The 231,466-nt window shown below is 52.0% G+C and overlaps 13 protein-coding genes across 23 annotated transcripts; 7 read left to right on the top strand and 6 right to left on the bottom strand.

Annotated features, from left to right (window-relative positions):
- Nucleotides 1–11,308: 11,308 nt before the first annotated feature.
- NPDC1 (neural proliferation, differentiation and control 1) lies at nt 11,309–34,447 on the top strand. The gene is made up of 9 exons (XM_033077750.1): nt 11,309–11,430; nt 23,847–23,990; nt 29,914–30,021; nt 30,147–30,320; nt 30,437–30,503; nt 31,454–31,538; nt 31,689–31,768; nt 31,869–31,965; nt 32,816–34,447. The coding sequence occupies exons 1-9, from the start codon at nt 11,337–11,339 to the stop codon at nt 32,891–32,893; spliced, it is 927 nt and encodes a 308-aa protein (XP_032933641.1). The 5' UTR covers nt 11,309–11,336; the 3' UTR covers nt 32,894–34,447.
- A 3,913-nt stretch (nt 34,448–38,360) lies between these two features.
- Nucleotides 38,361–43,589, top strand: LOC117005703 (POU domain, class 5, transcription factor 3-like). Its single transcript, XM_033077704.1, has 5 exons — nt 38,361–38,858; nt 40,426–40,537; nt 40,906–41,036; nt 41,508–41,672; nt 42,421–43,589. Exons 1-5 carry the CDS (start codon nt 38,361–38,363, stop codon nt 42,670–42,672), a joined length of 1,158 nt encoding a protein of 385 aa, XP_032933595.1. The 3' UTR covers nt 42,673–43,589.
- Nucleotides 43,590–45,056: 1,467 nt separating this feature from the next.
- Nucleotides 45,057–48,522, bottom strand: FUT7 (fucosyltransferase 7). The gene is made up of 2 exons (XM_033077727.1): nt 48,482–48,522; nt 45,057–47,037 (listed from the first exon to the last, which is right to left on the bottom strand). Exon 2 carries the CDS (start codon nt 46,991–46,993, stop codon nt 45,950–45,952), a length of 1,044 nt encoding a protein of 347 aa, XP_032933618.1. The 5' UTR covers nt 46,994–47,037; nt 48,482–48,522; the 3' UTR covers nt 45,057–45,949.
- Nucleotides 48,523–51,248: 2,726 nt separating this feature from the next.
- Nucleotides 51,249–84,908, top strand: ABCA2 (ATP binding cassette subfamily A member 2). 5 transcript variants are annotated; one of them, XM_033077770.2, is made up of 50 exons: nt 51,249–51,506; nt 58,520–58,613; nt 59,138–59,140; nt 60,880–60,991; nt 61,383–61,549; nt 61,753–61,880; nt 62,048–62,152; nt 62,621–62,806; nt 62,888–63,106; nt 63,712–64,046; nt 64,294–64,453; nt 64,649–64,777; nt 65,051–65,218; nt 65,947–66,043; nt 66,389–66,562; nt 66,643–66,745; nt 67,300–67,414; nt 67,768–67,958; nt 68,188–68,338; nt 68,636–68,840; nt 69,277–69,441; nt 69,741–69,921; nt 70,207–70,419; nt 70,734–70,930; nt 71,011–71,193; nt 71,605–71,789; nt 71,878–71,998; nt 72,705–72,992; nt 74,010–74,228; nt 74,371–74,473; nt 74,827–75,152; nt 75,302–75,515; nt 75,698–75,803; nt 76,106–76,217; nt 76,589–76,649; nt 76,906–77,080; nt 77,164–77,279; nt 77,728–77,875; nt 78,068–78,191; nt 79,021–79,153; nt 79,328–79,445; nt 79,559–79,737; nt 80,025–80,166; nt 80,505–80,639; nt 80,813–80,916; nt 81,163–81,255; nt 81,521–81,623; nt 81,761–81,898; nt 82,093–82,299; nt 82,542–84,908. In XM_033077770.2, exons 1-50 carry the CDS (start codon nt 51,441–51,443, stop codon nt 82,575–82,577), a joined length of 7,533 nt encoding a protein of 2,510 aa, XP_032933661.1. In that variant the 5' UTR covers nt 51,249–51,440; the 3' UTR covers nt 82,578–84,908. The 5 variants fall into 5 exon arrangements, with proteins under 5 accessions (XP_032933661.1, XP_032933659.1, XP_032933662.1 ...); XM_033077768.2 differs by having other exon boundaries at nt 69,738–69,921; XM_033077771.2 differs by lacking the exon at nt 59,138–59,140.
- An 81-nt stretch (nt 84,909–84,989) lies between these two features.
- CLIC3 (chloride intracellular channel 3) lies at nt 84,990–88,197 on the top strand. Its single transcript, XM_033077774.1, is given in 6 exon segments — nt 84,990–86,172; nt 86,174–86,304; nt 86,641–86,766; nt 86,922–87,028; nt 87,346–87,521; nt 87,856–88,197. Coding segments are annotated over 6 exon segments (816 nt in total). The 5' UTR covers nt 84,990–86,058; the 3' UTR covers nt 88,018–88,197.
- A 661-nt stretch (nt 88,198–88,858) lies between these two features.
- On the bottom strand, nt 88,859–91,219 carry PAXX (PAXX non-homologous end joining factor). 2 transcript variants are annotated; one of them, XM_033077776.2, is made up of 7 exons: nt 91,134–91,219; nt 90,981–91,041; nt 90,821–90,855; nt 90,515–90,705; nt 89,904–89,978; nt 89,370–89,463; nt 88,859–89,256 (listed from the first exon to the last, which is right to left on the bottom strand). In XM_033077776.2, the coding sequence occupies exons 1-7, from the start codon at nt 91,217–91,219 to the stop codon at nt 89,217–89,219; spliced, it is 582 nt and encodes a 193-aa protein (XP_032933667.1). In that variant the 3' UTR covers nt 88,859–89,216. The 2 variants fall into 2 exon arrangements, with proteins under 2 accessions (XP_032933667.1, XP_032933668.1); XM_033077777.2 differs by having other exon boundaries at nt 89,904–89,975.
- A 70-nt stretch (nt 91,220–91,289) lies between these two features.
- On the top strand, nt 91,290–118,148 carry TMEM141 (transmembrane protein 141). 5 transcript variants are annotated; one of them, XM_033077780.2, is made up of 5 exons: nt 91,290–91,375; nt 91,524–91,545; nt 91,647–91,730; nt 91,906–92,037; nt 92,623–92,933. In XM_033077780.2, exons 1-5 carry the CDS (start codon nt 91,322–91,324, stop codon nt 92,700–92,702), a joined length of 372 nt encoding a protein of 123 aa, XP_032933671.1. In that variant the 5' UTR covers nt 91,290–91,321; the 3' UTR covers nt 92,703–92,933. The 5 variants fall into 5 exon arrangements, with proteins under 5 accessions (XP_032933671.1, XP_032933670.1, XP_032933669.1 ...); XM_033077779.2 differs by having other exon boundaries at nt 91,632–91,730; XM_033077778.2 differs by having other exon boundaries at nt 91,293–91,375; nt 91,479–91,545.
- Nucleotides 94,432–105,241, bottom strand: ENTPD2 (ectonucleoside triphosphate diphosphohydrolase 2). Its single transcript, XM_033077772.2, has 9 exons — nt 104,914–105,241; nt 99,488–99,605; nt 98,847–98,997; nt 98,194–98,353; nt 97,874–98,101; nt 97,287–97,553; nt 96,962–97,081; nt 96,579–96,713; nt 94,432–95,572 (listed from the first exon to the last, which is right to left on the bottom strand). The coding sequence occupies exons 1-9, from the start codon at nt 105,022–105,024 to the stop codon at nt 95,372–95,374; spliced, it is 1,491 nt and encodes a 496-aa protein (XP_032933663.1). The 5' UTR covers nt 105,025–105,241; the 3' UTR covers nt 94,432–95,371.
- Nucleotides 118,149–121,435: 3,287 nt separating the features above from the next.
- Nucleotides 121,436–133,675, bottom strand: SAPCD2 (suppressor APC domain containing 2). 2 transcript variants are annotated; one of them, XR_004419875.1, is made up of 7 exons: nt 133,141–133,675; nt 128,447–128,580; nt 125,068–125,214; nt 124,852–124,950; nt 124,237–124,350; nt 121,955–123,382; nt 121,436–121,651 (listed from the first exon to the last, which is right to left on the bottom strand). XR_004419875.1 is itself a non-coding variant. In XM_033077773.1 (6 exons), the coding sequence occupies exons 1-6, from the start codon at nt 133,544–133,546 to the stop codon at nt 123,254–123,256; spliced, it is 1,029 nt and encodes a 342-aa protein (XP_032933664.1). In that variant the 5' UTR covers nt 133,547–133,675; the 3' UTR covers nt 121,436–123,253. The 2 variants fall into 2 exon arrangements, 1 of the variants encoding a protein (XP_032933664.1); XM_033077773.1 differs by having other exon boundaries at nt 121,436–123,382.
- A 9,213-nt stretch (nt 133,676–142,888) lies between these two features.
- UAP1L1 (UDP-N-acetylglucosamine pyrophosphorylase 1 like 1) lies at nt 142,889–160,999 on the top strand. Its single transcript, XM_033077289.1, has 9 exons — nt 142,889–143,240; nt 150,153–150,357; nt 151,987–152,162; nt 153,200–153,372; nt 154,135–154,328; nt 155,142–155,282; nt 156,800–156,985; nt 157,698–157,764; nt 158,665–160,999. The coding sequence occupies exons 1-9, from the start codon at nt 142,964–142,966 to the stop codon at nt 158,749–158,751; spliced, it is 1,506 nt and encodes a 501-aa protein (XP_032933180.1). The 5' UTR covers nt 142,889–142,963; the 3' UTR covers nt 158,752–160,999.
- A 2,598-nt stretch (nt 161,000–163,597) lies between these two features.
- Nucleotides 163,598–184,668, top strand: MAN1B1 (mannosidase alpha class 1B member 1). The gene is made up of 13 exons (XM_033077803.2): nt 163,598–163,796; nt 165,968–166,076; nt 167,204–167,340; nt 168,317–168,477; nt 170,138–170,247; nt 171,488–171,673; nt 175,407–175,555; nt 176,160–176,348; nt 177,174–177,364; nt 178,970–179,090; nt 180,656–180,853; nt 181,157–181,288; nt 182,102–184,668. Exons 1-13 carry the CDS (start codon nt 163,662–163,664, stop codon nt 182,303–182,305), a joined length of 2,022 nt encoding a protein of 673 aa, XP_032933694.1. The 5' UTR covers nt 163,598–163,661; the 3' UTR covers nt 182,306–184,668.
- Nucleotides 184,669–187,438: 2,770 nt separating this feature from the next.
- On the bottom strand, nt 187,439–214,980 carry DPP7 (dipeptidyl peptidase 7). The gene is made up of 13 exons (XM_033077804.2): nt 214,826–214,980; nt 214,407–214,520; nt 210,161–210,300; nt 208,384–208,547; nt 202,154–202,289; nt 196,185–196,266; nt 194,201–194,367; nt 192,271–192,331; nt 190,370–190,488; nt 190,130–190,286; nt 189,760–189,824; nt 188,899–188,969; nt 187,439–188,269 (listed from the first exon to the last, which is right to left on the bottom strand). The coding sequence occupies exons 1-13, from the start codon at nt 214,902–214,904 to the stop codon at nt 188,128–188,130; spliced, it is 1,497 nt and encodes a 498-aa protein (XP_032933695.1). The 5' UTR covers nt 214,905–214,980; the 3' UTR covers nt 187,439–188,127.
- A 4,290-nt stretch (nt 214,981–219,270) lies between these two features.
- Nucleotides 219,271–227,931, bottom strand: LOC117005511 (ficolin-2-like). The gene is made up of 7 exons (XM_033077141.1): nt 227,761–227,931; nt 225,832–225,867; nt 224,534–224,569; nt 221,978–222,105; nt 221,453–221,582; nt 220,782–220,916; nt 219,271–219,882 (listed from the first exon to the last, which is right to left on the bottom strand). The coding sequence occupies exons 1-7, from the start codon at nt 227,807–227,809 to the stop codon at nt 219,635–219,637; spliced, it is 762 nt and encodes a 253-aa protein (XP_032933032.1). The 5' UTR covers nt 227,810–227,931; the 3' UTR covers nt 219,271–219,634.
- Between the last annotated feature and the right edge of the window lie 3,535 nt (nt 227,932–231,466).

The raw sequence follows: 231,466 nt of genomic DNA, 5'->3' as shown, positions 1-231,466 counted from the left end.
CTAGGGTCCCAGAGCACACAAGCTGACAGTTCAGTGTTTTCTGGATGTTTTCTGCATGGATCCTTGCAGAGCAGGTGGTGGGTCCCCATGCAGCCCTCCATAATCCCTCAGCCCCTTCCATCAAGCTTGTATCTGTCTCTGCTGCTCATCCAATGCTCCTTTATCTCCCCCAGCAAATCTGGCCAGATGTCATCATATATCTGATAAAAAGGGGCTTTTCTTCCCTGAATGTTCCTAAGGGCTTCCTGGGTTTACGCACCTACTCAGCCATGGCAGCATCCTGCATCAAGGATCTTCAGTCACCTCTGTTCTCCCTTTTGCTTGTCATGCTGGTTCCATCTTCAGCTGCTCAGCCAGGGGCCATGGGAACATACTGGGGCTGGTGGGGACCAGGCTGGTACAGTGGGGAACAGCCCAGACCCCAGGGTCCCAAACACTGATGGAGAGAGCAGAAGGGTGTTGGGGCAAAGGAAGTGCTGGGAGCATTTGATTGCTGAGGAGCAGTATGAGACCAGCAGCTGATGGCTGCTGGTGATGCAAGATCTGTATTCATGCTCTTTATGCTGTTCCAGATCTTAAATCTTTGACAAGCCTCCTTGTACCTCCCAGCTTCCCTCTCACCCTTCTCTCTCCTTCCTCTGTTAAGGCCATGTCCCTGCTGGGGCTGCCAAGGCCAGACCTGGACCTTCACCTCCCTGAAAAGGTGAGGATACAACTGAGATTTATGTGAAGCCTTGTCCTATTCTCTGATCTTCTCCTAATATCTCCTCATGCTGCCCCCTCTGGCACCCGCTGCACATGAATGAGACATTTTACCAGATATCTGTCAGTCAGTACAGTGACCTCCCTGTGGGTGACTTTCTTTCCTTTCTCTCTCTCTCTGCCATTCTATTCTGTGGGTGACCAAGCACTGGGACAGTCTGCCCAGAGAGGCTGTGGAGTCATGTTTGGAGGAGCTTAAAACCTGTCTGGACACGATCCTGACAGACTGCCCTGGGGGACTCTGCTTGAGAAAGGAGGTTGGACTGGATGATCTTCCAGCCTGAACCATTCTGTTATTTATCTTAGTGAGATCTTCCCTAACCTATGTCAGATTGTCCCCTGTGAGCTTTGATAGATTCTTGCCAGTTGATCAGGGGTCCAACACCCATGTCTTGTTGACTCCTCCAGAGAGGTGTATTTCTGAGGTGTGATTTTCCTGCACAGAAGTTGGATTCAGTGTGCCCTGTGTCATACTTTGCCGAGGCATCAACCAAATCTGGCATTTGCTGCAGCTTTTGTATCTCTCTCATCTGTTGTCCCTCTGACCACCTCTGAAGAACCTGGCATATTCTCTTCATCTCATTGTCTGGTGAAAACTAGAAGGCACCAAAGGCAGTATAAGTGGCAGATGGGATGCTGCAGTGATGTTTGAGTTATTTCGTCCGAAAATGTTCTCTCCTCTGTTCTTATTACTCACTTGCCCTTCTCCATTGGTAGGACAGAGCTACTGAAGTATTTGCAGAAGAGATTGTCCATTCTGAGGATCCACCAAAGCTACTTCTTGTCCAAGGGGATACAGGGTTTCTCCACTAATCTATCAGCTTATTTTCTTTGAATTTAATAATCTACTTTCAAATATTTTCTAGTGTTAAATTCCTGCTGACAGAGCCTTTGAATAAAGTGCAGCTGTCATCTCTCAAAAGTGAGGAGCAAAGCACCAGATGCTGGTGTCTTCATTGTTTGTCTTACCTTGTTGCCTTCAGCTGCCTTCAATAAGTTAAAGAATATTTATGCTATTTTTAATCAGATTCTTTAAACTGATGCAATCACGCTGGATTCCATTTAGGCTTCCCAATGTTGTTTAGGGCTTGTATTTGCTAATATCAGCTTAAGCACTCAGAGGGAAGCTAAGCTGGTCTTTCCAGACAATGTCTGTGCCATACGTGGTAGTTAATCCTCTTGACTTTTCATTTTTTTCTCTTTTTAAAAATAAAATGTGACTGTAAGGGATCATCTCAGGTTTTAAGAGTAGCACCGGCTGGCACAAGGATGACAATTTAATTTCAGCCTCTGAGCCAGGTCTGACTTGCTGCTTGGGACCTATGGGCACTTGGCCATCCCAAAAAAACTTGAGTGCATGGGTGCCCAGCCAATCTGCCTAGAGCAGTCCTGTGTTAGAGGCTCCTGGATATCCCTTTGCATGTGACAGGTGCAGCACAAGTCACAAGCTGGAGTCACTCAGATGACATGCAGACATCAGGACCAGGCTTGTCCATCTGCCTTGGATGGTGCAGAGTGAAACCACAGGGTTCCCCAAGTGCCACTGGGGTCTGGTGGGTATGAGCTCAGAACAGCTTTTCCTCTTTCAATGCACACCCAGGGGTCTATTGAAATCACACCAGTGTCCCAAACCACTGAAGCTGCCAGGCACACCTATCGTGAAGAGAGGTGCAGAAGGGAAGCAGCAGCCCTGTGCTGGGGTCTCTGTCCTAGTCTGTTCCCTGCCCCTCTCCCACAGCCAGCAGCCAGGGCTGCACTGGCTGTCTCTTTCCTGGCCTGCCAGCCATATGAGCACTTGCCTGAGGAGCACAGGATGTCTGGCTGTAGTGGGTGACCCTGGCTGGACCCCAGGCACCCACCAATGCCTCTCTATCTCTCCCCTCTGCACTGGACAGGAGAAAGAAAATATAACAAAGGATTCATGAGTTGAGATAAGGACTGGGAGAGATCACTCATCAAATACCATCACAGGCAAAATAGGCTCTAATTAGAGATATTAATTGAATTTATTACTAACAAAATCAGAGCAAGATAATGAAAAGTAAAATAAGCCTTCAAAGCACCTTCTCCCCCACCCTTCTCTCCTTACCAGCTCTACCTCCTTCTCCACAGTGGTGCATGCAGACAAGAATGGGACACTACTCAGGGGCAGAAGTCATTCCCCTGCTCCAGCATGGTCCCTCCCATGGGAAAAAGTTCTCCATAAACTTCTCAAACGTGAGTCCAGCTCACAGACAACAGTTCTAGCCAAACTGCTGCAACGTGAGTCACTTTTCCATGGGGTAAATCCTTCAAGGACAGGCTGCTCCAGCATGTGTCCCCCACGGGGTCACAGCTCCTACCAGCAAACCTGATCCGATCCGATGTGGGCTCCTCTCTCCACAGGTCTGCAGCTCCCTGCCAGAATCCTGCTTTACCATGGGCTTCCCACGGAGCCTCAGCCTTCTCTCAGGCATCTCCCTGGGCTCCTCCAGGAGCTGCAGGTGGATCTCTACATTCCTATGCCATCTTTGGGCTGCAGGGACACCATGGTCCTCACCACAGCCTAGGGGGATCTCAGCTCCTGGAGCATCTCCTTCCCCTCCTTCTCCACTTACCTTGGTGTCTGCAGAGCTTTCCTCTCACATATTCTCTCTGCTCTTATCTGTCCACAATTACAACTGCACAAAAACCTCTTCTTTTTCATTCTTAAATAGGTAATCTCAGAAGCATTACCACCACTCCAAATTGGCCTAGCTTTGGCCAATGGCATGTCTGTCTCTGGAGCCACCAGGAACTGGCTCTGCTGCACATGGTGGAAGTTCCTGGCAGCTTCTCACAGAAGCCATCCCTCTAGCCCCACCACTACCAAAGCCTGGCCATGCTAACACAATGCACTGGTGCAAGTCTCAAAGTCCACAGGCTCGCAGGTCACCTGCTGGCAGCAGAGCAGGAGCCCTGCCCCTGCCACAAACAGAGTGCTGCTCACGTGCAGATGTGACCCTCATTGCCCTGTGCCACAGGGTGGTTCCTGGCAGTCCTTGGGCTGTGGTTCTTCATGCACAGCAAGGCTGTGGAGCTGACCTGTGCTTCACTTGAGCCTACCTCAAGCTCACTTGACTCAGATTTCATTGTAAATCAAATGCAATTTAATTAGCAGAAGGGCAAACAGCCCCTGCCAATGACTGGCTGATCATTCCCTAATGATTACCAGATCAGCAGATGTAATTGCAAAGCCCTACAGTTATCAGAGAATGAAATGAAGATGCTACTTGCATCCCACTCACACAGCACCTCTGACATTTTCTCCTGACCTGGGTCATGGGCTGGGGAGTTTTGCTGTGGGGGGAACATGTGGTCTGCTGTGCCTCATCCCTCTGCACCGTCCAATTTCCAGGAAGGCAGCTGGTGCCAGAGAAGTCAACCTGGTTTTCTGGTAGCCCAGACTGTGGTACTGTCCTGGGGACACCAGCTCTTTGGTATGCCCTTGGTCATGGAGAGGTCACAGGGTACAGGGAGGGAGCTGGGGATGGGTGGCCTCCCCAGGGGTCTCGTGCTGGGTATGTCTTGTGATACCTTCCCAGTGGACCAGCAATGTAGTTTTCCATCTCTGCTTCATCAAATCAAGTTGAAGGCTCTGTGAACATGGAATTGTAGTTAGAACAGGTTTATTCTAGGTAAAGGGAAAAGTTTTCAGTGATGACAAATAGATTTAGGAACCCAAAGACCTCCTGTATTTGCCCTATGATGTGAGTACTTTGAGCCCCAAATATCCTGGAAAGGCACCCCGTGAGGCCCCAGAGTTCCCCAAGTGGGGAACAATCCCACTGGGGAACAATGTGGTGGTTGTGAGCCCAGAAGAGCCTTTCCCCTTTCAATATATACCCAAGAGTACATGGAAACCACACAGATATCCCAAACCCTGGTGCATTAGATCTAAGGAGCTGATTCCAGGGTCAAAGTAATTTTTGGCACTCGGTTTCAGTTGCCAGCTCTTGCACGCTTGCCCCTCCAGGGTGGCCCACAGCAGCATGCTCGAGCAAAGGGCTCTCCTCCCTGATGCAGCCATCTTCCTGCTGGGATTTGCTTCTCCAGGCTGACTGTGGTGCTTCATATCTTCTCCAATGGACTCTGTATTCTTCAGGCATCCTGACAGCCCAGCTCAGCTTCCTCCTCAAGTGGGCTCCCTGTGCAGCACTCAGAAAGATCTCACTAACATAACCCACCATCAATATTTTCCCACACAGACTCGAACCCCTTGTCCCCATGGCCAGTTTAGCATCCTGTGTCATACTGGTGACTCAAGATTCCCCTGTGTTTACCAGACCACTGGCTCTCCAGTCAAGGATCCTGCAGGCAGGCAGACTGCTCTGCAGTCCCAGAGCTCTTGTGTCCACCAAGTTTTCTTTCTTTCCCCTGAAGTCTTGCAAATGTTTGGGGCCAGATCCTTCTTCCTTACACAAAAACACTTTGCACACTCACTGCTGGAGACGAAACATTCATTCTTTCTGAATCCAGGTGCAACCACATTTCCCTCCCTCAGCAAATCTCTGAAGATTATCTTCCCTCCCTGATGCTGCTGCCATAGTGCCCTCATGTTGTCAGTGGCCATAAGTTTGGGAGCAGGAGATGTCTGACCTCCAGCTACATGGCTGAAGGGCGAATACTTATCCCATATAACTCTGTAAGCCGTTCTCACAGGCTCCACTCACTCTTTCATTTTCCAGCACAGACACTTTTCTTTCCTTGCAGACATTCCACTTTTTCCAGAGTCCCTCCTTGGTGTATGTTGCTTGTTTGCTAGGGGAGAAGCTCTGTTTCACCATCCTCTCCCTTGTGTATAAAAGAGATTTTTTGGTGCCTTTTCCTTCTCTTTTATGTTTGCATGCTCAACTTCCCAAAGTTGGGCAGCCCAGCTGCAGGAACCAGCACACCTCACTTCTCCTGATTTGTGCTTGTTCTCAGCAATAGCCACCAATCTGCCCCTATTGATCTTCCCATTTATACCAAATGGCATTGACTCCTGCCTACTGGAGCTGAAGTTATTTTCCCAAATAGCTCTTCAAAAAACAACCAAAAGGAACAGGTATTAAAAAATCCAGCCCATCAGCTCACTTTATGCTCGTTATGTTGTCCTCATATATCTAAGGATAACTAGAATGACCGTTGCAGACAGGTGATTCTAGCACCTCTGTCCCTCCAAAGAGCTATTTTTCCTGAAAGAATTTCTCTTCTGGGGATTTGTCCTTGCCCCAAACTGGCTGGGGGATCTGTGATAGGCTCCCAACACCACTTAGGCAGAAATTCCTTTCCTTCCTTACAAAGGCAGTTTAGGTTTAGGAAGATCTTTTGATGGTATCTTTCAATATCTTGTGCTGGCCTCTCTCCTCATCTCATGTTTCTATCCCTCTTCCCGAGTCCTTCATTGCCTCTGGCCAGCTCACACCAGCTGCTTCTGTGACTCTGGGAACATCTGCTCCCATGGGCAGCTCCATGTACCAGTCTGAGTTTCTCTACAGCATCATTGCCAAGGTTGCCATTGCTTGTGATCTTTCTCATGAGCCAGATGTGAAGACACCAGCCCACTGCTCTCCCAGCTGCTCTTATCCCTCGGATTCTTTCCTTTCCTCTGTGGTTGAACACTTGTTCAACCCAAACCAGCATGTAGAGTACATGCCTCTCCTTCCATTTCCATTCCCTTCCTGGTTCAGAGCCTGGCATCACATCCCTGAAGGCATCTCCCACCCCCGGCATGCCTTTTTGCTTTGAGCATTGTGTGTCCATGAATGCCATGGCATCCATGCTCAGGTGCCCCTGCCTTGGGCTCGCTGCTCACACACCCCCACCCACTGCTGGGCACGAGGACAGACCCACAGCCCTCCTGACCCTCTGCATTGTAGAGCACATCCCCAGCGTGGCAAGGTTGCTCTGTTCCCTCTTGGAGAGCCCTTGCAATGCTGTTTGAGGGTGCATAATCCTCTCAGCCTGGGACTCACCTTCTCTTTGCTCCTGGCAGATGTTCCCACCCTTCTCTCTTGAAGAACCTGATGACAACTCTGTCAGCACCAGTAGGTTCTTACAGGCTTGTGTGAGTCACTGATCATCTCCTGGCATGCTCCTCCTGCAAATTCAGTAGTTTTAGTTTCACACTCAAAATTTTCTGTATCTCATCTTTATTTATCCTTAGGCTCCAGTTTCTCATTCGACCCAGAGTCTTTCCTGCAGGGCAGTGTCTCTGCTTCCCCTTGCCACTCTCAAGCCTGATGGAACCCCAGCCACCTTTGGATGCCATTCTGGTCCTCCAGACTCTCAGAGGTACCTGCCTTATGTTGTTTTCTCAGTGTGAACATGAGGCTGACATCCTCAGTGCAGTATTGGCCAGCAGGCACTTTGTCTGTAACATTTAAAGATTTTTTTTTTTCACATCTGCTTTCACGATCTGTGAAGCAGGACACCTTTTTTATTTTCATTAAGGGCATAAACACAATTTATTCCCATGAAGGGCAGCAGCTGTTCAGGTAGGGTCTCACCTGTCACATTTTGTGGGATCATTAGAGCAATCGCCAGTTGCAGGCCAGGAATCCTGGAAAGAGGAGAGGAGCTACTGTGTCTGTTCCTTGATTTCTTACTGCTGTGTCTGCTCTTGTTTAACAGTGCCTGGGATCATCAGGAGAGCCCTGTGAATGTCTAGAATACAATCCTGCCACATTCTCAGATGTTAGAGATGTCACTGAGGAAGCAGCTGAGTGACCCCACTCTCCCAGCAGCAGGAACAGGTCTCTCAGGGGAAGAGCCTCGGGGTGCTGGTCAGGCAGTGCTGGTGGGAGCACATCTGGCAGCTTCTCGCTCCCCTCACCAGCACATCCAGACCCCTTACTGCCCAAATTCACAGCATCCTCTCCCTCTGTGACCGAAAGCCCCCCACTGCTGGCTTGGACTCACACTGCTAGCTCCATAGAGCCCAGCTCTGCAGGTACAGCCCCCATCCCTAAAGCCAGGTATCAGTGTGGAGCACTGCACAGCTCCTCATCCTCTCAGAGAGGTGCCAGAAGGATGGCATGTAGCATCCTCTGGGATTGACTAGAGGGGATTCTTTAACACTGCTAACTGTTTAGCCACAGGAGTTCTCCCAGTAAGCAATTCCGGGAACTCTTTCCATAAGAAATGAATACTGCCCAGATGGATAATCCACACATTGCCTTGGCATGCCAATGCCCTTGGTAAGCCTTTTTCCTTTAACCATTTATCTACGTGAGAGCCTTGTCAGATGCCCTGGAAAGAGTTTTTATTCCCAAGCAGAGCCCTTTCTGAGGTGAAACAGTGTAAAGCACAGCAGTAATACTCAGTTGTTTGCACTCCTGGTAAGTGGTGGATAATCTCGTCTGGGTTTGACTTGCAGACACTGCAGAGGCGGATGTCTTTCTCTTAATGCAATAAAATTATGTGTAAGTAGGAAAACCATTGTCAGTGGACTGATCTTTACAGTGTTTGGAGCCAAAAGTTAGTCCTGGGAACAGGAAGCGGCTTCCACATGTGAAATGGCGATAAGGTAGGAGTGCAGGTGGGAGAGCTGATGGATCTGGTTCATGACATTCCTTCATGAAGGGTCCAAGGACTCTCAGCACATGGAGCCAAGAGGGCTCCATGTTTATTTACAACCTGCTGATATATAATATATAATATATAATATATAATATATAATATATAATATATAATATATAATATATAATATATAATATATAATATATAATATATAATATATAATATATAATATATAATATATTATATATCAATAAAGGGATGGGAATGGATGTTTTGCTCAGTGTGTAAAGGGAGATCCAGCCACAGATACAGTGAAATGTGTGTCCTTCCCGTACCTCAGCCCAGTAGGGATTATTCTACAAGCAAAACTCTGTAAGAATCCTATTGAGGAAAAATTATGGAACCTAGTGTCCTGTGATTGATGGAGCCAAGATTTCTCAGTGGAAAACCAACATGCTTCATCCCATTCAGGTTAGGCTGTGCTACATCTTCCCAGAAGACATGAACAAGACGGGGCTAGGTGAGGAACCCAAATTTTAAGACACCTACAAAATCAGCAGCTCCTTTGGAAATAAAATGGGAATTTCCCATCCCTTTTTACCTCTGATTCCCAGGGAAGGGGTGAGCCAGAACAATCTGCCACCCCTTTGCTCTCCTGCTGCCAGGGCAACCTGAGAGTTCATGGCCGCTCCTGCCAAGTGTAACTGCTTTAGTATTGGGCTAGGAATGCACCTCTGGAACTTATGGGCAGAGGGGGAAAATGGGGAATCCTTGTGGCAGGGAAGGGCTGCGTACCGTGAGTCCCAACCCTGTCTGTGCTTAGCCTTCACCAGCTCAAGACACCGATAGATCCGACCACACCACAATACGCACCAGTGGAGCTTGCTGAAAGGACCAGCAGTGTCATCGGGGATAAAAGAATTGTGAATTCCTGTCCTCAGAGTTCAGGGGAGACCCCTGCTTCCTCCAGAGAAGCCAGGGTGCATGCAACTCCAGGGGTACACAGGACAACACATCAGGGTGAATGAAGGAGGAAAGTATATTTGGTGCAAATACACTTTGGTATCATATATTTGGTGCAAATATGTACAAATTAATAAACAAAATAAAATAATATTTTAAAATGAATGTTTATTAAATTCTTTATCTTGTCCTTTTAAAATGTCTATTCATATGTATGTTTTACAATCTACATGTATATAACTTATGAATAAGGGGAGACATCCCTGCCAGAGGGCTGGAAGTGACTGCAGTCAGGGTAAGGCACAGGTGGTTTCCCAAGCTTTCATCCAGCAGGATCTTGCAAGCCCCCAGGGGGGTGACCATGGCTTTAGTGTGTCCCTCTCTGGCTCTCTCAGGAGATCAGGTCACACATTGCTGCCAGCCTGGCTTGTCCCTGATGGATCAGTGCTGGAGGATCCAACTTGCCCACTGTGATCGGGGCTCCTGTGGCCCCATCCATCACCCACCACTTGCTCCCAGATGAAGAAATAGTGCCCCTGCCCCACGGCTGAGTGTGATGCTGGGGAGTGATGAGGTTCCTAGAGAGGTGCTCTTACCAGTAAATGGTTTTTATCTCAACCCACCTTTTTATGCCTGCAGTTCTCAACTACATTCCCAGAGTAGGAAGGAGGTGGTGGAAGGGAGGGAGGGAGGGAAAGCAGCAGCATCTGGTTTGGGAGAGTCTTGGGCAGGGGGCACTAAACTGGGGAGTGCCATTCCTAAACCATGACAGCAGCTTTTTCTTGGGGAAGTAAAATCCCAGAGAGGGATTTTTTTCTTCACAGTCCCTTTCACAGGAGCAAAGGGCCAAGGGAATTAAGGAATATAGAAAATTTAAGAGGTAACTATTCTGCTGGGAGCAGATGACATGGCTGTCCCCATGCCATGCTGTCACCCACCTCTGCCTGGCTCCTTTCTGCTCAGCCATGGTAGCAGAGGGAGCCATGGGTAGGTGGCAATTCCTTACAGAGTCAGGCTTGACATCCCTGTCCCACCACACCATGGCAGCTTGCTCTCAGCACTGCTTGGACAGGCTCAGAGTGGGCTGACAGCCTGCCAAGGCACCACTGATGCTCGAACAGAGCTCTGGCTGTGAGCGTGTCGGCTGGGGCTGAGCCCAGCCACGCAGCATGGCACAGCAATGGGAATCCCTACACTGAGAAGCAGGTAGCACATGCTGGCCAGCAGGTCCCGTACAGCATGATGTCATTTGTGTTTGTGCCAAGGCCTCAGGTTTGTGCCCAGAGCATGGGGCCAGAGATGGGATGCCAGGATTTTGCAGAGCATCCCCTGACTCCATGGGGGGAAACCTTGGGTAGTCTGGGAGCTCTGCAGCACACAGGGATAACCTGGCAGCTGTGCTGGACATGGCTATTGGCGTGACTGGGGTGTCCATGGGGGCTTGTGGCTGTGGAGGCACACCTCCACCAAGCACCCACTGTCGTCCACCCAGATGGGACAATTGTACTCTGAAGAGGACATAGGGGTTGGAAAGCAAATCCTAGAGACTAATCCAGGGTATGGAAAGAGGTTTTGCAAGGGAGTGATCCAGGGATGTGGCTCTGACTGGTAAGGGAGGAGGTGGTTTGGCACTGCACAGCCCTATCCAAAGCCAATAGCTGCACATGAGCCCTGTCCAACCTGGCTGTGAACGTTTCCAGGGCTGGGGCAGCCACAGCTTCTCTGGGCAACCTGGGCCTTTCCACTCGCACTCACATTCTTTCATTGGGAAGAATTTCTTCCCAATATCCCATGTAACCCTGCCCTCTGACAGCGGGAAGCCATTCCCCCTTGTTCTGTCACTCCAGGCCCCTGTCCAAAGTCCCTCTCCAGCTCTGTGGAGCCCACTTACGCACTGGAACGGGCTCTGAGGTGCAGCGCCCGCAGCATCCCCGGCCCGGTCATGCCGGAGCGCTCCCGCCGCGGGGCTGCCGAGGGGGCGGGGCCAGGGGGCGGGGCCAGAGCCTACAGCAGGGAGCCCCGCCCACCTCCCGGCCCCGCCCCTCCGCCCGCAGCCGCCGCGGCCCCGCGCCCGCCCGTGCCCGTGGACGATGGTGGCGGCCCGGGGCGCTGCCGCCCGCCGCGGAGCGCTGCTACTCCTGCTCGCCGCCCTCGGATCCTTCCGTCTGCGCCTCGCCCGTGCCGGTAAGTACCTCTTCGTTCCCCCCACTCCCGTGTCCGTGTCCTCTCCCTTCCCCCGCGGATGCTCGTGTCCCCTCCCATGACGAACCCTGCTGCATTTGCCCTCCTCTTCTCCACGATTATCCTCATCCCCACGAGGGATCAGTATCTGTGGGTGTTCGTGTTCTTGGGTGGAAGCAAGGTAAGATATGCCCCCGCCACGAAGTCCCACGAGGGTTTTTCACCCCGGGGACGGGAGGCGCCTCCCCGTCACTCCGCTGCCCGCTGCTGCAGGCAGGGCCTGGCAGCGCCGCAGGGCTGGTCCCCAGCAGCTGTTTGGCGGGGCTGGAGGCACCCACAGATGTGGATCCTGGAGTGGGGAAGGAGCACATAGTCATGGGAGCGGCCCTCGTGAAGCACCTTTATTGGTAGCAAAAAAATTAAAACAACATCAAAAACCACCGAAACAAAGAAAAAAATAAAGGTACCGCAGTGACCGAGCCATCCCGGAGAGCCACCGGGGGCTGCGCTGGAGGGAGCCCTGGATACCCACCTGCCTCACTGCGCCGGGAGAGGCCGCAGCATCGCCCCCCACACCAGTGACGATGACATTTCTGCTCTCCGCTGGGACAGAAGGAATGGATGGCCTTCACGCCCTCCCGTGCAGCACCGCCCTAAGCTGCCCTGGTGGCTGCTGAAGAGCTGTTTCAGGGTGTTCAGGTTTGATTGGTTTGAGTTTCGGGGTCTAGGTTAGGGCATTTCCCCACCTGGGACGTCTGGCACTGGACATGCTCCATGTCCCCTTGCTCTGGTGGCCACTGCTGGAGTGCGTGGGGCTGTGATGGGCACAAACAATGGCCCAAAAACCTCAGTCAGCCCCAAGCCCCGTTGCTGCCCGCGGGGAGGGCTGTGGCTGCCCGCCCCAAGGAGGTACCGTGTCCCGGCCTTGGTACGGCCTGTCTCGGGCAGGTGCTTTCCGCTTCGCTGGCGCAGGAGTCGGGGAGGGCCTCCTGGCTCCCAGCATTGTTTGCGGATCCGATATTGTTTCCGTGCTCTGGCTCCCGGCACGGCAGACGCCGGGCAGGCGGACGCCGAGCAGGCTGCCTGGTGTTAGCTGGAGCCCCGGTGGCCTCACCGTATTCCCACCTGCTCTGAAGGACGGCAGGAAGCTGCAATAATTTTTAAATTTCTCATTGGATCAAAACGTCTGTGTCTCCATGTCAGAAGGTTGGAAGCAGAGGTGGGGATGATCTGCACTCCCCCTCTTCCCCCGAGCCAAGGCTGGGGTGGCCCAGCCAGAGGTACTGCTGACACAGACTGAGATGGGAGGAAGGAGATCTGGGCAGCTCAGATGAGCCACCAGTGATCCAGCATAATCTCCGCTCCTCCTGAATTTAAGGGGTTAGTATGGGATCATCTGGCCTGGCAGTGCTGGTTGAGGGGCTGCTGGGGTGGCTGTGCCTGGGTGTTGTCAGGGAGTGGGGTAATAGTTTCCCCTTCCCCTCCCTTGCCAGCCCTAGGAAGATGCTGGAGATGAGGGGAGCATGAGGGACCTGGCACTGCATCAACAGCGTGTTCCAGTGCTAGGATATTGTGGACTCTTGGCACACATGGGGCTGGATTTTTCAGCTCAACCTCTTTCCTCTGAGAGAAGCTGGGAACGGTGTCTTTGCGCTGTTCCCAACAGCAGCATCCCATTGCCAGGAGTTTGAGGTTGTGTGGCATGTGGCAGTGGGGAGCTACAGGTAGGTTTCTCCTGGGGATGGCTGAAGAAATATCCCTGGGATGCTGGGAAGGGAAAGGAGTCTCTGTCCCAACCCCACCACCTTCCTCTGGTGAGGAACAGGAAACATTGGCTGTTTCGTGTCACTTTATAATTGCCTTTCCTGGGCTTGGCTTTCTCTGGGAATGGCTGCAAAGTGGAGGTGGCAGGCCAGGAGCAGTTCCTGCTCTGCGGTATGGTGCTGAAACTGGCTTCTGGCAAGAGGAGAGCCAGGGAGAAGGTCCTGCACCACCATACCTATGTCCTCCTGCCTCTGCAGCTCCATCAAAGCTGCTTCAGATGGGGGTTGGCATCTCCTTTTCCTCCTCCTCCTCCTCACTTTCCTTGGCTGGCACTGCGACCCACAGCCCCTGCAGCAGATGCCATCTCTCAGAATGCAGCTGGACATGGTTCAGTAACCATCCTCATCTTGCTTTCAGCTTGATATGAGCTGGAGGAAGGGCAGCAGTGCTTCAGAGGTGCTGTAGGGGGGTTTAGGTTTGCTTGCTGCTCCTCAGCTGGGCTTTTTTCTGCTGTGTGTCTCTATGCATCACACCAGGCTTTGGGCAGAGGCCCTGCCGTGCTTCGTTTTTTGGCTTCATTTCCTGGAACATGAGTGATAGCTGTATTTCTCCCTGTTTCTTGAGTAACTAGGTTGCCAAATTTCATCTATTATTATCATTGTTATTATTGTAAACAAAAAAAAATGTTTTCCAAATGGGTTGACAGGCTAGAACCCCATTTTTTTAATAATCCTGAGCCCTGCTGCCACAGCCATCACTTCACATCCCAGACATCTGGGTACCCCCTGGGAGTCGTGGTGGTGGGCAGTGGTCCCACTCAGCCACCCCATCCCTTCAGGCCTCCCAGGGCTGCATGGTGGGGTGTCCTCTGCCACACTGGTGCAAACCAAGTGTTTCTCCATGCAGCAGCTGGAGTGCTGCTCCCAAGTTTAATTTTCCATGTGTTTTTATTCTTGGAGATAATGTCACCGCCTTGTTATCTGGTGTTACATGTGCTCAGCTGGCTCCCACTGTGGGAAAGTCGCTCTTGTGGGGGTGAGATGTGGAGGAGCTGGGATGTGGGGCACAGGCATCCCATGGGGCTCCAAGGAGCTGGTACCCATGCCAGGGACATGGGCAGGGCTCCGTCTGCAGGCCTGAGGAGAGGGAATGGGTGGAAAGATGTCTGATAATTCCAATTGCAGAATCAGCATCAAGAAAGAGTTTATGGAAGAGATGAGGTGAAAGTCCCTCATCACTTGCTGTAGCTTTGTTGGGACTCACAAATACATGTGCACCCCAGCAATACCCTGGGGGTGCTGGTGCATAGAGATCTGGAGCTCAGGGTGGGGAGATTGGGATTCTGGAGCCAGGATTCTGCTTCTTGCACTGTGCAGGGTCAGGTCCTTTGGATCTGTGATTTCCTGGCAGCTCTGGAGACCACTCCCCAACCCCAGGGATCCCTCAGTCCCCAGGGAGCCCGGGTCATCCTGCAGCACAGGGGACGGTGCATTGATGTTTGCCTGAAATGTCTCTTCTGGGCCATAGGGGTATTAAGGGAGGTAATCGGCTTAGCTCTGTCGGGTGCTTCCGGGGGAACACAGCATCGGCGGGAGGGGGGACTGTGTGGTCAGGGCACTGAGGACAGGGAGGCTGCTGGTGGATGCTGGAGACTAGAGTGGTGATGGGGGGTATCAGGGGTGACAGTGTGGCAGGGGCAGGGGAAACAGAAGGGGTCACAGGATGGACAGCGTGCTGGGGACAGGAGAGGTGTGACTATGCTGTGGACCGGAAGGGTGATAGCAGAGTGGGGATTCCAGGAATGAGAGAGTTAATGGGGGCTGCTGCAGACAAGAGTGTCAATGTGATGATGGGCATGTTGTGGACAGGATGGGTGGTTTGGTGCCCAGGGACAAGATGGGATGGCCTCTCCCCATGTGCAAGGTGCTGGGTCCCTGAGCACAGGGTACAGAAGCTGCCATCAGTCCCATTCCTGCATTAAATCCATAAACACTATGGCCTGGTGCTTGGTCCGCAGCAAAAGCTCTGGATCTGGTCCATGAGGGGAGTAGTGCCTCTCCTGGGCTGGCTAGCCCCAAAACCCCAGGGCCTGGCCCCAGTGCCACTGCCAGTGCTGAGGTATCTCCCTCCTGTGCCTGGGGATAACCCAGCATTGCTGCTGCTCCAAATGGCAGCTGCAGGCCTGTAATTAGCCACTTCATGAGCTAACAAGAATTGCAACAGGAAGAATCTGGCTATTAAGTGCCTGGAGTGAGCTTTGAATTGGAGGAAGGAAATGCTGCCAGAACCAGTCCTCATCCCTGCTTTATCCTGCCCTGGAGCACCACGGGCTACAACTGCCCATGTTAACCAATGCACACTTTGGCAAATAGTGGGATACTTCCTGCACAGCTAGAGGATGGCAAAGCCTATGAGAGGTATTTGCTATTTGGGTGGGATCCCATTGCACTAGGTGGGTGACATGAGAGGTGACATGTCAGCTGAGTGCTGGCAGGGACCCTGACTCATCATGATACAGGGGTTGCATGGTCTCCTGGCCCTGTTGTGTTCCTGTAGAGAGGAGACTGTGATGGAGGTGGAGGCAGGAGGTGTGGAAGGTACAGGTCTCCAGTGCACTTATAGCACCCATGGCTGCTGCTTGGGCTCTGCTGGGGGTCAGCAGGAGATTGCTCCTGGGAAATCCGCATCCCTCTTGTGGGCAAGGAGCTGCTCTGCTTCGGGGAGTTCATCATCTTGCACCTGTCAGAGAGAGAGAGGGCCCTAAATCAGGAGAGAGGATGACCCATCCTGCAACCATCATTCCTGGCTAGGAAGGAGAAGGTTTCACTGAGCTGGCTCTTCCTATGCAGAATGTACCCCAAAATCTCTGGGTCCAGCTCTTTTGGCACATCCACAGCCCTTTCTCAAGAGCTCTGGGATGCTGCATGCACCAGCACCCCTAGGATGCAGCTGGACCCCCAGTTTCGGTGTTGATGGGGCCTCTCAGTTTCTGGGCTCTACCCCATGGGACACAATGGCCCTTCAGGTCTTTTTCACTGGTGATGCCTGAATCAGCACGGGCGTGGTTGTGGGTGCAGCCCCAGCAGGTGCAGCCCCTGCATTTCTGCCTGCCTCTGCTCTTGCATGTCCACCAGCATGGAGGGTGTGCACCCAGAGTCCCCCTGCCAGCCCTTGTTTCAAAGGCTGTTCTTCTAAAAGCTGTTCCAACAGCCTTAAAGGTTGGCCCCTATTGCTCTAGCACCTGTGAGTGAGGATCTATGTCCCCAGGCACCTGTTTCAGGGTGATGGGCTGGTGCCAGGCAATAACTAGACAAAGGGAGCTGGACAGACAGACAGACAGAATCCCCATCTTGAACAATGCCACCTCTGAACTGATGGAGTCATCAGCAAAATTATACTAGTGCCTCTCCCAATGGCTGCAGGATATCTCTGGTGGTGGTGTGGGATGGCACTGGCTTTTCTGAAGAGCATCTTGGCCCTGGTGGGCACAGCGGTGCTGCTGCTCCAGACGGGTATTTCCAGCCCAGTAGTGAGAGTGCATGGGAGCCTGTGGCTGCTTTCAGATGACTGAGATGTGGTGGCCCCTGGCCTGGCAGCTCCTTGGGTTCTGAGCTGTGGAGTGGGCTGCCCTCTCCCACCTCCCTGCCATCACACAGAGAGAGCTCACCCAGGGCTGTGGCTCTGCTGCGGCTCACTGGTCAAGTGTGTACCCATGGGGTGCTCTTCTGCTGATGAGTCAGTGCCCAGGAATGCCCAGAGGCGAGAGCTGGACCCCACTCCTTCCCTCCAGACTGCTCAGTGCTTCACGTGGGTCTGTGGTTCCAAGACTGCTCATCGCCTGTGATACAAACACAGCAAAGGTCCAGCACAGTGCTGTGCTGCTCATTGGAGTGTTCCAGAGCACCTCAGGGGTGTGAGGAGGGGCCCCTTGATGGTGCTTGCTCTGCACCATAGCTCTGCCCAGCAGCTGCTTCACTTGTGATGTGGTTCAAAACCTGCCCAATAAGAAGGGAATTACAGAACACAACCCCAGCCCCAGCAGGCTCACGGCATGTGCAAAGTTCGTTGGTATTTACTTGAGCAAAACCTGATAAACAAGACTGAAAGTGGGTGGTTCAGGCTGCAAAGAGCAGCCAGATGCATTAGGATGAGGTGGCATTGGTGGCAGCCTGAGGTCCCCAGTGTGGGTGGGTGTACGTGCAGTGAAGCAAAGCCAGCAGCAGGTTTGGGCGGACAGGCCTGGGGAAAAGGCATGTGCCACTTGGTTTGCCTTTTGCTTTCTTTATTATTTCTTCTCTTTCTGAATATCTGAAGCCACTTATGGCTGGAGACCCCCTGGCACAGCAAGGGCACAGTGGGGAGCAGTGGTGCACATCCTGGACGTGACAGCCTCTGCAGGGCTGGAGCTGGGGCTGTCAGCATCTAGGGTTGTTGAGGCTGGGATACCAGGGGGATCTCGCTGGCTTGATGCCCTCCTCACTGGCCACAGGCAAGGAGACTCATGTCCTCTTCTACCTCCTGGCTCTGCCCAGTCTCTGCTGTGGTTTGCTCAAGCTGTTTCCAGCCATCCTGTTGCTATCTCCTGTTCCTACAGCCCTGCCAATCCAGCTGTTTCATTTGCACGTCAGGAATGCTGCCGAGGCAAGGAACCAGGATTTTTCTGGCCCAGTTAAGGGCTTTGAGTAGTGGTGGCACAAAATTCCACTCCATCAGCCTGGTGGAGATTGCCTGGTTCTGCCCCAGCCTGGAATCACAGGAGCAACTTGGAATTTTGGGATGCTTGTAGATGGGGTCTCGTCTAGAGCAGGGACAGGCTCTGGGGGAGCACTGGTGCTTGGGAGGCAATGTGTTGGGGATGCTGAGGGCTTGGAATCTCCCCACCTCTTCAGGAACCTGGCTCAGCTCCTCCTGGCGCTCCTTTTCCTCCTTGGCATTGAACATGGAACAGGACAAGGCTCTGGAAGCCTATCATGATGACCTCAGGGCTGAGCGTGAGTGCCCACCACACTGTCTGTGCTGCCTGTAGCCCAGGGCTCTGTGCTGCTGGCCCCAAAGCAGCAGCAGTAGCAGCAGTAGCAGCAGCAGGGTGAGGATGGGGATAGGGATGGGAGGTGAGAATGGGGGGAGTACTGATGAGACCTTTTTCCATCTTTCCTGGGTGGGGCTGTGTCTTGTGGAACTGTCTCATAAACGGGACTGTCCCCTCGGTGGGAGCAGGGTGCAGTGAGGTGTTTGCTGTGCAGCCATAGGGAATGCTCCAGGGGTTCCCTACAGGTGTTCCTTATCCCCAGCCTGTGACGCAAGGCTGCTGGTACTGTTTCTTGGTTGTGACAGAAACTGCGCTGGAGATCATTCTGTCGGCTGGGCCAGACCTCAGCACCCACCAGCCAAAGCTGTGAGCCAGGACACAAGCCCTGGTGGCCTCAGGGATGGGAGCTGGTGGCATGTTGCATCTGCCTGACCAAATCTGCTGAAGCACAAAGCACTTCCAGCTGCTCCCTGACTGGTGGACTAGCACACACTGGTGCAGCTGCAGGACGTGGGGCCAGACTGATGGCCATGTCTGTGCCACATGCTCTGTCCCCAGCAGTGACATGATGTGACCAAGCGTCCTCCCATTCCTGGTTTGTGGGGTCAGAGCTGCAGAGAGCCCTGCTCCGCTGTCTCTGTGTGGGAGGGGGCTTGGCTGCTGCATTTTCAGGGCAGGAGCAGAGCAGTGACGTGAGTGGCTGCTGGTAGTGGCAGAGCTTGCACAGGGACTGCCTGAGCAGTGGTGCCAGCTGTGTCCAGGAGTGGGCATTGCTCTGGTGTTCAGCCCCAGTCTCCATTCACCTGCTTCCTAGTGTAAGAGACAGCAGGGCAGGGGGATGCAGCTGGGTCAGGAAGCCCACCAGATTGCAGCCTCCAGCGGGGTGTCCATCCTGCAGTCACTATATGTGTCACTTGTGGCTGGTTGTGTGTCACCTCTGCTTGGTGTGTGTCACCCGTGGCTGGTGTGTACAGCATCCAACCTGGCGTTGTTACTGCAGCTGCTGGCGGTCACTGCCCCTGACTCGCTTCAGGAGCCACATCCCTGGACATGAGGTGGGGTGTTGGGGTGCCTCAGCAACCCCTGCTCCTGCTTGCTGCTGGACAGCAGCACTGCCCCTGCCCAGAGAGGCTGTGGACAGGAGGAAGTGAGACCTCGGGGGCTGGGATCTGGTGAGGGCACCATGCCTGCCTGCCTGCCTGCCTGATGCCTGCCCAGGGCCTGCTCCAGAGTGCTCCTTCAGAGCCAGGACCACTTTGCAGAGCTGGGAGGGAGCCATGGCCAGTGCCAGCTGGCAGTAGAAGTATTGGAAGGGCAGGCTGCAGGCAGGGCCCACCGCAGTTCCCACATTATCTGACTGGAGGAGAAGGATGAGGAAGAGGAGGAGAAGGAGTGACCTTGGAGTGGAGCTGGCAGAGACTGCACCACTGCAGGCCCTGTGGGGGCTGCTGCCACTGCTGGGGCTCTGTCATGGCCTTGCTGTGGTCTTCCCTCAGCCTCAGCCAGCATACAGGGGCCCAACATGGCAGTGAGACCTGCACCCTCTTCCCCAGACACCCCAGTATCCCCCCATGCTCAGTGCCCATGTCCCACCAGGGGCTGTGTCCTGCTAGCATAGAGGGGCCAGACCTGGTGGTCCTGGGCAGGCTGCTCTGTGCCCACATGGCTCTGCCACCAATGTCCAGTGGGCTCTGCCAGCTCACACCATTGGCACGGGCTGGCAGCTGCGAGGGAGGCTGGGTGTTGGCGTTGCTGGAACCTTAAACATTCACACCAGTGCTCAGCGCTAATTAATTATCCTCTTATGTACACCTTTATCTCTCTATCTGCAGCAGTGACGCAGCAGGGACAGTCCCTGCCTCCCTGTCCACACAGATATCCTCCTCATATTTATTTTTATTTCTTTTTCACCTGTATGTTTTGGCATGAGTGTGGAACAGCTACTCCACCCAGTCTGTGGCTGTGAGTGGCTCTATGCCCTGCCTGGGCACCCCCTGTCACAAGCATTCTTGAGTACCACGCTGGGTGCCCCGCACAGCTCTCCCCAGTGCACGTCCTTGGGGATGGAGCTTTGAGCTCAGCTTTCCCTGTGAATAACATGTCCAGAGGCCTTGCTGCAAACATGACCATGTTTCCTCCTGGACACGTGTCCCCAGTTCATACCCACCTGCTGTCTGTCTGTGCCAGCTGCTGTGTCCCATGTCCCTACTGGCCTTGTGCTGGGGTCCTGCCTGCAGGGTGCCAATCAGCTCCTCCAGCACTGGCAGCTCAGCCCAGGCCTGAGCTCGGATTAAGGGGTTACCCCAGTTGTGCTGTTGTGGGCTCCCTGCCCACCTGCACAGGACTTGAGCACCATGGCAGGGCAGTGACAGCAGTTGGAGCATCCCCCCTCCAAACACCCCTAGCACGTCTGGCAGCAGCATCCTGGCTGTGCCATGTCTAGTGTGGGCTGCACGTTCCATATCATTCATTGCTTGTTCTTCTGGTCTGTACTGTCCTGCTGGCAGGCCATGCAGGGTTAGGGCTCTTGCAGGACCCCAGCCAAACCTCAGCTTGGGTCCGTCTGTCCATCCCACTTGTGGCCAGGCTGTGCTGGGCTGCACTGGTGCTACGCAGAGGGTGTGGTTGTGGTGGGGGGGATCCCAAAATTCCCAGATTCAACAGCAGCCCTGCATGTGCAGAGGCAAGACTGGGAGCTGCAGCAGGCGTGCTGGCACTGGTAACAAGTGGATGGCATGGTGGTGACATAGCCGCAGCTGAGTGGAATTTGGACCCACGTGGTGTGTCAGCCCCAGTACTCCACCTTGGGGTGAGTGTTCAGAAGCGGGGTGACCTGTGGCCAAAGTGCTGGGGAAGCCACCCCGTGCCTGCTTGAGCACTGGACAGGTGGCACCAGCCCCCAGGAATGTGTGAGTGTGCAAGGCTGGGGCAGCATTGGGGCAGTGTAGTTTGACAGCCCCACAGGGTGGCAGCAGTCAGGGTTGGAGGTGCCCATGTGGCGCCTGGGTGGTGGCACATAGAGTGCTCAGTCCCCATCACCCAGCCCACTTCCATCAGCACAGGACTCTCACTGCTGGGCTTTGAGGTGGGCTCAGAGAGCAGCAAAGCCCCTGTGGGCCCACTCAGTCCACAGGGTGCCCATGCAGTGATGCCAGCTCACCAGTCACTGGCTGGTGACACATGGGTTGCTCTGAATTGCAGCCAGTGACAGCTGGGCAAGCACAGCTCATTCCTCAAACAGAGATAACAGCCTTCACTGGGATCCAACCTGGGCTTTATTTACCCAGTTGCTGGACTCTGGCTTGGGGCTCCGCCCCCATCACTCCTCGCAAGGTGGCTCTGAGGGTCTTATCAATGTCTGGCACTGTGGGGTGACCCACAATGGGGTGACTTCCTCCACCAGTGATCAGCTTTTGGCAGCACCTGTTTTGGGATGAAGTGTTTCCGTGAGCCTGTGGCACAGATGGGGGCCCCTACAGGTGTGTTCCCCAGTGCCCTTCGGGGTTGTGATATGTCCCCAGCCTGAGGCTGCACAGTGCCACAACCTCCTCCTGCCTCCTCCGATTTTTAAACAGAGCGGCCTTGAAAGTAACCCTGGAGAAGTGAAGCTAGGAGCCAAGTCCAATTTCTGTGCTTAGACATCTGATTATTTGCCCATTAAGCACTAATTGCCTCTTCCAGACATGTGGCCAAGCCCCACACCAGCCCCGGGGAGCAAATGGTCCAGCAAAAAATCCAGCTCCCATGGGCACAGTGGGCACGTTTCCCCCGCCCCAAGTGCACCCCCTCCAGGCTTCTGTGCCTGGCGTGTGGGTCAGCCAGCATTAAAATTGCAGTTGCTGCACCCTTGCCACTGCCAGTCGAGGTGGGGAAGGTGGTGACTTCATCATGAGGTGTAGTGGTGAGTTGCCTGCGGCGTAGTAGCAGCCGCACCCTCCAGGGAGCAGTTTGATGGTGAAATATTGCCATGCAAAGGCAGGGTGTTGCATAGCCTGCTTTGGGGTGACATCTTTCCTGAGCCCTTGGTCGGAGAGCAGAACCGTCATGATTCGTGTCCTGGCGGTTCCATCCTGTTTAGGACTCTCTGCTGTGTACAGGGTGCTGACCCCCTCGGCTCTGGTGTGCTGCAGGGCTGGGGATACTCAGGACAGCCCCCATAGTTGCGATGCCCCTCGCTGTGGGGTGCAGCGGGGCTGTCCCCGGAGCTGCCGTGCCCAAGGCACAGGCGCAGAGGGACGGGCAGGTGCCGGGGCATTGCCGGTGCCAGTGTGGGCGGCGAGGGCTGGCAGGGATGCTCGGGGTGCGTGGGCCGGAGCTGGGAGCCGGCTCTTGCTGTGACTCATTTGCCAGCCTGGCCCTGCTCCCCAGTGCAGCCCCGCAGTCCTGCTCCCTGCCCGCTGCTGCCTGCGGGAACGCTGAGGCCGTGGCCATGCACGCCACGGCGAGGTGAGGGGCAGAGTAGGGCAGCTGTGTGCCACACCCTCATCCAGCTGTGCCACCCCATCCAGCTGCGGCCCCGTCCAGCTCTTCCTCCCACGCAGTTGTGCCCAGCCTGAGTGGTGGGTGCACGGAGAGGCACCTGGCTCCACACTGCCACCAGCTTGTGGCAGAAAGACACTTGTGTTGCAGCAGGAACAGCAGTGTCACCATCAAAACCAGAGCCCCAGTGTGTCCCCAACAGCCCTCTGCCACAGGTCATACCTGAATGCTGGCCCTTCCTGTCACAGCTTCTGTCTCCAGCTCTGCACATGGTTTGCCACCATCACCTGGTCCAGGACTCAGCTTTCTGTAGTACGCAGGGACCTTGTGTCCCCCAGGGAGGTCCACCTCCTGGAGTGAAGACCCATGATGATACTGTCATGGCACAGTGGGTTGGTGAGGCTGGAGCCTGGGGGACTCATGCCTGTACCCAGGGAGTGGAGACTCCCTGGGGCTGACATGAGCATGAGATGCCCCATGAAACTGTGAGCGAGGTTTGGGGTGCAGTTCAGTGCCAGGGAGAGCTTGCTCCCACTGCTTCCTCCAGAGAATGCCAAAGGGATGGGAGCCTAAATGCTGGTACCAGCACTGTCACAGCCCACTGAGGCTTTGGGGTAGTTGGTTTGGGACTTATGGTTTGACAGTTGCCACACAAGCATTGGTCTGTGCTGGTTGGATTTCATCTCCCATGCAGGGCAGGCAGGGTCAGGAGATCCTGGTCACTGCCAGCTCCACAGGGCTCAGAATGTGCTGCAGCACTCACACAGGGTGTCCCATGGGATGGTGGCACCCTGGGGCTGGGGACCATTGCGGGGTATGGGTACTGAATGCTCATCACTGCATACATACTGCCTTGTGCAGGTCATGGAGTCAGAGACTGCCTCAAATTGGAAGGGGCCCATGAAGATCATCAAGTCCCACTCCTTGGTCATTAAGATCTTGGCTAATTCCGGCTGGTAATGGCTTTGTGGAGGCAGAGCAGGCCGAGGGGCAGCTGTGGTGAAGCCTGTTGATAGGCGGGAGCTGCAGCAGGAGCAGCCATGGGCAGCCCGGGGCAGCTGGGTCCCACTCCAAGAGGCCATGAACAGACCTGGGAGCGTGTTTGACCCCTCTCCTCCTCCTGAGCTGTTTTGTCCTGTCCCCACAGCAGCGTCGTGTCCTCGGAGCCTGGACTGTGCCCTACAACGCCGAGAGTTCTGCCCACCAGGTTCGGGTGCCTGTGGGCCCTGCCTACCCCCCTTCCAGGAGGACGACCGCGGGCGCTGTGTCCAGAAGCAGCTCTCACCCAATGGTAGGTGCACCCACCCTGCACCCCTCTGCCTGCACACCTACCTGCACACCTACCCTGCAGTTCTGGGAGGTTCTGTGCCTCAGGACAGCCCCCCACCCCAGCAGTACCCCGTCCTCTTCCTTCTCTCCATGGCAACTGTATCTCTGTGGGGATGGCTGCTCTTCTCCCTCTCACCCCAGCTGGGGGTGTGGTTTTGGGCTGGCAACCCCATCCAGCTCTATGTTCATCTTCCTTTGATGACTGCGTGTATCCCTATCAGCACTGTGGCGAGCCCAGGACCTCCAAGGACAGGAGTAGGACAGGCAGCTTCTGGGGATCTCCGGGGTCTGCTTGGCTTTGCAGGAGCAGAGGAGCCACTTTCAGCACATAGAGCGGTGACATGCTGGTTCTGTTGGTGACTGAAACGGGTGCTCATGGCCTTACCCATCCCAGGGCGGAACTGGTGCCAGTGTTTGGGGTTTCAGTGCCTGATTCCCTTTGGTTTGACTGTGGTTCAGGACTGCTGTTTCCTCCTTGGGTGATGCCCAGCATCCGTGCTGGGAGGGCTGGAGTCGGCTGTGATGGGCAGGAGCATTCCCTGGCTGCACACCAGGGCACTGAGAGCTGCACTGGGTGTCATTCCTGGCTCCATCCCTGAGGAGTCTGAAGGACTGTGGCAGCCCGGGTGCAGTATCCCATCGTGACCCATCCCACTGCTGCTGGAATATTTGAAGGGTGCTCCCAATGCAGCTTTGACACCTGTGCCCTGGTTCAGCTGCAAAGACAGTGCTGTGGGCCAGGCACAGGCATTTTTTTAGTGTGACAGTCAGCTCTTCATGCAGCTTGGAAAGCTGTGGCAGAGCTATTTCTGTGCCCCCTCTCTGTTTATCTCGCAAGTGAGTTAAGACCATAATTACGACTCCACACAATTATTTATTGTTATAAAGTGGAGTGGCCTCTGTGGAAGAGACCAGGACTGGCCATGCCCTCAGGCTGCTCCTGGTGGGTTCTGCTGGGCACCACCTGGATGCAAGGTACTCTGGAGTGCCTCTGAGTCACCTCCTGGTGCAGAACATATTGGCGTCTCCCCCACCCCGTCCTTCTCCATCTGCTCTTCACTCCCACTGCCCCTGAAAGTCTCCTGCTAAGGGGTTCCCAATTCCTGGGGAGCTTCTAAAAACATGCAGGGTGGCTTGTTCTATGCCAGACAGGATGGACAAGCACTGATCATTGAACCAGAGAGGCAGCTCCCCCTGCATCTGAACTCCATGCAGACATGGAGTTTTGGGGGATTGCTTTGTGTTGTTGAGCATGTTCAGGGTTTTGCCAGGGTGCATTTGGGTTCACCCATGGCTCAGCCCAGGTGGGTACATGGAGGTTGTCAGAGCCCAGCATGCCTTCAGTGCCTTTCCTTGGAGGAGAATTACAGTAATTTCACGAATACAAGCTGCACCATTTTGACTAAAATTTTGCTCCTGCACCAGAAATGCGGCTAACACTCAGGAGCGGCTAATATGTGAATAATTTTCTGACATTTACAACCTCAGAAGTGTCAGCCAGGGTGCCGAGCCGAGCACCTGCCAGTAAAAGCCGGCATTTCGCGATTGTTACAAATTGTTACTCTGTTGTGCCGCAGGTGGAGCCTGGCTCCCTGCTGGCAGCACGGGGGGCGGGGAGAGAGGCGGGAGAGCTCTCTCCTTTCCTCCTCTGCCGCAGCCCAGGGGAGCGACGGGGGGGCCCCGTGCCGCCATCCCCGCGGCTTGGGGAGGAGGCGGGGGCCCCGTGTCGCCATTGCCACGGCTCGGGGAGGAGGCGGGGGCCCCGTGCCGCCATCCCCGCGGCCCGTGGGGTAAGCGGGGGGCTCCTGTCCTCGCCTGCCGCGGCAGGAGCAGGCAGGCTCCGTCCCCGCCCACCGCCGCGGGAGCAGGGTGGGCTCCGTCCCTGCCTGCCACCATGGGGCAGTGCCGGGCCAGGGCGAGCGAGCCCAGAGGCAGCGGCCGGCCCCGAGCAGCCCCGCCAAGCGGCAGCGCTGGGCTGGGCCACCTGGCCCCATCGGCAGCCCCGAGCGGGCCAAGCCTGCACAGCCTTAGCCAAACCAGTAAACCTCACCCTGCTGCCTTTCTGTTACTATTTGGCAATTTGTTGCATGCAGGTCCTCACTGCGAACGACAGAGCGGCTTATACTCGGGTGCGGCTTATTTGTGGACAAAGAACGAAATGTTTGCCAACACCCAGAGATGCGGCTTATAGTCCGTGCGGCTTGTATTCGTGAAATTACTGTACCTTGTCAATCAAAGGGGAGAGCGCCAAATCAAGGCCCTTTGGCTGAAATGAGAGGGATGGCTGGGGGGATAAGAGGGAATGGCACAAGGATAGGGTCTAGACTTGGCATTTGACAGCAGTCAGTGCCCCTGCCATGGGCTCTTTATCCACTGGCACTGAATGACTTCAGCAGTTGTTTATAGTTTATTTTTTAGTGTGAAATCTTGAGCGCAAATTCCCCTCTCACAAGGGCTGCACATGCACTAGTGTCTCCATAGCAACCCAGCTCCTTTCTGAAGGATGTGGCCACAGTTGCATCCTCACCCAGGGAGATGCAGGACCATCCTGTAAGGACCCACCAGGGGAGGATGGTGACACCAAGGTCTCTCCCAGTCCCATCCTGTTGTCCCAAGCAATGCCACTAGCTTGTGGCAGCAAAAGTGTGGGGACTGTGGTAAATAAAAAAGGGGGATCCGCTCCCAAATCCTCTGTTATAGCATCCTGATGATGCTCAGTGCCTCTTAGCAGAGAGGCACCATTTATTTTTCTGTGGGGGCTTTCTCATCCTGCCTGTACTTTCATCTGGTAGCAGCATCAGAGAAGTCTGTGAGGATGAAGAGGGGCTTGATAGCTGCATTTAGGGGAAGATACAAGGCAAACAGGGGGCTGCTGTAGCCCAAGGATGCCTACACCTTTGAAGGGGATACCCATTCAGCCCTTGTGCTACGTAGGCAGCGCCTTTAAAGGGTTACATGTCCTTGAGCCAGTTGTGGCTGCTGGTGATTCCAGTTCTGGGATCCTGCCACTGTGCCATCCCCACAGTTCCTGGCAGGAGCCAGGCATCGTCTCCTGAGAGCAGCTGTTTGGGGTGAAAAGCACCCTTTGGGGTCACAGGAGGGCGATGCATGTGAGTGGTGTGTCCCTGCCATTATGTGTAGGGGTCTCAGCATACCTGGCACAGCATCAGTGCAGAGGTGAGATGGAATCTGGGTGCAGTGCATCCCACAGCTGACTGTCTGCACCTGGCTGCTGCTGTCTTGCACAGGGCTCTGAGCCCCCCAAAATCCAACATGCACCATGGTGCTGCATGTGTCTGTGCTGTGATGGGTTTGAGTGATGTGCTTTTGAGACAGTGGGTCTCATCACTGCTTCTGCTTGACTGGCATGGAGCCCCACTGAGCTGCAGGAAGCACTTTGAGAAAAGGAACCTCAGCTCACAGATATGGGGGTTCCCCGTTCCCTGCTTGCTGTGCTGCCAGCACCACAGAGGACATCAGCCATCCTGGGGCAGGACTGTAGAAGTTAGTGGATTTGTAGGAATTTTGTGCCCTCCTGTGGATACTGTCAGTCAGAGGTTTCCTCAGCCCAGGGCAGAAGCCACATGTGTCTCTCCTTGGTCCCTGTTTCCACAAACTGTGTGTGTCCCAGAGTTGAGCCCTGAGGAAGTGGAAGCCCTGAGGAGAGACCAGGGGCAGAGCAGAGGGGCTGGGGGGCTGTGTGTCAGCGTGGCCATGCCACCCTGCTGCAGCAATGGCAACTACCATGAGGGGGCACCCACACCCTGCACAAGCCCTGCCTGCACCCCTGAGTGCCCCTATACATGTCCTGTGTGGGCCTGTGTGCCCTGGCCCTGGCATGTCCTGTATGCCCTGCCTGGACCCTGTTCCTCCCCAGCATCTCTGCTCCTGGGGCAGTCAGGCAGGAACTGGGGCTCATGCCAGCCCCCTGTTCCCTGGAGCAGCTCAGGGCCAGCATTTCACACACCCACAGTGCCTGGCAGCACCCAGCCTTCAGTGCCCTCAAGAGCCCAGCCACCGGAAGAGAATTTGGTGATAGAGCTGGCTAGTGCAGATGAGTGGCACAGGCATTGCAGCAATGCTAGGACCCCAAACTCTGTCTCCATTTCCCATATGCCACTTCACACACTCCCACGGGGTGGGAGACTCAGGGATCTGGCAGCTGGTCTGGCTGCTTTTCAACTTTTTTTTTCTTTTTCCAGCCACATTACATCCAGCACCAACACAGCCTGATGGTGGCACACATGGAATGGACAGGGTTGTCCCCTATGGGAACAGACCTTTCCCAGAGTGCAGAGGGTACCTAGAGCCAGAATGTCCCCATCCCAGCACTAGGATGTCCTGTGGCACAGGGCTATCCCTAACCTGGGCACCAGGATGTCCCCCTCAGGCACAGGGCTGTCACACTCTGTCCCATGCCAACTCCCTTGCCCCTTGGGAGACCTTGGCTCCCTGGCACTCTCACCTGTTGGGCATGGCACTAGCACAGCCCCAGTCTGGCACCACTTGGCCATGGTGCTACTCTGGGATGCAAATAACAGGGCACAAAGAGCCAAGGAAACCCAGGACTCCAGACAAGGGTGGGGACAGTTTGAGGACCCAAGGGCATGGAGGATGTGAGGACAGTGACTCTTGGTGCTTTTGTTTAAAACAAGAGTGTTCCCCTTTTGAATTGTTTTTTGGCTCATGTGGCCCTGAGTCATGGGGCAGCAAGATGACCTTTGTGCACGGCTCCTGAGGGAATCAGGGTTTATATCCAAACACTGGATGTGAGGACAGATTCCAGAGATGTAACTTTGTTATAACCTTGAATTATCTGGGAATTAAGCTGCCAGTACCACTTTGCCTTTGTATGTCTGGATTTAGCCCCCAGAGCTTCCCTGAGGGGACAGGCTGAATATGGGCAAAGGAAACAGGGATAGGATGGGGATTGAGATGGGGACAGGGATGTCTACTGCCTTTGAAGTTGAGTTTAATCCTGTTAAAAGCAGTGGTGAGTGTCAGAGCTGGACTCTGCTTGATGAGCCTGAGAAGGGCAACTCCACTCTTGCTGCAATGCTGTCACCTCATGGGTGGGCGCCTCCAGGCCAGAGTGGAGTCCTGCCTGTGCCTGATGCTGCAGGAGCCCTCTGAGGGATAAATGTCCCTGGTGAGCACTGTGCTGGGGCATGGGCTTGGACAGCCACCTGTGACATGCCGCTGGGGCCAGCCACTGGGGGTACACCCCTTGCTGCATAGGGCACCTCTGCCCCTTCCCAAAGGAGTTGCCTCCCACCAGGCACTGGGCAGAAACCAATCCCTCTACTGGAGCAAGGGCTTCCATGGTCTGCTTGAACAGCCAAGCTGAGCCCTGCTCTGGGATGGGTCCAGCCACTCTGGGCCATAAAGGACAATTTGAGATGAAAACCAGTGTTCAGGTGTTCCCTGACTGCAACTCACTATGCTGAAGCTACCCCTGAGGCAGCAGGGCTGCTGGGGAGTATCTGTCCTCCTCATTGGGACTGCTCCCATCCCTCCTTACTTGGGACTGCTGTGTGACCCTAGGGGCAGGGACACAGGGCAGGTCCTGCACACCAGTTCCTGGCACCAGGCCCTCTCACAGAGTCTACAGGACCTGCTGCCTCTCTCACAAGGGCAGATGATGTTGCTCCTGATCCTCCTGCATTTGTGGGGTGAGAGTTCCACTGAAAGCAGGACAGCAAGGATATACAGGGGTCCTGGGACCCAGCTTTTGGAGAACTGTGTCTGAGGAGCCTCAAACTGAACACCACCTGTGTTGTCTGGAGCTGGGACAGGAGCCCCTTCTTGGGGGTAGTTGTCTGGTCCCTGAGGATGGGCTCATGGCTGCAGCCCATAGTGGCCATCTCACACCCATTCTCCCACAGGACGGACCTCCGTTCCCAGCTTGGAGGCAGAAATTGATTTTCTTGCGGATGTGCTGGCCAAGCAGGAGGCTCCTCGCCACCACCCGCCACAGGATGGCAGATCCAGGAGTAAGTCCTCACTCCCTGCTCCCAGCAGTACCAGGGACCCCATGGCGGCCAGACCCTGCTCCACAGGGAGGTTTGCCCCTCTGGAGCTGGCCAGGCACTGTTCAGCACTCTATGTTCTTCTACAGCCACCCTAGTGCCCAATGGCAGCAGACAACATGTAGCCAGTGGGCTGAGAGGAGAGCATCTGCAGCAGGATCCCACCGACACTGTGGCAGCTGCCACCCTCCCCACCACTGCCACAGTCCAGAAGTACCCGGTGGAGGCATCCCCCATCCCTGCAAATGACGACATAGTGCTCGGTGAGACCCTGGGACTCAGAGGGAGGGGTTTCACACCCTCACCAGGGAAGCATGGGCTGGTGTCACCATGCTGCCAGCTTACCTGCTGTCCCTTGCTGTCCTCCCCACCTCTACAGGGCTGATCGTGGTGTGCACAGTGGCCGGGATCTCAGCACTGATCGTGGCGGCCATCTGCTGGTGCAGGTGAGCTGGGGCTGCTGACAGTCCCTCCGTGTCCCTGTGCCCAGGGCAATGTATTCCCATGCTTCCCAGGCATGAGGGGTTGGAAGAGAGGTAATAGCTACCCTTGCCAGTCTCCCCAAGTTGTGGCATCAGCTCGCTGGGGCAGGAGGACAGCAGTGAGATACTTCTGTGCCAGATGCAGGCTCCTGGGAGCAGGTGCCTGGTGTGGGCATCACTGTGGCGCTGGCTCCTGTCACTGCCAGCACGCTTGTGCCTTGTGCCCAGGCCCCGTGGGATGAAGGTGACTGTGCCTGTCATGGTGGCATCACAGGGAACACGGCTGACCCTCCAAGCGTCACTGGCTCCTGAGTGGAGTCGTCTGATCTGATGGCTCCCCATATGCTCTGGGATGGACTAGAGAAGTCACACTGGGCACTGATGAGGCACCTCAAATCCTGGGTTCAGTTTTTGGCCCCTCATGGCAGGGAAGACATTGAGGGACAGGAGCATGTCCAGAGAAGGGAATGGAGCTAGGGAAGAAGCACAAGTCTTATGAAGAGCAGCTGAGGCTGAGGGAGCTGGGAAAGGGGCTCAGCCTGGAGAAAAGGAGGCGCAGGGGGGACCTTCACACTCTCTACAACTCCCTGACAGGAGGGGGCAGCCAGGAGAGGGTCAGGCTCTGCTCTGAGGGAGCAAGGGACAGGATGAGAGGAAATGGCCTCAAGCTGTCTCAGGGGAGATTTAGGTTGGATATTAGGGAAGATTCATGTAAAGTATGGTCAGGAATTGGAAAGGGCTGCCCAGGGAGGTAGTGGAGTCACCATCCGTGAAAGTGTTCAGAAAACATGCGGATTTAGTACCTGGGGACATGGTTTAGTTGTGGACTTCGGCAGTGCTGGGTTAATGGACTTGATCTTAGAAAGCTTTTCCAGCCTTAGTGCTTCCCTGATTCCACTTCCCCTTCCCGGCAGGCTGCAGAAGGAGATCAGGCTGGCACAGAAAGCAGACTACTCAGCCCAGCGAGTAGCCAGCCCCCTGCCCTATGACAAGATCTCGGTAAGGCACCCATGTCCCTCCCTGTGGGATGCTTGGCACTCAGGCCCCAGTGCTCTGTTGGAGGGATTCCCACATGGTGGAGGCCCCCCAGCAGCCAGGCTGGAGCCCTCCAAAGCCCAATCTCCATAACTGTTTCTGCTCTCTCCACAGCCCGGGGACAAGACGCTGGCTCAGAGTGCCCAAATGTACCACTATCAGCACCAAAAGCAGCAGATGCTCTCCCTGGAAAAGTAAGCATCCTGGGGGCAGACAGCATGTCTGTGTCCTGCCATTCATCTCCCTAATCATCCCACTGGGCTACACCTCCTCTCTACACCTTCTTCCCCCCAGGCATAAAGAGGAGCCCAAGCTGCCAGACTCAGCATCATCTGATGAGGAGAATGAGGATGGAGACTTCACCGTGTATGAGTGCCCTGGGCTGGCTCCGGTATGTGGGTGCAGGAGGGCCAGGAGTCTCTGTGCATATGGGGGTGTCCAACATGTGCCTGGGATGTGCACTTCTCTGTGAGGAGACTTCTCCACATGTTCTTCATCAAACCTTGAGGTGGTCCAACCCCTCTGCTCCCGTCATGTCCCTGGCCAGCTCCCACTGAAGTTCTCCAGTGGGCAGGAGTGTATGTCCTGGCACGAGGCTTTTCCCTGGGAGCAGAGAACTAGAGCAGCCCTTGGCACACCTGACCTACCATCCCTGTGGCGACAGGGGCATGGGCACTACTCCTGGGCACCGGGGCTGGGGAGGCTCGTCCTTGTGCTGTCCCAATGCCTGGAGAGCAGACCTGTGGCCCTTCACAAGCGGAGAGGATGTTCCTAGCTAGCACGGGACTTCGGGGAAGGGCAGCTCTTAACAGCCCTTGGTACAAAGAGCACAAAGGGACAAGAGGAGCCTTTTACATGGTAATGGCTGCAGAGTGGCCATCAGGACCCAGATCGAGGGTCATCAGTGGGTCTTTACAGGCCCATTAAAGGGCATTTGATGGCAGGCAGGCAGTCTGGGCAGGGCACCCCATTCCTGCCAGCCGTGCTGGGACTGCTGTTCTGGGGTCCCATTCCACCCAAGTCCTTGGGTTTTACCGAACCCCATCCCCGCCTGCCAGGAAGGCACACCTTTACAGTCCTGGTGTTTGTCATCCATCGCAGCCCACTAGGTTGCCCTCCTCCCCTTCTCCCTGGTCCCTGCCGGGCTGCTCCCTGTCCCTTGGGTTGGGACAGCTGAATCCCAACTGTTTTCTGACCTCCTGCCTTTTCCTTCCCTCATCCCTCTCCCTCCACCACGGCAGACCGGAGAAATGGAAGTGAGAAACCCGCTGTTTGACGACTCCTCCTTACATCCCTCCGACCCCAAGTCGCACCAGTAACCACTCCGTCTCCTGCGCCCGAGCTTGCTACAGACTGTGCCTGCCGGCCGTGCCTGGCAGGGTGACCGTGCTGGAGGGGCACCCACAGCTGGGCCGAGGGATGTTGACCCCGCGCTGCCAGACTGTTCGACGCCTGGCCAATAAACACCCACTAACAGCTATGGGGGGGGATCGCCCCTGTTTCCAGCGTCCTTGTCCTCTTTGCTGCTGTGATCGCGTCTCTGCGTTTCCCTTTGCTCACAGCTGTCGCAGGCACAGGGGGGCAGCTGCTTTGGCACAGAAATTCAGGGCACGGAGGGGGACTGTGGCACTGCCCCTTTGGAGTTGGCTTTGAGGAGGGGGCTCCTGCCACAGCTGCAGCTAGGCTGATACATAGCAGCTGGAAAGGAGCCAGAGAGAGGGTCATAAAGCAATAGAGGGCCAGGAGGGCTCAGCATGCTCATGCCTGGCATCAGGACTGCCAGCCTGGCCAGAGCCCCTCTGCCAGGGATGGAGTCTTTCCCTAGAGCAGGTGGCATCACTAGGGGCTTCAGTGCCCATTCTGCCTCCTCCACCCCAGCCTGGGCAGCTCCTTACAGCAGGATATTGCTCTGGGAGACAATGGCAGGAGCAGCTTGAGCAGGCATGGGCATCACTCTCCAGGATGCTCATTCAGATGCTGCCCTGTGCTCTGACCCATTTAGGGGTGCTGGGCTTCAGGTCCCCTGGGGCATGGACAGTCCCAGTGCCACTGTGGCCTGGGAGCACACATCAGTTTGTGCTGGCAGAGGATGGGCTCTCTCTTACCAGAGGCCTCAGTGGGGTAAAAGCTCAGAAAAAGTGTTCAAGGTTTTGGTTTTAAGCTTATGTGGCTGTGCGGGGGAAGGAACAGGACTGGAGGGAGCTGGGGTGGCTGAGAGGGGTAGCCAAGGCATGGGGGCTTTGCTGTGCTGCTTCAAACCCCACAGAGTCCATGCCCTGGCAACATCCCTGTGGAGCCTGGCGTTGTTTGTTCTCTGGGCATCCGTCTGTGGCAGGCGACAGTCTCCACTGCTCCATCCCAGACACCTCTCAGGCCTCAGACACTCCCTGCACCCCTTTGTTTCCTGTGTCCAGCCTCACCAGCCCTCACCAACGTGTTCTTGCTTGGAGCCCAGTGATGCTCCTCAAATCCTCCCGGGTGCATAGGTCATGAATCCCTCCAGTGGAAGGTCCAGAACAGGGTTTGGGGCTTGGGTTACTTTGCACAGGTGTGGCTTCATGTCCAGACCTTGTTATGGACTGTCACTGCCACAAATAATGTGTTGTGTTCACTGGAGCCATTGCACGCTCAGGCAGACATGGGCAGGGCAGACAGCAGTGGTAGGGATGTGCTGGTGAGTGGTGGTGGTGTGGGACTGTCCCTGTCCCTGTCAGGGTGGCTGATGGAGGCCATTGTGGCACAGATTCTGTCCCCATGTCCTGCGCTCCCCCTCCCCTGGGCTGCTGCCACTCTCCCCACACCTCTCGTCGTTGTTGTATGAATTGTAGCTCTTTTAAAAGGAGATTTTATTAAACAACCATGTTTGAGACCCATGCGAGTGTGTGGTGTGGGGCCCGCGGCTCGGGGGGCTCCTCTCGACAGTGGGGTGGGACAAAGGGACAAGGAGGGAGGATGCTGTGGGTTCCCAAACCTTCCCTAGGGAACAGGGAGCAACCATCCTGCTTCTGCAGCTGGGGGAGCGTCCAAACCCTTCCCAAGGATTTTTTCAGGCACGTAAAAAACCGGGGGTAATTTTCTTGTCTCTCAGTATTTGCCAGGAGAGGTTTCTCTGGCGAGAGGTCGGGTGGGAGCCCCCGCACCCAGCCCTGCAGCACCCAGCACCCGCCCCCCCTCCGCCCCTCGCCCCCAGGGCCCTTCGCACCTTAGGGATGACAGATAAGGGCTATCGAGTCCCCGCATTGTGTGCAGCCGAGCTCCTTTGATCACGCCAGCCCCCCCATCAGGCTGATACCATCTCTCCTGGTTTCGGCAGCCGGAGGTGGGTGCTGACTCACCGCCAAAGCACCCACCCGGGATGCTTCTCTCATTGGGGTCTCAAGCTGCACCCCTGGGCGATGCACACCCCGAATAACTCGAGATGCCCCCAGTCCTGGGGAAACCCAGCCTCGAACCCACTCCTCTCTGCCGAGGACCCCAAATTTGTCCTCCTTTTGCTCCCACAACCCAGCAATCTCTCTTGGAGCACATCCAGACATTTTGGGAAGCTCTAGCTCATAGTAAAACTTGACTGTTCTGCCTGGGAAGACCCCCACTCCCCCACTCTGGGCACAATCGCCACAGGAGTCCTATGTCCCCTGGGAATCCCTGTCCCTATTACACATCCAGGCATGGAAGAGACATTTGTCCAGGGACAGGGCACCTGTGCTGCAGACATCCAAGGCCTTCAGCCCCCACCTCATTTCTCCCAGCAGTAACACAACAGGGTGGGCCCACTGGTGTGTTCAGGCACTGTGGTGCTGTGGGTGAGACCCACATTACAGCCTAGGGCCTTTGTAATAAGGGGACAGAACTGGACCAAAACAAGCTCTGTGATTTTCCCCTGGGCCAGGTTTGGAAGCACTGACTCCATACTATCCTCCCAGACCAGGTGGAGCCCAGCAAGCTGTGCTGACAGGGAGCAGATTGGTGTTCCTCCAGGCATGGGATTTCTGGAGATGAAACCCCAGTCCAGCCCTCCTTAGATGGTCCTGGAGTGGCCCCCTCACCATGGGACCCTGACGTATCACATGCAGAACTGCAGCCCCCCTTCCGTGGGCAGCTCAGGAGTTTCCAGCACAGCCCCACTGGCTTTTCCATCACCTGTCACAGAAACGAGTGGCCTGACCATGAATAAAACATCATCCACACTCATCCACTCTCTTAAAATCCCAAGCACCAGTGCCAAACCAGCACACCCAGCAAAGGGAGGATGAGTAGATGTAAATCTCTCTCAAGTCCTCTCCAGCCTGCTGCCATCTCAGCAAGACAGCAAAACAGATGCATTTCTTATTGCTCCCATTTTCTTAGCAGGATCCCACCAGTCCCTGGCTGCCTTAGAGCCTGGCCAAGCCTGGAACACCAGTAGGTTCCAGATATGAGCTAATAGAAGGATGCATCCATCCATCTCCCTCTGGAGCAGGCAGAAGAGACCTGGTCACTGGTGCTCAAAGACCCTACACAATAACATCACACAGCCCCCCCCCCCAGATCACCCAAAATCATTGAAATGTGGGGTGGGGGGGGCACACACGGAGAAACCCCACTGACTCCTTCCACATCCCCCAGCTAAAACCATCACCGCCACAATGGGCCCGCGCCTACAAAGGGGCCGGTTCAAAGTCAACGTCTCCCTTCCCCTCCGTCTGTATATGAAAGGACCAGGAATGCGTTTGAGGGCCGGGGGGTGGGGGGGATGGGGGGGGGAGAAGAGGCAGAGAGGGGGAGGGGGGCCTGGGAGGCTTCCCGGGGGGATGGAGTAAAAAAGTAGGTTGGCAGGAGCAGGGGGTCCAGCCCGGGAACAATAAATCAAAGGGAAAGGGAGTTACTGCCCAGCCAAGGAGCTTCTGAAACCCTGGGCCGCAGCAGGAGCCTGGGAGGAGCAGGGCTGATGGCTGCCATCAGGGTCCCGCAGAGACATTTCCTCTGCCCGCTGGCAGTGGGGCAGGCAGGAGCACAGCAGGCAGTGAGCAGTCTGCCTGCACAGCGCTGGGTCCAGCATCCCCAGCAGCATGGTCCAGGTAGTCCCTCGGCAGATTGAATCCAGCCCCTGCTGGCGAAGGTGCTTCACCACTCTGGGCATGGGATCCCCAAAGTCCAGAAACCATAGGGCTCACTCAGGGCTGCCCATGTCCCATTGACAAGGTTTTTGAATCCTTAGCTCTTTTTCCCGGGGCTGCCGTCCCTCCTGGAGCAGTGTGGCACAGTCAGGATGGCAGCCTGGTACATGTCTTGCCAGCTGATTCGCTTTTTTCCTTAGAGGAATATCATCAAGAGGCTTAACTGTTCCACTTCCTCTGACATGCAGCAGTGTCATGTGTTGGGTCAGGGGCTGCTGCTGGCATTGTGGATACCAGTGTCTGGATGCCAGCTGTGGATATGAGTCTGCCAGCCCTTGGGTGCCGGTCCCTGGGTTCCAGCCGTCTGGTAGCCAAAGCAAGTACTTCATAAACATCACCAAGCACCTTCCCCGAGTTCCCCCGCCCACAGCCCCATTCCCATCTCGCCGCGAGGGAGACTGCTCCAGCCTATCTTCTCGCCATATCTCCAGTGCGAGACGGCAGCAGCTCCCGGTAATCCGGGTTAATAAACAGGCAGCAGTGTCGGCAGCGGGATCACTCCCTACCTTGCACCGAGTGAGATCACAGGGTGCTGGTGGAAGGAGCAGCCCTCGTCCTGCTCCAGCTGAGGTGAGGGGGTGCCCACACTGCTTGCACTTGCCCGTAGGCAGGAGCTGGCATCAGGCAGAGCCAAGCAGAGGCTGATGTGATGGCAGCGTCAGGATCGAGAAGGTTCCCGGTGCTGAGCCAGGAGGGCAGGAAAAGGGAGCCAGACCTGGCAGAGCCATTGTGAAGGGAAAGTCTTTAAAATAGAGAAAATACGGAGCGTGCTTCATTGTGAAGCCAATGGACACGACAGTCGGGGCTGCAATTCCTTTCTTGACAGCACACCCCGAGCTTTGGGACCCCAGGGACAGACACCCTCCTTTGAACCACAACCCTTCTCTGCAGAGTGAGGAAGAGGAGAGGAATGGTGAGACTGTAAGGGTCCCGGGAGCCTCAACTCTGTCCATGCTCCCCAAGGAGCTAAGGCTCAGTCAACAAGACCAGGCATCAAGAGGGGCAAGAGGTGATGGTCAAGACCTGGACCAACCCTGCTGCTGCACGATGACACCGGCATCGCGCGGCTTGTCCTCTGTACTGGTGACAAGTGGCTGCCGCAGCTGGATAGGCTGCCCTCACACCAGCCCCTGGTCCCCGTTCATGCCGCCAATAGCTCCCTAAAGCCATCCCGTCTCTTGCCTAGGCTCCGCAGCTCTGGGGGAAGGCCCCGTGGCTGTTGCTGCCCTAACACTGGCGCGGTGTCCCCCGAACAGCGTGGAGCTGGAAGGGGTGCGAGGGACGTGGGTCTCCTTGAGTCCCCCAGGACCGGAGGTGTGTGAAGCCCCCCGGTAGGATAGGTGTCCTCCCACTCCCTGTCCCATCGGGGCCGCCCCGTCCACTTCCCCGCCGGCGCTGGGTGCGGGCTGGCGCAGCCCCCGCCCATCGCACCTTCCCTCCGTGCCCCCCGCCCCCCTGGGGGATCAAGTTCACGCCCGACCCACAGATGCGGGGTCCAATGGGGCCGGGGCCCATCTCCATCCGGCCCGGCCCGGCCCCGCCACTCTCAGAGGCCCCGGCGGCGCCGCAGCAAGGAGGCAGCGGCCGGCAGCCCCCGCATGGAGCCCTAGGGCAGCGGGCGGTGGGCAGCATGTTCAGCCCGGACGGGGGGCTGCCGGCCGCCCCCTTCGGCCTCCTGACTGACGCCGGACCTCCCTTCTCCCGTGGCAGCTTCGACGGGGCGCCCGCCCAGCCGCTCTTCTTCCCCTTCAGCGCCACAGCCGAGCCCGAGCCCGCCCGGGACCCGCCGCCGGCCCGCGCCTGGCTGCCCCCTCCCGCCCCCGCGCCGCCCGCCAAGGCGGAGGCGCGCCCAGGTCGGCCCTGCAGCCAGCCAGAGCCCGAGCCCCGCACCGCCGCTTGCTGCGGCCCGGCCTGGCCGCCCCCACCCTGGGCCGGCCCTGCGCCCTCCGGCCCCACTGCCCTTCCCGGGCCGCCCTTCCCTGGACCGGCCGCCCCTGCCTTCCCTGGCCCCCAGCTGTGCCCCGCCTCGCTGCAGCCGGGCTCGGGCGGGCCCTCGGGGCTGGGTAGCAGCGGCAGCTCCAGCGGCGCCGCTAGCGAGGGCGGACACTCCAGCGACAGCGGCGAGGAGGTGAGATCCGACGGGACGGGGATGGGGCGGGCTGCCCTGCCCCGTTCCCACCGTCCCCACATAGTGTGTCCCTGGGGCTTTCCTCCCCGTTCGGAGCCGCGGTTGGCCGGCCCGTCGGTAGGAGCTGCCCGGCTGCTCTCGTGTAACGCCGAGACTCTGCCGGTGCCACCTGTCCGGCCTCGCCGCCGGGTGCCCCCGGGAGAAGCCCTGACCCGGCACTAGTGCTCGTCCCGCATGTGTCAGACTCTCCGCAGCGGGGGGAGAGCCTTGGGGAGGCTGCTTTGGGGTAAGATAGGGGATTTGGGAACTCGGGAGAGCATTTTCCCCTACGCGATGCGGCGGGGCCGTTCCAGGTAACGATACCGAAGGCCGCCTCCGGCGTGAAACTCGGGGCCACGCAGCGCGTTCACCGAGGGCACCTGCCCAGCTCCCTCAGTCTCCCTCGGTCGGCTGCGTCCCTGGCCACCACTCCCGGAGCTCACGGGCAGTGAAGTCCGCTGGGGCAGGGACGGCTCAGAGATGAGGGCGGGAGAAAGACGGGGGCAGCAGGGCTGGTTCTCCCGGCACGACTGAGTTTGTGGTTTGCGCTAGTTGTTCCTATTTCTCAATGTTGACGTATCGCGAGTCCGGCCCGGGGACAGCGGCGGCGGCCGATACCGAGGGCTGGTCCCTGATGGGGTTAGGAGGATTCGCATTGCCGCCAGCGGGCCGGAGCTTCGGGAGGTCCCACGCCAGGATCGATGCGTGTGTGTCCTCGGGCAGCGATCGGCCACGCTGGGTGGAGAGTGGGCATGAATGGCGTTGTCTAGCTGCGGGATGGTGAGGAGGGATGCTCTGAGTTTACCAGTGCCGATTTACGCCAGAAACTAATAGCCGTGACACGGTGACAGGAAAAACTCCTGAAAAACTCGAAACCCCGCTGAAAAAAATTTAAAAACCCGTGGAAATTAGGTTACAGGCCTCAAAATGCCCCCATAGAGACTGAAGGCTGCGCGGCAAGAAGGTGGGAAGAGCCTGAGTAGGCGCTTGCCAGAACGGAAGAGCCTGCTGGTGGCAAAGAGGTGCTTAAATCCCATGGGGGTCACGGACGCTTTTGTCCCTTTATTCACGGGAGTCTTTTCCCTGCTCCCGACGCAGGAGGAAGAGCGGCTGGTGGGAGGCTGCCTCAGCCCGAGAGTTATGGGGAAGCGGCCCACGGCACGGGAGAACAGAACGTCCCCATGCGCACGTGTCATGGGATGAGTGGGAATGGGGCAAATCAGCCAATGTAATCATCGGTGCTGCCTCTGGCCAGCCCAGGAGGGCACGAGCCAGAGGACAAAGGAAACATTTCCAGGGCGTGTTGAGGCAGAACAGGAGCTCTTGGTGCCCTTGTGCTTGGCCGCCGCCGCCCCAGATAGGGTCGAGCTGAGCAGTGTGCGTGGTCAGGGTGGGTCCCGTGTGAGCCTGGTCGGTGCCAATGCTGCCCAGGACTCAGCCGAACTCTCTTTCGCCGCTGTCCTTCGGGGACCCCGACGCGACCCTGGGTGCGAGTTTTCCCTTCTCAGTGTCTTTCTGCTCTTGCCAGGATGCGCCAACCTCAGGAGAACTGGAGCAATTCGCCAAGGACCTCAAGCATAAGCGCATCATGCTGGGTTTCACTCAGGCTGACGTGGGGCTGGCGCTGGGCACACTCTACGGTGAGGGGTCGAGGGAGGGCCCTTGCGTTCCCTCACAGCCGGTGGGAAGGGAGAGGCTCGGGAGGGGTTTGGAATCACCTGGGCTAATGATTTCTGCTCCTTAACGACCCGCAAAGGAGGCATCAAGCACCAGTCCCGGGTATCTCCAGATCTGCGACGAGCTGGAGGGTTTGAGCTCGCAGGAAGCTGGTTTAAAATGGTTACAGTTTCTTATTGAGACGTGTTTCAGGGCTTTAAATCCCTGCTGAAAGAACAGGGAGAATGCCTTTCATGGTCTCCCAGGAACAGGGCAAGCTTGGGGGTGGTGGGCAGCCACTGGTGTGGGAAGCTGTATGGTGTGTAATGCCCTGCCTGCCTTGCCCGCACAGGGAAGATGTTCAGCCAGACGACCATCTGCCGCTTTGAAGCACTCCAGCTCAGCTTCAAGAACATGTGCAAGCTAAAGCCGCTGCTGCAGCGCTGGCTCAACGAGGCGGAGAACACGGACAACATGCAAGAGGTGCAGGGTGGAGGGGGCTGGGAGCCGGGTACCTGCAAGCCCTGAAACCACAGATTCTCCTCCCTCTCCCATGTGATTTCAGGGAGAGGAGACGGGAACAGAAGGCATCTTGCATGACTTGAGGGCAAACCCCGGGGTATCATCTTATGCCAGCCTGGGGAAGGAAAGCCCAATGCCCTGCAGATACCTTGTGATTGTGGCAGCTCCAATTTTGTAGTAGCCATGTCCTACTGGAATAGATAGGCTGAATGTGCAGCTTGTTGCTCACTGGGGAGCCTGGGGGGGATGCAGAAAGATGTGTCCAGTCTCTCTGCTGGCAGTGCTGGGATATACTGGAAATGGCCCCAGTCACAGTGGAATGATGCTCAGTGGAGAGTCACAGGGACACAATCTGTGCCCCAAGCTCTGCAGCCAGCTACACATGGTGGAAATTTTTCCACTTGGTAACCATATTCCCTCTTTCATTCCTAGATGTGCAATGCAGAGCAAGTACTGGCTCAAGCCCGGAAGAGAAAACGCAGGACTAGCATTGAGACCAACGTGAAAGGGACACTGGAGAGCTTCTTCCGCAAGTGTGTGAAGCCCAGTCCCCAGGAGATCTCCCAGATCGCTGAGGACCTCAATCTGGATAAAGATGTAGGTTGGGAGGGTGGGGAGGATGGGTGCCCAAATAGTGCCAGTTCCTGAGCACCTGCCAGTTTGATACTTTAGCTCACAGCAAAAATGAAATACACATTGAGAGATGTTAACAGCTGCCCTTTACCTCTGCCAGACAGTTAGGATATATAGGCTCATCAATATGAAAAAGAAAAACCCACTTGGTTCCAGAGAAGACTTTCGTTCACAGATTAAATATTTAAAACTTAAGAGACAGAAATAGTTCCCAGACCCAACTACAGGCATCTGTGTTAGTGTATGTGTACATAAATATATGGAAGTAATCCTACAAAAGTAATCCTTTGATACTAAATCATCTCCAAATAAGCTGATTTCTGATCCCAAGAGCCCACATGGATAGTCACAATGTTTTTCTTCTGAAGTGGAAATGCATCAGAAGAGAGACAAACCACAACCCATTAAAAACATGCTAGTTTTTGTATTTGCTTCATCTGGCTATACCACCAGCCTTTGGAGAGGAACCTTTCTTTTGATTTGTTATCATCTTTCCTATCTAACGTTTTCCATTTTTGTAATCTCAACTCTGAAAGCAGTGAGAAAGTGGTCATGGCTGAAGTTTGTCTGAGCTGACCCTAGCAAGGAATTATGACAGGCTGCACTGGCAAGTTGGGGTGCTGTAGAGATGCCACCATCAGAAGACTCTCCTTGTCACCCACACAGCATGCCTGGGTCACTCGCTCACCCTTCTCTGTCTCCCTTTCCACAGGTGGTCCGGGTCTGGTTCTGCAACCGGCGTCAGAAAGGCAAACGGCTGCTGCTGCCCTATAGCAATGACACAGAGGGGATGATGTATGACATGAACCAGCCCCTGGTGCCCTCCACTCTGCCCATCCCAGTGACATCCCAGGGCTACAGCCTGGCACCCTCCCCTCCTGTCTACATGCCGACCTTCCACAAAGCTGAGATGTTCCCTCAAGCGCTGCAGCCTGGCCTCTCCATGAGTAACAGCGGCCACTGAACCAGGGGCTGTGGGCTCACTGCAGGTGGGCTGGTGCTCTGAGGCAGCCCCCCTTGCCCTGGGCTCACACAGGCACAGCCCTGCTTCTGCTTGCTGGGCCGATGTGTGGGGCTTTTGAAGTGCAATTGGCTAAAAGCCTGGCCCAGGGATGGTGCCTGCTCTCTGCAGATGCTCCCAGCCCTTCCCTATTATGTGAGCTTACTGGTCCCAGCAGTGTTGTCCCCCCCCCCCCCCACCCTCGACCTCTCCTGGAGACAGGCTCCACTGCACCCTCTGAAGCAGCATCATGTGCTCAGGGCTCTTGAGCCCATGCCTGGCCCCAGCCCAGCTGCTCTCCTGCGAGATGCAGAAAAAAGAAGTATTTTTTAGATTTTGGGAAGGGTGGGGGGAGGGGGTGGTTTTATTTTGTTTTTAAGGTTTTTTATTGTAGTTCTTAAAAAGCGAAAAATTTTGTAGTGATCTAGTTTCCCAGGTGTCTCCTTCCACCCTGTCATGTAGAGCACAGCTGGGGTGCCATGCAAGGGCCAATGGCCCTGGTGGCTCTCCCCACCCTCCTGGGTGGCCAGGATGAGCCAAGGGCTGGGGCAAGGGGAGAAGGTGAGCCCCTCACCACTCCTCACCCTGTGGCACAAGAGAGCTTCACCCCTCTGTGGGGCAGCTGATAAGGCTTCTTTGGGTTGGGAGGTCCTCCCCAGTGCTTTGTGCCCAGCATCTCCCCCAGGCCTCCCCCACTCTCCAGCTGCTGTTGTCACCCTGTCCCCCACCAGCCCAGCTGCCCAGAGCCACCTTTCCCTGGAGGGCCCAGCCCAGAGGCCTACATCACCCTGTCCATGCTGCTAGCACCCCATGCCTTCCAGCCTGCTGTAGTTAATGATGATTTTAAAATTTTTTGTTCTTAATCATATTCCGTCTGGCAGTGAAATAAATCTCAGACTTCTTTGAGGCAAGAATGAGTTAACCCTTTCCTTGCCTTCCTTGCATCCCTGTTCCTGCAGCCCAGCAGTTGCAGTTTGGCTGCGTACAGGGGCACTGCAGGACTTGAGCAAGGCACCCTAAGAAGGTGGACATGTCCCCATCATGCCAGCTACACTCAGCTCTTGGCTGCCTGCAGTTTGGCCCTGGAGTGGTGCCAACTTGTCAGGGCTGTTGTCCCCTGAAGCAGAGGGGGTCAAAAGTGAAAGAAGGGATTAACCTTCCACTCATTTTGAGCTGCTGGTTTGTTTCTAGGAAGGCTGGAAGCAGTGTGAGCTTACTTATAGGCTGCTTCAGCAGCTGCCAGGGACAGAAGGACTAAGGAGGATGTAGTAGGGTGGGCAGTGAAGAGGCCTGGAAAGCTGGGGCTGTCCTCATTGTAGTATAGTGCTGACAGGGGAGGGATGGATGCTGACATATGTGTGGTCCAGTTGAGGCAGTCTGGTGGGGTGATAACTACCCAGCCATGCAGGTCCATTGGACACTGGAAGCTGAGCTGGTGGGAGCAGGGTTCTTGGGGGAATGACCCTTCACTTTTTCCCACCCCACTCTGTCAGTTGGTTTGCTCCCAGTCTGTTCTTTTGAGGGCCCTTCCCCTGAGCAAAATGAAATCCCCAACCAAGCCTGTAGGGAAACTTCTGGAAAGCCCTGTTTTCAGCTTGCCAGCTGGTAGCTGGGGCTTTGCTCTCAAGGGCTGCCTGGAATAGGGGCACTAATGGCAACTGCTCACAGGGCACCTTGAAACCCTGCAAAGGGCTGGGCTGGGCTGGATTTCAGCCCTATGGGGCAGGGCCCCTCTGCATCTCTGTTTGCTCCCCAGAGCCTCCTACTTGTCTGCCCCCAGGGTAGGGGCACAGCCATGTGTGGTATACACTGGAAACTGTCCCCTGTTGCTGCTGCCCAGTGCTGCCTGGGGCTTGAGGGGTGCAGGAGGCTGGCAGGGTCAGGAGCAGAAATCTGAGATGTCATCTCCCAAAGGTTTGCTTCTCTCTGTATTTCCACTATCTGGTTTTCTGCATGCAGTCATGCAAGAGCTGCAGCCCACCATGGGACCCCCACATCCTGCTACCCTGGCACCCTTTGCCCATGAGTACCCAGCATCTGTTTGTGGGTACCCACAGGCCCCTCCTGTTTCACTTCTGGTTGACCCAGAAAACAACAAAGCAGAAACCAGAAGCCACAGAAGTCACAAGAGCAGAGTGTGCCTATCCAGCTGCCACCTCACCAGGGCTGTGCCAGGGAGGGATGTCCACTCTGCCAACTCAGTCCTGCTGGACACCTGCCAGCTCGCAGGGTGGCAGAGGTGGGATTTGGTGACTTCAGGGCCACAGAAAAGAAAACTAGAAAGGAAACTTGTGACAAAAAGAGCTGTTTATATCAAGGCAGTTGATGGCACTGAGTACAGGGGCAAAGGAGAACAGTGCAGATGGAGCAGTCATGTCTTACTCCCGGTCCTGTCACTCAACCCCAGTATCACAACTGATCCCAGATGCATACTTCCTCTTGGAATGCCCGTGGTGCAGGGTGCCCATGGTGCAGGGTTTTCCCCAGTGCAATGTTATGCACGTGCAAGTTGCACACAGGGACTGGTTTTGCTTCAGGGTTGTGCAAGCCTCCAGAGCTCACTGTGTAAGCTCACTGTGTAAGCTCACTGTGTAGGCTTCCTGTCACAGCAGGGACAGAGTGAGAAACTACACTGTCCCTTCGCCTGCCTGGCAGCACCGAGATTGCTCTGAGAGTATCTGCTGTCCTGCGGCTCCTCACTGGTAGTGATACCCATGGCTCAGGGGTGGGGGACAGGATATGGCTGCTGCCAGGAAGAGGGGGAGCAGATTCTGTCCTTCCTTCCTGACCATGGGGTAATGGACCCCCCCAGGCTGACCCCCACTCCTGCAGCCCAGCCACAAATGTCACGACAGAGCCTCTGCTGCCAGGACTGACACTCAGCAGAAGGTGTGGGGGGGACATTGAGGGTCACAAGGGAAGGCTAGGGAGCCCTCAGTCACCCATGACACCCCTGCCCTGCCCACACCACATGTACAGTCTCAGCAGCACTGTGGCACTTATTTCCAAAATACCCCCTAGTCCTGCCAGCACCCTGGCAAGGTGTTCAGTGTGGTCGGGGTGGTAAGTCCTGTTTCACAAGAAATGAAGTAATGGGGTGTTGCTTAAAGTTGCAATGTGGCAACAGCTGGTTTGGGAGGAGAGTGGGGACTCCTGTACTTGCTCCGCATCCTGTGTGCAGGTGGGTGCCTCATGCACCTCCCACCCCTGACTGCATTCATCCCAAGGGTCCCGGCACACACTAGGAGTTGAACCAGCTCTGCAGGTCAGGATAGAGATGGCCATGGGGCAGGAGGGGGTAGGCTGCGCAGATGGAACAGATCCGCTCCCTCCAGTCAGTGTAGAGCTTCACACTGAACCTCTTCTGCCAGGCAAAGAACTGCTGGTAGCGGCTGGAGTTCATGGTCTTCAGGAAGGTGGCTAGCTCCTCCAGGGAGTCAAAGTCGTTGACGTGGATGAAGGAGTCTGCAGGAACAAACTGCTCATAGTTGGCCCTGGGTGGCCCCAGCACCACAGGCACCGTGCCAGCCAGCAGTGAATTCCTCCAGAGTTTCTCTGTGATGTAGTCCCTGTGGATGGAGTTCTCAAAGGCCAGGTAGAACTTGGACTTGGATACTGTTGGCAAGAGGCACTCCTTGCAGAGGGGCTTGTTATTTGCTTTCCCATATACATTCACATGGAGGTACCTGGACAGGTTTTTGTAGACTTCAGCTCTTTTCTGAGTCCTGTGGTAGTTGCTGATTACCCAGGACACCAAGTTGGTCTTTGCAGGGATGTTCACAGTGGCTGACCGGTTGGGCACAAGCTTGCCATAGGGGATGAAGATGTCCGAATCCTGTCTGTAGGTCATCACCCAGTTGAAGGTCTGGTTCCATTCTGCTAGAGCTCTAGTGTTGGAGGGGGACTCCAGGGAGACCCACACCCAGTTCTGCCCTGGCAGCTTCTCCTTGGGCAGTTTGTCCCGGCCAGGCTGGAGCCTGGAGTGGGGGAACACCACCACATTGGCCTGGTGCAGGAGCTGCTTCTCTGTGGTGAGCTGGCAGCCTGTGATGCTGTACAGCTCTTGGCACACATCTCTGCTGATGCTGGGGACCTGCTTGGAGGGCCATTCCCACACCAGGATTACCAATGGCTCCCTGGGTTTAGAGCCTTCTCCAGAGCCCTTGGAGAGGTTGAGGAAGAACCTCAGGTTCCAGAGGGTGGTTACAAACACGCTGGCAATGACCAAGGCCTTCATGCCGGGCTGGCCCCATGGTGACCATCGCAGCGGCAATGCCCAGGGCATGTTGTTGGGTTGGCTGTCACTTTATCGGGTGACAGAGCTGACACCTGTGAGAGAAGAGAGGCCACTGAGGGCCATCAGCTTGACTTGTCAGGGACAAGGGATGATGGGGAGGCACTGTGGCCAGAGGGGCCAGAGAAAGAGATTCTTCATCAAGTCTGCGCCTCAGCATCACCCCAGGACTCTCTGCTTCCCTGTGCCAACAGAGTTCCCCATGCACGTGGTGTCACCCCAGGGTGGCCTTTGTCCTACCGTCCCTGATGCTGCTGGGAGGTGTAGAGCTGATAGGAAGCAGCCACCTGTGCCCCTCTGCCCCAGCTGGCTGGCCCCACTATAGGCACTCCTTGCTTGCTCCGTGCCTTAGTTTCCCCACCTGACACACAGCCACAGCCTCAGGCCTCACTCCTTGCTTTGCCCAGGATAGTCAAACCTTATATGCAGCCATCCTTGTCACTGTTGTGCACCAAAGGACAAGACGGAACATCCCAGTCTTACCTGAATAGCCCCAAGGTGAGGCCTTAGCTGCAAAATGGGGTGACTGATTTTGAAGTCCAAAACTGATGAGGGCCGACTTTCGCAGTGTCCTGCCCAAGGAGTGCCTGCTCACCTCAGCATTCTTCTGTGACAATGGCAAGGCAATTCCCCAAGGCTCAAGGTGCCCTCCCCAGGTCAGGGTGCACTCCTCAGTCCCTAAGGGCATCAGGAGCTCCAGCAGGCTGGGAGCACATAGCCTCAGTGCCCCGAACACTCACATTTTCTATTTAAGATGTCACAGATTGCCAGTTCTCCACTGAGTGGGCATAGAGGGGAGGGAGGACAGGGAGAGCAGAAAGGACAGCGCAGCAGTTGGGGCTGCCACTGGTGAAGCTCTGCTTGCAGGCACATGGGCCCCCCAGCTGTGGGATGCTCACCCTGCCAGGGTGCCCAACTGCCTGCGTCGGGTTTCTGTGGTTTAACCAGCAGCACTGCTGGAAGCAGAGCAGTGGCAGAGGTGGAAAGGGGAATGGTTGGCTGCACTGAGGACAGCCACCATCTTAAGCCCCTTCTGGAGAGCTGGTCCCACTGCAGGGCTCAGAGTGTTCGGCACTACAGGTGTTTTCCCCTTTTGTGGAAACCTCTGGAAACATGTGGGCTGCCTGAGCCCTGAGTCCAGCTGGGGCTGGGGCCTCCAGTATCAGAGTCTCCTGGAAAGGATGCCCTACTTTCCCACCCACCCCAGCACTGCAGCTTGGCTGCAAAAAATCCCTTCCCCACTTTGGCCCACTCCATCTGTCCTGCTAAAATGAGCTAAGTTTAAGCTCCAGACAACACTGTACATCAGTGCTGCAGGTCTCTGTCCCCGGCAGCAGGAATGTTGCTCCTGTTTTGGGGATGTTGCCCCCATTTTGGGGATGCTCTGAAAGGAAACCCCCTGTTCTAGCAGTGACAGGGGTCACTCCATTTCTCAGCCCCTCTCCCCTTGGTGGTCAGTAATGCTGAACTCAGACTTACTGTGGTGGAGGTATGGAGGTATGCAAGGTGCCAGATGTGTCTGCCTGGGTGCTGCTGTGTTGGGCTGGGGCACTTGAGGGCTTCCTCTTTATGAAGTTTTGCCTTGTCCCAGCCCCACAGCAGGTCCTTCCTGCCCCGTGTGTCAGCTGGCACACCCCACTCCCAGCACTTCCCCTGCACTGGTACCCTGTGACTGGGTAGGTGCCCCGTGGTTGGGTGGGTATCTTCTAGCCAAACGGGTACTTCATGGTGGGTGCATGGCACAGAACAAGGCGGGTGCCCTGTGGCTGGGTAGGTGCCCTCAGCCTTGATAAGGTGCCACCCATTTGCCACCCGCAGCTTGGTTGCAAACAGGATACCAACTCCCAGTGACTCATTCTGAAACCATCAACTAACAGCCCCAAAGTGCCACCAAGTCCTAGGCACTGTCCTGTCTGGGATGTTTTCTGATAAAAGGGGAAGCAGGCACATATAAGCCTCAGCAGCATGTGCACGGAGAGCTGCCTCCTCTGCCCCTGCCCCAGCTGTGCCCTGCTCCCACTCTGGCTCAGTTGTGTCCTTTGCTGGCACTGCTGTTCAGGACCCAAACCTCCATGAAGGCAAATATTGCCTCTGGCAGGCAAAATGAGATGGAAAAACTGAGACAGAGGCAAGGAGGGGAGCATCAAGGTGTGCACACTGTCCCCGAAGCTGACAAGGTGCCCTATGCCTTGGCACATATAGAGCTAGAAACAGGGCTCCAGACTGCTCCCTGGGGGTTCTCAGGCTGCTCCAGTGTCCCGGGGATCCGCGCCCTCGTTCTTGCTGGCTGCCAGCCTCTTGGGATCCCTGTCGGGCACAATGCCATACCACCATGCCACAGTATAGCAGGGCTCTCGTTTCAATGACACTCCAGGAGCCCTCAAAGGCCAACTGCAGCCCCAAGGAAGAGTGTTTCTTCTTCTGCCGCCATGTCTGTTTCCTGTCATCTTTTCTCACTCCTTTTCTGCATTTCTTCCCCTGCATGATTGAGAGCCTGGATACCACACTCCATGGGCACCATTCCTAGCCTTGCCTGTGGGCAGTAGTCCCTGCCTGGCTGGAGCATTCAGCAGCATCCTGCTGCTGCCCCAATAGCTTGAGAGCCCACGGCCACATGGGCTGGGGCCATTATCCTCCATGGGGGACAGCACTGGGGACAGCATTTCCGTAGGGTTTTCAGGATGGCTGGTAGAGCAGCAGGGAGCTTTTCCCTGGCACTTAATAGCTGTCATGTGCGGGTGCTGCCTCAGGACACCCTGTGTGCAGGACAATGCCCTGGGAAGCCTTGCAGCCAGTGACCCTATAGTTCAAAAGATGTGGCTCTGAGCCAGGTAGGGAGCCAGGGCCAGTGCTGCCTGGGTGGGTTGATCAAGGCCAGGGGCCAGGCCATGACACCATCAGGAATGCTGGACAGCACTAGGGAGATGTATGTGTGTGGGTACTGCCATCTGCAGATGACTTCACACAGAGACAGGAGCTTGGCCACCCTGCAAGAAAGTCCCCTGAGAGGTGCTCAGCGCTCCATGTTCCCAAGTCTTCAGGATCCCTGGTCCATGGAGAAGATGGGCCACAAGGTCTTTGGAACTTCTAGCCCATGGAGGGGTTGGGCCACTGGGACCTTGGAGAAGATTTGCCACGGTGTCTTGAGGCGGTGCTGCCCCATGGTATACTGCTGGGTCTGTCCCTTGCTGCCTTCTCAGGGTTTCCATGGCCATGCCAAACAGAAGAGCAGCTGTGAAGTGCCTCAAGACCCACCCAGGAGCAGCAGAAGGGGAGGAGCAGGAGACCTAGGTCGGGGCTTTGACCCACCCATGGGCCCCCACACTGTGCACCTCCAAGATGGGGACCCACTCTGCTGCAGGACAGCAGCTTGGAGGTGTTCCTTGTGTGGGCTGTGGGCAAACCACACACAGAGGAGCCCAGGGCAGCTGCATCCCTCCTTCCCCAGGGACCTCATAAAAGCCCAGCTCCCCTCAATTCTGGGCAACTCTGCTGCCCATAGCCCTGCCTGTGCACCCAGCAACCCTCAAAAATCACCCTCTGCAGAGCATGGAGCTGGGCACACAGTGCCTCTTCATCACTACACCACCAGGCATCCTTTGTCCTCCTGGACCTCAGCCCAGAAATTTGGGGAATAATGCTGCTTTGTGTTGGACAAGGGGAGCTTTTGTTAGCCCCGGGCAGCTGCCAAAGGGCCTGCCCTGAGCACAGGCTGGATGGAAAGACGGATAGAAGGAAGAGTGGATGGGATTAAGGAGGAGAGCTGGCCTGGTTCAATCCTTTCTGATGAGGGCATCCAGCCTTGGGTTCAGAGCTGACAGGAGCTAGATGTGGCAGCAGGTCGGTCCCTTCAAAAAACAACCGTGGATGCCCCAGCACATGCCCATGGGAGAAGCCAGGCAGGAGCAGGGTGGGCAGCACTCAAGAGCAAGGACAGCGTGCCACCCTGGTACACAGATCCCGCAGCCCACGGTTTAGTCCGTCCTGTCCTGGGAGGGGACCAGGGGCAGTAGGGCGGAGGTGACCTATATATATGGTTGAGGGGCAGGAAGGCGGCGGCTCGAGGGGAGCGAGGGTTCCCCGGGCCCCTGGGGCAGCAGCTCTGCTCCGGACAGCCAGCGCCGGGGCCACTGTCACCAGGATGAGTCGGGCCCGGGCCCCGCTGTGCCGGGGCCGCCGCGCGGACCGAGCGGGAGGGTCCGGCGGTGCCTTTAAGGGGCGGCCGCCGCGGGCCGGGGGTGGTGCTGGTGCTGCGCAGGGTCGGGGCGAGTGCGGCGGAGCCAGGCCTGAGTCGAGGCCGCTTCGCTTCTTCGCAACCCACGGCAAACAGTAGACGGTGGCTGGGTGGGGATGGCCGTGGGAGGTGGGTGAGTACGGAGCTGAGCGCGGCGCGGCCTTTCGGCGGGGCCGGCCCGGCCCGACCCGACCCGACCCGACCATGGGGTTCCTGCATCAGCTTCATCTTCTGCTCTGGAAGAACGTGACACTGAAGCGGCGCAGCCCGGTGAGCGGGGGCGGGGGGGGCCCTGCAGCCCCGAGGGGCGAGGCTGGACCCCGCGCGGAGGTGGTGCCGGAGGGTCCCCCCAGTCACTCGGCCCAGCGCTGTCCGCTCACCTCGGGCCGCCTGTGCGCGAATCCTCCGGCTCACCGCGCCCCGGGGCCCCTGTGCAGCAGCAACAGTTGGGGCTCTCTGCTTCGCTGTCGTGTCCATGGGGCCGCCTGGACCCACGGCCGCAGTAGGAGCCCGTGACCGGGGCTGGATGTCGCCCCCACTCGGGGGGGCTCACTCCCCGAACCTCGGTACTGCCGGGTATATATACAGCCCATATGTGGGTCGGAGCCACCTGTCTTCCGTAGGCTAGAGAAAAATCAACTTCGTGAGGTTGGGGGCCGGTGATCTGGTTTGTATCCCTCCCGGGCTGGCAGAAATGGCAAGGTGGCATCGACCGTGCTGGGGTTTCGGGGCCGCTGCCACCCTGTCGCAGGCTTCCCCTGTGGGGTCACCCATCAGCCCCCCGAGGGACCGGCAGTGTGAGCAGGGGTGGGTGCGCGGCCCGACGGAGCCGGTTATTTTTAGCGGTGGGGGAGGGGAGCGAGCTGCTGCTCAGAAGCTGGCATCGCTTTTCTCTTCCCTGCCCAAATGCCCTGCAGGCCCGATCCTGCTGTTCCTCACCGGCGGCTACCAGCACTAGACCCTGTGTCCCGGTAGCCAGCACTAGACCCTGTGTCCCGGTAGCCGGAGCAGCAGAGGCCCCTGTGACAGGAGCAGGGCCGAGCCTGACGCTGCAGGCAGGTTTCCCTGCACTGACAGACCCGGTGCCCCCCAAAATAAATGAGGGGGATGATGCTCTTTGGCTGAGTCATCTGCTCTCTTTACCCTGAGCAGACCTTAGTGACCATGGCAGGCGCCGTGCCAGACCCTTGCCTGCAAGGATGAGCAGCCTGGCACAGCTGGGCCTTGACAAACACCGGCTGACCTGGCCCTGGCTGCCATGGCCATTGGGTTACAGAGTGGGGGTGCACAGAGCTTTTGGAAACCCATTTTTCTGTGACTCTCTCTACCAGCCCCATGGGCATCATGGGAGTGCAGTGCAGGAAGCTGTGGCCAGAGGAGGAGGATGAGGAGCCCAGGCCCCATCAGCTCCATGTATATGGACTGTTGCTGGAGTGCCAGTGCTGCAGGCAGGGTGACAGTATATGGAGCAGTCCCTCCTTGCTCACCAGTGATGCCATGAGTGCATGGGGTGTTCAGGGGACCAGCTGTGTGCCAGGATGAGTTGGTCCCAGTGCTGCGGGTGCTCATGGATGGATTTGATGCAGTCCCTAGGACAGCTGTGCCCTGAGGATGTGCATGTCCTCTGTATGTCACCTCCTTCCTTGTGCTACTGCTATGTATGAATCCCAGAGTTACTTGGTGTCCCTGATCTGCACAGGGGCCAGCATCCTGCCCACTCCCTGGGTAGCTCTGCCCTCTCTGAGCAGTGCTGAGCTGCCAGTGCTGGCTGGCCTGGGCAGAGCCAGGCCCTGGTGGCAGCTGCACCTGGCATTCAGCAGTGAGTTCCCCAGTGCAGGTCTGCCCTGGCAGCAGCCACAGATGGATGTTTCACTGTGAGGAACCAGCTCCCACTGGGATGATCTTGCTGCAGCAGCCAGAGGCTGGGGGACAGGAGCAGGGAAGGGAGAATGCACTACTATCCCATTCTCCTGCTGAGTGTTCACCCAGGGGCAGGCAGAGTTGGGGTTTGCTGGGCTTCTCCCAGCCTCAGAGAGGGAATGTGGGCACCAGCAGCTGCCTTTTTGCACTGCCTAGTGCTGCAGATGCTCCCTTGGGGTCAGTCCTTGCCACCATGCTATCCCCTCCCAGCAATAGGGGAAGCAGCAAACCCAGTGCTGCAACGTGGGGTGGGAAGCAGAGACCCCAGGTTTGACTGAGGGCTCTGGGCTGGGACTTGAGAACTGGAGCACTTCTGTGTTCAGCCCATGAATGTTGGTGGCCTGGGGGCATCCCCATTGTCCCCTGGAAGCAGGGGGTATTCGGGAGCAGGATTACATTAGGGTACAGCCATGGTTTTGGGACAGACTTTATTCTGTCACTTGGTGAGAGCTTGGCTGTTAGGGTTGGCCAGGCTACTTAATGGATGGATGGTGGGTGCAGGGAGACTTACAGCATGGCCAGGGGGATGGCCAGGCACTGTGTCTGTTTAGTGACACCTCCGTAAGGCCTTGTTCCCAGCTCATGGTGTCTTTGGACTTTCTCTAGTGTGGCTGAGCTGTTCCAGGGGCTGCTCTGGGGTTTGGCCCCAATTTTGTTCTTCCCAGAGCAGAAATCCAGGCAGGAACCCTGGGATGATGGTGGTCTGGAGCAGAACAGCATCGGTGGCTCTTGACGGAGGGAAGCCCGGGCTGTGGAGTCCCCTGGGATGCCCATGGGGATTGATTGCTGGCTGTGCCTTGAGTCTGCTGGGACACGAATTGTTAAAGGATGGGCTCTCCCATTACATTGGTATCTGGTTTAAACCTATGTTAGATGTAAAATTAGCAGATGCTCTCTCAAAAGTCACCACAGACAGACTTCAGGGTGTTCACTTGCCTGCCCTGGGTCTCTTTGTGCCCATTCCTTTGGGATGGGCAGGCAGGCAGGCAGAGATGGAGCTCCCAATGACAGAAGTGTGCTGCCAGTTTGCTTGGTCCTGGGGAAGGGTTGGTGGGCACGTCAGGGCTCTTTGAAGGGAATGGTGGGAGCAGTTCTGTGCTGTTTTGGTGCTGCAGCACATTGATGGGGCTCCCTGTGGCATGGGCCCTGAGATGAGGGAAGGGGTATAGGGAGAGCTGACAGCAGTGTGGCTGCTCTGTGCAGGATCTATGCCTTCTGGACTTTGTTCAGAAGACAGAAAACTTTCCACACAGGAGCTGGCAGATCTGTCCCTTCCCCCTGGTTGGTGGCAGAGAACTGGGGGGAAACTGATGCTACCAGAAAAAGAAAGGCTGAAGTTTGACATGCTGGGGGGGCTGTAACAGTGCCTCTGCTGGGGGCAAGTGTCCCTAGGACACTGTGCATCCTGGGAGGATGCTGGTACTGGATCCTGCAGCAGGAATTGGTTGGGTACTGCCCTGACTCTGAGTGCTCTTTGCCCTCTCGTTGTTTGCAGCAGGTGTGGGGAGGGAAGCACAGGTTTGGCAGGGATGTGCTGGCCCAGCAGTGTCTTTGTGAGTCCCTGGTGGCAGAGCAGCTGGATGGCACCTGCTGCAGAACACCTTCCTCCACATTGGCTGCTGGCATGACCCTGTGCTCGGGTCAGGCATCTTGTGCCAGTGGGAGGGTGGCCATGTCCCAGTGCTGTGTGGCCTTTATACAGGGCACTGATGATGGTGTGCCCTCTTGGTCCAGCACACAGGTGCCTGACTGACACTGCAGGAATGGGGAGAGCTATGGTGGGTGTTCCCAAGTCCTCAACTCAGGAGAGTTGTTGACAAACCCCAGGAGGGATTTCTTGTTCCTCCAGCTTCCCCAAGGCAGGACCCCAGGCTGCCATGCCAGGGCTGTCAGGGGTAGGGATGTGCCCATGCTGGAGGCAGGGGGTAGTGGAATAGATGGACATAACTGGAAGTGACTAGAGGCAGAGGTGAGGGCAGCCAGGCCTTGGCAGGATGGGAATTGGAAGTCCCTGGTCCTGGAATTGTCTGTCCCCATGGGGCAAGTGACCTTGAGGAAGCCTCTCAGGCCCACACCTGGGTGGTGATCGTTATTGGGTGTCCATGGTTGGATCTCCACTGGAGCTGGGCAGCTTGGCACAGCCTCCTGCATTTTGGGGCCTATTTTGTCCCAGAGCACTCAAGCTCATCTTTCCCGATGACCATGGCTTTACCTGCCTCTACTTTCTGGCTGTGGGCAAAAGTGGGTATTTAACAATGATTAAAGGCTAGAGCCATGAAAATTTGAAGGTATTTCTGCAGCCTTAAAATGCTATTGGAAATGCTGAATCCTGCAGGAGCTGAGACACCCATCCCTCAGGGTTCCTGCAGGCCAGCACCTGTTGCCAGTTCCTACTGGGGCTGTGGGCAGCACTGGGATGGGCAGAGAGGCTGGCATGGAGTAGGCAGCAGCTCCTTCTTCCCATGAGGAGACAGGCAGACCCTGCCCTGTCCTCTGGGGTCTATGTGCAGGGATTTTGGATGCTGTGTGTGATGCTGCTTCACCTGTGTTGGAGCCAATAAACCCCCTTGCAGTTGCCAGGCTGTGGGAGAGGGGGCCTGACATGGTAGGTTTGGGGTGCAGGGGTGTCACTGGAGTTGCCAGCTTGAGAGTTTTAGTATGGGGATGCCCAGCCCCTGACTGCCCCTCTCCCACACCATGCTGGCTGGAGGCTGTGGCTTGTGGGTGTCAGGCATTGCTGGGGGCAGGCAGGAGGGAACTGAGTGGAATTTTGGGTGACAACGATGGACAGGAAGAACTGCCTCTTCCTGGTCTGGCTGTCCCCATGAGGATTGCCCCCTGGGCTACTGGGACATGAGTGCTGCCACATCTTGGAGACACCAGTGGAGTTTAGCAGTTGTCCATGACTTGACACCCATGTCTCTGCTGACCCTGGCTCCTGCACATCTCCCAGCTGTTCCAGTGCTGGCTGGAGAGTGGGCATGGTGGCACTGTTGTGCTGGGACAGGCTCTTTACTCTGTTTGTACCACTGTCCTGTGGTGTTTGTTTGGCTTTTTGACCTGGCTGTGTGGGAGCTGTGTGTTGCAGCAGGCACTGCTGCCTCCTGTTCAGCCTCCTAGCAGCCTCTCACTCCCATCTGACAGTGTGGCGGAGGATGGGCAAAGGCATTGAAACACTGTCCCAGTGCTCCAGGAAAGACATGTCCCCCTGCCAGGGGCCAGCATCCTTCTGTGGCACCCACCCAGCTCTGCTTCCCTGCTTGGGGAATTGGGCAGGACCCCACCACCCCTGCCTCCAGCCAAGGCTGGGGCTGAACATTGGACAAGGTACCCCACTGTCTTTAAGGTGGCACGTGGACAGCCAGCACTTGTGCAAACCTGGACAGCACCTATGGTCATCCTGCTCACATCCAACCAGGCTGAAATGAACATGTGGAAGGAGAGAATGCCACCACCCAGGAGCTGTCCCTGACCTTCACAGCCACTGTCACCTGGTACAAGGGCCCCGCTGCATGCCAGTGCCCCATTGTGGGTGTAGAGCAGCCCTGGTCTCCCCACCTCTGGGAAGTTCCCATGGGGGCAGCGCTGGGGACCAGGGGGGCAGGATCAGTCCTAGAGGTGCAGCCTGGTAAACAACCATCTGCTGCCATGTCTGCCCATCACCTTGTCATTCTGGTTGCCAAAGATGTGGGACAGCCTGCTGTGACACCAGGGTTTGTGGCAGTGCAGAAGGGGCTGGGGACATGGGACATCTCTGAGGATGGAGATGAGCAAAAGTCAATGACCCCTGTCATAAAAACAACAACAAGCAGGTTCCAGCAAGCTGTTACCACCAAGGACAGTCCCCACACGAGCCTGGTACAGGCCAGCATGGGTGTGTGGGGATGGTCCCCCCAGTGCCTGAGCACAGAGGCCCCGTTGTGTGCCTGGTAAACAGGCAGGGGGTGGAGCAGGGGCCACGGGACAGCAGTGTGTGTCAGGGTGTCTCCTGCTATCCTGCCTTGTGCAGGAACAGTGACACCAGGGACTGTCCCTGGGACTAGTGTTATCAGAAAGATGAGGATTCTCAGGCACTGCTCCTGGGGGCATTTTCCATCTCCTCCAGCCCTTCTTCCTCTGCAAAACCAGGAACTCTGGCATGGCGAGTGCAGCATGGGCAGCACCCATGGCCACAGTTGTGCTTATCCCATAGAAGTAGCACTGTGGTCATTTGCTGGCAGGGACCTGGGTTCTGGGCTCCCTCTGCTCGCTACCATTTGGGGCTGCTCAGACTTACTTGACAGAGTGTTGGCAGCCCCTGAGTGAGGCAGCATGGAGGTGATGTTGAAGACAGGAGGGCCTGACCCTGTCACCTGTTGGCAGCTGCATCCTTCATATTAAGGACTGTTCTTGCCACCCCATGGGCTTGTCCATTTGTGCTGGTCACTAGTGGGAGGCCAGCGTGGGTTGTGTAGCATGCACCTTCCCAGCAGTGGAGCTGGGCCCTGCCCTGCCTGTGGGTAGCAGCAGGTTTCAGAGTCTCAGAGCAGCCTTGGGTCTGATCTGGCCCTGGAGTGAGCTGAAGTTGGCTCACCTCACCCTGTGCCTCAGTTTCCTAAACTGCAGTGGTTCCCTGCTGCTGGGCAGCGGGGCTGTGATGTATCTGGGCACTCTGGTGTAAAGTGGCAGCAGCTGTGCTGGCAATGTGCCAGGTGCTTGCTCCTGCTGGTGGCTGGAGATGCTGATGCCTGTCCCCAGGGCCTCTGGGCACAGAGTCTAGTCTGGACTTTTGAGCTACTGTGGCCAGGAATTCCTGGGGATTTGCTGTTTTTTACCATATGCTGCCAGTGGAAATTCCTTGCCACCAGAGCCTTTTGGGAGGGCATGGAAGGGGTGCCAGGATGCTGCTACCAGTTGCACCTGGAGCTGGCTGAACTGCAGGTCTACCCTCTGCTATTAGACTCAGCTGTTGAACATTGTAAGATCCAGCAGTGCCAGAGGTGACAAGGGGACATCATGCTGCTCCAAGCTATGAGGGCACTAGGCTTCAGGACTTGAGGTCTTCTCCCTAGGCAACCCCAGCTATGCTGGACCATTGGGGCTGAGCTGAAGCCTCAGCACTCTGTTTACACTGCTGGAGGAGGGATCCGTCCTGTCTGTGTACCCTGCCCTGTCCTGCAGTGGTGCAGGCAGGAGGTTGTGGGATGCCCAGGAACCTGTTTGCTACTGGCTGAACTGTGACAGAACCACCACCCATTTGCATTGTGTGGACACAGTGCTGCACTGCACCAATGCCTGGGGGCCCCTGTACTGCCCATGCTTCTCTCTACTGGCTGGGTTCTGTCCCTAAGCATCCTGTTCCCTCTGCTCTCTGTCATCCCCAGTGGGTGCTGGCCTTTGAGATCTTCATCCCCCTGGTGCTCTTCTTCATCCTCCTGGGGCTGCGGCAGAAGAAGCCAACCATCCCTGTGAAGGAAGGTGAGTACCAGCGAGGTGGTGCTTGGGGCACTTCCACACTTGGGGGCACCTGAGTCCCTGGGGAGGTGCTCCAGCCTGGGGGCAAGGGGGACCTAGAGAGACCTTTAGGGGGACATTGCATTGGGCAGGGGCTACAGCTAAGGATTAGTGGAAGTAGCAGAGTCCATCCCAGCCTGGGAAGGCTCTCCTGGGGATTGCAGTACCAACCAGACTGTACCTGTCATGAGCACAGACATTTTTCATGGGGAAGGGTGAGCTGGATGGTGCTGGAACAGCCACAGTCCCCCTAAGTAGTTGAGGGTCAGCTGGAGTGGCTTTAGGCTCCCCAGCAAGAGGGAAAGTGACCTACAGGAAGCCCTACGCTTGGTCCTGCAGTGCTTAGAGGCCTGGCAGGATGATAAATTGATGGGCCTGTGGCTGAGGGCTCTAGGAGAAGTCCAGCTGGAGCTTTGGCCTGGGCTTTGGTGTCCATCGGCTGTGCTGCTGGGAGGAAGCAGCCAAGTGGAGCTGCCAGCTCGCAGAAGTCTGTGAATGCCCACCTTGATGGGTCCCCTGGCAGAGGTGCCAGTGCAGGGCCGGGGGAGATGCTGGGTACTGGTGGTCACCCCATGTAACAGTGATTTGAGCCTGTGTTTCAGTGTGTCCTGGCAAGGGAGAGCCCAGCAGCCAGCAAGGTCCAGCTGCAGTAGGCACTGCCCGAGTTCCTGCCTTGGCACTGACATGTGCTCTCTGTTGTGTGGTTTTTGGTTTGGCTTTTTGTTCTTTTTTGCTCATGTTTTCTTTTTCTTTCCTACCATCTCCCCTGTCCACCTGCCCTTCATGCCTCAACTGCATGCGCCAGTCTGTAAGTTGGTGGGACGGGTGGGCGCCTCCCCCTATTCTCTTGCTGGTGCTGGCCTTGTAGTCCGGGGAGGAAGAGCCTGGTTTAGATCAACTCACTCAGGCCTAATCCATGCCTCTGTAAGCCCCTTGCCCTCCTCCACGGCTGGTGAAGATGAGCTTGGGCAGCACAATATGGCATCTGCCTGCTCCTCCCTAGGGACTGACCTGCCATGGTGGTGTACTCCCTTGGCTAATGATACTGGGTTTCCCAGCTGCTGGGGCCACTGGTGGCCATGTCCCCAGCCTCCTGGACTGCATAGGTCTCTCCAGGCTAGGTGGAGGCTTGTCTTACCCTTTCTTCTTGCCTGCCTCGTGGAGCAAAATGTGCTGGCTCCTGTCACCCAGTCTTGCACAATCGCCCAGGGGTTGGGGCTGGCTCTCACCCTGACACCATCATCAGGTCCTTGTCTTGGTCCCTCATGGCTGGGACAAGCTGGATGTGGCACTAGAGCCTCAAGGCCAGCAAGATGCCATGCACTGACTTTGTCACCAAACCGTGGCATGGCCACCAGTGTGGGTTCCATCACCCCAGCAGGCTGCTGGCCTATCCCATGCTGTACCTGTCCCTTGTTCCTGCCAGAAGCCCATCTTCACCAGTCCCTGCTGATTGCAGCCTTGCTAACAGCACTGACCTATCTTTAACTACAGGGTCATCAGCAGGGTGGTAAGAGCAGGGTCCTTGCCTGGCACTGCCCAGCAACAACCTGTGGTCCCCATCGGGCAGGGGCATTCTGGGCTTGCCCTGCCCTGGGGAAGGACACAGGATTGTCCCAGCAGGGATGATGGCTCAGTGCTGCTGGAGGGGGAAGAATTTGCCAGCCCTTTGCTGCTTCTTGTTTCTTCCATCTTCTCGCTCCGTGTCTCCATTTCCACCCACCTCCAGCCACCACACATTCAGGCAGCCGGGCTGGGGGGAGGCTGGGGGTTCTGGGAGCTCTGGTGACAAGTCTGTTTTTCCTGTTGTATTTTTCCTCCTTTTCCTTTGGAGATCTACCACTGCCTCTGAGGCTACTAACAGGAGAGGCCGGGAGCCTGGAGGAGGTTGGTGGCCATCTTGGGGCAAGTGGCAGAAATTGGCATCGTTGTGGGGCTCAAGGGAACCATCACCCAGGGAAGAGTGGGTGGGAGGCAGGAGAACTGGAGCCACAGGTGCTGGAGCTGCCTGAAGCCCCACAGGGTCACCAGCCAGGACAGCCCTGGTGGGAAAGCTGCTGACTTCTGACCATGGCCACCAGCCTCCCATGGGCTCACAGACCCCAGCACGTGCTTTTCTGAACTGAGTGTCTATTTCTCTGGTGGCCCCTTCCCCTTCCCCACCTCTTTGCCTCTTCTCCCTGCTGCTCGCACTTTTCCTTGGCCTCTTCTGCACTCTTACTGGCTCCAGCTTTCTACACGGCGGCCCCACTCACATCAGCCGGGATCCTGCCAGTCATGCAGTCCCTGTGCCCCGACGGCCAGCGTGATGAGTTTGGCTTCCTGCAGTACTCCAACTCCACGTGAGTCCTACCCTCACCGTGCGCTTGCTCTCCCACCTCTAATGCTCCCACACAGAGCCTGCCCCTTTCCATGCTGGCACTGCCACCCTGGGGCTGAGGCAGAAGCTGGCATCCCCCAAAGCACTTGGGTGAGGATTACTGTGTCCTTGGTGCTGGGAACACCTCAGTCTGTTCTGCTGTGGGCTCCCAGGTATTCAGTGCTGGGAGGAGGATGGAGGTGGCCCTAGGAGACACCTTGAGGTGCTGGGGCTCACAGGCAAGGGCAGTGGTGCCCCATTTCATGGACAGGGCTGCTGTCCCATGTGCCTGAGGGGCTCTTTTCCCCAGAGCTCCGGGGAAGGTATCTCCATTCCTCTGTCCCTGAAGCCAGGGTGGTGCTGGGCTCTTGCAGGGTAACACAGATTCTGGAACACCTCAGCGAGGCAGTAGAGCAAAGCAGCCTCTTCGACCCACAGCACCCAGGACTGGAGGAGGAGCTGGAGTCGCTGCGTGGGCATCTGGAGGCCCTCAGCAGCCCTCAGTCCAGCTCCATGGACACCCACTTCAGCAGCCGAGCAGGTGGGTTGTGCTCTGCCTGCCCCCACTGGCTTTGCAGGCAGGGACAGATAATGTCAGCTTGCCCAGCACCCAGCAAAGTGATGGTGTGTGGCAGTGCCCTGCCACTGTCCTGCATCGTTGCATTGGGCAGGGCCAGATCTGGGGCCATGCCATGTCCCTGATGCTGGCGGGCTGCTCTGAACTCCCACCTTGTTCCTTGGCAGGGTCCAGCTTCACACTGGCATGGGCGGCCAAAGACCAGGGCGAGCTGCGGCGCTTCCTGATGCAGAACCTGTCCCTCCCCAACAGCACAACTGAGCTACTCCTGGGCTCAAGCATTGACCTGCGGGAGGTGGGTGACCTCTGGGCTTTGCAAGTGTCTGTGCTGCCCTGTGAATGGCACCCAGCTGGGATTTGTCCTACCCTGCCACCCCACACCAAGGCTTGCTGGGCAAGCAGATGCAGCACTGGTGCTCCACTTTTGGCATACCTAGCAGTCCTGCTCTTACCTCGGTGCAGGTGTACCAGCAGTTTCTTGATTCCTTTCCTTTCGTACCTGATGAGACCCATGAGCAAGACCTGTGGGATGGGTTTGGCCCCAGCAAGAGGATGACACAGCTGGAGGTGAGGAGCAGTGCTGCATGCAAGGGGTTGTGGTAGGGTACAGCCCATCCTATTGTCCGCTCCATATCCCACCCCGGGTGATCTGGGGGTGTCTATCCCAGTACTGGGGTCATGACAGAACATTGTCAGGGAGCAGAGCAGCAGTAGGGATGGCTGGGGTCCGTCCTGGTGCTGCCATCAGTTCCGCTATATACCAATGTCCCACCAGTACCTATGCCTGGGTTTGCCATTGCAGTGCGGTTGGCGCTGCCTGGGTGGTGGCTGTGGAGGGAGAAGAAGAGATTGTTCTCCCCTTGTGTCTGACATGCAGGGGACCCCTGCTCCCTGCATCTGCACATCCCTTTTCTTTCCCTGCCCTTGGAGACCATGCATGCTGTGGGACTGTTTATGTATGCTTGGGGACACACAAGGAGGGGGACCTGGGGGCAGCCTCCATCCCACCAGCCGTCCCCATTCTTCATCTTGCAGAAGAGCCTCCCCAGTGGCTGGAGGAGCCTGCAGGAAGGGCTGGTTCACAGGGTGCTGCAGGACCCAGTGGCAGTCCCACACCGGCCAACACTGTTCCACATGCTCTCCCAGGCTTTGGGCCTCACCAGCAGTGCTGTGGCACCTGCCATCTCTGATAGCCCTCAGGCCTTTGTCAGGGAGATGGAGGTGAGCACCTCATGGGGCAACCTAGGCTGCTGTGCTAGAGCAGGCACTTCAGCGCTGTCCCTACAACTTCCTGCCCTGTAGAATGTCCTCTTCACTGGGCCAGTACTGGAGCAGCTGACATGTGAGCAGAACCCAGGGGGACTGCACCACCTCCTACGCGTGTCCCCCAGGCAGCAGCCGCTGCTGGCAGCATACCAGGCACTGGCCTGCAATGGCAGCCGAGCCACCCGCCAGGAGCGCTTTGCCCAGCTGGCCTCCAAGCTCCAGGAGCAGCTGGACACCGCCAAGATCATCAGCAGGGTGAGAGCAGGGCTGGTGGCAGGGATGAGACTTGGGCAGGGTTTTCCACTCAGTTGGTGTTGTGTTGGGATGGGGAACAATCACATTGCGTGGCATCTCCTGGTCATCTCCTTCTCTGACATGAGTACCCCCCACGCCCAGCTTAATTGTAAGATCCCAGGTGGTTTCCCTTCTAGCACTTGCTTGGACACTGCCTATTGGATGGGACTGGGTGTCCCCGATGTCTTCTTAGGTGTCCCTACCAGCTTCTCTCTCCAGGACTGGCAAAGCCCTTTGTGGCACAGCTCAAGCCTGACTCAGATGTCCCACTCCTTGTCCCACCCAAGCTCAATGTGTCTTTTGAGGAACAGAGGACCACCATTCCTGTCTTGAGTGATATCTCTTGTTCTCACACAAGTCCCTGCCAGCATTTGCCACCATTCTCACTGCCTCATAGCCGCAGATGCACAGCAATGAGTCCTGGGCATTACCTCGGCACAGCTCCAACCTTTTAACCAAGAAAGTGGAGTTGCTACTGCTTGGGGTCCTCGTTCATCCCTTCCTAATGGCAAGTAAGACCCTGTTGTCCCAGCAATGAGTAATTCCTTGTCCACTCATACTTGCAGCTGAAGCTGGAGGAGGTGAACAACACAGCTACCCAGCACCGCCTCCGTGCCCTCCTCGAGGACCTGGTGGAGATGGAGAAGGTTCTCCGGGACATGGACATCCTCTCAGCACTGGCTAAGCTGCTGCCCAGGGGAGCCTGTGCCAGCAAGGCCCCTCCACCTACAGCCAACAGCACCAGCTGGGTCAGCGCCAATACCACGGTCAGCAATGCCACGGCAGAGGAGGAAGGGGGTGCTGCTGAGAGCCTGTCTGGCACAGACAACCCCCAGGGGCAGTTCTCAGCGTTCGTGCAGCTCTGGGCAGGGCTGCAGCCCATCCTCTGCGGCAACAACCGGTAGGTAGGAGCACTTAGGGGATGGATAGCTCCAGGTTCTGCATGTGCAGGCCAACACCCCTTGCTGAGCAGGCAGGATGGTGCTGTACCACAACCTGGTGCTGCAGCCAAGGATGCTCCCTGTGTTGGGCAGCACCACACAGGCACTGGAGTCACTGTGAAGGCCTGTTGTAGACAGGGGTGGGGCTGCCTGCAGCAAGGGGTGCTGAGCCTGAAGCAGAGTGGAAAGCCTGAACTCCCTTTGCAGGACTATCGAGCCTGAGGCACTGAAGCAGGGCAACATGAGCTCACTGGGCTTCACCAGCAAGGAGCAGCGGAACTTGGGCCTCCTTGTGCATCTGATGACCAGCAACCCCAAAATCCTGTATGCGCCTGTGGGCACCGAAGTTGACAAGGTCATCCTGAAGGTGAGGATGCATAGGCTGGGACCCCTGTCATTCTCCCACCATTCTGCTCTGCAGGTGGGCTGTGTGGCAGGGAAGAGGTTGACTGCCAGACACAGGCAGTGGGAGGTGGGCAGGTATCTCCATGGCTGCTAGCCATCCTAGAGAGCAGAAAGCCTCTGCCTCTGCCTGCTGTATGATTTTCTGCCTGGCCCCCAGGCCAATGAGACCTTCGCCTTTGTGGGCAACGTCACTCACTACGCCAAGGCATGGCTGAACATCTCCCCTGAGATCCGAGCCTACCTGGAAGAGGGCAGGCTGCAGAGGCGCATCCGCTGGCTCCAGCAGGTAGGGCAGTGTGGTGAGGATGAGCCTGCCTGGGATTTACTGCCCTGGCAGTGGAGAAGGGGTTGTCTTTCCCCCAGATATACTGTAACTTCTTCGTGCCGTGGTATCCACTTTCTCTTGTGGAGACACTAGTCTGGATTCTTGTGCAGTGTGCACACTGTCCCCTATCCCCAGGAGGGTACAGAAGTCCTACCTGTGTCCATGGATGGGAGAGTTACCTGAGAGGCAGGGATACCCCAATTTCTCCCTCCCATGTCTTCCTCTCTGTCTCAGTTGACTGCTGACCTCCACAAGCACCCAGAGATCCTGAATGTCTCTGACAGTGATGTTCTCCACAACTTTCTCAATGGCAACTTCTCCCTGCCCAATGCCAGCATCCTACTCCAGCAGCTGGATACCATTGACAATGCTGCCTGCGGCTGGGTCCGCTTCATGGCCAAGGTGAGGTGGAGCTCACCTGTGGGAAGGTTGAACCACCAGCAGCCAGGCTCTGTTGGGCTGCTGAGGGTCAGATCCACTGAGAACTTCTTAAGAGCATGGGACAGGGGGATGGTGGCTCCTGCAGTGTCCAGAGCTTTGGGGTAGGTGTCTAGAGTGGAGGTGATCACACACTGTTGACTTCAAGGGCTGGGGTTGGCTTTGGGTGGCACATGCTGTACTATGTGCTGTCTCTGTGTGCTAGACCCATCCAGGGCCTTGGGATCTCACTAGCCTGCTGGAGCATGTCAGAGAAGGGCAATGGAGCTAGGGAAGGTTCTGGAGCCCAAATCTGGTGAGGACGGACTGAGAGCTGGGGGAACTCAGCCTGGAAAAAAGGAGGCTCAGGAGGGACCTTATAAGTCTCTAAAATTACATAGAAGGATGTTGCAGCCAGGTGGGGGTTGGTCTTTTCTCCCAGGTAACAAGTGACAGGACAACAGGAAACAGCCTAAAGTTGTAGAAGGGGAATTTTAGATTGGATTTTAGGGAAACTTTCTTCACTGAAGGGCTGGTCAGCACTGGAACAGGCTGCTGAGGGCAGTGGTACTACCCCTGTGTTCAAAAAATGTGTAATTTTAACACCTGAGTGCATGGTTTAGTGCTGGGCTTTATAGTGTTTGGGTTAATGGACTCCGTGATCTCAGAGGGCTTTTCCAGTCTTAGAGATTCTGTGATTCTCCTCCCACTAGGTTAGCGTGGACATCTTCAAAGGCTTCCCGGATGAGGAGAGCATTGTCAACTACACACTGAACCAGGCCTATCAGGACAATGTCACAGTCTTTGCCAGTATGTTCCTGGGAGCCAGCTCTTCTCAGGGGTCCCTGAAACGCTGCCCTACTCCAGCTGTGCCCTGGAGCCACTGGCTTCAGGATGTGGGTTTCTTCGTTCATGTGTTGGGTGGATGAGGGGGCCGAGTATCTCTTGGTGCCCCGTGCTGCTGTCCTGGCTCTCCCATTGACGCGGCCTGCTGTCTGTGTGCTTTTGCATCCCATTGAGGTCTTGCATCCCTGGCCATGCCACCCATCTCATCCATGGCAGCCCTCACGGTGCCCTCCCCATCCCTGCCTGTTGCTGTGGGCCAGCTGATGCACCTGGCCCCTGTGGACTCCCTAGTTCTTCTGCTGTCCACAGGCGTCATCTTCCAGACCAACAGGGATGGCTCATTGCCTCCCCATGTCATGTACAAGATCCGGCAGAATTCCAGCTTCACAGAGAAGACCAACGAGATCCGACGGGCATACTGGCGGCCTGGCCCCAACACTGGCGGCCGCTTCTACTTCCTCTATGGCTTTGTCTGGATCCAAGGTAAGTGTCAGCGCCCTGCCACAGCTGCCCACAGCCCTGGCCCCTGTGCGCTCAGCCTGGCCTCTCTTTCTCTTCCACAGATATGATGGAGCGTGCCCTCATCAACACGTTTGTTGGTCACGATGTCGTAGAGCCTGGCAACTACGTGCAGATGTTCCCATACCCGTGTTATACACGGGATGAGTGAGTAACACACCTGCAGGACCTTCCTCCTTCCACTTTGCAGGCCAGGGTACTTTAGCTGGGAAAAGGGAACAAGTTTGAGGGCCTAAAAGAGATTGATGACACTGGAAGTGATGAGCAACCAGTTTAAATCAAACTCCTTGGACTTACCAGGCTCAGGAAGGCAGGAAAAAGTAAAGGAGTGGCACATGGATCTGTCAGTGGTTATGGATTATGCCTCCAGTGGTCTGGAGGCAGCTCCTGTAGAAGTCCCAGAGCCACCAACACTCCTGGGCAGGAGGTTGGAGAGGGCCCCATCCACACCAGGGTAGGCAGGGCCCTGGGGCTGAGCCTGAGGACTACTACCTGCTTGTACATGCCTGCCAGTCATGACACTGGATTGTCCTGTGCGCTCACTGGAGAAGTTATTTTAAGCCACTAAGGAGTTACTGAGTTAGTCTGGTTGTCCCTGAGTGGTGGGAGAGCCCCTCCAAGGCCCCGTGCCCCAGGGTCTCCACAAGTGTCTGTGACATTGCCACCATCCAGTTCTTCCCTCTCTTCCTCTACCCCATCAGCTTCCTCTTTGTCATTGAGCACATGATGCCCCTCTGCATGGTGATCTCCTGGGTCTACTCAGTGGCCATGATGATCCAGCACATTGTGACTGAGAAGGAGCATCGCCTGAAAGAGGTAGGGATGGTGGAAGAGATTCTTGGGGAGGAGTGGGCATGTCTAAGCCCTATATTCTGTGCTGTTTCCCTGGTCACCTTCCCTTTATTTCTGCGTTACGTGAGCTAAGGCAGATGCAGATCCCAAATCCCTGGGCTGAGCTGGTCCTTCTGAGTGTCCCCAACATGAGATGAGCCCTGCCCAGACCTGGAGGGAGCTGAGCTCCTTGGCACCCCAATAGAGGGTGCTGTGTCCTGCCCCCTCTGGGCAGCTCCCTTGTTGCTACTCCTTGCCCTCCCAGCCCAGTGAGAATGGAAGCAGGGGTGCACAGGATTGGGGATAGACAGCTCTGCTGAGTAGTTTTGGCCTCACAGGTGATGAAGATGATGGGCTTGAACAATGCAGTGCACTGGGTGGCTTGGTTCATCACTGGCTTTGTCCAGCTCTCCATCTCAGTCACAGCACTCACTGCCATTCTCAAGTACGGCAAGGTCCTGATGCACAGCGACGTCCTCATCATATGGCTCTTCCTTGCCATCTATGCTGTGGCCACCATCATGTTCTGGTGAGCTGCTTGGTCTGTGCTGGGCAGTAAAGGGGCGTGGGCAGTGCCAGGTTGTTGTGCCATGGAGTGAGGGTGCTGGGAGCTATGTGGGCAAGAGCTGGTGGAGGGACACAAGTCCCTCCAAGCAGCTGATCTGTAGAGCCAATTTATTGCCTCAACACCACCAAAACCTGATGGTACGGGGAAAGTCTTGGTAGGATGGGATCCAAGGAGACTATCCTCCCTGCAGCTTTCTGGTGTCGGTGCTCTACTCCAAGGCCAAGCTGGCCTCTGCCTGTGGTGGCATCATCTACTTCCTTAGCTACGTGCCCTACATGTATGTGGCCATCCGGGAGGAGGTGGCACATGACAAGATCACAGCCTTTGAGAAGTGCATTGCGGTGAGTTGGCTGCAGTAGCTGGGGACATCTTAGTCACAGGTTTGCCTCAGGCATCTCATGTTCAGTACAAAGCCACCAAACTGTCACCAAGCCCTGGCCAAGCAACTGCCTATATGAACCAACTCCCTGTGGGGCTTTGGAGGTATCTCCAGAAATTTTGGTGCCTCTCCGGGTCAGGAGCGTTTCTATGGGGCTGGGTGGAGATGCACTGGGTAGGAATTCAACCCAGCCTGTTCTTCTGGAGCTGGCTTGTGGTTCCTGCTGACCTCTCGTTCCCTTCCCTCCACCTCTTCACAGTCCCTCATGTCCACCACGGCCTTTGGGTTGGGCTCCAAGTACTTTGCGCTGTATGAGGTGGCTGGCGTGGGTATCCAGTGGCACACCTTCAGCCAGTCACCTGTGGAAGGAGATGACTTCAACCTCCTGCTGTCCATGATGATGCTGGTCGTGGATGCCATGGTGTACGGGGTGCTCACGTGGTACATTGAGGCTGTGCACCCGGGTACGTGTGGGCAGAGGGGCATGAGAGCACGCCAGACCTTGCAGGAACCTCTTTGCTGGGTGACACCTGCTCACGTGTCCTCATCTGCTGGTGTCAGCCAGGTGTCTCAATTCAGCTGTAGCAAAGCTGAGACACCAATTCTCCTTTATCCCCCCTTGTGGAAGCATCTCAGTTGCTCCCTGTTTTTTTCATTGCAAAGCTGAAGCATGAGCCAACCTAACCCAAATCCCAAAGGACTTTGTTTCCTGGCACAGCCCGCAGAGCTGCCCCGACCCCATCTGGCTGGAGTGTTCGCAGCCCCCACCCTGCAGTGGTGACCTGACCTGGGAAAACCCCTAAACCCTAGAGCCATGCTGAGCTCTGACCCAGTCCTCGTCAGCTACTGCATGGCCCTGGGTGTAGGATTGGCCCTGATTCCCTGGGGCTGTGTTTGCAGGCATGTTCGGCCTGCCACGGCCCTGGTACTTCCCTTTCCAGAAGTCTTACTGGCTAGGCAATGGGCGCGTGGAGACCTGGGAGTGGACCTGGCCGTGGTCACGCACCACCCGCCTCAGCATCATGGAGGAGGATCAGGCCTGTGCCATGGAGAGCCGGAGGCTGGGTGAGGGCAGCTGGGGATGGCAGTGGGTGGCACAAGGGTGGCCCTGACTCTGCCATGGTGTCTTGCCTTGGCCATGGACCTCTGTATTCCAGTCAGGGCAGGATACTGGGCCAAGCACTGTGCCCTCTGGGAGCTGCCACTGTGGCGTGGGAGGGGGAGAATGGGTGAGAAGCAGAGGGGAAGGAACCACAAGCCAGCATAGTCACCATGGCATGGAGGCGGGTTGATTCATTCCCAGGGAGCCCCACTCAAAGCTTCCTACACTCCCCTGGCTCCTCACTGTCCTACTGTCACAGCAGAGGAGACTAGGGGCATCGAGGAGGAGCCAACCCACCTCCCCTTGGTTGTCTGCATCGACAAGCTCACCAAAGTCTACAAGACAGACAAGAAGCTGGCACTAAACAAGCTGAGCCTCAACCTCTACGAGAACCAGGTTGTGTCCTTCCTGGGGCACAATGGTGCAGGCAAGACCACCACCATGTGAGTGCCTGTCCAGGCAGACAGAGACCATGTTCCTCTGGCCAGCTGCAGGGTGTGCGACAGGGGCTTCAGGATGTCTCTGCTGTAGCAGCTGGTGCCATGCTTAGAGGGCAGCAGTATGGGTGTGGGGCTGGCACAAACATGAGACAGCAGTAGGCTCGTGGCCCTTTGTTGATACTGCTCTGCCTGGGGCCCAGCAGATGCTCCCAGAGGTGGTGGTTGGGACTGGGGCCAGACTGAGAAGTATTAGCTCCCTCACACTGTTGCCTTTCTCCATCCATCCAGGTCCATCCTCACTGGCTTGTTCCCTCCAACATCGGGCTCTGCTACCATCTATGGCCATGATATCCGTACGGAGATGGACAAGATCCGGAAGAACCTGGGCATGTGTCCCCAGCACAATGTGCTCTTTGACAGGCTGACAGTGGAGGAGCATCTCTGGTTCTACTCGCAGCTCAAGAGCATGGCAGAGGAGGAGATCCGCAAGGAGATGGACAAGTAGGCACCCTCCAGCTCCTTGGTCTTCATTCTTGCCTTTGGCATGAGTGAGTCTCCTTCCTGCTGGCCTGCCATGGGGGGTGATCTGGTGGCAGAGGTGTCCCATGGAGCATCTCTACCAAGTGTTTTCCCACCCTTGGGGTGTCAGGGTGTGGAAGTAAGCAGAAGATACTCATAGCCTGACTGCAGCTGGGCATTCCCAGCAGCTGAAGGCCACAGATACCATGAGGGAAGGAGGCATTACATACTCTCCACAGGCACTGGGCATCAGTACAGCTCCCCCAGCATTCCTGGTGCTTCTGCCCTTTCTCCAGGATGATTGAGGACCTGGAACTCTCCAACAAACGGCACTGCCAGGTGCAGACTCTCTCGGGCGGCATGAAGAGGAAGCTGTCAGTGGCCATTGCCTTCGTGGGTGGGTCGCGGGCTGTTATCTTGGATGAGCCCACAGCTGGTGTGGACCCATATGCCCGAAGGGCCATCTGGGATCTCATCCTCAAGTACAAGCCAGGTGAGCAGAGCTAGGCAGAGCCTGGCATGCTCCTCTGTGTCAGCCATGGCCCCTCTGATGAGCCTTTGTGTTGCCATCAGGGAGGACCATCTTGCTCTCCACACACCACATGGATGAGGCTGATCTGCTCGGGGACCGCATCGCCATCATCTCCCATGGCAAGCTCAAGTGCTGTGGTTCCCCACTGTTCCTCAAGAGCACCTATGGTGATGGCTACAAGCTGACAGTGGTGAAGAAGCAATCGGACACCAGGAATGGCACAGGTCTGGGGAGCAATATGCCCCTTTGTTAAAGGAGTAGATGGCACCAGCCCTTCTTCAGCCCAGCAAAGGAGAGGTCAACACCCAAGTACTCCCATCTTGAGGCTCCTTAGGCCGCATGGAGGGCAGAGGGGATGGGGCAGAGGTATAGGAGGTCCCATTGCTCAGCCTTAATTTTTCCCAGCTGGGTCTTTGGCCAGACCTTATACAGTGGCATTTGTCTCCAGGTGGTGGTTCTGTCGAGCCTGTGGGTTGCCCATTGAGATGTCCAATGTGGACCACATTGCAGAACACCATCCCTAGTCCAGTCAGGGTTACAGGGAAGCCCCTGTGGCACTGGGGAGTAAGGGAGATGTGGGTCTTCGTGGGAGGCCAGGTGTGAGCTGACCAATGGGTACTTTCCCTCTGTCCCAGAGCCAGGCCAGCCACATAGCCCCCTGGGCCACTCCTCTGTCAGCCCCTGCTCTGAGCCTCGTGTCTCCCAGTTCATCAAGAAGTATGTGGCCTCCTGCCTCCTCATCTCAGACACCAACACAGAGCTCTCCTACATCCTGCCCAGTGAGGCTGTCAAGAAGGGCTGCTTTGAGAGGCTCTTCCAGGTATCTGCATGGGATGGCAGAGTGGGCAGGCAAGGGGCTGTGGCACTGTGGACATCTGCCCTCCTCACACAGTACTTTGCTCCCACAGCACTTGGAGCAGAGCCTGGAAGAGCTGGACCTCACCAGTTTTGGGCTGATGGACACCACACTGGAGGAGGTCTTCCTGAAGGTGTCTGAGGAAGACCAGTCTCTGGAGAACAGTGACGTGGGTATGGGTGCTGGGGGTGGGCACAAGGTGCTGCTGAGGGGCTAGCGAGGGACTGTGTGTTCTTGCTGGCCTTGGTAGCTGCAGGACTCTCCTGTTCCAGGTGACAGGATTTTCAGCAGAGCCCATCCCAGCCAAGGACAGCCAGCCTCTGCTCCACTCTGGCTTTACTCCCACCTGGAATAGTGGCAAGCTCTGGTGTCCTCAGCACAGGTCTCCAGAGGACACCATGGAGATGCTCCAAGGGCTGGAGCATCTCTGTCACAGAGCTAGGCTGGGAGAGCTGCAGTTGTTTACTTGGAGAAGAGAAGGCTCCAGGCACCTTTTGGTGCCTAAAGGGTACTTGAAAAAATGAGAGAGAGGGCAGATAGTGTTAGAACAAGGGTTTTAAACTAAAAGAGGAAAAGTTTAGATTAGATGTTACAAGGAGATTCTTCCCTGTGAGGGTGGTGAGGCTCTGGCACAGGTCATGGAGAGGAGCTGTGGGTGCACTATCCCTGGAAGTGTTCAAGGTCAGGTTGGATGGGGCTTGGAGCAACCTGGGATAGTGGAAGGTGTCCCTGCCCATGGCAAGGGGGTGGAATAAGATGAGATGAGATCCCTTGTAACCCAAACCAGTCTGTGATTCTGTGATAGGATCCATCCCCAGTTGGTGCCATGCTGCAGTGAAGAGTGGCCTGGCTGGTGGCAGCCCGCATTTTCTCTTTCAGACATGAAGGAGTCCAAGGATGCCCTGCAGCCACCCACCTCTGAGCTGGGCCTAAAGTCTGAAGCCAACGGGGAGCCCCTGGCCGAAGCAGCCATGCCAGAGAAGCCCGAGGTGGAGCTCAGCAACCTGGTGACCTGCTCCCAGCTGGCGCAGTCGCAGGCATCCCTGCACTCAGCATCCTCGGTGGGCTCCGTGCGTGGTGATGAAGGTGGGGCTTATTCCGAATTCTTTGGGGATTACGTGCCCCTGTTCGATAACCGGCAGGACCCTGATAACATCAGTCTGCAAGGTTGGTGCCACTGGTGCCCTGCCAATGATGGGCCAGGGGACACACTTAGCTGGGACATGAAGGGTTTGCCCAGGATGGGCAGCTGGCCTGGTCCCTCTGGGTATGTGGTTGTGTCTGAGATGGGTGGCTGTGACTGCTGGGATGGGAGCCCGTGGGGAGGGAACTGATGGGGCATCCAGCAACACAGCACCCAGAGAGCCACAGCCTGGGTGGGAGGGGTGGGAACAGGCTCTTTCCATAAGCTTGCACCCTATACTCGTAGGGTGTGCATGTGCCAAGGCATGGACCCAGTGAGAGCAGCAGTGTTGGCTCTGCGTCTGCTTCCTGCAGGTCTCCAGTGCCACCTTGCAGACTTGCCCCACTAACATGCCCTCTTCCCACACTGGTACCAGTTGGGTTTCTCCTCTTGGTCCTTGGGCACAGAGTCACCTTCCAGGTGATGGCTCCACCTGTCGTACTGTGCCCCAGGTGCAAGGCTCTCCCTGCCTGGATGCTGGGATTGCTGGATTGAGAGGATGCAGGGAGGTGCCTCGAGGTTATTGCTGTAGTCAGAGATCCTGTTCTGTGTTATCTCACAGCTCTTGTGACTAATGTAGGGATGTGCAACCTCTTACCCCCAGCAGGTCTTTGGGAGATAGAGCTGGGACAGTGCTGTGACAGAGCTCCCACTGTCTCACTGGGACTGCTACCTGTGTCTTGTGCCCTGTTCCTGACCATGCTGACCCTCCACAGAGGGCAGAGCTGATGGGAAAATGGAGGGGTCCTAGAAAAAAGCACCAAATCAGGCTGTTTATTTAAAACTGTTGTCTAAATTTTCCTTTCGGGGCCAAGAGGAACCTGCCTGCCAGATACCTTGCTTCCACTGCTGCTGTGGCTGAGTGGCAGAGTTGGCGTTGGGTGCTACCCTAACCCTTACGGGGTGGCTGAGCTGGACTGGGCATCTGGCTCAGCTTCCTGGGAGCCCAGCCAGGTGTGGGAACAACTGTGCCAGAAGGCTGATGCCCCTTTCCCTCCCAGGGCAAGAAGCAGAGGTGGAAGCAGAGGATTGTGACCTAGCAGGTCAGGGAAGCTTCAAGCTGGAAGGCTCGTGGCTGAAACTGCGCCAGTTCCATGGGCTGATCGTCAAACGCTTCCACTGCGCCAAGCGCAACACCAAGGCCCTCTTCTCACAGATCCTCCTGCCCGCCTTTTTTGTCTGTGTGGCTATGACTGTGGCGCTCTCCGTGCCTGAAATAGGTGCATGCAAGCCACTTACCTATCTGCATGCTGGGTGACCTGCCCACTGTGGCCACTGGCTGCAGGAGGACAAGGCCAAGACAGTCTCCCTGTGTGCAGTGCTGCTGTGAGTACAAGCAGGTTCCTGTCCTTGTCCCCACAGGTGACCTGCCACCCCTCATCCTCTCGCCATCCCAATACCATAACTACACTCAGCCCAAGGGCAACTTCATTCCTTATGCCAATGAGGAGCGGCATGAGTACCGGTGAGAGCTTCCACTGCTAGTGACCAGCACCCCATGCCCAAGGCCCATCCCTGACTCCATCCGCGGGACTGGAAGGGGGGCAGATGGGGAGGGCAGCCCACAGCAGGCGTAGTGCCAGGGCTGGCTCAGGCTTGGAGCAGAGCCTGGTTGGTGCCATGTTCCCTGATAGAAAGCAACCTCTCTCCTGGCTAGGGTGTCTCTGGGAGATGTGCCAGCCTTGACACTGTGACTAGCAGCTCAGTCATGCCAGGCACAGGCTGTGTGTGCCCATGATGTGCCAAGGCCTCAGGGACATCCCAGAAGAAGATGGCCACGGTACTGAGATCGGTGTCTCCTGCTCCTTGCTTCTGCAGCATTAGGCTGTCTCCCGATGCCAGCCCTCAGCAGCTGGTGAACACTTTCCATCTGCCCTCTGGTGTGGGGGCCACCTGTGTGCTCAAGACACCCTTCAACAACACGCTGGACCAGCCTGTGCAGACCCTCAACCTCAATAGCAATGAGACCAAAATGCTGGCGGCCAAATACTTTGATGCCATGTGCATTGACTCCTTCACCCAGGGCCTTCCGCTTTCCAACTTTGTGCCACCACCTCCATCCCCGGCTCCCTCTGACTACCCCATGTCAGTGGATGAGGACCTGCTCCATGCCTGGAACTCCACAACCTTCTCCACTGTTAAAGGTATCACTTACACTGGATGCTCTTGTGTCTGGGATTTGTCTCCAGCAGGGAGGTCGCCAGCTGGTTGGGCCAGCTGCCCAACCTCATGCTGTCCCCAGCAGCTGGGGCAGGCAGAAGCCTGACTGTGAGCCATCCCTTCTGCTCCTTAGGGACAGTGACCTCAGCCCCCACCCTGCCCCACATCATCCACGAGCCCATCAAGTGCACGTGCTCCATGCAGGGAACCGGCTTCTCCTGCCCTAGTGGCGTGGGGGGCCATCCCCCGCAGATGAGGGTGGTGACAGGGGACATTCTGACAGACATCACAGGACGCAACGTTTCTGAGTATCTGCTTTACACCTCGGACCGCTTCCGGCTGCACAGGCAAGAGTGGGGAGGCTGGGATGGTCTGCCTTGCACCATAGAGCAGGGATGAGAACCAGGGTTCTGGGTTCCAGGCCTGCCCCAGGGTGCTGGCTGGAGTCAGCAGCATGCTCAAGCCTGGTTCCACCCGAGGAGGTGGGGGACAGCAGTTGCAGCTTCCTCAGCAGTGTTTTGTTCCATAGGTATGGGGCACTCACGTTTGGAAACGTCCAGAAATCCATCCCGGCCTCCTTCGGAGCCAGGGCTCCAGCCACAGTGCGCAAGATTGCTGTGCGGAGAACAGCCCAGGTGGGACAGCATTGCACCTCAGGGCAGGGGAGATAGGTGGGGAGGAAAGGGGGCAGGCAGGGACCCCTGGGACTGCTCTGCTGTATTGCTCTTCAAGTGCTTTGGGAGGCTCCGGCCACAGTGGTGTGGAGTGGTCATCAGTGGTCATCAGCACTGTCCTAGCATGGTCAGGAATGGCCTATTCTTGCCACAGCCTTAAGCACAGGATGCCTGCCTGTCCTTCCCATCCTATCCCTCCCTCCCATTACATCTCTGGGCCCAACTCTCTTGCCATCTCCCACTGTTCCTCTCTCCTCCTCCAGGTCTTCTACAACAACAAGGGCTACCACAGCATGCCCACTTACCTCAATGCCCTCAACAATGCCATCCTGAGAGCCAACCTGCCGAAGAGCAAGGGCAACCCTGCTGCCTATGGTGAGGATCTGAGGGTGTTTAAGGGCAGGAGCATGTCAGGAACAGCATTAGGGTATGGTCCAACCAGGCCTCAAAGTGCAGTGTCCACCTTAGGCCAAGCAGGCTAGTGTCCAGCTGGAGCAGGGGTTTACACAGCTCTGAGATATGAGAGCAGGCATGAGCTCTTTGTCAGGCCTGGGCTTGTGACATGTCCAAGGGTGCTCTCCAGTGAGGGGAGGGCTTCACCTTGAGATGCTGAGTTGCTTCAGAGAGCCCAGCTCCTGCTGAGCTTCAGGTTGAAAACTCATCCAGCACTAGGCAGACTGGGGGCAGGGGTCTGTGTCCCAAACCAGTTTTCATGATTCCATGTTTCCTCTTGATCATTGTTGCAGGCATCACAGTCACCAATCACCCTATGAACAAAACAAGTGCCAGCCTGTCCCTGGATTACCTGTAGGTCCAACGAGAGGGTCTGAGGGAGGGTGGCTGTCCCAAGGGAGGTAGGGGGCTTTTTACTGGTGATTGCAGGGGGAGGCTGAGGCTTCTGCTCCACAGGCTGCGTGGTGGGGAGGGAGAGGGTGGCTGTGATGTGGGGGTCTCTGTGCTGTGCCCTGTTCCGTGCACAGTGACTGTCCCACACCAGGGTGGATGGCCCTTCCCCACACAACTGAGGGTGATGGAGTCCCTACTCTCCTTGCTCCCCATCCAGCCTGCAAGGCACAGATGTGGTGATTGCCATCTTCATCATTGTGGCCATGTCCTTCGTCCCAGCCAGCTTTGTGGTATTCCTGGTGGCTGAAAAGGCCACCAAGGCCAAACACCTGCAGTTTGTGAGTGGCTGTGACCCCGTCATCTACTGGCTGGCCAACTACATGTGGGACATGGTAAGCAGCACATGTGGCCCCACCGGCCAAGCCAGTGACCGTGCCAGGGAGTGGGCAGTTACAAAAGTTTCTGTCTTCTCCAGCTAAACTACCTGGTGCCGGCCACATGCTGCATCATCATCCTGTTCGTGTTTGATCTCCCAGCATATACCTCTCCCACCAACTTCCCTGCTGTCCTCTCCCTCTTCCTCCTCTATGGGTATGTTGCTCAGAGCGGGGTGGTCAGGAGGCACTGGGGATGCTTCCAAAGTCTTACGGGGTGGTGGTTTTAAACTAAAAGATAGCCATTTAGACCAGATACTAAGAAGAAATTTTTCGCGATGGGGGTGGTAAGGCCCTGGCACAGATTACCCAGAGAAGCTGTGGCTGCCCTATTCGTGGAAATATTCAAGACCAGGTTGGACAGCTTGGAGCACTAGTGGAAGGTGTCCCTGCCTATGGCCGGGGAGTGGATTAGATGACCTTGAAAGGTCCTTTCCAATCCAAACCGTTCTGTGATGTTCTGCAGCCCCCATAGCTGGTTGGAGTGCAGTGCCTGTGAGGGCTGGGGTGGGAGAGCCTGGGAACAGCAGGACAGAAATGGGTAGTCCCAAGGCTGGGGGCCTCTCTGCTGCCATACTGACACGTGCTTCTTCTCACCTCCCCAGCTGGTCCATCACTCCTATCATGTACCCAGCCTCCTTCTGGTTTGAGGTGCCCAGCTCTGCTTATGTCTTCCTCATCGTCATCAACCTCTTCATTGGCATCACAGCCACTGTTGCCACGTTCCTGCTGCAGCTCTTTGAGCATGACAAGGTATGGCTCTGCTGAGGGCCACCTGGGAGGGAGATATCTGTCTGTGGGGCAGCTCAGGCTGGGAGAGACCTCAGGAGGTCTGTTTCCAGCAGGATCAGCCATGAGAGCTGACTGGGCTGGATCTTGGGCATCGTGATCCTACCACTCACTCAGGTTTCTTTGATGGTTGTGTGCTCTCTGCTGTCCTCACAGGACCTGAAGGTGGTGAACAGCTACCTGAAGAGCTGCTTCCTCGTGTTCCCTAACTACAATCTGGGCCACGGCCTGATGGAGATGGCCTACAATGAATACATCAATGAGTACTATGCCAAGATTGGTATGGCCTCTTGTTCTCTCCCTCCCTTGCTCCAGGGCATATGGGGCTGGAGGGGACCACGATGCTGGCACATCCACTCTATCTGCCCAATGGGGGTGTCCTGAGGCTCAGAGCAACCTGGAGCAAAAAGCCAAGGAGGTGAACTAGATGGGGCTCAGAAAAAGACACAGCTGAAGGTCAGCTGTGGCATAATGCCAGCGTTGCTGGAAGTGCTTCCTTGGGTGATCTCAAATAGAAGCCCCATGGGGAGAAGAGGGTGTGAGCCCTGACAGAGGTGTGTGGCTCTGTTGCTGCTGCACAATGCCTGTGGTGGGCCATGGTGACTCTGTGGTGGATCTTAGTGGCAGCATAGTGTAGCTGTGGTGGGCCTTTGTGGGTCTGTGCTGTGACAGGAGGGATGGGTGCTGCAAGGACTCTCCTTCCAGACAGGGTTTCTTGGGGGCTGCACTGCCTAATAAACACAAGCCTTTTGCCACTTAGAGCTTTATCCTGGCCTCAGAAGCTCCCCTGCTCTCTGCTTTTTGAGCAGCTTCTGTACATTACCCAAGCGCTGCTGGCATCATGAGGAAGAATTTTGGGTCAGGATTTGACAAATCTCTGTGATTCCACTCTCAGCTGAGTTGATTCATCCTACTGAGGTTGAAAACTTGCCAGATGATTTCCACAGCACCTGTGCTCTGAGAGGGAGTTGTGTTGCGACAAGCCCAAGCAGCTGTGTTGGGCAAGCATGGGAGCAACGTCATTGTCATGGGTCAGCTCAGGAGGTACAACCAAGCTCTCCCCCATAGGAAGGTGTCCCCAGATCCTCTCTCCTCTTCCTCCTATTCAGGGCAGTTTGATAAAATGAAATCACCCTTTGAATGGGACATCGTGACACGGGGGCTTGTTGCCATGACAATTGAAGGTTTTGTTGGCTTCTTCATCACCATCATGTGCCAGTACAACTTCTTCCGGAAGCCCCAGTGAGTGTGGCGTGGAGCAGGGATGTCGGGGCTGACCATGGGGTAAACACTTGCCATTGGGACCCCTGAGCTTCAGGCTGCCCTTCTGGCAGTGTTGAGTGGGAACTGCCCAGGCCTGTCAGGAATGCAGCTCCTGGTCCCACATTCCCCCCTTGCCTCTGCCCCCTCCCACAGGCGCCTGCCCGTCTCCACCAAACCTATTGAGGATGACATTGACGTGGCCAATGAGAGGCACCGGGTCCTGCGTGGTGATGCCGACAATGACATGCTGAAGATCGAGAACCTCACAAAGGTGGGGGCTGCATCAGGCTGCAAGGAGACCCTGAGCCCAGCCCAGGGATGTGGGTGGGGCAGCGGGTCGAGGTGGCTCCTGGTGGGCTGAGTCCCCATCCCCTTCCCTGCCAGGTGTACAAGTCCCGCAAGATTGGGCGCATCCTGGCTGTGGACCGGCTGTGTGTGGGTGTGCGCCCCGGGGAATGCTTTGGGCTGCTGGGTGTCAATGGTGCAGGCAAGACCACAACATTCAAGATGCTGACAGGGGATGAGAGCACCACGGGTGGAGAGGCGTTCATTAATGGACACAGGTAAGGGGGGGGCCTGGGGGCTGCCTGCTTTCCTGAGGATGGGATGGTGTCTGCTTGGAGGGCTCCCAGGATAAAGCAGCCGTGTGTGTCCCAGTGGGACTCTGCAGCCTTTTGTCCTCCTGGGTGACCATCAACCTGGAATGTGGGGCAAGCGACAGTAGCTCTGTGCTGAGGCTGCTTGGTGGGGTTTTACATGGGGGAAGTGTAAAAACATGTGAAAGGGGGCTCAGCAGCAGTCCTCACAGTCCGGTGGTTTCTTCCCACAAACCCTCAATCCTCTCCCACAGCATCCTGAAGGAGCTCCTGCAGGTCCAGCAGAGCTTGGGCTACTGCCCCCAGTTTGACGCGCTCTTTGATGAGCTGACAGCTCAGGAGCACCTGGAGCTCTACACCCGCCTGCGTGGCATCCCCTGGAAGGATGAGGAGCGGGTAAGGCTCTGGGCAAGCAGTTGGCAGCATCCAAGGGCTGGTGCTGTGCCACAGGGATGGCATCTCACTGGGCAACAGCGGCAGCCTGGGCCAGTGCTGCTGCTCTTGTGGCAGTGCCACCGTGGCAGTGTGCCCACATGGGCTGCCAGGGCTAGGCACACGCACTTGCAGGTCCCCACCAGTGCTCATGGCTGCACCATGGGCTGCCACTGGGCTCCCCTGACTGGCACATGGCTTATAGTCCCCTCGGCAGCTGTCATGCCAGGAAACCCAACCTCTGGCTGCTCTTCAAGCCCTGCAGCCTTTACAGGACACTGTCAGTCCCCCATGCCTTGCAGGTGGTCAAGTGGGCGCTGAAGAAGCTGGAGTTGACCAAGTACGCAGACAAGCCTGCCAGCACCTACAGTGGGGGCAACAAGAGGAAGCTATCCACAGCCATTGCGCTCATTGGATACCCAGCCTTCATCTTCCTGGTGCGCCCTGAGGGTAGAAAAATGACCCTGGTTGGGAGGTGCCCACCCCCTGCTTCACCACACACCACAAATCTGGAGTGTGGGATGATGGCCTGAGTTGGACTCAGGACAGGAAGAAAGTGGCAGGGTCCCTCCCAGAGCTGGCATGTCTGAGGGTGCTGTCTATCCCCCAGGATGAGCCAACCACAGGGATGGACCCCAAGGCACGGCGCTTCCTCTGGAACCTAATCCTGGATGTCATCAAAACGGGTCGCTCCGTGGTGCTCACATCTCACAGGTCCCATAGGGGTTCTGTGCCCATGATGCTTCCAAGCACCTGGGGTGCCATATGGGAGGGAGAGGGCTCCTCGGTCCCCAGGGAATGGCATTTGGTAGGGGCATGAGGAGCAGGGGGAGCCTGCCCTCTTACCTTCTCTCATCCCTGGTGGTGATGGCCTGGGAGGCCCAGCTTTCCACCTGCCTCCACTATAGCCCTGGCATTGTCCTCCTGTGCCCCCCACTGAACCCTCCTTTGTCACCCCAGCATGGAGGAGTGTGAGGCCCTCTGCACCCGCCTGGCCATCATGGTGAATGGGCGGCTCAAGTGTCTCGGTAGCATTCAGCACCTGAAGAACAGGTAAGAGCCTGGCAGGAGTTCAGTATGCTTGCATGGGGCCCAGCAGCCTGTGTGTGCTGCTGGGCAGGAGGGGGCTGGATCCTCGTGGTTGGGTGACCGTGTGGCATCTGTGACAGGATACCAGCCCTCTGTATGGGTCACTGAATTGCCCTGCCACTGGCCTGGTGTCCAGTAGTGGCTGCCTGTGAGCATCATCCCTTTCCATAGGGTCATAGGAGTGCAGATGAGGGGACAGGTCCTCATGAATTGCCTTGTTCCTGTGCAGATTTGGTGATGGCTACATGATCACAGTGCGCACCAAGTCCAGCCTCAATGTCAAGGAGGTGGTGAGGTTCTTCAACCGTAACTTCCCTGAGGCTGTCCTCAAGGTGAGCTGCCTATGGTGGCCATGCTGTCCGCTGCCAGCCCCCACTTCAGGGCACAAGCAGCCTTCATCCTCCATGGGGTGATGGGAGGGAGTCTGGGAGTGAGGGCTCAGTGCCTGCCCTCTGCAACCACCCCCCAGGAGCGTCATCACACCAAGGCCCAGTACCAGCTGAAGTCGGATCAGATCTCACTGGCACAGGTCTTCAGCAAGATGGAGCAGGTGGTGGATGTGCTGGGCATTGAAGACTACTCTGTCAGCCAAACCACACTGGACAATGTAAGACTGGGGACAGCACGGGCAGCTGGATGCTTGTCCCAAGGGAGTGGCAAAGTGCTAGGCAGGATCTGCTTTTGGGGCAGGGGATGGAGCTAGATGGGGAACATCTGGCAGCCACTGCATGGCAGGATGCACTGGGTGCTGACCAGCATGGAATGGAGGTGCCTGCAAATACCTGAGCCTTTCCTCCTCAGGTGTTTGTGAATTTTGCCAAGAAGCAAAGTGACAACCTGGAGCAGCAGGAGACCAGCCCCAGCTGTGTCCTGCAGTCACCCCTGGAGCGGGTGCTGAGCCTGCTGCACCCCCGCACTGCCCCCACTGAGCTGCGGGCCCTCGTGGTGGAGGAGCAGGAGGACCTGGAGACTGACGATGAAGGCCTCATCAGCTTTGAGGAGGAGAGGGTGAGAGGTTGTCCCTAGATCTGGGTGTTCCTGGTCCCACCTGTGTCTGTGCCATGGGCCCTGGGACTAGGTGCTGTGACACCATGGAAGTGACACAGTAGAGCCAGGGCTGGGCTCGGGAGGGGTGGGGACTTTCTTGGAGAGGTGTCTGCTCTGCCACCTGGGCCAGACTCCGGCCCCAGATGCCCTGGGTGTGCTGGCTAAGTGGGCAGCCTCTGAGCCTTGCCTGTCTCCCTGCTCAGGCTCAGCTCTCCTTCAACACGGACACGCTGTGCTGAGACCCTGGGACAACCACGTTGTCAAGCCACCAAACCCTTTTGGCCTCTCCCCTCCCTTTGCCCTGTGGAGTGGAGTTGCCACAGCTGGAGCCATATGCCAGGAGTACACATTGGTACAGCGATGCCTGGATGGACCTCAGGAGCCACCACCGGGGTGGCTTTTGTTCCCTTCAGCTCTGGAGCAGCATCACTGTATGGTGCCAGCAGCATGGTCCTCAGCATGCTGTGAATGGAGACTGTGAAGGAAAGGACATGGCTTGGTGCCAGCACTGCCAGCCCCACTCACTTTGGGACAGAGACATACACACTTGTGAGTGGTGCCTTTGGACACCCATGTTACACTCTGGGAACCCTTGGCTGTGGGTATCCCCCAAGGCCTGGCCCCCTGGAGCTAGAAGAAGGATGGCTGCTCCCACATCACCCCTAGCTGGTGCTGCCCTGGGCACCACAGAAGCAGGTGCTCTGGTGCTTCACCCATGACCGATTTCTGTCACCAGTGCGATGTCACTGGGGGTCTCAGCTCCACTAGTACATTCTGCCCACCCTGGGTCTATTTTGCCCTGGCCCTGCCTGACCTCGGGCACTGGCTTCATCCCCAGGCAGCAGAGCCATTGCAGAGGCATGTGGGGGGGCAGAGGGGTATTTCACAGGGTATTTCACATGCTGGCACCAGCTCTTTCTCCCCTCTGCCCCTAATCATGTCGCTCACCCTCAAATCTCTCAAATCTCTCATCCTGCCTCCTGCCTGCCCTCACCACTTGTTTCCCTATCAAAGGGCATTGCTGCAGCTCTGCCACCTTTCTGCTGTGTCCCCTTCCATGTTGCTTTTGCCCTGACACTTGTTCCTCAGTATGCAGCCCTGTTCAGGAACCACCTGCACTAGGTTCTTATTGTTGGGCCACTGGTGGTAGTGGGAGAGGGGTTGCAGCACCCCAGGATGGCTTTGGAAGCTGGTAGTAGGGTGGCCTTAAGGTACAAGGTTGGGACAGTCCGGGTGGGTGCTGGCACAGCCTGGTAGTGGTGCCTGGGGTGGTGGGGAGGAATGGACTGCAGTAGTGGAACTGGCAGTGTCACTGGCCAGCAGCATGCACCCCCTCAGCCAGCAGTGCCCCTCCTTTTTGCAGAGGGTCCTGCTGCCTTGTCACCCACAGGGACCATGGCTGGTGCCTGCAACTCTCAACAAGCTGCAGCTGTGCCCAGAGGTGGGGTGGCAGCAGGGCCTGTGATGCTGACCCCAGACTGTGCTGGGGGCCGCAGTCTTTGGCAACACTTGAGGGCTGCTATGCACCTTCCTGGGGAGCACTCGTGATCCATCTGCCCTGTGTGCTCTGATGCCCTCTGCCTTCCTGGTACAGGTTTGGCTGGAGCCCTGAGCAGCACCAGGCACCTCAGCTGGCAGCCATGGGAGGTGGGGAGAGGCTGGCTCTAGCCCCATGTGGACACAGGAGCAGGGCCTGACCTTAACTGTCCCCATGCCCCCTTGTCCCATCAGTCCCATATACCACCTGCTATAGGTTGTGATACAACATACACTATTTTCAATAGGGGGAAAACTGGGGGAAGAAGCTCTATTTTCAGATTTTTCAGACCATATTTTTTTTAATGGCTTATGGGAAACTGGCTGGATCTGGGATGAGTTGGAGGGTACAGGGGCGCAGCCCTCACCAGCGTGCACCTGCTCCTATGCTGGTCATACTCTGCCTTCTGCAGGGGATGCTGGGGGATAAGCCAACTAAAAGTTTGCCCTTTGCTATCAGGGAGAGGGGATAGTGTCATCTTTGAGTCCCCAGCTGTCACCTTGCTGGCACCCTGAGGCAGCCAGGGTGGACAGTCATGCTGTGCTCTGGGCTTTATCCTTGCCCCAATACCTGTGACACTACACTTGCTCCAGGCTCCAGAAGGGCACTGGCATCCCAGTCACAAAATGTCTTCCCTCTCCACCCAGTCTTCCCCCTGCTACCATGCTGTCAGCCCCATGACTTCTGAGGGTCAGTGGAGGTGCCCAGACAGTGGATGGCCACAGTCACTGCTGGAGTCGCTCCAAGGACGGGAGTGGAAAGGTAGCGCCCCAGGACATTGTCCCAGGGCAGAGGTGGCTGCTGCCTTAACAATGTCACTTGGTTGAGTTTGGCCCCGCTTCTGGCCTTGCCTCCCCGCTGCACGTCCTTAGCCACCAGCTGCAGGCATAGTGCCAGTGCCATGCTCAGCCCTGGGCATGGGGCCCCTGGGGGTGGGGACATCTTGGACCTGCCTGTATATTGCTAACAAACAAAAAGAAGATGAAATGTGAAAATAATTATCGTTTTAATTAAAAAAAAAATAATAACTGGATCCATTGAGGCTGTATAGTTGGTCATGGGGGGAATAGCAGGGATGGGTGCCTGGGAGGGCCTGGGCTGAGGAGGAGAGTGGCAGTACCCAGAATCCTGCTGGGGGCAAGGAGTGCTGGGCACAACACAGGTCTGTGCCCACTGCTTGTCATCATTCAGACACTGTGGAGTGGCTGGGGGTGCAGGCAGGAATGGTAGCAGCTGGGAATGTCACCAGCTGCACGTACCGGCCTGGGGTTGGTAGCCGTCACAGTGGCGGGGCCCATGGCAGGGCGTCCTGTCTGTGCTGTGGGGCCAGGCGTGGGTGGAAGCGGGTGCACCCCGAGCAGGAATGTGGGCTGGGAGGGGCCGTGGTTTCAGCTGGGGCACTCAGGTTGCAGCCAGCAGTGCACCAGGAGCCGCCACGCAGCATGGCTGAAAAACCCCAAATTCAGCTCTTCATCAAGGTGAGGGCGTCCTCAGGTCAGTGCCCTAGGCCAGTGGGCAGCCCCGGCAAACAACCCTGACAGTGCTGTGGTGGGGTGGCTGGGCTGCCCCTGCCCACTGCATGCCTAGATGTGGGCACTGGGCAGGCAGGGGGGGCAGATAGTGGGCAGGGCATCATGCACCGGGTCAGCAATGGGGCTGACAGCAGGCAGGTGGGTGGACAGGCAGCAGGCAGCTCAGGCTCTTCTCTCTGCTTGCTGCTTCCTACCCTGCAGGCGCAGGGGCTGTGGGGGCTAAACCTCGAGAGGTTGGACCTGGTTCCCCGCCAAAAGCAGAGCCTAGCATCTGCCTACACCTGCCAGGTCCTTCCCAGACAGCACCTGGCTGGAGCAGTTTGTCTCACTGTGCAGGGCAGGACAGAGCTCGCCTGGAATTGTGACTGGGTTTGACAGGGCCACCAGTATCGCTGTCACCTTCTCCTCCAGCACATCTCTGCTGCTGGACTGTCCCCTGCCACTGCCACCCCTGCTGCCACTACTGCTCTCAAGCCCTTGTCTGCCTGGCATTGTGAGACTGGCACAGCCTCGAGGTCCTTGTCCTTAGAGGGTACTAGGGCCAGCACCTCCTGTGCCATGTGGCTTCTCTAAGGTGTGGCACTGAGGCTCTGGGAGTAGGCAGGGGCCAGGAGCTGGCACCCTGCCTGGCATAGCAGCGCATGCACCTGCATGGACTGCAGCACAGCTTGCCAGGCTGAGCTGGGGCATGTGTCCTATTATCTTCACCCTGTATCCTCTGGGGCTGCTGCTAGTGAGGCCATGCCAGGGAAAAAGGGGCAGCTGAGCTCTCTTTCTGTGCCTACAGGCAAGCGCGGATGGGGAGAGTGTGGGGCACTGCCCCTTCTGCCAGCGGCTCTTCATGGTGCTGCTGCTCAAAGGTGTGCCCTTCACCCTCACCACTGTGGACGTGAGGAGGTGAGTGGTTTCCCAAGGGGTGCCAGCCCTGGGGCCAGGATCATGTACAGGGTGTGGGGTTGATAGGTCCTCAACACTTTGGGAAATAATGTGAAGGGTGGGCACTATAGGACGCATGGAGTTTTTTGAATTTCCTCAGGTGCTTGGGGGAGGCTGGCAGATATTTCCTTGGGCACACACTGAGCAGGAGGGGCCTGAGGGTACCACATTGTGCACTAGGCCCCTCAGAACTCCCTTTGCTTGTGCATACATATGCACAATATGAACACACACACACACAGTGCTTTGCAGAGCCCTGGGCATGCCAGGCATCAGCAGTGTACCCATCTCCCACAGGGCACCGGACGTGCTGAAGGACTTTGCACCAGGTGCTCAGCTGCCCGTCCTCCTCTACAATGGCACGCCCAAGACCGACACCATCACCATTGAGGAGTTCCTGGAGGACCAGCTAGGCCCCCCCATGTCAGTGGTTGGTGCTGCCTTGAGAGGAGGAAGGGCCCCCTGAAAGGACAGGACAAGCTGAGGGATGAGGGGGCTGACAGCAGATGAGCCCGTCAGCCTCTGCTATCTGCCTGTCCATGTGTCCAGCCTGTCCAGCTGTGTCCATGACCCCACAGGTGCCCCAGTCTGGTCCCGCAGTACCCGGAGTCAAACCTGGCTGGGAACGACATTTTCCACAAGTTCTCTGCCTTCATCAAGAACCCAGTACCTGCCCAGGACGAGGGTGAGGAGCAGGTGGGGGAGCACCCCATGCAACCGCTCGGGTGCCACACCCCAAAGCTCAGCCTGGTCACACTGAGCCTTCCCAGTTCCCCCACCCAGTCCACAGTCAGGTCTGTCCAGGCAGTGCCCTCCCTACATGGGCCAGTGTGGCTGTGCCAGGTCTCTGTGGAAGGGCAGAGGCAGGTGCCAGCCTGAGCCATGTGGCAAGAGGCTGACAGCTGCTGCCTGAACACAGGGCTGGACTGGCAGGAGGCCACAGCAGAGCAGGGGCCCCATGCCTGCAGCAGGGCTGCACTGACCTGGCCACCCTCCCTGCAGCGCTGAAGCGGAGCCTGCTGCGGGCCTTGCTGAAACTGGATGAATACCTGAGCACCCCTCTGGAGCATGAGCTGGCCCAGGACCCCCAGCTCCGGACCTCCCAGCGCCACTTCCTTGATGGAAACCACCTCACATTGGCCGACTGCAACCTGCTGCCCAAGCTCAACATTGTTCAGGTAAGCCACAGGCATCCCAGTACCATGCCCTTCTCCTTTACCTGACATCCCCATGCCCTCACTTTCATCTTGGTGCCTACAGCAAGCCCCTGCTCCTCTCCCCGTTGCTCTCTGTTATGTGCCCTCCAGCATCCCTCTCCCCAGGAGCTCTGCCCAGCACAATGCTTTCCCACAGATCCCACTCCTTCCTGCATCCCCTCCTAAGTGCCACGCCTCAAATGTGCAGTGCCAGGGATGTTCCTGGCTCCCTGGCACCCTTCCCAACTGCTGCTTGCCCTGGTGGTAGAGCTCTCCTTGGCAGTGTCAGGCAAATCTCTCCCATTCATGCCTGCAGGTTGTGTGCCAGCACTACCGCCACTTTGGGATCCCCAAGGACATGTGGGGCGTGTGGCGGTACCTCAACAGCGCCAGTGAAACCAAGGAGTTCAAATATACATGCCCCAATAGCCAGGAGATTATACAAGCCTACCATTCCGTGGTCCGGGCACTGCAGTGAGCAGGGCACGTGCCCTGGTGGGTGCAAGGCCAAGGCTGGGCTCAGGCAGGAGGTCAGCACCCACCCTGCCCCTGCTCTCAGAAGAGCTGTGCCCCTTGCACCCAAATTCCCTCTACTGACACAGAGGTGTTGGCAGCAATCTCCAGTGTACCGAGCCCCTCTTGTGCCACCCACCCTTCCTCACAACTAGGACAAGCTCTGTGGCCCCTCGAGCATCAGGATGAGGGCAAGGGCACACAGCCACGGGCACCATCAGTGCCAAAGCTGTGCCCAGCTGAGGGCAGGGGCAGAGCTGGGGATGACAAGCTGCCCTGCAGCCACTTGCATAGGCACACTGTGCCACCCATTTGGGCAGCAGACACTACAGGGTGCCCTCACACCTGCACTCGGTGAGGGGACCTGGCACAGCTATAGAGACCTAGGAACAGAGGTGGAGGGGAATGGCACAGGCAATGGGCAGAAGTAAGTTGCCCCCAAATTATTAGGAAGCTCTCAACAGACTTGGGGGTTGTGAAGCAGGGAAAGGCCAAGCTAAGCTTCAGAGATCCTGGAAATCAATAAAAGCTTTGCAAGCAAGACCAGTGTGAGTCTGGAGTGATCACCCCAGCAGCTCCTCCCTCACAAGGCTTTGTATTGACATCCTCATCCTCTTCCAGTGCCCAGCAAGGCACAGCCCACCCTCCCAACTCTCCAAAGGGGTTGGCCAGGTTCTAACCACACATCCATTTGCAAAAAGCTGGCAGGGAACTTCTCTGAGGCCTGGACCTTCAGGTTCAGCTGAAACAGGCCCAAGGCTTCCTGAGAATGGGAGAGGCAGAATGGGTAGACACGCCTAGAGAGATCAGCTGACTAAAAGCACCTTTACTGGCCAGAAGCAAAGCACAGGTGATCTTTCCATTCCACAGTATCAAAGCTCCATCCACAACTCCACCACTTCACGGTAAATGAGGTCAGGAGCTGGTCCCTGCCAGTAGGGAAGAGCTGCAGGAGAAAAACCCACAATGTTGGTGTCCCCTCTGCTCCATTTGTCCCCCACCAAGGGCCCTGTCACCACCCCAGCTGAGGGGTGGCTGCCAGGTACTGCTGCCTCTGCTGTCTCTCTGGGTCAAGGAGCTCAGCAAGTCTGGAACAACATGGACATCTCCTCGTTTAGACACAGGGGTCCATAGGGCTGTCATCAGGGCACAGGACGGCACCCATCAGGAGTCCTCAAAATTCACTCCAGATGGCGCCTTCTTGCTGGAAAGAGATGGAGGAAACATCAGAGCCCGGAGCCCCAAGCCCTGCTGTCATATAACTTCAGAGCAGAGCCCACAGGGTGCCCAGTGAGGAGTACCCAGCCCCACACTGACCTTTTGAAACCAGGGTTAATGAGAGACTCCCCTGGGACCTTCCTTTTGGCTGGCAAAGCTGAGTCAGAAGCCCTACTCTTCCTGGGGCTGGGGTCTGCCTCGGTCAGGAACAAGCAAGACACAGATTACAGGTTACCCAGGAGGTCTGGCAGCCCTGCCAGTACCTCCAGAGCCAGAGGGAGCCTCCAGGAGCCCAGCCTGGCAGGACCAGCAGCCACAGAGGGCAAGAGAGCACCAAACTTCGCCTCCTCTCTCAAAAGGAGCCATGGATCTGCCACAGCCTCCAGTCTGGAAGCACAGCAAAGTCTGCCCTCCTTCTGAGGCTGGCAATACCCAGCCTTTGACCTAAGCATCCCAGACACCCTGAGAGCCACCACACTAAGTCCTGTCCCTGCTCTGAAAAAGTACCAGGACAGCAGCCACAGCTGAGGGCACTCAGAGAGTTGTGGAGAGCACATGGATATAGGACCACCAGCCTCCAGGGAGAAGGCAAAAGACTGCAGGACCAGGGCAGGTACCCCTGGCAGTACCTACCTGGCAGGAAAAGCTGCTGGGTCCGGGTAGCATTCTTCTCAGGGCTGCAGGAAGATGCTAACGTCTCCACTGCTACTGAGACAGGAGGCAGAGCCAAAGCTTGTGACAACACCCCCCAATTCTGCATGCAGCACTTCAAGCATCCCCAGCAAGCTCCCTCGACTCCAGTGAGCCCCATTCTCCTCTCAGCACTTCCATCCAGACTGCTGCTGCCCCAAAATCTTTCCAGATCCCTCCAACAAATATGTCTGTAAGGTGACTCCACATTGAGGATGCTGGATGCTGGCCATGAGGACAGGGCTGTGTTGTCACACAGTTACATACCACTGCGCCCTCTGGACCCAGGCAGGGTCTCTTCTGCCTGTGGAGGTCTGGTGCAGACCCTGGCCAGCCTTGAGAACGGGCCAGCCCGAACAGGGAAGCAACGGGCAGCAGCCCATTGGGACCGGTGCAGGACTGGTGCGAGGAAACCACCCGAGGTGAAGCCCTCTCCTGCTACGGCTGAACAGGGACATCTAGGATACTTTACGGGGGTGTGGGGGTGACGATCCCATGAAGGCGGCAGGAGCTGCTAGCTGCTAGGCCTCCCCTCTTCTAAACCCACCACCGACCTTCCAGGCGCCTCTCCAGGCTCTCGATGCAGCCGGCCATACCGAAGATCAGCGCCTGCAGCTGGCTGCACGCCTCGACGGCGGGCAGCTGGGCAAGGGCCAGGGCCGGGCACCGCGGCTCCTCCGGCAGCCGCAGTGTGGCCGAACCCCGGCCCAGGCTCAGCTCGGCGGCCCCGTGACCTAGACCAGCCCTGCGGGGAGCGGGGGTGAGGGGAGCGGGAGAGAGGGGGAACCCCGGCGAGGAGGGGCCTAGGGTGGGGGAGCCCGGGGCGAGAGGGTGCCTACAGCGAAGGAGGCGGCACCCACCTGAGCATCGCGCCGTGCTCCTCCGGCGGGCACCGCTGCAGAGAGAGAGGAGGAGGAGAGCGCGTTCAACACGGCCTAGCCTGGGTCCAGATCCATCCCTGCCCCGCCGGGGGCCTCAGCCCTGGGCTCTCCCGCCGCCCTCTGGCCCCCCAGTACATACACAGCCGAGCGCCAGGCAGCCGCCGAGCTCCCCGGCCCAGACCTCCGTCGCGTCGGTCACACTGCGGGAGGAAGAAGCTCAGGCCAGGACTGCTCAACCCCTGGCCAGCTCCGTGCCCACCCCCAGCTGCTCCTTCTCCCGCCCTGCTCTCACTAAACGGTGCCGCCGGGTCCCCAGTAGCAGAGGAATCGGCCCGTCCCGGCTCGGAGCAGATAAAAGGGGCCCGTCGCTTCCGCCATGGCCGCGGCGGAAAGGGCGGTGGAAAGGACGGCGGAAGGGGCGGTGGAAGGGGCGGGCGGGAGCGGTGGCTCCTGCCCAGGGCCGGGCGCGGTATCTCCGCTATGGTGAACCTGGGCGTGAGGCGTGTAGAGGATGATGTGGCCGTCAGGCACCCGGTGCGCCCCGTGGGGAACGGGCTGGGGGTGCTGAGGGTGCAGGGAGGCCGGGGCTGAGGCGGTCGGGTGAGCCTCGGGCCCCCGCGCTGACGCGTCCCCGCAGGCGCTGCAGCAGTACGCGGCCTGCCAGTCTCACGCCTTCATGAAGGGCATCGTCACCTTCCTGGCAGGTACGGGCCGGTCCAGCTACCCCAGCATCCCCTCGGCTGCTCTCTGGGGGCAGTGGGGACATCCCGGCCATGTCCGGTAACCCCAGCTCTGGTCTCGGCAGGAAGCGGGGCCGCCTTCGCAGTGCAGAAGCTGGCGCGGCAGAAGCTGCCGTACAGCCCGCAGTGGAGCCTGCTGCTGGCTGCGGGTAAGTGTCCAGCCTGAGCGGTACCAGGGGATGTTTGCCATTGTTATGGGGGCTCGTCTTTGGCTCCAGCCGCCTCCCTGTGCCCCAGCCCCCAGGGCTCAGGAGGGTTCACAGCAGTAGATGCTGTCCCTACGAGGTGCTGCTGGCACTCTCAGGAGCACCTCGGCCGCTCCAGCTGCAGGGTCCCTCGGAAGTTACGTGGTAACCAGAGCTGAGACGCAGAAATGCTCCAACTTCTGGATTTACCTGGAGACAGGCAAGTCCCCACAGGAACTCGCCGTGACTGATGGGGTATCTCAGCCCGCAGGTACAGTCATTTCTTCCGAGAAATTTCCCTGAGCTTGTCGTGCCTGGTTCTTCCCTGCTACAATGATTACTTTGCTGTTCCTGTCTTTTAATTAAGCTGGTGACAGTGTCATTGCCAAAATCTGCAGCCAAGGGGTGGGAGCAAGAGCACCCATGGTGGGTGGAGCTCCTTACCTGGTTTCATACCTGTCTCCCCTCCCCTCGTCCCCCCCCACAGTGGGATCCTGAGCAGGGTTGGTGATGTGGGCTGAGTGCACTTGCTGCTGCCTCCTGCCCTTCCTGCTTTGGGTATTCACGAGAGCCAGCACAAAAGGCTCATTTGGTGGAAGAGGAAGGAGAAGGTAAGGGATGGAGGGATTTGCTGCTTAGTAGGGTGGGCAGAACTGGAGGAGCATCAAGACAGGTGCTGCTGGACAATTCTCATGTCTGCTTGCTGCTCTCTCCCACACATACCTTGAGCTCCCAAAGCTGGACCAACTTGAAGAGGCGCTATGTGCTTCATCAAGGCTCTGTGGTTCTTTGCCCACCCTTCACAAACTCACCAGGGTAGTTGGAGGTCCAGGGAACATGTACTTTCTTGTTGCAGAAAACCTCCCCAGTGCAGAGGACAGGGATGGCACCACAACACTGGTGAGGAGGAACAGGTACGGCGATGTGGTGGAGTAGCCAGCAGAGCATAGCATGCTGTGCCCATGTCCTGTTTCACTCCCTCTTGCCTGCCCAACCTGACGCTGCCCACGCTGCCTGCGAGAGTTATGGGCTTGGTGACACTGCTGGAAAGCTCAGAGGACTTGATCCTGCGGTGAGAGCGTGGTGGAGGCACCTCAGGGATTGCTGTTGCTTGCCCCATGGCCTCTGCAAATTGCACTGGAGGTACAATAAAAGTTGAGAGCTGAAGGCACTCGTTCTGGATGAAGTGAAGGACAGAGCAGGTGGTGAATGTCAGCCTGAGGCAACCTCTGCAGTAAATGTTGGAGCAGAGAGCTCTGGTCCCTGTGTGGTGATGGCAGTCACAGTCAGCACCTAGATTGCTCTGAGGGAGCTGCAGGCACCGACAGGTCTGAGCTAACTTGTGAAGGCAGAGCTGTTGCTGTGTCGCCTGTGTTTCCTGAGCCCAGCCAGTCCCCATGTCCTGTCCACTGCAGCAGCAAGACTTTTATCTGAACAGGCCTGAGCTGAGTCCCACAGCTGGGTGGTCTCTGGGGTGTCCTCTTCTCCTGCAACAGAGGTGACCATGTGCCCAGGGTCCCTCTTTGCGGTGCTCACCTGTCACTGGCTAGTCCCAGATAGCCCATCAAGATCCATAACTGCTTGGCAAGGTAATGGTACTGTCTCAAATCCTATGGGCGACTTGTGGGGTTTTTCCATGTCAGACTCCAAGTCTTGACTAGGTAAATTGTCTGCTCCTGGTGGATGTCTAGCTCTGATCCAGCTGCAATTAAATTTCTTAGAAGAGGAAACCAGCCTGAATTCTGAGAGCTGCCCTGAATTCTTAGAGCAGCATTTCTGCTTCAGGAACCAGAAGTGCCTTCTCCGTGCAAGATGTGTGGACAGGCCCTGAAGCTCACCACAGGAGGGCGTCCCTGTGCTGAGGAGATGAGAAACTTGGGGAGGAGACTGGGCTTGGGGGTTCACAGCATCCCCTGAACTGGAATCAGGTTTGCCCTGTGCAGAGAGATGGGGAGCAGTCAGTGGAAAAACTGAAAGCTAAGTACTGCAGGAAACAGGTGTGTTAAATCAAGCATGGCATTCCAGGAGTTCATCTGGAGCAGAGAACGGTGTTGGGAAGTGAGCAAACCCACAGAGCAGTACTGCTAGCAGGAGCAAAGAGGGCTGCAGCTCCCTACAGCCACTCCTCTCCATGTCTGTGGAATGTGCAGGGCAGGGGGAAGCTTCCCAAAGGACTGGAAGGCTGGGACCAATCCCATGCAGCTGCTGAGCACCGCAATGTGTATCCTGGTGTATCTGCGCAGCAAATGTGAGCTGCTTTGCTCCCACCCTTGAGCACCAGCGCTGGACCCTGGCAGTGGAGGCTCTTGGCAGGTTGTTTTGCTTAGGGCCGTGCCAGTGAGGGACAGCTTGAGCTACCTGCTCCTGGCTTTGAGGTGACTGTGCCTCCAGCACTGGGGAAACATGAGCTTGGTGACTGTGGCTGGCTAGAGCTCCTCCACCTCCAGGTGGGTCTGGAGTGAGGTTTCCAGGCCACCTTGGTCTATTTGAGGTCGTCTCCAGGCTGGTAGAGCGCACAGAGCTGTGATAGTGTCTCGGCACTGGACAGGCTGCAAGGACTGAGACCTTCAGACAGAGCCTGACCTGTAGATGTGGCTGAGGGGTTCTGCCCCCATGAGACAGCCAGGCTGAACTGTCTGCTGATCACAAGCCACTGAGCCATAGCAGTGGTTACAAACGTTTATTTCAGATTATTAAAAAACCTCAAACAAACAAAACCAAACCTTCTTAATGTTTGTACACCCATGTTCTTAATTGGTTGGAAATGAAGATGCATCCTCCCAGCACCTCCCTGGTGCAGGGTGATGCCAGGCTCAAATCCCAGTGCAGAGCAAAGCCCCACAGTGTGGGAACCCATCAACTCTGTGCCAGCATGGTCATGCACCACAGAGCTGCAGGAACTGGGGTGTGCAGGAGTCTCTGACTGTAGCAAAGGCAAATTTGCATAGGAACCATGGGAATATGAAGGCACCATGTATGGTTGTTGAAGTGGGACCTGGAAGCTGCCATCTTCCCACATCTGGTTGTTGCTGAGTCCTTACCCAAAGCTGGGGCCACTGGCTAAGGCCAAGACCTTGCTTTCAGGAAGGTCAGTGGGTTTTGTGCGTCAGCCAGAAAGACAACGTGGGTGATGCCTGGAGCTCCCCAGGGGGTAGGGCTGATGCTCCAGGGACAGGCTAGTGAGGTCAGCTATAAGGACTAGTGTAAGTAATATTCCCCATTCATACACATACACATGGAAGTGAGTCCTCTTGTTGCTTGGGCTCATTGGCCCAGTTCAGCTCAGCTCAGCTCAGCTCTGGTGGCAAAAAGATGTCCTAGCTCTGAATGTCCCATTCCCAAGCCTGCTCCAGGGTCCATCCATGAGTAGTACTGGGAAACATTTAAGCCCTTCTCCCACAGGGCCAGTGATCCTCTTCTGGCCTTCCTTTCCTGCAGCTTGGGGGCAAGGGGAGGGCAAAAGGGGACAGCTTTCCTTCTGGGACAGTGTCAGGCCTTGGAGAAGGACATTGAGCACTTGCCACATCCCAAGTGTTCAGACCATGGAGCCTCCAGCAGGTAGGATAGTGCTGGTCCTGCAGATGTGGCCCACCCTATCCCTGCCATCAGATTATGCTGGACTTACTGTACCGGAGCAGGCAGATGGCAGTCACCAGTGATGTCAGGGTGGTGACTACAAAGAGCAGGATGAGGATGACCCAGTAGTTGTACAACATGCTTTTGTGGAACAAGGGCTTCTCTGCTGGAATCATGTTGGTGAGGTTCAGCATGTAGCCCAGGGCCCAGCCAATGGAGGTTTCTCCTGCCTGTGGAAACAGTATGGTGGTATGGTCACTGCCTGCCCAGCCAGCCCAGCTGTATGGGCTCAGGAGACTTTAGAATCATAGAATCATGGAATCAGTGAAGTTGGAGAAGACATCTAAGATCATGGAGTCCAACCAGCGACACCAGCACTGCCAAGGCCACCATTAAACCCAAGTGGCACATCCACACGCATTTTAAATCCCTCCAGGAATGGTAACCACGACATTGGAACGGCCTGTTCCAATGCCTGACCACACTTTCCATGAAGGAATTTTTCCTAAAATCTAACTGAAACTTCCCCTGCCACAACTTGAGGCCATTTTCTCGTCCTGTCATATATTACCTGGGAGAAGAGACCAATCCCCACCTGGCTACAACCTCCTGTCAGAATGTTGTAGAGAGTGAGAAAGTACCCCTTGAGCTTCCTTTTCTCCAGGCTGAGCTCCCACACCTCCCTCAGCTGCTCCTCATAAGACTTGTGCTCCAGACCCTTCAGGGGCAGCCTTAGTGTCAGCCCAAGGGAGAAGAGTGTGGGGGAGCCCACAGCCCCCTGAGCCTCTGCTTGCCCACAGGTCCAGCCAGCCCAGGGACAGAGCAGTGACCATCCTGTGCTGAACTGAGCTCATTCCCTAGGAATGTATACTCAGGCCAGTCCTGATCTCCTTGCACATCCCATAGCACATGCAGACAAAAGTGGGATCCTTACCTGAAGTAACTTCCCAAAAACCCTTAGCAAAGCATTGCTTGGAATGGCTGGTGTCTTGAGGGCCAAGGAAGGGCTGAAGGACCTGACCCCATGACCACCCCAACAGCCAGCTCAGCTCATTTGTTTCCACCCCCTAGGAGATCCCTCCAAAAACTGAGAGTTCCTTCCTGCCCCTGTTCACTGAGATCTTCCTTGATTCTACTTGGCTCTTTTTCTGTGTGGGATCATCTCTCCTGCAGGGTTCTTTGGCTTAACTCCAAAGAGATCGCATGGGATGGGGATGTATTTTTGGTGCTACCCACCTTCTTCTGGAAGGCAATGTTGGGGAAGGAATGGTTGTTGAAGCTGTAGCCTTTGGTGGTGAGCAAATATACAAATATGCTGACAGCGCAGTAATCTGGCAGCCTCTTCTCCAGCTTGGGGGCATTCTGGAGCAGCTGGGTGGGATGCACAGAGGGAAAGAGAAGACAGGTCAAGCCAGCAACGGCCAGGCTTGTGTCTGTGGCCTGAAGCTCAGGGGGGTTACATCTGGAAGGCCAAGGCTGCCCTCCCAGTCCCATGTAGGAGCCATCCCCCTAATCCATTGGTGCCAGGAAACCCAGTGACCTCCAAGGGCTCTCTCAAAGCTTGGGTGATACCCCACATGAAGCAGCCCTCTCCTTCCCACGATGCCCAGGGAACCCACCTCACTCCAGCTGGTGGCACAGACAATCTCTGCAGCATCCTTCAGGTCACTGGGCAGGTGCACGGGTCTTCCCATCACGGTCCGGATGAAGTCCACCGTGTAGAAGAAGGCAGAGAAGGCCTGATGGAGGGAAAGGAGCAGCTGTGGGACAGGCTGGGAGCAAACTGTCTCACCATCAGCAGACACTCTGGCCATTGTGGTGAGCACCAGCAACCACTGTTGCAGAGCTGTGGGTCTGACTTTGCTGCCACATGATGCTGGGGAGCTGGGGACAACCTCTCCAGCCAGCAGCCAGGTCACCACCCTCCTCCATACCAGGACTTACAATGAAGTTTCCTGAAACCTTTGGTTGGAAAACACCATCAAAGGAGCAGTGGGAGAAGGAGCAGTTGGTGAAGTCAAAGAGCTTGCTGACATGCAGAGTGCAGAGGTTCCCATTCCCGGTGCCGACCAAGGTAACAGTGGTGTTGAGGGCAAGGCTTGGCCTCTCCTTCTCCGTGCAGGGGCTGTCATAGATGCTGCTCAGCAACAGGCTCTTGTTGTAGCCCATAGGCCAGCAGGGATGGGAGACAGTTGCTTGGTAGCTCTCATCCTGCCAAAGGAGGGACACGTGGGGTGCATGAGCTGTGCCATAGCCACAGCTCCCCCAGAGCTTGAGCAGCAAGACACAGAGCAGTTGTCAAAAGTGTCTCAAAATGGCTTGGGGTATCTTGGCTTTAGCCAAGGGCTGCATCATCTAATCGAGAAGGTGAAAGAAAGCCCTGGGAACCCAGGAGAGGGTTGAGGGCAAAACCTGAGTTGGCTAGTAAAGGTGTGCAGCTGCTCCAGGGCTGATGGACAGCATAAACACCAGGGTGAAGGGGCAACCATGGGGTCATGACAGCCAGCATCCACATCAAGCACACACTGTACCTGGAGGAGCTTGGAGAGCAGCCTCTTGAGGACCTGGTCCCTCCCATAGCAGAGGAAGCTGTGTGTGTACACTTTGTATGCCTGGCCGTACAGCTTTAGCATCACCTTGTTTCTGGGGTTTTCAATTGTGTCCCTGGTTTCAAAGGTGATCTGTGTGGAAGCACCCCCGAAGTCCATGGCCCCCACGGTCTTCTTCTGAGGCTGGATCCATTCTCCAAGCCATCCACGCTGAGCCAAGGAGGACAAGAGCAGGCATAAGTGTATGATGAGCTGCCCAGCCACCACAGCCATCCCATTAGATGTGGCTATCCCCTGCCCACCTTGATGAAGTTCTCCAGGAGATAGTTTGCGGTGACCCAGCCAAAGACCCCTTCCTCTTCCCCTGACAGGATCTTTGCTCCCCGGAAATCAAAGGGGTACATCTTCAGTTTGGCTGCTACAGCTCTGAGGACAGCATCTGACACCTGTGGGTCCGCAATGCTGTGGGCAAAGTGAGAGGGCAGAGTGACAGGCCTGCGCCACAAGTGCTGCAGAGCCCTCCCTGTCCCTACAGTCCCTGGGGGCCAGCACTGCCATAGCAGGGCCCAGCAGAGAGGTGAGCCCTTGCCTGAGTACCCATAGGCATGTCCCAAAAAAACCACCAGCTAATTCCCTTTGTCTCTGCTGGAGGAGGTATGAAGGTAGGTAGCAGGAATGAAGTGTGCTCCCTCCTGCTGGGACAATAGAATCCATCCTGCCTGTGCTGAGTGAGGGGAGCACAACTCCTCCCCGTGTGCTTCTTGAGGGGTGTTTATTCTCACTGTGTCGTATCAGGCTGGCAGTGGGTGCAAGGGACTTTACTCCTAGCATCCAAAAAGTCTGGGTGGGTTGTCCTGGTGCACGCCCCCCACCAGCCCCTTTCCACTAGTGCTATGCTGGCTGTGCCCTGCAGATCATATCCTACTCTGAAAGGTAGGACCACTTCTGCACTCACTTGAGCAGGCGCATGCCAGCCGTGGCACCTAGGTAAAGCGGGGTGTCCGCATGCTTCTCCTTGGGCACATCTCTCAGGGCCTGGTTCAGGCAGTGCTCCAGGCTTGTCCCAGCTGCCAGAGGATTCAAGCTGTAGCTGGAGATGCCAGGACCTGTCAGGAGAAAACAGCTTTGCTCCCTGCTGGTGAGGGGATGATGCTCAGTGGGAAGATGCCTGGTGAGCAGCTTTGCCCCTTTTGGACTGTCCAAAAGGCAGTTTTCTGTGGGCATGGAGCCATCCAGGGTCCAGCCACATCTCCCTGCCCACACTGCATCCCCTGCTGGCTGACAGTCTGGGAAAGATTGATAAAGGGAGAGTGAAAAACAGATCCTGGCTCCTCACTGGGCTAAGTAGGGAGCTGGATTGTTGCCTGGTGGTTCAGTACCTGCCAGGAAAAGAAAAACCACAAGCACACGTAGCTGCAAGCCTTGGGGGGAGTTGGGAGACATTTCAGGAATAGAGCTGAACCGTTTAGAACATGTCACTACACCAGTGAATACAGAGGGAGGCAGCTGGGTATGGTGGGGCACTCACACCATGCTGCCCTGCCACAGAGATGCAACAGACACTGCCACCAGCGCTGGACCAGGGCCAGCCCTTACCCTTCACATCACACATGCTGTGCTCGCTGACCACCCCGGTGTCATTCTCCTTATCTGCAGGCCACTTGTAGATGAACATGGCGGTGTGGGAGGACCCAGCATCCAGCACGATGCCGTACTGCAGGGGGGAAAAGCAGTGTGTCAGGCCTGGAGGCTGAATGTCCCCTGGCTGCTCCAGCCCTTACCAAGGGAAGGCACTGGGGCTCCGTGCACAACCATTCCTACCCTGTCAGTGTCCAGCAGCTCTGGAGCATCATCTGGCAGAGGCAGGCTTTGCTCAGCCCAGCTTGGCACTGCTGGGCCCACACCTGCCCAAACAGGACACTGCCTTGGGATGTGAATAGGAGTGAGATACTGGCCATCCAGGGATGCTGTTTGGAACAGCACAGGGACACTGGCTTTTTGGGTAAGGGGACCCCCTTGAGTGCAGCTCAGGGGTCTCTTCCCCCAGTGCACGTTACCATTGCTCCCGGCTTCCTGTTGAGCCATGCTAGCAGGTCCCTGGGACTGGTGGTGGGGAGGGACACCTGAAATGGCTCCTTGGGATGCTCTTGGCCAAAGAAGGGCAGCCATGCCCCTCATCCCTCCTGCCCTTGTATGGCTCTGCCATTCTCTGGCTATAAATAACCCTGTTTCTCCTGCCAAACAAGGTTACCCAGCTCCTAGGGAGGGGACACCATACATGCTGCCTGCAGTACCCCTGGGTGGACCCCTTTGCTTGACCACTGCTGCTCATGGTCTCAGAGCTGCCCATCCTGGCCCCTGCTGTGCCCCCGCAGGGCTGTGAATATGGGGGGAAAGCAAGGCAGGATCCAGCACCACCCCAATTGAGCATCTCTGGGGTGAAGCCACCTAAGGCTTAAACCTCCTAAGAGTCTCTGCTCCTACCCTGCCTAGACTCGACAGAACCAAGGGCTGGAGTAGGCAGCTTCTCTCCCTGCCCAGCTCTGGAAGCCACCCCAGCCCTGCCTGCCATCGGTGCCCCATGCCACCCCTGTCCCTACCACCTGGTTTTCACCAGCTCAGGCAACAGAAGTGTTAGGGCAGAGGCAGCCATACCTGAGGTAGCCCCAACTACACCATGAACCCATGGCCCTGCACCAGTGGTACCTCCTGCTCCCTCAAGAGACCATCTCACATGGGTGGCCTTCCCAGACTTGCCCAGTGACTTACTCATGCCCTGGGCCAAAAGCCACAATAGAGCAGAGAATCTCCCTCTGTGGCCAGGCTGAAGCAGTGGAGCAGCTTCAGCTCCTCACAAACCCTGCAGAGAGGAGGAAAGAGCCTGACAACTCCTCCCTCCTGGGCTGGGTGCTGGGGTGAGTGCTCCGCACAGGTTAGAGGGCTCTCAACACCCTCTCTGCCCAGCACGTGGCACCCCACTCCATTCTCGCCAGAGCAACCTTTGCCTTGCCTGCTCACCCTGGGATCCTGCAGTTACCCTGCATTCCCAGATGAGCAGTCACCGTCCAGGCACAGGGGACTCTGAGGAGGGTCCAGCCCCAGGGGACCCCCCTGTCCACCTCGGTGCCACATGTGCCCACACACCCTGTAGCCAACATGTAGATGTCTCTGTTTTGCTCACAAGGCACCACATTACCCCAAGTATCACCTGGAGTGACACTAGCAGGAGCAGGGTGACAAGGCTATCCCCAAAGGGAGAGCATAGATAGGTCATCCCAAACCCAGGACTGAGCACAGCCAAGACCCTGGGAGTAGTCTTCAGCCTGGAGATGCCATGGAGAGGCTGAAGTCCATAGAGAGGGACAAGGCTGGAGACAGGGATATCTACATGGTGGCAAGGGCTGAGAGATGCTGGAGCATGAGACAAGGAGGGTGACCTGCAGTGCCAGGAATACCTGGTGCCACTCACCAGGAATGGGGTCAGCCTGGGAGGGGGATGCTAGGGATGCCAGACTCACCCCACGGCAGGAAAGGACATGGCTACATGGCTGGCTTCAGAGTGAGCAGGAGGAGATCCGCCACCTCTGACAGAGAGAAGGCTCATTCCCAGAGTTTCTTCCCACCCTCAGCAGGGCTGGCTTGACTCTGCTCCACTTCCCACCCCATGGAGAGCTGGTAGCAGAGTGCATTCATGAGGGTACGTACCTGGGGTGGAGTTGCACATGTAAAGAGGTGCACACATGTATGTGCACGTGCATGGATGTGCATGCATTTATGTGTGCTTGTGGGATACACACTGCAGGAGTGCACATGTTTGTGTGTGCATACAAAGGTGTGTGCAAATTTAGATGTAGAGGTAGGTATGTGGGGGTGCTTGCATGTGGATGTGCATAGGGTGAGGTGTGCACACACATAAGTGTGCCAATGTGTGTGCACATGGGTGCACATGTCTGTGCATACATGCATTTAGGAGGGTCATGTGCATGGTTGTGCAAGGGCACACATGCCACGTACGTGCCCAGGGAAGTGCAGGCAGTGAGAGGCAGCATGGAGCCTGTACCCAGGGTAAGCCCCACGCAGAGATAACATGTTGGGACAACAGTGACACCGCTGGAGCAGGATGCAGAACTGGCTGCCCCATGTAGGCTGCCCCACACCTGTGGGTCAGGGTTTGGGGTCTCTCTTCTTGGACCTCCAGCCCATTGCCACCAGGTGTGGAGTGAGGGGCATCCTGTGGGTCCCCCAGCCTTGGCACTGGCAGCAGCAGCAGATGAAGGAATGTCATCCTCTCCAGTCCCAAGGGTACCCCATGCCTCCAGCATTCATACAGAAATCATTAATAGGGTCACCTACAGTGGTGTGGAATGGTGCAAACCCCTGGCCCCAGATCTTGTCCCTGTCTTAGCTTCTGTCCCTGCCCAGACTTTGGGCTTGGGCATCAGAGCCACGGCGTTCCCTAGAGCAGAGTGTGCTGCCGTGTGGGTCTGAGCCATGGAATGGGCAGGTGGGCTCCAGGGGCCCTACAGGTGATAAGCTCCAGGAGCGAGGATAAAAGCCCACTCCAGTAGTGATTTGCAGTGTAAGTGCTGCCCTCAGCTCTGCCAGCTGAGTTGCCCTGTGCCTGCTAACAAGCACACTGCAAATGTCCACTGGGGAGACATAGGGATGCCCTGGTGCACCCCCGTGGCAGCACCTGGCTCCCATCAACCCAGGGCTTTGGCAGGGCCTCATGCGTGTGGGACAGTCCCCAACACCAGCATCTCCTGGTGACACAGGGATTTTTCTAACAGAACCCCCTGACCAGACCCTGGTGATGCTGCAGGTGGAGGGGACACAGAGAGGTCCCCATTATGGCTCCACACTGGGACAGTTTTCCAATGCCAGACCTATCTTTGCTGCCTCCTGGGTCACCCATGGTCCCAAGGGCTCTCCCCAGTGCAACATCACTCAGCCCAGCCCCAGTCAGGGCTGCTCAGTCCTAAAGCCCCTGCAGAGGGGACACAGAGGACAATTATGTTCCCAAAGGCCACCGGTAGGGCTGGGGCTCTTGATCTGTATGGCTCTGCCCAGTGGCGGAGGCAGATGGAGACATTGAGAATGCCCCATGTGTGACTGCCTGGCACTATGCCCCATGGCCATGCCCAGGTCTCCAGCCCCCATCCCACAGGCTATCCAGGCTGCCCCATGTCGCATGAGGGGCTCATCCCTGGCCCTCCACCATTCTGCCTCTCTCAAGGGTGGTGAGGTCATGCGGCCCCCAGTGCAGTGACTTGTGACAGGTTTCCTTCCTGCTGCGGTAGCCGCAGCAGCCACAGGACATAGAAACTGCCAGAGATACATTTGCCAAAAGAAGAAAGAAAAGGGCTGTCAAGAGCAGCAGCTCAGGGCAATCAGGCTGTGAGCTCCACTGCAGACCCATGAGGGAAGGATCAGTCCCTCAGCAGCAAGATAACTAATCCAGGGTGGTTTTAAGGCTATGTTCCAAGCAGAGGAGCTGGAAAGGGAAGATGTGGAGCTGTAGCTCAGCAGTGAACAGCACTATCCAGCAGCTAACGAGGACTGAGCCAGCAAGGACCACATCTTGTCCAGGCCATCAGAAGACATGCCCAGGGTCTCCCATAGCAGGACCAACCTCTAAACCATGTGGGCATCTTTTGGGCTCAGTTAAAATAACACAAAGTTCTGCATTCTCAAAACAGTGCTGAACTTTTTGTGAAAGCAACTGCTCAGCACCTTCCTGGCGCCAACCCCCTGGGAACAGGCACTGCTGGACACTGGTGCACATACCATGCTGGACCTCACAGCACTTGGCATGTCCAGGAACCCTGAGTCCCTGAGCAGAGCAGAGTCAGGACCCAGTCGAGTGTTCAGGGAGGCTTGGCCCCAAACCATAGCACTGCCTGCAGACTAGAAGGTGCAGAGAGAGAAAAAGCACCAAAAAACAGCTCAAGAAAAATAGTTTCTGGGAAGTAATTTGGTTTAAAATCAAAGGTCCATTTTGGAACCAGGAAGAAGAAAGGCTTTCCAGGCTGATCCAAGTGCTACATATGGGGGTCTTGGTACCAATCTTATTCCTCCATGTGCCAAGAGATAAAATCCACTCTGAAACCAGCTCAGGGCGCTGCCCAAGATGCCCCAGCATGTGGCAATGGGTGGCAAAGAAAGGCGTCACAGAGGAGTTAATAATTGGCAGTTATACTAAGAGCAAAAAGGGTGATCTTGGCTAAGCCAGCTCGTCTTCTCATTCTAGTCTTCATTACATCTGACAAACTCAGAGAGAAGACAGCGGCACATCTGGCATGCAGGCTGGCTCAGAAAGTCTCCAAGTAAATTGCTTGGGATGAGAAAAAGGGGATTTTAGATGAACTATTTCAGGACAAGAGCCTGGGACTATTTTAAAACAAAAGACTTGGCCTACAAAAGGAGTACTTGGCCAACAAGAAATTGCTCAGGAACTTTTTTAATCATCTGAATTTACTATGAAAAAAGGAGGGAAAAAAGGCATCTTGTATGCAAAGGAAAGTGCATTTGTCACTCAGGAGCACTGGCTTGGGCGATGCAGTGGAGCCCAGGGAGATGCTGGGATGCGCAGGGGAGCCCTGGCCCAGGCAGAGCCACAGCAGCAGATGCTGACTCGGCTGTTCTGGCTTGGGGGGCCGCTATCTTTCAGTGTGCTCAACAGATTCCCCTCCCAAAGCGCACGTCCTAAGGCACAAGGGATGGGCGGCCGAGGGTCCTGCAGCCGTGAGGTCCCGCAGCAGAGGTGCCACACAACGGCTCTCGCTACTGGGGCGGCTCCATCCCTGCGCACCCGGCGGGGGCTGCTCCCTGCGACACTCCCCGCAGATGAGGGACCCTCAACTCCGGCGCCTCCCATGACGCTGGGGATCCTCCGATGCCAGCGTCTGTCCGGCACCAGTTATTCCGCACACCGTGAATGCCATACACCGAGGTACCCACAGCGGCTCCCCCAACCCCCGGCAGCCCAGGACCTCCCGGCGCCCTCGCACCGCCCCACTCACCTTGAAGCCCGGCGGGCCCCGTGTGTCCCCGGAGCCGAGGAGGAGGAGGAGGATGCCCAGTAGGCAGCCGAGGGCCAGGAGCAGGAGCAGGACGGCGAGGCGGCGGGCCATGGCGGAGCCGGGCAGGTAAGCGACTCGGCAGCGGCGGCGGCTCCTGCCGCTCCTCCTCCGCCGCCTCCTCCTCGCCCGCCTCTCCCGGCTGAGTCACCGCCGCCCCGGCCCACCCGGGCGGGACACCGGGCTCCGTGGCCCCGGGCTGCGCGTCCTGCGGCTGCCCCGGACCAGGACTTAGATCTTCCTGCTGCCTCCGCCCCGGGACCAGACCGATCTACACCCCACGGGCACGGTCCTTTTGTGCGGGATCAGCCCCAGCCCGGCCCCTCAGGCGCCGCCCCGGCCCCAGAATCAGCTTTGTCCTTCGAACATCACGGTTACCGGGAGGGCTCAACCCAATTCTGTCCCTCCTCCCTGGGCACAACCTGTGAGTCTGGGATCAGCCCCATCTACCCCTCCGGGCATGGTCCTTGATCCCAGGCTCAACCCCATCCTGCCCCCGCCCTGGGGCTTAGTCCTTAGATGGGTTCAGTGGGATGTGGGAACATCCTGAGATACAGAAAAGCTCCAAGAACCTCTCATCTACAATGATTAACAACTGTGGCTGTGTTCCTGCTTTTAATCATCACAAGAACTTCGTGACAGCCCTGAGGAGCCCAGATGCATATTGAGGCTGGTTTCAATACAGTCACAAGAGTAATGTGATGCTTTCGCATAGGGAGCAGCGAGCCAAAGGAGGTTGGGTTCCTTCCTCTGAGAAGGACATTTGCAGCTTGCTTACACAGTGAGATACAACAACGGACAAAATAATAAGGCGAGAAGGCTGGAGGACTTGGCTCCTAGAGCAGCTGGGTTGCCAGCTGAGGGTCACACTCTCACACTGAGGATGTGAGCTGAGGCTCCTCATGCCTGTCTCACTTCTCAATAATTTTTGAAGCAAGGAGCTTTTCTGCCGCTTACAGCTGACCCATGCACAGCATACATTGCATCAGTGCTGGAGCTTCTGCCCCTCACTGTGGTATTGGGGTGCAGAGGCACTCATGGGGCTAAGCCTTTGCCCAAGGCTTGTCATGCAGGAGCCCCCAGCCCTGATGCCCTGCTGCACTGTGCAGGTTCTGCTGCTGGAGGTCCCACAGGGAATGAGTTCCAGTGCTGTCCCTAAGCAGTGACTGGCAGCAGTATCTGGAGAAGAAAATGGCTAAACAGGGGCACAGAGAGTCACTCTCACCCTGGCAGTGTCATCAGTGTGGAGCAGGGATTCTCTGCAGGAGTGTTGTGTTCAATCTGTGAGTCTGTTTGCAGGGGTTTACCTCCTCGCTTCAATTCATTAAGCACTTAATCCCGGAAAATCCGTGCCAATCTGCTCCAAGACATTAATATATTAATCTATGTGAAAAAAATATCCCCCTTTGCTGCTGATTATGCCACAGGAAACCACAGTCCTGTCCCTGAGGCTCAGCACAGCATCATTTCCACTGCCTTTCTGCCTTCCCAGTCTGACTCTTCTCAAGTTTCTATGAGCAAAATACCTGCCTATTCTTGACTTTTCATGCTGCCCACCTCACCTTCTGATGCACTCATCTGTCATCCTCTGCAGTGCAACTCCTCCAGGGATTACCACAGAGAAATCTTTTCTGGATTGCTCTTAATCACTTTCTCAAACCTCCTGCTTTCACCTTTAGATGGACAAGCAATGAGGTCTTCAAAGACTGAAAAGGAACAAAAAAATCTCTTTTCTGGATGGTAGGGAGCAGAAACAGGGTTGAAGGGCACCCTGTAGGAGTAGGGATAGTGCCCTTCGTCCTCATCCTTCTTTTGTTTTTGGGGACTTCAGAGCAAGTTCCTATCTGGCAGGTGGTCCTTGGTGTGGTGGTACACATGCTGGGAGATGTCAGTGTCCTCCATTCCTTGGTCTTGTGCAGACTTGGCCATCCTATTCCCAGACTGTCCATGGGTGGCTTTGAAAGGAGGCTGGCATCCCCTCCCTCCCCAGGGCAGGCTGCTCCTCCTCTTCATGGGGTCACTTTTGCCAACCTCTTTCCAGCCCCAAGGGGGTAGGAAGTGTGAGCTGAGGTCTGAGGGAGTCTGTGCCAAACCTAGGACAATCACTTGTGTCCCAGGATATTCAACCTCCAGAGCAAACAGGAAGGCACCAAAAGCTTGGACATGCTGAGGTGGAAATAATCCCATTCCCAAGGGAATGTCAGCCAGGCAACACATGTATAACCAGAGAAATACCCAAATACCCTGTGACGGTACTTTCAGGCAGGGAGCACCCCAGCATGGTTGTCTGAGCTCAGCCCAGCCAGGGTCAGGCACTGTCAGCTGCTGCCCCAGTAAGGCGGGGTGAGGCGGGAGTGCTCATGTAATTTCTCCTTTCCCATGTAGTCCTGTCAAAGCACCACAGGCTGGAGAGCAGGGCACCGAGGGTGCCCATGGTGTGTGGGCAGCCCCAGCCACTCAGAGGGAACCCAGCCAGGTCCCTAGGGAGGAGCAGGTGTCTGTGCTGAGGTGGCTGCCCCAGGTGGACAATGCCTGAACTCCAGGTACAAGAAACTTCAGTGTGAAAAAGCAAGCAAAGGGCAGGGAAGGCTTTCTCTGCCATGGAAGACGAAGCAGGCAATTTACTCCAATGGCAGGAGGTGAGAGCAGCCTTGTTTGTCTGAGGAAACAGGGATGTGGATTTTGGGCACCATCAAAGAAAGGCAAGAACAGATGTCATCTGTGCAGGACTCAGGTTGTAAAGCATACAGTTTGCCCAAATGAGCAGGTTCAACGAGCAGGCGGCTGCATGGGGGGCCAGCCTGGCACAGCCTGGTTGCTCTGCCATGCTACCACTCTGCCACGTCTCTACCTGCCATGCTGTCTGTCACCTGTTTGCCTGCCACCCTGCTTGCCATCTGTTTGCCTGCCAGCATCTCAACTCTGTCACCTCTGTTGACCTCCACAGCACTGCTCTTCATATGTTCATCCTGCCTTGACCATTCCCAGGGACAGAGGCATGCCATGAATTTTTAGGGAACTGCTTTGATAGCAGGAGGGACAGATCCCCTCAGCATGACCGAATATGAAAATGCATTGTAACCTGAAATAACCAGACAATCCACCAGACACAGAAGCAGGTTTTGCTGTGGGGCAGCAATAAGTTCCCCACAATTTAATGCCAATTTTTCATGATTACAGTAATTTCACGACCATAAGGCGCACTGGACTATAAGGCGCACTTCCGGGTTCAGGGGGAAAATTTAGTCAAAAGGGTGCGCCTTATAGTCATGAAATTACTGTACAGCCTGTGTCATCCCTGTGATGAGGCCATGGCAGCAAGGGACCAGGTTAACCTGTGAGATGAGGCAGATGTTGATCTCTTCTCTCTGCTGCTCAGTTACAGAACCCAAGGCAACAGCGTGAAGCTGTGTCAGCGGAAGTTTAGTCTGGATATCAGGAAAAGGTTCTTCCCCAGAGGATGCTAGGGCACTAACCAGGCTCCCCAGGGAATGGGCACAGCCCCAAGGCTACCAGAGCTCCAGGAACATTTGGACAATGTTCTCAGGGATGCATAGAGTGGGACTGTTGAGGTATCCTGTGCAGGGCCAGGACTTGTATTCCACGATCTTAGAGGTATTTTCCAACCTTAATGACTCTGTGATTCTGTAATCCTTGTGGGTCCCTTTCACTGAGGACGTTCTATGGTTCTATCATTCTTTATGGCATGGAATAGGAGCCCAAAGGAAGGGGTGGATGTCCCAGGCAAAGAGAAATCAGCTCAGGAGCCCCAGCTCCCTACTGTGCTGGTATCCTTGGCTCACCTCATACCTGGATAAACACAGAGAGCTTAATCCCACGTAAAGCTGGATGAGGATGTGTGACCAGCATGCCTGAGACTCCTGAGGACTCTCGTCTGTATTTCTACATCCCCTGCTGCTGGTGTGGACATGGATTTCAGCTCAGTGCCTCAGGGAGACACAGCCTTTCTCCGAGGAGAGTCACAGGCACAGACTCCCCAGGAAAGACAGGGCATGCTGGCACCCATCCCAGCTGGGCAGAAAAGTTTGTCCCCACCATGGAGCAGGGGAAATTATCCCTGGGGGCAGAATGGAACATGAGTACAAAGAGGAGAATGTGGGGAGTGCATTAGTCATCCAGCAGTGCAGGGATCGGCCACTTCCCCAGACAAAGGAGAGAGGTTTTCTAATCCATCTCTTCCAACAAAAGCCTCTGAGGTAGGGCCACCTGGGTGAGGGTTGCAGGGTTGAACGAGGGATCAAAGGAGACACTGGGGCAGGAGAAGAAATTACTTGGTGGCTCTGAAAGGTGGGGTTTTCTGGTTGTGGGACTCAGGGCTGCTCAATGGCTTTGTAAAACATGGAGGAACACAGCTGGGAGCACTGGTGGGCGGCACTGCAGCTCCATATGTGGTTGAGTAATAACAGTAAGAACACAGTGAACCTGTAGACCCTGCAACAGGCTGGGGTCCAAAGGGAGGGGTTAGGGATGGGGTTCTCTGCTCACATCTGTGAGCTTCTCAGCCAACAGCAAGTGCCAGGGACCATTCAATCCAGAAGCATTCAACAGCTTCGGGATTGGCCCAGCACGGGCCAGCCCTGAGCAATACACAAACAATCCCACAACACACTCCACAGCTGTTCAGCATAACACTGATCTCAGCCCTGGCAGAAGCTGCAGGGGTCCTGACCTGCTCCTGAGGGAGCACTGGAAGCCAGTGTGGTTCCTCTGCAGAGGCACCCAGACCAAGAACCAGCAGGGACAGAGAGGGGCTGGCTGGAGAGGACAGAAGGACATTTGGGACAGCATGAGGCTGTAAAGGTGTTCCCAGAAGGAGCACAGCCCCCATCTACCTCTGAAGCACACACCAAGGAATAAGGGCAGGGACTTGGTCCTTTGGTCTCAGGTTGGGCTGAAGCTGCTCACCTACCCACAGGCTGTGGTCCATGGGAGAAATCCCCCAACCCCCTTCTCAATTCAAACCCCAGTCCCACTCCCATTCCCAATCTCAGCTCTGCCTGGGAGCTGCACTGGAGGCACAGACAGATGGAGAAGTAGGAATCTGCTCCCAGTTCCCAGGGCTCTGGGAGGTCAGGACCTGGACTGATGTACCCTAGGACTCAGCTGAGACATCAGGTGTATGTTTTGGCTTAGTGCAAGCCAATGCAGGCCACTGTGCAAGCCCAGAGGTGCCTCTTTCTCAGGGATCTCCAGTCAGGGTGAGTCCTGAACCAACCAAAGGACTTGGATATCTAGGCTTCCCCAACTGCTGAGGCTGACTCTCTCCCCAGTATCTCGTTGCCTTTGCTCTTGAAGGAGTCACAATACTGTGTAGGGCATCAGGAAACCTCCCAGCTGCCTGTCCTGCTGTTGGGTGTATCCTGCATTCCAGCAGAGATGTGTGAACCTGGAGCCAGAAAGATGCTTTTGCTCAGGGTATGTTTACCCACATCTCCACCTGCACAAAGTTGGAGTCAGACAGGACTGGAATGGAAGCAAGGACCTGTCAGGAAGTCCTGGGGATGCCCACACCAGTCCCAGCACTGAGTAAGGCCACAGCACACACATGTGAGTCATTTTGGGGTGTTTTTGAGTCTGTGGCCAGTGAAGCTGCAAATCCAAACAGTGTTTACACCCAGTAGAGTTAAAAAAATAAGGGAAGGCAAAAACCTTCCTCAGTCAGGAATGGGGTCTTGATAGAGTGCAGCTCCTGCTGAGCCTCTGCACCTTGTGAGTGGGAGCCTACTGATGTATTCCAGCCTCGGCTCCAAGCCCAGATCTTGTCCCCTTTAGAGGCATTGAAGGTCTGGAAGGATCTCGGTGTATCCAAGGCTACAATCCCCCTCCTGGCAAGGATCCTTGCCTGGAAGGAAAATCAAACCCAAGAACAAATCTCTATTCTTGCCTCACTTTCTAAACCCTTTTTTGTCTCCTGTTTCCCAGGATAGTGTCTGTGTGATGCAAGCCCTGAGGAGGTCCATGGGCAGGATCCCTGTTGTCCTGGCATTGAACCAGCCAGGAAGTAGTCAGCTTTTCTAGAAAAGCCCCACTGGTTTCTCCTGGCTTCTTCTGCCAGGAGTCCTCTCATGCCAGGACAGAGGCACTGGGCAGCCCCTCAGGCTGACAGCCTTGTTCCTGCAGCCTGGCACAACACATGACAAGCTCTCTCCCCAAACCTCATGTGACGTGGATGCTGGCACAGGACACCACACCTACCCGCAGAACATCTGTCCCTTATGCTGTTGCCCCAGGGCAGAGGTGTCCTTGGCACGTAGAGGCCCAGGGTCATGGTCACATCCTGTTGGCTCCATGCAGCCACTGCAGGCTCACCTGTCCCTAAGCCTGTAGGACAGGCTGGGTGAACACGAGCAGAGCATGGAAGCATGTGCCATGAAGGAAGGGAGCACCATACACCAATCCTCCTGTGCAGCCCTGTGGCAAGGGGCTGATCCCCATCCTCAGTGTGAGAGAGGGGACAGTAGTGGGGTGGGGAGAGAGCTGGCAGAATGGAGGGGAAAATTATCTTCTTCTTGGAATAAAGCAGGGAATTGTTTGTCACTTTCCTTAAACTTGCCAACACTACCCACAGGCTCCAATTCCAAGTGAGAAACCGTGTTTTTAACAATCCCGTCCCTACAAGCACCAAGCCATAACCATGGTGAGCAGCTGGGCCATGCAAAGGCTGAGCCCTTGCCTGGCTCTCAGGGAAGCAGGCTCACTGAAGCAGCCCACAGCCATCACCACAGCCCCATGGAGACACACAGCAAGAATAGACTTCCTGGGGGAGTCTGAGACACCCAAGCTGTCCCTGTTGAGCCCCACCAAAGCATCAGAGGGCTCTGATCAAGCAGGGCACTTTTGGGGGCAGCTGAGGGGCCCTTCTGCCAACCCTGCTACTCAACACCCAGAGGCCTGAAGTGACCAGGGCCTTGGGATGCTGCAAAGGTCCCCGTGAGTGGCAAGAGGATAGGTAGCAGGATATGGGGAGGTGGGACACCTGGGAATGTCTTCTTTTCCTGAGGTGGGTACAAGCATTACTGTCTACTGTCCCCCAAAACCCACATCCTTTCTGACATTAAGTGGTCTCTTATTCCCCAGTTATCTACATTTATCTGGCTATATAAGGGATTTGTGTCCCTTGAAGCTCCAAACAGAACCTGTTACTCCATGCTCAGCTATTGTACTGACCTGCAAGCAGAATTCAAGTAACCTGAAAGGACAGGGTTTGTATTGGTTTGTATCTCTCCATCAGCTCTTCTGTGCAGTGAATTTGCTCTTTCCCATTGCTGATGCACGAAGAAATTCTCTGCCCGGAGGTTCCCTCAAATCCCTGGAGTTAGGGAAAAGCAAACATTTTAGGAGGGCTCTGAGTATCCCCCACCCTTGCACTGTGCCCTAGAAGCCAGTTCAGGAGGCAGGAGCACCTCTGTTAGGGCATAAGCCACCTTCCCTTTGCCATACTGCAGCTTTCCAGCAGCAAGTCACAAGCTAGCTAGCTGACACTGCTCCAGCACCCCTTTCCTAAGCTCTGGGAAGGATACAGGAAGGGGTCCCATTTTGCACTGAGCAAAATCATCTTTTTTCCCCTCTGATGCTGACAGTCCATGCCCTTTCCAGTAGCAACATTCTGTCCCTCCATGCTGCTGCACAGCATTGCAGCTGGAGAAGTTGTCTTGTCCTAGGGCTTCTGCAAATCTTTGGCAGCAAACTATACTTGTTTGATCCAAGACCTCATACTGGAAACTCAGCCTATGGGAATGGAGGGGTCTCTTTTCTTCTTTGGCAGGACTTCAATAAAAAACAGGTTCCCAGCACATCTTGGGCTTCCTGGTGCACTCCCTCCCTGCCCCCATCCCCTCCATGAGGTGGGGAACACCAAGAAGAGCTGTCCTGCAATGTTCCCTCTCCCACCCTACAGTCCCAGGGAAAGTTCTGCATCACGGAAACATCTCATCTGGACTCCTTGGTTTTGCCGGTCTCTTTTCCCACTGTTTTCCATCATGAGTCATGAGAGCAGCCCCAGTACACTGGCTCAGATCCCCCCACCAGCCTGGAGCAGTTCTCTATCAATCCAATGACTGCCTCAACAACAATTCTAAAGTTAAATTTGTGGCCCTGAAAATGGATTTTTCTTGTGACAGATGGTCACTGCCTCCATGCAAAGGTACACAGCCCTAAGGACACCCTTCCAGCCAGCAGGCACATTTCCAGTCCTTTACACGTCCCAAAATGCAGCAAGAAACCTCAGGAGAGCCATTTCCTCTGCTAGAGTCCAGGGCTTGCTCCAGCCCTAGCTGACACAATGTGCATTCTCTTCCCAGCCTTAGTCCAAATGGCTCTCCCCACCAACTGGGCAGCCAGATCCTTCCCTGCCTGTTGGGATTCCAGTGTGCAGCCTCAGCCAGCTGACTACTAGAGGTCAGGAGATGAATCAAAGCCACCATGCTGGACCCAGACTGGAAGAGCATCCTTTGTTCCTGGTGCTCACGTGCTCCCAGGCCTTCCAGGGCTCCCAGTCGTTGGTGGGGGCAGAGTAGTACAGAAGCCCTTCTGAAGGGGCACTGCGGATGTCACGGGCTGTTGTTATTCCTGGCTCCAGCTGTCACTGCTCCTGGTAGCAGAACGAACCTCTTGTGTCCAGCAGAGCAATGCCAGCATGATGCACTGGCAGGGCAGGCGATGGCACACTCAGACAGTGGCACACACAGCACAGATTCATTTCCTACCACTGTGGCAGAGAGGGCAGTGTGAGGTGCCCAAAGCAGCCTGGAATGCTCCTGACTGGCTGCAGGAGCCCTGTTTCAGGGATGGCAGCAATGGACCCACTGCATCACAAGGGCAGGAGAGCGGGTGCTGTGGCGTTTGCCAAGGCTCAGCCAAGGGATCTCTCCATGTCTGATATTGTCTCTCAGCCCTGGGTGCTCCTGGCAGCATCCCTCCCTGTTCCTGCTGGCCAGGCCCTGCAGGATCCCCACCCAAACCGACTGACATCTGGGCAAAGGGAAAATCTTTCCTGGGTTCTGACAGCTCCCACTTTGGATGAACACCACTGGGAGCTCACTTTTCCGGAGACAATCCCTAAGCATCCACCTCCTGGCAAGCCCTCCAGCAGCCAGACTTGTCTCCTTCTAGCAAAGCTGAGGCTCCACAGGGCTGCTCATCCAGGGAAAGGGACGAGCTTTGGAGAGCTGCAGTGAAATCACCTGTAACTGTTGAGTTAAATCATACCCTGGCCAGGAAATTATTCAGCTTTAATCAATTTATTAAACCCATTTTTCCCCAGATTTAACCCTCCTGCTTCACTACCATTGCCCAACCTGGAGGCTTTTGTATGAACTCTCCTCCTGAATCCCTGGTGCACCCCAGGACCCCTCAGCTATCTCAAGAGCTTTTTCTCAAACAACTCAGAACTCAAAAATGGAAGTCAGATTACCCAAAATCCTGACACTGAAAAATCTCTAACATTTATAACTGGCAGAGATTTTCACGGTTATACTTTTCAGGTTTTGGACATATCTGCAGAACTGGACTTTTATTTGTCTTTCAGGAGAAACTCGAGCTTTTGAGCTGATTGTGGCACGCAACCAGCTTGAATGTGAGAATATCATGTGTTGTGAAGATCTCGAAAAAACCTGGGAAACTTCATCCATTTCTTCCTCCTCCACGTGCTACAAACCAATGTGACTGATGTGCAGCTGGATACTCCCAAGGATGCATAGGAGTCTCTCCAGCTACAGAGGGACACCCTCAGACACACCCTAGGGCTGCAGGTAGCTGTTCCTGTTCCAAAACAGACATGTCTTTGGGTCTCTTAAGGCCTCTTCAGGCAGGTCAACTGGCTTTGTGCAAACCTCTGAAACATGAAGGATGTTTCTTCAGCATGAAGCAAGTATGGGACAGCTCCACAGCCCCCATGGCACAGCATCAGTGATGGGCAGGGTCCCAGTCCCGTCTGGAGTTCAGCTCCCTCCTTTACTAACACTGGGCCAGAGGAGGCCATGGAGATGCTTTGAGGGCTCGGTCCCCTCTGCTCTGGAGCCAGGCTGGGACAGCTAAGGATGTTTACCTGGAGAAGAGAAGGCTCCAGGGAGTCCTCAGAGCCTCTTCCAGTGCCTAAAGGGTCTCCAAGGGATCTGGAGAGAGACTGGGGACAAGGGCCTGGAAGTGACAAGGGGGAATGGCCTCAATGGTTAGATGGGATACTGAGAAGAAATCCTTCCCTGTGAGGGTGGTGAGGCCCTGGCACAGGTTGCCTAGAGAAGCTGTGGCTGCCCCATCCTGCAAGTATCCATGGCCAGTTTGGACAGGTCTTGGAACTACCTGTCTAGTGGAAGGTGTCCCTACCCATGACAGGGGGTGCAACAAAATGGACTTGAAGGTCCCTTGACACAAACTATTCTGTGGTTCTGATCTGCAAAATATTTTGAAGAAAAGGTCCCATGACAAATGTTCTCTGCTGCAGGACAAGAGAGCAGTCAGGACCCTCACCTGGGATGGCACCAGTTAAACACATCTCTGAGGCTGAAGTAGATTGCAGAGGTGATTGAGTCACCATGAGAGGAAAGGAGATAGAGAACAGTTGTGTTCTGGGATGATCTCAGGCCTTCAGGGCTGCTAATGCTTCACTCAAGGCCATGGCCCTGCCCTTTTAAGATCCATTAGTGCTTTGCTCCTAGGACAAAGGGAAAAGAAAAATCTACCCAGGTTCATTGCAAGGAAACTGGCAGTGATCTCTAGGTGCTCCTCTGTGCCTGTAGGGATAGGGCCATGACCAGGGAGAGCATGGGAAGGGTGCTTGTCCTACCTCCTGCTCTCAGCTTTTAACAGGTGACTTGGATGAAATTTTTCAGTTTCAGGTAGATTTTGGTTTTTGTGAGGTGGAACAACAATCATGGTTTCACGAGCTAATGACAGGTGCCGCAGGGAGACACTACCCTGTTGTGGGGAAAATCTTTCTTTACTGGGGTAATTTGTTTTTGTTCAAAGTCCCTGGGCAGGGCTGAATTTAAACATTCTGCAGAGAAACAGTACATGAGTGTGAAATTTGGCAGCACCTGGGGGTGCAGGCAGCTCACCAGAGGTGCTTAGCAGCCACTTGCCTCCTTTCTGAGGAGTGGACGGTGAGGTCCATATCTCAAACTCCCTTGCACCAAGTGCTGCAGCAGCTGCCCAGGTTGGTGAGTCCTCAGGAGTTGATATCAACCCAGGTGTGTGAAGCTTCTGTCAGGACAGACATGGTCCTGCCTGGTATGTATCAACCAGACAGGAGCTGGGCAGAGGCTGCTATGGATGAGCAACCACATCCTGCTTCCAGCGCATCCCCCTTCTGCTCTAGCCTGGTCCCTGTCCTGTCAGGGAGACATCGTGTCCTTGGGACTGCATTGGCAAGGTTTGGGCAGTGGGGATCTGTAGACTGCCTTAGTGAGAAGGCACCTGAAGCTGTCCCTGGGTTGGACCCGTCACCACCACCCAAAGCTGAGCCTGTCAGCAGTGAATAGGGGAGTCCTCTGGGGTAATGTATTTAAGAAAAAGTAAAAACCACTGCACAGCCCTGCAGATCCTAGTTCAGTGGAGAGGGAGAGGAGAAGGTCCTCCAGGTGCTAGAACAGAGATTACCTGCAGCCTGTGGGGATGACCATGAAGAGGCAGCTGTGCTCCTGAAACCTATGGAGGTCCACGGTGGAGCTGTGGAAGATGCTGCACCTCTGCCTTCCCAGGGCAGGAACCTGCTCCAGCCTCTGAGGGTTGGTTTGAGTGCCAAACTGATGCTGGGAGCCTACCTAGCTGCCACTGTCTCCTACCCTCACCTTGTCATGCAGGAAGGCTTTATGTGCCTTGCTAAAGGATTCAGCTTCCCTTTCCAACACCCCACACGTCTCTCTGGAAGCAATCCCCAAGATCGGCAGTATCAGTTCTTCTGTGGTTAGCAGGGGTGCACAATCATAGCAGGACTTCCTCAACCCAGGGTCAAAAAGAGGCACCAGGCAGCTGCCATATCCCAACCACTTCCAACCAGAGGCATAGAGCACCTGAGCCCTGTGCCAGGCTGCGAGTGCTGCTCAGGCTCCTCTCAGTAATCTGCCAGGAACACCACTCCTGAGCGGCAGAGAGGATGAATGCCGGGTTCTGTGGCTTAGTAGTGGGCTGCTGCACAAGGAGAAATGTTTCCAGTGTTTGGAATAACTGGGGTCTCCTGGGAGTCACTTGGACAGCTCACCAGGGGACCAGGCAGGCACTTGCTTAGGCTCCTAGCACTGGTTTTAAGCTTTCAGGTGAGATCTTTACAGGTGCAAATTCCACTTGTTTAAAAAAAATGTCAGAATCCAGCTGGAGCCTGTGCCAGCCACATTCCTGGCTAGCACACATCATTCTCAGCAAATATGCCTGGGAGCAGTCAGCAGTAACACAGCTGTGATATTCCCACTGTGCCCTCCTGCCACGTAGCAGCGTCCAAAAATGAGGAAGGTGGCAGCATGCATATGGGACACTTTCCTTGAGCCCTCTCCCTGTCTCCAGCTATCTTCAGCTGGGGGGGGGGGGTGTCCTGAGCCAGCCATGATTTCCTGATTTTCACCCTGCAGTAGATCCCTCCTCTCTGTACTTGCCAAAATCCCACTATTTCAGTGCAGGCAAACCTCCAGAAGCACCACCCCTTAACAGGGAGCTGCTGCACCCACCCCAGCACTGGGAGGTGCCTGCTTTAGGATGGGTTGGATCTGGCTTCCACCTTCACTTCATACACTGGAAGAGCTGGTAGCTCTATCCCTCTCCAGGACTGTCCTGAATTTACAGACCCCATGTTGTATCTTCTCTGGCTGGAGGGATGAGTACTGCTTAGAAAGGAAGGGTTCTTCCCCCCAGAGTTTCCCAGGGACCCTATGGCCATGTGATACCTCCTGGCAGGGCTCAGCTGTCCCTGCTGCCCCATGTGCCACTGCACCACCCTGAAGCATCCCAGGGGGTAGGATCAGCCCCCTCATGGTCCTTGCTGCCATGCTGATTGTTCCTACAGCTGGCTCCCACTTTATATCCCTCCTAGGGTGAGCAGGACATCCACCACAGAAGAGAGGCATACTGCTATCCCACAGACTGGCCCAGACCTTCAGAGTTTTCCCACCAGTGATGTACTTTCCATTTTAAAAATAAAATCCCAATAATAAAAACTCCAGCTAATTTTATCCCCAGTCTGTTTTTCCCAGGCTGCTGCAGAATGAGGTGCCTCCTGCAGCCTTGCCTGGGGCATTCACTGTGCAGCACCAACAGTGCTCATGTGTCCAAGGGTGGCTGGGGGCAGTGGAGGGGAGGACATTGAGCCCCAGCAGTTGGTTGGTTGCCCCATGGAAGGCCTCTTTCCTCTTTGCCTTGCTGGTGAGCCAGGAATGAGAGGGGAACAGTTTGGTGTGGTGAGAGCGGGGCCACAGTGCGAGCAATGCCATGGTGTGACCATGGTCACAGTGTGAGCATGGATACGTGTAACCATGGACAGTGTAACCCACAATGTGAGCTCAGACACAGGATGAGCATGTACATGGCATGACCACAGATACTGTGTACATTGCCACAGGACAGCCCAGCACAGCCACAGTTGTGCTGGTGTGCTCATGCCCTTATGTGTGCCCAAGGCAGAGGATCTCTCTAACGGTGCCAGAATCCCTGAGCATCTCCCAGAGCACTACCATGGATACTGGTGCAGCAGGGTCTGTGGCAGTGTTCCCCCATCCATCTGTCATTGGAGGGAGTCATTAGCACGCTCACAGCGTTGGAGTACCTGACAGCTGTTGAACTGTGGCAGTGGTCAGCCAAGGTGGTTGTCACAGCCTGACACTGGCACACACACCAGCAACAGGAAAGCCATTTCTCAGCCCTGCAGCTTATCTGGCAGCTGGAAGGATGGGCAAAAGTTCCCTGGCCCTGAAGGCATTACTCTGGTGCCTCCAGCCAGCAGCAACAGGGCAGGAGGGGCTCAGGGGGTTGCGGACCTTGAAGAAGGGATCCTGCTCTGCAGACCCATATCCTATCCTGAGGCTAGCACACTAGCATCCTGTGAGCAGGGAGAGCTGCCAATTCCCCTGAGAGGCAGGAGGAGAAAAGAAGCTCGTGCCCCTACTAAAATGGTGGAAATCCCTGGAAAAGCCACATGAGTTGGAGATGGGCTCCAGCTCCCATTGCTCCCAGGAGGGTCAGTCACAGGAATGGTGCAGTCACAGTGAGAGCTCTGCCCCTCAGATCCCCCTGGCACAGCTGTCCTGCAGGATGCAAAGCAATCAGGTCATTCCGGGGGGGCTGGCTCCTGTGGGATGAGCTGCTCCAAGCCTCGCAGCCCCAACAACCCAATTAAGTTTTGCAATACTTAGCTTTCTCGTAGCCCCTTTGGTTTTGTGATTCTGGGCTCCCTCTGGAGGTGAGTGCTGCATGAGAAGCTGAGCAAAGGGAGCAAAGAAGGCTAAGGACCCTGGAGAGAAATAAACACCCTCTCCTAAAAGTATTCCTTACAAAAGCTGCTTTTGTGGGGTTTTTTCTTCCTAATTCCTTGATTTTACGAGGGTTAAGGAGATCTAGAACTTTCTGGGAGTTGGCAGTGATGTAACAGTCCACTCATCCAAACAAAATGTGAAAAATGGCTGGGTTGGGAAAACCTCCTTAGGATTTGGGACAGAGAAGTAAAACAGGAGCTGACAAGTGCAGGTGCCCAGGCACTTCCTTAGTCCAGTCACCCCTGCACGGCCCAGCTCCCCATCCCAATGAGAACCATCCCCAGGACCCAGGGTCTTCTTCAGGTCATCACATCCCAGTTTACTTCCCAGGGAGTTGCACTAACAGCAGGACAATAGGTGCAGAGCAGGAGGGCTGCAGGGGCAGGGCAGCAGAGACTGTGGTAGCTCAGCAGTGTTGACCATATGGCAAGGAAAAAAGGCAAAAAAGACAATGTTCAGGTCAGGGGTCCAAGATGCAGCTGCTCCTGCTGGCATGTGGGATAAGTGCTCTGCTGGGACAACAGCCCTTCTCTAAAGCGGAAGCTGGGCACAGAGCCCAGGCTCAGAGGGCATGTAAAGGGCATGGAGCTGGGCAGGAAAAGAGAGAAACTATGAATAGATAAACCTGGGTGACTGGATCCTTCCCAAACTGCATGGTTGAAGACACAGGCAATGAGATCCTGCATTCCTGGGCAGGCCAGGGGCCAGGTACACCTCCAGACTGAGCTCAGGAGAGGGCTCACCCTACTCAGTAGCTCCAGGCTCCAGCAGTGGGGACCCCCCATGCAATGGTACCCACCAAAAATGCCCAGGGACAGGCATGTTGACCCCATGGTGTTGCACCTGCTTGTTACAATCTCTAGTGTGGAGTGCTGTTGGGAGGTGAGGTGGGTTGCCAGGAGCTGTCCTGGCTGTGGACAGCAGAGCCCTGCTCCAGCTGCTCCCAGTGTAACCACAGCTTCACACAGTGGGTTCCAGCAGTTATCAGAGCCCTGAAAGCACCACAGATCTATGGAAACCCAGTTTCATCAGGAAAAAAGCCTGAAGAAAATGAAAGGTGTTCAACCACATGTCCCAGCATATACATCACTTACAGACCCAGCCCCCAAACACAGGTCTCATGGCTCCTGAGCCAGCCCCCACAGTTAAGGGTGCCTAAGTGGACACAGCCCAGACCCACAGTGGAGGGTCAGGCTCATCAGGAACCTAGAAACAGTGTGGCCAGTCCAGAGTGACAACTTGAGGTGAGTCCTGCAGCTCCCAGGGGAAACCTGGTCCCAGTGGGCTGTGGCACTGCCAGAGCTACCCTGCAACCTGCAGCAGTCTCACAGAAAGTAGGGTGGGGGGCCAGTGGTGCTGGCCAGGGCTGAGACAACCCTCTTGGCTGGGGCAGAGAGAGCTGCCCTGGCTCTGTATGGAGCAGCCTGGAGTGGGAATTATGACTCTTTTTTTCCTTTGGAAAGCCTTCATGAGCTCCACCCAAGCAAAAGGCACAAAATGAGAACCAAGGGCAATTAGCAATGCTCTTCCTGTCCCAGCTAGAGCTAGCGGCTGCTCTAAGCAGCACCTAGAAGAGGCCATGGCAGAGATCCCTCTGCCAGCTGCTGGTAAGCGGACTGGGGTCTCCCTCTTGGCTCTGCTCCTCGCAGGGAAGGCTCAGTCTCTGCAGGGTGCAGGGTTCATCCCACAGCCTGGGAAAGGACAGTGCCCGAGTCAGTGCAGAGCCTCAGGTTCACCTCACGTGAGTTGCCATCTCAGCATAGGGCAGAGAGACACGTGCCACACATGCCATGCCACTGAGGGCCCCTGTGGCCGACCCTGGGAGAAGGTGTCGCTACAGAGCATGAGCCACTGTTGCTACCACTGTGGGGTAGCTCTAAGAAAGGGTACTTAAAAGCAAGTAAGAGGTTGTGAATTGCACCAGCACTGCCTGAGCAGAGTGAGCCCCAAGCACAGTTTCTGGAGGAGTAGACAGATGAGGCTACAGCACGTGAAAGGGGTGGAGGTAGCTTTAATACACTGCTCCACAGCAGGGGACAGGGGATCCCTAGTCCCTGGGAAACCCAGAAGTGATGGGAAAGGACATGGAAACATGTCCAGGCGCAGAGACCCCCGGGCTCTTTGTTTGCTCACCGGATCGCAGCTTCAGCTCCCCCTGCATTCTGAGAGGACAGTCAGGGACTTCAGGGTTGGCAGCAGTAGATGGGCTGATTTAGGGAGAGAGACAGAAGGATAAATTAAATAGGTCACCCCACTTTATTATCCCTACAGACAGGTAACCCTCATGAAAAGGGTCAGTTCTAATGAAACCTCAGGCAAAACAGGCACCAGACACCAGAGGAGGCATCACAAAAAGGATGGCAAGCACTCATGCCCAGGGGACAACTAACATCCAACTCCTGCAGATAGGGGACACGACTAGCCACGGCTGCTCCTCCTCCAACATCTCCCTGGCACTCTGCTGATCCCCACTCCAGCTGCAGGCACAAGGGCAGAGCAGGGATTCATACCTTGCAGTGAGCTTTAGCTCAGGATCAATCTCAAAGAGAACAGCTGGATGGGACACAGAGTCCTGACAGATAAGAACAGAAGTGAGAACAGAATTGGCCTACATGTGTCAGCTCAGGGCAGAGCCAGCACCTTCTGCCCAGCATAGCACCCCAGCATTATGTCTGGAGAGTCAGAGCATGAAACAACCCCCCAGAGAGAAAGGTCCTGGTTGTGAGGGTACAGAGGGCCAGGCTGCGCTACAGGGGATCTTCAGTGGAAGAGCCATGGATACCAAGTACCAAGACACAGTCAAATATTACTCAGCTCAAGCATCATCACTGAGCTGGGTGGGAAGCAGGAGGCGTCCTGAGATGCACCACCTAATAGGACCCATCTCTGACCACCACCACCCCTCAAGAGACCTGCAGAGAAGTGCAGCTCAGGATGTCATCCCTGGCAGTAGCCTCCACAACCACGTGAGGCAGAGCTGCCATTTCTCCATGTGGAGATGTGCACAGTGCAGAGTCTGTCAGCCTCTGCTCTGTCCCACACTCAGTTAAATACAAAACCAAGTTCGAAAGCCCCTCTGTGAGGTCAGGTTGATGTGCGCATCCTCAGGCTATGGAACATCACTACTCCTTTTACAGTCATCATGAAAATCTAATCTTGGCAGGCAGTATTTGCCAGGTCAAGCCAAGTAACATGTCAGGTGTCTGTCTCCACTTGTCAACAGCCCAAAACAGCAGCTCAGAGGTGTAGGCTATCTTGGCTGAGTCTATGGCTCATCCCCTACAGGAGCCTGCAGACATGTAAACAGCAACTGTAGTATCACTAACACAAACATGACAGAGGGGTTGCCATGAGGACCACCAGTTTGGACACTACAGGGCCAGGACAGTGTCTCTGGCAGGTAGAACATGGGCAGCAGAGAGGGGCCAGGCATGCCTCCTTGGATTTCCAATCTTGTCTTCCAACGGCAGGACAGGCAGGAGCCAGCATCCTCTAAGGGCCAGACTTGTCCAGAGATACATCACTTTTCCCCAAAAGCAACCAAAATCCAGCCTAAGTCAGCAAGGGTACAGCAGCATCCCTGCAGCCCTGTGAAACAGGAAAGAAGCAGCTTGAGAGCAGCATGGCTGATAAGCCACCAGCAGGGCAGGGATGCTCCCCAAGAGGGGTCTTGGCTTCCTCCCACAGAGATGCCACCAGGAGCCCCAGACCTTGAGACAGAACACCTGGAACAGCTGGTGTGATGAGTCTGGGGCAAAAGTCCTTGAAACCCTTGGGGAAATTTGGGAATGGGGCAGGGGAGGCATGTTCTAGATGAAGGTGGAGTCCAGTTGGCTCATCTCATGGCTGTTGTGGGCACGAGCCTCAAAGAGTTGCTTGATCAGGGCAGATTTCTCCTGCTCCAACTGGGTGATGCGCTCGCTCTTGTCAGTCACCTCCTGCACAAGATAGGGGAGGAAAATGCTGGCAACTGGTGTGTTGCAGGTAACATTTATAGAACCACAGAATCACAGGCTTTGGGTAGGAGAATATTAAAACCCATCTCATCCCAGCCCCTAATCACGGGCAGGAACACCTTCCACTAGAGCTGGTTGTACCAAGACCTGTCCAACCTGTCCTTAAACACTTCCAGGGATGGGGCAGCTTCTCTGGGCACCCTATGCCAGTGCCTCACCACCCTCTCAGGGAACAATTTCTTTCCAGTATTCCATCTCACCCTGCCCCCTGGCAGTGGGAAGCCATGCCCCCTTGTCCCGTCTCTCCAGGCTCTTGTTCAAAGTCCCTCTCCAGCTCTCATAGAGGCTCTTTAGGCACTAAAGGAAGGGGTTCTAAGGTCTCCCTGGAGCCTTCTCCTCTCCAGATGAACACCCCCAGCTGTCCCAGTCTGGCTCTGGAGCAGGCTTTGTGACCAAGCGCATCTTTGTGACCACATGCTGGGACAGAAACCCCAGCAGTGAGCCTGGCCCTGGCAGACCATCTTCCCTGACTGCCCCCAGCTGCAGCCTCTGCACTCTCTTGTGACCTCCATTTGTCAGTCTTTTCCCTCTGTCAGGAATGCCCCATCCCTGCTACTGACTCACCGAGCAAACAGCTGGAGACAGCTGGGCACAGCTGTGTGCCAGAGGGTCTCTACATGCAGCCCACACGCCCTTTTCTGGGATGACCAAGTCTGGCCAAGCTGAAGGAACACTTCCCACTGCCTGTCATTACATCCCATCTAATGAGAGAGTTCCTTCTCCCTTCCTTTCCCAACACCCCCAAGGACATCTCCTCCACCCCTACCTCTGCTCACCTTGGTGAGAAGCCGATTCTGCTCCTTTAGCATGTTGATGGCTTGCTGGGAGCCTGTGGAGCCTGGGGACATCACAGGGACCAGCCTGCTAAGCGCTGAGGAGGGATTTGCTGTCTGAAGGGAAGATGAAGGCATGTGACACTGAATCTCCTACCCCGTGGCTCTTTCCAGCCCTTCTTCAAGGCAAAATGTTTCTACGGCAGACAAAGAACTGAGAGAACCCCAGCAGAAGATTAAAATCCCAGCACAGGCCATCACAGGGTCTCCAGCCCACCAGGCAGAATGGGGAAGCATTCCTGCCAGCGTGCCTGGCTCCTGCCCAGCAGGACAGTCAGCTCTGAAGTGGTTGACTCAGCACCTCAGGAGGTGGGGCTTCTTATTCCCTTGACAATGGCTGTACCTTTTTTGGGGATCTTCTTTAGGACACCAAATACCTTAAGATCCTCCAGCCCACCTCAGGACCAGCTGTGCTGTCCTCTTGGCTGTCCCCCATCACCTTTCCAGAGCTGGGGGAAACTGTAAGCTCCAGTGTCAGCCCAGCCACCAACATGGTGGGGACAGGATGAGTCCTACGATCACACAAACAACCTCAAGCTGCTGATGTACTGTTCTCACCTTGCCAGCAGTGGAAAGAAGGTCACCTAGGCAGCGGTTCACCTCCTGCAGCTTGGGGACCAGGTGCCCCAGGTGGCTCTGGCCACCTTCAGGGAAATTCTGCAAGACGGGGAGGAAGAAAAGGTTGTAGGTTACCATGGGGTCAGCTCCAGGTCCAGCCACCTCCCAGCCCTGTTTTCCAAATCTACATGCAGCCAGAAGAAGCTCCAGACTCACAGCACTGGTTCTCTTTTTCCCCAGGAGCCGCTGGTGCTCCTGCATGAGCTGGATGTGCTGGTGGTACCACTCTCGAGCCCGGTCTATAAGCTCCAGACCCTGCAACAGGAAATCCTTCTCCTGTTCCAGTTCCTTCACGTACTTCAGCTGCAAGACAGAGCACAGGGACATCACCCACCCCCCACCAAGGTTTTGTCAAGTCCCAGGAGTTGGTTTCTTCATGAGGTGCAGGGGGATGTGGATACAGGCAAGGGTCTCAGCCCCTTACCCCAAGAAAAGCTGTAGAGGAGCAGGATAATGACTGCTGCTTGATGCTGCTTTGGAAGGAGATTTCTGGAAGCAAAGTTCTCCAGTTTGGGAGAACAATCAAACTGTGTGAAGGACACTTGGGTCACCTTTACTCTCCTGCTCATCATTGCAGGTGCAGGTTTCTTCACCTATTTACTCAGGGAGGCAGCAGGAGCAGCTGCAGCTGCCCCCAGTTCCCTTTGGGGTGTGAATGTCAGCCCCAGAACAGACACACTTGGATTTTGATGAGCACTGAAGAGTCTAGCTCACTGTGCAGGCTGGAAGTAAGGGAAAAACTACAGCCCTGTTTCCCGCACCCCTGGAAGCACATGAAGCTGAGCAGAGCATAGCACACCACATCTCTTTGTAGAGGATCTCTGCTAGTTGCTCAGGTTCCAGCATCAGCATCACCTGGAAAGCAGTGGGGGCCTTGCTGTGCCTGGAGAGCTGCTGCGAGGGTGCCTGGGGCTGCTGCCCTCAGAGCAACCCCTCGGAGTAGTCCAAGCATGACCCAAGGCTGCTGAAGAGCAGGGGACTTGGCCCACATCCACAGGGGATACATGGTCATCATTCCACTGTCACCTTCTGCTCCTGCTGCCCATTGGCACCATGCTGCCACCAGCAATCAGAGAGGTGGAGAGGGATGAGGAGACATTCCTAGGGAACAGAGCAACTGATGCAAACCTGTGAGCCCATGGCCCTTCTCCTCTTTTCCATACCAGGCTGCTCCCCCAGCTCCCAAGAGCATGGGGAGCTTCCTGACTCACTGCCTCTACCTTCTTTGCCACAACACAGCTGGGCCTCCAACCACAGCACAGCCTGGGTTCCACAGTCTTCTCCAGGCACCAGAGACTTTAGTCACCCAGAAAATGCTGGATGCACCAGAATCTCATACTTTGGAGAGCATCAGGAGTGGTGCAGCTCAGAAGTGACCCTGTACAGAACCCTGTGGACAAGTGGTACCATACCAAGACCTTCTTTAGGCCATTAGCATTTCCATCTCCCCACAACCCATACCTGCCACCCATTACACTGGGCTCCTGTTGCTCCTGGAAATGCTTTTTGCAACACAACAACCCCTCCTGCACCCTTCCCCAATGGCCCAAAGGGATATACCCAGAGTAAGAAGTGCAGAGCCTTGGTGCTGTTGCTGAAGGGCACGAAGAAGGTGCTGTCTGTGGCAAGGACCCCCACTCAGCTGGGGATGCAGCCCACTGCTGCCTCCTTTGCCCTCCTCCCCCAGGGCTTGCTGACCAGCACAGAGACCGGAGGAAGAGGGAACGTTCCACAGAGCAGAGGGACACTGCCAGCCCTGCCCAGAGTGGGAACAGGCAGCATCTTGCCAGGATAAAATACTTGGGGCAGGAGAAAGACAAAGCACTGGACTTGGCTGGTGCTTGGTGACTGGTAAAGAGGAGGGGACAGAGCCGTGCCCTGGGCTGCCTACAAATGACAGTGTTGCCTCTCAGGGAAGGTCTCATCCCAGCCACCCTTGTGGCCAGTGAGTGAGTGGGCACCAGATGAGACAGTGCAAAGAATCCTGGGGCTGCAGCACAGCCTCCACAGCTCTGCTCCCTGCTCAGGAAGAACCAGTCCTGGTGCACTTCAGGATGCAGGATGGACACCAGTGCTTCCATTCCCCACGGGCTTTAGGCGAATTAGTCTAATGACAGAGTTCCTTGTCCCTTGGGAGCCCAGCATCAGGGCAGACATGAGTAAGAAAGGTGACAGTACAAAGATTCAGTCCTTGCTGGACTCAAACCTGTTCCAGCTGTCTCTGTAGGCTTGGAAACGGCACCAGTGCCTGAAGGCTGTGCTCAGGGTGTCAGAGAAGGCTGACACTGCTTCTCTGGGGTCAGATGCACAGAAAGAGTGCAGTACTTGGTGACATATAGAGAAAGAGGGGACATCCCTCCCACTGCCCACATGACAACTTGGGGGAATACAGATCAGGACAACACAAACCCAAAACAAGAGTGCTTATGACAGAGCTGGGGACAGACATGGTGGCCACATGCACCCCTCACACAGCACCTTGAGCTTGGGACCTTGAGATGTACTCCAGCCCAGAGTTGTACACACAGGGAAGAGCCCTGCCAGGGAAGCAGAGGCCTCCCTCTCTCCAAACAGCAAAAACCTGCAAAACCCCAAGAAGCAGAGCCCTCAACCCTAGACACACAGAGCTACATTTATCACTCCTTATATTATCACACCTCCCAGCAGAGGCCCCTCTCATGGCTGCAAGCCCAGCAAACCACCTGCACAAACATCCCCTCCCCAGGCTGGCATCAGGGCATGTTGTGTCCTCCAAGGCCAGTGACAGGCTCGGCACCGCTGGTCAGGCCTGCTGGGCTGCAGGAGCAGGGTGACACCAGAGTGCGAGGAGTAAAAGTGCAGTGGTGACAATGCCATGAAGTACTCATCTTGCAGGCTTTGTCCTGACTCTCTGCCCAGGACAGTTTAGCTTGAGCCTGGGGGCAACATGCCCAGGGAGGAAGCTACTCCATTCCACCTGGGAGCAATGAGATCACTTCACCCAGGCAATTTGATCCAAGCCTCTTCACTCAGCAGTGGAGAGAGGGGAACAGACCCCTTCATCCTGGGCTGCTTGGATAAATTCTACGTGGATTTCTCTGCTTTATTAGCAAAAAGTCTGTCAGAAGCCAAGAGGACCTGCATGTTTGAGCCCTGATCTACATGGAACATCTGGGAGGGGACATAGACTGACCCCACTGCTTGGCAGCACAAAGCATACCTGACCCTCTTTGGGGTGCTCTTAAGGCCCAGAGATCCATCTGTTCCCACACCTCCACCTTTGTCTTCCTCTTCCCAAGACCTTGCCCATGGGGAAGGCATCCACCTCCTCCCTGTCTGGCACAATTCAGGACAGAAAGCACCTTGGAAATAATGGCAGAACATCCACATACATCAACAGACCTTCATATCCAAAATATCAGGATTTTGCCTGATGTCCCACAGCTCACATGTGCAGGGTAGGCAGAGAGGAAGCCAAAGCCCAGAGATAGTGTCAGCAGTGAGGGACCCCTGCAATCCACCTTCCCCTTCATGGGCACCCACAACACTCCCTTACCATGCTGAAGTCCACGCCATTGGTGATGGTGTGTCTTCGGTGTTCTGCACGGCCCCTCTGATGCCTCCGAATGTCCCCAGTCCCTGGGTGGCCACTGTCTCCCTGGGACTGCCCAGCAGACTTTGCATCACCACCTGGAACAGAGGAAGGCATGAGGCCACAAGCTACTTTCAACAAAATTCTTCCTAGGGCCATTTCTGAGAGATGATCTGCAGGGTGGTCTTGTGAACAGGGAGAGACTGAGCAAACCACCAGCCTGAGTAGCTGCTCCTGTTTTTGTCCAGGCAGCACAGGTGTCAGGAATGACTGACTCAGCTGTGCCAGGCTGGCAACAGACCTCAATGTCATCTTCTGTAAAGAGCAAGTAGCTTCCACACAAAGCTGGTCCAGTCCCAGCAAGGGCAAATAAACCATTAGTGATATTGCCTGCCCTTATGTGTCCTCATGGGACACCTGGCTTCCACTCAGGTGGCACCAGCTCTGCCAGGAAACCAACTTCTCCTGAAGGCAGCTCCTGCCTGGTGATGGACTTGGGCATGAGGATATCCAGCCCAGACACTATGTCTATAATATAACCATAAAGTAAATCAGGCTGTAGATTTTCCAAAATTTTATTAAAACCCCAACATCCTATCCTGCAAAAGACTAATATACAACAAACACATAGTGCTGATGCAAATCCATGCATAAACTATTTCTGAAGATTAAATTCATACTGGCAGGTTCCAGGTTGGATCAGGCACCTCCTGCCTGTAACCCAGGGCAGGAATTCCTTGGGCACCTGCACTGAAGTCTGCACAAGCCCCACACTGCCCACCCTCACCAGAAACCCAGCCCTGCAGTCACAGAGGAGCCAACTCTGATACGCTGCTAGCTGAGCCGGCAGAGCAGCACTCCAACACCCCATCATCCTAAACCACAGCATCAGAGCAGCCAGGGGTGCAGCCAGCACATCCCCAGGCAAGTCAGGGCAGCAGCTCAGACTGCTCCTCCCTTCCTGCCTCAGTCCCCAGCCAAGCCAAGCGCCCAGCACACCCTGTCTCATGCCACCCCATCAGCCCCACGCCTCCCCTGCTCCCTGCACACAGGTTTCCTCAAGAGTTCCTTTCCCAACCTGGCTTTTCAAGAAGAGCAGCAAGGAGCTGGCAAGTGACGGAAGGCAGCTGGGGAAAACACCCTCTTACCAGGTCAGCTCCCACACATCTGCCAGGCACACCCACCCCCTGCACATCCTTCTACCAGAGCTGCCTGGCACAGGTCTGGCACATTCCCTGCTGCAGGCATGTGAAGGGCTGTGAGTGCCAGGACAGGGTGTGTGGCACCACATGGGCTGGCATATTTCTTCTCTCTGCTCCACAAGTTTCCTCAGCTGAACACATGGACATGACAGAGGAAGGAGAGGGCAGCCACGGACACAGGAGCCGCCCTTCATCTTGAAGGTATGAGGTTTAGGAGTCCTGTACCAGGGCTGCTGGTGCTGCCACAGTCACACTAGTTCAGAGATAGGAGACAGGCTCAGAGGGCAACAGTCGACATGACACCACAGTTTGCCACTTTGTGTCACTGGGAAAAGAAGCTACCACGCCATGGGAAAAATCCTTTTTCTGGTCCATCACAGTATCTCACTCCACCTCCCAGCAGTACTCTGGCACAGACAGGTCTCTAGCACATCAGTGAATACAAAGCATTTGCAAACACAAAGTCTTTGATATCATCCATCCATATGCTTTTTCAGTTCACTTTGGTTTCATACACCCACATCGATCTGGGAGGAACCCAGCAAGACTGGTGTGACCACACATGTTGTCCTAGCAAATCTGCAGTATATCCTGCTCAAAAAGATGAGGAACAACCTCAAAACCAAGGATACTCTCAACAGTCAGAATCCCAAGACAAAGCCAGGAGCACTTCTGGTAGGAACTGCAGGATAAATATATGTTAAAAAAACTTTTTGCTGCAGTTACCTAGAAGTGCTGGGTTGAGCTGAGCTGCACCTCTGATAAACAGGAGCTCCTGGTCAACTAACCAAGCTCTGCACACCTGACCTGACAAGGCAGTGGCCAAAACAGGAGCCCTACTTATATGCTGGGATAGTTCTTCTTAGGGAAAGAACAGGATCAGATCATCAGAGGTAGAAGAGATCCTGTCATGAGATAATGGACAGGCTCCTTCCTCCCTCTGGAACTCTCTTTGCCCAGGACAAGCAGACACCTCATGGTTGTTTTACACCTCTCCACAAGTATTCATGGCAATGGCCAAGACAAGCCCCTACAAAACATCCCCTCCCTCCTGCTAGTAACAACAACTCTCCACCTGCTAGAGCCAAGCCACCCCTGGAGCAAGGGAAAGCACTGCTTTGCTGGGGAGGAGACAGTGCCCAGGGCCATGACACACTTCCTGGGCTCTTTCTGCTCTGTGCCTTGACTTCTCTAGGTCCCAGCTCCCAGTGGCACTATGGGGGTAAAGACCCGCAAGAGCAAGGCACTCAGACACTACTGTGACAAGACACCAGGCACCTGAGATAGGAACATCCATTATGGTGAATTCCCTGCCCTGTGACTTTTCCAATATCTGCCTCATCATCCTAGTGTCCAGTGGGCATTGTTGGCTCCCCAAGGACCATGGAGTGCCAAGCAGCAGCTCACAGGCTGCACCAGCACTGCTGGGCAGAGCAGAAGCTGAAAACTGTCTTAAGCAGGGACTTCAGAAGCACTTCTGCCCTAGGAGAGGTTAGTGTGGGAGCGGGGACAGAATTGTCCCACTGGCTCACTGCACCACTGGACATGCCAGGAGAACTACTACATGCCCCCAACCTCTGCCATTTTGCCATGAGTCACATCCAAATCATCTCCGCCATGTGTAGATGTTCCTCAGACCATAAAGCAGAGCTGGGGAGGCACCCTGTGAGCACTCTTTTTCCCCCAAAACACAGGCAGGGAGCATTTCCTCCAACTCACTGCAGCTTATAAGCACTGATACATCATCTCAATGCACTTGATTGGGGTCTTACAGAAGCCGCCACATGCAGGTGGAGGCTCAGAACAGCCTTGCACCCAAATGATATAATCTTAGTGGAGACAGGTCTCCCTGCAGCTCCCAGCACCCACCACACATCTCCACAGCAGGAATGGAGCCATATCCTGCCATGACAGTGCCCAACTCCCTTGCAGCCAACTGAGAAATCCACCTGTTCAACTGCTCCCTGGGAAACCATCTGTGGAGGGGTGCACTGGGCAGTTGTGCAGAGCTAAGAGATGGAGTAACTGAGTTGTACCATTTTCTAAGCTGCTTAATGAACCTGAAACTCAGGCCTCTTGCCAAAATACAGCCCTGCAGTGCAGGATGGAGGCAGCAAGGGCTGAGGCACTAACCCCATCCACAGGCTCTGGACAGTTATGGAACATCACACTGTTATGGAAAGATCCTCAGCAAGCCAAAAGCTGCTGCAGTCATCTGCTTGCTCCTTCCCAGGGCAGAGCTTTCAATCTGCTTTCTATTCACCGAGCACGATTTTTTTCAGGTTTTCCCAGATTTCCATTCTTAATGATAGAAAACTTAGTCTGTTCAATAATATTCCCTTAGATGAAGCTCCAGTGATTAGTCTGGAGGCAAAACAGGAAGCAGAGAACCTCACAGTTTGAAGTTTCTTCTCCACCCAGCAGAAAGGACTGGAAGGGAGTGGTTGGGAAGACAAACCAGCCTGACATTCCCAAGGTGGAGGAAGTCATTGCAATCAGGTGGTGCAATAACAAGTACAAGCCCCACACACAGACTTTGTCTTCTCTGATCTCAAAGCACTTCACAAACCAAGATAAAGAATTATTACCTACCCAGACAAGCCCAGAAGCCTGGTTTCCTTATAACGTTTTCTACTGACTAGCAACAAATCAAAATGCCAGTGAAACAGTCTTCCCCGTGCCAAGGTCATTGCCTAGAGGGCACTGGCAGAGCCAGCACAGGGAGCACAGATCCCGAGGAAAGGGGAGAGTCCACGATGATGTGCAGGTGAGCTCTGTGGACAGAGCCTGGAACAGCAGAGTGCATCTCTCTGGTGCTGCTCTCCCATTTATTTGCTGATTAATTATTCTTCATTTGGAATAGTACTGTGGAATGACCCAAACCAAAAAGGCAGATCAGGTTTTGCATTTTTTATTTGTCCAAACCATGCATGACATCGTGAAGGAGTAACTCCTGAGGACCAGCCCAGCGCAGTGCCCACGGAGCACACGGCCGCTCCGTGACCGCAGCTTCACCCCAGAGAAGCTGCTCGGTTTTGGGGGTCCACAGCCATTCTTCGAGACGCCCAGCTGTGCCACCCACCCGCCGGGGAAGGTCAGGACAGACTCTACGCCAGGAGACAACCACGGACACATTACGGCAAAGCCCTTAATTCCCCCTGTCAGCGCTATAAATAGCCCAGCGCATCGCGAGGGGAACACAGCCCTGGGCGGGCGGCGGCGCTGGGATATTCTCACCGGGATCGGAGTTCAGCGAAGCCAAATCAGGACTAACAGTAACTTCGGAAGAGTCTTACACTAGCCCTGCGGGAACTGCTGGCTCTGAGCACAGAGGAGGGCACAGGGGAACGGAGTGAGCCGCGAGATCCCATCCGGACCTCCGAGCGCCAGGCCCCGGCCCCGGCGCTGCCATCACCCCCGCGAGCCCGAAACCTCCAGCCCAGTCCCGCCACTCACCGCGGCCTCGGGGCTGGCCGTGCCCCGGTTCCCGCTGCCCGGCGCTCTTTCCCCGCCGCTCCTCGGAACAGCGAGGGCTTGGTGGCTTCTCCACGCTCCGCCGTCCGCCGCTGCCACCCTCCACTGGGGGCTCAGCCCCAGGGAGGGCCGCCCGCAGCCCCAGGACGAACCTCTCGAAGGTGAGGTAGCCGCTGGCCGGCGCCGCCTGCCGCAATCCCTCCATCACCCCGGCGGGCAGCTCCTGGGCTTCCGCTCCCCGCCACCGCGATTCGATCTCCCGTAGGTGCACATAACCTCGCCGCCGGTCATCCAGGATATCGAAAAGAGTCCGCAGGCTCTGCAAGAAAACCCGGGGAAGACCCTCGGTACCGGCGGAAAGGGAGCGATCACCGCGCTCCGGGGCCATCGCCGCCGCTCTGAGCGTTACTCTAAGGTCCGCCCCCCGCGCCTATTGGCTGGCGGCGGGAAGTGCCGCGCTCCCATTGGCTGGCGGCGAGCAAACACTCTGGCTATTGGCTGAGAGCTAGCACGGCAATTTGAGTTGCACGCGGCACCCGCCCTGCCCCGGGCCCGCGGGTCGCCGGGATCCCGCTCCTTCGGCGGGGGGGACCCCGACCCTCCCCTCCGGACGAGGGACTGCGACAAACGCCACACCCTTCCTCCTTCTTCCTCCCGCTTTATATACTGAGCATGATGTGGGATGGTTCAGAATATGTCTTGGATCAGTTGGGGTCAGCTGTCCTGGCTGTCTATTCCCCCAATTCCTTATGCACACCTATCCCCCTTCCTGATGTGGTGGAGTGAGAAGCAGAAAAGACCGTGGGTCTGTATAAGCACCACTCAGCAATAAGAAAAATATTTTCATCTTGTCAGCACCATATTTTGGTCTCCATATTTTCAGTAAAAATCTGAAACCTATCCCCATAACAGCTACTGTGAAGAAAATTGATTCTAACCCAGCCAAACCCAGCACAACTTCTAAAAACTTCAGAGCCAATGTGATTAGTGAACGGGGACAAGGAAAATCGCAACTATGGCATTCACTCTTTCTACCACCTTTGCAAACACACCCAAGAATTGTAAGTCAATGCAGCATCCCTACAGGAGCAGGATGTAGAGCACCAGCACGGAGTCCTCCTCTGTGGTGTACTTGTCTGGTGCCACGGGGAAAATAAATGCTGACAGAGGGAATAGAATCCCATCCCCCCAGTGCTGTGTCTGGTAAGACACCAGTGGCCAGCGGCCAGCAGGAGATGGGGTAGGAGCCCTATTGAACCACAGACACTAAAAAGGAGGGGGAAAACCCACCAGTGTTGACAAAAGTGAGAGAAACAGGATTTGGATCTAATCTTTTATAAATTTGATATGCATTGACATTGGTAAAGAATGAGTTTCTCTACTTTACAGGGAAATTTGCTGTGTCTGTTAGACGCAGCAGCATGTTAACCCTAGTGCAAGGTGCTGCCTCCTCTGCAAACCCCCTCTATCAGAGAGTCCCATTACAATACAGCAGACTGCAAAGCCCTGGCATCATGATTCCCGTGTCACAGGAACTTCAGTTTGCTCAAGGGGCTCTGGGCAGCCACGTGCCAGCACCTCCAGAGCCCTCACCCTGGTTTGATGCTCATGACGCTGAGAGAAGGGTCAAAGATTAAGCCTACTGGAGAAAGGTGATGGCCAGGAAAGGTAATGAACCACTCTCCAGGTGCTCAGGTTGTGAGACTACCTGTGTCATGGACATCTTCCTGTGCCACAGATGCTTCCTTGTGCTGTGTGACAGGGCTGATTCTCTTTAGCTCTGAGTTGGCTTTGAAGGAAGAGGGTGCGTAAGTGTCGGTCCAAAGATTCCCTGATTTGCCTCATGACCATCGAAATTACTGGCGACCCTGAGACCGCACCACTCGCTTAGGACAGGAGTTGCCGGGCCTGGCCGAGGTGGATGCTTGCCAAAGGACTGTGTACAGGTGTGTGCTGGACTGTCACAGTACGCTGCGTTCGAGCAGGTACAGGGCTGGAAGAGCCATACTATCTGCACCTGCTTCCCAGAGCAACAGGCCCCACACACAATAGTCCATAAATCTCCCCACCTTTTGGCCAGAGGCCACTTGCCTTGGAGAAGGACTATAAAATGATTACTTTTTGAAGAGACTTTTGAGATCTCTCTCTCCCCACGGATGGAAAACATCGATGGAAGACCCGAGGATGACATCCCATCTGTTGGTAGCTATTCCCCGCATTCTTTCTCTCTCTCTCTCTCCCTCTCCCTCCCTCTCCCCTTTTACTTTGTTTCCCTTATCTCTCTCTCCCCCCCCTTTATCACAAAACTGAGTTGTTGGCACTCAATAAACTGCATTGCTGCTTGTTGCTGAATAAAACTTTAGTACCTTCTCGTTTGTCTTTTGCACCCTGGGGTCAAACAAACCATCATGATCCCCGCTCAGGTTGTGCGGATTGTGACAGGGTGGAAGCTACTTGGGATTCAAGCCCTCCCACCGACCTGGTTCTTGGTGTGCTGCCCTTGCCATGAGACTCCCTGTCCAGATCAGACTTCATCTAGGTGTCTTCCAGCACCTTGATCCTATTTCTGGCTTATTCCATTCTTGCCACTTCTGCATGGAGACTCAGCCTTGCCAGCCCCAGGCTGCCAGGTAAATCACAGCAGCCTCTGAAGACCCTCAGGGGGCTTTTCTCTACCAAGGTCCTGTTCCATCTGCTCTCTGTGCTGCAGCTGAGCTGTTCACAGCCTGCTTTTCTTTAAATAATTTCTTTTCATAAATTTCCTGGACCTGTCCTACCTGTTTGAGGTCTCTGCTTGGCTTAGCTGTGTTTGACTGAACAGGTTCACACCTGCTCAGGATACAGGGAGAAGGAACCAGTGTTTCCCTTTGCTTCCTGCTCCAAAAACAAGGCAGTCACTGTGGTGCTGCTCAGTTCTGGCAGCATCAGCATATCAGCTGTTTTACTCAGCAAAGGCTTGATCTGCAAAAGAAGGGAATTTCCTCTAGGTTCCTCCCTCATCTCTGACCTTGCAGGAGCAGTCAGGAATAACAGGGAAATCAGAACAACCTTAAGGTCTTGTGTCCCATCTCCCTGCCTAGCCAGTCTATTCCATCAGGAAAGTGAACCAGAGGTACCAAAAACAATTCCTGGTGTTTACTGTGTCTGCAATATTCTGAAATATTCTCGCTGCTGTCCATGTGGAGCTTCCTGCTCCAGCACAGGAACTGGGACACAACTGCCAAGGGCAGCTTTGCTCTTACCATGTTTTCTGTTCCAAAGTGCCCTTGACAAAGCTGCATTGAGACAGGCAGACATTTCCATCCTCAGGGTAGTCTGGTGGATGAGGTTAGGGAGATTTTGGATATTCTTGGAAAAGAATTCTTGGGGGGTTGTTTGTTTTTTGTTTAGGGGAGGGTTTATTTTCTCTCACTATATAGTTTGTCTTGGGGTCAGCCCAGACTCTTCTGACAAACAGAGATGTCTTTATATGTCTTTATATTTTTAAAAATATAAACAGTGTAGTTATTCAGCTCTCCTTCCTTCAAGCTACTACTGGGAAGCACTAGCTGCCATTCAGACCTGGCCCAGCCCTCCCTCTCTGCTGGCCTGTGGGTACTGGCAATGACACACATGGTTCTGGTGTGGTGACACCCAACATATTACTGCCCATCTCTGGAGGGGCACAGACCATCTGCTGGAGGCTGGTGGCAGCCCAATGTGTCCCACCAACCAGCATTGCCATGTCTGTGAGGAGAGGCCAGAGCAGCTGCACCAAACCTCAGCAGAGCACTAGGGGAAATATATGCTGGTGTTGGAGACTGGGGCACCTTCCTACATGACACTGACCACTGAAGGGTGCTGATGGGTGATTGTGGCAGTTGATCAAGCCCTGTGCTGGCTTTGGCAGCAGGTAGGTGTTCACATGTAAATCTTGATACTGCAGAGGACACATGGGGATTTACAGCCATGAGGTTGTCTCCTGATGACCATGTCCAAGCAGATGTTGTGAACCTCTGTTGCCATGTCTTCCCAGAGGACAGCAAGGTCTGGTGGGGATCAGACCAGTCCACAGGTCCATGGACTCAATGTATGCGTGCTGCTGCCTGGCACGTGGAACAGCTGCCACTGGCCCATGCAGTGCTGCATCCAGAGTGGGTTTGTTCCCATCCAGGGCAGGTCACCACCTGGAAGAGTTGGTTGGGGATTGGTTAAAACTAGACCAGGAACTGTGCCAACAACAGTCCAGGTGCCAAGTTCTGGTACTTCCTGTCACTGAAGAATTAAGTACAATTGGTGTTAACTCTTCTTTCAGCCTCAAAGCTAGCAGGGAATTACTTCCAGTGGGGCACCAAAGTGTCAATCCAGAAATGCATCTGTCTCCAGGAGACCTCTCAGCAGAAGTTAAAAATAGTGAGAGGAGCATGGTGGGAGAGGTTTCCCCTTGGAAAGGGATATCTTGTTTGATCTTTCCATCTCCGCAATGCCATTGTGTTTTCCATCTCTCTGCTCTGGGACGTCTTGGACACATGCTCTGTTTGCCTTGGTGAGGGCCAGGCACTTGCCATAAAGCGTCTTTTCTCTCTTCTAGACTCTTTTTCCCACCAGAAGGTCAGATAGCAGGAAGTCTGGTGGATGCCCAGTGGCTCAGAGGCTGTCACAAGGCTGGGAGAAGGGAAAGTGGTGAGCTGTTGAAACAAGCTGTCCAGAGGATGGTGGATTGTTTGCTCACCTCAGTCCACAGAGCAAGAACCGGTATTAGTAGGAAATGGCAGCCACTGCATCTGATCTCATCATGCTGCCTCTCCTGCAGTCTTAGCACAGTAGGCTGAAATAGAGGGAATCACCTGTGGCTTAAATGGAAGTCTAATAGATGCTGCAAGGGTTCCAGTCAGAATCCATCTAGAGACTTCTCTGTCCTATCACAAACTTCACTCTCCTGCTGCTGACAAAGCCAGGAGTGGCCAAGGGCAACAGCAGTCACAGCTGTGCCACAGCCAGAAATCCACCTCGTTCAGGGAATGACCAAAATAATATTTTTTTGGGGAACATATTGGTAGTCTGTGGAAAAGCCAGTGTGATATATGCTATAAAGTAATTCGTGTTTTATAAAAGATGAATCATGTTTGTATAAATAAAAGAGTTTAATAAAGTAACTTTAGGAACACTGAGCCACAGGGAGGAGAAAAGATTGCTTCACAGGATTCCAGCGCTGCAGATGCTAACAAAGCCGCAATTAGCAAGTTAATAGAACCAGCCCCAACGGAGGTAACTCGTTATGGGACAGTCCAGAAAGCTTCCCGGCTGTGAGGACTTGATAATCACCATCAATCAAGACAACCAGGGTCCTCAGGAAAACCTACATTTCAATACCCAGTTCCAGTAAACCAAAATCTGCACACATCAAAATTCATCGCTGTGAAACTGTTTTTGTCCAGTCCACTGCGGAGAAAGGAGACTACATGAATATGGGAATCCATGGCAGAAACAAAGGGACTTTTTCCCCAGGCCAGAAAAACTGTATAAAAACAGACTGCCCAGGACAGCACGTGTGACATAGGGGGATCTGATGCGATAGAGGTCGGATCAGCGTGTGTGTTCACCCAGTGCCGATCCCGGGCTCGGTGTTGTCCTTTTTGATTGTAGCTACTGAGGACCGTATTTCAGTCGCAAAAACAAAAATTACTTCTTAAATCTTTTTAATTCGACTTGATTAGTTTATTATCTGTGACAGCCAATGTCCACAAAGCGGACAGAGGAGTCCTTCAAGTTTATTCAAATAAAGGGAGAGAGTCCACCGGAACCATACCCCTGTGGGATCTCTCTCGAGGTTTCACAGGACACAGCCTTTCCTCTAAACTCCCAGCCACATTTTGCCCTCTTCCTTTCCCCATTGGCTGAGTTACTAGGAAGGTATAGTCTTCCTGAACTGCCTACCACATATTGCACACTTGAACATGTATCAATATTTCCCTCCAAAGTTCAGAAGTTTGGGCTTCGTTCTGCAGATCCACCAGAAATTCAGACTGTCTGGGTTCTGCAATATACGTACTCTGTGTGGACCCATTTCTCCTACTATTCTGAAGTTCAGAAGCTCAATCTGTCTGGTCAAACTGTTTGGGTTTGTTTCTGTAACAAACTTGTTCAGGTTGATGTTTATAGATTAAGACCCTTTTCTAAGATATTAACACCCATTTCCCTTAAAGACCCTCACCCATCAACTCATTTGTAAAGACAGTAGCACACATCTTCTGTATCAGTAGGTATTTACATGCTGAAGCCTGGAGCAAGGTCTTAAATACAACAAACTCTGCCTCTCTCCTGGTGGGATACCTCACCCTGACTGTCAGTGAGCAGGAGCTTTATTCTTGCTGATTTTCCTGTTCTACCTGCATGTTTGTGTTTGGTTTGGCATCCCTCCCTCCTGTGCACTGGGGTTGTTCTGCCTGGTGTAACTAATCCAACCTGTCACTATTTTTATTGCTTTACAGAAGAAAATACCTACACATAGAGTGCCATAGGCTGTAGAACCAGTCAGGGGGATGCTGCCAGCCAGACTAACCTGTTCTGGTGGATGGCTGGATTTGGGGAGTGGGAGCACATTTGCCAGCAGCAGCATGATTTGCTTTGATTCTTCTAGAATCCTATGGATATGAGATCCCACAGCTCTGAGACAGAATTCCTTCAAGGCAAGGCAGCAAGTTCTGCAGGAAAAGTCAAGACTTGATTTGTAAGTTGGATCTGAGAGAGCCTTTTATGATGGATAAGGATTGGTGGTTATGGAGGCACCACATGGGTGGAAGGACCTGCACTCGTTTGCACACTGGGCAGGAAGGGCATGCAAACATATCAGGGAGAGATTTCACATAAAGGGGAGCAGACATATTAGGTTTCAAAACCCCAAGGCTCTTCTGAGCAGGAGCTGTGTCAAGTCACACAAAATAAGAAACAGAATGTGACGCAGAAGCTTTGACAACTCTCAGGGATTCTTCCTGACCTGCTGGTCACATCCAGATGGGGTCTAGCTTCCCTGACTCCAATCACATACAGGGACCTGGCTGTGTCTGAGCTGCTGTCTTCTCATGTTCTCAGAGCTGCGCTCTGACTGCAGGAAAGATGGTTACTGTGAGTAAGGGGCAATCACAGCCTGTGTGTGAGGATTTAACTATGCTCATGAGCACAACATTCAAACAAAGTTGTTCTTTGTCATTTTAATTTGATTTATAGTGTCCTCCTGCTCTTTACTTCTCAGTGCATGGATCTTGGTTCCTGCAGGTTTGGTTACTCCTTCATCATTCCTTAATCTTTCATAATTTCTTTTACTTGTCCTTGAATTTCTCCTGTACTACTTCAGTGATTCTGTTAATTTTTAACTCTTGTTCTTCTCATTGGTACTTTATTTCAAAAATGGGGAACTGGATTTGTGAGCAGGTGACCTGAGTTTGCACCATGTCTGGGGTACAGCTGGGGCTATTCAACTCCTGCTATATTGAGGGAACCCTGAGACCTTGCGATGTTTCCAAGAGTGAGTGTAAGATGGGGCATTGAGGCCTCCTGGCACAGACTGCACCAGGACCTGGGGGTCCTGTCGGACACACATCATCCCAGTCACAGGACCATGGCCACTGCAGAGCAGAGGTTTGGCCACAGGGCCAAATTTTCAAGAAGGGCAATGTTATAGATGATTGGCTCTCTCAATTAAGGGTTGAATATTGCGTGTGTTATAAATTTACTCACCACAATCTGGTAGATCAACCAATAAGGCAATTTATTAATTAGCTGATATGGAATGGACAAGCAGCACTGGGGACATGGGGAGTCCACGCTCTGGTAACACTGTCCTACCCCTGGTCACTGCCCTTTTTTAGGCAGTCTCTGGTGGGGTTGTGTCGTGCTTACTGTGCTGGGGTACAAGCCCGAACAAGCCCGAACACGTTGGGGGTATCATTCAAGTAGCAGCAGCTACAAGCCTCCACCAGGTCTGGACAAGGCTCAAATATATTGTCAGATTTCACCCCTAGTGAGCAGGTAACAGCAGCGACAAGTCTGCTCATGTCTACACAAGCCCACGTTTTCCTTATGCATAAAAGTGGATACAATTAATAATTATAGTGACAAAATAATAAATAATATATAAAAATAAAAAGCCAGCAATTTACAGCAAAGTGATTTAAACAAATATAATGAAATCATTAGATTTTCCTGTGTCTCATGTCTGTGCTTTACTTTGGATTCAGTATTGTTTATATTGATCCCATGGTGTATTTTCATAATGACATGAATCACTTTGTAACATCTCACACATGTATGTTATGAGAAGTTTTATTAAAAGTTTTATTGATGTATGGTTAGGTTATTATGATTTATTGTTTCTCCCCACAGTACCCTCCCCTCTCCACTCCCCGTATTGCTGACACCAGACAGTCTGTGCAGTGTGAGATAGGTAAAGGGAGGGCGTGTACACGAGCCTCTTGCGTGGGTATTTGGGAATAGGGGAGGCTTGTTGCTCGGGGGGTACGGCATGACAACGCCTGACCTCCAATCAAGTTGCAAGAAAGACTCTCCACCAATGGATGGTGAAGAAAAGTCGACTAGCAGACTTCGGGAGGGGCCAGGCTGATGGTGATGCAACACCGGGGGTATAAAGTGCAGAGCAGCCTTTTTGTAGGCGAGCATGTGGCAGATGGTCACGCGCTCCTCGTGTGCTGCCCTTTTTCCTTATTCAGTCCTTTGTTGTATTTGCTAAGATTTAATTAACCTTTAAAAATTTTAAAGTGAGCAGTCCTCTCTCACAGGCAAGAAGGAGTACCCCAGAAACTACAAGCCTGTTAGTGTCACTTCAGTGCCTGGTAAAGTTATGGAGAAGATTAGTCTGGGAGTTATTGAAAAACACGTGAAAGAAAATACAGTCACTGGTCACAGCCAGCATGGCTTCATGAAATTGCTTATCAAACCTGATTTCTTTTTATGGCAAGGTAACCCCACCCGGTTGATCAAGAAATCCAGTTGATGTAATCTTTTTAGATTTCAGTAAAGCTTTTGATACTTTCTCTCATATTATCCTTCTAGATAAAATGTCCAGCATTCAGCTGGACATCATGTGATGGGTGAGCAACTGGCTTACAGGTTGGGCAAAAAATGTGACAGTGACTGGTGGGGCTCCGCAGGGCTCCATCATTGGCCCTGTGCTGTTCCACATCTTTGTTAATGCCTTGGACACAGGACTGGAAGGGAAACTGAGCAACTTGGGAGGAGATACAAAACCGGGAGGAGCAATTTACTCCCTCAAAGGAAGGGAGGCTCTGAAGGGAGACCTGGACAATTTAGACAACTTGGCAACTATCAACCAGACGAAATTCAACAATGGAAAATGCTGAATCCTGCACCTAAGATGGGGCAACCTTGATATACAAACAAACTGGGAACTGGTCACAGCACTAAGCCTGACAGAGCTCAAGGACTGTCTGGACAACACTGTCAGGCACACGGTGTGACCTTGGGGATGGTGCTGTACAGGGCCAAGAGTTGGACTCGATGATCCTTGAGGGTCCCTTCCAACTCAGACTATTCTGTGATTCCATGGGGGAAGCGCTGAGGTGGCCGCTCTTCCTGCGAGGCCGGGAGTGGGGCGAGCTGGGAAGCGTCTCCGGGATGCCCTGAGCGAAGAAGCCGCCGCAGCACACGGGACCCGCGACCCGTGAGCGGCGGGGAGGGTTCCGAGAGGCGCCTCTGGCCCCGCCCCGGCCCGGTGCCGCCCTGCCCAGCACGGCACCGCCCCGCTCGGTTCCGCAGCGTCCCGCGCTGCTCAGACTGGGCTCCCCACGCCATGAACCCGCCCGAGGAGGTGCGGGAGCGGCTGGAGCGGTGCGGGCAGGGCCATCTGCTGCAGTTCTGGGCCGAGCTGGACACGGCGCAGCGCGGAGCGCTGCTGGCGGCGCTGCCGCCGGGGTTGGGCGAGCACTGCCGGCTAGCGGCGGCGGCCGGGGCCCGCCAGCGCGGGCCGCCCGAGCGCCTGGACGGCCGGATGGAGCCGCTCCCCGCCGAGCTGATGGGCAGCGCCCGCCGCAGCGGCCCCGCCGCGCTGCAGCGTTGGGAGGCGGAAGGTGAGCGGGGCGCGAGGCCGCCTGTCCCTTCCGATCCGGGGCTGCGGGGTTCCGGCCCGGGGGTTCAGGGCAGCCGCCTTCCGCCGAGCCCCAGCCGGTGCGGCACAGGAGCTGCCGCTTGTGGTGGCACCGCGGCGTGCCGAGCAGTCTGGCCCCGGCGCTGCGTGCTGCCGAGGCTGGTGGCAGGCGGGTGGGAGCCGCAGGGACCGTGGGTCGGGCAAAGAGGGAGAGAGCGGGGTCACGGCTACACCCCGGCCCATTAGCGCCGGCAGCCAGGGTCCTCGGCCCGGGGAGTTTTGGGTAAGACACCGAGTTTTCACTCTGTCATGAAATGCAGCGGCCGAGACCCCGCCGCCGTGCCTGGCAGGATCGGAAAATCTCTACGACTCCGTGACAGGCAGTGATAGCCAGGTGGGGCTCAGACTTTCCTCTCACATAACAAGCGACGGGATAAAAGGAAAGAGCCTCAAGTTGTGTCAGAGGAGATTTGGGTTGTATACTGAGGAAAATTTTTTCACTGAAAGGATGGTCAGGCGTTGGCACAGGCTGCCCAGGCCAGTTGTGGAATCACCATCCCTCGAAGTGTTCAAAAAACAAGTGGACATGACACTTACAATACTGTTCTCTGGGCATGAGGGTAGTCAAAATTATTTGCAGTATGTGTCATAAAAGATATGTAATACTAAAGGATTTACAGGAGCTCCAAGAGGGCTGGAGAGGGACTTTGGACAAGGACTTGGAGTGACAGAACAAGGGGGAATGGCTTCGCACTACTAGAGAGCAGGGTTAGATTAGATATTAGGAAGAAATTGTTCCTTGTGAGAATGGTGAGGCCTTGGCACAGGTGGCCCAGAGAAGCTGTGGCTGCCCATCCCCGAAAATGTTCAGGGCCAGGTTGGACAGGTTTTGGAGCAGCCTGGGTTAGTGGAGGGTGTTCCTGTCTGGGGTAGGGGTTGGAAGAGGATATTCTTGAAGGTCCCTTGCAACCCAAAGTGTTCTATGGCTATGAGTCCCTGGGGAGGGTGAAAGCAGGGGGAGTTTCACTGCTGCTGAGCTGGGTAGCTGCCTTCATGGCAGGATGAGCTCCCAGCCCACCAATAGGTGCAAAGGCCGGTCTCAGATGCTGATCCCTATCCATGCTGTGTCATGTGCGGCAGGAGGCTGACGGGATCTGAGCAGAGTGGATGAAAGAAGCCCAGGAAAGTCCATAATCCATGGTTTTTGGAGCCTGGGAGATGCGGCTGTGTGAAAACTAGAGGTAAAGGAGGAGATGCTGGCTGGATGTGCCCTTCCCACAGCATGTACATCTTACATGGATGTCTTGTGCTTTTTTTCCAAGTGCACACTCGTAATTATTTGTAAGGGCTCATATGTGTCTTCCTTTATAAAATATAACAGCACTGTTAAAAACAATAATTTTACAGTAATTTCACGATTATAAGCTGCACTTCCGGGTGTCGGCAGCATTTCATTCTTCGTCCATATATAAGCCGCACTGGATTATAAGCCGCACTTTTGTTCGCAGTGAGGATCCGCATCCAACTTTCACAAGGTTTGCAATTAGTAACAGAATCACATGATCGCGGGGTTTACTGGCTCAGCCCTGGCCCCACTTGGGGTGGCCGCCAGGGAGCGGCCCCAGCCCCGCTCGCCACTGCCGCCAGGGAGCGACGCTGCTGGCCGCTGCCGCCAGGGAGCGGGGGAGCGGTGCCCCTGGCCGCTGCTGCCAGGGAGTGGCTGCCCGGCCACCTGGGGAGCGGGGGAGCACCGCAGCTGCCCAGCCGCCAGGGCCAGGTGGGCTCCGGCTCAGCTGCTGTGGGCTCGCACCTCCGGGTTGGCAAATTTCTGAACGTCATCCATATATTGGCTGCTCTGGATTATAAGCTGCACTTCCGGGTTCGGACCAAAATTTTAGTCAAAATGGTGTGGCTTATATTCATGAAATTACTGTAATTAAAAAAAGAAGGCCAGGAAAACTCACCTGTGGTTGTAGAGATACTTGCCTAAATTTTGACAAGTGGCTGCCCAACCTTGGCCCAACATTGCCAGTAAAGAGGTGAGGATGGGTGTGCAGGCGAGTCAGATTTTCCAAGCAGGAACAGAAATAGAAGCATCAGAAGCATCAGGGTCACAGGGCAGAGGAGCTTTTCTGCTGTGTCAGTCTCCACTCATGGAGCTGAGCGGTGATGGAGGGAACATAAGCTGGTACAGTGAATCCCCAGAATGTTTTAGGTTGCAAGGTATGTTAAAGACCATCTCCTTCCACTGTCCCAGGTTGCCCCAAGACCTGTCCAGCCTGGCCATGGACACTTCCAGGGATTGGGCAGCTTCAGCTTCTCTGAGGCCAGGACCTCACCACCCTCACAAGGAACAATTCCTTCCCAATATCCCATCCATCCCTGCCCTCTGGCAGTGGGAAGCCATTCCCTCCATCCTGTCCCTCCATCCCTTGTCCCAAGTCCTTCTCCAGCTCTCCTGGAGCCCCTTTAGGCACTGGAAGGAGCTCTACGGAGCCTTCCCCTCTCCAGGTGAACATGCCCTGGCTCCAGAGCAGAAGGGCTCCAGCCCCTGGAGCAGCTCCATGGCCTCTTCTGCACTTGCTCCAGCAACTCTATGTCCTTCTCATACTGACAACCTCAGAGCTGAAGGCAGCACTGCACGTGGGGTCTCACCTGAGCAGGGCAGAGAATTCTCCCTTCTCACCCACTGCCCCTTGTAGTATCAGCCCAGGGCACACGGGCTTTCTGGGTACCAGTGCACTTGGTCAGGGCCTATTGTGCCTCTCATCCATCCATACCCCCAAGTCCATCTTGGCGGGGCTATTTGAGGGTGTCACAGTGAGGAGGAAAGGACCATTTGAGCCCTAGCGGGAGATAGGGCTGAGTCAGGGCCCCACAGTTAAACTAACAGCTTCATCAAACTGGGTCACTTGTCCCCTGCCCGGCCAGGTGAGTGAGTAGCTGATGTGTCTGCCTTGTGCCATTGGCTGCAGCATGGAAAGGAAAAGAAGACCAGGCTACCTGGATGGGCTGGCCTTACTGATTGCCAACCCTGTCTGGGATCCTGCCACCGTGCCCAAATCATCTGGCCCTAAAGTCCAATGGCTCCAGGCCATCTCAGCCCTGCAGGCAGCCTGAATTTCTACCAGAAGGGGTACACACAGATGTTCTGATTCCTTTGGTTTGTTTTTATGATCTGGTTTAAAGCTGAAGAAGGATTTTATTTCCTGGAAGAGGGCAGTCAGAAGCAAAGACTTTGTTGCGCTGAACGTGGGCATTGCTGTGTGTCTCTGCAGATGTGGAAGCAACCTGCATGGCATTTCTCTGGGGAGCCAGTGTCATGGGCACAGACTTTGTGGATCGTGGATCTCTGAGGGGGTGCAGCTCTTAAAGGCCTTTGTTTGCAAAGGCCTTTGTTTGCAGTGTATTGAGCAGGCTGGGAGCAGATGAGCCATCCCAACCTGCTGCCCAGTGTCCCTGAGACTGGATGGCTGGTACAACCTGTGGCTGTGGGGTCGTCATCACTCTGAGCTTAGCTGCTCTGTGCTCTGTCAGCTCCCCACAGCTGCCACCTGCATCGCATTCTCGAAAGACTGAACAGCTGAAATGATGTCTCCTCATTTCCCCTCCCTCTCTTTCTATGATAAAAAAATGATGGATAAAAGAACCAGACAACTGAAAACTTGTCTTTGGAGCACCTGAGATATTTTTAATGTTTAAAAAACTAATACTATATGTTATTGTGTCTCAGGCGACAAAACTGCCTGGTCAGATTTGCTTTCAGATCTTAAACACTGACATTTAACAGTCACATTTCCCAGGCATTTCTAGGAATGATGGTATAAATCAAACACAGATGCAAGCACTTTTGCATTTTGTCAGTGTTCTATTAATGAAATCTAAGTCATGGCCATGGGCTGAGATGTACCCTATTTCATCAGAGCTTGATGAGCCATTCTGGTTATCTGACTGCAGAATTGAAAAGTTTGGAGTCCTCTTCCTGACTGCTGTTGTAATGGGACTGATGTGCCTGTTCAGGCTTGTTCAGTAAGAGAAGGGGCTACTTACTCAAATTTTTGAGATTATTTGTTTTCATGGAGACCTAAGATCAGAACTTGGAAAAACTGTCTGGGTTGTAGGGTTGTACCATAAATACTGAAAATGCCATAAATGATGGGATGCACTTCGCTTTCTTGGTTGTTCATGTGCACCATGGTGAGCCCTCCTGGAATATGATGTCTGCTGGATTGTCTGCTGGATCATTGATGTTGTAAATTATACTGCTTTGGGCTTAGGTTTATCCCACTGAGGTTGAGGATTGTCAACTCGCCCTTGGGCAGATCCCATCCCCTTGTCACTGCATGGTAAACTTGGAAGAACTGCTATCTCCTGTGGGGCATCTGCATTTCAGTGGGGTGACGCCAGCTGTGGGCACCTGTGAGAGCTGTGGCTGAGAATTGTAGCTCCTTGATGCTGTGGGGCAAAGTGGGGACCTCCTTGACTCCCCAGTACAGTGTTCTCTCCAGATTGTCATGTGAATGATGCCCTTGGTCGCAATCTGTTGCTCTGCAGAGACATCTAATTTGGGATCCATGGGATGTGGTCTGTTGCATCAGAACTTGAGTGTGTGTGTTGGTATGGCAGTGCAGGGGGAAGATGTAGCAGGGCAAGTTCCTGACTTGTTCCACTGGTGGGTGAATCTCAGTTATACCCCAAATCAGCACCCCCTGTGCTGCAGTGAGACCAGCAAATGCTGAGCAGCTTTGGTTTAAATTGCTGTGAAATACTTTAGCACAAGTTTCAGTTCTGGATTATTTTAAAGAAAAATAATTATTTAAAATGATTTATTGGCCATTTCATAGAATCACAGAATGGTTTTGGTGGGAAGGGATGCTAAAGACACGATTTTCTTTTTTTATCTCTCCTGTCATGGGTCTCAATGCCACCCACTATATGAGATTGCTCAGGGCCCTGTCCAACCTGGCCCATTTCCAGGGATGAGGCAGAACAGTTTGAAAGTATCCCACAGGACAACTTTTTTAGAATTTTTTTTCCCCCTCCATAAATTCTTTCTGTGCTGGATCCCAGTAGAGAAACAGCTACCACCCAAGCCAGGGCAAGAGAAGATTTGGAGGCATGCTTTGGTACCTCTCTACTCAGCTCTTTCCCTTCTCCTGCAGTGGTGCCCTGCTTTGGCAAACAGCTGAGCACGCAAGAAAGCCATGTGATGGGACTGGGGCAAGAGCTCATGGTGTAAGCAATACCTGAGTCCTTCTGCTCTCTACTTCGAGTCTCATAGGCAGCTCAGTGGAGGCACAAAGGAGCTGTTTATTGCTTGTGGTTTGTTGTGAAATGCTAGATGTCTTATTTGCATCACTGTGCAGCTCATCCAGATCCTCCATATCTTTTGCATTACCAGTTTAAACGATTCAAGCTTCCCCTGCTATCCAAGGACCTCTTGAAACTTTGAAATCCCAAGATTTCCATACACAGGTTTCTTCTTAGGGAGCTCTCCTAGTCCCACTTGGAGGATTGAAGATCTCCAGAGGTGGCTTCCAGCTCTCAACCCTGTGGCCCTGTGACCCCAGAAGCTGCTCTACAGCAGAACCATGGCTGTGGAACTGGCTCCCGGTGTGCCTGGACACCACAAGCCTTTTTGGAAGGGGTGTGTTTAGGGAGAAAGTCTTCTGTTACTGCTGTGGTAAGACTGAAACTTGAAAGCATGGGAAGGGGAATCATGTTACTGCAATGTCATGGGCAACTTAAGTCTTTGCTGAAAAAATTGCTGGAAGCCACAGTTTTGAACAGAATCAAAATCAAGCCAGGTTGTTAAAACAGCAACTGGGATTTTTGCTCTAATGTTCATTTAAACAGCCAATTTAAAGATTAACATAAACCAAATCCTATTTTTTCTAATTCAATTTCTTTGGTCCCCGTATCTTTCAGTCTAAATCAGGAATGTGTTAGCCTCAGCTGTGGTTAATGTGGGGTGTTTGCTGAAGGCTGGGGTGCTCCACAGGCTGTCCTTGGTTGCAGGAGCAGAGACAGTTCAGTGCTGTGCAGTGGCAGAAGGCCCTGATAGCTACTGCAGTAGAGCTGTGGCTTCTAACATGGGCAAGCCCAATGTTCCTTGCATTCCCAGAGAAACTCAAAGTGTTCCCTAATGAAAAAATCTTTCTCACAGTTGTCAGTCATTATTGTGATAGTAACTTTGGAGGAGGCAGGGACCAAAGTCTGAGAGTGAGCTGAGTGTTTATGTGCTCTGGTTCTTTCCTACATTCTGGTCTTCCTGTTTTGTCAGGAGCACTGACACTAATTTCAGTTAGATTGTGGAAGTTGTGGCTTCTGCAAGCTTGGCTGTGTTACTAGCCCTGACTGAGCCGTGTTCAGCTTCTAATTGATTAAGGCAGATTCCAGAAATCCTCATGCTTTACTCAAGATGACAAGACTTGGCTTCTTTGGAATATAGAAATGATAAGGGACCTCTAGAGATATTTAGTCCAATCCCATTTGGAACAGAACTGTAAACAGCCCAAGGCCAGGTCAGCTACAACTTTACTGAAGTAAACCTTGGAAACCTTAGGGGACATTCCTTTCTCTCTGAATGTCTTTTTAGTGCTGCACTACCTCTTAGTGAAGATTTTGTACCCTAATTTGAATCTCCTAAGCTGCAGCTCTTGGCTGTTGTCTGTTATTGCACCAATTGTTGCTGTAGATGAGGAAACTGCTAGATCCAGGAGGTGAAATGAATTTTCTCTTGTGTGTGCAGTGGCATATTTCTCTTTGAGATGCCAACATTGAACTGGCAGCTTCTGGCTGTTTCCTGAGCTTTGCAGAAAGCCTTAGGAGAAGAACATGGGGTGTTGATTGCTTTGGAGGTTCTTATGTTCTCTTGGGCTTCTTTTCTGTACAGGTTTACATCAGATCTCACAGGGCAAGGTGGCAGTGCTGCTCCTTGCTGGAGGACAAGGAACCCGCCTGGGAGTCAACTATCCCAAAGGCATGTACAATGTGGGGTTGCCCAGTGGCAAGAACTTGTATCAGATTCAAGCAGAAAGAATCCGCAAAGTGGAGCAGCTTGCTGGCAAGAGACACCACTGCAAGTGTGCCATTCCCTGGTAGGTCACCTAAAGCCAGACCTGCTGTCTGGCAGGGCTCTTTGCATTCCAGTCTTGCCTATGATGTCTTCAAGAAGCACTGAGCTGGGGGCTGTACGGAGACAGGTTGAGGGGAGCCCTTTGTTGTCAGGATTTGCGATGGCACTGGCTGGAGGAGGGTGCAGAGGGATAGGAGGTGGCAGGTCCGTGTCTGCAGACCTGAGGGGTTGAGTACTGCCTTTGTATCACTGACCATAACCCTAACTGCTGTACCTTGCTGGCTTTCCAAGCAGCCACTGGGAACACTGTAAACAGCACTTTTCAGTGATTGTTTCAGATGCTTTACAAGAAATTTCATCCATTTCTCCTTTCTCAGGTTCCTGCATGGAGGATAACCTAGAGCTTGCCTTCCAAGCCTTTCTTCCTGCTCTTACCTATAATCTCTGTAAAAAACCTCTTGCTTTGTGTTCAGGCCACCTCCTGCTGTCACTGTTTACTGTTGCAGTTCTGCTGGCTGCTCCTGGCTTTCAAAAGAGATGAGCTCTGGGCAAAGTGCAAAATGTGAATTCCCTATGGGATGTGGTGGGTGAGAGGAAGGCAATGCAGATGTGTCTGGAAATGTTTTCTGCTAAATGTTCTTTGTTAGACCATGTGGACTATGTAGAAATACCTTCATGGAATCTGAGGCAGGGTTTTGGCAGCAAAAGAGCAGATGTCTGAGGGCTTCAGGTTGCCACATTGTTTTACAAATTGGAGGTCAAAGTTGTTTCCTCATGGAAGGTGAGTCCATATTGTACTTCATCCTGAAGCCTTGTATACAGGACCTGAATTACAAATACATCATCCCTGGTGCTGCTGGAAGCCAGGACATTATTTGCAAGATGCCACATCTGTTTCCAGTTCCCCTCCCAGGGGTGAGGAGGCAGTTGAAGCAGTTTACTGCTCCAGTACACCTGGGCCCAGGCTATGCTGTACTACAGAGATGTAAAATGGAGAATGGGGAATTGAGGTCCAGGCTCTCCTGTGTTATTTCCTCATGCTGATAATATTTCTATGCCAATAGTTGTTGAAAAGTTTGACAGGTAGATGATCAAGGTGGCGTTTAGACAGTAGTGAGGAAGGATAGTGGAAGAAGAGACAGAAGCAATACTGAAAGCAGCATGACAGAAGCAGGAGTTGAAAGGACGGGAGGAAATAGAAAAACTTATAACAAAACCAAACCAAACCATGCAAATACTGCTGTTTGTCTTGGCATTGAGAGGTGCTGACAGAGGGAACTGGTTAAGGTTTCTATAGACCTGTTTAACAGCAGTTTGGATCTAGAGTGAATGAGGCTGTTTTCTGCCCTTTATCTTGTTTTCCAGCTCATCCAGATATCCAGATGCTGTTCACATTTAGGGCAAGGCTCTTCTGTCCTGTCTGGAGCTAGGCCAGGGTAGGATCATGCCCTGATACGGTCATAGGGACCCCATGCAGCATTACTGCAGGATGAGTTCTGGAGGAGAGCTCTTACATGCAGTTGCTCACCACAGGATGCTGCCGTGTCTCTCATTTCACACTCCTGGGATTCCTTTCTTTTGTGTTCAGTTTGTAGTTTTGTGTTTCGCTTGTGTTGTTCTTTCTCATTGCCCAGCCCCCATTCCTGCCCAGGTACATCATGACAAGTGAGTTCACACTGGGACCAACAGAAGAGTTTTTTGTACAACACAACTACTTCAACTTGGATAGATGCAACGTTGTCATGTTTGAACAGAGGATGCTGCCTGCTGTCACCTTTGATGGGAAGGCCATCTTGGAGGAGAAGGGGAAAATTGCCCTGGCTCCAGGTACCTGCTGTTTGCTTTTCCATAGTGCCGTACTGTCATGTGGGTTGATAGTTGCTACAGGCCATCAGCCAGCTCGGGCACAAGAGCAGGCTTTGGGGGTCAGGGTTAATGTTTCCAGTTAAGGCAGAAAGGTTCTGCTAATGTTTCAGGCTGGTAATCAGGAACATATATCTGTTTAGTTCATGTGGGAGATTTGACCACAGCACATGTTTTTTGTCCAAGTCTGGAAGTGTTGGCAGGATTAGGAGTGCTGTGGTTGCAGGGTAGGAAAAAGGTGCATTAGCAGAGCTCTCTATGAGGTCTCTGGGGTGCTGCCTTCTGTGGTGAAGGTCAGGAGCTGATAGCTGGAAATGGGTAAAAAAGCAGCAAGAAGATGATCTCTTTTCAAAATGGCAGCAATGCCTCACCTTGTAATGTTCTTTTAACCTAGACATGGTAAGAGACTTGGTGATGGCAGCCCAGTTGGGACCGTGTTGCAACTGCAGGGTGCTTCTCTTGAGCTGACAGGGGGCATCCCAGGACAAACTGTAAATGGGTGATGTGTGATAAATGTGCAGGTGTCTTTTGTACAGCTGCAGTTTAGGCCTTTAAAAAGGCATTGAGAAGTTGTGGGGGGAAGATAAACAGAAAATAAGATTTATTTTAGTCTTTCTCCAAGAAAGAGAATAAATATGATTTTGCTGTGTACTGGAGAAGTGTAAAAGACTTTTCCCACCCCCTGCATAGATTTGCCCTTTAGTATCTCCCTCGGAGGATGTTACTAGCCTCCATAAAGTCTCATAATGCTGCTCAGTGAGACTGGTCGCTATGGTCCCACTGTTCAAGTGAAAGTGGAAAGAGAAATATTCTCCCCTGAATTGTGTGCCAGAACTGGAAATAAAACCTGGTATCACTGGCTCTTGGCTAGAATGCATTCCCTACACTTCTGTTCAATAAAGTTTCTTCAGTACTTTCAGAGCTTTTGCTCCGTTAGCTACAAAAAGCCTACCCCAAAGTCACTAGTGAGCCAAGACTTTCTCTTTTTTCTTACATTGTAGATGGCAATGGTGGCTTATACCGTGCTTTGATGGATAATAAAATCTTGGATGACATGAAGCTGCGTGGAATCCAGTATGTCCATGTATATTGTGTGGACAATATCCTCGTGAAAATGGCAGATCCAATCTTCATAGGTTTCTGTGTTTCCAAAGGGGCAGACTGCGGTGCAAAGGTGAAGCTGTGCTAGCACTGGGCTGGTTTCCCACAGGGAGTTTGGGTCTGATGATGCTGGAAGCTGCTGGCTGCGGGGAGCTTACATGACTTGTGGTGTTCAACCCCTTGCCATCAGCAGCTCACTCTGAGCAGGTTTAGAGTTGCTTACTGCCTTCACTGCATTTCAAATCGCTACCCATAGGCATCCTCTTTCTTCCCAGAGTACTGTGGAAAGTAAACTTCAGTTAGAGTAGGGACTACAGCTGAACAGGAAATTACACATTGGAATTGCTTCACCTCTACACCCAGCCCTTTCTACAAAGGCACTTGGGCTGTCTAGAAGACATACTGGACTGGGTTCTGTTTTTTGGAACATGGGGAAAGCCTTAACAGCTTGGATTTTGTTAACCTAAAGCAGCAAGTGCCTGAAGAGAAATTTATGTTGAGTCATTAGCGCTGTTCAGGCAAATGGGAAATTGAAGGCTAATAGCTGCAAACAGCTTTAATGACAGGTCCTAGTCCTTCAAAAGAAAAGTGTCCTCCAGTATGCTGATTGCTTTTAACTGGTTTGTATTCTGAGAAACTGTCAAATTAAGTGGTTGAGTACTGGGGCTTATGTTGAATTGTTGGGCAAAATGTGCCTCCAGACTGGTCTGTGTCCCTTATACAGACCTGAGGTGCTGGAGGATCAGCAGGCAACATTCCCGTGGGATTGTTTGTACTTGGAATAGCCCTGGGATTTTCTTCCTCTTTGTCATAAACCTGTATCCTGTGGCTGCAGGTAGTGGAGAAGGCGTACCCCACGGAGCCTGTTGGGGTGGTATGCTGTGTGGATGGGGTGTACCAGGTGGTGGAGTACAGCGAGATCAGCCCAGAGACTGCACAGCAACAACACCCTGATGGGGGACTGATGTTCAGTGCTGGCAACATCTGTAACCACTTCTTCACTGTTGAGTTCCTGGAAACAGTGGCCCAGTAAGTCCCAGCAGACCTTCTAGGTAGCTGTGCAGCCCAGAAAGGCCTCCAAGACTGGGTGTTCCTGTTTCCCACTCTGCAATTTCAGTTATGGTTATCCCATGTGTTGCCTTTCACCTCCTCTCTCTTCCAAACAGTTCCAAACACCTGAGTTCCCTTTCTGACAGCCTCAGCATGCTCTCCAGGCCCTACCCAAGGAAGAGGTTCCCAGGTTAACTGTAACTAAATCAATTGAGATATACCAGTGCACAATCTTCCTGGGCCTTCAAGGGTGCAGCTGTGCAGGCTTCAGTGTGGTCAGTGATGCAGCCTCACACCATGGATTTCCAGTGGGAATGTCAGCCATGCCAGTGCTTGGGACAGCAGAGTTTGTGGGAGAGGGTGGATTCTCCACCTTGGTGTTGGGGAATGGGGATGTGATGCTGGGCATTCAGTGAGCAGCTGTACAACTTTCCTGAAAAGCTTGAACCACCCTTGGGTGAGGGAACTGCTTTGGTACGTTTTCATCCCAATCAGGTAACAATTCTGGTTGCCTCTTTTTTTTGTAACCTCTGCCTGCAATTTCAGCTTGATGGAAAGTTCTCCCTCTCCTCTCGCTGTCATGTTCCAGTGGTACAGAGAGAGCCCAGGGCCAGGCTGTTCTGCTCGGTAAAGTGTTTCCTGGATGTGACTTGGATCACTTGGGAGGGAGCAACACCCACAAACATTGAGAGTTGACCCAGAGCAGTAATGAGCCATCTGCTTCCCTCAAGTATATTGCTTTTTTTCTAAGTGGGCTTGAACTAAATAAAATGGTTTCTTCTCCTTTTGCAGGAAATGGGAGTCACAGCTGAAGCATCATGTAGCCATAAAGAAGGTGCCCTACATTGACAAGGAGGGAAATCTGGTAAAACCACTAAAACCAAACGGGATAAAGCTGGAGAAGTTTGTGTTTGATGTGTTCCAGTTCTCTAAGTTAGTGACAGACATCATTCTACTTCTCTCCTCCCCTTCTCAGTGTTTGTTTGAATGAATATAGGTCGAAACGAGTCACCCCAGGGAGCGTATGGTTTGTGGGTGGCTTGTTAGGAAGGTTGTTGGATTTACACCCAGCTCCAATCCAACAGCAACACCGCAGGCTCTAAGGGGAGCTCACAAGGCACTGTGCTTGTGCCAACCCTGCTACCAGATTTGTCATCCTGCTGAGGATGTGTTGGCTGGCCTGGCCTCTGTCAGCCTGGGGAAAAAAAAGGAAATCGAGTGCACAGCCAATGAAGCACAAATTGGGAGTATTCAGACTTGCAAAAATTGGATCTTTCAGCATTTTAGCTTCCATGGCAACTGCAGCTCTGGTTACATTTTTGGGCGCTGTTATGCCAGGGGTCAGCTCGCACCCTTTGTGTTCAGAAAACTGTTTACTTAAGCCCATGGGGCCAAATGGAGCTGTCAGTGTTCACCTTCCAAGTTCTGCAGAATAGCTGGGAGTGCTGTGATATACATAGTCAGAGGTACTTGAGTCTAGGGAACGTAGGATTTTAGCAATTAAGTATAACTGTTGTTATAAAATCTATTTTTCCAAGGTCTGAAATTCAGCAGTGAAGATTCTGTTTTAGGCTTAAATAAATGCCAAAGAGAGACCTCAGGCAAACTGAATTATGTTTTTTGGGGGATAGTATTTCTCATTTTATATTATTTCCTTTAGAATAGAGAGTTCAAGGTTTGACCCAGTCTCTGTTTCCTGACTTACGTTAAATAAAGTAGTATCAAACTAAAGGCAAAAACAGAGTGATAGGAACACTGCTGAGTTCTGAGCTGTGACAGGACTCATTTGCAAGCAGTGCATTTTTAACAGCTCAAAACCACCTTGGCAGCTGTGCTTCACATGATGTGCAGAAACGCACAGATGTTGCTGTGGGGCTTTTTAATTTGCATTGCCATTTCTGGTAAACAGCTGCATTTCACATTCATGTGTGAGGTCTCGTTGCTTGTTTGTCCCTGGGAGCTGGGTCCTTAGTTGGTCCTTACCTACGGACTCCCAAGCAGAGGGCATTTCTTGGGGTGTGGTGGGGTGCTCTGCAGTGAGTGCACTGCTTGTGCTGTGCCCAAGCTCAGGACAGTACTGTGCTCTCTGTCCTGCTGTACTCTGAGCTGCCTTGTCCAAGAACCTCCCACTGCTTAAAGATGTTTCTGTGGCATCTCTGCAGAGCTGTTGCTTTTTCTCTCCCCTGAGCACAGCTCCGGTAGATTGGGAGGCTGCTGTTACGTTCCCAGAGAGACAAGGCTTCTTGTGTTTTTCCATTCTACAGCCCTGGTACTCCTTGACTCTTCAGATGGGTGGTGGGCTTCCCTTGGCTTGACTGCCTCAGACTGCATACAGTGCTTCTCCCAAAAAAAATATATGAGCCTTTCCCCATTAATACTGTTATTGCATTAGCAGGGCTGATGACTAGCTCTGGTTTTCATAATCACTGTTTTCTTCCCTTTGCTGGTAGAAATTTTGTGGCATTTGAAGTTCTGAGAGAAGAGGAGTTCTCACCACTAAAAAATGCAGACACAGCTGACAAAGATACTCCTACCACTGCACGGCAAGCCCTCCTGGCCCAGCATTACCGCTGGGCTCTCAAGGCCGGGGCCAAATTTGTGGATGAAAATGGTTGCAGGATACCAGAAAAACTCAGGTATAAATCTGTGACCTTCTCTGCAGCTTCTCTGCTGGAAGTGCTTAGCCATGCCAGCTGGCCAGTGGCACATGCTGGGCTCTCTAAAACCGGGCATTAGTGTAGTCACAGAGTGGCTCAGTGTGATTTTTGTTCAGCTGGTCCTCTCTGGATATGCAGGTTGATGTCTATTACTGTTCCTGCTCTTCTTATGACTGTGCTCCAGGGCTCTGGGCATTCTCTCTGGCAGATCCCTGCTATTGGGGTAATGAGTTGACCCTTCCTACAGCACCTTGTTAGACAGGGGCAGCCTTTTCTGTCTGGATTTAGCAATGCAAGAAATTTTAATTAGTAGGCCCTGACAACTTTTCTGACTGAGGCCCCAACAGGTCTTAAGGATTGGTTGTTAGAGTGATTACCATTCGGATACCTTCCTGCGTCATGTGTAGTGGAAAGCTGCTTTTACTCCGTGGGGTCATTACTTCATCAACTCGTTCAATAAACCACAAGTTGTTCATTTTACTTGAAAAGCATACCTAGAAAAGGGGTATTTTGGTTTTGCTGAGTAACATTTGGGACCTGCTAATTCCTTTTTATTTTCACACTTTGTTTTCACATGATGTCTGGTGCATGTGACTATAACAAGTGTCTTATCCCTCTGGATATCCTGTTCTGGACAATCTTTTGAAGATTTTTTAACCATGGTAGGAAATTAATCCTGTGTTCTCTTTAGTCTCTCAGGAACTGAAGATCCTCCAGCTGTGTGTGAGATTTCTCCATTAGTGTCTTACTTTGGAGAGGTGAGAATAACTATCTATGGAGGCATTTTTAAGAGTGTGCAGGTATGAATCTGATTTCCTTCTAAACACAGGGGTTTTTTTAGCCTGGGCTTGCTGAGAAATGGTAAGATCAAGGAAACAGGGACTTGGGCTCTATGTTACCATAACGTGGTTCCATTATGATTTACTCTTCAGCAGTTTGTTCACTCTCAGTTTTAGCAATCTATAAAATGAGATTTGCAACAAGGCTGTAGTTTCATTAAGACTCATAAGCACTTTGACATCTTAATGAGAAGTGCAGAATATTCAAGTTAGAAAATCCATGAGTTCTGTTCTCATTTGTGCCTATATCCCACAGTAAGTGAATCCTGACTGAGATATGTGATGTATGTTGGCTTTAGAAAAGTCATTTCTCAAGTTTGTACCCCTGAAAATAATTGATCCTGAGAGACCTGCTTCCATGTAATAATGAGAATAGGAGCTTCCCTGTGTTGGATGGACAGGGTGAGAAATAGTAGATTGCAGGAGAATGTGTGGGCACTGTTTGCTCGGTTTCCACATGTGTTAACTTACAAGTCAGCTACCTGCACTAGGTGTATTCCTCAACATGTGCAGGGGGTGAACTCATTGCAATCAGTAGGTTGTCAGAACAAAATGAAAACAAGGCAATTTGATTTTTCTTTGTCAGGATTATTCTAATGTCAGTTAAGGACACACCTTCCCATGCTGCCCCCCTGAGAAGCTTGTTTTTGACATCAGGTTTTATGGTACCTTAGTGCCTCTACTTCTTGAACCCCAGAAACACTTTCTGTCACTGTGCAAACTGTTACTGTTGCCTGTCCCTGACCTTCATCACTGATTCCTTGAGGACTTAAAATAGTGCATTTACAGCCTAACAGTTCTGTTCTCATACCTTCTCAGGGTCTGGAGGTGTACATGAAGAACAAAGAGTTCCCTTCTCCCTTTGTACTCGATGAAACCAAAGTAGAAATGCTGGAAAATTCTTGAAGTGGGAAGTTTTTCCCTCTCAGATCCATGTTTGTCAGCTCCATTATGAGAACTGGCTAAATGTCAGCTATGAAGTGCATTATAAAAAAAATTGCTTTGCAGTGTCTGATTGATGCTAAATCCTTGCAGCAGTAGCGATTGCACATGTGTGAGCTCCCCGGTTTTGTTTGGTAACTTTGAAGGCGGTGCCTTTTACGTCAGTCTGTTTTGTATACTTGGATGTGAGTGTGGATTAACACTTTCTGGGTGCTAAACAGATCCCACATTTCTTATTTACTATTGCATATGAATATGGAAAAGAGCCAGTCAAGGACTTACAAATCAGCTTTGCCTTCAAGAAGATAAAATTTCTTCAGTGCTTTGTTAGGTATCTTGTTTGTATTGTTGTGGTTGTTTTTTTGTTTGTTTCATTTTCCTAAATCATGTGCACAGCTGCAGTTAGTTTGAAGTCCCATCCTGAAAAGTATGGAAGGACTTTGGATACTGAGGTTTTTCTCTCTAGCCATCAGTTTTTTCCCTAATCATGTGCTGATTAGAAGATCCAATTCAGCAGTTGCATCCTCTAAGTAGATCATACAGAGTCTGCTATATATAGGGATGTTGCTGTGCCTAAGCATTGCTTGAGGCTTGGAGTCCGAAGATGAACAGACTAGTTTTCTATCTGGGCTTGCTGGTACCATGCCTAGACTGATAGTTCCTTACAGTCGTAGTGACTTGGGGTTTTTTAATTAAAAAAAAAAGAGAATATTTTTACAACCCTCTGCCCTTCCTGACTGTAACAGTTTTCCGTTCTGTTTCCTATTTCATATATACCATATCTCTCAAACAAGGCTCTCTTGAGGTACCTGAAAGTAGTAAGGGAAACAAATCCCAGTGGGAGAATTTAATGTCTAACCAAAAACCGAAAACAACAACAAAAAAAGACTTAGCATCAACAGGGTACACAGTAAAACACCAGCTTCTGCTTCTACAGTTTTTGCCCAGGTGATTTTCCAGCATTCTTTCACTTAAGAAATAATTCCACAGCTACCTTTCTTTTAGATATGTTACTAGCCCTAATGTAAAGATTAATGTCAGCTAATAAAGGACACTAATTGTCAAAACATATGTAGCATGTGAACTCAGCCGTGGCGAAGGGGTCCCAGGGTAGCCCTGACCCTTGACCCACCAGTGATCCTTCCTGTTCAGTTTTTGGACACTTCCTCAGAAAGCTCATGCCCATCTAATGCAGAACCTGCGCTGGGCATGCCCAAGTTTTTTCAGCCTTGGTGAGGATGCCTCAGCTGCACTCTCTCGTGGCTGGCCTTTGCATGAGAAATGTTCCATACTCTTCCACCAAACATGGTGTTAGGGAAGGTAGTGAGAAAGATGTTTCATCTGAAATGTTATTTCATGCATCAGCTTCTACTGAGAAATTGCTTATGCTATTTCATTAAGCATAAATAAGTTCCATGGTTTTCTGCAATTTATGATGTGAAGCTCTATTCAAATAATAGAGATGGGAATGGGAAAATATAAAAATTACTTTGAGAGTAAATACAGTTTATAAGTATGCTCAAGTTTTCCAAAGAAAGCATCAAAATGTCAGTATCAGAGTTTTTGGTTATAAAGTGTTTCTGCATGAACATGTGTAATGATCCTTGCACACATGCAACAGGCCTATGACAGTTCTGATCACCTCAGCTGGCATGTGCAGCCAGTAATTCACATTTTTAGTATAAATGAACCATTTATCTTGTCACCCAGTTCTGTAGTCTTTTTGCAGTGTTTCTATGACACATTCCATTTCTGTCAGTTTTATGTCTGAGAACAAATTGTGTTGTGTATTTGTGAGTACTGCTCAGCAATTGAAGTACACACTTCTTTTACACTATGCTGTGGTATAAAGAAAGACTTCTTTTGCTTTTTTCTTAAGTTCTTTTCCTTTAAAGCTTCAGTTTCCATGCACACAGAACAGAACTGCTGCCATGGTTTTCAAGGTTGTTTTCAAGGAGAAGTTAAATTAGAAGTCTGAATGCCCTGTCTCTTGGGTTTTTTATTTTCTATTACTCTTCACATTTTAAACTGGAACATAGAAACAATTTTGAGAGTACTTTAACAAAAAAAATCTGTCCTGTATGTAACAAAGTCTTTGTATGCATTATAAAGTGAAAAAAACCTACCTGAAACAAAGGGAAGGCCTGTAGTACTCCAGAAACTTCTGGACATCTAAGCATTTTTAACAATAAAGACATTATTGTGATTTCTATGTATTTGTCTGTGTTTCTTGTTTGTGAGAAAAACACACTTCTTGTCTTTGTCCCTATGAATGTTGTCACCACAGCTGCAGGATGGTGTCACTGGTGTTGAATCTGGAGGCTGCAGTGCCCACTCTTTCAGATTATGAGGGCATATGGAATGAGTTGAGGGTGATTTCTGAAGGGGGTTGACATTGTGGGATCTATTTTTTTCATCAGAAAACAGAAAATTATGTTCTTATCTGCAATGCTGTATATTTTTTCCAAGTTTTTCAGCTCAGTTTATTGAGGGAAGGGAGTTTAATTGCAGGTGATGGTTGTCTTATTTCAAATCGATTTTAGTAATATGGTTCTAAGTCTCGCAGCTGGTGTGTAGGTTATGAGCACTTGCTGCAATCCAACTTTTACTTTGCTTTTCAATGAGTGGCACTCCTTAAATAGGGCTCTATTTATAACACAATCAGTAGGGAAAGGCAGTAATACCTCACAAATGGCAGATTGCCCTCATTTGGGGTTTAGGGCTGAATCCAGAAAATGCCAGAAGCAAATCTTTCTCTCTTACCTCTTTCCCCTCGTTTCTCTCTTGACACCCATGTTAAGGCTGCTGGGGATTTAAATGTTTTAAAATTACATGACTCAATAGTTTCCCATGATAGGAAAATTAATACTAAAACTGAACGCATGCTTTAGGCATCTTAAATTGTTCTGCTTGTTTATGTGCTGTTCAGATCTGCCAGGCTTTTTGATTGATTAGTTTTCTTAATCATGAAATTCTCAGAAAACACCAAATTTTCAGTTTTATCTTGAAATCTACTGTGAGGTGGTTTCCAAATGTGAAGGCTCAAATGATGCATGCTAGCCTGCCACTTAGACCCAGCTGGAGGTGAATTCAGTGCCAGTGTTTAGAGCAGCAGTCTTAAAGCAGCTGCTTCAATGTTGCCTTTTTCCTATTGGACTGTGAACCTGAGCTAGAAGCTATTACAAACCCAGTCCTGCTATGGCTGTGAACGTGTACATCCCTAAACAATGCTCTTCCCTACTCCGGCTGGGTATGTCCCTCCTCCACAGGGAAGATGCAGGGAACTCCTTTATTGCAGAGGGAGTGACACAGGGCTGGGGGGCTGTGGAGGAGCAGCGGAAGGAACTGTGTGGGATGAGTGCTTCCTACTGCATTCCAAAGTTCAGTGCCAGACCTTATGGAAGGGTTTATTTACATAACTGATTAAATTGCTTTTCACCCACTCGCATACATCCTTTCACAGATGCCAGTTGTCTGCTCTCAGGCCACGTTCCCACATCGCCTGCCGGAAAACTGCGTGTCTCAGTTTTTCGGTGGCAGCTGCTAATGCCATCAGCCAGCATTCCCTGTCCTCTCCGAGGCAGCAGCACTTCGGGCTTTTCCCCGGTCGTGCACTCTGTCCAGGTGGGCGGGAGGAGCCGCAGTGTCCGTGCCCCCTCCCCGGCTCGGGACACAGCGCGGCCTACTCCCTGCTCCATGGGGACTTGCAGGCCATTTACTGAGTTGATTTTCCTTATGACCTCCCACATGCACGTCTTCATTTCCAGTTCTTCCATACCAATGATTCTGTGGTCTCTATGTTGTACTCTCGCGACACCGAAGAACAGCGAGGAGTTGCAGTCTCTCCTTCGCCTCCCTGCCCACCCCACAGCTGCTGTCGTCGCTGTGCTGGGCGCAGTTCGGCGACGTGCGCCGAGACAGCGACAGGCTCGGGCAGATCAACGCAGCCCCGAGCACCCCCGGTCCCGGCCTGAAGCCGGAACTCGTGCAGAAGGTGGTGAAGCGCGCAAAACTTCCCTGTAACCCACGAAGTAAGTTATAAGAATAGGTATGTATTTATTCAGCGCTGAGGTGCATGGAGGATAGCTCCTCCAAATATACGCACACCTTCGGCGACCTGCGACCTCTCTTCCTTCTCTACGACCTAGGACTACACAATACGCCTAATACATATTGATTTCCTAACCCCGCCTGTCCCCGCTTTGTATTAAAATTAGCTCCACCCCTCTTTGTGACTGCGCACTGCTCCTTGTTGGTCGCTCTGGTGGTCGTCTGGGGAGCCCTTGGGATGAAGTAAACAGTCTTCCTTTCAGTTGAAGTTTCCACCTGGTCTCTTTGAGCATGTTCTTTTATTTAGTCCTTTGACCATCTTCCGGACTTTGATATCAGTTTTCCTGGCTCACGGGTCTGAAGAACCCCCTTATCCTGTGGTGCCTTTGTCCTCGCATCCCGTTTACGCATTCTAGCTCTTTATCTAATTTTGTAACCTTGCTCTCCTCCTGTTCTTGTAAGCACAGTAAATATTTGGGCATTCCATATGGCTTTGTCAGCCCCTGTTAGTCAAAGCATTTCTTGATGCTTGATTCTTAATTTCTCTGTCTCAGTGGGGGGCTCGGGCCGGGCCCACACCGAGGGCCACAGCCTCAGGGCGGCTCGGCGAGTGGGCAGCGCGGGCTGAGACCTCTGCCTGCCTGCCCGGGGAGACCGCCCGTCCCGTTGGGGCCTCCGCAGCGCCGCCGGGCGCTGGGCTCCCCCTCGCCTCGGGCCCACCGAGTGCGGACGCGCCGGCGCCAGAGCGACACCGGAAGCGGTTGCCGGAAGCGACCGCTCCGTCCCGCGGTGCCATGGCGGCAGGCGGCCCCTGAGGCACCGCCATGTACTCGGGTGCCGCCGCCGCCGCGGGACCGCCGCGCCGGGACTTCATCTCCGTCACTCTCGGCCCGGAGGAGGCGGTCGGGGTCGGTGGCTACAACAACAGCAAGGCCTGGCGGCGGCGCTCCTGCTGGCGGGTGAGGGCCAGGCGGGGAGCTGTGCGGTACCGGGGGTATCTCTGGGCTGGGTGCGGGGGGCATCTGGCGATGGGGGAGGGCTGTTGGGCGGTCAGGAGTGTACCTGGACTTAGGTGCAGCTGGGGTGTCTTGGGGGACCTGGCGTGGTCCCCCAGTTCCGAGTCGGGCAGAGGCCACGGCCATGGGCCCTTGGGCGGCCCCGCGCTCTCGGAGTGCTCACGGTGCTGCTTTCCGCGGGGTAGGGGTGTTTAAGGCGCGGGCTGGCTGAGGTATCTGCACGTCATGTCTTAATTTTCACGAACAAAGCTGGCACGAGGGTATTCGGTAAAATCCTGCCCTCTGCTAGTGGACATTTGAGGGCAACGCTGCTCTCTCTAGGCAGGAATGAGGGGAGTGAGATTTGTTCTCTGTGCCTCTGTTCCCTGTGTTAAGGCTTAAGGGGAGAATCCTGTCTTCTGCCCTAGGAGAGTTAAGGGAACAGTGCTTCTTTCAGTGTGAAAGCTGAGTGTGAGGAGAGGGGTTCTCTGGCAGAGCTCTGGGAAGTGACATTCTTGTCTGCTTGTGGCTAGAATGGGCAGGCAGCTTCATGTGGGATGGGAGTCTTGGGCTGGAGAGTCTGTGGTAGAGTGAGTCAGAGGGACAAGATAACCCTTGTTACAGATACGAGATGATATATAGTCGCCTATAGGGGCTTCACAGCTCATCGGATGAAGTGTATGAAGAGCTTGTTTAGGCACACAGTCCCACAGGTCTTTTTTTATTACCACCTGGAGAGATATGGGCCCAAGTCATCACCCTTAATTTTATCCTTATTCTTTGTAAGCAGAAAACCAGTAAGATGGTGGTGAATGCCCTTGCATGTTCTTGTGCCTTACTCCTACGTGTTGCAAGACACCACAATTAAAACTTCTTTTCCCATCCTACCCTGATGAACCACAGAGCTGCTGGATTTCAAGAGTCTTTCTGCAATGAAAAGAGGGTCATTCAGCTTGTCAAGCAGGTAGAACAAAAGATGACACAGGTAGAACAAAAGTGAGATTAGCATCTTGCAGTGTGCACAGAGAAGGGTGTACAGTATTCCTGTACAGTCAACCTTGCAGGTGGAAGGCAGGAAACTGTGTTTTGAGACTCATAGTGTGAACACATAGACAGTTCTGCACTGAGACGTTCCTGACCTCTGGCTGTTGCTAAGAGGATTAGGACTGTGGGAAGTACTGTGTAATTTGTGGGAAAGGTCGTTCCCAAGTATAACATTGGCAGTGAAGTTCCCTCCCTGTATACCCAAAGCAGAATTAGTGAATTTCAGGAGGACTGTTGGAAAAGTAACACTGACAATTTAGCCCTTAATGTTTAACTCCAGCTTCTCTAAATGGAGGTTAAGGTACATCGGCTTCTTTCAGGTTAATGTAATTTGCTGTGATTTTTCAGTGATTGTTGCATATAATCTAGTGTTAACAATACATTTTTGCCCAGGACTAAACTTGAAAAGATTGTGGGGTTGTCTTGTTCATTGCTGTGGGGTTGTACATCATTGTCACATTGCTGCAGGTTGGTGGCTTATTTTTTTGTGGTGCAGAACTTGTTCTGTGTGACAGTTCTTATGCTTGTAAGAGCCAGGATACCTGACTTTTCTTTCACAGTTTGACAGAATATTGTGAGTTGGAAGGGACCCACTCTTTAAGCAAATGGCCAATACGAGGATCGAATGCTACAGTAACATTTTAGTTTTCCTACCATTTTCTTCTGTTTCTGATTTTGCATGTGCACTCTGCAGTCCCTCCCCAGCCAGGAGGAAAGAGGCTTTTGACTGATTTCCCAATTGATAGCTGGGCAGATGCTCAGGTCAACCAGTGGAGGTTGTGAACAAAGTCAGCTGTAGTTGAAGCTTTCTGGGAGTTTTGGAATTTGTCAGGTTCTGAGGCTCTTGCAGCAAATGGCTCTTATGTTTTTGTGAGCTTCTTGTGCCTTGTGCTAGTTGGTTGGATTTCTGTTTTCTCTGTCATCAAAGAAAAGAAGCAATGGATGTATGCAATTGGAAACAGGGTAAAATTAAACCTACACAATTTAGTGGATTTTTATATGAATGAACCAATAAGAGTTTATTTTTGACCAAGTAGGTTCTTAATGTCATGCTAAATTATGCTTTCTTTCACTTCTTTTCTCTCCTAAAGAAATGGAAGCAGCTGTCGCGACTCCAGCGGAGTGTCATTCTCTTCCTGTTTGCGTTCTTGGCAGTGTGTGGAGTAATTTCGTACTCAAGCATGGGGGAAGCATGGAAAAGTATGTGTTCTGTCGAGCTCAGAATTGCCAGAATGAGCTGTTAGATTTAGGAGATTGTTGTGGGTCTTATGACCAGTTTTAATTTCTATTGGTAATGACTGGGTGTATTCATTAAAGTACAGTTCTGAGATGATTTTATGTGATGTTTGAATGATGTAATGCTTAATCCAAAATATTTTTTGTATGCCTTTTCTTTCTGTTTTTTGAAACTGGAACAACGTTTTGTTTTAGTTGATGTCCTGGTTTTAGCCAGGATTGTTAATTTTTTTGAAGTAGTGGAAGAGTCTCTAGCTAAGGCCTGGATGTTATTCTGTACCACCTCAGTCATTGCTGGGCATGGGAGAGGGGAGAAAGGGACTCTCTGTGCTGGGGAGAAGTACTTTCTTCTGGCCGAGAAAACATGGCAGGGGCAACCATCCATATTCATGCCTTTATGTAAATAGTTTCTTTTTCCTATACCTTTGGTTATTAATACTGTTGGCCTTACTGTTTGTTTTCTTATTTCTTTGCTATTTCCAGCAAATTGTTCTTAACTCAGTCTGTGATCTTTGCCTACTGTGCCTCCAATTTTCAATTCATCCACCCCAGAGGGAAGGGGGAAGGGAAAACACACAAAGGAAAAAGAGTGGCAGTGTGGTTTTTGTGGTTTCAGGGAGCACTGAACTGGGGAGTACCATTCCTAAACTATGACAGTTGATTACAATATGAGAGTTTTGAGTGTGTTTTTTTATTACGTTTCTATGTAGATATGGGTAGCTCAAACCTAATCACTAGAATAGGGTAATCATCTCTTGGTTTTGACTGCCTGTCAGTTTAGAAATTCCAAGCATTTGTGTAATACTAATGCACATTTACCTCTGATATTATCTTATTAATTGTATTGAAAAACTGAAATAGTATCAATTTAAAAAATCTCCATGTCCCTTTTAACAGCCTCCTTTTATATTAGGGAGAGGATTAATACAAAATATGCTTCGTATCTAACAGTTAGTGTCTGTTTATCAATATTTTGTGAATGCAAACAGTTTTTGGAGGTGCATCTACTACTTGAATACAGCAAGCTGTTATAAATGTCTTTTTCAGCCTTAACTGTTGATTCCTTGTGCTGAGTAATTTTGTGTGTCTAGGTATAACAAACAAATCGTTGGATGATCAGAGAACAGAACAAGAAATTCCTAGATTAAAACTGGCAAATCCAGCTGTTCTGCCAGCACCCCAGAAAGCAGATGCCAACCGTGGAGACTACCCTGAGCTTTCACTGCAGGTAACGTGAGAAGAAATTAGTTTTCTAACACCACAAAGAGCTTGTGAAAGAAATAGTGCTTGTTTTCAACAGTTGTTGTGGAGGAAGGAGTTAGAACTTGCAACAGAAGTGTGCTCTTGCTGGAATGCTGTCCTCTCAGGAAGGGTTTTGGTGTAGTATTCCTTGGCTTTATATTTTTTATCTACATGTTCTGTATGCTGTTTTTTACTCACTGCTCTGCCCAGGAGTGCCAGGGCTTTAGGTGACAGTGACCTCTTACTGAAGACTTGACTTGTGCTGTGTGCATCAGACTCCACTCCTGTGAGGAATCTGCAGTCATGGTTTATCTGGGAGCTTGAGAAATAGCATCAGAAAGAGCAGATGATAGGAGGTTTTGAGGGGTTGCATTAACAGGGAATGCAGTGGGAAAGGAAGATAATTGACTGTGTGAATTAGTGGAGCAAAGGAATACCTGTTACTGTGTTGTTTGTCATGGATTTATCTCATTAATTCAGGGATTTTCATTTAATGAATACAAAATTTTGTATTAAATCTTTTATTCATCATGCAAAAATGTACATGTATTACTGTATAGTAATTCTTGATATTTACACTGACATTGTGGAAACTTTTTTTGCATTCTTTTTTCTAATTCTCATAAATTTACTGTGCCTAGTGAAACGGTATCAAATATCTTTACAATCCTTTGTCACTACCTTGTGTTAAACGAATACCTGGTAATAGTAGAGGTAATTCAGAAGTAAGTTGTCAGTGTAAACTTAAGAACTGAATGATTTTACCAAAATTTTAAAGCAAACAAAACCATAAAGTCGTTAGCATACCTTCCATTCAGGTGAGAATTTGCCTACTGCAAAACAAACAAAATAAGATTAATCTGAATTTGTGTTTGGTACTGGAATGATGTTGATTTATGGTTTGAAATTTTACCATCTCTGCAACTTACCAAGCACTTGATTTTTTTCCTTTATATACTCAGAAGCCACCAAAACCACCTCATGTTCGTCGTGGTCCTTCCAATCTTCAGATCAAGGCACCACGGAGAGACACGAGGCTGAAGATCCAACAAGATACCATGAGGGCTGTAGAACAGTTGGTCGAAGCAGATAAAGTAGAGAAAACAGAGAAATCCATTATCAGGTAGAAACGTTTCAGGCAAGGTACAGTGCTTCCCCCTTGCCCCCGCAAAGATCCCCTGAGTTTTAGAGTGAACATTTTAAGGGCTTTTTGTTGTAGGTGTGTGAGGTTATTTTCTTTCTTTGCATGGGTTTGTTCTCAGGCCTGACCTGATAGCTGCTGATATTACTAGGCTGATCGATTTAATTTTGATGAATGTGCAGTTTCTGATTTTACTGTTTGTGTCACAAAGCGGCAGAGAGTTTGAAGGTTGGGTGTATTTCTAATGCACTTAGACACTCTTAATATTCAGAAGGATTCTTCTCAGTGTCCAGAGATTTCTGCTGTTTGTTGTAATAAATGTTAATGTAACAGTGTCAATATAATAGTGCTGGTACAAGTTTTTTTGTCCTGAGGCAGGTTTGTAAAGTGATAGCAGAGTCAGTGTTGCTTGTGGGTTGGTGCCACTAAACACAGTGGGCCCAGGCTGACCAGGGAGACCCAACTGACGTGTACATAGTTGTGTGCATGTAACACCATGTGCTTACTTCTTTCTTATAAGGTACCTCATCCCTTGTACAGATCTACTATGATCTTTAACAGAAGGTCTGTGTTTCTATGGTTATGGAGGTGTTTAGGTTTGGGAATAAGTGAAGGAAAGCAACATGGGTATAGAAAAGACTACTAAAAGTTTGACAGAGGTTCTTCAGACTTGGAACATGAGGCTTGGGGGGTTTTATGTGTTTATGTTCTCTTTAGCACTGGCCCAGATGAGCTGATCATAGCATCAGAATTGTGCCTGGCTCAGCATTTTGGCTGTCAGTATTGTCTGAAAGTGTTTTATTGTTTTGCTTTTGCTTGTGCTGTAACTCACAGAGTTAAACAGGTGATAACAGGAGAACTTACAAGGGCAATGAAAACATAGTGAAGACTAGCTACAATCTTAAAGAATGAAAGTCAGAAATGAAATATGTCATTTATCTAAGTCAGAATATATGCTGACCGTAGATAGTATAGATTTTAAAGTAAGCTTGTAAGCCTGGTTCCCTTAGAAAGCATATAATGGGCTCAAAGGCAACATAGCTATATATTAAATGGTATGGTTTAGATTGTTGATCTTGATGTGAACTTGGCTTGACTTGGAGTCCATTCTGAAAGACTTCTTCTGCAGGAGATTCTTCATAAAAACAAGTAAAAAACTGATTTATGTGTCTGTGGTGGCATAGAAGGCTTGTGATCCCTTGATAGCAGAGTTAGTACTTTGAGCATCTCATCCTTTGTGCTTAATCATGAATTTTGGTGGTCATCATTTATGTGGGCATTAGTAGCTACTGTGGTCATTTCAGAGCTGCTAGATAACAAATTGCTTACAAAACAGCATTTTCACGAGTTTGATTTATTTTAAGAAGTTTTTTATTGAATTCCATTGCCAAGATATTTAGTGAAATTCCAAGAGCTTGTAACACACATTTCTTAATCAAGTAAAATTTCTCTGCAAGGAAAATTTCTTTGAACAGAAAACTTACTTAATGGGCAACACAGTTATTTTGATCCTTGATACAAAATCTAACTTCTGTTTTATCGAAGTATTGTGTGATAAAGGAAATACAGAGATAAGTCCCATTCATTTGCATGATTTTCTGTGACCAAAATAAGCCTTAATTACAGTCCCTTGTATTTGCAGCTGGAGAGGAGCCGTCATAGAACCTGACCAAAGCACTGAACCTCCATCTAGTAAAATAATAGAACCAGAAAAACCTTCATCTGTGGAAGCTGAAGACCAGAAAGAACCAGGTAAATAAGAAAGCTAATGACACCTTTTTTTTTGTTTGTTTGTTTGCTTTTATGGTTATGTTGTGCAATTTCTCTCCATACACATTTATTTATTTATTTATTTATATTAAAGGAAACAAAAAGTGTAGGAGAGATCACTTACCTACAACATCCTAGTTTGTCAGTGTTCTTGTTTCACTATGCAGGCCTTCATGCTTGTTAGCCTTTAGAACTTCAAAATAAATTTTAGAGACAAATCTTTGAAATACAGCCTCTGGGAGGAGGCAGGAGAGAGTAACCTGAAGAAAGGAGGGCATGAAAGCAGCAGTTTCCTTTTCAGTTGTGCTTTTCCTTTTGTTCTGCAGAAGTACAGTGACTTCTTCCTTGAACTAAATGGAACTCTTTTTAAGGCTCACCAGAAAGCTGCAGAAGCTGTTTTTGAAGTTGCTGTGCTTGTGGAACAAAGAACCCGTTGTTCCTTTTTCTAGGTGCAGAAAAGAAACCAGGAAGTTCTGGTGTGATAAACGTGGCATATTTCAGTATGATGTAGTTGCATTTTTGCAATCTTAATATTGATGAGGTTAGTTATGCTGCTTGGTGTTTCCCTCTCTTGAAGTCTTTGTTCATAATTTTTCAAAATTTCAGCTAACGACTTGGAATTTTTCATGTTCATTGTGTAACATAAGCTCTACTTCATGGCAAATGGCAAGCAAAAAATCAGTAGAAAAAGACATAATTTTGTCAAGATGGAAAATGTAAACTTTTTTTCTATTTTGCTGTTAAATAGAAAGTTCAATAGAAATAATTTTGTAGAAGTGATTTAAAATTTAGCAGAAAGCAGTGAGAGAGGGAAGATGAAGAAAAAAAAGTTGTGTGTTGAATTAGCTAAGGATTTTATTGTTAAGCGTATGTATTCAGCACCTGAATTACCATGGATCTTAATCTGGTATTTCCTGACTTTCATCTCCTTGAGCTTTAGTGATACTCATCCACAACTGTGCATGTGATTATTTTAATGTTTTATTTGCGGAAGTGACAGTTTTGTTGCCAGAGAAATTTCTGTTTCCACTTGGTTGGAAGCACTAACTGGTTGCTCTGCAGAGGAACGGCTGTTCTGAAAAGAATAATGTGAGGGTGGTTTTTCCATTGCACTGATCAATTTAATTTGTTATTTTTGGTGGAATGCAGTAAAGTGTGTCTAGTTGAGTTCCGTCAGTGCCCTGCAGAAGTCCTGAGCAAGGTGCTTCTTTCTCCTTTTCAGTGCCCATCAATGAGCGCCAGCTGGCTGTGATTGAAGCCTTCCGCCATGCCTGGAAAGGGTACAAGGATTTTGCCTGGGGCCATGATGAACTGAAGCCTTTGTCCAAGTCTTACAGCGAGTGGTTTGGACTTGGGCTTACCTTAATTGACGCCTTGGATACCATGTGGATTTTAGGCTTAAAAGAAGGTAATTATTTTTCCTCTTCATTTTTTTTCTTTAATTTGTCTTCAGGCAGTGAATGTTCAGAGTTCTTTTCTTGAGATAGTGAATGTTCAGGGTTCTTTGAGGGGAATATTTATTACACGTGGCCTATAAATTTAGCTCTCTCGTGAGAGTAAATATAGTAGTTTCACGATTACAAGCCGCACTGACTATAAGCCGCATCGCCAGGTGTTGGCACACATTTCGTTCTTTGTCCATACACAAACCACACCCAATTATAAGCTGCTCTGTCATTCGCAGTGAGGACCCGCATGCAACAAAGTTGCCAAATAGTAACAGAATCGCGCATGGTGGGGTTTACCGGCTCAGCTCTGGCCGTGAGGGCTCGGGGCTGCCAACGGGGCCAGGTGGCCCAGCTCGGCGCTGCCGCTCGGCGGGGCCGCTCGGGGCCGGCCGCTGCTGGGCTCGCTCACCCTGGCCCGGCACTGCGCCGCGATGGCAGGGGGGCACGGAGCCCGCCGGCACCCACGGCGGTGGTGGGAGGCGGGGATGGAGCCCCCCCGCTCCCGCGGTGGCAGGCGGGGATGGGAGCCCCCTGCCTCCCCCTGAGCTGTGGGGCCGGCAGGAGGGGGCCCCCCGCCTCCCCCGGGCCGCGCTGCCTGAAGGAGGGAGACCCCGCCTTCCCCCACCTTGCTGCCTGCACAGAACCGGTTCCACCCGTTGCGCAACAGAGTAATCAATTTGTAACAATTGAGCAGTCCAGAGTTTTACTGGGAGGTGCTCGACTCGGCACCTCGGTTTGCACTTGCAGGGTTGGAAATGTCAGAAAATTATTCACATATTAGCCACTCCTGAGTGTAAGCCGCATTTCCAGGGTGGGAGCAAAATTTTAGTCAAAACAGTGCAGCTTGCAATCGTGAAATTACTGTACATACATGCATACATACATACGTATGTTATATACAATGTATATCTGGTAGAATTTGAGGGATGTTTTAGTTAACTTCCTGGTCTTTGTTTCTGTACTAAAATCTCTGTGACATATAGCCACTGGAGGCTTTCTGCTCATTACTCTTGGGTAGCTTGCCTGTATGTTCCTCGCTTGTGTTTTATCACATCTAATATCAGTATTTCATACATGGATTTAAGAAGGCTATTTCTGTAAGGAAACCATGGGTGGAGAAAGGGAGTGCTCAGTACCTCTTTCCTGAATTGTTTTGCTGTCTGTGTTTTTGAGAGTCATTCTGGAAGTGACCATATTAGAAAACTTTCAAACAGATTTTAAAAACTAAGCCAAAAAATTTTGCAATTCTGTTGCAAAAAACTTACAGTAAATTCACGAATACAAGCCGCACTGAGTAGAAGCCGCATCTCTGGATGTTGGCAAATATTTCGTTTTTTGTCCATAAATAAGCCGCACCCGAGTATAAACCGCTCTGTCGTTCGCAGCGAGGACCCGCGTGCAACAAAGTTGCCAAATAGTAACCGAACCGTGGCAGGGCAGGGTTTACTGGCTCGGCTCGGGCTGTGCAGGCTCGGCCCGCTAGGGGCTGCTGACGGGGCCAGGTAGCCCAGCCCAGTGCTGCCTTTCAGCGGGGCCACTGGGGGCCAGCCACCGCTGCCACTGGGCTCAGTCACCACGGCCCGGCGCTGCCCTGTGGTGGCAGGCAGGGACAGAGCCCCCCCCGCTCCCGCGGCGGCGGGTGGGGATGGAGCTCCCCGCCACCTCCCAGAGCCGCAGCAGGGCTGGCCCGGGTCCCCCGCCGCCTCCCAGAGCCGCGGCAGGGGCGGCCCGGGTCCCCCCCCTCCTCCCTGAGCCACGGCAATGGCGGCCCGGGTCCCCCCCCTCCTCCCTGAGCCGCGGCAATGGCAGCGCGGGGCCCCCCCGTCTCTTCCCCGGGCTGTGGCAGAGGAGGGAAGGAGAGACCTCTCCCTCCTCTCTCCCTGCCCCGTGTGCTGCCTGCAGGCAGCCAGGCTCCACCCACGGTGCTACAGAGTAGCGATTTGTAACAATCGCAAAATGCCGACTTTGCAGCTGCTCGGGTGGGCACTCTGGCAGGCACTTCTGAGTTTGTAAATGTCAGAAAATTATTCACATATTAGCCGCTCCTGTTTATTAGCCGCATTTCCGGTTTAGGAGCAAAATCTTAGTCAAATTGGTGCGGCTTGTATTCGTGAAATTACTGTAAATGGTTAATTAGTGGTTAAGAGCTTTTTTTTGTTGTTGTTGGTTGTTTGGGTTGGTTGGGATTTTTTTTTAGTGATGCAGAGGTATTTTTTAATGGTATTTAAAAATTTCTGGAGCTGTATCTATTTAACCATGGTAGATAGCCACCTTTGTAAACTTTCATTAATCTTGCAGCTTTTTTTGTCAAGATAGGAAGAACAGAGCTGCCAGTGAGGGTAAAGCATTTAATGATTCTGTCTCTCAGCTTTAAGTTTCTGTAAAATAACGTGTTGTGTGTGCAGCTCTAGACCTGAGCAGTCTGTCTTGAAGTTTAATCAAGTTGTCATTGTGCTGCTCTTTTATTTGCTAAAATTTAATTGTGAACTAAGTAGAGTTATTAAAAGAAATTATTATTATTATTATTATTATTATTATTATTACTATAGATGTGTTGAAAATGGGTGCTTGGTGAGGGTTTCATTCTATTCTATTCTATTCTAATTCTATTCTAATTCTATTCTATTCTATTCTATTCTATTCTATTCTATTCTATTCTATTCTATTCTGAGGCAGTTTTGACTGCCTTAGAGACCTCTTGGGCTTTCTTCTGAATAACAAATGTTATGTAAATGTGAGTTCTGTTTGAGGCTGCTAGTCTTTCTTATCAGCTGATGAATGCAAAAGCTTCTGTGGCAGAGAACTCTGCTGACAATACTGACTGGCGATTTTTAGTAATTCTTCTCAATGCGCCCAACATCCTGTATTTGCCCAGCATCTAAGATGGGAGGGTGCAAAGGCATCCATTTACTTCAGAGTTTATCTCCTAAGGAATGCTTTCCAGTTCTGGCAAACTGGTTGTTCTGCTGCTTCTCACTATCAGGAGTTTCCAGAAGCTGTGAGATTCACTGAAATAGCTCAACCTCCAATTGTGAGGGCTAAGCTGACTCACATGCACCATGGAGAGAGACCCTGTGCGAAAGAAGTCATTGAGTGATGCTGTTGCTACGCTGGTTGATGAACCTAATACGGCTTTTCTTTTAACCTTTCTTTTGACTTAGTGGTTTGATAAACAACCATTTTTGTTTCTAGAGAAAAATTGCAAAATCTTGCAGGAAGCAGGCTCCTGAGGACAGGGCTAGGCTAAAGCTGTTAACTGAAAATGTTACCAGTTATCTTGGTAGATAACACCTTTGGTTGAAAAAGATTTCCTTAAAACTAGAAGGCTTTGTGGAAGTGTAACTAATTATCTGTAATTACTGTAACAAGGCAAATGGATGGATTTAAAAGATTTTAATTTCCGGACTATTTTAATAAAAAATTCCTCTGCTTCTTCTTTTCTTAAACTGTTAAAGACTTTCTGTTTTGGTGAATATTTCTATCAGTATGCATCTGTGGTGTGTGCTGAATAAGAATTAAGCCAATGGTAATGAAACTTCTGCCAGCATGTGCTCTTCGTTTTAATTTTCTACCTAAAATTATCATCTCTGTAGACAAATACAAGTAACTGTCATGGATATATGGAGTGCTCACGTCTTTAGTTGTTGGAACATGTCAGAAGTTTGCAACTGAGCTACCTTTTATGCTTTGCAGAGTTTGAAGAAGCAAGAAAATGGGTAGCAAAAGATTTAGTATTTGATAAAAATGTGGATGTGAACCTATTCGAGAGCACTATCCGTATCCTGGGTGGCTTGCTGAGCACCTACCACCTCTCCGGAGATAGCCTTTTCCTGGAAAAAGCTGTGAGTGACTGGTCTTACAAATGAAACAGGGTTATGTATTCCATATTGGACAAAGTTGAGGGAGGATTCCTCAGAAAGTTAAATGTTGCTGCTTTTTAACAGTTTCATTTTTAGTGGTGAGAAAGGCATTTACCATTAAGCTTTGAAGCCTGCACTGCTGCTCTCTGTACAACCTCAAAGCCTTGCTATCTTTGTCACCTCTTGTATGTCTGCTCTTCTGCTGATGAATAGCTGACCATCATAAAATTCATGTAACGAAAGAGGAAATAAATGATTGGCAAAGGGTTATAGCTGTCTTTTGTTGCCCTTTCTGTGTGTCTTAACAGCATCAGCCACCTCATCAGATTAGCTAGATCAGCCAGTGACTGCATGATATGGGTTGCAGCCTCAGATGAGGCCTGCAGCACTAAGGACAAGGTGGAAAGTCTGCTCATTACTATGAATAAGTTAATGACTTTTAAAATTTCTTCAGTTGCTTACATCATCTAGAACTAAGCTGCTGGTCTTTTTCCATTTGCTTTGTCAAGAAAATCTAATGGGATGTGCATGTATATGTATTTTTGTTTTGTTTGTTGTTTTGTCTGTGCTCCTGGGTTTTCTTTAGAAAGACATTGGAAACAGGCTTATGCCAGCATTCAAGACCCCCTCCAAAATACCATATTCTGATGTCAACATTGGTCGGGGCACTGCACATCCCCCTCGCTGGACATCGGACAGCACTGTGGCAGAGGTGACCAGCATTCAGTTGGAGTTCAGGGAGCTCTCTCGTCTCACTGGAGATGAGAAATTCCAGGTATGGAAGAATCAGTTGATGTCTCTCTTTTTCTGTTTTTCTGCAGCTCTACCACTAACTCTTCATCGGTCTCAGGAATCTATAAGTTATGATAAATAAGTTGTGAAACTCTAGACAAGAGAAGAAACAAAATATTCCATTATTTTATTGAATACCAAAAGTAGTATTGGAAATGAGTAATTATTTTTCTTTTTCTCAGAAACAGCTTTTAACTAAAGAAATAAAAAATTCTGAGTGTGGTTTCTTGATACTATTTTCTATATGCAGAGAGCAAAACTGAAATGTTACCATCCAAGGGACTAAAATGTCACTCACTAGGTAAGAATCTGAGAGCAGGTCACCATATAGGGAAAAGTTAGTTGAAATAAAAGGAATTTCAGAGAAAATAATATTATCCACTTTTCTTTTTGTTGGCTGATGTTATTAGTTTGAACTGTATCCACTGCTCAGTGTTGAAAAATGCAGTAATTTAAAGAACCTTAGCTATTGCTAAATAGATTCATGTAGTTGTTATTTTTTTGCTGGACTTCTACTTTCCAAGTCTGAGTAAATCTGAGTGCTGTAGTACTGGCTTTTGAGTGGTCTTGCCTTCAAGGAAAGGAAACAGTTATAATTGCTTCAGAGTACTTGAACATACCCAGAACATCATATTTTGAGAGTCCAAAAGTCTAAAATCTTGAATTTAATGTATTGCTCTAGCTCTATATCCCTAATGCTAATTTGGGGAAGCAAAGTTACAGATTTTTTACTGGACTATAGTGACTGGACACAGTTCTCTACCTCATTTATACCTGTAATTTATGTTCGCCATTTTTTTTCTTCTAGAAAGCTGTAGATGAGGTGATGAAGCATGTTCACACCCTTTCAGGGAAAAACGATGGCCTCGTGCCTATGTTCATAAACACCAACAGCGGGCAGTTCACCCACTTAGGGGTCTACACTCTGGGAGCCAGAGCTGACAGCTACTATGAGTATCTGCTCAAGCAGTGGATTCAGGGTGGAAAGAAAGAAAATGAGTAAGTTCTTTATGCTTCTCATATTGGTGTAATAATTAGGTGAGCTGTAAAACTCTCTGTTGTAGTTCGCTGCTTAAAGAAAAATACTGCATATGCCCAAGAGTCAGCTGAACTTATTACTGTTTCTAAAAGCAAGCTAAGCAGAAAGAGAGACCTGTGGTAACTTGGTGAAAGAACACGAGGAGAGTTAGCCTGAGTCTTAAAACTCCCTCTCCACAAAAACCTTTGCTTCCTCAAATCATCAAATGTGACGAGTGTCACAGACAGGAGATAAGAATTAAGTCTTTTCAATAGGTATTGAGCATAATTAGACTTCTGAAATACTGTGGGCATTTCCTTTCAACAGTGATGCCTGTGATTGCTCTGGGTTTGTTAGTGAAAGGTGAAAGGAGACAGAAGTTTGATGTTTGTGTTACTTTCCCTTTAATTCCAGAATCCCAGACTGGTTGGGATTGGAAGGGATCTTCAAGCCCATCCTGTTCCACCGCTGCCATGGGCAGGGACACATTCCACTAGACCAGGTTGCTCCAAGCCCCATCTAACCTGGCCTGGGACATTCCAGGGATGGGGTAGTCACTTGCTTCTCTGGGCAACCTGTGCCAGAGCCTTACCAACCTCCCAGGGAAGAATTTCTTCCTAATATCTAGTATCAATATATTTATTTTCAGTTTAAAGACCCTTGCTCTATCACTACATGGCCTTGCAAAAAGTGCCTCTTCAAGTCTTGTATGTTTCTTTTATCTATACTGCATTAGTGAAAGAGTGTTTGCAAGGAGTAGTTAAAGATGTTGGAAAAGAAGCTTTCCTTCAAGACAAGTCTGCATATTAGCTAATTATGTTAGACTGTTAGACTCCTTGTTAATTTCTAGGAGTTTAATGCAGACAGAGCAAAAATGTGCCTCTTGGAGGTATTTCAGAGCAGAGGCCTTTCTGCAAACAAAGCTTTCATCCCTGCTCTTTCCAAGGCATACCGTACTGTAAATGGAGAACTGGTGTCTTTGGGACCATAACAGCATTTTGTGAGCCTCACAATCAACAGGTTGTTTTCCATATTGAAAGGATGTGAAAACAAGGAAAAATGAAATTAAATACTGTGAAACAATGATTCACAGTGAGAAAGGTCAGTTGGAAGAGATTGCTCCAACTCTTTGAATCTCCATCTTTGGATGGGGGTAATAAAAAATTGCTTGGATAAGCACTCAGACAACCTGATGTAATTGAACCTGCCTCAGAGCAGAGGGCTGAAGTAGAGACCTCCAAGAGGTCCTTCTCAGCCTAGATTTTCTGTTATTTCAATAACTCTGCTTCCAAGGATTTGTGAAATAAAATCTAGTTATTGCCTAGAAACAATTGCAGGTTTTGAATAAGAACTAAAGTATTATTATTTACTTTTCAAGTAAACCCAGAATTGCTACATGATAGTGGCAACCAATTAATGTTGTGTTGATAGTTACTCAGGGCGTTTTTTAAGTTTTCACGTTTAGTTAAATATTACTCTTTAAACTGAAGTAACAGTTGCTAAAAAATTGTGCTAAACATCAGCTGTGATCAAATATGTTCTGACTGTGTGCATGTGAGCCAACTGGGAATGATTTTTTTCCACAGGCTGTTGGAAGACTATATGAGAGCCATAGAAGGAGTGAAAAAGCATCTTCTTCAGAAATCAGAACCCAAGAAGCTTACTTTTGTAGGAGAGCTTGCTCATGGCCATTTCAGTGCCAAGATGGTAAGAAATACAACTGCAAAAGAAAACAGAAAAACCATTACAAAATTTTAATACAACCCAACACAGAGGCAAATGCAAAGCTTTTCCCTCTCAAAAAGACCAACAACCAAACACCAAAACCAAACAAACAAAAAAGCCAAACCAACAAAAACCCTAAGTCCAAGACAAAATATACATACACATCTGTCCAGTGTGGTGGCAGTAATGAGTAACTGCCTTGTAGATACCGGGGGCCTTCTCTATGACGTACTTTAGTAAACCCATTTTGTTCCTTCAAGACTGAATATTTTGATGCTGGAATTAAATTTTCTTCCTCTTTTTTTCTGTTTTGGTCATAAAATTCCAGTGTCTGAAATTGTTGAGATAATACCTATTTTACGTATTATTTATTTTCCATAATTAAAAAATACATGTAGACACTTTCACACCTGTGTTTTCAGATTTGCCTTCAAAAGAAACATGTCATCTAATATTGTATTATGGGGTTGAAAAAGAAATTAATAATTTTGGAGGTTTCTGTCCATTATTTTCCTACCTGGAAGATTCTTGAATAAAACAGTATACTGTTCACTGTAGGGAAAATTGATTGATCTTAACTCTCTGCTCCTAATTTGTGCATTTTAAGATCTTTCAGTTAAAAATCTCGTGCAGCGCAGGTATTGTACGTGTGTGTGTCTTGTCTGAAAGGCAAGTGATGTATTATTAATGCATGTATAGCCTTTCCTGATGTAGTATTTTTAAGATGCTCAGTTCTAGTTTTCAGCATGTGTTTCTTGGATTTGAACTTTCCAAAAGCTCTTCAAAAAACCTGCTGTGAATAAGACCAGAGAATGGGTTTTTGGTAGAGGGGCCTGCCCCATCCCAAGATAGGACAGAGTTGAATTGTGACAGATAGATTTGGCCTAGGTGTCTGTACATGTCAGAACACTTCCTTCTGTGCTGGATAGGTCTCTTACACTGGCCAGCTGGAAAAGTGTGGGATGTTTGGTTCCTATGTCTGTGCAGGCCTTTACAACCCTCAACTTTCCTTAAGGACAGGACAAAGCCCCCCATACAGGGGCATCAGCGTGGTTTTACTGTGTTTTTGGGTGATGAGACCTGAGCTTTGATTCCGAATGTTGAGAATCGTTTGAGATCCCATATGTGACGTTAATCTGCAGTGCTTACTTTCAGTGGTAGATTGAAATGGTAGATTAGCCCCAGAATGAGGACAACCAAGCCTTTAGGTGGTTCAGCTGATGCCCTGCATGAGCTGATATGAAATGTATGCTTCTGGTAAACCAAAAGACACTTTCCTTCCCTTCAACATGGCGCGAGACCCCTTTTTTCAGAAACTTGTCATAAAAACTCATTCTTGTACATTTTGGAAATTAATGATTTCTGTATTAATGTTGCTTGCCTCATGTTACATTACATCTGATTGTTAAAAAGTAATCCTCAAGTTGTTGGTACCAGAAATATGTTTTGAAGAAGAGAAAGAATAAACCAATTAAAAGACACACCTCCCCCACCTCCCCTTGCTGTTTGATGTGTAACTTCTCAGTAAGAGTTGTCTTGTCTTGCAGGATCACTTGGTTTGCTTCTTGCCGGGTACTTTAGCATTGGGAGCTCACAATGGACTGGCTGCTGATCATATGAAATTGGCTGAAACTCTTATAGAAACCTGCTACCAGATGTATGCTCAAGTAGAGACAGGCCTGAGCCCAGAGATTGTACACTTCAACCTCCATGCACAGAAAGGCCACAAGGATGTGGAAATCAAGGTGAGCAGATAGGTGACCTGAACTACAATTCTGTGATTTCTCTGTAGCTCTATTCTGTTATTGAACTTCCAGCCAGATATTAGGGATGGGGTTTGTTGTGGAGCACTTCATTCTTTTGCTGCCATGCCTTCTAGCTGTACCCTAGGCTTTGGTTTTAGTTACCCCAGCAGTATACTTAGGAGCTGACTTACACATAACAGACTCTTAGGAGCAGATGGAGATGTGAATAATTATTTTTTTCCCTGCCTGTATCCTTGAGGAAATTCTCTGTCTGAAACACTCTTGTCATTTTTTCTCTTGCAGCCTGCAGACAGGCACAACTTATTGCGACCAGAAACTGTGGAAAGTCTTTTTTATATGTACAGATTCACTGGTGATAAGAAATACCAAGACTGGGGCTGGGAAATCTTGCAGAATTTCAACAGATACACCCGGGTAAGACCAGTTTATAATGACCTTGTACTGTCAGGACTGTATTTGCTCACTAACTTTCTAACACCAATTTTGAAAACATACTGTGTTTCAAGATTCATCTGATAATTGTGGAGGAATTTGCAAGTATATACAGATACATCATTTTCTTACAGATGGAGATACCCTGCTTAGTCCATATAGTGAAAGAACTTGTATTACATTCATGAAAAAGTGAAATGCAGAAGCTGCAGGCAACACTACCAAAATGTTAGAATCTGTAGTTTTTAGACTTTGGAAGCTGAGAAGGACACGGCTGCACTAAAAGAACTCTTCAGTTGAAGTCGCCAAAGGAAAAACAATTAGCACAAAATGGCATAATTGGTTTGATAGAAGTTTTTTTCTGTTCGTTCTGACTACAGTGCTCATGGAGATGTCAGTGATACGCTGTGAAAGTGTGGCACTAAATATCAATGGTCTGTTCTTAAGAGAAATGGATACAAGACTTGGGCCAGCTGTAATGTAGAAATCACTGGTTCCATTCTGTATATTTGTCCAGAAACTTCAAAGGGATGTTCTTTGTGATACCTCTCTACCCTAAGCACAAATGGATATTTTGCTTCATTTATCGTTATGGTTTCCTTCCTTTAAAAAGGCAATGAGATTTTTTTTTCTTCATTGAAGCTTTATATGTAAATGAAAACCAAGTATGAAATGAAAAGCATGAAAACATGATCTGTTTCTTAGCACTTGTCTTCTCCAAGTGCATCTGGGTGTTAGGAAGTAAATTTTATTTTAGGTTTTGTAAAGATACAAATTTTTTTTTTTTTTGCACAGGTTCCTACAGGCGGTTATACTTCCATTAACAACGTTCAGAATCCCAGTAATCCAGAGCCACGGGATAAAATGGAGAGCTTCTTCCTTGGGGAAACACTCAAATACATGTTTCTGCTGTTTTCAGATGACATAGACTTAATCAACCTTGACAAATACATCTTTAACACAGAGGCTCATCCACTCCCTATCTGGGTGCCAGCATAGACTCTGCATCAGTGGATCTTCCAGTGGTGGCATGTTTATCTTCAAGTCACTTTACTTTTCAGGGTTTGAGGAGAGATGCTATAATGCACCTTGTTTGACTTCAAACAACAAACATAAGCTTGGGAAAAGCATCTCTGGTTTGAAGAAATCATGTCCGTCTTAAATCTAATCCCTGGTTCTTGGATGGGCAAAGCTGTGCCATATGAAGCTGGTTTCCCTGGAACTGATGATGATGTTCAGAAGGTAATCCTAGTGTGGACCATGACATTCTTGGGGCTCTGGTGACCCAGAACTCACTTATGTCAGTGTTACTAAATGCTCATTAAATACTGGGAATGCAGCAAGTTGGCTTAGGGCACAGTGTTGTTCCTGGAGAGCAGGAATAAGCCTACAGTTTTCTGGTTTATTGTGGATTCACTGAAACACTGGATTACACAGCCATTCCTTTGTCAGGCTGTGACAGTGGTTCAGGTGGCAAGTGGAATAAACAAAGAGCTGTAGTGCTGTCCCAGGGAGAAGCTGTCAGTATTGCTGCTGGTACTCTGATCTCATTCCAAACTCCCGAGCTATGCTGCATCACCTTAGGAGAAGGAAGAGGCAGCAGAGCATCTGTTGTATAGTGTCTTAGTTTTGTAGAGCACTTTGAACAGTCTATTCAAGCTGTGGCTGAAATGATGGTAAAAGAGAATTTGCTGCTGGTTTGGCTCAAAGTGGTATATAATTTTGTAGAGGTATTGCAGTTTTTTAACTTCCCTGCAGGAATTGCAGGAGAAAATGTGAAATGCAAGTAAAACTACATGTGCATTTTATATCTTTATTTGCATCAGTTAGACTCAGGTATTCTGACTGCTGCTTTCTGAGGTTGGACAGTGCGAAAGCTTATGAGCATATTAGGTATCAGCCTCCTTCTGTCCCTTCTTGTTCAGGTATCACATCATGGGTGTTTGTTGACTCAAAACAAGCTTACAACTGTACAACAAAGTTCTTGTTATTTGTAATTTCTTGGACCATGGAGAAATTTTCAGTTATTTTTTCCCTTAGGAGTAGTGTTAAAAGGAGACAGTCTAAAGGTATTATAGCAGTTCTAGTCCCCAGAAGAATTGAAGAAATTAACTTCAGTTACTTGAAGACAAAGTAGACCCAGGGTTTTTAAGAATCATACAGGAGCCCTGGGATCTTTCATTTTTATATGTGCACAGTTACAGATTTTAAGTCATGAATTTGGAAATGAGCTTTCTAGTGCTTTTCCTTTTGGATTTGGACTTGGACAGTCCTGTATTCACAGATATCTCAGAAATGTGATTGATCATATTTCCAGAAGAGTTTGGTCTCACTGAAACTCTTTTTTCCCCCATGGCAGTGGGACTCACAGGTAGAGCCAGGAGCTGCAGTCACCACTAAATCCAGAGGTCCCTGGCCATTAATGGACCTGACTGAATTTGACTCTAATGCTTCATTTTCCAGTGAGGGAGGTATTTTATAGTAATTGTAACCTTTGATTTGTAAAGTGAGATGCATCTTTGTTTTATGCTGGTCTGTTCTGTTTGCTGGAGTTACAAGTTATTCTTGGGACCACTATTTCAGTCTTTTATATAATATTTATCATTCCACGTACTAATGGAAATGGAGAAATTTTACAAATTGAAATGCACATTTTTCTGTCATCAGAGGGACCCTGTCCCTGGGATTGACAGGACATAAGTAGTCAGTGCAGAATGTTAATGTTCCTCCTGCTCCCATGCCAGCAATAACTGAGAACAAGCTTCTCACAAGTGCAGTGGAATCCAGTCACTATGGCCTTTGGCTGCACAACTGATTTGCTGCCAAGGCTTCTGTTTTCTTTGGCACAACAACAAATGAGGATAGTGCAGGGGAAATGTGGAATGAACACCTTCAGTTTTTTTGTTCACGAAGCAGGTTTGTGCTGCTGAGGAGCTGAGCTTTGGTTAAAAGCTAAAGGCTTAAAATTGGAGACTAAAGAAAAAAATGAAAAATATAAATTCAGTGATACTACCCTGGTCCTTCTGACCTGTGTTGTTTTGGCCTTGTGCCTTTGAACAAAGTGAATTTTGAACCTTTAATTATGACTGTGCTATGGATTGTAAAACTTCCAGGGGTGGGTGTTTCACCCAGAGAGCTGCCTGACTGAGGCAAGAGAGATTTCTTATAAAATGGAATACATATAAATACTTACCAAAAATCTTCTGGTTTTGAAGCTGTACACAAGTCTTAATGTAATTGATTCTACAAATGGAACTTTGGGAATCTGTGTGATACTTATTTTGCCTTATGATTGGCTTGAGAGTAATAATTCATTTCCTAATGAGTTGAAGGAGAGAAGAATAAACTGTCACTTTCCTAAACATGTCTTCTCTTTTAGCTGAGCCTGTTGATCCAACTAATTTCTATCTAGTACCTCTTGGGACATGCAGTCTCCTCTAAATGCGGCTTTACTGTCCTCAGGCTTTAAACCTGAAGTTCAGGTTATTAGCTCTCACTAGTTAGCTCTCTCTCTCTTTGAGAACAAATGCTTGTTTTGGACCTCTATATCGTGTGTGAAATGACACAAACTAAATAATCTCAACAAAACTCATCTGTTCTTCTGCAGAGGTCATTTTAATTGCTTTTTTAAAAATTTCCTTAACAAACTGTTGGGTTACATCAGTCTCTTGAGCTCCACAGCTCCCACAGCTGTTCCACGATGTGCTCCTCCAGCACAATAGAAGCTCAAAGTTTCCCTTTGTGGTTCCTTGTTTCAAAGCTTGAACTGCTGGGTCCATAACCCAGTTTGGTGTTTCCGCATGCTGGGGCACTCCTGGCTTAAGTGGAGTGTTGTGGGAAGGCTACCATTGAGCCAGGGATTCTGTCCTTCACAATTGAAAGCCTTGGGCTTCCACTTAGAAACAGAGCTGGACACGGGCAGAGCCACAGAGAACTGCAGGGCTGTGGACTTGGGACTTTGAGCCACAGTTCAGGAAATAATGGCCTGTTTGCTTAAAGAAAATTCAGCAGATGGATGGGGCACAGTTATCATCTAATCCCTGAACTTTTGAAAGCTGAATTCTCATTACAGTCTTAGAAATGGGCAATTTTGCAAGGTCCCTGGTGTTGGCTTATGGGACCTTTGCGTTTTGCAGGACTTTTGTGTAGCAGAATTTTCAGTGTCCCATGCCAAGCTCAGGTACAGCTCTGTTTATTCCTCTGAAGAATAGACCTTGTTTCCATTTCATGCCAGTGTGATGCTGGCAGTGATGGTGGATGAAGACAGGAAAGGTTTTTGCAATAACACGTTTACAATTTTGTGGATTTTTCCTGCACTTCAGGACTTGCTGCAGCTGTGCTCTTAGAAAAAGCCCTGCAAGGGAATTCAGCCCCTGATTGCCAGTGTCACATTCTGGGGTATATTTAACAGGATCAATACAATTGACATGATAAGGTAGCCCCATGAAGCTTGTTGTTTCAAGAGAAGGGGTTAAGATTCTTCTGACTTTGGATTTGGGAAGAAAGACTTGGGGCTTTTTTAAATTTCTGAAATTCTGCTGGAGATTCTTAGCCAAAGCCAGAAGCCTCTGTGTCCACTGGAGCCCAACCCTGAGTTCCTGTTCTGTACAATGTTCCCACCTTGGCTGCACTCATTGTGTTAGTAGATGATGATAGAACAAATCAGCCTTTGTTCAACAACCTCACTGGTGCAGGCCTTAAGCACAGGGGCTTCACCCATGGTCTGGTCTGGGTCACTCACTGCTTACATGCTAATTTCCTTGTGTGGCCCTGAAGTTCAACCACGAGCAGCATTCCCATGATGCTTGAGTGATGTTTTGGGGCTCTTTCCTTCAGCTCAGACAGCACCACACAACAGGGTTTTCTTTTTACCTCCCATGCTTGGTTGCCGAAGGATTCAAAACAATATAGATGTTGGTGGCACTGGCTTCAGACTTCTGCCATGATTTCTTTTACAGCACTGCTCATCAGTCCTGGATGTCCACATATATTATCTCTTTGCCATAGTATCTGAAAGCCTTTTGTTTATCCTTCCATATCAGACTGTGTATTCCTTTAGAATAAGAACTGTCTGTAAGAGGAAGAGCTCAGTATAGTCCAGTAGAAGGGGATTAAAAAACTCATCTCTGGAAGGTCAGCAGACACCCACGCCTCCTTTCTCTCCAAAGCACAAACCCAGTCCTGGTGACTGGGATAACTTGTAGTGACTTCCTAAAACACTTACCTCTGAACCTGGCTGTGTTCATACATTGCTGGGCTGGTGATCACTGGGTGCTTGCTTACGTGTGTGAAGGGTGCTGTTTGAAGGGCAATAAAAGCAGGATGCAATCATTGCTCTCTGCTTTTTTTCCCCCTAATGTGGTGTTAATCCTGAATAATGGCTGGGGTATAGCAAATCTGAATTCAGGAAAGTTTGGGGCTCTGAGCCCAATAGAGGATGACCACTTCAGTAAGGCTTGATATGGCAGCAACAGACCCAAAGCCTGACTTGAGTAGGAGCAAAAAGGACAGAGGCAGCTCTAAGCAGGACCCATGGAGGTTTTCATCAGCATGAACAGAGAGGCTTCAAGTCAAGCTGATGTAGTGCCACTGGCAGTCTTGGAGCAAGTTTTGTAGGGACTGGAGTTTGACTAATTGGGTCTTCCAAGTTGTCCTTCATTTACATGTATCTGAAATAGCTGATCAGCAGGTCTATCTGTTCCTGCTCTCCTCAGCATCCCTGGCTGGAGAGAACAGAAGCTTTGGACTTCTGTTAAAAACAGGGCAGAAGTGGGTGGACAGATCTCAGCACCCAAATATTGGTAAAACACCAGCAGTGGCTCTGTGAACAAGCCCTGCTGTGAGCAGAGAGGGCCCAGCAGTGCAGACACTGACACCAAGCATCACTGTGACCGTGCTGCACAAACAGCAAAAACCTTTGGGGACTTGGGAAACTTTTCCACTAACTCAAAAAATCACTGTAAAATAACTGAGGCAGCCAGATGATTACCAGGAATTAATATTTTGGCAGTTGTGCTAGTAATTATCAGTGCCTTGTCAGTCTAGTAGCACCCATTCATATGCAAAGATCCACCTAGGAAGGTAAGAAGGAATATTTTTTATCTTCTTTGGTTATACTACCAAGCCATGAAATTATATCACATGCTTTAATAAACTTTTATATCACACAGTTTAATTTACTTACAATTGATTTTAAAAAGCTCCTGAAGATGTCTCAGTGGAAGTGTGCTTTACTGGTCACCAATACACAGCCCTTAAGTGACAGCAGTACACACCAGGATTCCTTTGTGCAAATCTTCATTCAGCAACTGGAATCTCTTGGATAAGTTAAAACTAAAACACCTCCAACCCACAGCTCTGGCTAAGACTGATAGTCTGTTTTAGATAACTGGTCACTAGTGGAGTTCACCATGATCCTGTGTCAGTCATGATCATACTGCTGCTTTTCTACTAGCCTTCTAGCATTTCCTTTTTCTCTACAAATAATTTAGTTTCAACCTTAAGGTGCCTCATGCAACCATCCTGATCAGGTCTGTGACGGTTCTTGGACCTTCGGCAAGCTTTTCATATTGCTACCCTTTGTAACAGCTCATTCTGAGCAGGGAAGCATGGAGCCCAGAAAGTGTGATTTTGACTTCTGTCAGTGATTTGGCCTTTTGCATTTCTTTTGATGCTCAATGAGGTGTAGGTGGGACACTTTGGAAAATGGAGTTCCCACCATCATGGCAGAGGAGAGAATAGTGTCCCAGCCAGCCTAGAACCAGTGCAGCAGGTTGCTGTGTCCTGTGGCAGCTGCACCCAGAAGTGCAGGGACAGAGGGCTCAGGGCCGGCTGCCTGCTGCAGTTCCTGCACCCTGCTCCTGCACCCACTCCATCCCTGCAGATTTCACCCAGCTGCTGATGATTCCAGCTTCAAGCTTGCGCACTTCTGTGACGGATGGGGGGTCAGCTGGGTTGTGTCCCCTAGGGATAACACAGCAGTGTCAGTTACTGGACAGTGGGTTTGCCTTCTGCACACAGCAGAGTCTGCGATTTTAGGGACGGAAACTGACTGGTTTGTGCTTCACATTTATGCCCTGGAAACCAGGTTGCAGTATCTGATCTCCAGTGGGGAGATCTCTCTCTGGAGGAGCTCAGCCTGGAGGAAAAGGAAGCTCAGGGGGGACCTTCTCACTTCTACAACTCTCTGATGGGAGATTGTAGCCAGATGGGGGTATGGCTCTGCTCCCAGGTTAAAAGGGACAGGACAAGAAGAAACAGCCTTAAGCTGAAACAGAAGAACTTTAGACCAGATAATAGGGAAAGTCTTTTAATGGAATGGGTTGAAAAGTATTGGAACAGACTACCCAGGGAAGTGTTGAGTTCACTATCCCTAGAAGCATTCAAAAAACTTGTGGATGTGGCACCTGAGGACATGGTGATGGTGTTGGGTTCATGGTTGGACTTAATGGTATTAGAAGTCTTTTCCAACCTCAACAACTCTATGATTCTGTGATTCTAAAATATCTCCTGGTTCATTGGGTTGTGGCTTGCTGAGATCAAATACTCAGGGTATGAGGATTTTGCTAGCCAAAGGAGAGTTCGGTACTTACCGGAGATCAAGGTGATGGGCACCTCCTTTAATGGTGAGTGCAATCAATGAAGGGCTGAGGCTGATGTTTATCTGGAAGGAGAAGGAGCAAAGACCAGTTATCACCAACTTACTGGGAAGAACTGGACTTGAGTTCTGAAAACTGGAACATGATTTGGGCAAGACCAAGGAAAAGCATGGGAAGACATCCTTGGTATGGTGGTATTCACAGCTAACAGTCTGAATGAATCAGATCACCTGTCCCACATGAAGGGAGTGTTTTCTGCAAGGTGGGAACTTCCAGCTGATTCCAGCACAGGCAGTTGGATGTTAGGTCTCCCCTTTGGGCCCATGCACCCTAAGCAGCCTATTCCTCCTGGGATTCCAAACCAGCCTAAAACACTGAGCTTCTGTATTTAATCAGGAGCTCAACTAACTCAAAATCTAATCCTGGGTAATTTTAGATTGGACACTAACAGCACTCTGAGATTTTGTTGAATCTAAGCCAAAACATGTCCTGTGTGCTGCTCATAGCACTCACCTGGTCTCACCAGGTGTAGTGTGACTGGAGAGAGCCAGGAGCACATGGTCAGCAGCACTGAGACCATGTGTGAAACACAAACACACAAAGCTGTGGTTCAGACCCTGGGTGTGCAGTAAGGACACTTCACTAATGTCTGCACTAGTGAAGCCACATTTGTTCCATCAGTATTCCTGGCTGGTGGACACTACTCAATGTGTCTATCATTAGTGTCCCAAGGTTACTCAGTGGTTCACCTCAGATAAAAACTGAATTGCCAGTGCTGCTCTGAAAGGGAAGGAGGGCAGTATGTCACCTGCAAAGGCTGCTCTGTGCTCAGGGTACAGGAGTGCACATGCTTACCCCGCCACCAGCCCATGGATCCAAGTCTCCATTTGAAAAAATGATGTTGCTTGCACTTTTCAGGTCTGAAATTGAAAGAGTTCATAATTGAGAGGTCTCCTTCCTGCCCAGTTATCCAAATGTGTTTTCTACTGCAGTAAACATGGCCAAGAACAGAAAACACTGAAGACTTGAACAAATTATTGGTAGTTTTTGTCTTCTGTCCCAAAGAGATACAGAAAGGTTTGTTTGGCTCTAGTCAGCACAAGGCTATGACTTTCTGCCAGGACTCAGTGTGCTACGCCTGTCTTCATGGGGCTCAGCTGGACAGAGGGAAACAGGGAGACAGCTACAGGGTAACACACAGGGACAAGCAATCAGCACAACTCACCTTTTCCCCAAAAGTTTGTCTGCAGCCAGTATGCTCGCGGCTTCACACGCCACTTGTTCCAACAGTATTGCTCACGGATGGCCTCTGTGAAGGCCATCTCAGGGAACATGTCGGTCACATTATTACTATTAAATGTTAAGTTGATCTCTGTGCAAACCTAAGATAAGCACAAGAGCTGTCGTGGGCCAGGGGCATAGCCAGGACAGCAGCTGAAACCTGCTGGGGGCTTCAACCCCTTACCTGGTAGTCCCAAGCCTCTGCATCCAAGCCAATGCCGCAGCCTGTGGGGTCAGCACAGGACTGGTACAACTGGTATATGTCATAACACTGTGCCAAGCCAGAGGAGTTGTAGAACACCCCTGCCAATTGGAAACACAGCACAAAACCAGTCAGCAACTCTGCTGTCTCACCCTCTGCCTCCCACATGAACTTCATGGCCAAAATCAAGCCAAGGGCTGAGTGAGTATGCAAGGATGGGACAGAGCTCACAGAGCCTAGAACTGTGCAAGGTTACAATCCAGCTTTATGGCAAAGCTTTTACATGGCCTGACAAATTCCTTCAGATGACACAAACTTGGTTACTGCTCCTAATTCAATGCAATATTGTCCTGTTTAGACAATTTCCTTTGTAATGGGTTAAAAGCCTGGATAGAGAGCAGGCAGGGTTTCAGCTCTGCCAGGTTCAGCAGGTCCCTGTGGCACCTTGCTCAGCTTACTCCTCTGGTTTCCTAAGACGAAAACTCCTTCCAAGGTGTGCCATTCTGGTATTTTATTCAGTTTCTTTTGAGGCTCTGATTGCTAAATGTGGATCAAAAATTTGGCACCCTGAGCCCTACAATTGTCAAACAGATGCTGGGAACCCTAGTTTCCTTCATCATGAACCAAGCAAATCTGATGTGACAGCAATATCACTTGAGATATGATGGGTAAGTGCTAGTCTGATTCTCTGCAGAGGGAAGAATGGATTCACATTAAGGAGACAGAGTATTATTGCCCTGGAAGCAATCTGTGGACAACACTAACACCATTCACCTGTGTCCAGTTCAGCATCACAGCCCATGGCACTACGCTCTACCTGGCAGGAGGTGGGCTGATGCAGCACGTGTAGAAAAAAGATGGTGTTTTCCTGTATGACACAGAGGGGCAAGTATGGAGGAAAGCCAGTCCCCTGGCTAAAGTTCTAGTGGATCATTCCTCTTGTATGATTAAACTCCACCAAATGAATGCAGCTGGGGAGATGGGGAGAGGCACAAGGTGCTTCCCTGCAACTGGGAGGAAGAAATCCACCCTTGGCTTATTCATCTCAGACTCCCACTCTTTATCACAGAAGAAGTACCATGTGAATACATCCAGTAAACCTGACAGCATTTGCCAAGAGATTAGTGTTTTAACAATGCTTCTAGCTGCCAGCCAAACATCTTTAGCAGTGATTTAGTGATTGGAACATTCTTGACTTGGGGCACATATCATGCGGAAAAAAATTAAATACCTCCCAGTCATTCTAAATTGCATTAAACCTGTAAGAATTCCTTAATTTTTTCTTTCCCTTTCATTCAGAATGTGTTTTTCTGAACAATGACCAAGGTAGAAGTCATTTTTAATAAGCAACTTAAGAGATTTTATGAGGAACTCTTCAAAAGTTCTTCAAATTCTATCTCTATTAATAATTTCCTTACAAACATTGCTGGCTGACAAAATAAGTGCTCACAGAGATAAATGTATATGTGTGTATACACAGTGTATTTAAGATTGCCTTGCCCCTGGGTTAAGGCCACAGGACTCGTCCTCAACAAGGAGCCCAGAAAACTTCCTTCAGTGAATGTGCACTGAGCCTGTGACTGCTAGAGGCAAAGCATGGGTAAACTTCTAGAAAAGAACTAAGTATTTCAGAAGTCCACATCTCATGGACAGACAACAGGCTATGGGGCTGCAATGCCTGAGAAACACATCAAGTTAGTAAAGGTGAGAGAATGAACCTGTGGGCCATTGTGAGATGTCCTGACAGATAAAATCAACAAGGGGCAAAATATCCCAGAGGGAGATCAGACCAGCTCCCCTGTCACAGCAATGTTACAGATCAACTGATAGGAGCTTCTAGAACACATGGTGGTACATAAAAAATCAAACTGATATTAACTCACCGACAAGAGCAGCCAAGCCTTCAATTGGGTCTTTGTGGGCAATAATTTGTTCACAGCCGACCTGGGTGAGAGACATTACAGGCAAATGGCAGACAGAACCAGTTACAGTAAATTCACGAATACAAGCCGCACTGAGTATAAGTCGCATCGCTGAGTGTTGGCAAACATTTTGCTTTTTGTCCATAAATAAGCCGCACCTGAGTATAAGCTGCTCTGTCGTTCGCAGCGAGGACCCGTGTGCAACAAAGTTGCCAATTAGTAACAGAACTGCAGCAGGGCGGGGTTTACTGGCTCGGCTTGGGCTGTGCAGGCTTGGCCCGCTCGGGGCCGCCGATGGGGCCAGGTGGCCCAGCCCAGCGCTGCCGCTCAGCGGGGCCGCTCGTGGCCGGCCGCCACCTCTGGACTCGCTCACCCTGGCCCGGCGCTGCCCCGTGGTGGCAGGCAGGGACAGAGCCCACCCAGCTCCCGCGGAGGCGGGTGGGGGGGATGCCCCCCGCTTCCTCCCTGAGCCGCGGCTGTGGCGGCACGGGGCACCCGCCGCCTCCCCGAGCTGCGGCCATGGCAGCACGGGGCCCCCCTGTCTCTCCCCCGGGCTGCGGCAGCGGAGGGAAGGAGAGAGCTCTCCCGCCTCTCTCCCCGCCCCCCATGCTGCCTGCAGGGAGCCAGGCTGCACCCGCGGCGCAACAGAGTAGCAATTTGTAACAATCGCGAAATGCCGGCTTTTACTGGCAGGCGCTCGGCTCGGCACCCTGGCTGGCACTTCTGAGGTTGTAAATGTCAGAAAATTATTCACATATTGGCCGCTTCTGAGTATTAGCCGCATGTCCAGTGTGGGAGCAGAATTTTAGTCAAAATGGTGTGGCTTGTATTCGTGAAACTACTGTACCTTCTGGAAGGGCTACGCTGGAAGACTCATTAAAATTATCATTTACATATTTTATGGTTCAGCAGCTTTCCAAAGGCCTAATTGCAACAGGTCTTGAAGTTTTTAGCTTCCTCCCCCGTAGCATCAAAATTCATAGAAGCAGGGAGACAGAACAAGGGCAGACAGTTCCTTCACCAGGTTAGGGAGCTGTGGAGGGCACACAACAGTTCCTCCTAGAATCAGAATATTTTAATGCCCTTTGCAGGGAGTGGGGGGAATGTGCAGAATAATTATTTCCATTTTAGAGGTCATTAAATAGACCCTAGAAGGAAACTGGGGGCTCAGTGGAGCCAGAGGCAGCATGTCCAGAGTTCTAGTGCAGCAGAGCTCGTGTGACCTCTTGCACAGTTTGTTCCAGGTAGGACTAGAACCCTAAATACCACAAAGCCAGAGGCAAATGAAGTCCCATGGGCTTGACAACACACCAGAAAACACCAAGAATTGCAACACCCTCTGGGATCAAAGGTGGTACCTTTCAAACACAGCTGGTGTCTTAGAGGTCTTTGTAAACACCTGAGAACTCGGCCCTTTTCCTACACTTTGCCATCTTTGATTCTCTTGAAAGTTCATGTTTTCCAGTCCCCATAGCAACAGGTTTTTTTTCTGCATTATACCTGAGGTATGTCTGCTTCCTGGGCAGTACTTTAAAAAGAGCCTGATTTTCACATCTCCATCCCTACCCACCAAGAAAAATACATCTCTGAAAGTATGTTGAGATGGGTTCAACAAAACTACTTTTTTCTTTTTTTTAAAGCTACAAGTTTTTAGTATTTAAAAGCTGAAATCAACAAGCTTGCACAGGTGTTTGTGTCTAAGGTAAAGGCAGAGCAGGATAGGAGTGACTCCAGCAAACCTCACAGCAGTCACCATCACAGAGAAGTTTCAATTGTGTAGATTTACTGTCAAACTGGAAGAGCTGCAACATCCATCACTGCTGCCCTGTGACCATCACCAATGGTGTCTGCCTGACAGTGCCCTAAGCCCCACTCACACCAATGTCCTCACCTTCACTGGATTGGCAGGGAGGTCACCCATGAAGTGGGTTTGGTATGGATAGTCCATCATGGCCATCATGGTGAAGGCATTTCTAGCAAACCCAAACAGTTGGTAAACATCCTCCTTGTCAGAGATCTTATTGCATGTGGTCATTTTGCTGCTGATCTCATCATAGGCTGCAAAAGAAAGGAAAATAAAAGATACAAACTTGAACAGAGGAAAGTAACAACAAGCTTCAGCATCTTGTTTCACTCAGAAGTAAGAGGATGCTGTAACATGAGATTTTTAGTGGAAAGGACACATTACACCTGAATTTACACATGTGAACTGAATGTTCAGGCACAAGCCTCCCTGAGCAGTGTCACAACCTCATGTGGCCCACAGCCCATGTTCTGCCCCTCAATGAGCCACTGATACCTCCCTGGGGAGGCTGGAGGAATCAGCACCTGCTGAGTGCCTGAACTAGCCCCAGCTGAAAGAGTGAGCAGAACAGCTTGGTATAACCTGTCCTTGCCAGTGCCCTGATGACTGCTCCTGCAGGCCCCTTCCCTGGCAGGGCAGCTGTGTTCTACAAGGCAGGCTCCCCAGGCAAGCTCTCAGTGCCCTGATGACTGCTCCTGCAGGCCCCTTCCCTGGCAGGGCAGCTGTGTTCTGCAAGGCAGGCTCCCCAGGCAAGCTCTCATGCAGCAGAGCAAGAGCTACATATAGGACCCAGTGAGATTCAAAAGCTGGAAAAACTGGCAGGGAAAAAAACCCCAAAAACCTAAAAAAATCTTTTTAAGAAGAAAACAAAAAAAACCCCAGCTCTCCAAAAAACCCACCACCACACCCCCTCCCAAAAAAAAACCCCAAACCAAAACACGAACGAACAAATAAAAAGCAACTTCTTGGGAGGAGGGTGCATCTGCACTAAGAACTGCCAGATGAGAACAGTCCTCACATAGGACTCTCAAGACATGCCTTCAAACATCAGTGGGATGCAGAGGTCAGCTGGAATCATTCCTTCAAGATGTACCTGTACTCCTTTGCTTTTCTGCTGTGGAAAGCTGCTCCCTTCATTTTCATTCTCCACATTTTGGAGTCACAGTTCTTGTCCCCATCCTACTCTACAGTTGACCACTAGAGCATGGCTGCCTTTCCTTGGAAAAGCACGCTTGACTCTGGATACACACTTGAGGCGTGAAGCTTTAAACATGACCACCTTACCCCCAGTTGCAGGAAGTATGGCCCCAGACAGAGCTGGAAGAGCTTTACTAGTTAGCAGTAACATTCTTCCTGCTATGACCCAAAGCCAAAATGGCGTTTTGATCCCTGGGCTCCTCTGGCAGTTCCACGACCAACAGCAACTGGGAGGCACACAGCTCCTGACACACATCATCACCAAAGCTCAAGACAGACCCAGAAGCCACGACATTTGTCCCAACACCATGCACAGCTTCTAGAAAATGCTGCATCAGCCCATGGCATCTGATCCAGCTTACTTAGGAACCATTGCAGAGGTCTTCACCAGTCTGTCCTAACTGTCCAAGACTGGAGATGGAAGGGACTTGGATGATTGCTTCAGGACCTAGACTGCCCTCCAGTCTGTCCAGTGAGCTGAGCCATACAGCTGTCATACCCACCAGAACAACTCTTCATGGTGTAGATACTGAAGACAAGTATTTGGTGAAACATATGGCTTTGTTAGCATAAAATACTACGCATGTGGTTTTCACCTGCAAGTGGTTTTTCACTTTGGTGCAGAAAAAAATGGTTTCATTAACACTGTGCAAAGCTTTGCAGAGCTACTTATGTTTCTGTGTTGATTACCAATTTTAGTGCTAACTGAAATTGTTAATAAAAGTCCATTGTGCAAGCAAAAAGAAGCAGCCATATGGGCACCTGCACTGATTTATCTAAACAAGTAGCTGAGGTAAAGCTGTATCAACTTTTTTCCCCCGTGGCTGGGAATGCTGGCTGACCTTGGGAGCTATCTGCAGGGCCCCCTTCTTACCTCCACCCAGGCACAGGTCCTTGATCTGCTGGAAGGCTTTGCGGACAGCTGTGACACAGTCTAGGCTGGACTTCTGAAAATCCTGAAGGGACAGAAAAAGTATGAGATGAGAGTTTCCCACAGGAGATACCTGAAGAGGCTGCAGTGGAAAGAACTGCCAGAAGGACCAGAAGAAGACAGTGGTTATTGGCCCGCTGGTCAGCACCTCATTTGCATTTCCAGGACCAGTGACACCAGTGCTTCTGCCTTGTCTTCCAGACAAGCATGTCAGCATGTCTCTGCAGAAGCCAACATGCTGCACAGCTCAGGCCAAGCAGCAGCTGTATCACCAGGTCTGGCTGGGATGACCCATCAAACAGAACACTCTGCCCTTCTTGAAGCATCAGACTGAACGTGAAGCAGCAAGAGAATATGAAGCATGCCTCAGAGAGAGAGGCAGACTGCAAGGGTTGTAAGGGTTTAGTTGTTTTTAAACACAGAGCAGAGTCCTTGAAAATGCACTTTGTCTGTGAGAAGGAGCCACAGGAGAAGTTGATTATGCATTGGGAGTATAAGACCAAGATCTTTGTTTCTTCTTAAGCCTGGTAATGGCCTGCCAAAGGACCATGTCCTTTTTCTTGAGAAAACCATTACTGATCCTGAAAAAGCACCCTAAGTTAGGTTTGAAGAGCTATGGTTGGTTATGGTGGATCAAGTTGTTTCTGAGATTGAAGGCCCTAGGAACCCAAGCTCTTTCTCCTCTCTCAAGTTGTAAAGCAGGTTAGATCTGCTGGCAACCAGTGTTTTGTAACAAGAAAAATTATTAGGGGTCTTCTGAGGTCTCTTTACCCTGCTAGAGCAAGGTAAGTAACCACTAATCACTAGCTAGGCATTTTTCTTGTAAAGACCCACCCTCAACTAAAAAATAGATTTGGGACTTTTCTTCCTAAATCTGCCTTAATCTGATAATTACGTTTAAAGAAATCATTGTAGGGTTTTCCACAGTTTACCTGGGCATCCCTTCAGGAGTTCCAAATATCCTTCTCTATGTGCTTATTGATCTTCACCTACTAATGGCTCTAACTGGACTGTGAGGATAGTTTGGCCTAGGACAGAGGAGCAGGTCTGCTCTGGGTGCTGTGATGGCTGAGCTCTCCTCTAGGCACTGCTGGGCTGCTGCCAAGTACTGCTTGGCATGAGGATCTTTTTAAGTTCATCCCCAGACCCTTACAGACCAGAAACAGTTCGGCTTAGCAGAGGCAGGAGAAATTGCAGCCATTCCATGTGCCTTCATTGGGATTAACAGCTCTCATGGGTGTTCTCAACAAGAAAAATTCTGATTTCAGATGCATAAATTGCACATCAGAGCAACCTCCACACTGAAGATGGAAGGGGGTACTTTGAAACCACAGAGTGCTTGCTTAAGAGCTCAGGCCAGAGATTGGCTTACTGCTGCAGAGAAAATAGATTTATAAATTATTTGGAAAGTTTTTTCACGTGAAAAGGTTAAAGCCCTAAGTTTGAGGGTGTGTAATGACTCACAGAATATTCACAGCTGAAGCAAGACAGAGATGCTGAAAGGAAGTTAGCTTCAACCAGGGAAGAATTCCCACACCAGGGCCTGTTAGCTGACTAAATTGGAAGGAGTAAGATTAATGTATCTCTACAAACAGACTGTGAATCTGCTTGTAGATAGGGCCAGGGACTTATAAATAGGAAATAACAAAAGAAACTATCAGCTCTAGAAAATGTTACTAATTGACATGGACTGTTGCTCAGCCAAGTCCATGTTAAATTCCTGAACTTAGAGAAAAAGAACAAAGGCTTAAGAGAATTATGAATAGTGTTTTGCTTTATAAAAGAAAAAAAAAAAGAGGAGTGCACAGCAGAGGGGGACACAGAGTAGGTGATTTGGGAAGTCTGTACCTTCCAAGTACCTCAGCCAATGGGGAAAGGAAGTGAGTGATGCATTTGGGAAATTAAGATAAAAAGGGGGCTGTGTCCCCCAACCATTTAAAAGACCCCATAAAAAATGCCCTATGGCCTCTCCCTTTATTCAAATAAAATTACAGGACTCCTCTGTCTCCTTTTTGGACAGAAACCTCTGGCGCTGTGAATGTTTCCACACAAAATGGTATTACATTTTTTGTTTGAAAATGTGAACTCTAAGACAAGATGTCTATTATTCTTTTATGCACTTAGGAGTTTCAAATGTGTTTATTTTCATATAACAGTCTCTTCTTTATATTTACTGGTAAAGCCATCTGCACAGAAAAGTAAAGTCTCTGCACAGACACAAGTCATTCATGTATATAAATAAGAACAAAGAGACCAGAAGTTACATAAGGTGTGGTCCTTGAAGTGGAGAATAACAGCAAAGTAACACAAGAATGACAAGAATATGTCAACAAAGATGAATCACCTCCATACCAGAGGGATGGGGGAGAAGAATGCTAAAGTGGCCCAAGGTAACCTAAGACTAAGCAGCAAGGTAAAAATCACCCCTGAGACATCTCATGTGCCAGTGTCAGACCACCTGGTATAGTGAACCAAGCACTGACTGAAGCATGTGCAGAAAAGCACTGGTTAAGTTGACGAGTGAACAATTTCTGTGTAACTTCTTTGTTGTAACTTTTATAAAAGCCTTCAAACTCGCCAAAGAGAGGTGCAAGCTTAATGAACTATAGCCTAGCAATAATTCTGGGCAGAAAAGCATGAAAGGTCTCAGCTCTGTGTGCTCACTGGCTCCTGCCCCAGGTACAGACCATAGCCCCAACTGAGCAACAAAGGTACAGTAACTGAACAACTATAAAACGCACCCTTTTGACTTAAAATTTTGATCGAAACCTGGAAGTGCGCCTTATAACCCGCTGCACCTTATATATGGACAAAGTTCAGAAATTTGCCAACCCAGAAGTACGAGCTGCGAGGCGCGCCAGCCGCGCGCCATGAGAAACGTGCGCCATGAGAAACGCGCCAGCCACCACCGGGGGCGGGCGGGAGTGCCGGGGCCCGCGGCACGGGGAGGGCGCCTGGGGCTGCGTTTAAAGGCTACGCCGATTTGTGAAAAATGTTTGCAAATTGAGCACCTGCCAACAAACCCTGCAATTTGGTGATTCATTACTAATTCATTACTTTGTTGCACGCGGATCCTTACTGCAAAAAAAAAAGTACAGTAATTTCACTATAAGGCGCACCCTTATGACTAAAATTTTTCCCTAAACCCGGAAGTGCGCCTTATAGTCCGGTGCGCCTTATCTGATCTACAAAGTTGCAAAATTTTCCACCCCGGAAGTGAGAGCCGCGAGGGGGGGTGGCGCCGCGGGAGCGCCGAGTAGCCATGGTGGGGCAGCCGCGGGCAGTCCCAGGCACAGGGAACAGCGTGGGCTGGAAGGCAGAGGGCGGCCCCGGGCAGCCCCAGGCATGGGGAGCAGCGCGGGCTGGAAGGCAGAGGGCGGCCCCGGGCAGCCCCAGGCACAGGGAGCAGCGCGGGCTGGAAGGCGAGGGGCGGCCCCAGGCTGCCCTAGGCACAGGGAGCAGCGCGGGCTGGAAGGCGGGGGGCGGCCCAAGGCGGCCCTAGGCACAGGGAGCAGCGCAGGCTGGAAGGCGGGGGGTGGCCTCGGGCTGCCCTAGGCACAGGGAGCAGCGCAGGCTGGAAGGCGGGGGGCGGCCCCAGGCTGCCCTAGGCACAGGGAGCAGCGCGGGCTGGAAGGTGGGGGGTGGCCCCAGGCGGCCCTAGGCACAGGGAGCAGCGCGGGCAGGGAGGTGTTACTACTTTGTAACTTTGTTGTGCGCAGCGTCCTGAGCCGAGGGGCCACAGCACGATAGGGGCCGACGGGACCACAGTGCTGGGGGCAGCGGCGCCACAGCTGATAGGGGCAGGCGCAACCAGCGGGGCTGCGGTGCTGGAGGCAGCGGGGCCACAGCCCGATAGGGGCCGACGGGACTGCAGTGCTGGGGGCAGCGGCACCACAGCTGATAGGGGCAGGCGCGACCAGCGGGGCTGCGGTGCTGGAGGCAGTGGGGCCACAGCCCGATAGGGGCCAACGGGGCCGCAGTGCGCCGAGCCGAGCGAGGGATGGGAGGCAGGGCAGTTGGCGCCAGCGAGCCGAGCGAGGGATGGGCGGCAGGGCAGTGGCGCCACCGAGCCGAAAAAGGGACAAGGCGGCAGGGCTGCTCCGCGGAGCCGCGAGGGGGAACAGCATGGTGCCACAACGGAACCACGAGGCGGAACGTCACGGCAGCGGAGCCGATCTGAGCAAGGGACAGGCGGCAGGGCGGCGGCGCCGCCGAGCCGAAGCAAGGGACGGGCGGCATGGTGGCCGCGCTGCCGAGATGGGCGGCACGGCAGGAGTGCCAAGCCGAGCGAGGGTCGGGCGGCATGGCGGCGGCACCGCTGAGCCAAGCGAGACATGGGCAGCATGGCAGGAGCACCAAGCCGAGCGAGGGACGGGCAGCATGGCGGCGGCGCCGCCGAGCCGAGTGAGGGACGGGTGGCAGGGCGGCTGTGCCACCAAGCCGAGCAAGGGACAGGCGGCACAAGCAGGAGCACCAAGCCGAGCGAGGGACAGGCGGCATGGCGGCGGCGCCGCCGAGCCGAGCGAGCAATGGGCGGCAGGGCAGCCGCGCCACCGAGCTGAGCAAGGGGACAGGCGGCATGGTGGCGGCGCCGAGCCCAGTGAGGGACAGATGGCATGGCAGGAGCGCCGAGCTGAGCAAGGGAACGGCACGGCAGCTTCGCGGAGCCATGAGAGGGAACAGCACCACGGCAGAACAGAGCCGCAAGGGGGAGGCGGCCCCGTGGCTGTGCCAAGCCACGCCAGCCGGCACTGGGGGCGGGCGGGAGTTCCAGGGCCCACTGCACGGGGAGGGCGCCTGGGGCTGCCTTTGAAAGCCTACACCGATCTGTGAAAAATGTTTCCAAATTGAGCCCCTGCCAGTAAACTCCACGATCGCGGGTTTTCGTTACTAATTCGTTACTTTGTTGCGCTCGGCACGGATCTTCGCGGCAAAAAAAAAGCGCGCCTTATAGTCCGGTGCGCCTTATCTGATCTACAAAGTTGCAAAATGTGCCGGCTCCCGGGGGGTGCGCCTTATAGTCCAGTGCGCCTTATGGTCGTGAAATTACTGTATACCTTATAGTCCGGGGTACCTTATATATGACAAAGTTTGGAAATCTGCTGACACCTGGAACTGCATCTTATAATCCGGTGCGCCTTATAGTCGTGAAATTACTGCAGTTCATACAAAGCCACCTGTGTCACCCAGATCTAGAAATTCATGTCAAAAAAGAGGCAGAACAGACAACATCACAAGATTCCAGTACAACCAGGTAGTACATGTCCTTCCTTATAAGATAAAATTAAGTCAGTTCTAACACCAACTTTTCACAGCTTTATACTACAAAAGCCACATTTAAATTTTAGTTTGAGTGATCCCAGAACACCTTGCACATTTTTAGTTACAAAATGAAGTTTTCCAAGTTTTTCACTGAACTGCAATCACCTTGGACTGGGCTCCTCTGGCAGTTCCATGACCAACAGCAACTGGGACACACACAGCTCCTGACACATAGCATCACAGAGACTCATCACCAAAGCTGTGAATGGTTGTTATTAATACAGCATTTTGGGAGGGGATTTTAAAAATAAATTATCTAAAAGGGGTTCAGCCAGGCACAAGGGAAAAATTTCAGGCTGCAATACAGTCAAGCCACTAGAAATGGGAAAGTCAATTTTTAGTGGTACTAAAGGTACTGGCACAGAGTTTTGCTGCTCAGAACAGCACCTTTGAACCCTGAGCTGCCCCAGCCATGGCACAGCTCAGCCATCCTGCAGCTACTGCTTTCCCTTTCAGGTTGCCACTTAATTGTGCTCCCTGCTTAGCAGTGATGCTGTGAAGACAGGTATCTATTTAAACACCTGGAAGAGAAAAAAGAACAGCATTCCTAAAGGAAGAAAATACTGCTCCTGAAAAGAGATGTTACTTACCGCTGTGACATCTCTGAAGAACTGGGTAGGGTCTCCAAGCCCAGCCACAGACAGCAGAGGAGCACTTGCGGCTAATGCTCCAGCCACAACATTTGGGTATTTCATCCTCAGGTAAGCACTCAGCATTCCTCCATAGCTACCAAGGACAGACAAGTTATTTCCTTTAACAGACAACTTATACTGTAATAACTCAGAAGTTCAGGCCAACATTTACAGGCTAACCCAAGGTAACAGTAAGCTCATGGATATCTGTGATGCTTCATTTTCATGCATGATGTTCATGGGTATCTGTGATAGTTTGTGCCTCATCCTCTTGTTGATCCAGTTATGGCCAATGAGCAGCACACAGTACTCTTACTGATCTTTCCCCAAATGCTCACACCAGCTCTGGTGGGAACAAAGCAGCTGTTTGCTTCTGTAGACAAATGTAAATCTTGCCTCAATATCTAACTTTGCACCATCCTGACCATGTCCAACAGCTTCACAGCAGAGCAAAGCAGGGTTTGAATGAAGCACTCACTGTACATTTTGCATACAGAATAACAAGAAGTAGTTAGAACTAGTTAGAACTTTATCAGGCTTCTGGCAAAGGGTGTCCCTGAACATGGCAGAACAGGCAGCCCTCTTGACTCCTGGAAAGTGGAGACTATCCATGCTGGGCACCCCAAATAATGCTGCATAGTTGATCAGCACAGATAGAGGGAAGGGGAAAAGTTAACAAATTCCACAAGAAAAGTCTACCTTGGTAGTTTCAGTGCCAGGGCTACAATCTATACATGAATCAAGGGCTGCTACATAAGATCCAAAGTGACAGAAGTCATTCATTTGCTAATCGTTGCAGAGTTCCTCTGAGGCCATGGGGGTGGCAAATGACATTCCCCAAAACACAGGTGAAACCTGGTCTAACTCCAAGCTTAAAATCACTCAATCTCCCTCCCCACCACCTCAAGTGGTTCAGTGAATACCATTTCCACAACACCCCCAACGTAAAGCAATTTTCATTTCTCCAGCCCTGGTCCTGGAGACAGGCATTACCTGAAACCTGCTCCAAGTACAGTAATTTCATGATTACAAGCCACACCCTTTTGACTAAAATTTTGGTCCCAACCCGGAAGTGCGGCTTACACTCAGGAGTGGCTGATATATGGACGAAGTTATGAATTTTGCCAACCCGGAAGTGCGAGCCCGCAGCAGCCCCATGCCGAGCTGGAGCCCACCCGGCCCTGGCAGTGGGGCAGCGGGGCCGATCCGAGCCCGCCTGGCCCTGGCAGCGGGGCAGTAAACCCCGCGATCCCGCAATTCTGTTACTAATTGGCAACTTCGTGAAAGTTGCGCAAGCATCCTCACTGCGAACGAAAGTGCAGCTTATAATCCAGTGCGGCTTATATATGGACAAAGAACAAAACGTTGCTGACACCCAGAAGTGTGGCTTATAATCGGGTGCGGCTTATAATTGTGAAATTACTGTAATTTCAGATTGATTTGGAACAGTTATAAACACCAGAAGTGGTCTGTTTTTTCTCTTCTCGGGCAATGCTATGCTTCTGCAGCATTGCCATATTTCAGTGTTCTTCATTTGAGTTTAGTGTGTTCAGGGCTGCTGCAGACTGAACCCTCAATTACACACAGAGAGCTGAAGTCTAACATGCAGCCAGCTAGGATGTTTTGCGGTATCCCTCTCCCATCTTCCTATCCCAGGACAGCTTCTGGCCCTTCCTACTCTTGCTACTGTCCTGATAGTCACATTATAAACCCCCATGAGATCAACAGTTCAGTCACCACAACCAGCTGAAAGCTTAATGATAACTACCATGTCAAATGCTTTTTAGCTCACTGCAATTGAATTTGAAGGCCTGTACTTCCGGAAGACTTCTGAAGGGAAGCATCACTCCTATCCATCAAGAAATAAGGACATCACATCCACCCTCCTGCAGCACCATGAGCAGTCTGAGAAAGGACTGCTGCATGGAACCAAAGAGCAGCAGAGCAGAATTATGAAAAGGCCTACAATGAAAATGGCTGGATGCATTAAAGAGGCTGTGTTTAATAAAAAGCTGTACGGTCCATGAAAGAATATTTAACCAATTATTAGTTTCCTGTATTTCCAAAGTAAAATGTTCTGATCCTGCAGGAGGAATTTCTCATTTTCATAGAATCATAGAACATGCTGAGCTGAAAGAGACCCATCAGGATCCTTGAGTCCAACTCATGGCCCTGTGGAAGACACTCCCTGAGCCTGGAGTGTTGTCCAAACACTTCTTGAACTCAAACAGTCTTGGTGTATGACCACTTCCCTGGGAAGCCTGTTCCAGTGCTCAACCACTCTCTGGGTGAAAAACATTTTCTTGATATCCAATCTAAACCTCCCTTGACACAGACCCATGCTGTTTCCTTGAGTCCTGTCTCTGGTCATGAGCAAAGAGATCAGTGCACCACAGGATACTGAAGAAGGCAATGAGGTCTTCCCTCAATCTCCTCTAGGCTGAACAAACCAAGTGATCTTAATCACTCCTTATAAGGCCTCCTCTTCAGACCCTTCCCCATCTTCATCGCCCTCCTTCGGATACTCTCTAATAGCTTACAGTAATTTCACGAATACAAGCCGCACCAATTTGACTAAAATTTTGCTCCCACACCGGAAATGCGGCTAACACTCAGGAGCGGCTAATATGTGAATAATTTTCTGATATTTACAACCCCAGAAGTGCCAGTCAGGGTGCCGAGCTGAGCACCTGCCAGTAAAAGCCGGCATTTCGCGATTGTTACAAATTGCTACTCTGTTGCGCCGCAGGTGGAGCCTGGCTCCCTGCAGGCAGCATGGGGGGCGGGGAGAGAGGTGGGAGAGCTCTCTCCTTTCCTCCTCTGCCGCAGCCCGGGGGAGAGAGGGGGGGCCCCGTGCGAGGCGGGGGCCCCGTGTCGCCATCCCCGCGGCTCGGGGAGGAGGCGGGGGCCCCGTGCCGCCATTGCCACGGCTCGGGGAGGAGGCAGGGGCCCCGTGCTGCCATCCCCATGGCTCAGGGAGGAGGCGGGGGCCCCGTGCCGCCATCCCCGTGGTCCGTGGGGTAAGCAGGGGGGCTCCTGTCGCCGCCTGCCGCGGCAGGAGCAGGCAGGCTCCGTCCCCGCCCGCTGCCGCGGGAGCGGGGGGGGCTCCGTCCCTGCCTGCCACCACAGGGCAGCGCTGGGCTGGGGTGACCGAGCCCAGTGGCAGCGGCAGCCGGCCACGAGCAGCCCCGCCGAGCGGCAGCGCTGGGCTGGGCCACCTGGCCCCATTGGCAGCCCCGAGCAGGCCGAGCCTGCACAGCCCGAGCCGAGCCAGTAAACCCTGCCCTGCTGTGATTCTGTTACTAATTGGCAACTCTGTTGCACACGGGTCCTCGCTGCGAACGACAGAGCAGCTTATACTCAGTTGCAGTTTATTTATGGACAAAGAACAAAATGTTTGCCAACACCCAGAGATGCGGCTTATAGTCCGTGCGGCTTGTATTCGTGAAATTACTGTAATGTATTTTTTTACATTCTGGTGCCCAGAATAAGGTAAGGCCACCCCAGTGCAGAACACAGCAGGATAATTGCCACCCTGACCCAGCCAGCGATGCTGGGCCTAATGCCCCCTAGGACATGGTTGGCCCTCCTGGCTGCTAGGGCACTATTGACTAATATCCAATATGCCACTGGACCCTCATGTCCCTTTCCACAGCTGCTCTCCAGCCTCTCGTTTCCCCACTCCATACACACAGCCAGTGCTGCCACATCCTAGGTGAAGAACCCAGCACTTGCCTTTGGGAAACTTCATAGGGTTGGTGGATTGTCCATCTCCCTGATTTATTGAGGTCTCTCTCTGCAGAGCCTCTCTGCCTTCAGGGGAGTCAATGGCTCTTCCCAGTTTAGTGCTGTTGGCAAACTGACTTAGTATTCCTTCAAGTCCTGCATCGAGATTGTTAACAAAGATGTAGAAGAGCTGAGAGCTGAGGACGGAGCCCTGCAGAATCCCACTAGTGACTGGACAGCCTGGTGTTACCCCAAACACTGTAACCCTTTATATGACCAGTAAGTCAGTTACTCACCCATCATACGCTGGACATTTTGTCCAGAAAAATCTTTGGGAGAGATAGCATCAAAGGGGTGGTTGAAGTCCAAAATAATGACATTTACTGGCTCTCCTAGATCAACCAGGTGGGTTACCTCATCATAGAAAGAAATCAGGTTCAACATGCAGGACTTTGCCCTCTGGAAGTTGGCTGTGACCAATGACTGCGTTGCCCTCCAGGTGGTTTTTCAATACCTCCCAGAGTAATAGTTGCCATGATTTTACCAGCACTGAAGTGAAACTGACAGGCCCATGGTTTGCAGGGTCCTCCTTCGTGCCCCTCTTGAAAACTGGGACAATGTTTGGCAGCTTCCAGTCAGTTGGGATCTCTCTGGATTCCCAAGACTACTCAAAAATCATCAAGACGGGTTTTGCAATGACATAGCTCTTTGCAGATTCTTGGATGAATCCCAAGAGATCCCATATATTTGCAGGGATCCAAATGGAGCAGCAGATCCTGCACATGCTCAGGGTCAACAGGGAATTGATTATTCCTGTATTCATGGTCCTCCACCTCAAGGCACTGGGACCCCTTTGGTCTGTCAACCATGGTGAGGACAGAGGCAAAAAGTGCAATAAACACCTCTGCCTTGTTTCTGTCCCTGTTTGTGAGATGACCATCCTCATCCTGGAACATGCCAATGCTATTTCTATGCTGCCTTTTGCCATTAATGTATTCAAAAAACTCTTTTTTGTCGTTCTCCACAGTTTTGGCAGCTTCAATTCCAATTAAGCTTTAATCACGTGAATTTTCTCCGTATAGCGGGGAGCAGTATCTCTGTATTCTTCTCATACCACCTGACCTCACTTTCATCGGGCATACAATCTCCTTTTTCACCTTATTTTCAAGAGAAGATCCCTGTTCAGCCAAGATGGCCTTCTGCCTCACCTGCCTGACTTTTGACATTTGGTAATTGCTACTCCTGTGCCCTTAACAGGCAATATCTAAAATGTAACCAACACTGATGGACTCCATCACTTACAAAAACATTTTTCAAGGGGACTCAATAATACTCTGAACAGCCTGAAGTCTGCTGAAGTCTCTCCTCATGGCCAGAGTTGAGGTTTTGCTGGCACTTCTCCTCCTGTCAACACGATGGTTTCATGGTTGCAATTCATGGGCCAAAAGAGCCACCAATCCTCACTTCACTCACAAAATCCTCTCTGTTGACAAGCAGTAGATCAAGAAGGGTATCTTTCAGATTCTGCTCCTTTAAGAACTGTGCCATAAAGTTGTCATCTGGGTTTTTCAGGGAATCTTCTAGATCTTCTAGGCCTAGACTGTACTACCTATGTGATTCTCCCACTTGATTTCTGGCAAGCTGAAGTCACCCAAAAGAAGGACACAGGAAGTTGACTTGAAAGCATCCTTAGTTCTTAAAAGACTAATTTGTTGGTGTACTTGGCCTGTCTGGGAGATCCAAAGTAAGACTCCCACAGTGACATCTGCATTATTTATTTGTCCTTTGATTCTTATCCAGAGGCTTTCAACTGTGCCATGGACAACTGTGAGCTCCAGACATTCCATCCCTACCACTACATACAATGTCATCTCTTCTGCCCTATCTCTCCTGAAGGGCAACCATCCAACAGGGCACTCCAGTTACATGACTTATCCTACCAGACTTTGCTAATGGTGCCAAATCTCTGGGCTTGGGCCAAGGCTTTGAGCTCCTGTTGTCTGCTCCTCATATTGCATTTATTAGTGTAGAAACATTTCAGGTGAGGTTCACTGTAAGCAACACCTCATGAAGCAGATTGAGGGACCCCATTAGTGCTTGTTTCCTCAGGTTTGGGCACACCATCCCATTGCCCATCACTGGCAAGCCTGGTATTTTCCCTTGACCCTTTCCAAGCTATTTTTTTTCTGCAGTTCTGGATGATTCAGACATTGAAGAAGCTTAGAAACAGCCAGTCAGGGGTGCCTCTCCAAAGCAACCACAAATGGAGACTAATTCCTGATGGGAAAGCAGAGTGGGACCCAGTGATGAGTTCATGGGAGCTGAGGCACAGGCATATCTGCTCTCAAAAGGATAGCTTAAAGCTCTGCATTGAGAACTTCCCTGAGAGCAAGAGATCTACAGCAGCATAACTCTGGCTGGAAAAGGATGCAGAGAAGGGAAGGAGCCCACACAACCCTTACCTGCCTCCGAAAGCGATGACAGGGCAGTCTGCAGCATCAAACTGCTGCTTAAGCTCAGTAATGAGCACTGCATAGTCAGCAAGGGCTTGTTCGATGGTGAGCAGAGCAGTCTTCTTCAGCTGTGTTGACTCAAGTCCAAACGGAAGAGACTTCCCATAGTACCTCTGAAATGAAAGATACACGCTGTGGCAATGCTGGTGTGGATCCCCTCTGCTTTCCCACAGAGCTGGGCTACAGGAGCATTAATAAGAAGAGAGAACAGAGCATGAGGTGTCCTCTAACTTGTCCACAACTGAGGAAGTGCCTTTTCTCCTGCACCTGATATACAGATGCCTTCAGGACAGATCATGGAGTGGATAGCCAGTGCATGACAGCTTCCTCAGTGGGTGCTAAAGTGGGTTGTCAGCATTTGTAGCTCTCCTGAAATCCCCAACTACAAAAGGGAACATGCCTAAGATGATAGATAGCAGATTTAATACTGTAGTTTGGGAAAGGCTGGCTTGAGACTTTGCAGGGTAGACAGATTATAGTAATTTCACAACTATAAGGCACACCGGAATATAAGGTACACCTCCGGGAGTTGGCAAATTTCCAAACTTTGTCCACATATAAGGTGCACCGGAGTATAAGGCGCACCTTTTTTTTGCAGCGAGGATCCGCGCTGCATGCAACAAAGTAACAAATTAGTAATGGAATCACACGATCGCGGGGTCTACTGGCAGGTGCTCGATTTGCAAACATTTTTCACAGATTGGTGTAGCCTTTAAATGCAGCCCTAAGCACCCTCCCCGTGTGCAGGCTCCGGCACTCCTGTCCGCCCCTGGCACTGGCTGGTGAGGTGCGGCTCAGGGTGGCCACGGCTCGCGGCTGCCGCGGTTTGGCTCAGGGCTGTCCGTGGCTCGGGGCGGCGCAGGACAGTTCGCGGCTGCCCACGGTTCGGGGTGGCACGGACTGCCCGCAGCTCGGGGTGGCACAGGACTGCTTGCAGCGGCGTTGCCCGTGGCTCAGGGTGGCTCGGGACAGCTTGGGATTGCCCGCAGCCGCCCACTCCCGCCCACACCGCGCAGCTCCTGCCGGCCAGGGCTGCCCGCTCCCTCCCTCCCTGTGTGGTTCCTGTCAGCCAGGGCTGCCTGCTCCCACCCACCCCACTCAGCTCTTGTCAGCCAGGGCTGCCCGCTCCCTCCCTCCCCGTGTGGCTCCTGTCAGCCAGGGCTGCCTGCTCCCTCCCTCCCCGTGCGGCTCCTGCCGGCCACAGCTGCCCGCTCCTGCCCCCGCTCGCGGCTCGGCGCTCCCGCAGTGCCACCCCACCTCGTGGCTCAGCTCACAGCTTGCACTTCTGGGTTGGCAAATTTCCCAACTTCATGCATATATAAGGCGCACCGGACTATAAAGTGCACTTCCAGGTTTGGACCGAAATTTTAGTCAAAAGGGTGCACCTTATAGTCATGAAATTACTGTAACTATTATCCAAACAAAGTATCTCTCTACTTCAACAAGGAATTTAAGGCCTGTAGAATCTACTTACAAAAGCAAATCATTTGTGGCATAGGCTGTACAGAAATATCAGTCCTGGAGTGCTGGGAGGTATAGTAAAAAATTACTCAAAAGCCATGATTATGTAAAGAAGATCTGTTGTCAAGGGGAGAAAGCCTATAGCAGGTCTGACTCAGCTCCATAGCAAGAAATGGTACCACTATTCCAGACCTGCAGAAAGCTGAATTCGGTAACGCTGAACAGAACAGGGCTCTAAAGGATGCATAACGACTAAAATACTCACATGTTCAGCAAAAATGACAAGTGCTTGCTGTTCCTCTGCCAATTCAAATATGAAGTCAGAGTTCTGAGCAAAAGTCCAGATGTCACCCTCATTGCCAGTATAAAAAAAGATGGGTCCAAATCCTTTCTTCCAGAACTTTGCTGAGGCAATTGAAAGAAAGAAATTAAAAATGAAAAAAACAAAACAAAAAAACCCCAAAACCAACCAAAACAAAACCAACCAAAACAAAACCAACCAAAGACAAAACCAACCAAAGACAAAACCAACCAAAGACAAAAACAAAAAAACCCCCAAGAAACAAAAAAAAACCCCAGAAAACACAACAAAAAATATATGTATGAAATGAGTCAATTTTTGGTGACTTTGGGCAGGAGCTTAACAAGGAAGAACTTTGTGAACAAGCTGATTCCTGAGACCTGAGCTGGGACACAAAGGTGTTAGAAAGTCCAGGCTCCAGAAATCTCTCATTTGGGTGGGAGTAAATAAAAGCTTCCATGAGATTAGTACATGGTCTGAATATTTCACTTCTGCCTGAAAAATACCTAAAATCTCAAGTTCTGCAAGTCCTTTGCAGACAGCTGCCCCCCAAAAGAGTGATTTCCCATTTATATACCCTTTTTACCTCAACTCACCCAAAACACTTGCACAGCTCAATTTTCACACAAAACTGACATTAGGGAATTGCCTGCATCTTTCTAATGCTCCTGTTGGGATGTATAAAGTTGTAAATCCCATATCATAGGATGGTTTGAGTTGTGGGGGATCTTCAAAGACCATCCAGTTCAAGACCCCACCACAGGCAGAGACACCTTCAACTAGACCAGATTGCTCCAAGTCCCATGGAATCTGGCCTTGAACACTTCCAGGGATGAAGCAGCCACAGCTTCTCTGGGCAACCTGTGCCAGGTCTTCTCCACCCTCACAGGGAAAAAATTTCTTCCCTATGTCCAATCCAAATTCACTATCTGTCAACCATCACCCCTTGTCCTATCACTACTGGCTTTGGTAAAAAGCCATTCCTCCTCTTTTTTCACAAACCTTCTTTAAATACTGGAAGGCCACAATAAGGTACTGCCCAGAGCATTCTTTTCTCCAGGCTGAACAAACCCACTCTCTCAGCCTGTCTCCAGAGCAGAGGGGCTTCAGCTATCATGAGACAAGAAAAGCTTCAGACGAGCCATGCCTTAGCCTCAAATTTGGCAACATTTTAAATTTAATTAATCACTCTGGCTCACAGTTCTAATGACAATAAATCAGATCTACTTATAAAAATAAATTATTTCTTAAACAGACAAAAGATTGAACAGACAAAAGATCTTAATCAGAATTACTCACGACACAGTATAAAATGAAACTACTAGTCAATAACTAGTTGATAACTATAAACCATAGAACAGTGCACTATATGGAGGTATTGATGTTAAAACTGGCAAAAGAAATAGTATTGATTAGGAGTCAAATGTAATTTACCACCAAAATGGCAATACCTTACACAGATTCCTTAACTCAACCATGAAGTAGATATCCCCACTCACGGGAGAAACTCCACACATTTTGAGAACACATATATATTTTACCAGATTTCTGCTTTGTGAAAGTTTGTGGTGGTTTTTATAGTTGTAAAGTGAATGGCTACCAGTCAGTCAAAATCCATCCTATCTTGTCAGATCTCACTTGAACCAATAACATATCTATCGGCAGCTGGGAAATACCAGACCAGTGTTAACCCCGTGGTCCAAAAAAACTCACAACAGAGCTTGTCCTGTTTGAGTTATCTGACTGGCTAATGAACAACAGACAAGCTCTTGGGAGAGGGTGAGGTGTTCTGCTATACCAGCTCTCAGATCATCTCTGGGGCTTCCTCTGGACTCATTCCAGCAGCACCACACCCTTCTTGTGTTGATGACCGTAGACCTGGAGGCAGTTCTACTGGTGGGGTCTCATCTGAGCAGAGGGACAGAATTCTTCCAAACACCTGCTGTCCACACTGTGGGGCAGAGCCCAGGATATGCTGGCATCTGTTACATATGTAACACACATGCACATATGTGTATGTATATAATATGATGATGACATAAGAAGATGATGTGCTTTAACTTCAGATCACTTTACAACTGAAGGCAAATTGAGTCTGGCAGGACAAGCTGAGCTGTGATGCCAACACTGGCTTATCTAACAAACAGCTGCTCTAATGCTTGCTGACTTTAACAAACATTTGATTTTAGCTTAATCATAAATTGCACAGGAATAAAGAGGGATAATAAATAGTTTTCTTCAATGACAAACCAGAGCCCACCAGTTAAGTGTTGATTTCAACACATCATCCAAAGAGACCCTGCACAGCAGCTGTCCTATGGATGTTGCTGCCACATGAGGCTGTTCCCATGAACAGAGAAGCCCACATTTAATTCTTGGCATTCTCAGCACAGAATTGCCAAAGCCAAACTTGATTTGGAATGGGCTTTGAAACCACTCTTTAGTGAAACTGCTCCTCTTCATTAACAAAGAGGCCAACTGACTCTCTGTGCTGCATTTGCTTGGGGTATTGGACAGGTAACTCAATATTCTCTTTCCTCTGGCTCTTCTCCTGATATGTATGCTTCATGGCTTCTGGAGTAAACAACCATCACAGGAGCCAAAAGCAAACCAGATGGGCTCCTTAGAAAGGTATCTATTTTTAGATTGAAATCCTGGGGAACTGCCAGCTAAACTCAAGAGTATCAGATCCCCTGTTGCGAAATTAGTCTTCATTTTCTTTCTGATAATCTGAAAAGTCTCATATTGCACAAAAGAAAACAGTAGAAGAATTTTGAGTAAGAAACTCTCTATAAACCAGCAGAACTGCAATGTTAATATCTTGCTCCTCACAAGTATTATTCAGCTCTGCTCAGGATTCACAGATAAAACATAACACTTTAAAAGAAAACAAATAGAAGTTGCACAATGTTTTAAACCATGTAATACAAACATTCTGTTCAAAAAGGGCCACTTAATTAATGAAATCACAACCTTTGGTATGCTCTCAAAATTCACTGCTATGTCCATATCTTCGGGTTGAACTGATCCATGAGTTCAATCCTGGTTTCCTGAATCCTGAATTCATACCTGGTGAAACTCGGCACAGGTGCTGAACAAGCTGCAGAACAACAGGCAATGTGAAGGTGAGCTGCAGCATCTGAAGACCTCAATGCATCTGGGAGGCAGCAGCAGGTGGGCACTAAGTTGGGCAGTGCTCACGTCTGTTGCTATTCCCAAGTCCACATTTGTGCTCTCCCTGCAAATTGCTCCCCAATTCCTCTGTATAGGCAGGGTTGAAAAACATGTGACATTGGTTATGGAAATTGCTGTCTTTTTAGTCACATGCTGTTTAAAAAGGCCTTTTCTCTTTTACTCTCAGTGAAGGAAGACGCAGCTGGCTCCTTGCTGGCAGTGCTTATTGTTTGGTATGGATTAAGCTATCTACAGTTGAACGATTTCAAATAACGCAAACCACTGACCCAAGAGGAGTTACCATCACTCCTAAAAACGACTGGCACAGAGTACAACATTTAAGTCACTATCTGTTTTTCCTGACACATTCAGAGCACTGAATTACATGCACTTGCAAGAGATGCAGGTTCCAACTGAAGACACACACACACACACACACACAGAGCCAGCTCCGGTGCAAGCGTAACACAGCTCCTGCTTCTAGTCTACTCTTGCTCCAGAGCAGCCAGTCCCCACAATCCCCTCTGCACCACAGCCAGAACAGAAGGCAAGGAGTGAATTCCAGACTGGTTTATGCTGGAAAGCACCTTAAAGCTCATTCAGTTCCACCCCTCTGCCATGAGCAGGGACACCTTCCACTATCCCAGGTTGCTCCAAACCCTGTCCAACCTGGCCTTGGACACTTCCAGGGATGGGGCAACTACAGCTCCTGTGGGTACCACGTGCCAGGGCATTTCTACCCGCACAGGGAAGAATTCCTTCCTAATATGCAATCTAAGCCTACTCTCTTTCAATTTAAAGCCAGGCCTCCTTGTCCTGTAAGTACGTGCCTTGGTAAAAAGTAGATGAAAAGGAGAGTAGGATGTAAGTAATGCTAGGAAATGCTTGGCTCGTATAGGGTTGGCCTTTGCTAACATTGATTCTTGGTTGCCCAGTGCTCTAGCTCCTGCTCTATCTCGGAACAGAAGGTACAGAGGTAGTTAAAGCTTAAGCATAAAGGAATCCAGCCTAAAGCTACAGCACCCATGGAACTTACCTGACACCAGGTACCGCTGCGGGAAGGTCTCGTTGCCGCCGGTCTCGAAGCTGAAGTGGTCCCGCACCTGCGGGAAGAACCGCTCCTCCAGGCCGGGCCGCACAACCCGAGCAGCTGGAGGAGGCATCATGAGTACAGGAGAAACCCACAAACAGGCGTTGTCACCCGGTACGGCACAACCCAGCCTGGGAACCGGGGCCCGGGGAGCTCGGAGCGCCCTCCCCGTGCTCCCCAGCCTGGCTGAGGGCTCCGGCCCAGTGAAGCTAGTTTGGGGTCTTGCCCGAGGCCTGGAAAAGCTAGCTGAGGGCCCCGTCCATAGGAGGGCCGGGGCTCTGGCCGAGGAAGGAGGAGGTCAGGCAGAAGGGTCCGGCCCGAGGAGCAGGGGGGACAGGCAGAAGGGTCCGGCCTGAAACACCCACCAGGAGGGGGGTGGGCAGACGGCAGCGGCAGGAAGGGCAGGAGCAGCAGCAGCGGCAGGAGCAGCGGGAGAGGCCCCATTACAGCCACTTCACCGGCACCACAGAGCAAGCGCTGCCGCGCAGCCGCCAGTCACGCGGCCCGCCACTCCGGGATCACGTGGTGAGCCACCGTCCCCTCACGTGACCCCGCGAGTTCCGCGCCCGCCTAGGGTTTGTCGTTGCGGCCGGGCCAGGTCAGGTTGGGCCTTCGCCTCCTGAGGGTGGAGGTGGCTGTGGCGCTGTCTACCGCAGAGGCTAAAAAAGTAGCGGATGTGGGAAACTAGTTCTGTAATTTGCATCTCTGGCAAAGGCTACCTGGTCACTCCATCCTGTGTACGCTTAGGTCAGAGCTGGGAGAATGAGGCACCCCCTCCTCGATCAGGTGTTGTGGTTCCCTCCCAGGCACAGGTTCGTGCCGTTGTGAGAGGAACGCTGGATTTGTCTTTACAAACAAACTGTGGGTCTGCTGGTAGATAAGACTAGCACTGAGAGATAGAAGAAACAATGGGATTGATTGCACTGATTGATGAATGGAAAAAGACATTTGCCGTTACAGACTGTAGAAATGAAACCGGGTATTGGAAGATTAAAGAAACAATGGGGGGGAAACTATGAATTCCGTAAGAATTAAAAATTAAAAGGAGGGGTTATACATCAGAGGGAAATCTTAGGTATCGAGCGTTCTGAGAAGTCTGTACCTCTCAAGTACCTCAGCCAATGGGGAAAGAGAGAGGGAAATGCGGCCAGAAAGGAGAAAAAGGAGGCTGCGTCCTCCAAAAATCTGAGAGACCCCAGGGGATGCCCCATGGCCTCTCCCTTTATTTGAATAAAGCAAAAGGGACTCCTCTGTCTCCTTTTTGGACATAAACCTCTAGTGTTTGTGGATTAATTTTCCTGACAGTTGCATAAAAAGCAGGGCCAAAGAACTGGGCCAGCTGAAAAATTCTACAGTTGAATTAATTTTTTGAGGGATTGGTCTTCGGGTCTGGCTCACAAGATTCTGTGCAGAGGCCTGTGCCAACCCAGGAGGGGGCAGGAGCAGCTGAAGCAGGGGAAAGTGAGGCCGTGCCTACATGATGCTGTGCACCAAATCTGCCAGTGGTCCTTGGTGACAGGCTGCTGCCAGGACCTGCAGCACCATGCTGTAGGCAGGAGTGGGCAGCCTGAGAAGGATGTCAGTGAGTGGTGGTGAGGGGCTCTGTCCCCCATAAATTAAACTTTTGCCATTGACTTTTCTTAACCTGAACAGTCCGTGCACTTCTGTCAAGCGTCCGTTGCATTGAATTTACTCTGAAAGTAATGCCTCTTGTGCTGTTTGGGAGTAAGATGGCCATACATGAGAGATTTGGTTCAATTTGGCTGTTGTGTTTTGCAGGAGAATGGCACATCCATCTCTGAGTAAGGATCAGAGATACCAAAAGCTAGGAGTGATTTTTTTAAGCCAGAGAATGGGAACTTGCCTGTGGGCAGGAGTAGGTGAGCTGGTGGTGACAGAGGGGCTGCCCCTGCCAGGAGTGGCTCTTTGGGCAGAGCAGCCGTTAAGGATCATGTTATGCGGGCAGAAGTACGGCCAGAATCTTCCTGCACATGCTACCCTTACCAGAGTGTGGCAGGACATCCCCCCTACCACAGAAGAGCTTATCTGTAGCTGGTGTGTCAGCTCCAGATACTCTCCCCTCCATGTTAAGTAATGACATAACCCAGGCCAGCTCCCTGACTTGTAAGTTGTCACAAGCTAGTGAGTTATTTCTGTCTCTGATGCCAGGAGTAGAGCTGCCAATAAACAACTGGGCATGAGAACACATGTGGGGAGATAAGCTAGAAATTCCTGGCTGAAAGACACTACTTTTGCAACTATAAAAGCTAGACAAATTATCGTGGAGGTAGAAGCCTCCAACATACCCCCTGGGACCATGCAGGGACTTCTCCCTGGAGTTTGGATGCAAATTCCATGGTTACTTTCCCAGGAATTGAGAGGAAGAATTTGATAACTCCATTATCTATTTGGTGATAAATGACATTGAATCTTAATCTATACTATTTCTTCACTAGTTGTTACATAGGTATCTTTATCGTGCCCTGTATTTTATCTACTAGTAGTTCTTTTATTTCTGTGTAGTAAGTAGGCTGTTTAAAGTCTCATCAGTGTCCTTCACAGACAAAATTTTAACATTGAAGGTTTCTGTGTAGTAGGAGGATAAGCTACAGGTGAGCAGAGAAAGGGGATTTAGCACTTTTAGCTAGTTTAAAGCTGAGTATGTCAGCGCTTGCCCATACATCTCTGCAGAGGAGTCTCTGGTGGTACTTTGTGCCTCTCAGAAGCTACTTCTGGAAGACAACATCAGCAGCTGATGGGTGAGATACAGCCAAATGCTCTGGGACCTTGCTTCTCCTCCTGGTGAGGGCATGTGAATCTGATTGGGCGTAGGAGAAAAACAAGACAGAGCTCCTGGAGAGGTAAGAGTGACTATGGGGCTTTTGGTGTGCACTTCTCTGCTCAGACACATTTTTTTTTGCATAACTGAAAAGTAAACTGAGACAGGACCTAGGAAGTGGGGAGATGCAAACCTCAGGTTTTTCTTAGCACACTGTTGACTAGCTGTGGTGGGCTGAGTGACCTCCTCACTTTTCTCACCCTCAAGGTTTGGATTCCATCTTGTAGGGCTGGAGCTGCCCCTCCTACATATCTTTGCAATATCTAGTGAAATAAACCCAGGACCATTAGGAACATAACAAGAAGAAAAATACTCTATTTCTATTGTCTCTGTCTATCCCGGCAGTGAAGAATTAGCACTTGGATCTCCTGTGGTGAGGAGTCCAGCAGCATGAGCTGTGACAGCTACAGCTGGGCTATGAGCTGCACAAGATAATTTGGCAATGACAGACACTTACTCGACCAGCTTAGCTCGTTACAGAACAAAGAGTAAACAAGGCCTCCGGAAAGAAAATGAAAGGCTGAATTTAAACTCAAAGGGGACCCCAGCCAATCCCTTTGAACCAGGAATGCACATGTGTCATTGGCCAGTGAGCTGGACGGAGTTAATACCCTTAACCAATCACATGTGTAAGAGAGGGAAATTCGAAGCCCCTGTTAACGGGGGGGCACACATCAATAAAATCCAGCTGTTGCTGTATGAACTCAGTGTGTGTACATGTTGCATACCTGTCTCCAACTTCGGTGACAGTGAGTGCAGGAAGAAGAGACCCAGTTCTGCTAATAGTCAAATACAATAAATGAACTGCGTGAAACTGTGTCCACCCACCAGCACATAGCCCACCCTCAAACGCTACTGGAAACAAGATGAAATGGAAGGTACTGGCACTGTACATCATGACCACATGTGCGAGGCTTGACTTGGAACTGGTGTAGTGGCATGTGTATCACACATGCTGCTGAATACAGCTCTTGGTCCACAGCAGTTAGTGAGAAACATGCCCTGGAAGAGTGGCTAAAGTTGGCTTTGGGCCCAGCTGCAGCTATGTTCTGCTGGGAAGTGCTGCGCAACTCTGCTGTGGTTCCAGGAGCTGAGGTCCTGGAACATTTGGGGAAGGAAGGGGGGAAGCTGGTAAACAGTGCTGACATCCCTGTACTGGAAGCTCATTTTTTTTCATGCTATTCTACATTGTGGCTCCATTACAGCCTGCAGGGAGAGTGGGACAGGTCAGGAATTCAGTGCCCTTTGGATGGCTCTTGGGTCCAACAGAAAGAGATTGCATGCATGTTGGGGTCTTCATGTACATGTATTAGACTGGAAATTACCAGTAATTACCATCTAGGGTAATAATATCAGAGAGCTTTACTGAGGTGCACTAGCCCCACTCATCACTTCGTCTTTAAATCAAAGTAATGCACTTTTCAGAAAAGGTGCTTGGGCTCAGTCAGCATCAGTGGGGCTACTGGAGGTGGTCAGGAGAGTAAGAACCAAGGTCTGATGCTTACAGGAATTCAAATCAGCACCAAAAATCTGGCTTCAAAAATCCTGTTCTAGGCAGAAGGCACAACCTGTAATGTTGGGAAGGATAAGGATTTTACAGGAAGGTGTCACAGATATGTATGTATAACAGTAAGATCTTTGAATGTAGAATCTGAAGAAGGAATAGAAATAATAGCAAGTTTTAATATAGAAGAAAATAATTGCTGAGCCAGTCTTACTGGGTAACTAAGAAGGCAAAGGGCAAGTGACTTGGAAGGGGCTTTTATGACTCTGAGCAAAGGATAAATCCACCTCAAACAAAAGATGTTTTTACCAAGCAAAATGATTTTTCACAGGCAAACAAGAAAACAAATGTTGCAAGTAGAGGAAAGATCTCAGAATTTTCCACTGCAAGAAAACTGAAAAACAATTTCTAGCTTAAACTGTAACATACTAACCTTTTGTGATTGGAAAATAGTAACAGGAATATGGTAATGCTAGTAGTTAGGATAGGCTATAGGTAATAGTAAAGGTATTGATTGGTTGTTATATAATAAGATGCACAGCAAAAAAAGAAATATAATGCTTTATAACATGAATGGAAGAGAGCTTCAGGACACACAGCTTTTCTATAGCCATCAGCTATAGGCTCACCCACGACCCACAACTACTGGAACCTCATCTAGGCAATAAACAGCACCTTAAGACCCGTTCTGAAGTCTCCATCTCTCTGTCCGGCTCTTACACTGTAATATCCTTCCTGGTTCATTTTTGTCCCCAAACAATATTATGTTTTGTGTCTTCTCTTGGTTGGTGAGTGGCACCTCTCGGAGCTGTCAGGCACCCTGTCACCATGTTAAACTGGCCTGAACTTCATTTCCGTTTGCTTATAGGAGTAGTGGTATTCTTTGCCTGTCTTCCAGTTGATGCCATCAGCGTAGCTCCCATGTGCACCCATCCAATATATCCCATTCAGGTTGGAGTAATGGCAGTCATTGTACCACCATGCTCCCTTGTATTCTCTGGCACAGTTAAAGGAGCTCATATCATTGTCCTGATCTGTTGTTGAAAATGACATGTCCCTGTGGTACGACAAAGAGTCTCCTGCAGAGAGCATACATTCACAGTTACTGCAGTAGGGATCAAAAATGGGACCTTGATGTGCAGTCCTGCTGGGTGTGCAGTCCTGCAGGTGCAAAGCAGGTTGTATAAATCCTGCCTCTCTCTTGCCCAGGTTGCCCAGGTTTTCTCCTTGTCTTGGACAAAAGAAGTATCTTGACCTCTGCTAAAACACATGGAGAATTTATCCTGGCCCTCTGCATCAAATGGGCCAGATTCTCTTCACAGGTACACCGTGTCACTTCTCCTGCAATGCTCAGGTTCTCTGCAGACACACTGAGGTCTGAATTACCAGACAGGGTTGCAGTGTACAAAGCTACGTAACACCAGGTGGCGTTGTACACTGCAAAAACACCTGGCTCTCTCAGGTCTTGGTTTCACTCATTCCTGAATGATGGATGTTGAATTTTGAAGAAGATTAGTTTACTTTTTAAAAAAACCCGAAACATCAGGTATTAAGAGGATGGAGTGCTGATGCTGCAAGTGTCAAACAGCACTCCAGCCCTGGAAATGCCAAACCTTGTGGGCAAATGTCTTTTGCCAGTGTAACCAAATGCAGAACTTGACCTGTCTGCCGCAGAGCTGCTGGGAAGGTCAATTGGATTGGGTGCTGCTCAGGACCAGACTCATTTGTTATTAAGCCATAGGGCTGGGCTTGTAGGTAATGCTCTGAGTCACATTTCTTTGGGTGACGGGTGTCCCCCTCCATCCCTGTACCCAGAGGTCACTCAGTACCTGAAGTACCATGGCCAGTTTTAAAAAATTGACCCAAAATGTAGCTGATACAAGGATAGCATGTAGCATGATACATCTCTGCATGGAAGCTGAACACTTCTGAAATGCTCTAGGAAACAGACTTTCCCAGTGAGCTGCCTCAAACTTACCAGCGTTTCCACCAAGGAAGTCTCCTAGAACTAGTCTGTATTTCTCTGACTCTCCTAAAACTCTGAATGAAGCATACTTGGCAAAATAGTAGTTGTTCTCAAAGTCTCTCAGATCAATGCGGAGTTCACAGGGTCCTAGAAGAGAAGATGGACAGCAGTGGTGCAGGGTGGATGGTGGCTATCAGACTGGATTTCAGGGTGGAGGGTTTAAAGAGCTGTGAGCTAACTTGAGAGGAGCTGCCACTATTTGAGAGATTTTGGTTTATTTAAAAGTCCTTCAGAACCTCCTATACCTTTGAGGATTTTCTGGGAAAGCACCTTTTCAGAGATGATATTGGGTGGTCATGGGCCGGAAGGAGTCCTGCACACAGCTGTAACAGGGCAGTGTGTGGACCAGATGATGCCATCAGAACCAGTCCAAGTAGGAAGATGTGTTGGCCTGTCTCTGGGATAGATCATGTAGCCAGTTCATTCTCTTCCCTGACTTCTAGTTTTGCTGTTTTTTAGAGTGAAATTTCCTGTATGCAATGGGCTGCAAGAGCCTGCATCCTGTTTGGGATTAACAGTGGGAGCCTCAGATGAATATGAGAAGCTCAGAGGTCTTCAATGACCCAGGGTGGTACAGGGGTTGGACTGTCATGGCCCCAGCCCAGTGCAGAGGCAGACCTTACCCAGAGAGGTGAGGAAGTGGATGTTGTCATTCCCCATCCAGAACTCTGTTAGCTGGTTGCCAAAGCCTCGTTTGTATGAATCCCAATCTCGCAAGAAGTTCACTGACCCATCCCAGCGCCTCTGAAAAACCTGAAAGAGACCCCCTTAGCCCCACCAGCCCATCCCTTATTCAAAAGCATCCCCAGTGCCTGGGGGACATGCCCACCATGGTAAATGCTTCCCCTGCATCAGGACACTCCTGTGGGTGTCTGAGGAGCAAACCCCCAGAGATCCCCAGGGATCTCTTCCATATGCCCTTGGAAATGAGGAGGAAATGATTTGCTAATTTAAGCAGGGAGTGGGTCTGTGGTACTCAACTTGCTTCCAGAGACAAGTCTTGGGTGAATCCCCTGCGTCCAGAGGGATTCACACTGGCTTGCAGACGTGAACCTCAGCTGTGTGTTTCTATTTTTGAGCCATTCTTTGCAGCCTTAGCAAGAATCACTGTAGGAACATGTAAACCTCCCTCTCCTCATTCTACTCACAATCCATCCCCCACCATCCGTGTCCATGTCACAGAAGATGGTGGTGGCATTGCAGTCTTGAGGGTAGATTGTGTACCAGCCACTCAAAATCTTCCCTTTGGCCAACAGTTCTTGGCAGTTCCTGGGTTCTGTGCAAATCAGAGATCAAGTGGAAAGAGTTATGTCTTGGTTTGGAGTTGCAACCTAAGTCAAGTTATAATGTGTTTACTCATCCAGGGAGCACATCAGCCTTGAGCCTTTGAGCCCTTCAGCGCCAGCTGGCTCTTTGTACTGCAGGATCCTAATGTAGAGCTGCTGGGAACCAAACCCTGCCATGGCTTCTGAGCACCTTCTAAGAAAGAAATGGTGTAAGGTGCTGAGACTCCTCTTATCTGCTATGACTTTTGGGGGTCTGGATGATGGAGCTGCTCTGAAAAGGATGCCAAACTCATGATCCAGGAATTTGTCCCAGCTCCAGAATGTATGCAGGATGGATTGAATCATAGAATCATCCACGGTTTGGGTTGGAAGGAGCCTTAAAGCTCATCTCATTCCATCCCCTGCCTTGGGCAGGGACACCTTCTACTAGATCATGCTGCTTCCAAGCCCCATCTTTGGACACTTCCAGGGATGAGCAGCTGCAGCTTCTCTGGCCAGCCTGTGCCAGGGTCTTACTACCTTCTGAGTAAAGAATCCTATCCTAATATCTAATCTAAATCTCTCCTTTTTCAGCTCTAAATTATTCCCCAGTGTCCTGTCACTGCCCATGTAAAAAAATCACTCTCCAGCTTTTTTCTAAGCACCCCCTAAGTACTGGAAAGTCACACTGAGGTCTCCCCAAGACACACAACACTTTTGAATATATACATTTACATACACATACATTCTAGGTGTACTTTTTTCCCTCTCCAAAACCATACCTGCTGACAGAAGTTCAGATTCACAGGTGACTGAATATTTCTTATCAGACATCCCAGCCCACAGCTGCATTAGTACAGTAATTTCACGAATACAAGCCGCACCAATTTGACTAAGATTTTGCTCCTAAACCGGAAATGCAGCTAATACTCAGGAGCAGCTAATATGTGAATAATTTTCTGACATTTACAACCTCAGAAGTGCCAGTCAGAGTGCCGAGCAGAGCTGCTGCAAAGTCGTCATTTTGCGATTGTTACAAATTGCTACTCTGTTGCACCGTGGGTGGAGCCTGGCTGCCTGCAGGCAGCACGGGGGGCGGGGAGAGAGGAGGGAGAGGTCTCTCCTTTCCTCCTCTGCCGCAGCCCGGGGGAGAGACGGGGGGGCCCTGCGCCACCATTGCCGTGGCTCGCAGAGGAGAGGGGGGACACGGGCCGCCACTGCCGCGGCTCGGGGAGGTGGCGGGGGGCTCCGTCCCTGCCTGCCACCACAGGGCAGCGCCGGGCCATGGTGACCGAGCCCAGTGGCAGCGGCGGCTGGCCCCCAGTGGCCCCGCTGAGCTGCAGTGCCGGGCTGGGCTACCGGGCCCCGTCAGCAGCCCCAAGCGGGCCGAGCCTGCACAGCCTTAGCTGAGCCAGTAAACCCCGCCCTGCTGCCGTTCTGTTACTATTTGGCAACTTTGTTGCACGCGGGTTCTCGCTGTGAACGACAGAGCGGCTTATATTCAGGTGCGGCTTATTTATGGACAAAAAACGAAATATTTGCCAACACCCAGAGATGCGGCTTATACTCAGTGTGGCTTGTATTCGTGAATTTACTGTAGCTGTTATAGGGAAAGCCTGGAGAGATGATAGAAGATGGTGGTGCTGGTGGTGCAGGTGTCCCAGTGTGCTGTGTGTGATACATGGATACACAGCTGTACTAGGCTGTCTTGTGCCCTTCATAGCAGGGAGATGGTCCTGGATTTGGCCTTTTCCTTTTCCTTTTCCTTCCTGTAAGTCAAATCTTTTACATGCCCAGAGAAGTGTCTGGGGCAGCAAGGGACCAGTTCAGTGACATCCCAGTGTCAGGTATTACAGCAGCTTTGATCTGTCTGAGCCTTTGCATGTTATTGTGGCCCTATAGCACTCAGTTGTAGCCAGAGCAGGCTGTAGCTCTCCTTGAACTTTTGCTTATGGAGACAAATGGGTTAACTGAAAATTGTTTATTTTATTTTTCTTCTTTTCTTCCAAAGAATAAGTTAATCTAAACACTATCACACACATGAACTCCACAAGTACTAAAGGTGTCACTACAGGCGCCTGAGTATAACTGCCTTTGAAGTAGCCACATGTCCATACAGCTGTGTGTAGTGGTTTCATCCTAGAAATCAGAAACCAAGTCACTGAAAAATTCGGACAGACATCCTCCAGGACACACAGAGGACAGGACATCTAAGTAGTGCTGAGGGCATGATTTTCCCAGCATGGCTGGAATACAGAATAGACCTACAGAAGCTGCATGTGTCTGTGAGAAGCAAAGATAACAGTGATATTTCCTTACTCTATTCTTCAATGTCACTCTGAACTTGTCCTATCCTGTCCTGACCTCTGGTGCAGGTAGTGCACCACCATCCACTCTGCAAAGCTGACCAGTGTCGTGAAGATCTAGGATGAAACTCACCCCATATTTCTGGAAATCCAGGCTCTCCTTTTGTTCCTGTTGGACAAACAACACCATCAATTGCTCTCCACTTTCCACATCCAGCACTCCCCTTTCCCAGTACTTAAGAATTGCCAAGATAAATCCTGCTGCAGCTGGAGAGCTGTGATGTTAGAGGAAGTGCTTGGCTCATCTGCACCAAGCAAATGAAAGGCGTGGAGAAAAAGAGGCAGGAAGAGTCACTCAATATAAGCTGTCCTGGCTGCTACCAGGCCCACCAGAGGAGACCCACCAGCCTATCTGCACAGACCTAGGAAAGCACAGAGGGGAAGGTGGGAAGCCGAGTCACAAATGCCTCTAACTGCAGCAATGACACCCAGCTGCTTGAGAAACTGGGAAGAGCTCTCCAGGTTGACCAGGATGAACATGGGGTGGCCACTGGGGGGTGCGCTGTGTATACACAATGCATCTTTGCCTCTCTTGGCCTGTTGGACCTGCAATGATCTATTTCCTGCTGGCATCTGTTTTAGGGCTTAGAGGTGAGACTGATACAAGACATGTCTCTGTTGGACCTAGCTGTTCTGAACTGCTCTGCCCAGCCCATGGAGCTGTGTACCAACAGTTTGTGCCAGTGAGTCCCATTGGGCTGGGACATGTGGGATAGGAGTCGGTGAGTGTGGGAAGGAGGAAGAAATGCACCTTGGAAAAGCAGAGTTACAAGTCCATCAGGGGAATGGCTGCTGCTGGCACAGGGCTTAAGCCAGTGTTTTGGGAGCAGCAGTGACAACTGGAACCATCTGCCAGACCAGCTGTGTTGACCCACTGATTGCCAGCCAAACTTCAGAGAGGGAAGCCACAGTGCAGATAGTGCTCAGTGGTGGGTGCCTGTGGCCCTCACATGCAGGATGATGGCACAAGGGAAAAAACCCATGTTTCCCTAATACCTTATTGCTAGTGCTGGTAGAGATGTATTCCTCTGGCGCTAGCAGGAACTGAATTTCATTTGAGCCTCTGCATTTTGCCATAGCATGGGAATATTGAGAGCTCTGCCCAAATCTGGCTGGTCCCTCAGCCCTGTGGCTTCTGCAGCTGATGGTGCCAGGCAGCAGCACCAGCTGCCCTGGCGAGGGCAGCATCCATCGCTGAACATCTGGTTTGGGAGCAGAATTACCCACAGCACCTGGGCCAGGGCAGAGCCTATAATAAGGTATAACTGTCACCAAACAGCCCCATCCACTGCTGGATAACTGTTCCCACCTGGTGTGTTGTACCAGAACCGCACAGGGTGAAAGTTTACAAAGTATCACTGCATGATTTACCTTTCTGTCCCGGAAAGCCAGGCTCTCCAGCTGCTCCTACAAAACACAAGAGGAAAATTCTCATCACAGACTATCCAATGCAAGTGAATTACTGCATTCACACAACACAGATGGCTGCTCCAGCCCCTCCATATGTCCCAAATGTACAGGAGAGGCTGTGAAGAGGTGCAAAGCTACAGTGTTCAGCTGAGTGTCCCAGGTGGTGCTGCTGCCTCAGCCTGGTTCCTGTCTTGATCAGCAGTATCTCTCAGAGCAGGATACAGAGGAGAGAACTGCTGCTACATCTCTTGGAATGTATGGGGGATTCACAGTTCCATTTCAGTGACATTTTGTGGGGACTTTCTGTTTACAGTCAGGGACCTGTAAGATTTTGATCTATAGGGTTTGTCATGTTTTTTCATTGGGTTTGTCCATCTCCTGCTGGCATTTCAGTTCAAGTCTTGTGTGCTTTTGGCCAGGAAATAGCTTTGTATTTGGCATGTAAAAGGGATGACTTCCCTGCTAGTCTGGGCACTGCTCAGGGAACTGGCTTAGGCCTGCTGCTCAGTTCCTACAGTTCCCTTGTGCTGGCAACTGGATTCTTTAGAAGAGACACTTTTCCAGTATTTGCAGCACGTCATGCTGACGGTCCTAAGCAAGCTTAGGTGGTGAAAGCCAGTTTCTCAACAGACATCATCCTCTTAAAGGGTTCATCCCATTACAAAGGAAACCTCATCCTGTGCCATTGTTTGATCCCGTTTTTGTGGTAAAGTGGGCACTGTGCACCGAGTCAAAGGCTGGAGGCTGCTGAAAGCAGTGATGTGCCTAGGCCTGAGCAGCAGGGCTAAGCCAGAGCTGACTTACAAGATGGATTCTGGGCATTGTGTGACTAACATCATCAGTATTATTTACCTAAAAATAGATGACAAAGATGCTAATGTTAGCTGTTTACAACCTTGTGTTGCTATCTGCAAGAAATGTATAATTTTAAGAAAGTTTACCAACTGATATGAATAGAGGCTTGTTTGTAGGGTATTTTTTGGGAAAACCCTCACAGCCGAGGCCTAGGCTCTAAGGAACTGCTGGCCCTGGCTAAGTGGGAAGCATGCCATCAGATCCAGGTGTTTCTGTGCTAAAAATATAACCAAGTCACTTTGACTTACTAATTTGGGCCTGTAAACACTGGCCTCCCTTTCAGAGCTAATCCGGAGACCTCAGCTATGGGTGGACACACCATGTAGGATTTTCGCAATTGCCAGGAAAGGTTCTCCAGGTCCTCGCTGGGGGCTCCCCAGCAACTTTGAACTCTGGATGATAGTAAAGTATTTAGGTAATTGGTGATGTATCTTTCTCCATCACTATCCTGCCTCTTGTATAATAATGATTAGGTGCATTACTTTGCTAATTTTTGCTTGTTGCCAAAGCCAAGCATGTAGTTTTATTGAACATATCATTTCACTTTGTGTTGCCTTTATATTCACAGTAAAATAAGACCATTCTTTCCACTGGTGTCTGTGTTCTTTAAATCGCCCCTGCCAATTGGCAGAACAAGCACTCAGCATAGTGCCTCTGCATCAGGCCTCTGGACTGAAGCTCCACAGAGAGCTCCAAAGCTCCTCAGAGCTGGGGGGCATTTAGGCATGTTTGTTGTGCTGGAGGCAGGTTAGGGTAGGCGTAGGGAATGAGGAGAGGTCTGATTTTAGGGTCAGTGGGAAATTTTGACAAGAGTGGTATCTTCTTCTGTCTTGCGGTCCCACTCAAGGACACTGTTTCTAGTGCTCACTCCATGCAAGACCTATATCCCCAAATCAGGCTTTTCTTATGCTACTTCAGCACCATTTCTTAGCCTATGGCCAGTCCCGCAGTTCATCTCTCTAGATCCAGTCTTCCAAAACATGTACCAAGCCTGGGGGCATTTAGGAATTAGAGTTGCGTATGTTCACACATTACCTTTTGCACCAGGTGGTCCTGCTTTCCCAGGGAATCCCTGGTCTCCCATTTCTCCTGCAAAGAGACTCTTTTTATGTGCATGTTACAAACTGACCAGAGGGGGGTGTCACAGAAGCCTGGGCAACTGGGCCTTGGCTTTCACAGAAACAAAGCTGAGTCAATCTGATTCATTCTTCCAACATAATTTACTCTTTTACCTTACTCCTTTTTTTTTTTTTTTCTGTTGTAGCCTTACTACACTGGTACTGCCACTTAAAGTTTTAATTTGCAGTTCACATATGAATTCTTATGAACTTTGATATATTGTGGAGCCAGTTCATGGATTTTGCTGTGGTGGATGAGCTCACTTAGCTGATGTGATTCACCTTCACCTGTGAGTGGGCTATGAAAACTCTGAAGGATCCCCGTCTCCCTTGCTCGTCGGAATAGGGGTTGCCAGTAAATTTCCTGCACTGTTTCCCAGAAAACAGGCAGGGCATCTCAGCCTCGCTCCCACCCACACTGTTCAATACAGACCCAGAAAATAAATGGATGATTTTCTGTAAAAGAAACAAATGAGACACTTCATACCCCAAGATCACTTCAGATTTGTGACAGGACTCAAGGAAGAAACAGGTCACTCCATGTGTACCAGCATATGTCTAATTGCGGTGTTTTCCACTCTAATTCTCTAGTTCCTCACAGCAGCCAGTGCCAGGCCAGCTACTGCTCCAGCCTCAGCTTGCTTCCCCTACCCAAAGCAACAAAACCATCTCATATTACTGTGCTCATCACTGGCTTTGAGGGCCTCACCTTTTGTTCCTGGGAGACCTGGTTCTCCTTTTGGGCCAGAGACACCTGGGATCCCTGGACATCCTTGAAGAATGGCAAGTCGGTCAGCATCACCCAATCCCACTATTCTCACCTCTGAGAAATGAAGACAGTCCTTGTGGAGATTATTAGGGCTCTGAAACGTCTTGGAGAAAAACCAAACCCTTTGAAGTTAAGGAACAGCATAATCAAAAGCAATGAGTATGGAAGTTTCAGGGTGTTGTATGGGTTGACAGATGGCATTGAGGATCTCACATATTAGAGGAACCAGACTCCGCATCTCTCTGGTTTCAGGAGAGCTCAGTGGGAGAGGAAGCTGATATATAAGACATTACATGTGTAACAAATATACTGTAGTTAATAAAACAAAAACTGAGAGGTGCCCCAATGGGGTATTGATAGCAGAGCAAGTGACACTGATGGATCTATGGACAGTAAGGGTTCTTTTGAATTTCCTGATGGCAGGCCTCTTTGAAATTGCCCCATGGCCTTCCTGAGGAATCCAGTCAGAACACTGTGCTGCGCAGCATCCCTAGACTGATCCTTTGTATTGCTCTGTGTCCTTTGGTAACTGCACTGAGGCCCTACTAACAACAACCCAAACCAGGGGGGGAAACCTCACTGGAGACTGTTTGTTCCTAGAGACCCCACAAGTGAGAGAATGATGTTACATCACTAGTTGGAGCCAGCAGCTTTCTAAAGCAGCTGCTGAGACTTCAGATGGCCCCTTACTCTCCTCCCACTAGCAGCTGAATTTAAAAAAGCATAGAAGGAAAAAGAAATCATATGCTACTTCTCCTCCCCTCCCCCCTTCCGAACCTCCTCTTATGAGGGGAGATGAAGCAGGCTGTCTCAGTGAGTTGGCAGTAAGATTTGTGCTCTACTCACCTGAGCAGGTGTCCTCAGCATCACAAATAGTCACTCTTAGGGTCAGCAGTACCAAGAGCGCTGGGGCTGCTATCCCCATGGCCAGCATTGCCCTCTGCACAACTCCCGTCAGTCACCTCCTGTGTGCTGTGGTAAGCACTGACCCATCCAAGCATTCAATATCTAACAAACAGCCTCAGTGTAAGCTCCACCTCTGCACTTGGCCACTGGTTGCTCTCAAGTCTGGGACCTGGCTGGGCCTCAAGCTGTTTCACAGATAAGCTGCTTCCCAAAAGTCTGATGGGGAAAGTTCTTGCCTGGTTGCCCCAGCCTGCCTCACCTCTGTCCTCTGCAAATTTTGGATGCCTTTCCCTTCTCATATTGTGTTTGTAGAGAAAATGAACCAGCAAAACCCTAAGTAAGTGTAGACAGCTACCCTCATCCTGCCTCATTCCATAAAGGATATGGGAGTGCTTTATGAAGTAGCCCTTTCTGAACAACAGAACTTAATGTTTAGATGGGGAAACTGAGACACTAGGAGTCAAAAGTCCAAGGTCAGCTGAGGCCAGTGGCAGAGAGGCTACACAGCCTGGCTCACATCCCAGTGCTCTTCCTGCCCAGCAGCCCAGTACCACTTCTCAGCGCGTCAGGTTTCTATTTGTACATGATTCACGAATGACAGAATTCAAACTCAGGCAAGCGTAGGTAGATAGAGCATGTTTGATTTTTTTTTTACCTTCAACTGTTCATTCTGCTAGTGAGCAGAATTTCTGGTTTCTTTCACCCTCTGCTTTGCTCATTTATGGCAGCGTTATTAGAGATTCAATCTGCTTCATCAAGTTGGAACCCCATACTATTTTCAGATACAGAGCCTATAAAGTTTATGAATTTTAGTAGAGGACAGAACTTAAGTTTTTCTTCCTTATTTTTACATCCCTGTTCAGAGGAGACTGATTTCTTGGACATTTTCCCCAGAATATCAGAGGCAGAACACAGCTCCCCCTCAAGCACTTCTATCATAAGATGCCTCTAACAGTCCAACTTCCAATGATACATGACAGCTTAATATTAAGCAAATGGAAGAAGCTAAGACGTAAGTATTTGATTGTCACTTAAATTTTGTGTCCACCATTTAACCCAGACATACACTCATATGCATCCTTTTATTCATATATGTAATAATATAAAATTATAACCTGGTAGATGTTGCAGTCATTTTAATTAATAAGAAACAATTTTGGCAGGGATATGCACACCTTACTTTCCTTCTCTCATCTGGAAAAATTGCAGGAAAATCAGGAATTGTGACAACATGGGCTCCATTCAAGTTTGGGTTTTGCTTTACAAGGGGAAAAGCATCTCGGTTGTGGCAACTGCTATGTTGCAATTCTTGGGGCAAAATGAGATCAGGTTCTTTCTTCCTTCAGGAGGAAGCCTCCCAGAAGGAAAAAGAATTGGCAGGTGCTAGGGAGGGAGAGATCCATGCAAGGCAGCTCTAGGGTGACTGGGAAAAGTACACCTCTCTCTTGTCATCTGTACAGCCTGTGCTGTCCATCTGCAATAGACTGGTGTCTGGACCACAGGGCAGGTGGAGGTGATGTAGAGCCAGCCCCTGCACTGAGAACTGCACTGCCCAGTGCCTTTTCTGCTCTCTTTGTGGAAACAGCTGCAATATCTTGTTTCAACTGGAGGCAAAAGCTGCTGCCTTCATCTGTTTCCCTGTTGTAAATGACTCCAAAAAGCAAAGGCCTTGCAGATTATCCCACAGTTACAGTCTTTCTAGGACTCCAGGCTAGATCTGTCCTGACAGATCTAAAAATAAATCAAAAAGGTTTGCCCATCTTTTTCCAGGTACTCCATTAGCAGGATCCAGCTCTGGGTTGGACTGAAAATGCATGTTATGGAGACAGCTATGACTGCCCAGCACTGATACATCCCCTAAGAGTTACCAGCTGTGAACTCCATCCTGCCTGGAGGTCATCAATATCTTCCCACTTTCATGAAAGCGTCATTGTCCTTGTTGATGCAG

Source organism: Catharus ustulatus, chromosome 21, assembly GCF_009819885.2.
Source record: "Catharus ustulatus isolate bCatUst1 chromosome 21, bCatUst1.pri.v2, whole genome shotgun sequence".
Taxonomy (NCBI): domain Eukaryota; kingdom Metazoa; phylum Chordata; class Aves; order Passeriformes; family Turdidae; genus Catharus; species Catharus ustulatus.
Note: the sequence above shows the minus strand (reverse complement) of the source record. Positions and strands in the feature narration are given on the sequence as shown.

Coding starts and splice junctions, on each gene's coding strand:
- ABCA2 (XM_033077768.2), top strand. CDS start 51,441: ATGGGGTTCCTGCATCAGCTTCATCTTCTGCTCTGGAAGAACGTGACA. Junction 74,229..74,370: donor GCTCTCCGTGCCTGAAATAG/GTGCATGCAAGC, acceptor TTGTCCCCACAG/GTGACCTGCCACCCCTCATC. Junction 80,917..81,162: donor GTGGTGCTCACATCTCACAG/GTCCCATAGGGG, acceptor TTGTCACCCCAG/CATGGAGGAGTGTGAGGCCC.
- FUT7 (XM_033077727.1), bottom strand. CDS start 46,993: ATGCCCTGGGCATTGCCGCTGCGATGGTCACCATGGGGCCAGCCCGGC.
- MAN1B1 (XM_033077803.2), top strand. CDS start 163,662: ATGTACTCGGGTGCCGCCGCCGCCGCGGGACCGCCGCGCCGGGACTTC. Junction 166,077..167,203: donor CATGGGGGAAGCATGGAAAA/GTATGTGTTCTG, acceptor TTGTGTGTCTAG/GTATAACAAACAAATCGTTG. Junction 176,349..177,173: donor CTGGAGATGAGAAATTCCAG/GTATGGAAGAAT, acceptor TTTTTCTTCTAG/AAAGCTGTAGATGAGGTGAT.
- UAP1L1 (XM_033077289.1), top strand. CDS start 142,964: ATGAACCCGCCCGAGGAGGTGCGGGAGCGGCTGGAGCGGTGCGGGCAG. Junction 153,373..154,134: donor GGGCAGACTGCGGTGCAAAG/GTGAAGCTGTGC, acceptor CTGTGGCTGCAG/GTAGTGGAGAAGGCGTACCC. Junction 155,283..156,799: donor GATGTGTTCCAGTTCTCTAA/GTTAGTGACAGA, acceptor CTTTGCTGGTAG/AAATTTTGTGGCATTTGAAG.
- PAXX (XM_033077776.2), bottom strand. CDS start 91,219: ATGGCGGAAGCGACGGGCCCCTTTTATCTGCTCCGAGCCGGGACGGGC. Junction 91,042..91,133: donor GGACCCGGCGGCACCGTTTA/GTGAGAGCAGGG, acceptor TTCCTCCCGCAG/TGTGACCGACGCGACGGAGG. Junction 89,979..90,514: donor CCTGGAGAGGCGCCTGGAAG/GTCGGTGGTGGG, acceptor CTCCTGTCTCAG/TAGCAGTGGAGACGTTAGCA.
- SAPCD2 (XM_033077773.1), bottom strand. CDS start 133,546: ATGGCCCCGGAGCGCGGTGATCGCTCCCTTTCCGCCGGTACCGAGGGT. Junction 125,215..128,446: donor ATGGCGTGGACTTCAGCATG/GTAAGGGAGTGT, acceptor TCTGTCTTGCAG/CTGAAGTACGTGAAGGAACT. Junction 123,383..124,236: donor AGAATCGGCTTCTCACCAAG/GTGAGCAGAGGT, acceptor TATCTTGTGCAG/GAGGTGACTGACAAGAGCGA.
- TMEM141 (XM_033077782.2), top strand. CDS start 91,322: ATGGTGAACCTGGGCGTGAGGCGTGTAGAGGATGATGTGGCCGTCAGG. Junction 91,731..91,905: donor GAGCCTGCTGCTGGCTGCGG/GTAAGTGTCCAG, acceptor CGGCCGCTCCAG/CTGCAGGGTCCCTCGGAAGT. Junction 92,038..92,622: donor TGGGGTATCTCAGCCCGCAG/GTACAGTCATTT, acceptor TTCTTGTTGCAG/AAAACCTCCCCAGTGCAGAG.
- ENTPD2 (XM_033077772.2), bottom strand. CDS start 105,024: ATGGCCCGCCGCCTCGCCGTCCTGCTCCTGCTCCTGGCCCTCGGCTGC. Junction 99,606..104,913: donor GGGGCCCGCCGGGCTTCAAG/GTGAGTGGGGCG, acceptor TCCCCCCTGCAG/TACGGCATCGTGCTGGATGC. Junction 97,082..97,286: donor AGGTTTCAGGAAACTTCATT/GTAAGTCCTGGT, acceptor TCCCTCCATCAG/GCCTTCTCTGCCTTCTTCTA.
- LOC117005703 (XM_033077704.1), top strand. CDS start 38,361: ATGTTCAGCCCGGACGGGGGGCTGCCGGCCGCCCCCTTCGGCCTCCTG. Junction 41,037..41,507: donor ACACGGACAACATGCAAGAG/GTGCAGGGTGGA, acceptor TTTCATTCCTAG/ATGTGCAATGCAGAGCAAGT. Junction 41,673..42,420: donor ACCTCAATCTGGATAAAGAT/GTAGGTTGGGAG, acceptor CCCTTTCCACAG/GTGGTCCGGGTCTGGTTCTG.
- LOC117005511 (XM_033077141.1), bottom strand. CDS start 227,809: ATGGGAGACCAGGGATTCCCTGGGAAAGCAGGACCACCTGGTGCAAAA. Junction 225,868..227,760: donor AGGACCACCTGGTGCAAAAG/GTAATGTGTGAA, acceptor TGTGTTTTGTAG/GAGCAGCTGGAGAGCCTGGC. Junction 222,106..224,533: donor TGGATTTCCAGAAATATGGG/GTGAGTTTCATC, acceptor TGATTTGCACAG/AACCCAGGAACTGCCAAGAA.
- NPDC1 (XM_033077750.1), top strand. CDS start 11,337: ATGGTGGCGGCCCGGGGCGCTGCCGCCCGCCGCGGAGCGCTGCTACTC. Junction 30,321..30,436: donor AAATGACGACATAGTGCTCG/GTGAGACCCTGG, acceptor CCACCTCTACAG/GGCTGATCGTGGTGTGCACA. Junction 31,539..31,688: donor TGCCCTATGACAAGATCTCG/GTAAGGCACCCA, acceptor CTCTCTCCACAG/CCCGGGGACAAGACGCTGGC.
- DPP7 (XM_033077804.2), bottom strand. CDS start 214,904: ATGGGGCCTCTCCCGCTGCTCCTGCCGCTGCTGCTGCTCCTGCCCTTC. Junction 202,290..208,383: donor GTCATCGCTTTCGGAGGCAG/GTAAGGGTTGTG, acceptor TGTCCTTGGTAG/CTATGGAGGAATGCTGAGTG. Junction 189,825..190,129: donor GACAAACTTTTGGGGAAAAG/GTGAGTTGTGCT, acceptor TTTCAATTTCAG/ACCTGAAAAGTGCAAGCAAC.